The following is a 221,567-nucleotide window of genomic DNA, read 5'->3' as shown; positions in this document are numbered from 1 at the left end:
GGAATCGAACCTGGGACCTTTCAGTCTGCAGGCCGACGCTCCATCCACTGAGCCAAACCAGTCAGGGCGGATGCCAACTCTTAACACTTCTCTTCAACATTGTACCTGAGGTCCTCACCAGAACAAAGAGGCACAAAAATTAAATAAAAGGCACACAGATAAAAAAGGAAGAAGTAAAACTGTCTTTATTGCCCATCCAGTGTGGCTCAGTGGTTGAGGTTCAACTCATGAACCAGGAGGTCACAGTTCAATTCCTGGTGAGGGCACATGCCCAGGTTGTGGGCTCCATCCCCAATAGGGGGCATGCAGGAGGCAGCTGATCAATGATTCTCTCATCATTGATGTTTCTATCTCTCTCTCTACCTTCCTCTCTCTGAAATCAATTATATATATGTGTGTGTGTGTGTGTGTGTGTGTGTGTGTGTGTATAAAATAAAAGGGTAATGTGCTAATTAGACCAGACATCATTCCGGACGTCCTTCCTGACAAAGCCCGGGCTGGAGGGAAGCCAGCTCAGGTCCCGGGTGCCTGTAGGCAGCCCGAGGGAAGCCAGCCCGGGTCCCAGGTGCCTGCCTATGGCTAGAGAAGGGATGCCCGGGTCCCAGGTGCCTGCCTATGGCTAGAGAAGGGATGCCCGGGTCCCAGGTGCCTGCCGGAGGGAACCTGGAGCCGGCAGCCAGGGGAAGGAAGGTCTACTCTTGCATGAATTTCCGTGCATCGGGCCTCTAGTGTCTATACTAATAAAAGGGTAATATGCTAATTAGACCGGACATCTTCTGGACGTCCTTCCGGACAAAGCCATGGTGGTGGGGCTGAGGCAGAGGCAGTGGCAGTTAGGGGTGATCAGGCTGGCAGGGAAGAACAATCAGGGGGATCAGGCCAGCAAGCTGAGGGACCGCCCCCCCCCCTGCATGAATTTCATGCACCAGCCCCCTAGTATATAATAAAAGCATAATATGCTAATTAGACCAAACAGCCAAAAGACCTTCCGGAGATGTTAAGCATGTCTACAAAACACCTACATTAGTGTTTGCTTGAATAACTGGATACAGTAGCCTCGCCAAGTTGGCAGCTGACCAGCAGGTGACTGGATATACAAATTGAATACTAATCAACAAAAACAAACTATTGAAAGCAGACATTTGCCTGATAGCAATTAGGCCTTAAGGGGAGGAGACTGGCTGCAAGAGAAACAAGAAAACTTGGGGGCGTGATGGAAATGACGACTGCGGAGAGGCCTACACAGGTGTGTGCATTTGTTAAAATGCATCTAATCATACACCTTAAATGAGTACATTCTTGTAAGTTATTTTTTCAATAAAATTGACATTTTAAAAAGAAGAAGAAAAAAAAAGCTGGTTCCTGCACAGCAGAAGCTCCAACCAGGGTTCCAGAGAGAGACGGATCCAGCTACATCCTCCAGCACCGCCCTCGGGAAAGACTAACCCTTCCCCGGAGAACGGCTGGCGCCTCTGCTGAAAATCAGCGAAACTTACATCAGGGCGAGGAGTCCCGGGATGGGAGGGACGGATGAGGGTGCCAGGCGAGTTCCCCCGTGGCCAGGCGCTGTGCTCTGCTGTTTGTTAAAGGACTGGCCCTGACGGCGTCCCTCTCTCCGATTCCTCACCAGCTTCCACACCCGCTCCTGGCCCCGGGAGAACCCATCCTTCTGGAAACGGGGCTCTCCTCTCCCGGGACCCACACTGGGTGGGGAGGGCGGGGAAGTGGAAGCAAGAAGAAAGCGGTGAGCACAAAGAAGCGCGAGTGCCAGGGCTTCCTCCGGTGGCAAAGCCTCTCCGAGCGGGGCGGCGGGCGCTGGAGGCCCCCTAAGTGCCGTGGGTCCCCGCGCGTCCCGCGCCGCAGCACCCACCCCACCTGGGAACGGTCACAAGTGCCAACGCCTGGGCCCCGGGCGGCCGGCTCCATGGGAAGCCGGCGGGGCCGGCAGCACGTGCGTTTTCACTGGCCGTCCAGGTGCCCCGGAGACGCAGGGGCGCGGAGAAGGGCCTCCCTTTAGGGCTGATGAGACACCATCCGTGCCCTCCGCAGGCCTCATAACAGCTGCGGGGGGCGGCCGGCGAGGCGGGATTCGGCCGGCGTGAGAGCCCAGAGGGAGCGCTCCGAGGACGGGCCCGGGGCGCCGCGCGCCGCCCAGCAGCCACACCAGCACCCCGGACAAGGCCCGGAGCGCACGACGCGCACTTCCCCTGCGTGCGGGGCGGGCGGCGGGCGGCTGGGTCCTAGCCGCTCTCCGGGCTGCCCGGGGCGGGCCTCCCCGCAGCGCACCGCCGGCTCCCCCGGCGCCATGAACCGCAGCCGCACCAGCACCCCGGACAAGGCCGGGACAGCCCTGCTTTGGGGTGAGTGCGCACGGGACGCTGGCGCGTCCGCCGGGTGAGGACTTGCCTGGAGGACAGGGCCCCCCACTCCCTGCCTCTCCCTTCCAGGCGGTGAGTTAAACCAGGAGAAGCGGACCTGGACCTTCAAACCGCAGAAGGAGGGGAAGGACTGTAAGGTGTTGCTCAATACGGTGGGTGCCCCCCAACCCCAAGGCGGGGAGGAGGGGAGCGGGGAGTCTGATCCCTACAGATGCATCAAGGTTTCCCTCCTCTGCCCTCGGGGGGCTGTGGTCTGCCCTCTCAGATTTGCCTGGGGGAGAAAGTCAAAGGGGAGATGAACCTCGTGGAGATCCTGCCCCCAGCAAGCCAGGAGGAGAAGAGGACCAAGCCCATCCCCATCGCCTCGCTGCAGGCCTCCGTCCTGCCCACGGTGAGCCTTGCCTGCAGGCCCGGGACTCTGCTGCTCAGCTCACTCGGCGGGTGGGCATCCTGCCGCAGCGTAGCCACGCTAGAGAGGGCGTATGGCCCGTGACTAAAAGCCTGAACTCATCCCGGCTCCATCCCAGCCCGCCCTTTACTAGCTGCGGGGTGGTGGTTACATAGCTTCTCCTCTAAATCACGTATTTCAACTGTTTCCTGATGGTGTCAGGACACTGTTGATGACTTACATATTGATTGTGTCTCCAGAAATTCTCTCATTTCTAACAATTTATCTTGTGTTTGCTATGCAAAACACCATTGTGAATAATGGCAGTGTTTGTGTCCCTGTTTAAAATCCTACTACAGTGGTTAGGGCCTCCAGTATCGTATCAGAGAAAGCGATAATGGTAGATGGCCTTGTTTCCGTCTTGATTTCTTTCTAAAGAAATGCTTCTAACGCTTCTCCGTTAAGTATGACAGGTTTGGTAGACACGCTTTGTCAGCTTCGGGAAGTCCCCATCCCGTCCTGCTCTGCGTTTAAAATTAGGTTTTCTTCTTTTTAATCAAGAGTGGTTATCAAACACTTCTATTCAAATGATCTTAGGTTCTTCTTTCTGGTAAATTATATTAATAGAATAATATTCAGCCAACTTTGCATTCCTGAGATAAACACAATTTGATCGTATTATAAACTGCTAGATTTGCTTTGTTAATATAGTAAGACTTTTTTTTTTTAAAATGTATATACTCCTAAGTGAGGTTGGCCTATAACTTCCTTATCTGAGTATCAAGGCCTGCTGGCCTCATGACCTGAGGGTGGAGTGTACTCTTCTGTGTGGGGGGGCAGTGACTATCAGACTAGGATGATCTGTCCTTGAAAATCTGGGAGACTGACCTTGTAAGACTGTCCTCAAACCCCTTTTTTTCCCCTCCCTCTGAGATCGCCCTAGATCTCATTCGTTCCCGTGGTTTTAAAGACCATCTATACAAAGTGAATACTCTGAAATTTATTTGTGTAAACCCAACCTCTGAATATATTTAGGAGATATCTAAGAGATATCCCAAACGTAACAAATCTAAATCCAAATTCTTGATTTTTACCTATAATCTCTTTCCCTACCCAACCGGATCCTCTCCCAGGGCATAGTTCCTCAGGCAGGACAGAGCCTCCCTCTGCAACACCCCCCGTCTGACCCACCAGCAAATCCTGTTGGCCCCACCTTCCCCGATCTGACCATATCCCACCTCCCTGCTACACCTGGTCCAGGGGACCATCACTTCTCGCTCAGGTTTATTGCAGGGACTCCTCACTGGTCTACCTGCCTTAGCCCTTGGTCCCCTATAGGCTGGTCCAGGGGTGGACAAACTACAAGGTTAAATCCAGCCCACTGCCTGTTTTTGTCAAGTTTTATTGAAACACAGCTATCCTCCTTCGCTTACACATTATCCATGGCTGTTTTCATGCAGTAACAGCAGGGTTGAGTGTTCTCCGCAGACCCTAGGGTTTACGAAGTAAACGATTTACCATCTAGCCCTTTCCGGAAGTTTCCCAGCCTCTGGTCTATTCTATACATGGCTGCCGGCAAGATTCTCTTAAACGAAGTCAGGCTGTGTTGCTTCTCTGCTTAGGTCATTGGCTTCCCATTTCGTTGAGAATGAGATCCAAGGTCGTTCATGTTCTGGCCCTCAGCACCCTCTCTGGCCTCTACTTTCGCTGCTCTCCCCTCCCTGATCCTGCTGAAGCCACACGCTTCACTGACTACACCTTGAAAACTCCCAAATACCCCTCCTCGGAGTCCCGGGGCCAGGGCTACGCCTGTCCCCCACTTCCATCTGGTCTTTCTTCGAATGGCATCTCATCGCAGAGGTCTTTCCTGACCACAACAGCATCCCCTCGGCTTCCCAGCCCACCCTCCCTTTCCCCCGCATAGGACCCACCGCTGGCATCAGTCTTCATGTGTGCGTTCTTCCTCCCTAACCATCACCTCCAGGAGAGCAAGGACTTGGCCTGTTTTGTCTGCTGCCTTACCCACACTGCCTGTCTAACAGTGCCTGGTGTACCGTAGGAACTCTATCTGTAGTGAAGGCGTGAGTGAATAAGCAACTGAACTATGTGAGACTGGTTTGTTTTTAAGTTACTGTGATTTATTTAAGTTTATGATCTACTCAGATGTTTCTATTTCTTGTTTTTAATATATTTTTATTGATTTCAGAGAGGGCGAGAGAGATAGAAACATCAATGATGAGAATCATTGATTGGCTGCCTCCTGCACGCCCCCTACTGGGGATTGAGCCTACAATCCAGTCATGAGCCCTGACCAGGAATTGAACTGTGACCTCCTGGTTCATAGGTCGACACTCAACCTCTGAGCCACATCAGCCGGGTTACTTCTTTGAGTCCGTCTTTTACCAGCTTTATTGAGATGTGATTTAGAACAAGACTCACCAATGGTAAATGTACAGCTTGATGCATTTGACAAATGTTTATACTTATGTCACCACCACCGCATTTAAGCCTCTTTGCAGTCAATCCTTTCCACCTACCTCTGCCTCTGAGACCATTGATCTACTTTCTGTCACTATAGTTTTACCTTTTCCAGAATTTCATTTAAATGGAAGCTTGCAATGCATAGTCTCTTGTGCCCAGCTTTTTCCACCTAGCATAATGCTTTTGAGGTTTATCCATGTTGTTGATCAGATGACAATGTGCTCCTTTTTTATATCTGAGTAATATTCCAATCTATGAAAATATGCATATATATATATATATATATATATATATATATATATAAATTGTTTATTCATTCACTTATTAATGCACATTTGGGTAGTTTTCGATTTTATACTATTATGAATTTAGGTGTAGGTATCTGCATGGACATATTTCCTCATTCTTCTTGAGTACCTAGGAGTGGAATTGCTGTATCATGTAGCAAATGTGTGTTAAACTTTGTACAAAACTGCCAGACTACTTTCCAAATTACATTCCCACCAGCAATGTGTGAGAAGTACAGTCCTCTACATCCTCACTAATGCACGTCAGTCTTAATTTTAGCTATTCAGTACCTAGATAGTGGCATCTCATTGTGATTTTGATTTTCTTAATAACTGGTGATGTTGATCATTTTTTAAAATATGTTTTCTTTTTGCAGGGGGTTGGGAAGAGGAAGAGAGAGGGAGAGAGAGAGAGAGAGAGAGAGAGAGAGAGAGAGAGAGTCATCGATGTGAGAGAGAAACATTGATCGGCTGCCTCCCACACGTACCCCAGCTGGGGATGAAACCTGCAACTTAGGTATGTGCCCTGACTGGGATTCGAACAAGCAACTTTTCAGTGCACAGTATGATGGCCAACTAACTGAGCCATACCAGCCAGGGCAATATTGATCATTTTTTAATGTCTTTTGGTCATTTGTATATCTTACAGATGTCCACCACTCCCCCCCCCCCCGCCCCCATTATCCCCTTCCACCTGGTTCCTGCCCCACCCCAGGCCTTTACCACCCTATTGTCGTGTCCACAGGTAATGCATATCCTATATAATAAAAGCCTAATGTGCTAAGTGTCTGGTCGTCCAGTCAGCCATTCAACCAATCAAAGTGTAATATGCTAATGATACGCTAAGGCCACTCAACCACTCTCTGTGATGTGCACTGACCACCAGGGGGCAGATGCTCCAACCGATAGGTTAGCTTGCTGCTGGGTCCGGCCGATCGGGACTGAGTGAGACGGGCTGGACACACCCTGGATCCCTCCCATGGTCCCTCCCCAGCTGGCCAATCTCCCACATCCCTCCCCGGCCTTGATCATGCACCGGTGGGGTCCCTTGGCCTGGCCTGCACCCTCTCACAATCCAGGACCCCTCGGGGGATGTTGGAGAGCCAGTTTCAGCCTGATGGCAGAACAACCAGTTGCTATGATGCGCACTGACCACCAGGGGACAGGTGCTCAATGCAGGAGCTGCCCCCTGGTGGTTAGTGCGCTCCCACAGGGCGAGCACCGCTCAGCTAGAAGCCGGGCTCATGGCTGGCAAGCGCAGTGGCGGGGGAGCGGGCCTAAGCCATCAGTAGGACATCCTCCGAGGGCTCCGGACTGCGAGAGGGCACAGGCTGGGCTGAGGGACACCCCCACCTCCCCTCAGTGCATGAATTTCGTACACCAGGCCTCTAGTATGCTTATAAGTTCTTTGGTTAATCTCTTCCTGTCCCACCCCCCTTACCCCCTTCTCTCTGAGATTCTTCAGTCTGTTCCATGTTCCCATGCCTCTGGTTCTATTTTATTGATCAGTTTATTTTGTTCATTAGACTCCTTCATTTATTTTGATTTTTAGATTCAATTGTTAATTGTTTTGCCAATGTTTAAATTGAGTTATTCTTATTGAGTTGTAGGAGTTCTTTATATATTTTGGAGACAAGAGATTTATAAAAAATATTTCAAATATTTTCTCCTAGTGCATGGCTTTCCTTTTCATTTTCGTAATAGTGTTTTTGTTTTTTTTTTAAATATATTTTTATTGATTTCAGAGAGGAAAGGAGAGGGAGGGAGAGATAGAAACATCAATAATGAGAGAGAATCATTGATTGGCTGCCTCCCACACTGGGGATCGAGCCCAAAACCCTGGGCATGTGCCCTGACGGGGAATCAAATCATGACCTCCTGGTTCATAGGTTGATGCTCAACCACTGAGCCACACTGGCTGGGCTGTAATAGTGTATTTTGAAAAGCACAAGTTTTTAATTTTGATAGTCCAATCTAACTTTTTTTCTCTCTTATGGTTCATCCTTTTGGTATCCTAAGAAATCATTACCTAAGGTCACAAATGTTTTCCTCTAGAAGTGCTATTGTTTTAGTTCTTATATCTAAGTCTATGATCCATTTCAAGATCATTTTTTTGGTACGGTATGAAATAAGGATAAAGGAACTTGCCCCCACCCCCCAAAATGACATCCATTGTTCTAGTACCATTTTTTGAAAAGACTATTTTAGCATTTTTGTCAAAAATCAATTGACTGCATATGACTGCATATATTTCTAATCTCTGTTCTGTTTCATTGCTTTATATGTTTACCCTGTTTTCAATAATAGAATGATTTAATTATTGTAATTTTATAATAAGTCTTAAAATAAGGTAAATTGACTATATTAATCTTCCAACTTTCTTCTTCTTTTCCAAAATTGTGTTGACAATTATAGGTGCTTAGCATTTCCATATAAATTTCAGAATAGGACTTCTTTCAAAAATCACATGCAGCACTAACCACTACTTTCTGTCTCTCTAGATCTGCCGGTTCTGGACAGTTCATATAAACGAAATTATAAGATGTACGGTCTGTTATGACCAGCTCTTCTCCCCTGGCATACTGCTTTTAAGGCTCATCCACGTTGTAGCACGTATTCGTGCTTCATTTCTTTTTGTTGTCCAAGACTATTCATTGCATGGATATAGCACCTTTCACTTATCCTTTCAGCGGATGATGGACACTGGATTGCCTCAACTTTTTGGCTACTCTGAGTGTTGTTACGAACATTCATGTGCAGAGTTGTTAATGGGCATATGCCTTCACCTCTCTTGAGCATATACCTGGAGTGCAATTGCTGGGTCCTATGTGGTAGTTTTATGTATAACATTTTGAGGAACTACCAGATTGTTTCTCAAAATAGTCACACTGTGTACAATCCTACCGACAATGTACGAGGATTCCAGCATCCTCCCCAGCACTTGTTATTGTCTGTAATCTGGATTAGTCATTTTACTGGGTGTGACCTGGTAGCTCCGTGTGGTTTTAATTTGCATTTCCCTGATGACTAATGATGCTGTGCATCTCTTCATGTGCTTATTGGTCATTTGTTTATCTTTTTTGGAGAGCTATCTATTCAGGTCTTTATTCATCCCGCACGTTTTGTCAAGTATGGTTTTCGTTTTCATTCAGTTGAAATTATTGTATAGTTTTCCTTCTTCAGCCCCTAGGGTATTTAGAAGTATGTATATTTTAAATTTTCCGAATAATAGGGCTTTTCTAAGACCCTTTCATTGATTTCTAGTTTGATTCCATCATGTCTGAGAGCATGCTCTATATGATTTCAGTCTAACCTGCGCTGTGACTTGTTTTATGACCCAGAGTGTGTTATCTTGGTGAATATTTCATTCACACTTGAAGGAGGTGTGTTCTCATTTTGTTGGGTGTGTTGCTCTATAAATGTCAATTATATCGAGTTGGTTGGTTGTTTTGTTGGAGTCTTCTCTAGTCTTATTATCTGTCTAGTTGATCTATTAATCACTGAAGGAGAATGTTGAAGTCTTCAACAATAATTGCAGTTTGTCTATTTCTCTTTTCAGTTGCTAGTTTTTACTTCCATGTATTTTGAAGCTCTTATTGGGCACATATACTTCTAAGGTAGCTACATTCTCTTGGTTAATTGAGCCCTTCATCATTATGAAATGCCCCTCTTTATCCCTGGTAGTTTTTGTGACGTCCACTTAATCTGATTAATATAGTCAATCTACCTCTCTTCTCATTCGTGTTTCTGTGGTATTTTTCCTGTTGTTTTTTTTTTTTTTAAATATGTTTTTATTGATTTTAAAGAGAGGGGAAAGGAGAGGGAGAAAAAAAAAACACAAAACAAAACATCGATCAATCCGATCGGCTGCTTCCTGCACACCCGATACTGGGGATCAAGCCCACAACCCAGGCATGTGCCCTGACTGGGAATCAAACCAGCAACCTTTTGGTGCATGGGACAATGCTCAATCAACTGAGCCACACTGGCCAGGGCTTTTTCCTGTTTTATTATTTTGTTGTCATTTTACTTTTAACCTCTGTATCTTTATGTATAAAGTAGATTTATTCTAGATACCATGTAATTCTTACTTTTTTATCCAAACTTATAAACTCTGCCTTTTAATTTGAGTATTTAAATGATTAATATTTACTGTAATTATCAACTAAATTTGGTTTAAATCTATCATCTTGCTATTAGTTTTTCTATTTGTTCCACCTGTGCTCCATTTTTCCTCTTTTCTGGCCTTCTTTTGGATTAACTGTTTTTTATGATTACATTTTCATTTCTCCTGTTGGCTTATACCTCATCGCCTTGTTATTTTTTAGTGGTTGCTCTAGAGTTTACAATATGCATTTTTTACTTAATTAAAATACTATTGTACCACTTCGTGTATGATGCGTCTCTTACTACAGCGTACTTTATTTCTCACTTCTCTTTCTTTGTACTATTGTAATAACTCTTGCTTCTACATATGCTATAAACCCCTCACTACAATGTTATTGTCTTTGCTTTAAACAGTCTATATTTTAAAGAGATTAGGAATTAGAATAAAACATTTACATATTTACTATTTCTAGTATTCTTCATTCCTTTGTGTAAATTCAAGTTTCCATTTGATATCATTTTTCTTCTGCTTGAAGGACTTAAACATCTCTTGTAATGCAGGCCTGCTTGTGATGAATTCTTTCAGCTTTTGTATATCTGAAAAGTCCTTATTTCACTTGACCTTTTTTTTTTTTTAACTCTCAGCTGACTTTTATTTTTATTGATTTCAGAGAGGAAGGGAGAGGGAGAGAGAGAAATAGAAACATCAATGATGAGAGAGAATCATTGATCAGCTGCCTCCTGCACGCCCCCTACTGGGGATTGAGCCAGCAACCCGGGCATTTGCCCTTGACTGGAATCGAACCCGGGACCCTTCAGTCCACAGGCTGACGCTCTATCCACTGAGCCAAACTGGCCAGGTTGAGTGTTTTAACTTTCAACATTTGAGAAACATTGCTAGATTCCTCCAAACATAGCTTGCATAATTGGCAGAAATCTATTAGCATCTTTGTCTTTACTGCTCTGTATGTAATGTCTTTTTACCTCTGGCTGCTTTTAAGATTTTCTCCTTATTGTCAGTTTTGAGCAATTTGATTATGAAATGCCTTGAGGTTCATTGAGCTTCTTTGATATGGAGGCTTATTGTTTTCACCATATTTGGAAAGTTTTTGCCCGTGATTTCTTCAAATATTTTTCCTGCTACCCCCTTCTCTCATATCTCCATTGGGGAATCCAATTACATATATAGTTGGCTCCTTAAAATTGCCCCAAAGTCTGTTGGTACGGTTCATTTTTCTAAAAGTGTTTTTCCTCAGTGTATTTCATTTTGGATAGTCTATGTATCATTACTGCTTCTGTAGTATCTAATATGCTGTTAACCTCATCCGTGTATTTTCATTTCAGATATTGTAGTTTTCAACTCTACAAATTTTATTTGAGTCTTTCATGTCTCATTGATTTTCACTCTTACCTCTCGTTTCTCTTAATTTTATTTTTCAATTACAGTTTACGTTCCACATTATTTTATATGAGTTTCAGGTGTATGCCTAGTGGTTACACGATCATATCCTTTACAAAGTAATCCCCCTGATCTTTCAAGTACCCACCTGGTATTGACTATATTCCTTATGCTGTACCTCACATCCCCATGACTAACTTGTCTACCTGTAGTTTCTTAAACATACGGACTACAGTCATAACACTTCTTTTAATCTTACTGTCTATTAATTCTACCATTTGCATCATTTTGATTGAATTTTTTTTTTCTTCATTTTGAGTGGTGGCTTCCTGGTTCTTTGTGTGTCTGGTAAATTTTAATTGGATGCTGGACATGAATTTTACCTTGTTGAATTTTACCTGTAGTTTTTATTCTGGGATGCAGTCAGGTTACTTAAATGCCATTTGATCCTTTTGCGCCTTGTTTTTAAGCTTTGTTTGGTGGGACTGAAGCTGTGTGTAGTTTGGTTAATTCCCCCACATACCCACTACTGTGGCAAGACCCTTCTCAGTGCCCAGCAGGTGGCCCAGCAGTTATGCGATGTCCCACTCCAGCTGTTAGAAACAGGCTCCCTCTCGGACTCTGTGCGAACTCTTTCCCCAGCCTCGCGTGGTTTCCTCACAGGCAGGTGCTGATCGCTACTGGACTGAATGCTCAGGGGGGGCTTTCTCCAGATCTCCGGAGTCACCGGAGTTCTGTCTTTGCAGCTCCCTCCTCCTGCATTCTCCTCCGGGAACTCTGGGTGCCTTGGCTTCCCTGGGATCCCACTTCCATTTTCTCATTTCAGGGAGATCACTGGGCTCGGCCTGTGTTCCCCGTCCCTGCACTGTCCAGGAAGGAATTTGGACAACCATAGGTCTCATCTCATTTGTGCCCCATCTCTCAGGGATTCTTCCTTGACTAATGTCTAATGATTTGAGAGCCATTTTTCCTCTACTAAGTTTGGATTTTTAAAAATATATATTTTATTGATTTTTTACAGAGAGGAAGGAAGAGGGAGAGGGATAGAGAGTTAGAAACATCGATGAGAGAGAAACATCGACCAGCTGCCTCCTGCACACTCCCCACTGGGGATGTGCCCGCAACCAAGGTACATGCCCTTGACCGGAATCGAACCTGGGACCCTTCAGTCTGCAGGTTGAAGCTCTATCCACTGAACCAAACCAGTTAGGGCTGGATTTTTAAAATATATATATTTATTTATTGATGTCAGAGAGGAAGAGAGAGGAATAGAGAGATAGAAACATCAATGATAAGAGAGAATCACTGATCAGCTGCCTCCTGCACACCTCCTACTGGGGATCGAGCCCACAACCTGGGCATGTGCCCTTGGTCGGAATCGAACCCGGGACCCTGCAGTCCGCAGGCCGACACTCCATCCACTGAGCCAAACCGGCTAGGGCTGTTTGGATTTTTTTAGTCATTTCAAGTTGAAAAGTAAATTCAGTCCCTGTTACTTACTTGGCCTAAATCAAATGTCTCCTCTGAGTCATTTGATCACTTATTTTTTTCAAAATATTGTTTTATGTTATTTGCTGAGAATATTGTTAATCACAACTATGTCTGCTATTATATCTCTCTGTTTTGAATTCCCAGTATTGTTTATCATCTTTTCTTTCCCCTGCTCCCTTAATTTCAGTCACTGGAGTTAGTCTATTTTTCCCCACAAAGAACTAGCTTTTGGTTTCATCGATGTTCCTATTACTTCTTATTTTCTATTTTATTAATTTCTCTTGTTATCTGATATTTTCTGACCTCTTTCTCTTTTTAAAAAATAATTATTTATTGTTGAAAGTATAATATATGTCCCATTTTCCCCCCATTCACCCCCACCTTCACCACCCCATTGTCTGTGTCCATGGGTTATGCATGTATGCATATATGCATATAAGGTCCTTGGTTGATTACTGCCCTCCCACCCACCCTTCCCCACCTTCCCTCTGAGGTTCCTCACTCTGTTCCATGTCTCTGGATCTACTCTGTTCATCAGTTTACTTTATTACTTAGATCACATGAGTGAGATCATGTGATACTTGTCTTTCTCTGACTCTTATTTCACTTAACATGATACTCTCCAGGTCCCTCCATGCTGTCTCAAAGGGTAAGAGATCCTTCTTTTTTACTGCTGCATAGTATTCCATGGTATAAACGTACCACAGCTTTTTTATCCACTCATTTACTGATGGGCACTTGGGCTGTTTCCAGATTTTAGCTATTATAAATTGTGCTGCTATGTCTGTTCCTTTTTTTTTTTTTTTTTTACTTCCTCATTTAGATACTTAGCCCACTCATGTTCTAGCTTATTTTTTTTCCAAATAAGTTTTATTTTATTTACTTTGACTACTATAAATTTCCCTCTAAGGATGTCTTTAGCTGCATCCCTCAATTTTCAGGTTGAGTTATCACTCTTCTTCTCTATGTAATTGCAACAGAAAATGTGGTCCTTATAAATATCAATCCTTTGGTATTTGATGAGCCTTGAGTTGTGGCCTACTGTATGATAGCTTTATAGGATTCTATGTGAGTCCATTAAATCAAGTTTATTAATTTTGTTCAAATCTATATATTTTTTTGTCTCCCTTATCTATCAATTACCAAAAAACAATGTGTTAAAATTACCTATTATGATCATGGTTTTTCAGTGGGTTCTTATAATTTTATTGTTTGCTTTATTCATGATTTAATTGAATTTTTATAGATAATTATAGATTCACTTTCAGCTGTAAGAAATAATACAGAGATCACTGTACATTTTGCCCATTTTTCCCCAATGGTAACATTTTGCAAAACTATAATATAATATGGAAACCAGAATATTGACACTGATACAATCTAGAGCTCTTGTTTATACAATTTTATCACCGAAGTTCATATATCCACCACCACAGTAAGATAAGCAATTTAGACACCATAGGGATCCCTCATGTACCACACCCACCTCCCTCCTATCATCCTCCTCCCTCCCAAACCCTAGCAACTACCAGTCTGTCTTCACTTTCTAAAATTTGGTTGTAGAAATAGACTCATACACATATAACCTTTCTGGAACTGACTCTTTTTCACTCAGCATAATTATCTGGAAATTCACCCAAGTGATTGTGTGTGTTTTGTTTGTTTGTTTGTTTGTTTTTACTGTTGAATAGTATTCCACGGTATAGATATATCACAATTCAATCGTTCATCTGTGGGAAAACTGGGTGGATTCCAGTTTGGAAATATCTACACTAATAAAAGAGTAAGATGCAAATTGACCATACCTTCATGACACCCACCAGCCAATCAGGAGTGGGTATGCAAATTAACCCAACAAAGATGTTGGGTTAATTTGCATACACAGGCGCTGAGCGGCCAGGGGTAGGATGGGACGCTTGTGTCATCACCATGGTGACGATGCAGGCATTCCACACCACCCCAGCCGCTCCAGGCCTCTAGGCAGTGTGGGAAGGCAGAAAGGTGGCTCCGGCTGGAGCGAAGGCGGCGCTGGCAGCCAGGGGAAGGAAGGCCCATTCTTGCACGAATCTTCGTGCATCGGGCCACTAGTTATGAACAAAGCTGCTATGATAATTTGTGTAAAAGATTTTTGTGTAAGCGTAGGTTTTAATTTCTCTGGAATAAATGCCGAGGAGTGCAATTGCTGGGTCGTATGGTAACTGCATGTTTAGTTTCTTAAACTGCCACACTGTTTTCTAAAGTGACTGTACCGTTTTACATTTCCACCAGCAATGCATGAGTGGTCAAGAGTCTCTGCATTCTCAGTGACATTTCTTGCTGTCACTTTTTCTTATTTCAGCCATTCTGCTGAAATAAGTGTAGTGACATCTCATGGTGCCTTTAATTTGTATTTCCTAATGATGGATGAGGTTAAACATTTTCTTCATGTGTTTATTTGCCATCTGAATATTCAGAAAATTGTCTGTTCATGGCTTTGGCACATTTTCTAATTGGATTGTCTGCTTTATTGCTGTGGAGTTTTGCTAATTCTTTAGTATTCTTGGCATGATTCCTTTGTTAAATATATGGTTCGCAAATATTTTCTCCCCAGTCTGTGACTTGTCTTTTCATCCTCTTCACATGAGCTGCTACAGAGCAAAAGTTTTTCATTTTGATGAGTTCCATTTTATCAATGTTTTCTTTTATGACTTTTGGTGTTAAGTCTAAAAACTCTTTGCCTAGACTGAGGTAAAAAAGATGTTCTAATTTTTTTGTCTAAAAGTCTCACATGTATGTTTTACATTTAAGTCTGAGATCCATTTTGAGTTCGGTATTGTATATGCTGTGTGCTTCAGGTCAAGGTTGATTGTTTTTGCCTTCCGACGTCCAATTGCTCCAGCACCATTTGTTGAAAAAGTTGTCCTTCCTCCACTTAACTGATTTTGCACCTTTGTCAAAAATCAGTTGCACATATTTGTGTGGGTCTATTTCTAGGTCTTCTGTTCCACTGATCCCTGGGTATCTCCCCAAATTCACACTGTCTTGATCACTGAAGCTATAGTTTTATGTATATTTATACTATGCTGTTGGTACATATAACTTTCAGAATTATCTTCCTTATAAGCTAACTAGAGGCCCAGTGCACGAATTCATGCATGGGTGGGGTCCCTCAGCCTGGTGTTCTCTCAGCCTGGCCAGCAATTGGGGCCTATCAGGGCTGTCTCACCCAGTCCTGATTGGGGCTTGCTAGTGTGGGGTGGGGTTGGGGACAGACTGCAGGAGGTTGGCTGGCTACGGGGAAGGACTGCGGGAGGAGGGCTGGCTGTAGGAGGTTAGCTGTGGGAGCGCACTGACCACCAGAGGGCAGCTCCTGCGCTGAGCATCTTCCCCCTGGTGGTCAGTGCGTGTGATGGCTACCGGCTGGTTGTCCGGTCGTAATGGTCGCTTAGACTGTTTCCTGCACACCCCACACTGGGAATTGAGCCCGCAACCCAGGCATGTGCCCTAGAACTGGAATCGAACCTGGGACCCTTCAGTCTGCAGGCTGACACTCTATTCACTGAGCCAAACCAGCTAGGGCTTGGTGATTTTCACTTTAAATATTGACTCCATTCTCTCCAGCCCTTTAGATGCATATTGGGTCTTCTTGTCCTGTCCTCTGTGTCTCAGCTTCTCTTTCAGACTTTGTTAGTCTGTCTCTCTGTGATGCATTCTGGGTAATTTCTTCACAGCTGTTTCCCAGTTTACCTTCTCGCTTCAGCTGGCTTATTCTGCTTTTTAAACATTTGTTCAGTTTATTTCAACTCTTATATTTTTTCATGTATAGAAACTGCATTTGGTTATTTTTATTATTTTTCACAATATATTGTCATTAGGTTTCTGATTCCTACTTTTATATTTATTTGGTTTCCATCAGCCTTACTTCCTAGAAGTCTGGATTGTTATTCTCCTACCTCAGGCCCCTGCTTGTGCTCGTGTGCAATCATTTTGTTTCCTTCTGCTGATGCAGGATTGCTTCTGGTATGGCTTGAAAATTTATTTATTTATTTTTAAAGAAGGTGCTTTCTTTTTTTTTAATGTTTTATTATTTTTTTTTAGAGAGGAAAGGAGAGGGAGAGAAACAGAAGCATTGATAGTCTGCCTCCTGCACGCCCCCTACTGGGGATCCACCCACAACCCGGGCCTGTGCCCTGACCCGAAATCCAACCACAGACCTTTCGGTGCACGGGAGGGCAATCGATGCTCAACCAACTGAGCCACACTGGCCAGGGCTGGTTTGTAATTTTAGACGGCGAATTATCTTCAGGGTTTCGTTTTCTCTAAAAAATTCTGTGTAAAAAGAATGGAAAGCAGTTTTGTGTTTGCGTCTGCCATTTACCCCAGGAACATCACAAGCCTGGGATTTTAGGTGGGTTTCTCAGCTTGGCTGTCCGCACCAGGCAAATCCAGACTGCAGACTAGCGACAGGTGCGTCCTGGGATAGCACTCTATCCCAGCCAACATTTTCTTGTTGCCTTTCTGTGGTGGTGTGTAGTTTCTTGTTCTTTTCTTTCTTTTTTTTTTTTAAACTGAAGTTTAATAGCATGCATATCTCCTATATACCTGGGAGAGACCCAGAAAAATTGAGTAACTCTCCAAAATGGCCCAAGCCACACCATTTTTCAAATTTAAATTTTATTTTTTAATTATAGTTGATATTTAAGTTTTTTTTCATTTCAATTTATATAGCATAGTGGTTAGACAATCCTATACTTACAAAGTGGTCCCTGCGACATTCCAAGTACTCACCTGGCACCATATATAGTTATTACATTACTGGAGGCCCAGTGCACGAAATCCGTGCACTCGGGGGTCCCTCAGCCCGGCCTGCACCCTCTTGCAATCGGGGAGCCCTCAGGGGATGTCTGACTGACAGCTAAGCAGGCCTAAGCCAGCAGTCGGACATCCTTAGTGTTGCTGTGGTGGCAGGAGAGGCTCCTGCCACCACCGCTGTGGTCGCCAGCTGTGAGCCCAGCTTCTGGCTGAGCAGCACTCACGCTGTGGGAGTGCACTGACCACCAGGGGGCAGCTCCTGCATTGAGTGTCTGCGCCCTGGTGGTCAGTGCACGTCATAGCAACCGGTTGTTCCGCCGTTCAGTCAATTTGCATATTAGCCTTTTATTATATAGGATTATTGGCTCTAGTCCCTATGCTGTACTTTACACCCCATGACTATTTTGTGACTACCAATTTGTGCTTCTTAATCCCGTCACCTTTTTCTGGTGGTGTGTAGTTCCTAGCTGTTGGTTTGGGGTTCTTTAGTCTCCTCCCCTCGAGCCTCACGCTGGGGCTTTTTACTGAGATGCAGCCCTTCGAGGGTGCTGGCCTCCGTACAGTGGGCCCCCGTCCGCGCACGCGTGTTATCTCACGTGCATTTTCTTCAGCTGCTGCAGCAGCGTCTCGCACAGGCTGCCTCACGTCCGATGCCTGGGGACCCTCTTTTCTTCTTATATTCAGCCACGCAGAGAGAACATGGGGTTACATTTCACCCAGCCTTTCTAGGTGTTTGTGCTGCAGAGTTTGGTTTTGCTTATTTGCTCCCTGTCTGAACCAGAAACTCTAAGTGAATCGCTCTCGGCCTCCATTTCCTCTGTAAAGTAACGGCACCTCCTCCATGGGTGTGGAGTAAAGGAGATTCAATGCTTCCTGTGGGCCTGCCACTTGGTAGAAACTTTGGAATGTCTGGAAAAATATTTTTTAAAAATATGCAGTACTACCCACTGAAAATTATGATTAGCGCTTTCATCTTTTCCACCCTTTATTCATATGCATATTCCCACGTTACTTATAAGACAAAAGTCCCACTGCACATGCAGATTTGCATCTGCTTGCTCATCTGACCCGTGCGGAGTCCGTGTGGGATCAGGGTGCCAGCATGGACAGGTCCTAGGAAGGGCTCTTCCCAGCTTCTACACGGTGCCTCCTCTGTCCCACCTGGGACGGGGACGGGGGTGGGAGTGGGGGAGGCACGGGGGGAGCTCTCTAGTCTCATCTTAAAGGGACACTAATCCCATGATGACTCTCATGACGCCATCTCACCCTAATCACCTCCCAAAGGCCTCATCCCCAGATACCATCACATTGGGGTTCGGGCTTCACCGTATGACTTTGGGAGACACAGTTTAGTCTGTAGCAGTAAGCTTTCTCTGCTAACAGCTGCCCCTGAGGTTGGAAGCTCACCTGTGGTCTTAGCAAGAATGAGTTGGTCAGATTCGCATTCTTCTCCGCCAGAGTCCACCTCGACAGAAAGGTGGAGGGGCCGACTGTCCGTGGTTGGGGTTGGGGGGCTAAACTGAGTGTTTCTGCAGGAGGCCAGCCCCCAGCCTGGTGGCGCCCGAGCGACCCTGTCTTCTCTGCTCTTGCCCCCACATCCCTCCGCCTGCAGGTCACGATGGGCCTGGAGCTCTCTCCTCCAGTCACTTTCCAGCTCCGGGCTGGCTCGGGACCCGTGTTCCTCAGTGGCCAGGAATTCTACGGTGAGTCTGAGCTCGGACCTGGGGAAGGTCTGAGGGTGCACAGGGCCAAGCACATGATAAACACCCCAACACTGGAAGCTCTTGAGTGATGAGAGGAAATCCCCAAAGGCAGCACGGTGGCCAGTAGCCTGGGCGGCAGGGCCACAGGCAGTTCTGCCCCCAGGACTTCACCTCGCTCACCATCCCGTGCCGCAGCCCCTCGCCTGGAACACGAGCGAACGAGTGTACTCGGTTTCGTCTTCAGAGAGGCGCGGTGAGGAATGAATGGGGTGTTCAGGAAAGGCAGTTAGCATGGTGCCCAGTGCTGGCACGCACTTACAGTGTTAGCGTAGCCCGGCCAGAGTGGCTCAGTGTTTGAGGGTCAGCCTGTGTGCCAGGAGGTCGCCGTCAGATTCCCACGATTCGAGGCTGGTGTCCATCCCCAGAAGGGGGCGCGCAGGAGGCAGCCCATCCACGATTCTCTCTTATCGTTGATGTTTCCATCTCTCTCTCCCTCTTCTCTGAAATCAGTGAAAATACATGTTTTTTAAATGTTAACTCAAAGTGAAGTACCTAGCTGTAGTGGTCACATGGCCAGCAGGTCGCTGTGCTGTGGACTCTTGCCATAGCCTCTCCCTGGCCTCTTCTCTGTCCAGCTGTGCCTCTGTCCTCAGGGTGCTCTCCTGTCCCCAAACCCCCACAGCATCCACTTCCCTGCGGATAAGGCCTGAAGTCCTTAGCTGCTGCTCCGGTTCCTCTCCTTCTTCCCCCCCTCCCCTCACACACTCCTTCCCCGGTGAATCCTCCCCACCCCCACCCCGCCCCTCCCTGCCCCCAGGTCTCCTGTCTCATTCTACCACCCTCTGATGGGCCCTCTGAGCTGTCCAGGCCACTCCCCCCCACCTCCTCACCTCCACTTGGTCAGGAAGGCCAGGAGGGCTTTCCCGGGTGGGCAGGCAGACACGTGCACTCCTCCGGGGACTCCCCCAGGCACCTCTCCTCTCCCGTGTGCAGACATTCCTGACCTCTCCTGGGAGGAGGAGGAGGAGGAGGAGGATCAGCAGTCGGAGGAAGATGACGATGATGACGATGACGACGATGAAGACATTTCCCTAGAGGACTCCCCCGTCAAACAAGGCAAGAGGCTGGCGTCCCAGAAGCAGGCCAGCGTGGCCAAGGTGAGGGAAGGGCCCCTGGCCAGGCCGCCGGGGCTGAGGGTGCAGGAGGTGGGGGCCCAGGGTGGCCTGCCAGGGGCGCAGCGGGGTCTGCTCAGGCCCTCACCCTAACCATCCAATGACGCTTGTGTTTGGTCCCCAGAAAAAGAGAGTGGAAAAAGAAGAGGAGGCGGTCAGGTAATCCTTTCCATCTCTTAACTTGGCCGAACGCTTTGGGCGAAGCATTCAGTGCTAGGAAGGGCATCTGTGCCTGGTGTGCGCACGCGTGTGCGTGTGTATGGGTACCAGGGTACGCGGCGTCTTGCCGCAGTAGGTTGGCACGACCTTTTTGAGAAGCAGGAAACCGTGCTTATGATCTGACCTAATTCCCCTTGTGGCAATGCCTGTCCAAGGGTTCCGTCCAGAATACGGGGAGCACTGTGTGCGCTGAGAACCCCCCGCTGATGACTGAACCACGAGTGGGAGCGGAGCGTGCCGAGTGCGGCCGGCAGCACGGGTTCCACTGCGGAGCGTTTGCCCCATGGCTGCTGCCTGTGTCTATGAAGATCGCAACCCGGGACGTGTTGATAGAACAAGAGCAGGATATTAAATCGTTTTCATTTTATTGCCCATACTAGTATGTTTAGGAGGAAAAAAAACCCCGAGAGGAAATACACCACAATGTTAATGTTGGTGGGAAGGAAACAACATAAGTAATTTATTCTGTTCTTTATTTGCTATTTTGTGCAACATGATTACTTTTATAATGAAAAGGACATGTTTGTAGTAAATACAAGAAAGAGAGCAGGTGGAAGCCTACGAAAAAGCATCTTTGTTAAAAAAAAATAAATAAAAAGGGAATCAGAGTGGCCCCTGGCAGGTGGCAGGTGGAGAGGAGAATTCCAGGCACAGCCCCTGCTTCCTGCTCAGCGGTGTGGGCACCGGGAGGGCCGGGCTAGGGCACAGGCTGAGCTCTCTCTCTCTCTCACCCACCTCCTGCTCCTCACCCCCCCCCCGCCCCCCATTGCAGATCCAGTCTTAAAGGCAAGAGCCCTGTGAACAAGGTGAGTGCATAAGAAGGGCTGGTCGTCCTGGGGCGTGTGGTGGTCTCTGGGACGGCGCCAGGACCTGCAGCCCTGCCCTCTCTCCATAGGCCAGATACACACCCAAGGGGAAAAAGCCGGTGCTCAAGAAATGAGAAGCCAGGAGTGCATGCCACCGTGACTGGGGGAGGGCCTGCCAGGCCACCGTGCACAGTGGGCCTCCCTGGGGTGCACCGTGGGCCCAGGGAATATCCCTCCCGGCCCTCAACCTGAGTCTGAATGTGATGGAGCTGTTGGGGGGCAACACAAGACCCCCTCACCCCAACTCTCCGGATTCAGCAGGACCTGGAGGGAAGAGCCCCAACCTCAGGGACACAATAAAGTTTGCTTTGCCAAGACCTTGTGTCTGCGTCTCTTCCAAGGAGCCCTGCTTGCTGCCGGCTGCAGTGAGCCCTTGTGCCCAGCAGAGGGCGGCGTGTGCCACCACATCCGCCCTGGGCGCCAGGCCCTGCCAGCTCTGCTCCGTCACCTCCCTCTCTTTTCCTGGCACCTCTCACCGCCCGTCTTTGAGGGAAGAAGCCAGTGTCTCAGCCCCTTACCCAGCTTTGACCTCTGCCCCTGGGCTGAGGGTGGGAGCCAGCACTGCTGTGGGTCCTCCTGCGCCCACATTCCCTTCGGGCAGGCCCCGTTTTCCGGGGACAGAACTGAGGCGGCTCGGGAAGGGCCAGCCGGTGGGACCAGCCCGAGGGTGTGCATCCGTGGGGACCTCGGGGCACAAGCGGGTGCTGTTCTCCCAGGCGTGTGTCCTGCTCAGGGCGAGCGCCTGCTCACTTGTGGGAGGGTCTGTGCTGGGCAGGAGCCCAGAGGCCCGCACCTTCGAGGAAACCCTCCCAGGAAGAGCCGGTGGGCTTCAGGGCGGCTGTCCAGTGTCTCCTATGGGAGGTGGGCAGGTGAGCACTGTCAGCTCCCATGCTAGGCTCCCCGGGCAGCTCTCGGAGCTGAGACCGACGGGGGATTGCAAAGGGGTGAGTGACCCTGCGTGGCTCTGGCCTCCTGCCCTCTCCCAGGCCTGCAGAGCCACTTGGCAGCCAGTTCATCCATGGCGACAGGCAGATGGCCCCCGACTCGGGTTATACTTGTAGGGCCCCTGCTGGGCTGCCCCTGCCCCTCCCGGCACCTCCGCTGGCCAGGCCTGCAGTGGGCTGATGGGGAGCCGGCCCTGCCGTCTCCCAGGACCCCCAGATCTGGGTCCCAGAGGAGGGCTTTGGACACTTGCACAGAAGGCCAGCGGCCCGGCCTGGGCCTCCTACCGGCTCTGCCCTTCTCCTTGAGGAGGCAGAGGGCGGGCTGGCCTTCCTGCTGCCTGCAGTCTACACCCCACGGGCTGACGGGAGCACCGGCCCCCACATGAGAACACGGCCGGGAACCTCAGGTTAATCAGAATGATTAACAGTTCGGGTCTGGGTCCAGGTGGGCAGCTGGCATTTTCCATGGCTCCCTGCCCCGGGGACGCCGGGCGGACAAGACAAAGTCCTCGCCTTCAAGTACCCTAAGGCCCAGTGGGAACAAAGGCCAACAACAGAGCATCACCCATGGGCACAGCCAGCAGGGGGTGAGGTCATGTGCTGGGGGTGGGGACGGCCGGGAGAGGTCAATGGGGGGGGGGGAAGGAGACTTATGTAATACTTCAAACAATAAAGAATTTAAATAAATTTTTTTTAAAAAAAGCCAACAACCTAATTTCAATCACTTTCAAGTGCGCTGGAGGAAGTGAAACGGGCTGCTGTCCAGGGTGGAAGAGTGCTGAGTGAGGAGGTCTGAGGTTGCGGAGAGGGAGCAGTTGATAGGAAGGGGCCGGCCAGCCAAGTGAGGAGCTGGCAGGACAGTCCTCGGAGCAGGAACGGAGAGTGCAAAGGGCCTGCGGCAGAACAAGCTTGGAGGTCTGGCCAGAAAGGAGACTGGCAGGATTGCAGCGATGACCCTGTGGGCGGGGCACCGCTCTGTCTCCCAGGACTCGCTCCTTCAGTCCTCACAGCCGTGCCTGGAGGTGGGTGTAATTAGCCCTAACTCTCAGGTGTAGAGAGTGAGGCACAGGGCGGTTAAACAACGCGGCCCCCAGGTCACACAGCGAGTGGAGGAGCCAGAATGCACTTCCCCAGAGCCCTTGTCTTGAGCCACCCTGGGGATGCGAGGCAGGGGCAGGCAGCACCATCACTCGAAAGTCTCATAAATTGGGAGCAGGAGCCAGCACTGAGCCCAGAATGCCTGCCACACTGCAGCCCCAGGACGGGGCAGCACACATCACGCAGGGGCCTCTCCCCAGTCCGCGGGCTCAGCCACGGGTCTGCGCACAAGGGCACTCAACAGCTGCCCTGTTGCTAACTTGACTTCCCTGTGGGGCAGGCAGTAGGGGTCACAGAGCAAAGATGGGGTCTACCTGCACTGCTGAGGGCCCTCCCCGCTGCCCCACCCGCAGCCCTAGCTCCTCTGGGTCTCAGCAGGAAAAGTGTGGGCTGGGGTCCAAGCAGGAGGCCAGTGGCAGGCCTGCAGGTGGGCTCTGTGCGCTGTGTCTGCACCGGCGGGGCTGTTAGGACCAACAGGTGTGAGACATCCCAGCTGGGGGCATCGAACTTGTCACTGGGGAGTGAGGATTAACCACTGTGCGGCCCAGGCTACTTCTCACCTCCCCTATCACCTCCTGCCCCCCCCCCCATACATGTTAATGACCCTGCCCTCTCCCCTCCTCCCGGCTCCCTCTGGTCAAGGGAGAAAGTCCGGCAAAGTTGAGGTACATTGAGTCTGGACCACTTAAGAGGGTCTCTTTCCCCTCCCCCATTCTTGTGAGGATATTGGGTGCTTCCCAGGGGGTGTCCTTCACCCCAGTTGACAGTTTTGACAGCATCCATAGTGGTTGTTTCCTTTTTATAAACTGGGAAGCTGAGAGCAGAGAAGTGAGGGACTGGCCACAGGCCACACAGCCACAGCCTGAGCAGCCAGGCCCCGAGACGGGGACAGAGGCCAGGCCTGACCACTGTCCACGCTGCCTCCCCGCCGGGGGCACCGCGGGCCCCTCCCTGGCGGGAAAGGAGAAGCTGCGTCAACGCCAAGCCTGCAGGTGTGGGATGGGAAGGGACCAGGAGCAGCAGACGTCACACCGTGAAACAAGCCATGCCCCTGAGCCCCCTGGCACCAGTGGCCTGGCTGAACCCCACGGCCAAGCTGGACTGCTGGCATCTGTTACCATGGGGACCCGGGCTGGGCCAGGGGCTGGCCAGTGACAGCAGGCTCTTCCCTCACGGATAGAAACCGGGGCTCAGGCTCAGAGGCCTTGTGCCCAGATAGCGTTAGGTGGCATGCCCCACACCCACCTCTCCTTATGGCACTGCTGTGCCCTGCTGACCGCCCCCCCCCACACACACACACCAAACCCCAGGCTGAGCTGTCTCCTCCCTTTGCCTCTCCTCAGGATGAAGGTCAGGAGGAGGGAGCATGTCCTACCCTACCTGGGAGCTGGGCCGGTGGGGATGTGGGCACCAGGACACGGGCACCCCGAGGGCAGAGCCAGCACCAAGTACAAGTGGGGCGGTCGATGGGGGAAGTTTCTATGGCAGAGGCAGCGTTTAAATGGGCCCCAAATGGTGGGAGGAATGTGGAAAATGGAAATGCTCAGGGGGCTGGGCCTGGGCGGATGCAGAGAGGGGAGGGCAGGCTGGGTATGTTCTGAGTCTGGACACCCGTACTTGTCCCCCCCCTCGCCCCGTCCCCCCGCACCACTGACTGGCTGTGAGGCCGCATCCATGGATGGGGAAGCGCTAAGAGCCGTTCTAGTTCTGACATCTTCCCATTCGATTCCAGCCCTGGACGCGGCCAGCTCTGCAGGGCTGGGGCTCCCACCACCCTCCCCAGGCCAGCTCCGGCCTGGGGGCTCCCTGGGGCGGGCGGGCTGGGAGCCAGGTGCTGAGGGGACAGGGCGGAGGGTCCCCCGTTGTCTGTGGGGGCAGGGATGGCAGACGACTTTGTGGATTGATGTGGCTCAGGAAGGTGAGAAGGCCTGGAGGTGAGAGCTTTGCCCTCCCACTCATCTCTTCAGGTAAATAAAACCACACCCAGCTTTCCCTTCTCTTCCCACTCTGGGGGCACAGAGACCCCCAGGGAGCCACGCTGAGTGTGAGTGAAGGAGGGGTTTCCCCAAGAGGTCCCCCAGGACCAGCCCCTGACCAAAGCCACATCCCCACCTTCTGTGGAAGGAACAGGAGAGACTTGGCTATGGGGGTGCGCTGGGCTGGGCGGGGGGCCCTGAGCGTGGGTCCGGGCAGAGACTCAGACCCCACTCACCGGTTGGGTCGTTCTGAGCTGATGACCGACCAGTGTCCCTGTTTCCTCACCTGCAGAATGGGCAACGGCGGCCTGACCGAGCCGCGTGGGGCCAGCGGGCACGTGACCTGTCTGCCGGGCTCTCTCCCAGGCCCCGGAGGCTCCAGGACTGGCTGCTGCCCTGGGGGGTGGCGGGTGATGGGCCTCCTGACCCCCACTAGTTATCTCTTTGGGCCCTCCACCACCGGGCCTCACTGTCCCAGCTCAGAGGAAACTGCCCACGCCCAGCAGCCCGCTCTGCGTCCCCGCCTCAGGCCGGCTCTCGGGGCTCCATGGGGGTCCTCCCCAGCCCCCGCTGCCCCTTCCGCCCCACCCCTGACTGGCCCCAAGCTGTTGCACCCACTGTTTGCTGCCAGTCTGGATGTCACCCCTCCTTCTGTGGCCAGATAGCAGGGAGGGGGGCTAGGAGCCAGGCAGAGGCAGCGCAGCCCTGGCCCAGCCCACCCCTGCCCTGCAGGGAGGCTCCCTCCTAAGGCTGTTCCCATCCCACCGCCTCAGACCCATACCTGCCGCTCCCCCTGGGGGAGTGGGCACCAAACCCGGCGGGAGAAGCTGGCCCCCAGAGGGGAGGAGGGGCACTCCCGCTGGGGTCGGGGTCGGAGCCCCCAGGGCCAGCCTCCTATTGAGAAGGCCCAGCAGCCCCATCCTCTGCGCTGGGAGCCCCGGAGGCTGGCAGCCCCGGTGGCTGCTTCGCAGTCTCACTGGCCGGGAAGGTGGACACATCACACCTCAGTCTCCCAATTACGCCCTCCTCCCCCTCCTCCCCCTCCTCCTCCTCCTCTCTCTCCTCCCTTCCCCTGTCTCTCCTCCTCTCCCCCCTGAAAACCTGTGGCTTGAAGAGACCTTGGCTTCTCTGGGACTCGACCCTGGGGACTGCCCGCATCTTCTCCCGAGTTTGGGGGCAGGGGGGTCACTGCCCCAAGAAACCTCTCCGGCGATGGGAGCCGCCCGCCTGCTGCCCAACTTCACTCTGTAAGTGCCGGCCCTTCCCCTTCGGACGAACGGGAGTTCCGTTGCCCTCCCCAGCCTCCGGCAGCCCTAATCTCACCGGGACTCCCACACGGACGGGCGGGCGGGGCGGGGGCGGGGGCGGGGGCCGGTGCGCCCTGGGCTGGCTGCTGGCACCCACACCTGGGTCTGCCTCGTGTCCCCACACAGGTGCCTGCAGCTACTGACTCTCTGCTGTCAAACTCAGGTAGGCCACCTGCCCCGCGAGCTTCTCCCCGTGCCTCCCACCCACCGACGGGGGAGGGGCAGTCTCCTTTCTTTGGACGGAGGCAGGTCCTGGCCTCTCTCTGGGGTTTGAGGGGGTCCAGCTCTGAAGGGGAGTAGGAAAAGGGGCTACCGCAGATTTGGGGACCGACTGAGGTTTTTAGCTGTGTTCTTTCCCGTGACCCTCCCTGCTTCCCCCTGGGGTCTCTGCCTCGCTCTCCATCCCTCCACACTGGGTCACCCCAAGGCTAAGTGCAGAGGCCACACAGACTGAGGGATGGAGCCGGGAGTGGCTGGAAGAGGGCGGAGGTGATGGCTCCATGAGGCTTGTACCTGAGAGGACAGGTTTCCATGCAAAACCACCTGTGTATTCCACTCCTGACCGCACTCCCACCAACACAGGTGTCCGGGGGGTAGGGGGGTGCTGTCCTGGGGGTTATGGGAGCAGAGTGCCCAGCCAGGGCAGGTGACTCCAGACACAATGAGGTCAAACCCGAAAGAGGTTGTCTGAGAGGAGATCCAGAGTTGGCTTCCCCAGGCTCCCCCACCCAAGCCTGCCGCCCATGCCCACTCCCCCTGCCCAGCTGCAGCCCCAGGCCGGTCCCTTTTTGTGAGCCTCCATAACAGGGCAGCTATTAAAATGCACTGGCCCAGAACGCGCCGGGGAGATGGCGTGGCTTTCCCAGGCCAGAGGCCGCTTCCCTTCGTATCCAGTGGGGACTTTTTTTGAAGGTAATGCCTTTTCTCTGAGAGGGAGAGAGGCTGCCTTTGAAGCAGTGGGGGGGTGGGAGAGAGAGACACCCCCCTTTTCCTTCCCACTTTTGCTCAAGCCCCCCGTTCCAGGCCTTTTGCTTCACACGTCCAGAGAGAGCGAGAAGAAAGCCCCCAGCCTGGCCGGGCGGGGGCGGGGGTGGGCCCAACCTGTTCTGGAAGGGGAATTAGCACAATGGTGCCGCTGGCCTGGCGTTTATGGCCTGGCTGAGGCCCCATTCAGGATTCGGGGAAGGTGGCAAAGCTGTCCTTTCCCCCTTGAAGTGCCCCCTCACCCCCCTGGAGGGGGGGCCGCAGGCCGGACCACAGCCATGCTTGAGGGGCCGGCTGACAAGCAGCTGTCTGCGGCACTGGAAGGGGAGGTCCCCCACAGCGGGAACATGAAAGGGACAGGCAAGGTCCCGCGGGGAGAGCGACTTGTGGGCTGTGGGCTGTGGGGGGGCGTGGGGCTGCTTTTGTGCAGGGCTTGGAGGGGGATGAGGAGAGGAGGGGGCCCTGGGGGGGCCGCGCTGCTCCTGACCTGGAACAGCCGGCCAGGAGGAGGCTGCCCGCCAAGAAGGGCGGAGGGCCTGAACCTGGGCCAGGCGGCTGGGGCCGGGGGCAGGCGGACCCCACCAAGGGTCCTGGGCCAGCCAGACCCCACCTCCTGGCAGGGAGGCAGGTCTCCCACCCCAAATCCAGGCCTCAGGGTTTTCGAGGGAGGCGCGTGGGGTGGGCTGGGGTCTCCTGGGCTGGGGGCCTGGCCTGCGGGCAGCTGAGGTTGGAAATGAGCAGTGACACACGAAGGGTTAACCCCCAGCAGGTTACACTGTCAGCCTCAGGCTGCTCCCTGCCTCCCCTTCCTCAAAGCCAACACTCCCTCCGCTCCCTCCAGGAGAGAGGGGCCCTAACAGATGCCGGCCCAGGTCTAGCTCTGTCCAGAGGGTTGGCCTTAGGGGCTGGGGGCCGGGGAAAGGCTGTCCCAGCACGGCCACGGGTCCAGGTGGAGAGAAGCATTTCGGTGCCGGCCCTGAGGCGGTGGCAGCAGCTGGGAGTGCAGTCAGGCTGCACCTGTCTGCAGAGGCGGGAAGCGGTCTCTCGGCTCAGTGCTGCAGACGGCTAAGGGGAGACCAGGTACTCTCCTGCCTTTGTTTACAGGCTGTGTGGGCGGAAGAGCCCCTCCCCCTCCCGGAGGAGCGGGTGGGCAGCGGCCTGGCCGGCCACGGTGCCCAGGAGCCTCTGTTACATTGTGCCTCGGGCAGGTGGCCTGGCAGGGGCAGCCTTGGACCGCTGCTGACAGCACCTGCGCAGCTCCTTGGCCTCCCTCCACTAAGGAGGTGCCTCACCCAGGCAGGAGGGAGGAAGACTGGAAGGGGTCTGGCTTCTCTGAGGGCCCCGAGCACCCAGGGGAGAGGCAGGGGAGCAGGCCCAGCTCAGGACCCCACATGCTACTAAGAAATGCTTCCAGGGGCCCGCAGAGCTAGAGACAAGGGTCTCACAGCCCCCACGATGCTCGCCGGTGACCCTAACAGACCAGCCGCTGTGTGTGCATGTGCGTGTGTGCGCGCGTGTGCTGGGGTGGGGTCCTTCAAGGCTAGCGGGGAGGATGGAGGGAAACCTGGCTGTCCTGGCTAACCGAGCCAACGCCCCAGAGTTCTGGAGGGGTGGCAAGCTCCATGCGAGAAGCAGGACAGGGTTCTGTCTCCAATTCGCTGTGTGGCCTGCGCACCTCCTCCTTAGAATATGGGGATCAGATTCAGAACTGAAGGCTCCCCCCAGCTCCCAGAGTCACGACTCCAAGTCCGCACCCTGTCACCAGGAGTCCTCAAGCCTGGGCAGCCAGCCCGTCTCTCTGCAGGCTGACAGGGAGCCCAGAGGTCATGACTGGCTCACCCACTGGCCAGAGAAAGTCATGGCTCCATGCCCCCTTCAGCCTGCACCTCGACCTCCCAGGCCTGCCCCGCCACGCTCACCTCTGTGCCCCTCTCCCCTGGATGGACCAGTGGTGGTGTCACCCAAAGCAAATTGACACTATTTTTCCCTTGGTAACCGCAAAGGGGGAGAATCACCCGTCTCCTAATTTTAACCAGTACGTGAGGGACCAGGGCGCCATGACCGACCAGCTGAGCCGGCGGCAGATCCGTGAGTACCAGCTCTACAGCCGGACCAGCGGCAAGCACGTGCAGGTGACCGGGCGTCGCATCTCCGCCACCGCTGAAGACGGCAACAAGTTTGGTGAGACCCAGCCCTCACCTGAGGCCACCCATACCCCTGGCCAGCTTCACCTGGTTCATCCCAGATCTTGTGTCAGGGCCTCCCCATGTTCCCCACCTGAGTTCAGAGGTCAGGTTGGCTGCGGGGGGTGGGGGGTGGGGGACGGGGGAGAGGTGGAGGGGGGCTCCCACCCCCTGGGCTTGCAACCCTCATAGACAGAAGTCTCTCTCTCGTGACAGCCAAGCTCATAGTGGAGACGGACACCTTCGGGAGCCGGGTGCGCATCAAGGGGGCTGAGAGCGAGAAGTACATCTGCATGAACAAGAGGGGCAAGCTCATCGGGAAGGTGAGGCCCGAGGACAGAGCAGGCGCTTGACTGGGTCCTCCTGGGGTGGGGTGCCCCGGGCCAACAGCACCCCCATTGCAGGGTGACCGGGGACATGACTCTTCTGCTCTCACCCCCCACTGCCACTCTGTGTTCTCCGTGCCAGTGAGTCCCTCTGGACTGACAAGCACTCAGAACACTGACTGGTCCAAGGGCCGTTGCTCAGACTCATGGGCATTTCCCAGCGTCCATGAGTGAGAACTTCAGCACCTACATAACGCGGCAGCCCCTGTGTTGCGGGTTCAGTGCTCACTGGGGTTGAAAGAGGGCATTCAGACAGGGTCAGACGCTCCCCCAAGGTCTCCACGGACCCAGCCAGCGAGAGGCACGCGGACCGCCTGCTAGTGTAACCGTGTGCGCGAGTGTAGCCGCCTAGCGGGACGGCGTGCTAGTATAGCCCACGCCGCGGTGGCGGGTCCAGCGTCACTGAGCAGGGGAACTCCACTTCTTTAGCACCGGTCAATCCTGGCTTCCGGTTCTGGCTGTTCTCACAAAAATGTTTATTTTTGTCCAGCCTCAGGCTACTCGTCTGTACAAATGGGCACAGCATCAGGGTTATCTGGAGAGTCTCAGGCTGCCTGGATGGCTCTCGACACAGCTGGTGTCCATAAATGTGTGCCCCTTCTTTCCATCAGAGAACGGCGCCTCCTTTCCCTCTCCCAGCAACGCCACGCACCCACCGAGGGCTGCTCTTGTGTCCGAGCGCCCACCGGTTAAGCAGGAAACCGCACAAGCCCCTAGGCCCGTGGTCGGCAAACTGCGGCTCGCGAGCCACACGCGGCTCTTTGGCCCCTGGAGTGTGGCTCTTCCACAAAATGCCACGGCCTGGGCGAGTCTATTTGGAAGAAGTGGCGTTCGGAGAAGTTTACGTTTAAAAAATGTGGCTCTCCAGAGAAATTTCAATCGTTGTACTGTTGATACTTGGCTCCGTGGACTCATGAGTTTGCCGACCGCAGGGCCTAGATCTTTACGCCTCGTCTCGGGAAACCGAAGCTCGGCGTGGCTGGATGCCTGGCTCGAGGTGTACAACTTCCAAATGACGGGCCTGCCTTTAAGTGCAGGTCTGACTCCAGGCACAGCTCGCCCCTCTCTCCCCGCGTGGCCTCCCCAGCCAGGGCACCCCCTCCCCGGGCAGAAACCCTCGGGGTCCCCGCCCTCCGAGGTCTTAAGAGAGGCCCCTGAGGCAGAGCCGCTGGGCCGGGCCGGGTGGGTGGACACACGCCCCTCCTCTCCTCTCCCTGGCAGCCCAGCGGGAAGAGCAAAGACTGCGTGTTCACCGAGATCGTGCTGGAGAACAACTACACGGCCTTCCAGAACGCCCGGCACGAGGGCTGGTTCCTGGCCTTCACGCGGCAGGGCCGGCCCCGCCAGGCCTCCCGCAGCCGCCAGAACCAGCGGGAGGCCCACTTCATCAAGCGCCTCTACGAGGGCCGGCTGCCCTTCCCCAACCAGGCGGAGAGGCAGAAGCAGTTCGAGTTCGTGGGCTCAGCCCCCACCCGCCGGACCAAGCGCACGCGGCGGCCTCAGCCCCGGACGTAGTCAGGGACATAGTCAGGGACACCGGGCGGCCGCTGTCCCTCCTCAGCCTTCCCGCCGTCCCCTCCCCTTCCTAATCCCAAGATGGGGCTGGGGTGGAGGGAGGGAAGCCAGAGCCCCCAGGAGGTCCCGAGGGCCAACAAGCATCAGCACCCAAACTGGACGGCAGATGCGTCACCCAGGGCTGGGCCTCGGGGCCGCCTCCTGGACCCCACACTGGCATGGGCCCCAGCGGTGTGGCAGGCCCCTCCCCAACCCCCACGACACAGACTCACTGAACCGAGTGGGAAGTCAGCAGGTTCAAGGCCTTGCACACTGTGGGGAGGTGGCTCTTCTCCACTCCGCTCCCAGGGTGTCAGTCTGCCCCAGCCTCAAGCTCCTCCTGGCCAGACCGTAGGAAGGGACTTTCGATTTTGTTTCAGGAAAAAAGAAAAAGGGAGAAAAAAAAAGAGGGTTGACCATTCTTCACATTCCACTACCCAGGCCTGCACCCCTATCCCCAGCTCCCGACCCAGAATAAAACCATTTTCCTGCAAACGGGTGATCTGAAGGGGCGAGGGGGAGACGGATCCAACTCCAAAACCCACTGGGGACAAGCCGGCCGCTCGGAGAGGCGCGGGGACGCGCAGCGCCCAGGCCAGGCAGGTGCAGGGCCGCGCGGGGCGGGACGGGGCGGGGCGTCCTGGGGCGCACGCAGGCCTGGGTGGCCCGGAGGCCCGCACCTCCGCCGCGGGAGCCCAGGGCACCCCCTCCCTCCACGGGCTCTGGTTTCCTGGCTCTTCCGACGCGTCCCGTGCTACCTGTTGGGGCGCAGGGAACCCACACCCTGGGGCCGAGCCTGGGGCCGGGCGGGCGGGCGGCCAGCGGGGCAGCAGGCCCGCGCCCCGGCCGCAGACGCCGCCCGCCGAGCAGGATTGCTTTTTTCCGGTGAGGAGGGTCGGGTGGGGGAGGAGGGCGCGGGCGGGCGGAAGGGGGAGTGAGGACCAGAAAGTGTCCCCTCGCCGCCCAGGTCCGCCGCGGAGGGCGGGAGCACACCTGGGGGGACCTCCGAGGCCGCCGGCCAGGGGGAGGGGAGAGGGGCGGCCCTCCCCACCCGAGCGTCCCCGGTGGGCTTTCCCAGACGCCCCCAGGTGCGCCCTTCAGGGATGGAGCTCAGAGGCCATAAACCCGCCTCTTTCCTCCTCCGCACTGGCTTTTCATCTTGTCAAGGGGGAGGCCCTTCCCTGCAGGTCTCTCTCCAAACCCCAGCCTGTGCTTAGGGGCACACCCTCCCCCGGCCTTCTTCTGCGGAAGGACCCCAGTCTCAGTTTCCCTCCTTTCCGGGAACACATCGGGGAAGGGGAGGTATGGAAAGAGAAGGGAAAGATGAAAGACATCGCTTCTCCCAAGAATGGCCTAAAAATCAGGACAATGGGGAGTGTGGAGGGGCCTGGTTTAGTCCAACGGGGAGCAGAGGGGAGTGTGAGTGGATGCGGGTGGGAGGGGTCACTCCCCTCTCCTTGAGGATGGAGCCCCACACCCCCAACTCTGGGCAGTTTAGACCCGAGGGAGGTTCCCAGGCCCCAGGACATTCTCCCTCCAGTTTGTCATAATTGCTTTTTACCAGGTCGCTTTTTTCTCTCCCCCTAAATCACAAAGAGCCTTAATCCCGGTGAAGACTGGGGGAGTGGGGGTGGGGGGGGCATTTTCAGGCGGGGGTGAGGGGGTGTGGGGAGGGTGGTCTGGAGCCACAGCTGATAACTGGGCAAGATCAATGGGATTTTAAACTCGGGGGCAACGCCCAGCAATTACCTGAGGACAAAGGGTTGGCGCCCCCAGGTGTGGAGGACTGGACTTGGGGGGCCTGGGAAGGAAGTGTGTTGGGGAGGGGCAGTTCTTACAATCCCTCTGATTTCCGAAGGAATTTGAGACATTCTTTAAAACTCTAGACTGCCTCCCCCTTAGCCAGGCTCTCAGACCCACCCCCACCTTCCCTGGCTCGGGTTAGAGACAGCTTCAAAGGTGCACGGCCCTTTGTCTGGCCTCTGCTTTCTTCTCCGCCTTCCTCGGCCCCTCCCTCCCTCTGTGACCTCCCCAGCACAGGCAGGCCTCTGGGGGCCAGCTCCAGAAAGCCCGCACTGTTCCCTTGCTTGCTTTTTGAGGTGAGACCTGGCCGAGAGGGACGCATTGGGGAACGGCGAGGGAGGAAGGCGGCTTGGAGGCTGATGCCATCTCAGGGTGCCCGTGCCCCACCCCAAGCCCAAGCCTGGCAGGTCTCGGGCCTGCGTGTGGCCTTGGGTCCCTGGCTCACCACCACACCATTTAGTGCCCCTGCAGAGACAGGCTCTTTCCCGGGCGCCTCTGCATAGCGGGGAGGGAGGGTGTCTGTTCAGCGCATTCCCTCTGAGCTGGCCATTTCATAGGGGCTCACAGGAAGAGGTCGGAAGAATGGGTCTCTAATCAAGGGCCCTCGGAGGGGGTGTCAAGTGTGAACGTGTGGTAGGAGGGAGGCCTCCCCTGGGCCTCAGCCAGCCCGCAGCTGGCTGCAGCACCCTGCTTGCTTCTGTGTGCCCGCAGATTCTAAGCAAGTGTGCGGAAGGGGGACGCGGGGGAGACTTAGGGCAAGAAGAACCTGTCCGTGTCACGGGGGACGTGACAAGGTGGAGGGAGGTGGCAGCAGCGTGCCTCAGTTCCGGTGCCTGTTTGGGGTTACCAGGACTCGAGCTAAGAATAGCCTCCGTATTGATCTCTCTTCCCTGTCCTGTCCTCCAAACAGCCCGACGAGGCAGAGGGGGGCCAAAGCAGGAGGTCAGAGGGGGACCCCACGCTTGTTAGCGGTTGCAAGCTGGCTTCTACGTCTGTCATTCTGTTTGACCCCGTCCCTGGGACCCCGATGGCGGCGGCTTCCCAGTCACCAGGCCAAAAGGCCTGCCTCAGGCCCCGGTGTCCTCAGCCTCACAGCCCGCCAGCCGCCACCGCGAGGACCACCCCTGTGACGCTCTTCCCTCCCTCAGCCTGCCAGCGCTGCCCTGTCTTCACCCTCTCCGCCTCCCCCTGCTCGGGCCTTCTCCTTCCTGCCTCCTCTTCATAGGGACCATCCTCTCTGCTCTTCGTGCTGTCCCTCTGAGCAGCCCAGTCTCAACTCTCACCCCCTCGCCATGACTGCTTCCTCGTCCAACTCGGGAACACCATTGCCAGCCCTCACCGGATGTCTCAATCACTGCGCAGCTTTCAAATGGTCTCTCTGCCTCCTGACGCCACCACCCACCCCTACTCCAGAATGTCCGTTTCTTCAGCCTGCCTCACCCTACCACACACCACAGATCCGGTCCCCCGATCGCTGGCAAGCAGCATCGCTTTCAAGGCGCCTGCTCAGTCCTGACTGAAGGCCCTTCCCAGCCCCAGCCCTGCAGCTCCTCCTCAAGAACGCTGGCAAACCACGGCCCTGGCCATTCAGCAAGCACGCGTGTCCATCTCTGTTCATGAGGTCCCCACGGCCTGGCATCCCTCCAGAAAGCTTGCCTGTCCGGACCATAGTCGCCTTGCCTGCCCCGTGACTTCCCCGCTCTCCGGGGGAAGCGGCAGTGTCCACTGTGCTGGTCTCTTCGGCGGCACAGCCTTGCCCTCTGGCACATATCACAGCTGGTCCAGACCGTCCTTATTTATGCTTGGCCATGGATCTGCTGGATAGCAAGCGCCACAGATGTGGAAATAGTCCGTCTTTGCCCCCCGCCCCCGTACCCAGCACAGTACATTACGCAGAATAAGGATTTATTGAGGAAATAAACCATCAGAAGGCCGAAAGACGTCCTAGTGTAGTCCCTCACAGTGGGGGCAGGATGAGAAGCCAGAATCCAGCCTTTCCTCTCCATCTTAGGTGTACTTGGGTGGGGACGGGCCCTAAGCAGTTAATCCAAAAATTTATCCACTAGAGGCCCGGTGCATGAAAATTCATGCACTGGAGGGGGGTCCCTCAGCCCGGCCTGCCCCCTCTCACAGTCTGGGAGCCCTCAGGGGCCGGAGGCAACCCAGTGATCAGGGGAAGGTGACGCCCCCATCACACCTCTGCTGCTGCCACTGCTGGCAGTGCAAGCCTCGGCCCAGCCCTGGTTACCTGAGCCTTGGGCGGCTGAGCAGCCGCCATCTGAGGCTTGCCTGTGCCTCCGGCCGGCTCTGGACGGCTGGGAGGCTGAGGGGACTGGGCACCACCATCTTGTGGCTGTGGGTGCCTCCATCTTTGAGGGCGAGGCAGTCAATTAGCATATTCCCTCCTTCTTGGCTGGGGTTGCCACCATCTTTGAGGGTGGGGCAGTAATTAGCATATTCCCTCCTTATTGGCTGTGGGTGCCGCCATCTTTGAGAGTGGGGCAGTCAATTAGCATATTCCCTCCTTATTGGCTGTGGGTGCCGCCATCTTTGAGGGCATGGCAGTCAATTAGCATATTCCCCCCTCACTGGCTGTGGGCACCACCATCTTTGTGATGGCATGAGGGTCAATTAGCATATTTCCTCTTTATTAGATAGGATTCCCTATAATGTACAAGCTCTGTGCTAGCCCCTCAGTTAATTAAAAAGATGGACAAGATTGCATCATCCCCTGTCAAGCAGTTGTGGGGATAAACCCATGAAGAGGCTGTTCCCTCCTGGGACTTTTGGAACTCTCTCTCTTACAGTTAAGATAGCAAAGCAGCATTTGATACCTCCCCAAAGAGTGAACGAGGAGATGGGAGCTGTGGGGAGTGAGGACACGGATGTGCGCAGTGCTCTGGCGATGACCAGGCAGCATGCAAGGCTGGCTCACATGGAGCTCCTCATTTAGGGGATAAGATTATTCCCAAGTCATGAGTGGGTGAGCTCAAAACGCAGACGTGTGAAATCATCCACGGTCACGGCCAGTGAGCCCTACAATCTAGATTCTCTCCTGTCCTCAACGCCTCGAGTGGGTTGCTCTCCACTCCCCATCCAGGCACGATGGGTTCTCAGGTGGAGAGCGCATGGGGTGAGGCAGTTGGGAAGTGCTGCAGTTTGCATGATCTTTCAGAATAAGCAGGATTCCAGCCGGCAAAGAAGGCACACAAGGAGAAAACTGAGTGAAAACAGCATGAGAAGAAGGCCTTGAGGCGGGAAAACATGAGGTGTGCTCAGGGGGAGGTGAGCGTGAACCTGAGTGTGCTCAGGGGGAGGTGAGAGTGAACCTGAGTGTGCTCAGGGGAAGGTGAGTGTGGGTCTGAGTGTGCTCAGGGGGAGGTGAGTGTGGGTCTGAGTGTGCTCAGGGGAAGGTGAACAGTGATCTGAGTGTGCTCAGGGGAAGGTGAGTGTGGGTCTGAGTGTGCTCAGGGGAAGGTGAGTGTGCATCTGAGTGTGCTCAGGGGGAGGTGAGAGTGAACCTGAGTGTGCTCAGGGGAAGGTGAGTGTGGATCTGAGTGTGCTCAGGGGGAGGTGAGTGTGGATCTGAGTGTGCTCAGGGGGAGGTGAGCCGTTGATCAGTGTGGCCAGAACTGAGTTTGCATAGAGCATCAGCAGGAAGTGATGGGGTCACTTTTTGGAGTTTGGTCTTTGAGCTTTGACAGGGAGGGGAGTGAGGGACCGGACAAGGGGAGTGAGCAGGTGCAATTGTGAGGTCGGGTTTGGGGTCTGAGGCAGCATGCTGGGGGCTGAAACTCTGGGGTCCAGGAGACAGAGGGTCTGGTGACTGGATATAGAACAGGCGTCCTCAAACTACAGCCCGCGGGCCACATGCGGGTGTTTTTGCCGTTTTGTTTTTTTACTTCAGAATAAGATATGTGCAGTGTGCATAGGAATTTGTTCATAGTTTTTTTTAAACTATAGTCCGGCCCTCCAACGGTCTGAGGGACAGTGAGCTGGCCCCCTGTTTAAAAAGTTTGAGGACCCCTGATCTAGGGGGACCGGTTTCCAGGCTCATGATCAGAAAGTCTCTTCTAGGCCCTCATCCTTCCTCTATTCCTCGGCGCAGTTCTCTTCTCCTCAGGGGCCCCGGGCCCTCCTCAGCCTTTAGGAGTTAATGTTTAGGCGGCAGAGGCACAGGGGGGCATCGCTGGTGCTCCCCCTCCCTGGCAGGTTCACGCTTGGGGCGGGGCAAGGGGCACTGGAGTGAGACGGAAAGGACGGAGAGCCTATCGCACGGGCCCTGGGGAGGCCTGGTCAGTGGACATGTGGCGCCAGTGACCTTGCTGGGGGAGGAAGTGGAGAACTAGGTGTGCTGGGCCTGGCACCTCCTGTCTGGGCACCCCTGTTGTGAACACCAGCGCCCATCCTCAGGGCCTCAGGCACTCCTGGGCTTAAAGGTACGCTAGTGCTGTCACCAGCCTCTGGGTATGGCCAAGCAGTGCCCGGGAAGCCCGCCCTGGGGCCGGGCTAACAGGCACCTGGTATTCAGGGTTGCCTGCTTCTGGGGGAGGTTTTTCCCTGCCTGACTGGGAGGCAGGCAAGCAACGGGGGAGGATCCGGCAGCTGGCCTTGGGGCGTCTGGGGCTCCCAGGAGGAGGGGCAGGAGGCAGAGCAGGCTCTCTGTGGGATGAGGTCAGAGGTGAGGTGAAGGTGGAGCCGGGCTAGAGAAGGCTCTCCTGTCCCTCTGTGTCCCCCGGACCCCCACCCAACACAACACAGGCCAGGATCACTCTCAGCCAGAAATGACCTTGACAGCTACATGCCTCGGGTCGACAGAGGGAGCCCGAACTCTGCAGTCCCCGTGGTTTAGGGCTGGCTGGCTGAACAGGCCCCCGCCCAGGTGGCTCTGCCGGGGGAGGGACACTGCCATGGAGCTGGGCAGTGGGGATGGGCCTTGTGGCCCTGGCAGAGCCCTGTCCCAGGCTCTGACTCCCGCAGGTCCAGGGGAATGAGAGGGGCGGGGACTAGGAGGCGGCCGTCAGGGACAGCAGAGGTCAGATGGGGTCAGGCTCTGGGCCCACAGCCACGCGCCTACCCAGCCTTGCCTAGACCCTCTCGTTCTGGCTGGAAGCCACCTCTAACCCTTCAGTATAGCCTATCCCTCCCTCGTACCTATCGCTCTCTCCCCACTCCACGCTGAGCTTTCTGAATGGGGGCTGCTGCCCAGCACCGACTGCCTCCTTCTCCAAGGCAGGCCTGCTCGCGGGGCCTGAGTTAGGGTTCTCCTGAGGCCGCCCCAGGAGCCAATCCCAGAGCCTTGTGGAAGGGGGAGGGGAGAGTGGCCAGGCTGGGTGGGAGCCCTGGCTCCTGAAGCTCCCACCCCCCAGCAGAGAGGCCCACCGCAGGCCTCCGCCCTCCATCACTGAAGAACAAGCAGTAGGAGCCACAGCCACCTCCTCCCCCCTCCCTGCCGCCTCCTCGGCTCAGCCGGCAGGTTGTCTTGGCAACGGGAGGCGGAGAGGAGATGCGCCCAGGGATGGAGGTGTATGTCACCGAGGAAGCTGCCGTGCTCCTGCCTCACGTCCCAGGCCCTTGAAGGTACCGATTACCCTCCCTACTCCCCCCATCCTCCCCCTGTAACCCCCCCTCTTCAACATGCCTGTTTGCCTGAGGTGAAGGCTCCCTTCCTCCCGGCCCAGAGACTGTTACCCATCCCTCACGAGCCACCTCGCTCCAGGCCCCTGCCCACAGCTTCCGAGCCACTGGCAGCGGCTCATTCCAGCCTTACCTCTGGGACCCTTGCCCGGGAGGACAAGCCTCCTGGGGTGGGTCTGGTGAGGGTAGTGAGTGCAGGGGAGGCCCCGAGGGGAAGGGAAGATCAGCGGTGCTGAAGGCTGAGGCGGAAAGCACCCGGCACTTGCTCCTCGGGAGGGTGGAGGGAGGCTGTGCAGGCCTGGGGTGGGGCCAGGGCAGTAAGGGGGGGGGGGGTGGAGGGAGAGAGAGCAGAGAGGCCCTGGCGGCCAGGCTGGTTACCCAGAGAAGCCTGGTCCCTCTCTTCAAGGATGTGGCCCCTCCTGTGACATCTAAGGTACACCCCCTCCCACCATCTCCTGGCCCCGTCTCCACTGTTAGATGGGCCCTGTGTTCCCTCCCCCATGCCTGGCTTCCTCACCCCTTCCCAAGGCCCTCTGCCCACCCCACACACAGCAGCTGGACTTGATCTGCTCCTCCTCGCCGCTCAGCAACCTGCCTTCATTTCTCCTTGCTTTCTAGAGCCCGGCCTTCAGAATTCCTTCTCCTGCCTTCCAGTAACCCAGACACATACCTCCTTCCTTCCTGCCCCTGCCTGTCCCCTCCTGTCCTCCTCTTTTAGGGAAAAAGGCCCCAGGGAACATTCTCACTTGCCCCCTTCAAGACCCTTCCCTGTGATTTTTCCATTCAGATATCCCAGAGCCCCCTCCCCAGTTTCTCGATTTCCCCAATGACAGCTGATACATCAGCTGACCGGCTGTGGGCAGTGGTTACCAGGGCAACAGCAAGAGCTGCCTAGGTAGGCAGGTCTTCCAGGCGGAGGTGGAGAGAGGAGGCCAGGGCCAGGGCCAGGGCCAGGGTCAGCTGGCTGGGCTCCCTCCCCAGCCTGCCTCCGGGGGTCACAAGTGAACTGGGCTCTGCTCTGAGCCCACAGCAAACCCAAGGCGGTGACAGGGCCCTGGCGTGGCGGCCGTCCTCCCAGAGACGGGGAACCATCCTGAAGCTCTGTGCTGGGACCTGGGCACCACCTGGCAGGAAGTTCCCTTTTGATGAAGTGGCCCTGGCAAGGAACGGGGTTCCTCTCCCTCACACCACCACCGCTGTGCTCGGCTGCATTTCCGAGGGGACTCAGGTTCCTGGAGGGCTGACCAGTCTCCTGTGCTGAAGACCTGCTTTTCCCAATCCTCCCAGGAAAGGGTTAATCCTGGGGTGATCCGCTCTGGCATCTGTGCCCACACCCCTAGCTCTCGGCACCCAGGCCCTTTATCACCCAGGGAGGCGAGGACCCCAGAGGCCCCTGTGGCTGCTGTTAGCTGCTGAGCAGGAGATACAGGTGCTTGGAGGAGCCAGATGTTGTCGCCCCGGGGTTATCAGCAGGGCCCCGTCCCGCTGTTAATATCTGGCTGCTGTTGAGGACGCTCCAGGAGCTGTGTGTATGTGCGAGCGCGAGTGTTGCAGGGTAGGGGTGTGGGAAAGGGAAAAAGGCCAGCGGCTGGCCCCGTCTGCCTCCGATTCTGCTTCGTCATGATGTCGGCTTAATGCTCCCCTTGTTTGAAATGGATTGAGCTACCGAGAGCGAACGAGGTGGAAGAGCAGACACATACACACACACACCCGGGCCGGCCACACGCTATCAGCTGGAGGTGGGGAGGGTGCGGGTGTGGGGGAGCCAGTGGCCCACGCCTGCCTCGCGCAGACGCCCCAGCTCAGCTGGGATCCGAGCTCCAGGCTTGTGGAGGAGCAGGGTGGGAGCGGTGGGGGCCAGGAGGGAAGGTCTCTTCCTGCAGCTCCCACCACACCCCAGCCAGCCCTTTTCCTGTTATCTGTGCTCCGGGAGGAGATGCCGGCCACCTAGGCTCAGAGGAAAGGCGGCAGCCGGGGACCTGGCCTGCGCCTGTCCCTGCCCGGCCTTGGGGCTCAGTGTCTGGGCCACGCTGTCTGGGAACAGGTAGGTAGCAGGGTCTCCCACTCTCTTCCCCTCTGTGGGCACTTTGGGCCACAACACCAGCCCGAGAGTGAGGCTGGGGGGGGGGGGGGCAGGGCAGGGAGCCCCTATGCGAGTCAGCTGTGGCCTGTTGTTCATAGGAGATAGGGCCCTGTGGCCAGGCCTGAGACGAGCTGGGTTTGATCTGATCCGACCGCCTTCGGATTTGAGGAAGAGGGCCTGGGGGGGTTCCATGCTGGCACCCCGGCGCCCCCCTCACCTAGTTGTGTGGGCCAGACGTCCAGGTGGTGGGATGGGGCCAGGGAGGGCAGGGGGCTGTTCCCTCTGCTGAATGACCGGGAGGGGAGAGAAAGGGGTGGCAGCCTCCCTCCCACCACACCACAGGTATTCTGGGGGGAGCAGTTCACACAGAGGCCGGATGCTGTTGGTGTGGGGTGTGCTCCTGGGGCCAGGGCTCTGGGGGTGCCCCTGCTAGCCCTTGGCTGGCCAGGCTGGGTGAGGGCCAAGTGCAGGGTGAGGTTGGGTGGCAGGGCGTGGCGGCAGCCTGACCCCAGCTCTCTCCGTGCTGGCTGTTGATGTGCCTGAAGGGGCTGGGGCTGAGCAGACGCGCAGGCCCCCCAGGATCGGAGGCGCCCCTGCTACCTCTGCCCTGCCTCAGCCCGACCGGCCAAGTGCCCTTTCCCGGGGAGATGCACCCGGTGTTTCCCTCCCAGGGGACCGTGTGGCCAGGGTGCCAGAGTCGGGGGAGCAGGGGCGGGTCTAGGAGATGAGGTAGTTGTGCTGTGGGAAGGGAAGGGGGGCGCGGAAGCCCCCAGGGACGGGTACTGGTAGAGGGGGGCTCGGGTGTGTTGCTGCCCAGGTGCACAGCTTGGCGAGGGGGTGTCGGCGCGTGGTGTGAGTGGCTGTGGAGGGGCGGGGCGGTGGGTGGGTGCAAGTGGGAGTCAGTGGCACCGTGTGTCAGTGTGTGGGGCCCTCTCTGGGGAAGTGGGTGTGAGATCTTGCAAGCAGGTGGGTGCGCTCTGTAACGATGTTCCGGCGTGGGCTCTCCTGCCCTTGCGCACGCGTGACTCTCGCCTCAGCGAGGCCAGCCTCTCCGCGGCCGGGTGTGGGACACCTGGGGCAGGCTGTCCACCTGGGGGTGCAGGTCGGTAGGAATTCCTCCTTCGGAGCTCATGTGTGTATAAAGACAGGAATAGGGAAGGCCCGTGATTCAGAAAGCTGAAGTTGGGATGCAAGACCCTTGCATCGCCCCCAGCCCTATCGATCCAGCTTGTGCCGGCGACATCACAATCCACCCACGGGACCCACTGTAAACAGAGGCCGGAGCAGGAACACGCTGGGGACCAAGCAAGCCCGAGGGGCTGAGGGGCACAGAAAGAGGGGCTCCTCAGCGGGGGGATAGAGGGAGAGGACACAGAAACCCAAGGGAGAGATCTAAGAGAAACCAGAGGAGCAGATGCATATTTGGGGGGTAGGCGGGAGGAAGGGGGGCCCAGTCCTGATGTCATCAGGAGCAAAGGAGGGGAGGATAGGGGCCCTCCTGCTCCCGCCTGATGCTTCCAGAGTGTGAGAGGGTGCTGTAGAGTGTTGGCACTAGAGGAACCCCAATCCTAGTCCCAGCAAATGGAACCGGGCTTTAACCTGGGGATGCGATGAAGGAGAATAGGAGAGAAGAGGAGAGAGTCTTAGAAAAGGCACAGGCCTCGGGCTTGGTGGAGGTGAGGGATACTCTGAGGAGCCACTGACCCAGAGCAGATAGCCTCTCCTGCTCACGCAATGTCCTTTTTGGGGGAGCATGGGTGCCCCTCCCCACAGAGCCCACCCCCAGAGCAGGCCTGGGCCCCCAGGCCCTTCCCCTTCCGCACTGGGATGCTGTTTTGGGAACTGGTGACCTAGCTGGATCCCGCCTTTATTTCTGGCATCGAGTTGTTGCCACAGTAACTGCGGGGGTGGGGCTGGGAGTGGGAGAGGGTGAAAGGGAAACAAACCGGAGAAGGATGAAGAAAGTGAAGAAAAAGGGAAAGGAAAGCAGAGAGCGGGAGGCGGGAGCCAGGACGTCAGTCACACTGAACGAAACTGGAGAAGAAGGGGAGGCCACGTGCCCGGCCACGCTGACCCCAGCCCACTTGGACAGCTAGCCTCCCTTCATAACTCCTTTACTGCCAGCGCCTCGGCCGGACCCTGCCTGGCGGCCGGAGCCCAACCCCCAGCCTCCCGCTACTGTCCACAGGCCGGGCCGGTGAGGGAGGCACACAGGACCCCAGTTCCGAGTTCAGATTAAGTGGGATCGTCGGGGACCCGCTGCAAAGAGAATTCCTTGGCTTTGACCTGATAAAGGAAGGCCTGGGCAGGAATTCCAGCCTGGCTTCTACCGGGCGGCCTTTGGCAAGTTAACCTCTTGGCCACGGGTTCCTGGTCTCTAGGTCGGCTGCCTCCTGCACGCCCCCTACTGGGGATCGAGCCCGCAACTGGGGCATGTGCCCTTGATGGGAATCCAACCCAGAACCCTTCCGTCCACAAGCTGATCCACTGAGCAAACCAGCTAGGGCCCGGGCGAGCCTTTATTTCTACCAGCCACAGTCAGGTCAGCCCCTACCTGGAGCAAGAGCCAGCCTGTTGGGTGGGTGGGTGGGTGGGTCTTATCGCCCCATCCGGGAGCCTGAGGCTCCGGTTGTCCTGGAGATGCGGGTGGGCAGTGTGAGGTGGGGCTGGCTGGCGGCTCAGATAAGGCAGGCAGCACAGCCGTGGAGGGCGGGGTGGACGGGGGAAGGAGGAGGAGGCGCCGGTGTCTGATCAGAGCTGGGGCAGCTGAGGTGTCCCTTCCGCCACCTGGGCTGGCCTTCCTCCCAGGTCTTCCCCTTCCTCCCACCCCGCCCGGCCTTCCGGCTGCAGCCTGCCCTGTGGCCTCGCCAGGGGAGTCCGTGCAGAGGCAGGAGGGGCGCGGCGCAGGTGCTGGAGGGTGGGGGCTGGAGGCGGCTGAGTGAGAGGGGGTGTGGACTTGGAGGAAAGAAGCTTTGGGGGGGGGGGTGCTATGTGTGGGTGGAGTAAGCAGTTGCTTTGCAGTATGATTTGACAGAAGCCAAGAAAACTCCACCCCCACCCTCACTCCTCCACTCCAAAACATTCTCCCTCCTGGCTTAAAATGTCACCAGTGATACCTCACGCCGTAGACGAGCCCACATTAACAAGTAGTGCCCCGGGAAGGGCAAAACATTAACACGGTACCAGCGTGTGTCTGACATCCCGGTGGGCACCGGTGGGCCGAGACCCAGAGGCAGAGGGGCGACCCAGCCCCGGGGATGGCACGGTGTGCACAGAGCAGAGACATCATTCTGTGGAACCCCGTTTCTGAAAGGCCATGCCCATGGGACGTGTGCATGTGTGAGTGTGGGTCTCGGCATGACCATGCACACCTGTGGCACCGCCCACCTCCGACCCCTCCCCTCCCTCCTTCCCTGGGCAGCTACCACTGATAGACAGTCATTGCCCCGCTGTGTCCCCTCAAACAGTTCAAAGGGAGGTGCCAGGGCCACCCAGGTGCAGCCTCTGCCTCCCGGAGACAAGCTCTCTGTCCTCCCCAACCTGCTCTCGGCTCAGCCACCCACACTCCCCACGGTGACCCTTGCAACCCTCCTCTGCTCTCTTTAGCCTCTGCCTAGCCGGCCTGTGACATCAGCATAGGACCTTATCTCTCACTTTTAATAAAAGCCCCCGAATTGGGATTGGCCCCTCTCAATGCCCCTCTGGGTGGCCACCTTGCTTCTTACCCTGTCCTCTCCTTTCAGGGAAACAAGCGTTTCTAAAGCTGGCCCTCCACCTGCTGGAACTGGCTCCCTCTGCCTGCAGGCATGGTCCAGGCTCCCCCTTCCTTAGCCTCCAGCCAATCTTCCTCCAGAGTTACTCCTCCTAGCCCCGCCCCACCCCGCCCTTCTGGGCACTTCCTGGAAGCACTCCCTACAGGGGTCCAGGCCAGGCCTGCCCCCCCGCCCCCCTCCCGTGATCCCTAACAAGGAGGCCTCACTATTCTGCTGAAGATGCCCTCAGAGGCCACCAGGCCTTGACCCCCACCGGGCGAGTTGTCACTCCCTTCAGCACTCTGGCCTTCTCTGGGTGATGGACTCTCGGCTTCCTGACGTTCTTTCTCAGCCCCTCCTCCCTCCCCACTCCCATCCTTTCTCTCAGTTTGTACTGCACACTTACTACCTATCAGGCCCTTTGCAGAAAAAAAAGCCTCACCAGACACACCCCTCCCCTCCCCCTTGCTCTTCTAGGAGCTGGCCATGTAGTTTTCCTCCTCCCTTTCATGCTGTCTCAGGATTGTTTTTGACCTTCTTTCTCCCTTGGCAACCTCCTGGGCAGACCACCTCCTCTAGCTCACAGGCTCCCAAATCTCTGTTTCCAGCCTGCTCCTCCCGCAACCTCTATTCTCCTTGGGCATTCCCACCTGTTCACCTGCTACACCCGCCTCCGCCTCCACCCGGCGAGAGTGAACTCATGGCTCCCCTTCTCCTGTCTCCCAGCCTTGCAAGCTGCCTCTCCCCTGGGGCTCTCTGGGCAAGTCCTGCTTTGCACATTCTGCCTCTAGGATATCTCCCATTTGCCCCTTTCCATCTTTGGCCCCATGCCCAAGTCTAGACCCTCACAGTCCTGCCCCCTCTCCCCCCCCCTCTCCCCTCGCCTACCCCGCAACTGCTGCCATGGCTTCCTGGCTTCCCTCTCTGTTTCTGTCCAATCCCTCTCCCAGGCTGCAGCCAGATTCCCTTTCCCAAAGCACTGCTTGGATCTGTCACTTTGTTCTTTCACACAAGTTTCTAAGCATTCCATGGCCCCTGTTGCCCACAGAATACAATCTCACACCCACTGGTCCTGGTTCAAAGGCCTCCACAATCTTGCCCCCAACCCCCTGGCCCAGGCATGCCTCCACCTCATGAGCTCTGCGACTCGGCCATGCGTGCTGCTCCGCAGACTGACCAGTGCTTCCTGGCCCCGCTTCCACTCCTGCTGCTTCCTCTTTCAGGAATCCCTTTTCCCATGTTTGCATGGTTTCAAACTGGGCATCCTTCAAGGCCCACCTCACTTACCTCCTCCAGGAAGAAACCTTCTTTATTTTCCCCTCTGGATGCCCCAGCAAGAGTGATTCTCTCTCCTGGGACCTCTCACAGCCCCTTAGACGATCTTATCAGACACGTGTAATTTTCTGCTTTGCATGGGAGCTCTCTGTAGGGAGGCCTCATTTCTGGAGGGGCAGCGAGCTCCTTTGACTCATCTTTGTGTTCTCCAGAGGACATCACCGAGTGCTGCTCTGTGGTCATTTGCAGAATAGGTGCTGAGAGAGTACTTGGTGAATGGATGGGAAAACAATACATGACTGGGTGGGTGGGCTGATGGATGGGTGGATGAATGGATGGACGGATTGATGGATGGATGGGTGGATGGATGGACGGATGGATGGATGGATGGATGGATGGGTGGATGGATGGGTGGATAGGTGGATGGACGGATGGATGGATTGATGGATGGATGGGTGGATAGATGAATGGATGGATGGATGGATGGATGGATGGATGGGTGGGTAGATGGATGGACTAATGGATGAATAAGTGTATGCCTCTAGACTAAGCAAAGTGTATTGCTAGTTTGACAATGGCTGTTAATAAAGTAAAGGTTAGAGAGGAGTGAGAGGGAGCTAGCAGTTCCTTTAATGTGGACCAGAGTTAATTCTGGTCCTCAGACGGCTAGTTGAAAGCATTACAGAGCGAGTGCTAAGAAGGCAGGAAAAGGAGGGAACTGCGGGATGGAGTCTTTCCGTGGGCACAGATACCTCGCGTGGCTCTGAGGCCAGAGTCTGTCTTGGAGAAGCCGTGGCTCTAGAATTCCACAAAGACTTCAGAAACGTGGCGGATGCACCTGACACAGCACTGGGGAGGCACTCTGACTCACGCCATTGCTGAGATGTGGCCATTTTCAGCTCCACGACTCTGGACAAGTTCTTAACCTCTCTGAGCCTCCGTTTCCTCACATGCCAGATGGGTCTACCTTATAGGAGATGAAACCAAATAATCTTTGTAAAGTGCTTATCAAAGCGCCTAGCATGCACATGCAAAACACGATCGCTATTATGACTGCTGTTTGCCCTCCAGAAGTTAGCAGCCATTCTAGTTCGCAAAAAACAAAACATGTTCCCATGTCAGGCAACATTTAATCAAGGACTAAGCCTTACGGTTGTTGTTTTTTCAAGTCCCACTGGAATCCAGAGACGGGTGGGGACTAGACTAGTAGGAAGGCCTCCCGGGGAGGAGGGTTGAGGACTGACCTCAAAGGATGGGTGGGATCTGAAAGAAAAAGAGGTGGATGGAGAACAGGGGAAGGGCATGTGCAAAAGCAGGGGAGTGGGGGTGAGAGCTGCTTGTGCAGCAAGCAGGTGGTTTTGGTGGTGGAGAGACAGTGAGCAGAATGGCCTGATACAAAGTAATAGATGATGCGATTGGGAGCACCAATGACTTCAGTCTTTCATGACCCATGACCCTCTGTCGCAAAGAATGGCTACAGAAAAACCATCGAAGTCCATTAGCCCTTGTGGAGGGAGAAAGAATAATAGCTAACACTACATAGAATTTATAGCGCTTTGAGCATTTCACGTATTATAATTTATCTGATACTCAGAGCAACCCTATGACATTATCCTCCATTCTACAGATGAGAAATGCGAGGCACAGAGAGGGTAAGTAACTTGCCCAAGGTCACACAGCTTCTAAGTAGCAGACTTTTATACTCATCCCCAGGCTCTCTCAGGTCCAGAGTCCATGCTCTGAACCACTGCATTAGGCATCAGTTCTCTTCACTCTGTAGCCATCAGTTCTCTTCACTCTGGCTTATTGCCTGCCGATAAGAAGACACTCCCACTGCCACCCTCACACTGGAAACTCAGCCAGGCATTCATTGAATGGTTATTGTGAGTCCAGTGCGGTGTGTGTGTGGGGGTGAAGGGATGGGAGCTTTGCTAAGGGAGTCACTGAAGAAGGAGGAGACTGTGGCTGCAGGGAACTCATAATCTATTGCAGAAGACAGGGCCTAACTCCCTGGGAACAAAGGGAGAGCAGTGCCCACCTGGTGCCTCCCTGCAGGGAAGCAGCACTTCAGAGGGCAGCCTCCGCACAGGCATGAGAAGGCTGTGGGCACTGGGATGGGGCCTTGGCCCCAAAGGGGGCTTTACCCTGCAGGTGAATTTGACTGCGGTACAGAGACAGTTGCACGGGGATGTGGGCTGCCTCCACCCTCCTCTCCCTTCTTCACAGGGGTCGAAACCAGGGCAGAACCCGGGTCAGAGTGGCACCCCCAGCCCATGACCTGACCACTTCACTCCAAGTCGCCCCCCGGCCAATGACTTCACCCCAAGTGGGCTTCATACCCTGTCCTCTCCTCCCTGCCTGTTCACCCCATAGACATTAATTACTAAGACCCTCTGTGGGCGGCCTTCCTGGGGTGAGAGCTAGCTGGCACAGTGGACAGTGGATGGAGGTGGAGTGGGACGAGGGGCCAGCACAGAGCCGGGGAAAGGGGCACCGTAGAGACCGAGGCGTGAGAGCCTGGGTCCGAAACTGGCTGCAGCCCCAGGCAGGGCAGGTGTGACGAAGCAAGGATGTAGGGCCGCCCAGGGATGGCTGACCCCTGGCGTCATTTCCTTTCTAGCCAGAGAACAATGGCTCAAAAACAAGTGCAGCCCTCCACTTTCCCGCTCCCGGGCCACAGCGCTGGCTTCCCGAGGCTGAGCGAATGGAAAGCCGGGGCCCGGCGCCTTCCGCCCTGCTCCCGGAGCCCAGGCCCAGCAAGAGCGGCTGCCCAGCCCCAGCCCAGGCCCGCTGAGATCCCGGCCCCACGGCCTGGCTGGCACGCCCTCCCTCCCCTTCCAGGCCCTGCACTCGGCCAGCAGCCTGGAGAGTCACCGAGGGATGAGGACGCTACCGCCCAGTGGGACGCCCTTTCTGCCCTCGCGGCCCCAAGCGCACAGCGCCCAGGAGCCGGGCCGAGCTTGACGCCCCGTCGCCTCCCCTCGCGCCCAGGGATCTGCGAGTGACCCGACCACCACCTCCCGGCTGCATGGAGCGGCTGCAGAAGGTACGCAGGGCAGCGAGGGCCTGGGGCTCCGGGTGGGTGTGGCCAGGCTTCCAGCAGAGGGTCAGGTCGGGGTCGATGGTGCCACCTGGTGGTTGCCCGCAGCGCCGCACCCTGGGGTCCCAGAGGCCTAGGACACCCTCTCGGCCCTGGCCCACCCTTTGGAACGCCCTGCCCCTGGCCCTCGCCCACACACACATTCCCACGCCCGCCTTCTCACTCTCCCCAGCAACCACTTACCTCCCCCGGGAGCGTCAGCTCCTCCCGAGACTCCAGTGTTCCCGGCTCTCCCTCCAGCATTGTGGTGAGTACCTCTTGGCCACCAGCACCCTCAGGCTGGGAGGGAGAAGGGCAGGGACACACTCCCCGCTGTGCCGCTTCACTCAGCCTCCCTGATGGTGGTTCTGCCAGGGCTGGTGGACAGAGAGAACCCCGAAAGCCTGAGAAGGTTCCCCCACTGCCCTTCTGGTCTGGTCCTGTCTTGTACCCTGAGTGCTCGGCGAAGGACTCCCTAAACCCTTAACATTGAATAATGGAACTTGGCGCAGAGCTGACATCTAAAAAGGCTGTCCATTTTCTTCCTAATAAGTTGCAAATTTAGCTTGTAAGGCCAGGATCCCAGGTGAGCCTTTGAGCATGTCGGTTCCATCAGCACCATTTCCCTTCAGGCCAAGATGGACAACCAGGTGCTGGGCTACAAAGACTTGGCTGCCCTCCCCAAGGACAAGGCCATCCTGGACATCGAGCGGCCTGACCTCATGATCTACGAGCCCCACTTTACCTATTCTCTCCTGGAGCACGTGGAGCTGCCCAGAAGCCGGGAGGTAAGTGGGGGGCGGGGGGGAAGCTTCCTCTTGGGCAGGACTTGGGGGGAAGGTCTCCCCCAGGCCACACTGGGTGCGTGGCAGAATCCCTGTCCTGCTTTCTCTCTTGGAGAAACGACTCCAAAACAAGAAAGGGAACTGTGCATAGGACTCACCCAGAGATAACCGCGTGCTGTGGAGAGCAGGAGAGATGGGCTGGAGGGCTCCATGGAAGAGCAGGGGAGGCTGTGTCTGAATGGCAGCGACCCCAACGGGTCAGGGGGGAGCGGGGGGCGGGGGGAGTAGGCAGAAAGATAGCAGATTTGTGGAAAGCACCCAGAAGCACTGACCCCAGAGGCTGAAAGTCCTAGCTGAGTGACCCCTGTGACAGTGTGGTCCAGCTTCCCCTCCTGTAAAATGGAGGTGGTACCTCTGCCCATCCATCTCACCAGGGAGCCAAGTGCACGAGATAAAGCACACATGCCAGGTGCTTCGTAAATGGTATCTGAGAGAGGGGTAGTGTCGTGGCTGAGCAGTGAGATGGGGCCAGGCCGGAGGGAGACTTAAATACCCGCCAAGAGCCCGGACTCCATCCTCGATGCTTGTGGGTCTGGCCCTGAGGACGGTGCCACAGCCATCCTCCGCTGGCCCTCAGAGCACAAGCACTGCTCCAGGGCCGGTGGCTTCCTGGTGCACCCTAGGGACAGACCTAGGAGTCTGCCCAGGAGAGCGCTGGGAGGGGGCAGGGAGGGCCAGCGCTGGGCACGGGGAGGGTGGATAGAGAAGAGATGCCGAGACATCGGCCAGGTAAGGATGGAGACTTGGGGGAGGGATGAAGCGGCCCCTCTGGGGCTCTAGGAACGAGGGTTTACTCCTACCCTGTGGCTCTGACCAGCTCCTCTCCTTCGCAGCGCTCGCTGTCACCCAAATCCACATCCCCCCCTCCGTCCCCAGAGGTGAGTATTGCCAGCCCTGCTCCCACAGGCCCAGCTCCCTGCCCCCAAAGGGCTCTGCAGAGCCAGGGATGCCGGAATCACTGGCCCTCCTTTGTCACCGGCCAGCTCTGTCCACCTATCTGTCCATCTTGGGGGCTGCGCGGGTGGGAGACAGAGATGGTGGAGTAAGGTGAAGCTGCGTCTGCATGGGTCGGAAGGGCTGGGTAGGGGACCCGGGAGCTGCAGCGAACCTCACTTGTGCTCTGCAGGTGTGGGCGGAGAGCCGGTCCCCTGGAACCATCTCTCAGGCTTCAGCCCCAAGAACCACTGGGACCCCCCGAACCAGCCTGCCCCACTTCCACCATCCTGGTAGGTTTCACTGCCAGCCTGGTGGCATCCTTCTCCTAGGACCTCTTTTCTCCCTCAGGAATCCAAGCCCCTTGCTGGGGTAGACGCTCCCCACAGAACTGGCCAGACCCCCCTGAAGCCAGAACCCAGGCAGAGCTCCCAAAGATGGTAGACCTGTCTCATCTTCCCTCCCACCCACCCGAAAGAGTGCAACAAGTCCCAGCCCCCTCGGGGACAGTTCCAGGAACTCTGGTTCTGTCTTGGCTCTTGACAGGAGCCCATGAATGTGCTACCTTCTCCCATTCCCCTTGCCTCCTTTCTCATCCCTGACCTGGCCTCCCCGCCATCAACCCATCCTCCTTCTCCTCCACTTTGCTCTCTACAGAGACCACCCGCCCAGATTCCAACATCTACAAGAAGCCACCCATCTACAAGCAGAGAGGTGAGGCCCCTGACTCACCTGATCCCCAGGCTGGGAGGCTGTGCCAAAGGCTGGGAGGGGACAGGAGAGTATCTGTCCATATCAGCACACCACCGTGCCCTGTGCTTCCTTGTGCGCTGTTTTGACACCCACAACCTCACAGGTGTGAAGGGGGGCAGGTGCGGGGCTGGGGTGTGCACAGGCTGACCCTGACCTCCACCTGCAGAGTCCATGGGAGGCAGCCCTCAGAGCAAGCACCAGATTGAGGACCTCATCATTGAGTCATCTAAGTTCCCTGCAGCCCAGCCCCCCGACCCCAACCAGCCAGCCAAGATCGAGACTGACTACTGGCCATGCCCCCCATCACTGGCTGTTGTGGGTAAGAGAAGCTGTTGAGAGGGGACAGGGAGGCAGGACACTGCCCATAGCCCATGGGGATGCCCCAGGAGCCCACCCCCACCCCACCCCACCCTGTGTCCTCTGGTGAACCCTGTAGGCTCTTCACTCACCCACTCCTAGAGCTTTTGGTGTCAGCACCCTATTGGTTAGTCATTCGTCACTTCCCATTCATTTATTGGACCACTCAGCAGACATCTGCCACACGTCTACTACATCCCAGGCTCTGTGGTAGGAACTCTGGGAAAGAGAAAGAGAAATGAGACAAGGTCTTGGTCCCAATGAATTTAAGTTATGTGAGTGTGTATTGTCCACCCAGCCTCACTGTCAGGCAATTGTTATTCTTCTTTTCTTAAAAACACACAAACAATGTGTAGTGCTCACTTCAATGTGCAGCGCGGTGTGATGCACACAGCCAGCACCTGATAGATACTTGTGGAGCCAATGGTTGGTTGACACGCTGGCTTTCTCCTGTGTTTCCCAGAAACAGAATGGAGGAAGCGGAAAGCATCCCGGAGAGGCGCAGAGGAGGAGGAGGAGGAGGAAGACGATGACTCCGGGGAGGAGATGAAGGCTCTCAGGGAGCGCCAGAGAGAGGAACTCAGTAAGGTAGCATCTCGCTGCCCCCTCTCCCCCTCCTGGGTCTTCCTGGGGACAGACGCTCTGGTTCCAGAGCTGTTCGCTCTAAAGGGTTCACGCCTGAAGAGCATCCTGGTCAGAGCATGAGAGGCGTGCCTCTTCCTTCCCAGGATTTCAGTTGCTGCCCTGGCAGGGACCCCAGGACTTTGTGCTGCTTGGGGGGAAACACTGGTTATATGAGGATCAAAGGCCCATAAAGGTGGTCCCATCAGTGCCAGGCTCAGCAGGCTGAGCAGTTCTGGGGAAGAGGAGAAGGGGGAGAGCAGGCTGCTGGTCTCCAGGGGATGAGAGAGGGTGTTGGGAGTCGTGCAAAGGCCACTGATGGTGACGTGGGCTTGTGCTCTGGGCCTGGTGACCTGGGCTGGGAGGCCACCGGGTAGAGTTACACTGAGCGGCGCTGACTCCTTGCTCTCGGGGGTGGCCAAACCCAATGTGGCAGTGCCTCAGACCAGGATGCCAGGCTCCCGGGGTTCCCGGCCCAGCCACTGGGGAAACCCGTCCCCGTTCCTGCCTGCAACATGCCCAACTCTGAACCTTTTGGAGATGAGACACAAGTACCAAAGTCTTGGATCCACCCCCTTTGGTCCCCAGGTCACTTCCAACTTGGGAAAGATGATCTTGAAAGAAGAGATGGAAAAGTCATTGCCTATCCGGAGGAAAACCCGCTCCCTGCCCGACCGGACACCCTTTCATGCCTGTGAGTGCCACCAAGGGGGCTCGAGGGCCTGGCCAGACCCTGAGGCCAGAACTGAACAGCCGGTTGAGTCTGTCTGTCATGTGCCCAGCTCCGTGCTAATGCGAGTGTATGAGATGGAACATTCGGTCACTGGCTCAAGGCGCTCATGTTGTCCGTAGGGCAAGAATTCCAGTGGTGGAACAAGACTAGATGATAAACAATAGTATCAGCTAAAGCTGAATTAGCTAATTTTGCTTAATTGAATAAACATTTATTGGGTGTTTACCATGTGGGAGGCACTGGGGCTTACAAAGAGTGAAAAAATAGAGTCCTGTCCTTCGGTAGCTGCCAATCACTGGGGAAATGGCCGTGGAAACCGATTTTGGTGCAGTGTAGCAGGTACTGTGGTGAGCTGTGCTCAGTGACAGGGCCTGTGGTCAGAGGGCCAGGGGGTGCTCACTGAGTCTTGAAGAATGAGACAAATCGAGTGGGGGTTTGACACAGGGGACGGTGGGAGCAAAGGCAGGAACAGGAACCTCCTGGCCAATGGGGAGGGCCTCCAGGAGCCTGGAATCAGTGCCCGAGTGTGCCATGTAGTGGCAGGATTGACACCAGAGAGCCGGAGAGCCAGCACGTTGGATACCATGCCTCAAATCATCCGAGATAGGCCTGGACTTCCTTGGCAGAGTTTTTGAAGAATGTGGAGAGGAGATGGGAGATCTGAGAGCCAGAACTGGAAGTTACAGGCCTCTAAAAGCCCGGAGGCCACACAGCCTCGCTCCCACTGCATTCTATTGGTCAGAGCAGCTCAGACTCCAGAAAGGGGGAGATTCCATTTCCTGAGGACAGGAACGGCACTTAGGCGCTGGGAGATGGTGTCGCAGGCCACTTTTGGAGACAACCTACCACACTTCCCAGCGGTCTGGGTAAGGGCTAACATAGACCCAGGGCAGAGAAGAGGGAATGGATTTGAGAAATACAGAGGAGACTGAAGCAACTGGACTCAGTGGGAGGAGAGGGGCAGACGAGTTGGGGTTTGGCCTTGGGTGCTGGGTGATGAAAAACCTAGAACTGAGATCATGAAAGAGGCAGGGTTGGGAGAAAGGTGAAGAGACTGGTTTGAGACATGTTGGATTTGAAGTGTGAGTTTGACTGAGTCGGGAGCTTGAGGCACAAGGCAGGCCTCATGGAGAGTCTCCAGGGTATACACTGAGTGGCCAGATTATTATAATCTCTGAATGCATAATAATCTAGCCACTCAGTGTGTGTGTGTGTGTGTGTGTGTGTGTGTGTGTGTGTGTGTGTGTATACACATATATTAGAGTCCTGGTGCATGAATTCATGCATGGGTGGGGGTCCAGCCTGGCCAGGGGGAGGGGACATGGGCGGTTGGCTGGCCTGCCTGCTGGTTGAACTCCTGGTCGAGGGGACAATTTGCATATTAGCCTTTTATTATATAGGACATACACTCAGTGGCCAGATTATTATGCGTTCAGAGATCATAATAATCTGGCCACTCAGTGTAGGTAGTCGTAAGGCCGTAAGAAAGATGGGATTGTGCAGAGAGGAGAGAGGGCAGGGATGGGGCCAGGCTGGACCCTGGAGAGAACACACGTTTAGATCCAACTGAGGATTGGCTCGGAGTTAGTCAGGATGTGGGGCTGGCCTCAGGGGCCTCTCTCTCTGAAGGTGGGGACTTGATCTGGGAGCAGCCAATTGGAAGTGGAGATTTGGGAAGGTTGGCAACAGCTGCCTCAGGGAAGGGAGCTGCTCCAGTCCGTCCATCTGCAGTGATGACCATCTACCTGGTCACCTCCACAGCCTGCAGGCGAGCCGGGGCCCACGGCTGATCCAGGCAGAGTTGGTGGAGGCAGGTCTGTGGGATGCAGGCCAGGTGAGCTGCTCAGTACTGGTGAAAGCAGTTTTGTACCCAACCACAGGTTGAAGGACAGGGAGTGTGGGTCAGGTCCCCAGAGGTCCCCATGAGATTGACGAGCAGGTGTGCTGGGAACCAGGCTGAAGGAAGCTGCAAACAAAGGCGGGCGCTATGGTCACAAAGTGGGGCCCCGGGCTCCAAGTGCCAGGGTGAAGCAGTGTGGATAGCGAGGTCCGGGGGTGACCATTGCAGGGGCTGCCTGCTGTGCAGTAGAGATGAAGGCCCTGGGGTGCGGGTGGGGGAGTCAGGAACCCTAAGGTGTGTCTCTGGCTAGGACATCCACAGGGTCACCAAAAGACCAGGATGGTATTTCAGAAGGGGTGGGAAGAGTTTTTAGAGAATGTGGGCTAAATAGTTAAGGCCTGAAGAATGAGACAGAGAGATGCTCTGAAGGTTGAATTCGGCCTCCGTGTTCCACTAGAACTTGCTTTCAGTCCAAATTAGCTCTTTAACTTCCATTTAGCCTTGCAAAGCTGAATAGCCAAATGTCTCCATCATCATCATCATTTTGGCACCCCTGAACTTGTATGTGATCAAAAGTCATAGGATTGCATAGGTTACAGTCACAGCTAATCAACCTTAACAATTTCAAAATTATAGAGAGCCCTAGCTGGTGTGCTCAGTGGTTAGAGCATTGGCCTGTGCACCAAAGAGTCAGGGGTTCGATTCCCAGTCAAGGGCATGTGCCTGGGTTGCAGGTTAGATGCCCAGCCTTAGTCGGGACTTGTGCGGGGGGCAACCAATCGATGTGTCTCTCTCACGTCAATGTTTCTCTCCCCCCCCCCCCTTTCTTTCACTATCTCTAAAAATCAATGGAAAAAATATCTCGGATGAGAACTAACCAAAAAACATTTAAAATTATGGATAGGCATGTCATTCTGACTTAATGGTAACATTGAATAGTCACTTTCAAACATAAGTGATGAGTGATATTGAAAAAGGAGATGATTTTCTACACAGAAATAAGTGTTTAAGTAGTTTTAAAATTAAATATTGAGAAAACAAACAAACAAGGTCCCCAAAACACATTTTGTTCTCACCAATTCCACTTCCAAGTAACAGATTTTATAAGAATGTTTTAAGAAGACAGTTCCTTATAGTTTTGAGTCTGTCAAGACTAAACATTTAAACAAAAAGTCTGGTCAAAATGATTACTATAGAATGCCAACAATTTCTAGTAATTGGAGATGAAGGAGTTTTGAGATCTGCCCAAACTAAAAATCTTAGGTACGAAGATTTCCTAGGAAAACCTGTTACTGAAAACCAATTTCCTTGAATTATAATCTCAGTGCTTGAAAGCTTAGTGATATTATTAAATGTGTAAGTTGAAGGTGACACCTAATCATGCAATCCACATTTTGGCTTCGGGTGCAATCCAGCAGCTGACAGAGCTGAGGAAAGTATTGTTTCTGTATTATAGGGTCAAATGTTTGAAACTTGGGTACTAAATTCGCTGATATTAAAATTGTAATGATTTGATTCTTTTCATGAGATGTCAGGTTCATTTTTTTTTTTTACCCCAGAGGTTCATTTTACACTGGGGAGCTTCATCATTTATCGCTCGCTAACTCTGATTTTAACTCGGGCATTTGGCCCAAATGAGTGTTTGGTGCCCTTCTGTTAGAGGGAAGGCATTAGAGAGAGTTCAGAGGCACCAGCACGATGCCCCTCGCCGGAGGTGATGGGCAGGAGCTGGAAGCCAACAGAGACCACAGGTTCCCCCAGGTCTACCCTCACGGCCCTGCCCCTGGTTGGGGGGACCAGAGAGGGATCCCGCTCAAAATGACTGTCAAGCCAGAGGGACTGAACAGGTCTCTCTCTCTCTCTCTCTCTCTCTCTCTCTCTCTCTCTCTCTCTCTCCCCTAGCCTTGCACGGTGGAACATCAAAGTCATCTTCCCTCCCGGCCTACGGCAGGACCACCCTGAGCCGGGTAAGGTCCCTGACCACAGGTCCCAGACTGCAAGGGAGGAGTGTGCATGTGGGGTCCTCTGAGGGACCGAGCTACTTGGGGAAGGGAAGACCCTTCAAGTGAAGGGGCTGATGGGGAACACGCAGCTTCCTTCTGATCCTTTATGTCCTTTCTAGCTGCAGTCCACAGACTTCAGCCCGACCGGGAGTGAGGCCGGAAGCCCAGGTGAGAGGCAGGGTCTGGCAGAAAGGGGCTTAAGCAGGCCCTGGGGCAGCTGTGTCGGGGATGTGGGCAGGGCTGTGTGGCTGCAGGTCGGGGAGGCTAAGCGGGCGGTCTGAACAATGACTCTTCTCTCCCCAGGCCTGCAGGTGAGTGCCCTCTGGAGGACGCGGAGCACAGAAGCCTGGGACAGGCAACTGGCAGTGTTGGGGGAGGGGGCGTTGGGCCACCCAGTTGCCTGGTGAGCACATGAGGAGCCCCGGGTAAGGCTGGGGAGGTCTCCCGGCCCCACTCTGGCTCACTGCGGCTTTGGTCTCCCCAGAACGGAGAGGGCCAGAGGGGGAGGATGGACCGGGGAAACTCCCTGCCCTGTGTGCTGGAGCAGAAGGTGAGGGGCAGCGGCAGAGCCAGGGGGGGTGGGCAGCTTGGGGAGAAGCCAGGAAAGTGAATGCGCTATGGGATCCTCCTGGAGTTGCTGATGGGGAAGCTGGGGGCGCTGGATGGCAACATGGCATGAACCCGATGGCCCCGCAGGCTGATAAGGGGGCCTGGGGAGTTGAGGGGTGACAGCCACAGGGAACACTATGAGCCTAAGAGTGCCCCCTGCCCTGCCCCCCAGATCTATCCCTACGAAATGCTGGTGGTGACCAATAAGGGGCGAACCAAGTTGCCTCCAGGTGTGGATCGGATGAGGCTGGAGGTATGCAGGGGAAAGGCGCTGGCGGGTGCAGGGGCTCCAAAGGGCAGCCTCCCCTCCCGGCGGGGAAGACCTGCCCCCTGGGTCACTCAGCCCAGCCCGCCCTCCTCTCCCTAAGCGGCCTGGGTATGTCCCCTGCAGAGGCATCTGTCAGCGGAGGACTTCTCCAGGGTGTTCGCCATGTCTCCCGAAGAGTTTAGCAAGCTGGCTCTGTGGAAGCGGAATGAGCTCAAGAAGAAGGCTTCCCTCTTCTGACCGCCCCGCACTCCGCACTCCGTGACCGACCCTCACCCCTGCTGCTCTCTGGAGCTGGGTCACTGGACCCTAAAGCCTCATCTCTGGGGGGGGGCAGGGAGGTGGGCAGAGGTGGGGTGGGCTGCATTCGCTAGGTCAAGGGGAGCCCTGCCTTCTCTCCGTGCTGGGCTGTGGGACACGGACCTTCTTCCCATAATGAGCCAGGGGCCTCCCCTCCTCCCTCGTCCTCGCTGCACAGGGCAAACCCAGGCTGGACTCCAGCACTCGGAGTTAATGTCTGCACCCTCTCCCTGCCCCCGCCCCATGAAGAGGGGGCCTAGAAGAGGGAGTGAGGAGACCTGGACCTGGCACGTGGTGCAGGCCTGTTGATGTCTGGATCAGCGGCCGGGTAGAACCCTCAGCCTGCGGAGAAGGTGAGGCAGGAAGCAGCAGGAAGGCAGGCACAGCTCCAGGGCCACGTCTGCCCAGCACTCCTCCTTGCCTCGCCTGGGAGGCTTCCCCTACACCTGCGCCTCCCGCCTCTGACTCCAGCAGGAGCAGGGTTGAGCTCAGCCTCCAGCAGGGAGGCTGCCCTGCCCTCCAGCTTACCCTCTGCTCTCCTTGCACATCCTATGCTTTGAAGCCTCGTGCTCAGCTCTGTGGCTTCCCCAGAAGCCTTGGCTTAGAGTGGAGATGTTGCCTATACCGAACCCCAGGCCCCCATCAGCCTCCAGGCAAAGTGAGCTAGACTCCTTTCTACCTTCTGACACCAGGGCCCTAGGCAGGACCAGGCCTTCAGGCTCCCTCGGATGGGAACAAGAGGCCAGGCCACCAGGTCCCACCCGTACCCATGCATCCCCCATCATGCTCTCTAAAGAATGTAATTTATTGGGGCACCCCCAGCTGCTTTCCTCACCCAACTCTCTGCCCTACCTAATCAACATTCCCAGCTTTTCTTCTCTACAAATACATATGTGTATATAATTATATATATATATTTTTGCCCAGGTCTGGGTTTTGTTCCTGCCCAGACCCTGGCATCCCTTTCCACTGTGTGTATGTGTGAGATGATACTGGGGGAGGGGAACTCTGCTTGGAATTAAAAGGTTGCATTGGGTCCCCAAATTTACTTGTTCTTTGTGAGCCACCAGGTCCAGGTGAGAGGGACGGGTGATGCCAGGCTGAGGGAAGCCATGGGAGTGAAGGGTCAAATGGGGGGCAGATAGGGTTGGAGGAGGTAGAGCGACGACACACACACTGTCCTTCCCCACCTGGGCCACGAGAGCAGGGGCTGGCCCAGCAGGCTCCCAGCTGCCACCTCCCCTTAAGGGCTGTGTGATGGTGACGGTGGATGGAAAGGCAGAAACATACTCCAGAGCCTGAGAGAGAGCCAGCGAGGAGGAAAGGCTGCTCCGTCCTCCACCGAGGCCCGCAGTGCTCCCCTGCACAGGCGAGCTCATCAATATCTGACATGACTGCCCCCTCCAGCGCCGGAGGTAGGACAGTTCAGCGGGAGGCCAAACACACAGCAAAGGTCAACAGGATATGAGTAGGCAGTGAGCTGACTATCAAGGACCAGGCTGAGGACACTAAGGAATGGAGACACGATGGCTGAACTCTAGCAGGAGCAAGGGTCCAGCGGAGGCCGAGGGAGAAGGGTACCGTCATTTGGTCTTGGTTGACTTGGCAAAGCATTCCAGGGGGAACAGGAACTGGGCATCGAAGTGGGTGAAGGGGTGAGGACTTGATTGGAAGGTCAGAGGGAGGACTTTGGTGTGGGGACTCACCTGGCTGGAACAGAGCCCATGGGTGGGCGCGTAAAGCGGTGTGCGTTCGGTCAGAAGGATCGGGTGAGGTGGAGGGGGCCCCGGTGTGAACCTAAGACTGCAGTTGTGACCTGAATCCAGTCTCCCACCCCAGGACGAGTTTCTGGTCCTTTGGGCTGAAACAAAAGCAAAGTGGGTAAGAATCACTCAAATGTGGATGATGATTTTAAGTTGCTGAAGTTCTGTTATGTCCACAACATTGTTTTATCCTCGCAACAAACCTGTGAGGGCAACAAATCATTTTAATCCACTTGGTTGAGGAGAAAATTGTGAAATAGAGACATTTCATCTGAAGCCTGAAGCTACATGCTACTGAGTAGAGAATGGAGACAAACCTCTGAGTTTCTTGACCGCTAACTGAGGACTTTCCCAATATACACACTTGTCTCTCAAGGGGCAGCAGAGAGGCCAGACTAGGAGGCACAGAGAGGGATGGTCTCCACTCACCCCTCTATGAGGCATCAGTGAATGTGTGGAGAGTTTACCTGTTCCTGCAGAGGGACAATGGTGGGGAGGCCAGCACCGCCGTGTACACCCAGCTCCCAGACTGTTGAGCAACAAAGCAAGCTGAGGCGGTATTTAACCACAGCTCACTGGGAAATGCTTGTGGTGGGGCTGACTGGATAGTATATCCTAAAGGATTTTAAGTTCCTGAGATTCAGAGCAACTTGGCGGCTCTGTCCCTAAAACAAAAGCTTAGGGAGAATCTCTCAGTGCCTCCTCCCCAAAATACACACGTACTCACGAATGTACAAACAGATGCAAAACCTTGGTAGTTATTTAGTCCAATAGTTTCCAAACCTTTTTAGTAGCAACCCTTAAAAAAAATTAGATCTTACTACTACTATTTAAAGTACATTTATAAGTTGAATTTTATAGTCAACTAGAAGCCATGCACCAGTGGGGTCCCTCAGCCTGGCCTGCACCCTCTCGCAATCCAGGACCCTCGGGGGATGTCGGATAGCTGGTTTTGGCCCAATCCAGACAGGAGGGAGCCCGATCCTGTGCATTGAGTGGCTGTCCCCTGGTGGTCAGTGCACGTCATAGTGACCAGTCGACCAGTCATTCGATTGGCCAGTCAGCAGGTCGCTTAGGCTTTTATATATAGACTAGAGGCCCGGTGCACAAATTTGTGCACGGGTGGGGTCCAGCCAGCCCATACCGATGGGGCCAGCTGGGGGGAGGTGTTGTGGGAGGGCTCCAGGGCATGTCCAGCTTGTCTTGCTCAGTCCTGATCAGCCAGACCCCAGCAGCAAGCTAGCCTACTGGTTAGAGCATCTGCCCCCTGATGGTCAGTGAACATCATAGCGAGCAGTTGAGCGGCCTTAGCATATCATTAGCATATTATGCTTTGATTGGTTGAACAGATTACTGGACAACCAGACACTTAGCATATTAGGCTTTTATTATATAGGATTATTATGAAAATCAATGAGAATAAAGAAGCTATGATCAATAAAAAGTAAGCTTTGTCCTAGCCGGTTTGGCTCAGTGGATAGAGCGTTGGCCTGGGGATTGAAGGCTTCTGGGTTTGATTCTGGTCAAGGGCACGTACCTGGGTTATGGGCTCAATTCCCAATGTAAGGCATGCAGGAGGTGGCCAATCGATGATTTCCTTCATCATTGATGTTTCCTTCTCTCTCTCCCTCTCTCTTCCTCTCTGAAATCAATCAATCAATAAATTAATTAATTAATAAAAACAAAAAGTTTCTCAAAAAAAACACGTAAACTTTGATTGCCCTACTGGTGTGGTTCAGTAGTTGAGCATCGACCTATGAACCCAGAGGTCATGGTTCGATTCCCAGTCAGGGCACATGCCCGGGTTGTGGGCTCGATCCCCAGTAGGGGGCATACAGGAGGCAGCTGATTCAAGATTCTCTCATCATTGATGTTTCTATCTCTCTCTCCCTCTCCCTTCCTCTCTGAAATCAATTAAAAAAATATTTTTTTTAAAAGTAAGCTTTGATGAACATAAAAAATTTAAGTCAGGGGTTATATATGACAGTTGCCCTTTTGTCAAGTGGAGAATCTAATTTATTATTGCATTTGGTTGCACAGTATCAGGGAAAATCCCGATTCACATAGATAAGAAGTTATAAAATTGTGGTAGTTTAAAAATGCATGCCAATCCATTCACATCCTTCCTGCTGAGCAGCAGCATCTATGCCCCCTCTCCTTGACTTGGGCCTGTGACTTGCCCGTTAAGGCTCCTTATCCAGCAGTAGCCTTCTACCTTTATTTAAGGCCCAGGGATAGGGAGCATCTGGCCCATGGGCCACAAAGGGTCTGAGAGATCATTTGGTCTGGCCCTGCCAAGGCCTTAGGGGTGAGTTAATTGTTTGACCAAATATCACAGGCTAATTGTTAAGGTGATGATTTTGAATGGCCCGCAAATCCTATATAATAAAGAGGTAATATGCAAATTGACCATCACTCCAACACACAAGATGGCCACCCCCATTTGGACACAAGATGGCCACCACAAGATGGCCAGCAGGGGAGGCAAGTTGAGAGGGACCAGGCCTGCAGGGGAGGGCAGTTGAGGGGGACCCAGGCCTGAGGGGAGGGCAGTTAGGGGTGACCAGGCCTGCAGGGGAGGGCAGTTAGGGGTTACCAGGCCAGCAGGGGAGGGCAGTTGGGGGCGACCAAGCCTGCAGGGGAGGACAGTTAGGGGCGACCATGCCTGCAGGGGAGGGCAGTTGGGGGCAATCAGGCCGGCAGGGGAGCAGCTAGGCATCGATCAGGCTGGCAGGGGAGTGGTTAGGGGGTGATCAGGCTGGCAGGCAGAAGCGGTTAGGGGCAACCAGGCAGGTGAGCGGTTGGGAGCCAGCAGTCCTGGATTGTGAGAGGGGTCCCAAATTGGAGAGGGTGCAGGCTGGGCTGAAGGACACATACACACACACACACACACACACACCCGTGAACGAATTTCATGCACCGGGCCTCTAGTGCTGTTACAAATATCCACGTGGCCCTTGGCAGGAAAACGGTTCCCCACCCTGAAAGCTGATAGGAAGAGAGACTTTATTCAAGGTTTTCTCCCAAATGAGCTAACCTCACAGCAGAATTTAAATTCACCAGTGATTCTTAACACTTTTGGTATATAACACACATAAGAGTGTCCACTGACTTTTATCAGAACTTTTAAAATACAATCTAAAAAGTTACCATGACCTATGAACTAGGAGGCCAGGGTTCGATTCCTGGTCAGGGCATATGCCGGGTTGCGGGCAGCGGGCTCCATCCCCAGTGTGGGGCGTGCAGGAGGCAGCCAATCTATGATTCTCTCTCATCATTGATGTTTCTATCTCTCCCTCTCCATTCCTCTCTAAAATCAATAAAAATGTTTTAAAAATAATCCTATCTAATAGAGGGGATATGCAAATTGACCGTCACACAATCACAAAAATATGTTGGCGCCCATAGCAGAGGCGGGGATTTTGTAACACAAGATGGCTGCACCCACAGTGGAGGCCGACTTCCCATAACGAGCCTTAAGGAGCAATCAGCAGGGACCTGAGGCTGTGTGGCGCTGGGCCGGGACAGGGGACCTGAGTCTGCGCCCCCCGCCTGGTGGGGCTTGACAGGGGACCTCAGGCTGCACCCCTCACCCCGGCACCAGGCCAGGGTACCTCAGGCCATGCCCCCCCCAGCCCAGCAGGGCTTGATGGGGGACCTCATGGCACGCCCCCCCCCCCCCCCCGCCCTGGCACCGGGCCGAGGGACCTCAGGCTGCACCCTCTGCCCCAGCATCAGGCCGGGGGACCTGAGGGTGCGCCGGGGGACCTGAGGCTGTGCCCCCTGCCTGGAGGGGTTTGATGGGGACCCTGAGGCTGCGCCCCCCCAACCAGCACCAGGCCAGGGGACCTGAGGCTGGGCCCCCCACCTGGTGGGGCTTGATGGGGGTGGGGCCAGCCGGGTCTGGATCTCACCCAATGGGGGTGGGGCCAGCTGGGTCTGGGTCTCGTGCGATTTTGAGGCGCCGTGGGTGGGTGGGGACTTGACTCTGGGTCCCGCGGCGTGCCCCAGACTCTGACAGGAGGGAGATTTTCATATTCATTTTACTAATTCTCTTTCATCTCTGACACTTCTATTATAGAGAAAGGGAAAATAGCAATATTAAAATATTTCCTCTAATTAATCCCCTTTTAATGTACACGAATTTTGTGCACCAGGCCACTAGTAACAATATAAAAATAAATGAAAAGTTAAGCCAAATAAAAGGCTATGGATTCCTGATACACTTCCACTATACCCTAGAGTTCCTTGAAACATGTTGACGGGGGAACAGATTCAATCCATCAGGCCGCTTCCCTCCCCAAGAGGAAATGCGCCCAGAGGAGAACAGTGCTGGCTGGACTGAGGGCTCCAACTCCCAGGTTGCTCCTGGATACACAAAACGGGCTGGTTTCTTCCCTTTATACACATTTTTGGCCTAAAAGCCTCCTTGTTTCCCATAGGGCTCCTTACCAGGGACCCGTCTGCAGATGAACTGTTAGAAAATATCATCTCCCCCCCACCCCCTCACACAGCTGTAGGAGAACTGAGCTCCAAATACTAGTACTAGGTCAGCCTAGACTTGGCCAACCCCGGCCCTCCCCATGCCTCAGGCTGCCCTCCACAGCACACAGCCCGCTCTGGGCAGGTCACTGTCTCCTGGGTCTCAGACCCCATGGGGAACAAGACCCCACAGCCCAAGGTCCTACGGTTCTGTAACAGGGCCTACTCGGACCTCCCCCTCCCCATCCCAGTTCCTAGTGGGACTCTCAGCGCCTTGCCCCTTAGTCACAGGCTGGCAGTGGTCAGCAGAAATATATTTTGAACAGACATCCATATCCTGTCTTCAGAAAGAACCTCTTTCCATTCCTGGAGCAGTGGAGGTGGGGGGAGGGGGGTCGCTTTAAACTGGCAGAGCTGGCAGCTAGAAGGTGCATGCATCCCCAAGACCCCAGCTTCGGACACTCCAGGAACCCCTGCTCTTGCTGAGCTCCGCCTGCGTAATTCTGGGGCATAATTTTCCTGTGTCCACGGGAAACCCACCTTCTGTTTCGTCCCGTGGTGCAGCTCAAAGGGCAAAAGGGGCCCCTTGGTACTTCCCGTGGGACCTCTGGCCCAGCGCTGTGCCCACTTAAAGTGACAAGCAACAAGTGAAACTAATTTTAATAGTAACCCAATGGATCTCACACATCACCCCCTCAGCATGCATTCCACATAGAACCTCATCAGTGAGCTATTCTTCTTTCACTCAGTGGTCAGACCCCGGGGGGCATGCCCTTCACACGCAGCCCGCCTCAAGGAGGGCTCACGCGGGCCCGGGCCCCAAGCCACACACGCCCGCGGCTGCCGTGGGGGACCGGGGGGCGCGGGGGCGTCCGGAGACGCACGGGACCCTCAGCGCTTCTCACTCCCCGGAAACGACCTCCCCGGGCCACGCGCCCTTCTCCGAGGGGAAGGGTCGTTCTCTCGCGGCCACCCGGCTCCCTAAAGGCGCCTGCGGGCTGCACCCTGCGCCCCGCGCGGCGCCCTCCCGCTCTGGGGGATCGGCTCACTTTCCCCCCGCGACAGGCCCCGCGGGGACCCGGGGGACCGGCGGGAGCGCCCCCTGCCCAGCCGGGGCGGAGCGGGCCGGGCCCCGCCTCCCTCGCCGCCGCGGGGCCGCCCCTGCGCCGGGAGTGCGGCCGCCGAGGAGCCGGAGCCGGAGCCGGAGCCGAGCCCGAGCCGAGCCGGGCGCCACCATGCTGAGCCGGCTCGGGGCGCTGCTGCAGGAGGCCGTGGGCGCGGTAGGCCGGGCGGGGTCGCGGGGCCGGGGCGGAGCCGGTAGCGGGCGCGGGCCGCCCGGGAGGGACCCCAACGGGCCGCGCGGCGCCCTCCCCGCCTCCTCGCGCGGCCCCGCACAGCGCCGCCCGCTTCCAGTCGCTCCTCTCCGGCCGCGCCGCCCTCCAGACTGCGCCGTTCCCCGCCTCTGCTCCAGAGCGCTTCCTGTTTGTTTTCCCTGCGCCCGGCTCCCAGCCCCCAGCTCGCCGGTGCCCGAGGGCCCCGGTCACCCAACAGCTTCTTCCTCCAGGTCCCCAGGTCCCCTCCTCCCCCCCTCTGCCTCCCCCCACCCCTTCCGACACACACTCCTCACTTCCTGCGCCCCGGGCTTAAAAAGCGCTGCCCTTCCCCGCCGCGGAGCCCTGCCCTCCGCCCGGGAGTGCGGAGTGCGGCCCAGCCGGGCCAGGCCCCGGGGAGAGTGCAGACAGTCCGGTGGGTGGGCCCTCGCCCTGGCCCTGGAGCAGCTTTGGGGGGGCCCTGGCCCTCGCCCTGGAGCCTCCTTCTGCAGGTTTCCAGTGTGTATCTCATTGCCCTAGCCTGGAGTCCTTGAGTCCGGGGAAGCCAGCCGCGGTGGGGCCTGGGCAGCAGCCCTGTGGGAAGACTGTATTGATGTCTTACATTCCATCAGAGTTTGTGTTTTTGCTATTTTCTGTTGCGGGTGGAGGCTGGTCAGAGGCAGCCCACTTCATCAGTAAGATAAAAGTTCAGTTTAGATAGGGAAGGCGGAGGCCCTGTCTTCAAGTAACCCTGGCCAAGAACCTGTCTGTAAAGTTAACAATTCATTTGTCTCAGCATAAACCCTCTCCTAAGTGACCAGTTTAGTGTATCAGATTTTCTCGGGAGAAAACAACCTTGGATTCCACTCCCTTCCTCCCCAACACTCCCCCCACCCCCCTTTCTCAATTCAGAGCTTGTTATGAATGAGAATAGCCTCAGCCTTAAGCAAACTTGGGAAGAAAGTGACAGGTTCCGGCTCCTTCCTCACCTGCCCCACCTGCCCCAGCCTGGCCCTCCCAGATGTCCAGGGGCCTGGGAGGGGTTCCATATAGTAATCTCTCCTTCCCCTCCTCCCTGTCCCCAATCTAGACAGCTGTCGTCTCAGAAAGTGATCTGACAAACTACTTCATACCTCTCAAGGACAGCTCCATGCAGAGGGCAGACAGACAAGACTTTCGCCCTAGAGAGTGAATTTCTAATGCCTCCAGGCGCCGGAATTTCAGTGTCAGAGGCTGGAGGAAATATTGGTGGTCAAGGGAGATACTTTTAGGCAGCTGGTCTTCTCCGGCCCCTCAGTGTACAGGCCATACCCTAGAAGTTTAACTGACCCCGTGTGGCCCTCGGGAGAGATGGGAACCCCCCTTTTGCCTGCACCCCCACATCTTGCACAAACTAGTCGGTCTTCCCCTGGCCTGGGTCATCAGGGTAAGACCCCAGCAAGTTGCTTACCTCCTTGGTAAGGAGGGAGCATGCTGCTCTTTCCTGCCCTCTTCTGACAAAAAAGTAGAGTTGCAATCCTTATCTTGAAATAGAAATTTAGAATGGTTTCTTTGGTCTAAGAGTTAAGAGTAGCTAACAATAGTCTCAGGTATAGAGTATCCACCTGCTTTCTTCTCTCTAATGGTCTGTTTTGGCTAACCTGCATTCTCCTAGTCCTGCCCCCCCTTTTTTTTTTTACTGGATTAGTTAGTTAAGCCAGTGCAAGGTTTTCAGAAACTATGAATGAATTTTGCGATTCAATGAGCCCCCATTACAAACTTGTTCAAGGGTCAGAAGGCATTCCAAGAGACAAGGAACTATGTATGGAACAGGGTCTTAAGGGGCTTGCTGAGCCATTTTTTAAAAATTTCTTTATTGATTTAAGGTATTACATATGTGTCCTTATTCCCCCATTGCCCCCCACCTCCCATTCATGCCCCCACCGCCCTGTTGTCTGTGTCCATTGATTAGGCTTATATGCATGTTGCTGAGCCATTTAGTAAATATTAATGAGTAGCCACTATGTGTGTGCCCCTGACCCCCAGGATGCTAATGGTCTAGTAGAGAGATGACTGCTAACCCAACGATAATAGAACGTGGTAAGATGTGGTCATATACCATGTGTTTGGGACGACTGTGGGAGATGTCACTCTAGTAAGGGCTGTGAACCCCACAACTAATTTTAAAAGAAGACAAGATTGGGCAGCCAAGGCCTCAGCTTCAGGGTTACTGCTTCCTGTCGTAGTGGTCTTCAAAGCGTTCTTCTGGCCCTCGTTTCCTACACACAACTGCCAGATGACTTCCTAAAACACTGCTCTGACGATGTCACGGACCTGCTCCCCATGGCCTGCAAATGTATACGTCTCCAGACTCCTTGGCTTGGCATTCAAGGCTCCAAAACCTCATCAGTCCATCCTTGCCCCAGACACACTTTGCAGAGTACCTTCTGCAGGAAATGTCTTTCCTTCATCTCTGATTGTTGAAATCTCACGCAGTTCTTCCAGTTTCAGTTCCTGCGTGACCTCGGCCTTCTCTGTTGGAAGCGACTCCTCTTTTCCCGGAGGTCACTGTCCCACCTTTCCTGTGTTCTCACCTCACACTGCATTCTGCAGTTGAGTTGCTCAGTGTGGTTTTATGTTCTCTTCTCCTTTGTGGCACTGGATCTGAGACATCCTTGTCTTGCCTGTGACATGTAGCATGGTGTTGTGTATGTAGCAGGAACTGGAAGATACTTCCTGAATCGATTAAGGGAGGAGATAGGGAGTTCTGTGGTGCAGTAAGGCATGAGGTTAGAGGGTGATGCATCCAGGAACCCAGACAGGGCTTTGTGGAGCCGGCCCTCAGAGGACCTGACGGGGGGCCGTTAGGATCTGGCTGAGGAGTGGCCTGAGCAAAGATCCAGAGTAGAAGTGAGCACCTTTGCAGAGTGACGACCTGATTGTGTATTTTTACCCTGCAAACATTTACTCTGCAAGGAAAAAGAAGAAATGCCCTTTTGGGGCAGTTTTCAGGGGGAGTGCTTGTTATTACAGTACCAGCCAGGCCTTAGAGATGGCGAGAGCACTGGGAAGGGGGAGGTGTAGGGCTTGCTCCCAGCAGAGTCAGAGTCCCCCGTGGCCAACAGGAGGAGCTGGAGGAGGCATGGATGGGAGCAGAGCTAGCTAAGGAAGAGCTAGGGCTGCACAGCCCGAGCTTGGACAGAAGCGGCCCGTACCGTATAAGTAAGGCACTTTCTTTTTTTAAAATATATTTTTATTGATTTTCTACAGAGAGGAAGGGAGAGGGACAGAGAGCGAGAAACATCGATCAGCTGCCTCCTGCACACCCCCCACTGGGTATGCGCCCGCAACCAAGGCACATGCCCTTGACCGGAATCGAACCTGGGACCCTTGAGTCCGCAGACCGATGCCCTTATCCACTGAGCCAAACCGGCCAGGGCTAAGGCACTTTCTTTTCTTTTTTTTTTTTTTTTAATATATCTTATTGATTTTTTACAGAGAGGAAGGGAGAGGGATAGAGAGTTAGAAACATCGATGAGAGAGAAACATCAATCAGCTGCCCCTTGCACACCCCCTCCTGGGGATGTGCCCGCAACCAAGGTACATGCCCTTGACCGGAATAAAACCCGGGACCTTTCAGTCCGCAGGCTGACGCTCTATCCACTGAGCCAAACCGGTTTTGGCAAGGCACTTTCTTTTTTCTTTTTTTCTTTTTTTTTTTTTTGATTTTTCACAGAGAGGAAGAGAGAGGGATAGAGAGTTAGAAACATCGATGAGAGAGAAACATCGATCAGCTGCCTCTTGCACACCCCACACCGGGGATGTGCCCGCAACCAAGGTACATGCCCTTGACTGGAATTGAACCTGGGACCCTTGAGTCCGCAGGCCGGTGCTCTATCCACTGAGCCAAACCGGCCAGGGCTAAGGCACTTCCTTAACGTTATGCTACTGTTGCCCATCTGGCTGAACCGAGCCTGTGTGGCCTTGAACACAGCTTTCCGCAGACCCTCCGATTCAGAGGGACCTGAAAACTTTGTCTTTCGCGTGTGTTCCAGCCATGTCATTTTGCTCTTGTTGTTTTAGGGGTGCTCTCCTGTTCTTCTCTGTGTACCTCTATTGTAGGACAGCCCTGTTGTGCTGAAATCATCTGTTTCTCTGATGTGTCCACCAGCTTTCTTAGCTCCTCCGGGCCAAGGACTATGGAATCATGACCTGTGGCAGGGGCACCGTGATTCCAGCAGGGAGCGGGGTCTGGGAGTGATGCCACGGCATCGCTGGCGACAGTTCGGATGTGTCCTGGAGGAAACGTGTTACTATTCCTTTTGAGAACCCACGATCGCAGTGCCTCCCCAAGTCCTAGCGCTGACCCGGCACCTAGCAGATAGTGGAATGTCCGTTCCTGGGAGTGTGGGTGGCGGCCGAGCCGGTGGTCACACAGGTTATGTGTCTGCTCTCTCCACAGTGGGAGCCCACCATCGACCTTCTGGAGGCGTTTGTGGAGCACTGGAAGGGCATCACGCACTATTACATCGAAAGCACAGGTGAGAGGAACTGGGAGGAAAGGATGGGCAGAGGCACCATGCAGCTCAGAGATGCAGGGGCCCCGGGGAAGTGACAGCTGCTGCCCGGAAGTTCAGAGTTCTGACGTTTTGCGAGGGAGCTATGTGAGGTGGGAGCGGGAACAAGGAGGATGGGGCTCTCGCGGGCCTGCTGTGCAGGGCAGAGGTTGAGCTCCACTTGCCCCCATCTTCCAGCCGGGTCACCCAGGCCTTCAGTCTCCACGTGCCTGTGTCCAGGGCTTACTGATTGAAAAAGCAATCGTACAGCCTGAGCCACTTTTGCTCAGTGGATAGAGCAGACCGAAGGGTTGCAGGTTCGATTCCAGTCAAGGGCATGTACCTCAATCCTAGGCCCTGGTTGGGTCCCATGTGGGAGGCAACCAAGCAACGTATCTCTCTCACATTGATATTTCTCTCTATCTCACCCCCTCCCTTCCACTCTCTCTAAAAATCAATGGAAAAATACCTCAGGTGAGGATTAACAAAAAAGAAATTGAACAAATTTCTCTTATCCCTCAGCCAACTTGGAGGGGTAGGGGGAGAACAAAAACCAAAACCAAAGCCTATAAATACCAGGTCCTTCTCCCCACGCTGACACACCAGGGAACCAACGCCTTGGGCATCTGGGCCCATCAGGCTCACTCACTGGGAGATGGAATCTGATTGGTTGCTTTGTAGTCGGTGTGCTGGCATTGGTGGATGCACCCTGATTGGCGTGTAAACCTGTCCTGCATCCCTAGCTTTCCCCTCCTGGAGTTCAGATTGGGAATCGGTTCCAGCTTACACCGTCCTGAAGGCTTTATTTCCAGCCTGAGCAGCCCAAGGAACGAGAAAGTCGCCTTGGGCTGTCCAAGGGCCTCTGAAGCCTCTGTTAGAGCAGGTTCCTCAGGCTCGCACTGTGGACATTTGGACCTTGAGAGCTTGTTTGGAGGTTCTAGCAGGGGAGCGCAGCTACTCGTATACCCTTGACCGAAGACCGGTCCTCTCCTCTGGGGGGAAGGTCGTCCTCTTCGACCGAGCGCGCAGCTTCGGGAGGGACGAACACGGATCGGTGAGGGAGGAGGGGGACACCCGCCTAGCCAGCCAGATCAGCCGAATCAACCCTGGCGATCAATGGGGTGACAGATGTCGCAGCCAGATCGCCCTCACATCCTCGCACTGTGGACATTTGGACGGGTCACTCTTCGTGCTGGGGGCAGTGGGAGTGCACTGCAGTATATTTAGCCCCAACTCTGATCTCTAGCCATGAGAGGCCAGTACCCTCCCCGCTTATGTGACAACCAAAACTGTCTCTCCGGGCATTACCAAATGTCCCCTGGGGACAGCGCATGCCCCGAGTTGAGAACAACTTTAGACTGATCATCTCTCTTTTTTCATTGAAATATAATTGACATATCTACACTAATAAAAGAGAAAAATGCAAATTGACCATACCTTCACAACACCACCAGCCAATCAGGAGTGAGTATGCAAATTAACCTAACAAAAATGGTGGGTTAATTTGCATACGCAGGCGCGAGCGGTGGGGGGAGGGGGGGCGGGACACTTGCGTTGTCACCATGGCGACGACACAGGCGTTCTGCACCTCCTCAGCCGCTCTGGGCCTCTGGGCAGCTTGGGAAGGCAGCTCTGGGCCGGAGCGAAGACGGTGCCAAACAGCCAGGGGAAGGAAGGCCCATTCTTGCATGAATCTTCGTGCATCGGGCCTCTAGTAACATTATATTAGTTTCAGTTGTATAACATATTGATTCCATATATGGGTAGATTGTGAAATGATTACAGTGAGTCTCATTAATATCCATCACCACTTGTAGTTATAATTTTTTTCGTGTGATGAGAACTTTTACAATCATAGCAACTTTCTTTTTTTTTTTTTTAAATATATTTTATTGATATTTTACAGAGAGGAAGGGAGAGGGACAGAGAGTTAGAAACATCGATGAGAGAGAAACATTGATCAGCTGCCTCCTGCACACCCCCCCTACTGGGGATGTGCTCGCAACCAAGGTACATGCCCTTGACCGGAATCGAACCTGGGACCCTTCAGTCTGCAGGCCGACGCTCTATCCACTGAGCCAAACCGGTTTCGGCCATAGCAACTTTCAATTATACAATACAGTGCTGTTAACTAGAGCCACCACTCTGCACATTACACACCTAGGACTGATTTTATAACTGCACGTTTGTACCTTTTAGTCCAAAGACCTCTTTGACACAGAGCCCCAGCTCACCAGGAGAGCAGTAAGGGATCCAGAACCGACTCAGATCCATCTGGGGCTTTGCCTGGGCCCAACCCATTAATTTCCAGAACAGTCCCTATACCAGAGGTACAGGAGTGGATGAGGCAGCTGCCTTGCTTAAGAGCCTGTGCTTTCAAGAAAAGCTAGGGGGTGCTCCAGTGCCAAAGTACCAAAACCTTCTTTTAAAAACCACGCTAGCCTCTGCAGCTCTAAGACAGCCACACTAACCAGCTTCTCCATCCGGGCCTCTCTGTGGTGCCGCAGGTTTGAGTCTGAACCCAAGGTCGTGCACAGATTTCTTTTTTCTGCTTTTTAAAAAATATGTTTTTGTGATTTTTAGAGAGAGAGGAAGGAAGAGGGATAGAGAGATAGAAACACTGATGAAAGAGAAACGTCGATCGGCTGCCTCCTGCACACCCCTCCTGGGGATCAAGCCCGCAACCCGGGCATGTGCCCTGACCAGGGATTGAACCAGTGACCTCTTGGTTTATGGGTCGATGCTCAACCACTGAGCAATACCGGCTGGGCATCTTTTTTCTGCTTTTTAAAAAGTAGAGTATTGCCTTCTGTGAGTGTAAAAGAGACAAGCAGGCCCCAGATTATCTGTTGGGAAGCTGCTAGGAGACAGATTCTGAATTATATGACAGGGACCCCTGGGCCCACAGCTTCTCACTCAGGCCCAGAGCTGCCTGCAGCCCTGGCGACGACCCTCGGTCAGCCGCAGGGTTTGGACAAGACTGATGCTCTTCCCTTTGATAAAAAGCAGGGCATGCCCACATTCTCAGAGTTGAATCCTGGGCCTCATTCTAGAAGGTCTTTTGTGTGTGTGTTTTAATATGTCTTTTTATTGATTTCAGAGAGAGGGAGAAGGAGAGAGAGAGATAGAAACATCAATTATGAGAGAGAATCATTGACAACTCTGGCATGTGCTCTAACGGGGAATCGAACTGTGACCTCCTGGTTCATGGGTCACGCTCAACCACTGAGCCACACCGGCCGGGTTCTTTTGTGTTTTTAAATATGGAGGCATGAACTGTGAACTTCCATTTCCTCTGGCCTTTATTTGGAGCAGACTGTTAACTTGGCCTCTCCTGCCCTCAGCCAACCCCATCCCCAGGCCCCTTGGACTTGACTCCGTGGAGCCAGAGTGCTCATCTTCTCCCCACTCACCCTCTTTCCTGACCCTCGAGTAGATGAAAGCACCCCGGCCAAGAAGACGGATATCCCCTGGCGGCTGAAGCAGATGCTGGACATCCTGGTGCACGAGGAGAGGCAGCAGGCGGCGGGCGAGGCCGGGCCCTGCCTCGAGTACCTGCTGCAGCACAAGATCCTGGAGACCCTGTGCACGCTGGGCAAGGCCGAGGTGCGGACCCGGAGCCTTGCGTCCCAGCCCGGCCCTGGTGCCAGGCTCTTCCACCTGTGCCCCTCCAGCCCGGACACCGGCGGGGCCGGCTCAGGGCACAGCCACCACCTCCCCCGCTCACTGCTCGTGTCAGGGCAGTTGAGGAGAGGCTCCCACTTAGTCAGTCAGCCTTCACTCAGCAAAGATGTGCTGAGGACCAGCCGTGTGTCAGGGGACACAGCGGTGATTAGGACAGAGCCCACCTGTGTGTTCAGTGACGACAAGGTTATGGAGAAAAATGAAGTGGGAAGGGGACGGGCAGCGCAGAGGGGGCCGGTTCCCACAGTGAGGGAAGGAGGCTTGCAGAGAAGGTGCCCCCGGGCAGGGGAGGAGGGCAGTGTTCCGAGGGGCACGGCCCCCTCTCCTGACCGGCCCTCCGCCCTGCCCCTCAGTACCCCCCCGGCATGCGGCAGCAGGTGTTCCAGTTCTTCAGCAAGGTTCTGGCCCAGGTCCAGCACCCTCTCCTGCATTACCTCAACGTCCACAGGCCTGTGCAGGTGAGGGGCCGGGAAGCCAAGGGGTGTCTGGGGGTGCGGCCCCCTCTCTTCCCTGCCACCCGTTCCCCTCTGTTTCTATGCTACTCCCCTTCCAGAACCTTCTCCGGCTTGGGGGAGCTCCCGGATCCCTCACAGAAAAGGAGGAGGTGCAGTTCACCACCGTCCTCTGCTCCAAGATCCAGCAGGATCCAGCCCTGCTCACCTACATCCTGGAAGTGAGTGTCTCTAGCGGACAGAAGCGGAGGGGCCCAGACCCCACCCCACAGAGGCACTCAGGGCGCCTCCCCTCCAGCTCCCTGCCGAGCCCCTAACAGTTCCCGTTCCTGTTCCCGAGGGGCAGCGTGGGGAGTGGTCTCCACCAGGCCCGGCCTCACCTAGCCTCCTTTGCAGGGTAAAAAAACTGTCGCTCAGAAGAAAGCATCCAAAGAGTCCACCGCCCTGCCTAGAGAGACGGCCAGTATCGAGGACAAGGACCACCCCCACAGCAAGGCTCCTGACGGGGGTCCCTGTGGGGCCGGGGCCTTGACCGCCCAGCTGCCTGTTGAGACCCAGGAGCCCGATGAGGGGATAGGGGAGAGCAACCTAATCACCTCCCTGGTTGGCTTGTGCAAGAGCAAGGTGCTGGGCCGGGTGAATGCTGGGCGGAGCCCGGGGGACTGGGCTCGGGTGCAGGTCCTGAAGTTGTGTCCCTGCCCCCTAGAGAGGCCGTGTGGCTCTGAAGGCCCAGGAGAATCTGCTGCTGCTCGTTAGCGTGGCCCCCCAGGCAGCCGCCACCTACCTGGTGCAGAGCAGCCCCTGTTGCCCTGCGGTTGTGAAGCACCTTTGCCAGCTGTACCAGTCCTTGCCCGCCTTTCTGGACCCCGCAGACATTGCTGCTTTAGAGGGCATCGCCTGGAGGTAGGCACGTGGCCAGGGAGGCGGGGCTGCATCTGCAGTGGCTGGAAGTCCTGTCTGTCCTCCGGCTGGTTCCCTGTGTTTTCCAGGAGGGATGGGGACCCCTGCTGGCACCTCCTTCCCAAGGTTACAGCCCACCCTCAGGGCCTTCTCACCCACCAGAGAAGCATCACTTTTGCTTCTACCCACAGAGCTCCCTGTAGAACAGACCGCCCTCCCCTGTGCCCCGGCCCACTCCCCACCTGCAACAGAGGCTCCCTCCCGGGCAGAGGGAGAAAGGCCCGGCTTCCTTCTGGAACAGCTGAGGCGGGCCTCACAGCCTCCCTCGCTCTCCCCGCAGGTTACCCAGTGCCCCGTCCGATGAGGGTAACTTCCCAGGCAAAGAGGCCCTGGCTGCCTTTCTGGGCTGGTTTGATTACTGTGACCACCTCATCATGGAGGCGCACACGGTGAGTCACGCCGCTGTCATCTCCGTCTCCCGGAGAACTGAGGGGTCTGCGGAGCTGGGCGGGGCCCCTCTGCTGTTGTGCTGGATGCTGTGCACGGACAGTTCTTTTCGGTGGACACGTGTTTAAGACGTGCTCTTTGGTGCCCAGGTGGTGGCGGATGCCTTGGCAAAGGCTGTGGCTGAGAAGTTGTTCATGGAGATTCTGCAGCCGCAGCTCCTTCACGTGTAAGTCTATGTCCAGGCCCCTCAGATGTGGACATAGGGTGGATCGAACAGCCCACCCCGTCCGCCCCTTCCTGTCCCTACAGCCAGGGACCTCCTTAGCCAGCGTCCCATGAGTCTGTGGGCTCTTTTTGGCCAGGCCTACCCCAACACACACGTGGCTCAGAGCCACTGTGGGCTAGCAAAGGCCTACGCCCTGGGACTCTATGACCTCAGGAGGGGTGGGAGGGAGCAGAGAGACACCAGCTGGAGATGTAAGGAAACCAGGAAGGGTTCCACCACCCTCCCACCCACCCCCTCCCTGTCCCTGCCTGGCTCAGTGTTCTGTCCACATAGATCTGAGCAGAGCGTCCTGACCTCCACGGCCCTGCTGACGGCCCTGCTGCGTCAGCTCCGCTCCCCTGCGCTGCTCGGAGAGGCCGTGGCCTTCCTCCTGGGCTCGGAGCAGCGGCCGGCAGCCCCCGAGGACGGCCCCTGCACCCTGTGCGCTCACCTCATCAGGCACTGCGACCACCTCTCTGATGAGGTGAGGTGGACGCCCTGGTCTCCACGCGCTCCCGCCCCAGCCCTGCCAGAGGGATTTCCCGAGGTCTCCCATCTTCATTAAGTGGTCCCGGGGGCTCTGCCTTTGAGGCGTTGAACCCCTCCCCACCAAAAAGAAACCGTGATGGTAGCCAGCCAGCTCTTGTCACACAGTCGTTGTCTGTGATCACATGCTTTCTGGTCTGCACCCTGCTTCTCCCTTCATGGAACGTTTTTCAGGCTGCTGGCCACTCGGAGGTGGGCGAGGCCAGCACTCCATTTTTCGGACAGAGAAACTGAGGCACACAAAAGCCCATTTTTCTTGCCTGTGATTGCGCATCAAATTAATGATGGAACCAAGACCAGCCAGACTCCCGAGTCCCAGGCCACCACCCATCCACTCCCCTCAAAACCTGGCGAGGAGGCGGGATCCCCTTCTAGGGGGACTTTTCTTATCTGGGAGAGCCGACTCCCAGGCGCCCCCGGAAGCTGGGGCAGGAAGGGGCCTCCTGCTGACCCCTTCTTGCCCCAGATTAGCATTGCCACGCTGCGGCTGTTTGAGGAGCTGCTCCAGAAGCCCCACGAGCGGATCATCCGCGGCCTGGTCCTGTGCCACCTCGAGGGCCGCCTGTACGCGGCCCGGGGTTCCCAGGAGCCCGAGAGCTACGAAGACAATCTGTAAGTGAGACCCCGCGCCCCGGGGAGGCCCCGGCCCCACCCCAGCCCTCGGCACCCCACACTCTTTCTTTGGTTGGTTCCTCGGTGCCATGCGTGTGCCCCCTGGCCACAGAGACCTCGAGGAGGACCCCTACTTCACAGACGGCCTCCTCGACGCCGGCTTCCAGCCCTCTGCCAAGCCCCATCCAGCCCCCGCCACCAACTCGGATGGCAAAACGGCGGTAACTGAGATCGTCAACAGGTAGGGGCGGGTCAGGAAGCCGGAGCCACGTGGGTTCGCTCTGTCTTTGGCCATACCCCTGAGGGGCGCAGCCCGGGAGGGGATGTTCCCTCCAGGAGGAGACGGAGCGGGGTGAGCGTGGCACCAGGGGGGCCCCGCCACACCGAGGGTCCTGTCTCTCAGCTTCCTCTGCCTGGTTCCTGAGGAAGCCAAGACCTCCGCCTTCCTGGAGGAGACCGGATATGACACTTACGTCCACGATGCTTACACACTGGTGAGTGTCGAGGCCTCTGCCAGGGCCCACTCCTTGCCCCTCAAAGGCTTCTCCCTCTGTGAGCTCCGCCAGGGCGCTCCCAGCTCCAGCCACGAAGCCCTGAGTCCACCTTCCTGTGTGGCCCACTGTGTGCCGGGGCCTCCTGACCGCGGGCCTCCTCTCAACTCTCCCTCCTGCTCCAGTTCCAGGAGTGCAGCTCCCGCGTCAGTCCCTGGGGCTGGCCCCTGGCTCTCACACCGCTGGACCCCCACGAGCCGGAGCGGCCTTTCTTTGAGGGGCACTTCCTCCGAATGCTGTTTGACCGCATGTCCCGGATTTTGGAACAGGTAGCCAGCGGGGCGGGGCCCCAGCCAGAGGGCGGGGCCCACGGTGGCACCCCGGGTGGGTGCCTCTGGAGTCCTTCGGAAGAGCAGGGGGTCGGGTCGTCTGCGGTTCTTCAGCTCCATGGCCCCCTCTCCCCCCACCGTTCCCCGGGCGGGAAGCCCCGTCTCGCCTCTGCTCCACACGCCCTAACATGTTCTGGCCCTCAGCCCCAGGGATCCATGACACACACACATCATGTGAGCCTCCCACCCCCGCGCACGTTCACACTGGCCAGGCGCCTCTCTGGGGGAGTGCAGAAAGGCTCACCACCCCCTGACAGCCCTGGGTTTGTCCACCATGTTCCCTGCAGCCATACAGCCTGAACCTGCAAGTGACCTCAGTCCTGTCCCGGCTCGCCCTCTTCCCCCACCCGCTCATCCATGAGTACCTCCTGGACCCCTACATCAGCCTGGCCCCCGGCTGCAGGAGTCTGTTCTCTGTGCTCGTCCGGGTAAGGATGCCAGGGAGTGTGTCAGTGGTGGGCAGGAAGGGAGGGGACAGGACAGGGGCTCGGGAGCTGCAGATGTGGGGACCCTAGTCAGTGCCCGGGGAGAGCACAGGTACCAGCCACCCTGCCATGGTGCAGCAGAACCACGGGACCTCGCTGGAGTGTCACTGGTCCCCACCTCAGTCCTCCTGTTCCTCTCTAGGTGATTGGGGACTTGATGCAGAGAATTCAGAGGGTACCCCAGTTCCCAGGCAAACTGCTCCTGGTGCGCAAGCAGCTGATGGGTCATATTCCTGGGGAGCAGTAAGTAACCGAGAGAAGTGGGTGCCTGGGGCAGAGCCCTGGGTGGGAGGGCAGGTGCTTGGAGGGGGGGAGAAGAGGGGTGCCAGGTCTTAGCGCAGAGGGCCCGCTGCTGAGCTCTGTTCTCACTCAGGGGTCTGCCACTGGGTTATGCCTTAGGGACCCCGGGAGGTCACACTGGGGGCACACCCACGGCCTTCCAGCCCTGACTCTGTGCTCTCCCCTCAGGCTGGACCACCAGACCCTCCTCCAGGGCGTGGTGGTACTGGAGGAATTCTGCAAGGAACTGGCTGCCATTGCTTTCGTCAAGTTCCCCCCACAGGGTCCTCACCTGCACCTCCCCCCACCCCCGGAAGGGCACGTCTGAGCCAGGAGCATGACGGGAGGGGAGGCTCCTATTCTCACCTCTGCCCGGAGCTGCCTCCCCTCCCGCCTGGCACAGCCGCCGCCACCCTTCTCCCGGCGCAGGGGCTTGGCTCTGTCTCCTCTGGATCCAGGGGCCTCTGCCTCTGTGGAGGCCTGGGCTTCGGCTCCCAGGTCACCTCAAGGAGACCTTGCCTTGTTGGCTACACCAGGCTGGGCTTCAGGAAGTGGGTCTCCAAGGTCCCAGAGCCCAGGAACAAAAGAGGTGGCCTCCCGGGGAGCTGGGTGACGGCCAGGTGAGCGTCGGAACCCAGACCCTCCTGTGTTCTGTGCCTGTCACCTGCCTCTACAGGCCATTTGTGGCCGAGGCCAAGACCTGTGATTCAATCCCGTGGGCACAAGGGGTGTGAGCTGACGGCTGCGAGGGCTGGTCAGGACTGTAGGTCAGACAGATGAGGGCAAGGGAGCCCAGACTCTGTCACACTAGGTACCATAGGTTCTGCTAAGACTTGACATTTTTTCTCTCCTGCCTTCTTGACTTAACCCTTGCGGAAGGGGCAGTGGATGGCAGGGGTAGCCCACTCTTCTTGCCTGGCCCTCCTGGAGACTGTTGCAAAATCCCCAACCGCCTCATGGCAAATGGCCAAAGCATGCTCCGCGCCCAGGCGGGGGCAGCTGCTAATGAGAACCTTGATGCAACTCCACCAGGGCGGGAGAGGGCCTGGGGAGCCGGGGGCTGGTGCCAGGCTCCAGCTCCAGCTGGTTTCTCTGGCGCCTTCTGAACCCGTCTCAGCAGGTCCACAGCACCTGGGCAGAGGGGCTGGAGACTGGGGGAGGCCGGGCCCAGCCCACAGTGTTCTCGACGGAATGCCCTTCCAGGGGAGCGAGGGAGCTCAGGGTACAGATGAGGCCAGGATGCCCACCTGACTGCAGGCCCCAAGGCCTGGCAGGGAGGGGCTGGGGCACAGGCTGCAGGCCTGGTGTTCTCCCTGCATGCCCTCTGAGGCTGGGGCTGCCACCCCACCCGGCCCGAATCTGTCTCGACCTGCAGGAACACACAGGCGGCGCCAGGCATTACCTCACAGCAGGACTGCAGTTGCTGGCTTTGCTCCTGGGCAAGGAGGAGCAGGCCAGAGCCCCTTTTGCTTCCTTTTCCTGCCCATGCCGCTTCTGGAAGCCAGCTGCGGGTTGCCAAGAGGTGACATGAAAGAGGAGGAAACTCAGTGACCTCTACCTCTCCCACATTCCTCCAAGCTGGGAGGACTGACCTGCTGTGCTGAAGGACACCGGGCGTGTGCATGCACGCGTTGTGCACACGTGGGTGTGGGTGTGGGATGGGAGCAAGCTCGGTGGGCAGACTGGGTCTGGACTCTTTCTGAACATGTCCAAGCGTCCAGGAGTCACAAACACGCCCCTCCTCGATGCACTTTGGCATTCTCATGGTGTACCCCCCAGACACCACGGCAATAAATGGTGTGGTTGCGTGGACACAGCTGCCCTGTGCTTCTCCGCCCTTCGCGTCTTTTCTGCCGAGGGCTCCGCTGCTAATTTGGGCCCATCTTCCTCCCCAAGTAAGACAAATTAAGTTCCTTTTTCAGCACTGGAGTGGAGGGGTTGGCGGTAAACAGACAGGCTCTGGCAGGGCAACTCTGACGTTCCTCAGCGCCTGCCAGGAACAGCGGCTCTTGGCCAGGCAACACTATTTCTGCTCAGTTTGCCCACAACTGAGGGCTGGCCAGCCCCAGAGACACCCTGGGGGAGTGGGCCATCTGCAGCATCTGTGTGCACGTCTCACGTTAGGTGCTCCGGTTGTGAGCTGTATGGCTGCTTTTGTGAACGGTGGGCCTGCTGGTTTAAAAAGCTTGTCCCTAAGTGTACGTGCGTGGAGCCTCTGAGGGAGTCACCAAGAATGCGCCAGGGCAGGGCAAGCTGAAGACGGAGAGGGCTGGCCAGTGGTTCTCGCCTCGGTGCGTGTTAGAATCACTTGGGCGGCTTTTTAAAATACCAATGCCCCAGCCCGACCCTCCGTGAGATAAATCGGTGTCTCTGGGCTGGCCCAGAGTTGTTTTTAAAGCTCTCCAGGTGGTTCGAATGGGCACCCACAATTGGAAACTCCCATAGGCTAAAGAATGGGCGCAGATACCATTGCCCTTTGACGTGGATCTGGACGGGTGGGTCCCTCAGACACTGAGAGAAGTGAGGGAGCGTGGAAGGGTTCTGCTCCGTCTTCGGAGATGTTTATCCTCGGATGGACAGGAGGACTCCTACCACAGACAGCCCCACAGGCCAGAAAGGAAGACAAGATGGTGGCCAAGAGAGGCAGGCAGCAGCTGGGGGGCCTCGGGTCCCCTGGTCCTTCATTCAGGGCCAGCGTGTAGTTACTTCAGCAGGGAAGCCCAACCAAGTGTTTCCCAGCTCGGAATCAGAGATCTAGACTTGAGATGCAGTGAGGAGCACACAATGTATTTTCTTGGTTCATTCCTTTTAGTTTTCCTTTACATTTTAGTCAAGTTATTTCTTTAAACAATTCCTACTATGATTCAGTTGGGCTAAGGGGAAATGAGAGGATTTGGGTTTGGTTTGGGCTAGAGTTACAAAAAGGCAGAGGCAAGAGCCAGGGCCCCGGCAGCAGAGTGACTGGGGAGGGATCAGCTCAAGAAGGAAATCCAGGCCCGGGCAGCTCCTGACTCCTCGCCTACCCGAAGCTTCCCTGGCATTCTCACTGCTCGAAACTTGGAGGGGATGTGGTCACCTCCTACCTGGCAGGCAAGACGAAGAGGTTCTCAGTGGGCCCCAGACAGGCCGAGGTGGACAGCAGGAAGCCTGCCTGCTCCCAGCTCCCAGCACCAGGCCGGCCCCTGCCTGTCAGCCTGCGGTCTGGCAAGGCCTGGGTGGGACAAGGGGAGGAGCTTCTCTTCTGAGGGCAGTCCCCCCTCCCTGCTCACTTCCTCCCCACAGAGACATTTAGGCAGGAAGGCAAAGGAAGCAACATCTATTTACGCAGCAAGGGACACAATCCTTGGAGTGACCTCCCCCGGCACCTCCTCCATGTTCTAAGTGCCTGAGAACCTGGCGTAGAAGAGAAGATGCTATCTCGGGTTCAGAACGTTCTCATATCCCCTTAGGGAGCAGTGCCCTCATTGTGTCTCAGGGCAACTGGGTCCTTGAGCTCTGGACTCCTTGCTTGGTTAAAGGCACTGTCCCTTCTGGTGCAATGTAGGGACCTGCTCATGGTAAGGAGAGATGGAAGTCCCCCCCTGAGAAGCAGGAGAACTATCCTGCTCCCAATACAGCGGGATCCCTGATTGCCAACCTCCTGCCTCCCTAAGAGGGAGGCGAAACCGTGGTGGAGGGAGCACAGACAGCAGCTCCGTGTCTACTTATGGCACCTTCCTATCTGTTGACTGGGACAACAGATGATTCCTGAAGCCTCTGGAAGAGCTGGCTTTGTAGGTCTTCCTCCACCACCTTCCACCAAACAAAGTTCTCACCCCGCACCTCGGGGGGCTCATTTTGGATTCCCGGGTTCCGAAAAGCCACGGTCACCAGCACATTCAGGCAGATGCCATCCGTATGGCCTTTGCCCAGGTGCTGTAGTCCAAGCAACCCCTTGGTCTCCACTGCCAAGTGGTGCAGAGTCAGACACTCCTGTAGCAGCCGCAAGATGGCCATGTTGATGCCACCCCTCTGCTCCATAGGGGTGAAGCCACAGGCAGTGATGGGCAAGTGAGGCGCCCCCACTGTGCCTACCAGCACCCACACGGTCTGGGTGGCCACACTGGTAAAGGTGGCCACGAGCCGCTGACAAACCAGACTGCAGGGAAGCTCTTGGGGCAGAATGCGAGGGTGCCTGGCCTGATGGCGGTACTGGGCAGCCAGTTCAACCAGGGGCAGGATGTCCTGGGCTCGCAGAGGAGTGGCCAGGGAGGTTCGTGGGTACCAGCACGCCTGCAGGGACTCTGCATCTGCCTCCTTGGAAGTCTTGAGAACTCCACCTGGGGGAGGGGGGGAGTAAAGGGTCTGTGTTGAGAGAAGTGCGAGGCCTGGCAAAGCCAACAGCCACCGAGGCACTCTAACCCTGACTCTGAGGCCGGAACCTGGAGATGCCAGGCTTGTAGCAGCCAGAACAGGGGCTGATCTCACCTGAGCACCAGCAGGGGGAAAGCTATCCACTGCCCCTTGCCCACACCGCCACCAGGTGTGCTGTACTAGTACCTGTGGGCTGAGCAAGGAACGCAAAGCGGATCCAGGAGGGGCCCCGCTCCTCCACACACAGCAATGTCAGAGGCTCGCAGTGCAGCCCGGCCTCCTCCTTCACCTCCCGCTGCAGGGCCTCCACGATGGTCTCCCCAGGCTCCATTCGCCCCGCGGGCAGGTACCACGACCCATAGCATTCTTTCTTGGCCTCCTGGATCATGAGCACCTCATCCTGAGAGGAGAGAGAAAAGCCTCACCCTCACACCGCCAGGCTGGGATTGCCAAAGGAGGGACACAGCCAGCAGCCTTCCCTTGCCCTGGGGCCAGATCACATCTTAAACACGATCCCCCAGGACCCCCTTACTAGAGGACACCCTCAAACCGCTGAGCTTTCCTAGGGAATGGCCCTTGAGTGGCTGCCAGCTACAGCTGTGCCTCTCTGCAATTTACCCCTCTGCATTCGGACTTCCATTGCAGAGAGGGGCTGAGATTCCTGGGACCTGCTTCGGGGGCTGGGGTTCAGACTCCACTGTGGGGGTTGCCATGTGTCCTGCACTGTCTGCATATGTTACTGTCTCTCTCCCCTCCCCTCTTGATTTGCAAACTGCTATGGCCTGTTCTCACACTGAAGTCTAGCTTTGAAACATGCCCCCACCGACACCCCCATATAACTCCTACCTATGGCCTTGGCCCCTTCTAGCTGTTGTCACAGCAATCTGTATTAGATCAGCACCAAAAAGAGCATCACACAAGAGCGAGGTCTGAATGCAAGCACAGGCTGTGCCGTTACTGCCCGTGGGACCCAGGGGAGGTCTCTGCAGCACTGAACAATCTTAAAGAGAGCCCACTCCGCCAGCCTGTGCTAGCTACCTTGTGGGAAAAGGAAGAGGAATAAGACAGCGCTCCCCATTAGGCACCGAGGCCTAGTGGGATGAGACAGACATGCTCCTGGACTCGGTTTTCTCCTCTGTACGTCTGACAATCGCAGGGTTCAGAGTTCGGCGCACAAGGTTCAGTTGTCAGTATGACAGTGCTTTGCAAAACTGGGAAGCGCCACCCACAAAGAAGCGCTGGTTCCTGCCGGTAGGTCCTCGGTCCCCAAGGGGCTGGCTGCGCGCTGCGGGCCCAGGCGGTGGGTCGGCGGGCCGGCGGGCGGACGCTCACCTGCTCGTTGAGGAACACGGCCAGCACCACGTAGCAGACGTTCCTCCGCAGCCGCACGGGTGCCCGCGGCTCCCCGGCCGGCTCCGAGTCCCAGCTCTGCACACGCAGCCCCTGACCCCCCAGCACCGCTTCCAGCTCCTCCGCCAGGCCTTCCGAGGCCATCTGGTCCCCTGGGAGGCGGCGGCCTCGGCCCGCAGACCCGCTAGGCCAGGTGCGGAGCAACGAGGAGGAGCGACGTGGGGGAGCCTGCGGTGCGTTGCCTGGGCCTCCGTCCCCTCCCCCGCGGGCTCGCGCCGGGGGCTCGCGAACAAACGCGGAAGCGCCGGCCGAGCCCCGGCCGCTGATAGGCTCCGCTTCCCCGCGGCTGGCCCGGATTGGCTGACCCGTGTCCGTCATCGCGGAGGCGGGGCCAGTCCGGGCAATGCGGACACCACCCAGTTTGGGCTTCTCTACCCGTTTCTCCTCGCCCTCTCCGGGTACCTCTAGCCGCCAGCCTCGCTAACACCTCCGGCGCGCACAGGTCCGCACCGGTTCTGATGGTTGCGTCATCCTGCCTGTGGGCTGCGGAGCGCCACAGTAGCCAGCGACGGTGACGTCACAAGCAGAATGACGTCACGGAGGTCTGGGGCCGTGATGGTAATGCATTGTCCAGCTTTTTTGTCATAAACATACCACTGCATTGCCCAAATGATTTACTTCCTAAATAACCTCTTTTTTTTTTTTTTCACCAAAAATGTACTGTAACAGGGGACATGTGCTCTTGCCTTGGAGGAGATTCTGATCTAGTTGGGAAGGTAGATGTAGACATATAATAAAAAGTCAACTCAGGGTTATAAGCCAAGTGCTAAATGACTGGTTTGAGCTGGAGGTGTGACAGCGCTCAGAGGAGGGAGGGAGCAGGGCTGGGATGCTCAAGGTGTGGCTGGCAGTGGGAGAAGGGGGATTGGGGCAGAGAGAGGTCCTGGGATCAGTGTCCCAGCCCCCTGCCTGGCATCTCCTATTCTGTTTCAGCACCCTCTACCCTGCAGTCTGGGAGCCCTGGGTGAGCAGGGGCCAGTTTCTGCTCCTTCATCTCTGTTGCCCCCACCCCCAGCTGGCTCAGCCTGCTGCTCTGAGAGCAGGGTGTGGATTTTGGCGAGCTCCCGCTTCTCTCCCAGCCTGACCTTTCTTCCTCAGAGCTTCCTTTAACCACCTCTCAGGACAGGAAGGCAGGGCCAGCTGGAGTGAAACTGTGAAGCCAGCCAAATCTGGGATCCTCAGTTAGGTCTCCCCTTTCCCTCCTGCTGCCTTTGTGCACCTCCCTTTGTGTGTGTGTTGGGGCGGGGGGAGGGTGTCAGTCGCTTGGTGGAGCAGACAACGCATTGGACTTGGAGCCAGATGCCAGATGCCCGACCTCTGCTCACTGGCTGGCTGTGTCCCTGGATAAGTTGTGAGCATCAGTCTCCCCATCTGTGGGTTGGCTCACAGCTCTTCCTTCACAGGGTTCTTGGGAAGGTGAGATGTCCATGGGCTGTTTACCAGGCAGCCCACCAACTGCCCCCACCCCCGGCTGGGCCCTCCTGGCCACGGCACTTGTTGCTACAACACAAAGGCCCGCTTTCATGAAGTGTGCCTCCAGGGCCACCATGGAACCAGACTCAGGGAATTCCAGCCACACCAGGTCTGCCTCCTTAGGCCCTTCTCACACGTGAACTGTGCGATCCTGGAGGCGGGGCACTGTGCTGGGCTGTGGGCCCACAATCTTTGGAGACACTTGGTGACACTGCTGCTCCCAGCCCCAGACCTGTTGCCTCCCAAACAGCTGAACTCACCAGGCTTAGAGGCCCCTAGAACTGCAGAGCCACCTGTTAACATAGTGTGTGTGTGTGTGTGTGTGTGTGTGTGTGTGTGTGTATCCCCCAGTTTTCCCATCTGTGAAGTGGGGGACAGCATTGGTCTCAGACTCCTTTCTGCCTCCCGGGGATGATTTGAGAGAGAATGAGGTCATGTCTGGGCAGGGCTGTGAGCGCCTCAGAGGCAGCCTAAGATAAACACCAGGCGGCCTGACTGCCTCGAAGAGCAAAGACTTCAACAAACCGCGGCTCCACTCCCCCCATTATCGCTGGGAAAAGTGCTCCGCTCCTCTGAAGTGGCCCTAATCACCTCTGTGGTGAGGAGCACAGGAGGCAACTATGAAAGCCGCTTGTAAACTGGGAAGGGCAGCCCTGGCGAGGCCCTGGGAGTGTCCCAGCCCTTCCTGGGAGCTGAGGGAGACAACAGAAGGCAGGCCTTCTCAGGCTTTGGGAGGAAGGGAGCACACCCCAGACTCAGGCAGGAGAGGCCCCGAGACAGAAGGGAAAAGCTGAGGAGTGGGGGGCTGAGACAGAAACCTACAGAACCAGAAGCAAAGAAAGGTCTCCCTCAAGGCTGCTCTGTGCCCTCCATTTCCAGAGAGGGAAGGTCGCTGGCAGGTCGGGGTGGCCATGCAGCGGGGTGGCCAAGAGTGTCCACACTGTACAGCGCCCACAGGAGCGAAGCCTGAGCCAGCCATTCCAGGGCACATGGACCCACTCACCCATGTGAGTAGGAGTGCAGCAGGGAAGTATAGGCAACCTCAGAAACCGCTGGGATGGCATGGGCAGGCAGGGTGGGGCAAGGGTGTCTGTAACACCAGAGTTGTCACAGAGCAGCAAACCCTGTCCCTTGTCAAAGAGGGAAGGGTAAGGAGGGCAGTAGCCCAGGGTGAGGGAGGAGGTCTGGCTTCAACCTGGGCGGTGCCACTAGCTTGCCGTGATCTTGGGAAAGCCACATCTACCCTCTAGGTCACTGGTAAGACACAGGCAGAAATGAATCCTGAAACAGAGTGGACATTAAGGGAAAACTAGTGTATCTCAATCAAGTCTGCTGCTTAGTTAATAGTGTTGTATGGAAACCAATGTCTTAAGTTTTGATCCCTGTGCCATGGTTATGGACCATGTTAACATGAGAGGAAGCTGGCTGAAGGAGAACTGGGAATGGCCTGTGCTATTTTTGTGACTCGGTTGTAAGTCTACCATCACTTCAAAATTAAGAATCTGGAAAATGTACTTTATCAGAAAAAAAGGAAGAGGTGGCACGACGTCTCCACACTTGAGGTCACTTCTAGTGTTGACGGTGTGCCTCGCTGTCTGGGCCAGCGAGAGGCTGGAGGTGAAGGTGGGCAGTGGGGCTGCTGGGAAAAGCAGAGGCCTGAAGGGCAGGGCTGGACCGGGTGGGGGACGGACAAGCTAAGCCTCTGTAAGGAAGAGGGCCACCAAGTGCCTCAAGTCTCAAGGCCAGTCCCCACCTGAACTGGCTTCATCCCCAGTCCAGTCCTGGGACATTTGGCCCACCTGCTGTTGGCGTGGAGTCAGACCCGGTATTCCCTGGAGGGTGCTGGGACCACAGGCAGAGAGGTCTGTGGGGAAGAAAGGCCCAGGGGCAGAGCCATCCCCATCTTCTCAGAGGAAGGACCCTGTATTTGGTGTTCTGGGGTGACATCAGGACAAGGCTACATAAGGTGAAGTGTAGGTAGGGATGGGTCACCCGGTGCCACTTGGAACATGATCAGCTATAAAGTGCATGTATTGGAAGGAGGACAGAGCAGACAGCAAAGCCATCTGCAAAGGCCATTAAGCCCCAAGTAAATGAGGCGGCTGGAGTCAGGACACTTGGTTCAAATCCCAATTCTGCCACTAAAATTGCAGTGTGACCTTGGGTGACTCACTTACCCCCCAGCCTGCCTGTTTCCTCTTCTGTATAATAGAAATAAATAACATCTACCTCAAAATCATGATACGGGATTAAATGAGATCACTTAAATGAAAACAGTGGCACAGTAAAGTGTAGGAGTCCCTTAATTTTTTTCTTTTGTTTTTCTATCACATGAAAATAATCTAGCTTTGCAGACAATGGGGAAACCTTTTTTTTTTTTTTTTAGATGAAGGATGGCTATGTAAATCATGGCAAAGCCACTTAAGGGAATATAAGCAGTCATTAATAATGAAGGTTAGGTAGCAACCCAGAAAATGATCACAAGGGTGTTTGTTAAAAGAGAGAAACCGAGTAAAAAGCATACGAATTCAACTGCATGTAAAACAGATCCTTTACACGAGAAAATACTAAGAGGAAATATACCCAAATACTACCAGTGTTTGGGTTGAGAGTGAGTGGAGGTGGACTTACAGGTGACATGTCTTATTTTCTGAATGTTCTGAAAGTGTATTAAATTTATAATAAAAAATTTTATTTTATTAAAAAAAACAACAACACACATTTCCCGAACCACCGCAGAACAATCAGGTATGACGAGTGGGAGCATGCTGGGCTGAGGTGTGCTAGGGCAGGGGAACAGGCAGAGCCACACCAGAGAGCCCTGGGGATGGGGAGGGGCTGCCACCAGCTCAGGCAGCAGGCCAGGCCCTGGCCGGGGCTCTCCTGGGCCACACTCCCGGAGCTCCAAGTCAGATCGGATGGAAGCGATGGGGTAGCCTGGAGTTTTCGGGGAGGGTTGGGGTCAAAGCCACCTTGCTGCTGTGCCCCAGGGCTCTGCCTTGCTGCTCCTCAGTGGGAGGGAGGGACCCAGGTCCAGGGAAGAAGAGCAGGCAAGGGTGTTTGAGGCCCCTGCCAGGGACAGCCAGCTCCTGCCCACCTGGTTCCATTTCCATGTCTCCCCTCCCTCCCCAATCTATGTGGCCAGCAGGAGCAGGGCCAACCACATTGGCCTGGTGGCTTTCAGAAAACAACAGACTTTAATGGAAAACAGGAAGGAGGGAGGTGAGAGGAGGGAGCAGGGACAGGGCCTCACCCCTATCGTTCCCTTTGGCCAAGCCTGGGTAGTGTCCTGAGGCCACCCCCTCCCCACACCTCACAGCTCTCCCTCGAACCAGAGGGCAGGATTTCAGTGGCCCCTTGTCCAGATGCCTGCAGTGCATGGGCGCCCAGAGTCCCGTGAGGAGGTGGGTGGTGTAACAAAGCTTGGCGCAGGTGGGACAGCAGGAGATGAGGGAGCAGAAGGTGTTGCTTAAGCCAGAGTGATTCCCAAAGTCCCCCAAGGAAAGGCTGTTTGTCTCCTGGGTTGGGGGGCAGGGGTTGAAGGGCGTCAGTCACCCCCAGTGTGGGCCTGGTACCATGGAGGGGGGCACAGGGGCGGAGCAGGTGCCAGCCTGCGAAGGGCAGGTGTGAACTTCAGTGGCACTGTGGTTGTTGGCTTGAGGGCACAGGTTCGAAGCGGGAAACAGAGTATCCTGCCGGTACCCAGAGTGGTGCTTGTGGAATTGACCCAAGGTCCCCAAGCCCCCAGCGTCTTCTCTGCTTATGCTGTGCCTGAGCTGAGCACCTGGTCTACCTGCCCCCCAGACACCTGGGACCCCTCTATTTAGCCTCCTGTAATGTTCCCACCGCCAACTTCACTGCTTGGAACACAGCCCAGTCCACCTAGGAGAAAACGAGAGGACACGGAGTTCACAATTGCATTCGTGGGCTCTCTCCACCAAGAAGAACTCCCTTGCTGGCCTCGGCTAGCTGCTTGCTGGGCACAGAGCTGTGTCTGCTATGCCACCCCAGCTGTGCCACAGGGGGACTTGGGGAGCACACCCAGCGTCCTGGCTAGCGTCATACTCACCTGGGCACAAAGCAGGCGGCAGTCAGGGGACAGGCTGGATCCCTGGTGGCAGAGCTGCGCAGAAAGGGCAGAGGTCTCGGGGGACATGAAGTGCTGAGTGACGCTCACTGTGCTTACCAGGCCCTGCACCTGTGCCAGGAAGGAGGTGGACAGGAGGGTCAGTGGAGACTCACGCTGCCCAGCTTGGCCCTGAGCTCTACTTTCCATAATGACCCTGCCCAGCTCTCAGAGAACAGAGGCTCTGGATCCAGCACCAGCATCCCCAAGGGCATAGCCAAAACCAGGCCAAGGGGATGCCAGAGATGGCACAGGCAGAGTCAGCACCCACGGACCCAAAGCCCAGTTCAAGAATGCCACAGTGGGAACGCGCTTCCTGCCCAGCCTAGGTCCCCGGGTCTGGAGAGGGACGAGGCCATACCAGGTGGGGGATGCAGCATCGCTGTGCTGCTGTTCTCGCGGTTTCTGGCATTCTGAGCTCTCAGCAGAGCCCCGGCCCCCGGGGACCCACCTGGTGGGGAGCCCCTGCAGGGACCAGCACAGCCTCTCCGGGGGCCTGCAGCAGGGTCCAGCAGCTCACACCCCACTCCTCCCGCAGGCGCCGCCGAAGCCCTGCATCCAGGTAGCAGCTTCCTGGGGTGCCAGGCTCCAGGTTGCCTGCCCCAGCCGGACACACCTAAGAAGAGAAAGGGGAATGAGCAAGGGCGGGAGGCGAGGGCAGGGCTGTAGAAGGCCAGGGCATAGACTTCCCAAGGGCTGTGGGCACTGGAAAGAGCTTGAGTGTTCAAGTCTTGAAGGGCAAGCAGAGAGGACACAGGAGGGAGAGAAAGGGGCTGGGTGGTGAGGGGCTGCGGCCACTAAGGTTGGCAGATTGGAGATTTGGCTGAAAGGAGCTTAGAGGAAAGGATTAAGGGCCCTGAGGTGAGGGGGGTCTAAATCCCTGCTTTTCCTGAAGCCAGATGCCGTGAGGAGCCTGTGTCCCCGGCCCTGGGCCCTCTCCTTCCTCACTCAAACATACCCCTTTCTCCAAAACCCAGGAAGACACCCTGAATATCCCAACTCATGAACTTGCTATACCAGCAGCTCTTAACCTGGATTCCAGCGAACATCGGAACTGTGTGCTAAATTGTAGGTGATTAGGTGTTCCTGGAGAGAAAATCCAAATTCTTCTATGATCCCAGATTCGGAAGCAGCAAGGACACACAGAAGTTCCGATGCCCAGTGGATGGGCAGGCTGGCCTGTCCAGGCCAAGGCCTCTGAAGCAAGCACAGCCAAGCATAGGGAGCTCCTTGGGCAGACGGACTGGCAGAGGCCAGAGAAGATGCCTAGGGAATACCTACAGAGGCTGACACCAGCATCATGCCCCAACTGGCCACCAGCGAAACCCACCCCTTCAGCTAGAACCTCAGCAATGGTCTCTGGGCTTAGGGCTCCAAGACTGAGCCACGGGGGAGGGGGAGACTGGTGAAGCCAGATTGGACCCTAGGGTAGCTCCAGGCAGGAGCCAAGGCTCCTTTGACCCCGCCCCCCAGTTCAAGTCCATCCTGGGCCTAGGTCAGTGCTTCCCAGGCCACCCAGTGAGACTACACCCCTCAGACTCCCCATGAGTCATTGGATTTGGCCACATGGGACTGCCCACAGCCTGCCACACCCAGACCAGGTGAGGCCATGGGGTATGAAGGGATGCTTCTGTCTGCTCCCCTCTGCAGATGTGTTCCAGCATCTGTGTGTGCATCTACAGATCTACATGTGCCTGTCGACATGTCTGCAGATGTGCGTGCCTGTGGGCAGGAGGATGGTGGTGGGCAGCCATGTTGGCATCTGCATGTCTGCATGTGAGCATATGCCTTAGCAGGGATGACATTTGGTGGACATCTTTTCCCCAGGACAATCCGAGCTCAGCCAGACTTTGGAACTGGACCTGCCCTAACCTCAACGCTGGCCCCAGCCGCTGGACCTTCCTGCCTCCTGCTCACCTTCCCTTCCCCTGCCCCTCAGTGTGGTCCAGTCTCTCCCGCCACCTACCACGTGGCCTCCTTCAGCCCTTACTTGCTAGCACCTCAAGGAGCACCTCCTCATGAGATGTAGAGGACTTCCCTTTTGCACTCGGATGTCGAGTGTGACTCGACGCGGTTAGCATTAGAATAAAGGAATCGAGAAAAAAGCAAGCGAGTGCAAAGGGTTAAGGGAGAGTAGCAGGGGGGCATCTCAGACGGGCTTCCCTTTGCCTATGTAGGGGAGGCCCCAGGAGGAGCACAGGGTAGTGACCTGGGATGGGAACGGCTATAAGCTCAGGCCCCAGCTCCACCACTCAGCCTCAGTTTTCCTCATCTGTAAAATGGGAAAGCAGCATGTATGTATGAAGGAGGGGTGTGACCATGAACTGAGATGATGGACCAAGGCCTCAATACAGGGCCTAGCCGGCAGCAACTCCGAGTCCATTTCATCACTGGCTCCCACCTCAACCCCTTGATCTTTCTGTGCACCCACCGCATGGCTCCCACAAGGTCCCAGTCTGCCTTCTCTGCACATGCGTGTGAGTCGGGGCTCACCTGAGGGGGTGGGGAGCACACAGATAACACAGACAGGGAGGGCTTCTGGGGTGGGAGCAGAGGGGCTGCATCGGAAAAGGGCAGGGTCCCCGCTCCCTCCTCACCATCTGGAGAAAGCGGCGGATGCGCTGGGCGTCCTGTGCCCGGAACACGTGCCACACGGTGCTGACCTGGCTGCCAGGAGACCAGAGCCCCTCCCCGTCCAGGCCTGAGAGGAAGTCTGAGGGAGAAAGACGGCTCAGGAGAGCCCAGGGCAGGCAGACACAGCACCTCACATCTGCAGCTTGTCCCCACCCTGCTTCCGCCCGAGGACCCACCTTTCTGTGCCCGATGCCAGGCGGGCAGTGGGGCTTCCGCGCGTACCAGGATGCTGACCAGGTCAGTCACCTCCACACAGAGGTTCTTGGTCCCCAGGTGCCCACGGTGTGGGCTCACACCTGCACGGAGGTGGAGAAAGGACAGTTGGGAAAAGGTCCCAGAACCTTGGCACAGACGTATAGGCACAGAGACGATAGGAATGGGGGCAGGGACTGGGCAGGAGGGCAGTGCACACTTACCATAGGCTGCCCACAGCTGGGGCTCCAGTGGACACAGGGCGGGGCCCGGCGGGAGGTAGGAAGCCAGGTTGAGTTTCCCATGTTGGGCACAGTACTCTGGGAGGGGCAGGCTGGCAGCCAGGTTCTCCAGCCTGTAGGGGAGGAGTCATGCCCAGCAGGCTCAATCCAGGCACCAGAGACCCCATCAAAGCCCTCCACTCCCGGGGTAACTCCCAGAGGCAAGCAGAGTGTGCCAAGGGTCACAGGTGGGGGTAAGGAGGAGAGGAGGGAGGGCAGAGGGGGGTGAGGGAGGGCCAGTCCTTGGTCCCATACACACCTGCTTGTGTCCTCATCCCGCAGAGCTCTGTGCAGCAGGAGGACTGAGCCCTCAGATGACTTTGGGCGAACTAGGGGAGGAACAGAAAGGCCATTGCCCAGGGGCCCTTGTCCCCGGGGCAGCAACGCAGTCCGGTTTCTGCCCTAGGCCCTGCTTCCAGCTGCCCCCAGGGTCACTCTGGGCCTCCGCTGCCACCTGGCTCTGGCTCCCAGCGCCCTCTCCGCCACACCAAAGATACTTACTCTCAGGCCGGGAGAATCCATCCCAGAAGGCTGCGGTGCCCAGGTTTGTAGGCTGGGGAGGCCCGAGGGGCGTCAGCGTCTGCACCTGGCCTCCAAGCGCCTCAAGAGCCTCGGTCCCCCACAGGCTGCCTTGCAATGTCCTCTGAATCCCTGACACCAACACAGGCTGTAGTGGAGGGGATGGGGACACGGGGAGAAAGATGGGCTGCCCAACATGCTCAGGCTGGGGTGTGTTGTAGAGATCGCCAGAACAGCGTGGGGACCAGCCCCTGCTGCTCGCTCTAAGTGATGGGCCAGGCCTGGGGATCAGGGCCCTGAGGGGAGGCGAGGCTGTGAGAGCGGGCAGTGGGGCGGTGAGAGCCTCACCTGGCCCTGCCTCCAGTGCTCCTGGAAGAGGCGGAAGCCTCGCCGAGGCCTGGGCTCCTGCAGCCACAGCAAAGCCCCCGGTGGAGGCAGCCGAGGCCGCACTGGTGAGAGGGGCAGGCCCAGACCCTTGCGCAGGGCTGGCCCGGCCCGCAGCCCAGGCCCCAGGGCTTTCTCCTGGATCTTCCGTTCCACCACCTGCGCGATGATGCTGTCCAGGATATTGGTGATTCGGTCATCCTACGGAGGCAGGGGGTGGTAGAAGGCAGAGGGACTCAGGACCTGCCGAACCTGCAGGGAGGGCCAGCCCCACCTCTGCCCCCAGCGGGGCCCCCATGCCCTTGCTCACACTGGGCAGGGCTGGAGTGACAGGGGCAAAGGCCATATGTATCCGCTCGTGCCCCAAGCAGAGTTTGACAGCAGTGGAGGCCAGCAGTTCACAGAGAGAGGGACAAGGCAGGGGCCCTCGGCTGGCACGGTCCTCGGCAGGGGTCTCTGTGGAGTCCAGGGTCTCTGTTGAGGAGGAAAACAGTGCAGGCTTCCCCTTCCTCTCAAGGCCCCGTTGCCCACGTGCTCCTCCTCATCTCCGGGCTGAGCCCACTCTCTCCTCACTGGTTTGCCTCTCGCTCTGGATGCACTCGCCTCCCACCCCAGCTTTCCCGCTGGCACCTCCAGATCCTCTCCCAAGGAGGGCTTCTGGAAGGGGTTCTGGCTAGAAAGAGATCAGGAGGCTTGTCCTAGATTTTGTTTAGATTTACTTTCTCTGGAGTGACTTGAGAAGAGTAACAGCGACTGGGGGAGGTGGTGGCTAACGCAATTCCAATCCCTCCTGAGGCTTCCCACCCTGGCCCAGCACGCCCACCCCAGTCTGAACAAGGGGCAGGGGCCGCTCACCCGCTTTGATGTCCTTGGTCCTGTTGGTGTCCTCCTTGCCGGAAGGTTGTGGAGTTGGGGTGTTTTTTTCTCTAGGCTCCTTCTGTTAAACCCATCCACCACCCCCAGTCCAACCAGAGATTTTAAAATGGCAAAGGCAACTCAATCCAACTCAACCCACCAGCATTAACAACAGACTCTTGCACGTCCTAAAAGCATGTTTACAAGAAGCAAAAGGTTATATAACGTTAGGTGGGGAAAAGTTGCTCACGGGATTCTATGTGCAGTACAATCTAAAGTACACTGCAAAAAAATAAAAAATAAAAATAAAATAAAGTACACTGCAACAGACCCGAAAAAACAGATGGGCAAATAACTGATGTCAACATGATCGTGGTGGCATTATAGGCCACTGTCATTTTCTTCCTTATACCTGTCCATATTTTCCAAATTTTCCACCACGGGTATGTAGCATGTAGTATGTCATGCAAAATGCATTCCATAAACTACTTCTTGAATGAATAACTTTTATAAAAAAAAAACCCTCCAGCTTCATAAGAGCTTTGCAAAATGCCTATCTAGCACCTGCTATGTGATAGGTGCAGGGAATATTGAGATGAGCCAACATTCCGCCGGCAGGCGTCTGTGCCCGGGATGTGGACAGACAGGACAGGAAAGCACGCCACTCTAGCATGATGTGGCAAGTGCTGAGCTGGAGCACGCACAGAGTGGATAGGAGCTCTGGCTACACGCAGTGAGGGCTTCTGCTGGGCAGGGCACGGGGGCAGGGGTGGGACAAATGCCAACTCTGGCTCCATGGACCCACATCCCCAAGGGAGGGTGGGAAGTAGCCTGATGTTCCTCTGCATTCCCGTCAAAAGAAAGGGGCCTAACTCCACCAAGGTCAGTAATTGCGCAGTCACATGCGTGATCCTGGGGCCCACCGGCTAGCACGCTGTCACCGTGCCGTGCCTCTCACCTGCTGGCCCCCATCCCCAGGGGCCCACACCTGGGCATCAGCTTGGCAGGGACAGTGCTCCCGGATATCAAACTTGATCCAGACCTGGTGCATTGCGGTGCTCAGTTCTGCCAAAGCTGGAGGGGGGGCGGGGAGAGGGGAGTTGGGTGGTGAGTGCAGACAAGAGGCAGCCCTGTGCTGCTTGACCTCACCAACCAGGAGGGCATGGCATCCAAACAGGAAGCTGCTCTCCCCCAGGACCCGCCCCCTGCATGCCTCCACCCAACCAAAATGACTCACCCTGGCTGGAAACAAACTGGGTGAGCATCAGGGAAGAGGCGCTGTGCCCAGCCTCCTGGGCACACTCCTCCGTGGGCTGCTCCGGAGAGCCTGTGGGGTAGAAAGGGAGAAGCTGCAGGTCAGAAAAATGAAGGCAAGCACAGGTTAAGGTCAGGGGAGAAGGGTAGGAGGACCGATATCTAAACAATCCATAAAGCATGGGCTTTCTGGGACACTTGGGTTCGGCTGTGACGTACGAGCCTTTGCTTTTGGAACACAGACGCTTTAATATGCTGATGTGAGTTGCAAAACTCCATAATGACCACGTAGAATAGAGTGTTCTGAACGTGTCTACCCTGGAACTCTTTTTGGCCATGTCTATGAGCACGCCGGGCAATTTCAAGCCCTCCAGTGGCCGAGGGGAGCCCAGGAGAGGAAAGCTTGCGGAGAACAGTGAAAAGAACTGGACTTGGAATCAGAAGCGGAGTCTAAATCCTGGGCCCAACACTTAGTAGCTGTGTGACCTTGCATGAGTCACTTAACGTCCCTGAGGTTTTTCTAATCTGGAAAATAGAGGCAAAAACACCCACCTCACAGTGTTGTAAGGTTTAAAAAGGAGCAAGCTCACAAACTGGGAGGCACAGAGGAGGCACTCGACTCCTTTTAAGGGGGGTGGGGGGGAGGACACAGGCATAGCCCTCAGATCTGGGAAGAGGGGAAGGTCTGCTCTCTGGGGCACTGGGCAGCAGTGGCTGATGCTGGGGCCGGGGAGGGAGGCTTTCTTGGAGAGAGGCAGCCAAGAAATGGCCACAAACCTTAGAGCAGGCCGTCCGAGGCCCCAGTCCCTGTCCTCCCACCCTCGGCCCCGGCTCCTTTCCTACCTGCTTTCTCCCTGGCCCTCCCAGCACCCGCCATGCGACCACAGGCCACACACAGCCGGTGGCTGCAGCGGGGGCATCTCCAGTGGGTGTTGAAGAGTCCATGGTGGCAGCGGCTGCAGCAACCTGGAATGCCTGGGTTGTCCTCTGTCCTGGCCGGCCCCTGGCCTGCTGACCATGGGAGAGAATAGGGTCAGAGCGGGCTCGCGCCCAGGCCCCTTTTGGCGTCCTCATGCGGCAGGCCTGCCTGGAGGAGAAGCGGGAGCAGTTTCCACCAAGGAGCTGCCCCAGAAGGGAAACAGGCCCCTCCCAGATGCCCCCACTTACTCGACAGCCCCTGTACAGAACCTCCCCGGGGCACCACTGTCTCCAGAAAACCCTCCCAGGGATGGTGCAGGCCCCATCTCCCCAGTTCCTGCCCCACGGATTTCCCCATTGGCCCTGAATTACCAACGCACACCACTTCCAACACCTTTCTTCACCCGCCCCTCCCCCTCCCTCCCTCCCTCCCTTCCTCCCTCCCTCCCTCTCTCCCAAGTTGGCGCTCTTCAGGAGACTCAGCATCGAAGAGGAAAGTTTAAGAGGCCATGCCTTCCCTCACCCAGAGTTTCAGACTAGGCTCTCACTGATAGGTGCAAGGACGCCAGTGAGCAAATGTCCATTTATTCACTCAACAAACACCTTGTCCCGTCCCGGGCTAGGGACTGGGATTCAGAGCTAGTCAGCACTTGGCTCTTGCCCTCCCAGTGCTCACATTCCAGGGGGAGATGGACCCATAAACGTGGCGACGATGAAGGCCCCACAGAGTGGGTGCTGGGTGTGGGAATGCGATGGAGGCCGAGGGTGGGGATGATGGGGGCAGGCTCACAAATGGGCCTGAGTGATGAGTAAGTTTTCCTTCACCAGGTGGGAGGGGAGGAGAAGGAGCAGAAAGTGCCAAGGCCGGAAGGGGTGGATGAGCCCAGGTGAGCCGGGAAGGTGATTCGGGGTGCCGGGAATTCGGGTTCAGGGAGTGGCAGGGGCGGATGAAAGGGGATAGGGGCTGGACCTTCTGGGACAAGAGGGAGCCGCCAATGGGGGCCTCCCCCCGGAAGTGAAGGACCACAGGGGTGTGTTTTCCCAAACACACGGCTCTCGAGGCGCCATGAAATGATGCGGGAGGAAGAGCCTGGAGCCAGAGGGACTCCACAGCCTCAAACACCAGCCCAAATCCTACCAGCCTCCGAGGGCCCGGGAGCCTCGCCACCCAGGGAGCCTTCCTCGTGCGCCACCCGCAGGGAGCTCCCCGCCTTCGGGTGCCCTTACAGACACTTGGCACTCAGTCTTGTTTCCCCAACAAGCCCGGAGCTCTGAGACAGCGGGCTGGACCAGGTTTTATACCTTCCCGACATCCGCCTCCCGGGTCGGAGACTTCAGAAAACACGGTGACTAAGAGCCTTAGCCGGGAATAAGGGCAAAGCGGGGCAGGCGTCCTCCTGAACGGGAGGACAGGGCAGTGCCGGTGGGAAGGAGGGGTTCACACTCCCCACGCTCCTTGTGAAAGCACCAGGCTCTCCTGGGTTCCCCAATGCCCTGGGGGTGCCGCTCACCTTCCCGCTGTGCCCAGGCCAGGGCCTCCCGCTCCCTCCGCAGCAGGCGGCACAGTCGGTCCCCCAAACCACTCAGGAGGTGTTTGGCGAGGCCCACGCTGGGCCCGGCCTCTGGGCCAGAGCCTCCTCCCTCCTCGGAGCTGGCTGCCGAGTCTTCCTCCTGCTGCTCCCCTCCCAGAGAGGATCTGGAGACAGGGCAGAGGAAGGTGAGGAGGGCGCCTCAAGTGGGAGGACGTGGGGACATCCAGGGGCAAGGGCTCACCTGGGCACTGGCTGGGCGTCGCAGGCCAGCCCTCCCACCTCTCTCGCCGCCTGGGCACAGCTTTGGCACCGAGCAATGCCTGCCTGGGGAGCTGAGCAAGGTGCATCCTGACGCCCTGGGTCCTGCAGGCCGGCCCTGCCATCTCGGGGTCCTGAGAGGACAATGCAGCTGGTCAGGGGTCTGAGCCTCCCTGGGCTTGTTCCAACCCCAGGCCCTGCCTTAGCCCCCAGCTGTCCACACGCAGAACCAGCCCAGTCTTTAGGCCCAGCCCCCCACCGAGGCCTGACTTGGAACCAGTGAGAGTGGACCAGGCAGCTCGAAGCTTCACGAAAGAAGGCCGCGAGAGGAGCTTGACGATGCCCTGACATGACTGACGGGACTGAGAGGAGGGTCAGGTGCGCCGAGCCCCAGGCCGGGGCAGCTCGGGTGATGGTCCTGACCCAAGCGCAGGATCCAGCCAGCGTAGACTTTGGATAGCTCCACCGTGAGCTTAGCAATGCCGCTGGCTGCGCGACAGCGTGAGGAGACAATCCCAACGTGGACGGACGGAGGGCGCCGGAAGGTGAGAAGGCCGGGGAGTTTCAACACAGACCACAGGTGCAGTAACCCAAGAAGGCTAAGAGGTCAACGGCTTCCCAGCCCAGGCGCAGGCCTACGAGAGTGTGGACAGACCCGCACCAGGTGCAGGGTGCTCGGGCACGGCCATTGAGAGAGTCCGCATCCAGGCCCAGCAGTTCAGGGGGCCGAGGACCCGAGGTGATCCCGGAGAACGGAGGCGGGGCTGGCAGCGCCGGAGCCTTCCTCTGTGAAGGGCAGAGCGTGACAGAGGGGTCCAGGATGTGCCCAGAGCATCAACACGGGCAGAGTCCAAACCGAGTTTCCGTGGTCCAGCTGGCTAGGAGAGTTGTTTGTTCCTGAGGCAGGACAAGGGGTCCCTCGGGAGAGGCAGTCCTCCAGACAGGGATTGTGGCACAGGCCGTCATGAAGGCGCACATTTATTGGGTGCTAAGTGCCAGGAGTTCTTCAAAGCCCTCTCTGTGAATTATATCGTTTAACCTTTGCAGGAGCCTTTTATGAGGTAGGTGTCATCTTTATCCCCATTTTGGAAATGAAGAAACCGAGGCGCAGAGAGGTGAAGCAGCTAGCTAGCTCAAGGCCGTGCAGCTGCCAGTCAGCCAAGTCAGGACCCAGGCACTCTGACTCCAGAGCCCAAGCTCTGAACCATGTCATTACACTGCCACCAGCACACCAGGGCTGGGGAGGAGGCGGACAGAAATAGAAGCCGCTTGCTTGAAGGCCCGGGCCTGTCGATGCTGAGGCGCTCCCAACAGATGCTGGGCCGACCCACTCATAAAGGACCTCTGACCCCACCGCCTTGCAAAGCTCCCGTCTTGCTGCCCCCTCCCGAGCAGGGCCCACGCAGCCCCTCCCCTGCCCCTTACCTCTGCGGTCAGCACGCGGTTTTGCCTCCGCCTCGTTCCCCAGTGATGAGTCCAGGACGTCCTGCCCTGCACCGCCTGGGAAAGGGTCAGGGGGGCGCTTGGCGGCTGGGCTGCCGGCCACTCCCTGGACCTCAGGGCTACTTGCCCTCTTGAGGGCCTGAAGCGGGGCAGCTGGGCTCTCCTCCTCCCCAGGGCAGCCTCCCGGGCACCCAAACTGCTCAGAGTGTCTCGTGAGCCATGTCTTCTTCAGCTTGGTGTGGTGGTGGGGCGGGCAGGCCCTGGGACCAGAGGCCTTGTTTGCTTCCTCGATGGACTCACTGGACCCCCTCGAGCCCCGCTCCAGGCCCTCCTGGCACTTCCCACAAGGGCTAAGGCCTCCATTTCCGGCAGGTGGGAGGGATGAGTAACAGCCCCCCGGGGTGGTGGGAGGCCCCGGAGAGGGGCACCTTGACGTGGCTGATGGCCTCAGCTGGTACCCAAGGCCCCCACCGCCCGGCACAGTCCAGACGTTGCCAAGAGTGTGAACAAGGCCTGGGGGACAAGTGGGCCAGGGGGCCCGGGGAACAGTGTCTGGATGCCCCAGGAGAAGTGGGCAAAGATTCTGATGCCTGCCGAGGCCCGTCTCTCCATCCCTCGGGTGGAGTGAAGGGCACTCTGCCTCCCCACTTCTCTGGAGAGGCCCACCAGGGGCTAAGCCCAACAACCCAGGTTCCACAGTTGCCAACGGCTCCTTCGCCAGCCTGAGAATACTCGGATCCTTATGGTAAAAACCCTGAAGAGAGGAGAAAGGGTTAAGCTAGTGCTGACTTCGGTTCCCAGTGCTTAAAAAGAAGCAGACACACTGAAGACCAGCAGGTATGTGTCTGTTTGGCCTTAAGGTTTGTGAACACACGGAAGAACTCTCATCTCACATACTGGTTCATGGGCACTGCTCCTCCTACGTGCCACCCCGTGGCCCTGGCCACCCCCAGGTCATCCCCCGGGATTTCTCAGACCTCCCCACAATCCAGCAACTAAAGGGCTAATGCCTGGCACAGCCGAAGGGCCACCAGCAGCTCTCCAGATTATTTGATGCCCTGTACCATACCGGTTTTAAATAGCTTACGTCTCATCCCTGGGCATGGGGGTTGCCTGTGGGGGAGGTGTCCTAGACACAGGCCTTGGGACTGCCTGCACATCTTCCCAGAGAGAGGGCTTTGTCTGCCCCCCTTTCCCAGGAACAAGACACACATTCTGAGGCCCCAACTCCCAGGGCCTTGTTCTGAGTGGACAATGGATGAGTCAGTCCCTGAAACAGCCCGCAGGCAGGGGAGGCCTAGTGAGATGGAGGTGCTTAGAGGAGGACTTGCTTAGCCTTGACTTTGTCTGAGCTCACAGGCTCCTCTATTTGGGTGCTGCCTTATTTTTCCATCAGAATGGAAGGGCAGTGTGGTGTGGCCCTGACAGGGCTGCCCGAGGACCACTGAGCTCCCTTGCATGGCCTGCTACAACACTCACCTTGCTGCCTAAGCTGAAAGCAGAGGGCACTTTGGGCTGGCCCCCAGAGTACACCCAGGGGTGCGGGGCCAGGGGCCAGTCACATGGACGCTCTGGAGGCAGGCTGGACACTAGGTAGGGTGGTAAGCAGGTGGGCACCCAGAAGGGAGCTTGCTCCAAGATCTTGGTCTCCAGAAGGAAGGGGCAGTGCAAGGGCCGGAAGGCCACAGGGTCACTTTTGGGATGGCCACTGCCATGCTCAGGAATCAGGGGGCCGTAGCGAGGCGGGCATGCTGACCCATATAACGCCAGCGGATGGGTGAGCATCGCCTCTTTCCAGCGCAGCCCCTCCTTGCCACTCAGCCAGCTGGCCTTCCTCTCCCCGTTCCGGGGGCCTTCACCCTCCACCAGTGGGAGCGTGTCCTTGGGGCCCTGAGGGAAGCCAGGGGGAAGCCAGGAGTCTGGGGTGCTCAGGACACCCCTCCAGAAGGGAGCAGGCTCTCCCAGGCACAGTGCCCCATGGCGCAGGCCGTCTCGTGGCAGGGCATTCGGCTCTCGTCCCACGATGCCGTTCTCGGGGGCTGTCTTCTCCCAGGCTGGGGTATCCTTCAGGAAGCTGGGCGTACTCTCCATCACTCTCCTGCCCTCATGGGGCTCTCCCAGAGGGGGTCCCTGGAGCATAACCACCAAAATACGAGCGTCTTAGGCACTCTGCCCCACGTACAGAGTGGGTACCGCCCTGGAAACACCAAGGCGGCTCAAACCAGTAAGGCAAGTGCCACCCCACAGCTGGGATCCACGCTGCCTGCCCACATGCGGCTTGGGGACCCGCCTGGGTGGGATGCAGCGAGTGTAAAAGGCCATCCCTACCCCCACAACACCTGGGATTTGACAGCCCTCCTGGGCCTGAGCCCCTCAGTAGAGACTGCTGTGTCTAAGGTGACATGCCTTACAGAGCCTGGGACCTAGGCACAGGCCATGGGGAAGGACGGGGGCAAGAACCCAAAGGATGAGCAGGGTGGAAATGGCTGTGCCGGGGACAGGAGGACGGGATCTTGGCCTGCCTCAGCCACCGCTGTGTCACTCTGGGCAAGTGCTGTCACCCCTCTGGACCTCAGGGTGCCACTGTATAAAACAGGGCTTGGAAAGTGGCGGTCCCAGAGGCCTCTTCCCAGACTGCAGTCTGTGTTTCTGGGGGTGCCGCTTGCCCACCCCCACCGCTCAGCTCCACCCAGGCTTATAGGGGTGGGAAGTGCAGGCTGGAGTCACTGGGGAGAGCCTCCAGGCAGGGCTGGCGGGTACTGCTTCCCACACCTGGGCAGCCATCTCTGCCTCTTCCCAGCACTCTACAGTTTCCTGGCTTCCGAACGAGTCCCAGGACGCCTGCTGAGTACGGGGATCTCCACCGCGCCCCCAAGGGAAGGAGTGGGCCAGCACAGGAGAGGAGGATTAGAGACCTCAGCTGGGATGGGTAAAGCTACCCCTGTCCAGTGGGCAGTGCCAGAGCCACCAGCGGCCACAGTAACCGTAGCCTGGCGGGAGGGAGGGAAGGAGGCGGGGAAAGCGGGCTGCACCCCAGACAGAGGCAAAGGAGGGAAAATTGAACGAGCGTGAGAAGGACCAGAATGACAGGTGGCACTCGAGCCACAGTGCTCCCTCTTCGTGGCCCCTGGGTGAAGCCCCAGGCCGTAGCCGCCGGCACAGAGAGCTCTCGGGTTTTCTGGGGCCACCGCTCCAACGCGGCCATGCCCCCTCGGGCACCTGAAGTGTCGGATGTGTGGCCCAGACCAGAGGAGCGCGGGGAGCTCATTCCTTGTTGCGGCTCGGACCCCGCTAAGTGTCCCCGAAGGCGCGCCCCTGGCGCCGCCTCTCGGCGCTTACCTGTGCTTCACGGGCCAGGTGCGGCTTGGGCGGTGGTCCTCGGGGCCGGCGTCGGACGCTCGCTCCCCATGGGCGAGGCCTCGTTACCCCCGCGCTCCGTGCTCAGCGCGCTGGCGCTCTCTCTCCCCCGGGGCAGCGGGGGCGCTCTAGGGCCGCAGGTTGGAGGGGTCGGACTCCGGGATCTGCAGGATGCGGCACACGGCGCGGATCGGCCGCACCAGCTTTTGGGCCGAGGCAGTGGGTTGCGCCATGGGACGCGGAGACTCCGTGCTGCGCCGCGGGGAGGGCCGAGCTGGGGCTAGGGAGCGGTGTCCCCGGAGGGAGAGAGGGAGCCGGGCCGGGGGGAACGCGCGCCCCGGGTCGGAGACGGCCGAGTGGGGGAAAGGCCGAGGGGCCGGGGGAGGGGGTCGTGCCTGGAAGGGGGCGCCGATCCCGGAACCCAGAAGAGAGCACCAGCGAGGGCGCAAAGCGGTGCACAGCGCGGCTAATGGAGGGAGAGCGCAGCGGAGAGCGCAGCAGGACCTCTGATCGCCATCGCCAGACGCGCAACTGAGAGTGGGGAAGCTGCTCCGCCGGTTTCCTCCTCCAGCACCCTGCGGGGAACAGGAGCCCGTGATTCGGCGGCCCCGCCTGGGCCTGCCCCCTCCCAGGCCCCGGGGGCTTCCGCCAACGCCCCGGCGATGCCACCGGCTGCGCACGGGGAGAATGAGCCCTTTGTTCCCCCCTCCCCCCGCGGCACCCGGGCGCCTGCCGAGAGAGGCTCCCCGGGGGCAGCGTGCCAGCTTCCCAGCCGCCCCACCCTCCCGTGGGCCCGGCCCCGGAGCCTGGCAGGCGGGCAGCACCCCCACTATAGGTGCCAAGCCCGGGAACTGGAGCAAAGGGCGGGAGGGGCCGGACCAGGCCACTGTGGGGCGGGGTGCCCCCTGGGGTGCTAGGGCAAGCGGCTGCGAGGGGGCAGTGCCAGAGCTGGCAGGGGCAGTCGGGTTCTCACGGGTCAGTGATGGGCACTCTGACCCACGCCAGCCGGCCCTGTGCCTGCTGGACCACGGCTCCCGGTCCTCTCCAGCTCTGGTACATGGGCACACCCCGCTGGCTGGCGGTGTCTGCGCTGCCTCCTCCTCACCTGGCCAAGCTGCTCCTCACCTTCTGACCCAAGCCCCCTCCCAGGGCCCAATGGCACAGTTTCCGGTGCCGGCCGTTCTGGGAGGGCCGGGGCTCTCGCCTGCCCCTGCTCTAGGGGCCTCGGTCTCACCGAGTGTCTGGGCGGAGGTGGGTCAGCTCCACCGCCCGCTCCAGCCTCACATTCTGGGGGTCTGCCCCGTCCCTGTTCCTAGCGCTTCCAGGCCCAGCCCTGGAGAGGCGCCCATGGGAGTGGCTCCTGGGAAGGAACAGAGCGGAGGAGAGGAAATGGGAAAGCAGGGCACCCTCCACCCGAGGAAGCATCCCGGCTCCTCTGCGGGGGTGGTTCCAGAGCACAGACACAAACAGACAGATTCAAACACACACAGACAGATTCAGACACACACAGAAACCCACACGCCCAACGGGCGCTTCCCTTCCCCTCAGGCACCCACCTCCCGCCCCGAGATTCCCCTGCCTCCCTGTGGAAGCCATCCTTGGCCTGCCTTCACCCAGCCCAGGACAGAGGCAGCAGCACCCCACCCACCCCAGCCCATCAAAGGGATGGTTTCGCGGATGCCCAGCTGGGTCCCAGGTCACACCACCCCTGGAGAGGGGAGCTTTCCTTCCAGGAGACTGGAGGGCAGGCAGGGGGTCCTTTCACAGCTGAGGGAAGAGGGGCGTCCGAGGAGAGGGGGCCTGAACGGGCTGGCCCCAGCAGGACTCGGATCAGGTTGGCTTGGATTCCCTCAGCCCCGCCGGGCTCCCCCCTCCCCCCAGGCCAGTTCTGTGGCTGGGCAAGCTGGTAGGGGTTGTTTACTTGACTGAGTTATTAACACTCCCTTCCTCCCCCAGTTCCCCTGAGGGGTGGCCAGGCATGAGTGTGCCAGGGGCAATGATTGTGGAGGGTCTACTACGGACTGCAATCCCGAGCCCCAGCCTCCCACTCCCAAGCTGGCTCCAGGGTGCAGATGGGAGCTGGGGTGTGCCTGTGGTCCCCCATCTGTGTCCTCCGGCAACTGAAGCTTGTGGGAGAGTCGGGGGGGGGCGGGGGGGGGAGTGGAGATTCCTGCGGCTTGGGGCCTAGAAGAGGCTGGGCAGGGCGGTGGGAGCTTGGGCTGTTGGGGTGGGGGGGAGGCTAAGGGCCTGTCACTGTCATCCCCAAAGGGGATGGGGACTGACCCAGGGGAGCAGGAACAGATACCTCCCTCCACCCCACCCTCCCCAGTTGCCATGTCTGCTTTGTCAGGTCACAGTCTCTGGATCAGACCAGGACTCTCAGGACAGGCTTCTGAAATGCCCAGGGGGTGGGGGGTGGGGGGGTGAGGTAGGGGAAGGAGCCCCTTTCCCTCTTCGCCCAGCTCCCCATCCTGCTCCACGGCCCATGCCACAGGCCCACAGAGCCCTGGTAGCCTGAGGGCTGAGCAGAGCTGAGGAGACGCACAAAAGACACAAACACAGGAGGAAAGCCACACAACACGTGGACACAACGCTGGATTGGTGGACAAAGGCACGCTGACCACAACCCCCAGACACGCATGGGCCCACCCTGCCCCACGGCAAGCCCTCACACACTGCCACACGCGTACGCCGGGAGACACACATTCATGCTGACAAGCGCAGCAGCACTCACGAGCCAGTGCCCTCACGCTGTCCCCAGAGCCCCTTACCTGGCCAAGCACAGTGCTCCTCGGGTGGAGCAGCCCCCAGCCCAGGGGAGGGCAGCCGGCGGGGGCGGGGGAAGGAGCCCCGGAGAGTCAGGCCAAGCTGCCACTAATCCGGGCGGGGAGAGGGGGGGCACCCACGTCAGAGCGGGGACTGCCGGGTGGAGGGCATCTGAGGACATCCCCTCCCACACACGCGGCCGTCTGGGCACCTAGCCCTATTTCCCCAGCCCCTCCATCCTTCAGACAGCTGAGGCAGGCCTCCCCCCACCCCACCCCCCACCCTCGTGGCAACGCCTGGGGCGGGGGCATGGGGGAGGGGGAATACGGGGCAAATTCTCCCAGGACCTGGGAGGAGGGGAGAGGAAGGGAAGTGTGGAGATGCTTTGGGAGCCTGAAGGAAGCTCTGCAGCAGATGCCCCCGCGTCCCCTCTCTCCCACCCACCCACTTCCCTGACCCAATTCCTCTTCTCGGTCCTGGCCTCCCCACTGTCCCTTCCCCTCCCCCCAACCTCCCCTCAGGGCGATCTAACCACCTGGCAGAGAAAGCTACCTCCTTCTGCCCTGCTCAGGACCTCTGACCTAGCGACTTCAACTCTGGGCAGAGGGCACCCTCCTCCAGCCCGGCTTCTGCCCCCCTATCCAACTACTGGGCATGCCAGGCCCTGATGCTGGATGGGGAACTAGGGGCGAAGGCCTGAGTGCTCATCTCTTCAACCTCCTCCAGGGTGGGGCAGTGCCAGCCAGGGCTGCCCAGCTCAACTCCCGGGCCAGGGTTGTGTTGAAACGAGGGGCTAACTACGCTGCCACCACGGAGAGTGGCAGCTAAAAATACAGCAGTGGGGCCAGTGCACACAGAGGCCAGAGTCTGGGAAGGGGGACCAGGACATGGAGGGGCTGCAGGCAGAGAGCGGCTGAGAGGCAGGAAGACTTAGGAGCCAAATGCAAGGTGCAGGGAAGGTGGGCACAGATGTGCCCAGCAGGGAGTCGGCACAGATGTGCCCAGCAGGGAGTTGGCACATCTGTGCTTCAGGCCAGCCCTAATCCTGCTGGTAGGCAGTGGGCACACTGATGGATAATGGAAGGCTAGGGCTCGTGGGCAGGGCAGAGCACAGCCTAGCCTTCCCCTAGGGGCCAGGCCAGAGCGGGTAAGGGCACCCTCGCAGAGGGAGGCAGTGCTGGCAGATGCCTCGCGATCCTCAGAGGGAACAGGCAGGCTCTGAAGGGAGTCCAGCCCACGCCCAATGCCCCAGTCTCAGGAGCACTTGCAGGCTTGGCCAGAAATGCCCCAGAACCTGGAATTCTCTTCACCCCTCCCCTCTGGCCCCAAGATGTCTTGGAACCCATACAACTGCCTCAGCCATTTGCCAAACATGTGTCATAGAGACCTGCCATTTTCAAGGTTCCGTGATGGGCACCAAGGAAATGCGGGGCACAAAGACGAGGGCAAGGCCATCCCGCCCTCCAGGCGCAGATGCTCGGTCAGTGCATTTGCCCCTTTGCCCGCAGGCCCTGTCGCGAGAACCAGCCGTGACCACCTGAGTCAGGTGTGGGAATGACTCCAAGGCACTCGGAGTCCCACCCTGGGGAAGTCAGGGGAGCTTCTCGGAGGAGGAGACACCCAAGCTCAGACGCCGAAGAATAAGTGGGCCTTCCCGTGCATGGCGATGTTTCAGTTCGGCTAAACCACCATTTGTTCCTGGCTGGGATACAAAAGTGGATAAGATGCCAGTCTGTTCTTTATGAAGTTACAGTGCAGTCGGGGAGAAAATACAATGTGCTCAAGGCAAAAATAGAAGTCAGCACAAGAACAGAGATGGTGTGGTCTGGATGAGCACTCCACTCCAAGGGGGAGCCTAGAGGGCTTCCTGAGGGGAGGGAGGGTCTGAGTGCGCTTCAAAGGGCAAATAGCGATAGAATAGTGAGTGGGGGGCGGGCGGAAGAGCGTGTCAGGAGACCAGCATGGAGCCACGGGACAGTCCAGGCGGACGGAGGTGGAGAACACGAAGCAATTTGAGTGTAAGGGAGGCCAGCTGGGAAGGGAGAGCGACGAGGACACCAGCACAGCCCACAGCATTCTGTGCCCAGGACAGGGCGAGCAGGCCAGAGATCAGGAGGCTTAGGAGCTCGAGAAGGGGTTCCCAGTCAGGGGAGGCTTCTCAGAAACAGCCGGTCTTGAAGGAAGGTCATGACAGGCTGGGAAAGAGAGACTGTTCGCAGGGCCAGAGATTCACTCGGCAGGAGCAAAGGTCTGGAGACCGATGCTGGAATGAGTGGAAGGTGCTCAGGAGACAGAAATAGGAGAGGCATGGCTAAAGGCTGGAGTTGTGGGGCTACGGGGGCCGGCAAAGAGGCTGCAAGGTAAGGTGGGGATCATGGACCTGAGACAGCATCACTGTCACCGCAGGGGCTCAAGTGACTCTGCTGCTCACTCTAAGGCCCCATCCTAGGAATGAAGGCAGGTGAAGCCCTGCTCCTGTGAGAGCTCCCTCACCCCCCACAACCCCAGGCCTCCCCAGCTCAGCTTCCCTTGGAGTTTTTGCTTCATTTTGCTCTAGTCATCACATGATCCTCTGTTCTGTTCTCTCAGTTCAGAGGTGGGTGTGGGTCCTGCCATTCGACTCTACCAAAGCCACCTACGGGCAGGTTTGCATCCGGAGATGCGACCCCCACCCACGGGTAGCACAATCGCGGACAAGTCGCTTCACCTCTCTGAGTCTCAGTTTTTCCATCTGTAAAATGAGTACAACCTACTACCTCAGACTTGTTGGGAAGATTCAAGGAAATCCTCTCTGTCAAGTGCCCAGCACAAGGTCAGGTGCACACGAATGTTTGATACATCCTAGTCTCCTTCTTGCCTCCTAAGCAAGAAACATCTCACTTACTTTAGTCTGACTTTGGAGCCAGACTGCCTGCTTCAAAGCCCAATTCTGCCACTTACTGTGTGACCTCAGACAAATTACCTGCCCTCTCATGCCTGGTTTCCCTTTTGTAAAATGGAGATTATAATAATAGTATGTACCTCATGAGATTTCTGTGAGGATTAAATTAATATGCCAGGGGCTTAGAGCAGCACCTGCTAGGGTGGTCACATTCCCGGTGCTAGCCATTATTAGACTTTGCATCGCCGGTATCTGGCAACATGCCTCGTACCTGGTAGATACTTAATAAAGATGTTTTGAATGAATAAATGAAGAGATAAGTCAACACCATGATGCAAGGGAATGCCAAGACAGGATGTCACCGAACACCGAGATGTGAGGAGCTAACCTCCACCCCCATCCCACTCCCGCAGATTAAGCGCCTCCCCCAAATAAAACCCGGATAATCCCACACCAAGAGTTAATCCACACTCCTCAGATCACTCTCGGTTACCACCCCGGCACCCCTCTTCCCACCCAACACTCTCACCAACCTCTTTGCTTAATCAAAAGAGATAAGGAAAAGCAGGCGTGGGCTGGGAGAGGGGAGCTGCCTTGGGACACTGCAGTGAGACCAGCTTCGGGGCAGGAGAGGGCAAAGCCTGACTGGCTGCCCCAGGGTTAGGGGAGGGGGTGGAGTGGAGCCAGCCCAGGCACAGAGCCTGAGCCAGGGACAACACTGGAGACTCCATGTGGATGGCGCAGGCTGAGGACCAATGACCTGAGCAGCAGGAGCAGTAGGGAGGGCCATCAAAGGCCAGGCCAGAGTTCCGCATGGCCCCTCCAGCCAACCAGAGGCCAGGCCCTTGCAGGGCACATCTCTGGCCAGCCTCTCTCTGAGCCCCACCCTCCTTGACCTGGAAACTGGGGGCAGCCCAGACCCTGGCAGCTGCTGCCCTCTAGTGTCCACTCTGCAGAAGTGCAACGCTCCCAATGTTGACTGTTGGCAGAAACTCAATGCCACCTAGGTGCCCCTGAAGGAAGTCAGCCTCCCCAGGCCCATGAAGGAAGTCAGACTCCCCAGGTATATTCCGTGCACAGCTCCAGCTAATCCCTAGGGGAACACCGTGCTGCCCAAGCCCCCTCCAGACGCACGCTCCCACTGGTTTCTCCACCTGCCATCCAGTGCACCTTCGAGTCAAGGCCAAGCCCACCTCCTCCTGAAGGCAGTCTCCTTGGGCTCTGACCTCTCAGAGCTAGTCCCGCACTCTCCCATATGTGTGCTCAAGGGTCTCCAAGAGCCTTCTGTGACAGCACCTGCCACATCACAGTTCTTTATCAATGCTGTCTCCCACGGAAAGAAGACCGGACCCCTCTGGCCGTCTGACTGTTCTTTAGCCCTCATCCTAAAAGCTGTTTAATAATGTATGCTATGAAGACGGGATACAAACCAAGGAGAAACAGGACACTGTTACATATTTATTTATCAAATCTTGCACAAACCTGACCTCATTCACCAACACAAAACACACAACCAGGACACACACACGAGGCCTTGGAGAAGGCTGTCAAGTACTTTGAAGGACAGGAAGGAATGAACACAACTGGGTGGGCTTTGGTTTCGTTTGCAGGGTCTGGGGAGGGCTCCGGTCCCCTCCCTGCGAAGGCAGAGGAATGAGAAAGACTATAAATAGAACCCCGGGCCCAGCTGGCTTTGGTACATCTCAGGTCATCCCTGTGCATGGCCCCAGCGGCAACTGCCGCCAACAGCAGGAGTCGGGAGGGCAGAGCCTGGGCAGCTGGTGCAGGCAGGCCCTACGTGCAGCCAGAGGGCCCCTTCAAACAGCCCCCGGCGCCCTGTAGAGCACGAGGTAAGACTGGGCTGGCTCGGCAGACCCTAGCTGCCCATGTCTGAGGGCACAGTCTTTTTCCTTGTCCGCACCTTCAGGGAGCGCGAGGTGCCCTGTGGGAGAGAGAGCAGGCACACCGTGAGGGCCAGGCTGAAGCGCCAGGGCAGTCCACCTCCCTCTTGTCTTTTTGCCACTGACCTCTCGCACCAGCGGTTTCTTCTTGATCGTACGCAGGCTCTGGCTGCGGCTCAGAGGCTTGTCTCGGGGCCGGGGTGGCGGCTGGGGCACTGCTTCTGTATCTGACCAGCACTCATCCTCAGTGTCAGTGTCCTGCAGGCCCCCTGCTCGGTACCCTGTGTGGAGAAGAGGGAGGCCGAGGGGGCGGCATTGGGCATTTACAGTCTGAAGGCCTGGGCTGAGCCCTGGGGGAAGCCAGCCTTCTTGGGACATCTCTGAGTCCCTCTGCCCACTCACCGATGGGTGGTCTGTGGCGGGGCATCTGGTCCTCCAAGTAGAGGGGGTCCTGGTAGTTGGGGCCATGGGTGTCGGGGATGGAGCGCAGGTCCTGCATGGAGAAGCTACGCAGCCTTCCGGCCAGTGCATCCTGACTCTGCGAGGAAGCGGGAGGGACAGGTCACCTGAGGGAGGGCCAGGGCTCCTAGCAGGAAGGGGCCTTAGTCACGGCAGCCGCCCAGGGAAACCAAGGCTGGTCAGAAGGTAATCAGTGGGGCAAAGGCCTCAGTACTGAAAGCTCCTCGACACCCTTCTAGTCCCAGGTCTCTGTGTCACCACCAGGAAACTAACGTGCAGAGAGCAGGAGCAGCTGCTCACGGTCAGAGTCAGAGCCAGGAAGTGTGAACTTCCAGCTCCATGCTCTGCCAACACCTGTCACCTCTCACCCCTGTTCCCTGGTATGGACAGCTGCTACCTCTGGGCTCACGGACAGAGAGCTGAACTTGCCCCAAAGGCACCGGGGGTGGGAGTGGGGGTCTGATGGAGGGCTGGGCCCCAGGGCACCTTGGCGGCAGCCTGCACCGCGGCTGTGGCGGCAATGTTGAGGCCCCGCTTCCCGAAGCTGAGCATCGTTTCGTAGCTGCGCTCCTTGGCCTGCACAATGTAGGTGTCGATCTCCTACGGACCAGGGCAGAGAGCTCAGAGGACAGTCCCATCACTCTCCCTCTGCAGACCCGGAGAAGTCTGAGCACCACGCCTCCCAGCCCACCCCCACCCACAGGGGGCCGGCAACCTCACCCAGAGCACCCAGTCCCACACCGCAATGAGCAGCCATGCTCCCGCCTCCCCCTCGCATTCCCAAACCAACTCCCCGCTGACTTTTCACTCTCTCAAAGGCCACTCAGGTGTTCCCCCACTGGATTACCCCAGAAGAGGAAGCAGGCTAGGCTCCGTCAAGGTCCCACAGACCGGGATTGGAACCTGGGTGTCCCCCAGGGTCCTGAATTCTGAGTCCAGGGCCCTTTCCCTCACACCCACCCCTATGCTTCATCCCTGCTCCCCCTGGGGTACCTTCTCATGGCGGGACAAGGCTGGGTGGACAAACTTCCGGTAAAGCAGGCTGGCTCCTTTGGTGTGGGGCGAGAGCAGCCAGAGCACGAAGGCCATCTTGATCTCGTAGTAGAAAGGGAACCTGTCAGAGCACAGGGGGTCAAGGTCAGCCACAGGGCCAGTTCGAGGGTGGGACATCCCCTCCCACCGCCCACGAGCCCCTGCACCCATACCAGGAAATGAAGATGTCTGAGAAGGCCTCCACCGCCATGAAGAGTGCAAAGACGATCCAGTACATCATCCACCGGACCTGGGGGGGGGGAGGGGGCGGGCAGAAGGGGGGTGGGGGTCAGAGGCTAGTGCCTGAGCCTGCAGAGCCAACTCACTGTCCTGGGCTGATCCAGCCCTCAGATGCCAGAGAGCCTGTCCTGCTGCATTCCCCTGGCACCTGGATGGCCCTAGAGAGATGCCTCTGAGAAACTGCCACTCATTCCTGTACCAGCCCCAGCGGGCTTCACCCACAAGTTTCTACACAGGCACCTCAATAGCATCCCCCCCCCCCCCCCCCCTCCTCCATCCACACTCACTCTGCTCAGGATCTGTCAGCCATGTATGCCCCTGGAGGAGGGGGAGGCCAGTTCAGACTCTCCCCACCCTCCTCAAGTCCTACCATACCCACCACCCACCCACCCACCCCCCGCCAAGGCTGTCATCCCACCCCACCTGAGCCAACCGCCACTCACATATTCACGAATGTTCTTGGTCTTCACAGCCTTATAGGAAGCATAAGCTGGGTACAGCATCCCAAACACCAGCCTGGAAGAGCAGCCGAAAAAGCAGAGGGGGGATGTGAGGGGTGCCATGCCCTGCCCCCCCCCCCCACACACACACATAGGTGGCCACCTCCCCCACGGGTTCAAGGTGACAGTGCCTACCCTGTTCTTCCCGCTTGGCTTGCACAACCTGCATCTGAGTCAGTGCCCTGGAGGCCACCTCCCCACCCTGCTGTTTACAAACACCCCAAACACCTGTCCAGGCCTGCACAGTGGCCCAATGGGTGCACCGGCACAGACAGCCACCGTACAAGGTGGGTTGGAGGCAGGCTTCTGAGAGCACCTCCCCTCCCTCCCTTGGACATGCAATCAGGCCCAGGGCCACCCGACCTGACACTGCCAGGCTGCAGGTGGATATTCAAGCCAGGTACTGGAGTACTGAAAGGTGACGAGTAGGCCAGAGTAGGGAAGTGAGGCGCGGGGGGGGGGGGGGGGGGGGGGGGGGTGAGTCATGTGACTGCTCAGATGGGAAGCAGGCACCCGGATTCTCCTCCCACAGCATGCCACAACACCTGGTGTTGCCAAGGGGCTTAGGGCCAGCCTGTGGTCTCCCACCCTGGGCACCAGTCTGCAGTGTGTGAGTGCAGGAGGGGTCGCCATCACCCAAGGAGGCTTTGGGGGCCAGGGCGACAAGCCCGCGGTGCCCGAGGCCGCGTGCAGGCCCGCAGATCCGTTAACCATTGCGGTGAGTGTCGGGGGAGGGGGGTTGGTGTGACGGCGCTCAGAAAGACGCCTTTCCCACCCAACATTCCCAGGTGCCCCCCAGGGGCGGGCTGGCCCCCCCGGGAGAGCGGCCATACTCACACCACCAGGCGGCAGATCATCCAGGACACCATCCTGCAGCCTCAGGTGCCAAGGGAGCCCCCCAGGAAGGCGCCCAGGGAGACGCTCACGCGGGTCTGGAGCGGGGAGATCTGCGGAGGTGCGGGAGCCAGGCGGGCTCTCGGACTGCCCCTGGCGGAGGCGGACCCGCCGGCGGGGCGGGGAGGCCGGGCCCCGAGGAGCCACTCGGAGCCGGAGGGCGCGCTCCTGCGCAACGCCCGCGGCCCGGCAGTTACGGCGACGACCCGCACTTCCAGCCGCGGAGAACCAGGAGCGCGGCCCCCGGCGGGTCGCGGCCCTCGGCGGGTGTGGGTGGCCTCGCTCGTGCGAGCCTCCGGGTCCCTGGGCCGCAGGCGCCCGCAACCGCTCGGGGCGGAGTTTGCAACTCACTTGAAAGTTGCACGGAACCGGGATCTGCCCAACCCCAGGCCTCCGCGCACGGCGCAAGCGCGGAGCGGCCCGAAGGGGCGGGGCGAGGTCAGGGGGCGCGGCCTGCACTTTAAAGGGCGGTGACCCTCTGACTTGCGGGTGGGGCCCCTTGGTTGAGCAGCTGCCCTAATGGGGAAGATTGGGGGATGGGAAGCGACGACAAAATGGTGGGGCAGGTGGGGGGGGGGGGGGACAGGTGGGGGGGGGCGCGGGTTCGGGGGAGGAAGCGAAGGAGGTTTGGACTCCAGAGTTTCGGGGCTCATCACTGGCTCCCCCTTGGCCTCGTCTTCCCCTCTGTAAAATGCGAACGGGCTGGAGATGGGTGCAGGAGGCTTGTCGAGCGCCGGCAAATCCGGGTCTTACTTCGCTGGGACAAGAGCTCGGGATGGCCTCAAAGACGCCGAGCTGACTAGAGGGAACGTGGGGCGGACATGGCAGAGGGGACCCCAGGGACTCGTCACCCGCACCCGCCTCCCCGGGAAGAGCGGGCTCCGGGCTCGGGGAGCTGACTTCTGTCTGGGTGCTTTGCCAGAGCCCAGCGCTGGGCAGGCTGCCGGCGAGGGATTCTGGGCAGAGTCCCCGGCCCCCATGCCTTCACCAGAAGTTCGAAATTCCACCTCTTCCTCTGAGCCAAGAATACAAACATCCCTGGGAGCTTAATAATATCACCGATTGCCATTTTGTAGTGCATTTTTTGTATGTAGGGTCTTGATCTTCACAAAGATCCTTTTTTAAAACGACAGCAACAGCCATCCTCTGACGGCAGGTGGATACATGCTTGGCTTGATCAGGCTCACACAGATGGCTTTGGCAGGGGACTGGGAATGAAGACGCTGCTCTGGGAGGGAGGTGTATACCTGGAAGAAGGCGAAAGGCTCCAAAGAGAAGGCAAACTCCGCTGCTTCTACGACTTTCCACATGGGGTTACACTGGCTGTGCCTCTCCTGCTTAGTGCCTCCTTCCCCCTCTGCACAGCACCCTCCCACACTGCAGCGTCCCCTCTGCCTCAGGGCTGAGCTGAGGGACCGCAGAGCTGCGGGGGTGGGGAACGGGCAGCTATTACTTTTTATTAGAGCCACATTTACCGCCCACCACCCCCTTGAAAGGATGAAATAGGTAATGATGGGGGCCAGGGAAAGTAGGCTACTTGGGAATAAATCAATAAAAACATATTGTGATTATACTTAATTATTATCATCACTTTTATTGGTGTTGCTGGGAGTGAGAGCGAACCGTGAAACCGGCCCACAGGAGAAGCTCCCCCCAGGCCCTGCTGCCTCCTGCGCCTAACCACCCCCTCACCCTGGGCCTAGTTCCCACCCTGCACTGGAGGAATGAGAAATGCCGAGGGCTGGCATCTCACCCTCCATCTCTAGGCAGAGTCCTTGGAGAAGAAAGAGGTGACTGACTCAATAGGGGGCCGGCTCAGGAGGAGTGGGGTGGGGGTGGGTTGCAGAAGCGGGAAGAGGTGTCCATGCTTGGGGAGGTAAGGGTGCCTGGCTGACTGCGCACATGTGAATCTCAGGTTCTCTGGTACCCATGGAGCCACAGCCTTCTCCCACCAGCTGTCTTCCAGAGTCACGCATGTGACCTCAGCAGCACAGGCTTCTCTCTACCCCCATTCGCTGGGGAGGAGCTCCCCTGTGCCCACCCTAAGCCCCGCCAGCTGGGACGGTCTCTCACAGGGAGACGCCTGGTCCCCATGACTGTGCTTGGGAAGTCTAAGGGACAAGATGTGAGAAGTCTGCTGCTGAGAGCAGGGCTCCGCGTGGAGGGGCCTGAGGCTGGCAGGGGGTGTCACCTTCCTCAGCTTTGGCAGAGCAAGTGGACTCTGCCTCTCACGGCCTTTGGTCCTGAGCTGTTGACACAATCACCCAGTTACACTGGGTTGCTAAGCAGCTCTCTGGACACACAGATGACCCCCAGGGCAGGTGTAGAGAGCAGGGCTTTCAGGGAGGAAAGTGTCTCCATCTTTGGGAGGAGCCCTGGGGGATCAGGGGAATGACCGCCAGAGTGATGTTTATCTTCCTACTGGGCAACAGAGTGCCAACGGGTCTGGGAGACTCAGTGCACTCTGCCTGGCAACCTGTGCTTGCACAACATGAGGGCCCGTTCCCCATATGAAAATCCAGGACCAGCGTTCCCTGGGCTGTGTGGCTGGGGGACCTGAGGGGTGCCTCCTAAGCCAGAAGCACATGAGTGTGGTTTGAGGAGGTGGAAACCCACACATATCACCTATGAGATTCCCCGTGGTGAGGAGTGGTCAGGGGCAGGGTTGGCTACAGGTAAGATGTAGGGCACAGGGGTCTTGAGACCAAGGATATCAGTTCTCTCCAAAAGGCACACTTCTCCTCCCACAAAGCAGCCTCTCTGAGCCACCTGGGTCTCATACAGTCCTACAGGCTAATAAAATTATACTTCTGTGGCAGACACACTCTTCGAAGGGCCTTGCATATATTAATAGACTATACACTGAGTGGCCAGATTATTATGATTTCTGAATGCATAATAATCTGGCCACTCAGAGTGTGTGTGTGTGTGTGTGTGTGTGTGTGTGTGTGCGCGTGCGTGTGTGTGTGTATTAGAGGCCTGGTGCATGAATTCATGCATGGGTGGGTCCGGCCAGCCTGGCCAGGGGGAGGGGACATGGCGGTTGGCTGGCCTGTCTGCTGGTCGAACTCCTGGTCGAGGGGACAATTTGCATATTAGCCTTTAATTATATAGAATATACACTGAGTGGCCAGATTGTTATGCGTTCAGAGATCATAATAACCTGGCCACTCAGTGTAGAGTGAAAGCATTTACATTTCACACAAACCCTGTCAGGTAGGTATTATGACTCTCCCCATTTTACAAAAAGGAGACAAAGACAAATAGGCTAAATGACGTGGTTGAGGTCACCCAGCTGGTAAGTGGCCAAATCAGGATGGGACAAAGTCAGGTTCATGTTCTGTGTTGCAGAAGCAGCTCAGGCTCCAGGAAACCAGTTCACTTGCTTGAAATCTCTCACCCAGGGCAGAGGGTGGCAGTGATGACAGACACTTGCCCAGAGGGAGTGGGGAGGGGAGGGACCGCTGAGCTTGTTTTCGGTCATGTTGGTTGGAATTCACCTGACAGAGGGGTAGACTCCCGTGACCCCAAGACTGTGATCTCCAGGAAGGAACACTCGGGGCCATGAGTCAGCCCCAGGTGGTGGAGACCGGTCACACTCACCCAGCACCGGAGTGTCATCACCAGGAGCTCCTGACCCCAGCACCAGCATCCCGGGGAGGGGGGGGGGGTGCCCACTCACTCCTCAGAGGGAAGGGAGCAGGGAGGAACAGGGTCTGAAAGCTGATGCCGGCCCCTGCGGGCAGGAGGGACAGACAACATGCAGTGTTCTTGATGAAACAGCTGCTGCTGACCGTTGCCGCTGGACACCTGAAAGCTGGCAATGGGGTGGGAACTTTTTATTTGAAGCAAGTGAATTATAGCATTGCCCCAAGTACCCCCCAGCCCCGGCATCCTGCCACCAGCAGCCCCTCCCCGTGCCTTCTCCACCGCCTCCTACTGTCTATCCCCAGCACACTGCCTCACAGCTCTATCCCCAGCACACAGCAGGGGGCAGCAGAAGCTTGGCTCCCAGGTGCCACTCCACAGGCCCTCAAACCTCTACCACCCAGTTTGCCCTGAAAGGCAGTGCCCCTGGGGTGTGCATCTGTGGCCAGAGCCCCCAAGATGCTCTCCAGCCCGGCTCTACTCCTGGAACCTGCCCAGATGACTGGAGTGCTTGCAGGGTCCCTGGCCTGGCCAGCTCTGGGTCCTAGACAAAGGATCCAGCCACAGCTCAGGGTCCACGTCGCAAAGGAGGGGCTGAACCTGGGGGCAGGGTGAATGTCTGAGGCTGGGGCAGCTACAGGAAAGAAAAGCAGGAAGGCTTTTGTCTGGGTAGTCTGCCCTCCAAGGTGACAGGGTCAGAGAAGAAAACCCCAGTGAGAAAAGAGCCAGCACTGGGAGGGAAGAAGTCAGGGGTTGCTAGAGTTGTTGTTATTGCTTTGGGCAAAGGGGCTTTGCCCCCAGGAGGTCCCCCTCTGGGCACCACCATTCCCATCCTTATCAGCCGCAGGGTGGGCACAGCAGCGATGAGCAGAGGAGGACGGTCCTGTGCCCTCTCCAAGAAGAGAGGAGGTAATGGAGGCAGGCCGGGTTCCTTTTGGCAGGGCTGGGTCTGCATGTGTGCACAGGGAAACAGGGGTGTGGACAGGTGTGTGTGCGTGTGGCTGAGGGTGTGGGCCAGACCCCACATGTACATGCAGGAGGCGGGGAGGGTGGGTGAGTGTACCCGCAGTAGAAAGGGTGTCGTTGTGGCTGCAATGTGGGGCATGAGCAGGTTAAACAGACGCCTGGAGCACCAACAGGAGAGACCAGAGGGTCAGAAGGATCAGCCCAAGACCCTCCCTCCCAGCACCCCTCCCCCTCCCCAGGCCGGAGCTTGTGGAAGGCAGCAGATCCAGCGGGGCCTGCAGGTGGGGTGTGGGATCCACAGGTGTCCACAGATGGGAGGGTCCCAGTAACTGGCTTGCCAGGTGCATATACAAGTCCTCATGCTAATTACGATGATGATCGGCTCCCGGGGCCAGTCCGTGTGGTGCCCGCGCTCACCAGGAGTGTGTGTGCATGGGGTTAGCGACATGTGTCTTCACACAGCCAGGCACCCACGCTGCTCACACAGAGGCCCCCCCTCCGCCTCCAATCCAGAGGCCTCGGCACCCCGCTAGGCACTAAGATCCACCACTACGTGTCGGTACACGAGCGTCTGTCCCTTGAAGCTGGGGGCCAGGAGCAGCTGGGCGTCCCCGGCAAGCACGTAGCAGAAGGCCCGAGGGGCCTGCACAGCCAGCTCCTGGAACCGCACAAACTTCTCCCGCCCCTCGTCCCACTGGTAAATCTGGGTGAAGGAGAAGTCGCTGCCCAGCGCCAGGTAGCGGCGGCCACCCACAAGGAAGGGCTGCAGGGCCATCGAGCCGCGGGAGGGCAGGGCCTGCACCTCCGAGAAGCGGGTGCCCTCCCAGCGCAGGATCTTGGAGTCCCCGATGTAGCGGCTGAGGCACAGGTAGCTGTCACGCCCAGCACGGAAGTGTTTCACAGCCTGGGCATCGGGCACCTGAGTCACCTCCCCCTGGGCCACAAACTGCTTCTGGGTGCGACTCCACTGATAGATGACCGGTGCCTGGGAGCTGCTGGACACGATCAGCCGAGGCTTGCCCTCGCCATCCACAAACTCCAGGTCGGTATCACGGTGCCAGGCGTGCAGGGCCTGGTGGGAGTAGAAGCCATTCTGGTGCCAGCGGTAGAGGCTGGTGGCACCCGCCTTGGAGCTGTCAGCCACGGCAAAGTACCAGTCACCGTCGATGCGAAAGGCCTCCAGGTCGTTGGGCTTGCGCACGCGCTGCGGGTCGATGTCCTGCAGCTTGGTGAAGCGCGTGGTGTTGGGGTCCCAGTGGTAAATGTAAGAACCACCAAACAGCTGGGCCACCACCACGTACAGCTGGCTGTCCACCACCATGGGCTTGCAGTGCACGGCCGAGGGGGCTGCCGGGACACAGGGAAGCAGCGTCAGGCAACACGGGTAGCTTCGTGCCCGTGCCCAGCCTCAGAAAAGAGGGTCAGTCCCCACCGACCCTGGGCCGAGGCCAAGTCCCTCTGCTACAGCAGTCCCTCCCCATGAAGTTCCTCTAATCGCCTCACAGCTAACAGTTAGTGTCAGCATCACCCTCCTTCCACCCTTGACCCCAGGGCTCAAATATATACTAACACGGAGCACAAAACAGGTGTTCCTAGATATTGATGGACTGTTTAACCATAGTGTCAATTATTGAATTTATATTGTGTACAGTCACTGTGCTAAGTATGAACACTCTGAAATGCACCCAATTGATCACTCTGAAATGCACCCTGTTATTTTGCCATTTCACACAGAAAGAAACTGAGGCTCACTGTCTGACTTGTCCAAAGCCACCCGCTGGCAAGTGGCCAGGCTGGGGAAGGAGGGGGAGTTTGAACTCATCCATAGCTCAAGAACATTCTCCCAAGAACTCCCACTTTTTTGAAAGGCTTTTATGTATGAGCACAAATGTACTTGTGCTCAACCAGACTGATTCGACCCCTTCCCAGGCACCCAAAGCATATGGGCCACGCTCCCCACCTGTCCAGGGGTTTCAAGTCATCGCTTTCACGCACTCTCCTTCCCCGCATCACTCCACCTCTCCCCAAGGGAATCCCATGCTGAGCCTCAGGCTCTGGCAGTGACTGAGTCCCTCTTGCAGCCTTAGTCTGCCCACCCAGCTCCTGGTGATTGCCAGCTCCTGACCACCCACTCCTGAGCCACCTCAGCTCAGACTCTCCTTGCCCAAACTCCCTCAAGCACCTCAAACTCTAGCTGGCCAAAACTGAGCTCCACATCTACCCCTAAACCTGCTCCTCCCCCTCCTTCTGTGTTCTTGATGTCAATTTGTGGCTTCACCTAGTCACCCCAACCAGAAACCTGAGAGCCATTCCCCAACACTTCCTTGTTCCTCATTCACCCACAACTCATCAATTCCCAAGTTCTGTCAACACTCCTTTCTGCTTTCTAGTACAATTTGTGTAAGATTAGTGTTATTTCTTCCTTAAGTGTTTGCTAGGATTCACCAGGGAAACCATTTTGATCTTGTGGGGGAGGTGTTTTGTTGTTGTTTTCTATAATGACTGCAAGTTCTTTCATAGATATAGGGCAATTTAAATTTTCTGTTTCCTCTTGTGTCAGTTCAATTCTCTTTTCTATAATCCTCAGTTAAATATAACTGAGACACCACTGCTGCCTCAGTCCAGGCTCCAGCTGATCCCCCTACTGGTCTGCCCACATGTTTTGTCCCATGCCTAGCCACTCTCCACAATGCTCACAGAGAGTTGTCTAAAATATAGATTGGATTGGCTCACACACTTTCTCAAAGCTTGTCATTGACCTTGTCCTCATCTCTCTCAGGACTGCCACTGTCCACCTTGAACCTTATGCTGCAGTCATATAAGCTGCTTATATCAGCCTGCTCTCACACAATAAGCTGTTGCACACCTTGACTTTGCTCATGCTGTTCCCTCTACCAGAACATCCTTCCCACATTTTTTCTCCTAGTTTAGTCTCCCTCAGCATTCTAGACTCAGTTTAAACTCAGTATCTCTGCCTTTTTAGTTCATTGTCACTACCCACTTACTTAAGCCAGACACCTGGGCATCACCTCTGACTCCTCCCTCTCCCTCAAAACTCAGTGTAGGCATCCCCTCCGCCAGGAAGCATTCCTTGATTGCCCAGGGTAAGCCTCTCCTGTGTGTTCCCAATGCATGGTGTTCATATCTTCCTCTTAGCACCGGCATATTATATAGATATTATCTGTGTATGTATCAGCCTCCCTCCAAAGACTAGAACATTCTTATGAGCCGAGGCCATGTCTCATGTATCCCTCTCCCTATAGGAACTCAATGGAGAAGAACAATGGAGCCTCCCACCCCCACCTCCGCTCTCCCTAGCTGGGGCCAGCACAGCCAGGCTGGGCACAGGTACCTGGGATTCTGTCATAATCTCGAAGCTGCCGTTCAACATAGTCCCACTTGAGGACAGTGCAAGCGCTGGCACCTGGCTGGGCCAGAGCCACGTAGAGGTCGCTGGAGTAAAAGAAGGGCTCAGCTGACACCGCTGGGAAGGACAGGGTCTGGTACAGCACGAAGTCTGCAGGGATTGGGGTGGGGAAGAGTAAACTTTTGTAGGATCATAAGGGTTGCATAGTGAGCAAGGCAGGGGGCTAGGGGTTCAGGTGATGCCTGTGGAGCTCCCTTGGGGAGGCGCAGCCTGAGGCCAGAGGCAGGGGCACCTCCTACCTGTGGTGATGCAGTCGAACTCCCGCAGTGGCAAATCCTGCACTTTGTGCTCCTGGAAGCGGGGCGGGCTGGCGCAATAGATGGGGGCCACCGTGGTGTTGGTGTGTGCCAGCCACTCCACCAGCCACTTCACCTTGCAATCACAGTTGAGCGAGTTGCCCCGCAGGTCCCTGATCGTGAGGGTGATGGAGGGGACAAAGAGAGGACAGGCTCTCAGCTGCTCAGCCTCCCCCTCCCCCCGCCCCAAACGAAGCCCTCCTAGCTTCTCAAGACTTTATAATCTTCCCAACGCTGGCTCCCACACCACTCCCTCCCGGGACATGCCCCTCTGTGGCACTGTCGGAAGAGCTAGGACTCAGGCCTTACAAGTCACTCAGGATGTCCAGGGGCCGAAAGATGTCTCTAGGCAGTGTCTGCAGGTTATTGTTGGCCAGCGAGCTGCAAGAGAGACCCGTGGGTCACCTGAAGATGTTGACTGAGGCCAAAGGCCACAAGACAGAGAGAGATGGGAGGGGGGGCGGGGGGGCGGCTGTGGTCCGATGAATGAAAGTATGTGTGGGATGTACTCACAGGTGTGTTAAAGACTTGAGTCCTCGGAAAGTGAACTTGGATAGTGCCCAGATGTCGTTGTTCTCAATGAAGCTGGAGGAAATGAGAATAGTCTCAGCCATCACTCAGGATCCCTGGCCCCCACCCACCACCGCCGCCTATTTCCCTACACCTAGATGCCAGCCCATGGCCCTCAGACAGGCTTTTATTCCTAATGTGGAGACATGAAGCCTGTGGTGACGAGGCATCCAGGCAGGACGATTCAGGCAGAGGGATGGATGCAGTGACCTCTGCTCTGCTCGGTCCCGCAGTCAGTGGATTCAAGGGCTCTCAATGCCCCCCAGCCTTCCTCGTTCAACCTCCCCTCTGAGCCCGCCCAAGCCCTTCCCGTCCTCCCTTCGACTCTCCATTTCCCCTTCCTTCCCACACACAGGTACTGCAGGTGCGACAGTCCTGTGAAGGCGTTGTCTCCGATCAGCGTGAACTTGTTGGAATTGAGTAACCTGGAGAGACAAAGGCGGAGTTAGAGCTTCCAAGGGTGTGCCTGCTGCCTCACCCCTGGGCTTCTTCAAGGCCTGGCTGCCCTGCCTCCCACCCTGGGGACCCCAGCAGAGAAGCCCAGAGCAGCCCGGGCAGGAAGACCAGGCAGGAGCTGTTCTGGTCCCAGAAACTCCCAGGGTCCCTGAAGGCCCTCGGGGTAAAAACAGTCAGGGCAGATCTTTCCTGGCAAGCTGGGTCTAGCCCACGGCATCTCTGCTCTGTGTCCCACTCTCACCCAGGCTCTGTCCAGTCCCTCTAGAGCCGATGGTGAGAAGGAGGTGGGGCAACTCCAGTGTACTCTCTCATGTGACTAGGGCTTCAAATGTAAACAACCCTTTTAGAATTCCAGGCTCTCTAGTCTTCCCTCAGTTCAGCTCCCAGCTCTTTCTTCAAACCCAAGGGTCACCTGTCTCTAAGATGACCCTTCTCCCCTGCAGTGTCCACCCTCTGCCACCCAGTTCCTTTGGGTCTCTAGAGGAGGCAAGTCCATTCCTAACTGGGCCCTAAATACCCACATCTTGGCTTTTGCATGCAATCCCTTCCCTCCTCCCCAACCGCTGCTCCTCCACCCTCCTGACCCCAGGCGGCTCCACCTCTTGCGGCATGTCCATCAGGGCAAAAGTAGGGACGCCTGCATCTTAATTTCCAAAGGCTACCCACATGGGCTCTCCCTAGTCCAGAATCTGTCTGTTCCCTTCCACGGCCCCTCCCCAAGCCACCCCCGCCTCCCACAAGGCCCTGTCCATACAGGAACTGCAGCAGCGGCAGGTGGGAAAATGCTCCATCCTGGATCTCCGAGAAGGCAGCATTCACCAGCGTCCTGCAGGGGACACCTGAGTCAGTCCTCCACCTGAGGCCGTCCTCCCCTTCTCACTGCCTGCCTTCTTCATGACCTCCCCTACTGCCCCCCTGAGCACCAATGGCCCCAGGCTTAGCTCCCCTCAGCCAAAAGAAGGTTCCATTAGCCTTCTCATGATCGTCCAAACACCCACAGTGTGCTGGGTGCTCTTGAGCCATGGGGCCCTCGAATGGGAATAGGGATTAGCATCCTGCTCTCAAGGACCACACAGCCGATCTGGTCCAGGAGGCCACTGCTGCAAGTGACAGTCTCACTGGCTGGGTGCAGAGTGGCTGGCGAGACCAGTGACAGGCATCTGCCCCGTGCCAGGGTGCAGTGTGGGTGTATCTCCCTCCCAACCCTCTCCTGCTGCTTCCCTCCCCGCAACCCCCACTAGAAGCCTTTCTGCCCTTGATGTGACATCACAGGCAAGGGCCCACAATCTGGGGCAGGCAACCCCCCTCCCTCCAAGTCCAGAGCCCTGCACACAGTAGGTCTCATTGATGCTGCCGGTGGTGATGATTCATTCTTGGCCACGAAGTCCTGTTTTCCCCAGCCATGGCTGCTGAGCCTGCGTGACTGCAGAAGTCCCTGCCTGGCTGATACCTTGAGTCTCCGGTCTTGATGTTACCCTGGAGTCCTCCTGGTCCCCACACTCCGCAGAGGGGGAATGGGGTTCTCCCCATCCACTCCCAGAGTGGTCCTGGCCGTCCTCCCCCTCTTGGCTCACCACCCCCTGGGCCAGGGCTGGGCACTCACAGAGAGATGACCTCGGCCGGCAGGTTCCTGGGCACTGCCTTAGAGTCCACGCAGAAGGCCGTGTCCCTGGTGCAAGAGCAGCTGGGTGGACAGGGGGGCGTTTTGGGGGGCCTCTTGGCACTGACTTGCAGCATCAGGCAGAATCCAAGCGCAGACAGCGCCAGCAGCCTGAGCCCGGAGCCCCGCCTGATGCGCAGCCCCGCCATGCTGCCTGCAAGCTCTGCCTCCGGCCACCGGCTGCTCTGCCCCGCCGCTCTCTGCCACCCTGCGGGCTGGCACCCCCTGGCCACCGGCAGCCCCTGCTGCAGCGAGGGGCCGGGCTGCCTCTGCGGTGAGCGGACTCCCCCAGCCCTGCTCGCTCCGCTCCCGAGAATCAACTCGGATTGATTCGCGGAGAGCGGATCTGAAGGCGCTGTGGCGGCCGCGGACTGCGGCGGCGGCGGGGGCGCGCAGGGCGGAGGGGGAGTCCCGGCTGGGAGTAGCCAAAGAAGGGAGTGGTTGCGGCCCTGGCTGCTTTGTGCTGCATACCCTGCTGGCTCTCTCTCTGAGCCATCTGCTTGTGTCTGGTACCCAGAGCGTCAGTGCGCCAGGGCATGCGTGCGAGGTGTCCATGTATATATCCTAGGATTGCATGACTGTGCGTGTGCGCACACCTGTCTCTGCAGGCACGTGCACGGATCCCCTTGGGAGCATTTCCGCATAGGGAACCCTGTGCCTCTGTGTCGCCGCCGGTGTGTGCCTTGACCCTCTGTGGCAAATGCTCTCAGCAGATACATGGGCATGTCATGGGTGACAGGCGTGTGTTGTGTTCACAGGAGTTGCACGGCTCATGCACAGAATGCGCCTTTGTGTCTGTGTGAGCTGAAGGGGAATGTCGTCACTGGGCTGGCGTGGGAATGTGTGGAATTCTGGAACATTTCTCACTGCACAACCACAGCCTGTTGGAGCTGGGAGGCTCTTGGAAGTTTTCCAGTCCAGACCTTTGTGTAACAAATGAGGAAACTGAGGCCCAAACCAGAAGGAAAGTGTGTTGTGTTCTCTACTTACTTAACCCTCTCCACCTTTCGAGATAGCTGCTGTGAGTCCCCTTTTACAGAGAAAGCGAGGCGCATAGAACCAGAAGAAGAACGCCACAGAGCAGGGGTTTAACCCGCTCCGCCCAGCTCCAGAGGTCACAGTCACTCTTCCATTCCAGGTGTGGTCCAGGCGGCCCCGGGGCCCTGAGAACCTTTCAGGGGCGGTTTGAGGTCAAAACTATTTTCCTACTAATGTTAAGACATTACTTGCCCTTTTCACCTTCATGCTCTCCCAAAGTGCCCTGGAGTTTTCCAAAGATACTGATGTATCTTCTACTAAGCCAGAAATGAAAGAAATTTATAAAAATGTAAAACAATGACACTCTTCTCTCTCTCTCTCTCTCTCTCTCTCTCTCTCTCTATATATATATATATATATACATATACACACACTATATATATACACATATACATATATTGCTTTATTAAATGGTTAATTTCATTTAAAAATTTATGTTATGTTATAACATATAATGGATTTATTATTGCTATTTTAATTTAATTCATTAATAAATATTTTAAATGTCTCAGTAAATATCAATATGGTAAATATCCATACATATAACCCACATACACAAATGCTCTTTGGGGTCCTCAATACTTTTGAAGAGTGTTAAGGGGTCCCGAAACCAAAACTATTGAGAACTGCTGCTCTATACCATGGTACCTCTCAGGGTGTGTGTACGTGGTGATGTTGGGGGTGGCTGTCCCAAGAACTCCCAGGTATAGGACAAGGGGAGCCTGAAAGTCAGGTGGCGGGGCTCCCAGTCTGCTCTTCCCACATCGGATCACTGGGTTTAAGATGCTTCCCCGGCTGTCCCCAGCCCCTGCCAGCGGGGGATTGTCTGGTCTGAGCTTAAGTCCATGCCAGGGATGCCCTTACCCTTTGATGCCCCCTTGCCACTGCTTGTCCAGCTGCCCATGCTGCCCTCCCCATGCCAGCTCTGGGAAGACAAGCAATGGGGGTGGGGCGGATGGCTGGGGCAGCTGGGCAGCCACCCCTGCTTGTCCCTGGCACGGCTCTGCCCAGGACACAAAGAGCAGAGTGAATCCTGTTCGGCCCCTGCAGCTGAGCGGCTGGGAGAGGGAAAAGGGAGACACACACACAGAGAGTGGCTACCATGGGGCTCTCCACTCTCACCGCCCTCCCCTCGGAGGCTTTAACCCAGAGACACACAGAAAGGGGGAGGCTGGGTCCTACTCTCATCTAGTGAGAAGAGGCTCCCTGGGAGGTAAAGATAATGGTAACCATGACGATTGGATTTTCCCACCATGGCGTCATTGTATTCTCACACCAGCTTGGAGAGGGGGACAGGAGAGGCATACTAGTCCCATTTCACAGATGAACACTCTAAAGTCTAGGAAGGCAGAACATCTCATTCAGGGTCTGAGAGCTGGTCAGTGAGGCACTGAGACCTTCACGTACTGAAGGAATGAACTATTGACCTCTTGCCAGGAACCCCCTCACGTTTGGTGAGGACAGTCTTATCATCGACTGTTGGCTGCGTGCCTGCTCCTGGCTTGCCCTGCGGCAGGTACAAGGAAGCTTCAGGAACACCGGATCTCAGGGCTGGTCACATGGCTGGCAGCCAGGTTGGGAGATAAAGGCACCCACTTAGCTGATGAGAACATCGGTGCACAGCTGGTGACAACAACAGTGCGTGCTAAGGGGCAAGTGAATGTGCCGCGGGGAGGCTGGGAGGGTTCGGAGGAGGAGTGAGGCACCATGGGCTGGGGCGGTGAGGTCACAGCGTGGGTGCCATTGCTTCTTGCTTGGCCTTTGAGGGTGGGCGGGATTCAGAGAGTTGGAGAGGCATTGAGGGTGAGCTTTCCAGGAGGGAGAAACAGCCTAAGGAAAGGCCAAGAGATGAGAAGGCCACAGCAGAGGGCTGGGGCGGGGGGGGGGGGGGGGGGCAGGGAACAGCTATGCCCCGCTAAAGGTCCCTCCCTCCTTCCTTCTCCAAGGTGCCCAAGACCTCCATCCAGTTGGTGCCAGCATCTGAACTTGCCTCATGAAACTGGAGGGCATCTTTCCTTACCAACCTCCAAACAGGCAAAAATAAATAACCCAGAGAGAGAAAAAGAAGGAAAAATCTGTAAAGCTTATGAGAAGTACAGCCTGAGGGCAGCCTGCAGGGGAGACTGGAGGCCCCAAGTGCAGAGGCTTCTCTCCAAGAAAGAGCCCCGGTTCCCTGATCCAGTGATAATAGCAAGCCCTACACACAGCACCTGCTCAGAACAAGCCCCAAAGCTGGGCTAGGCAGCCCCCAGAGATGCCCACAGGGACCCCAAGATGCTTGCAGTTATCCTTGGCTCTCCCGCTGGCCCGCTGCCCACCTGGCATCAGCCCAGTATGTATGAGTCGGCCCATCAATCCCGGTGTTGCCAGGACAACTGGGGATGGGAGCAGGGGCCCTGGGGTGGGCAGGGGTGGGCACTGCGGGCAGCTGTCTCCTGCATCTGGCACCTGCACACAGCTGAGGCCTCACACAGTCGAGAGGATCCTCCCCGCTCCCCTCAGACCCCCTCCCCCTCTTTCTTGCCTCCTAGGACACTTGCTGCTAGAGGCTTAGGCAAATATTTAAAGGAGTAGTTGGGGGGTGAGGCGAGTGGTGGGAGCAAACACTTCCTTCCTTCTCTCTTCCTCCTACCCCAGCTTCTCAGGGGCTCTCAGCTCAGATGCCATGCTGTTGTGCAACCTGGAGGCTAAAGGCCCCCGAGGGGAAGTGGAGACCCTTGTGGGGACAAGGAACCTGCCAGGGCTGGAGAGTTGGGAGTCTGCTCATGATCAAACAGCAGGGCCAAGTGTGAGGAAGCCCCCAGGCAAAGGTCAGAAATTGGGGTGAACTATTGGAGTTACATTACAAGGAAGATAAGGGAGTGAGACCAAGAGAGGAGCAAGGTGTGGGCTCAGACCTACACACTCATGAACCTTTAGAGGGGAAGGCGCCTTAGGGCACCCCTGGCCCAGCCAGCAGAGGGCAACCTGAGAGAAAGGATGCCAATGTTAGGTCTGATCAAAGAATCAAATCGATACCCCCTCCCCTGGGAACTGACCTTTAGGCCACTTCACCATGGACATTCCACTTGCTTAGATCACATTCCACTTGCTAAGACCATTACCTCTCCCCTCCGGAGTTTCCCAGAACCTGGACCTGCACAGAGAATTCTCCGCCCAGAAAAAGCCCGCCTAGAGTCCTTTAAAAACCTCTGACTCCCAGTCTTTGGGGGCTGACACCATTTTGGGGCTCAGTCCATCTGGTATCCAGATGACCTAATAAACTCATAATTCTTTACCCCTTTTGGCCTTGTGCATTCCTCCTTTGGCGACCCTAACAGCCGCCATTAGTAGACTTGGTTTAGCACAATGAAGCAACAGAGATGGCTTTGGGGAAAGAATAGGAAACAAGAGATAAAGAAACATAGACGAGGAAGATCCACAGAGTGAATCCCATTTGAGTGAGAAATGTTCTCAGGGCAGATTTAGGATCAGAAGATATGAAAAGAGTGCAGGGAGGAAGGGCAATGGCAGCACCAAGCCAGTGGGCTGATGCGAGGATGAGATTGAGTCCATCAGTCACCACACCCAGCCTGTGCACGCCTGTCTGGGCGGAAGAAGGCAGTGTCAGGCATGGAATCTGCTGTCAAAAGCCTTCAGCTGGATCTATGACGATGGCTCGCCATTCACTTGACACAGAAGACCCCACTAAATCACACAAATAAAAAGGTTCACATCTCCATGGTCACTTATTTTTTAATCCTCACCCAAAGATACATTTTTATTGATTCTAGCTAGAGAGGAAGGGAGACAGGGAGAGAGGGGGCGGAGGAAGAGAGAGAGGGAAAGAGAAACATTGATCCATCATACGTCCCTCGACCAGGATCAAACCTGAAATCTAGGTATGTGCTCTGACCGGGAATCAAACCCGCAACCTTTTTGGTGTATGGGATGACGCTCCCACCAACTGAGCCACCCGGCCAGGGATTCATGTTCACTTTTAAAATGCTCACGAAACTACTCGCACCACCAAGAAGGGTATGAATATTCAAAAAGCCATCAAGTAAAAAAAATAAAAATAAAAATAAAATAAAAATAAAAAATAAAAAAAAAGCCATCAAGTGTCTGAAGGATGTCACTTGACAGAAGCAGTGTGTGCCATTCCGTGGTTATAATGTTGGAGTAGGTAGGTGTGTCCAATCCAAACAGTGGGCTGGACACAGGGTCGGTGGCCCAAAAGGAGTACTGAGTTTTTATTGCACAAGCTTAAAAATGAAGAGTAATGTTGAACCGCAGGGCTTCGAAGTAGATTCTCTGGTCATTGAGCACATCCAGGTGAACAAAGCCCCCAAGAGGGGGTGCAGACCTCACAGAGCTCCTGGGCAGAGGAACCCCTAGGCGAGCTCCCCCTGCCACCGTGAGATGAGCTTACTGCAAAAGAGCAGCTGTCCCTGAACCGCTAGAGAAGGTTGCACAGAATAAAAAGACATCCCAGAAGAAATTGAAGAAACAAAAACTTATGACCCAGGAATACATTTAGCATAAAATAAATGCAAGTAAAATAAAAGCGGGGGTGGGGTAGGAGCGGGGGGAGAGCCTTCAGCTTACAAACTAACCCATAGCAAAGAATGAAAATCCTCAGGTTAGCCCTGGCCGGTTTGGCTCAGTGGATAGAGTGTCAGCCTGCAGACTAAGGGGTCCTGGGTTCTATTCCAGTCAGGGGCATGTACCTTGGTTTCAGGCACATCCCCAGTAGGGGGTGTGCAGGAGGCAGCTGATTGATGTTTCTCTCTCATCGATGTTTCTAACTCTCTATCCCTCTCCCTTCCTCTCTGTAAAAAAATCAATAAATTTTTTTTTTAAAAAAAGAAGAAAATCCTCAGGTTAGTACATAAGCATTTGTCACCAGAGGAGACAGAGTATTCAGAATTCAGAAAAGAATGGCTAGGGGCAAGTCTGAGGTTAGACACAAAGTGTGGGTGACAGGGAGGCACGTAGAGTATTTCACGTGAACATCTGACGCTCCGAGAGAATTTATGGACCATTCATGAGCCCCCACACCCATGCCTCCTTCAGCGGTGTCCCCTCTGGGTCCACAGGCACTAACTCCTCGCTCCCCACCCTGGAGCTCATCCCTGCTTGGGGGAAATTCTGTTGCGGAAAGTGATGGACTCCCCATTGCGGCAGACTCTTGGCTTGCTGAGCGGTTCAGCTGGCAGGAGAACAGTGGGAGCCACGGGACTTCAAGGGCAGGTGCCAGCTAGAGAGGCAGGCACGCCAGGAAGACACCCATCGTGAGAGGCACAGATTGCCCAAGGGCAAGTTTGCTCAGCTCACCCAGCTTTGCTCTTGCTGGGGCCAAGAGGACTCATGTGCCAGGGCCAAGGGCCCTTGGGCGCTCTTGCAGCTGGCTTATCGGGGCCTTGGTGCTGGAGGGCCAGGAACAAACAGGCTTCAAAGCCAAGGACTTGGCTGGCAGATGAGGGCCGGCCCTTCACCTCTGTCCCCTCTCCCTATCAGCACATATAAGACCCTAGTCCCATCTGGGAGTTGAGGAGGGAGAGGTGCCTGCGGCAAGATGGATGTGGGCAGCAAAGAGGTCTTGATGGAGAGCCCGCCGGTGAGTGTGATCATGTGTGTGTGTGCACGTGTGGGTGCATGTATGTGGTGGGCCCCGCCGCCTCCAACCTGTTTCCTCATCCAGATTCATGTACTCAATCAAGCTAGAACTGTGCTAAGTTAGGGCAGGGACTTCAACCACTAAAGACAGAGTCCCTGGGGGAGACAGACGTGGCAGCTAGTGATTCCAATATAAGTGGAAAGAGCTGAAGAGGACACTGAGTAGGGAGACATCACTTGAGGCTCCACAGAGAAAATGGCATTCGAGCTGGCTCCAGAATACATAGGAGCTCCCAGGTGCAGAAGGAGGAAGGCACTGCAGGAAGAAGGGTGGTATTTATAAAGGCACGGAGGTGTGGGAGAACATGGGTTATTTGGGGAATGGAGAGGGACTGGGCATGGCTGGGGTGCCAGGGGTCTGGAGGAAACAGCAGGAGATGAAAAGGCTCTCCTGGGTCTCTCCAAGCGAAACCTCACTTCTCACCATCTATGAGTTTATTGGAATCCAGGGCACCTCTTCCAGGAAGTCTTCTCTGATCTCCTCGTCCCTCCTCTGCACATTCATAGCATTGGTGGCCCAGCCCTGGAAGGGTGTGGGAAGGTGTTCGACCTGTGCAGGGAGGAGAGGGGGCATCCTCATGATTTCACACCTGTCTCCTCCCCGCCCTACCACATCAGGACTACTCAGCAGCCCCCCAGGGCCGGTTCCGGATCCCCTGCTGCCCTGTGCACCTCAAACGCCTTCTCATCGTGGTCGTGGTGGTGGTCCTTGTCGTCGTGGTGATTGTAGGGGCCCTGCTCATGGGTCTTCACATGAGCCAGAAACATACTGAGATGGTGAGCAGGCCCAGGACGGGGTGGGCAGCCAGTATAGGACATGTCCGCCAGGTGGGATCCGGGGGGGGGGGTGGGGACGGGATGGGCAGATAGCAAACTGCCCAAGAGGAATGACAGGAGAAGGCAAGGGACACTTCATGGAAGGACAGAGGTGGGAGCAGGGTGGCAAACCTGGCCTGGGCTTTTCCACCAGGCCCCTGCCCCTGCCCCATGGTGGGAGGCCTGGTCCCTCCAGCACCTGGTTCCCCTCAGCCTCTCTGAGCTGTCAGGGAAGGAGGAATTAGTTGGAGTACAGAGGACTGAGGATGGGCACGAGTACCAAAGAGACAAGTGGGGAAAGAGGAATGCCAGGCAGCACTATGCCCTCCCCCAGGTCCTGGAGATGAGCATTGCGGGGCCGGAAGCCCAGCAACGCCTGGCCCTGAGTGAGCGTGCCGGCACCACCGCCACCTTCTCCATTGGCTCCACTGGCATCGTAGTGTATGACTACCAGCGGGTGGGTATGCCTGGACCTCTTGACCTTGGGCCTGGGGGACCAATGACAAGATTCCCCTAGACCCATCCAGCTGTGATACTTCAAACAAATCCATCTCTCCTCAGCCCCCAGCCCTTTTGCCTCCCCTGGGTATGCCTGCACCCCAGCTTTCAGCATGGCTCCTGCCTGTGCCCCACCTAGAGGGAGAGGACCCAGGAGAAGGGTTAGAGAGTGAGCAAGGCAGGGCCTTCCTGAATGAACTCTGGGTTCCTGTGCCCAGCTCCTGATTGCCTACAAGCCAGCCCCGGGAACCTGCTGCTACATCATGAAGATGGCTCCAGAGAGCATCCCCGGCCTCGAGGCTCTCACTAGGAAGCTCCAGAACCTCCAGGTGGGTGCGAGGGTGAGGAGCGGGTTGTCTCCCTCCCAGGACTGCTGGGAGGAACACCTAGGTGATGGCTACTTGTCACCTGGAAAGCACGACTCCTGGTAGGCTGCCAGGTGAGTGCCCCCCTCTAGACTCACCTGCATCACACCTTCCCTACCTATTCCCCATTGCTGCCACACCACCCACCACCACGCTGCTGAACCCACCTACCACCTGGGGGCTTCTGACTCCAGTACAGCCCCCTCTTTACTGGTCAGAGAGATCGCCGGACACACCTGAGGTCCCACATGAAGGGCCTCGAGTGAGACAGCAACTCAGTTCCCACGCCCGGCTCCAAATCAGGTGTTCTTTCCAGGTCAAGCCTGCAGTGCCCCACTCTGAGCTGGGCCAGGCGGAGGGTCATGACCCTGGCTCGGCGTCCTCCAGGAACCTGGACTTCCTCGGCCCCACCCTGAGCACCCTGTGTGGCGAGGTGCCCCTCGACTACATCTAGGCCCCTCAGGTGAGCAGGTGTGACCACCGGAGCACCAGTGCCAAAGGAAGGCTTGGCCACCTCGCCTTGTCAGCTGCCCTGGCACAGGGGGATCCATTGAGGCCCGTCACTTAGGGAGATCAGGGGAGGGAAGATTCCACAGACATTCTCAGCCCCCCTCCCCCCACCCCTCTCCCTCACATAATAAACAGGGTTTCTTTGCTTTGCAGAGCCCGCGGACCCCCAAAAGGGACAGGAAAGATCCGCGAGCAAAGGGTCTTGGAAAAGCAGGCAGGAAGCTGCTCCTGCTACACCACAGGGACTGGCCCTGGAGTAAGGAGCTGTAGGGAGAGGTGGCAGCCAGGCGGGGAGAGGTGGCTACTAGGGGCCAGGGGACCTATCACACAAAATAAAGCAGCCTGATTGAAAAATAAATGGTGTCCCTCCTCTCTAGTCTCACAGCCCTGGTCCTGCTCTTGGTGGGGGCGGGCTAGGGGGAAGGGTAGGGCCTTGGGGAGCAAAGGGGGCTTTCCCAGTCCCCGTCCCAGGACGGCGGGGAAGAGGGGCCCCGGGGAGCGATCCACGGGCTTTAGGCGCCCTCCAGTGGTGTCTCCCGAGGGAGGGCGAGCGAGAACTCTAGGGACAGGGACCGAGATGGGAGAGAGCGAGGATCCGAGAAGGGACCCAGAGGCGCAGGCTGAGAAGCAGGGGCAGAGACCTAGGGACAGCGAGGAAGAGGCGGCGCGAGCGACCTGACAACGTGTCCCGCACCGTGAGCAGCTCGGGCCGGGCGCGCACGGGAGAAGCGCCGCTAGAGGGCAGCTGGCGGGGGCGGCCGCCGCCGGCACCCCGACCCGCACCCCTCCCCGGCCCGCGCCGGCCCCCCAAGCCCCTTCCCAGCGGGGGCCCGCTGTTCGCCTTCCCCGCCCCGGCTGGCGCGGGGCCGGGGCCGGCCGGCGGTTCGCGGTCCCAGCCCCAAGGGGGCCGGACTCCGGGCGAAAACCCGCCCCCCAGCGAGCTCATTTCCCTAAAGGCGGGGGGGGGGGGGTGAAGGAGGGAGGGAGGGAGAGAAGGAAGGAGAAAAAGAAGGGAAGGGAGCAAGCGAGAGGCTGGCGGAGGGAGCGGGCCGGAGCGGGCGGCCGAGGGGCGGGGGACAGGAAGGAGGGCGGCGGGCGCAGGGAAGGGGAGAGGTGGGGAGTGCGGGGGGAGCCGGCGGGCGGGGAGAGCGGCGGGCGGGGAGGGGAGCGCCTCCCCCTCGCCTTCAGCGCTCCGCTTCCCCTCGCCCGCTCCCGCGTCCGAGCGCGACCCGCTGCCGCCGCCGCCGCCGCCGCCACCGCGCCCGCCGCCGCCAGCATGCCCGGCGTGGCCCGCCTGCCGCTGCCGCTGCTGCTCGGGCTGCTGCTGCTCCCGCGCCCCGGCCGCCCGCTGGATTTGGCCGACTACACCTATGACCTGGGCGAGGAGGACGACTCGGAGCCCCTGAACTACAAAGACCCCTGCAAGGCGGGTAGGCGTCCCTCCTCCTGCGGCCTTCGGGGCGCGAGGGCCGGCGGGGGCCGGCCGGGCCAGGAGGCGCGAGCTGCCGGGGGTTCGGGTGGGGGGAGGACGGTCCGGTGTGGGAATGCTGGAGCTGCCTGGTTGGCAATGCTGTGGGGAACAAAAGAAGGAGGGGAAGAGGGAGGGGAAGTTTGGGGGACTTTTAAGACTGAACTTTTGGGCCGTTTGTGGAAGCCGATGCCTCTTGTCTTCCTAGAGGATTCCTGGGGGCCAGCTCCCTGGGTCCTGAGAGAAACCTGCAGCCAAGGAGGCTTTTCCTCCTGCAGGAAACTTTTCTGGCCGAGAGAGAGAGAGAGAGAGAGAGAGAGAGAGAGAGAGAGAGAGAGAGAGAGAGAGAGACTTCTCCCTAGTCTCTGGCTCTAGGACATTGATGTTTTCCAGCCTGTCTGTCTGGGCTGCCCTGGGAATGCACATCTGTCTCCTGGGTCCCGGGTTTGGCATGGCCTGCATCTCCGAGGAGCAGGTCTCCTGAGGCCCCCCACCCAGCACAAGTGGAAGAAGGTTTTTCAAGGGATCCTCTGAAATCAGGGTCCCTGGGTGTCTCCGGGGGTCCCCACCAGCACAGCAGCCTTTCTGGGGCGGAGGAGACAGCTGTCAAAGTCAGAGAAGCCAGGGCAGGAGGGGACTTACCTCTGCCCGTGTGCCAGGAGCTCCCACCAAGGCCCAGCTGCGGGGAAACTTAAACTCAGACACTGCCTATCAGCTCTCTCCGGCCATAGACACTGGAGAGAGTTATTAGCCGAGGTCAGGGCCCGGGGTGTGTGTGTGTGTGTGTGTGTGTGTGTGTGTGTGTGTGTGTGTTCTTTGTCCATGAAGACTCTGTGTAACCTCTTCCCTCCTGCTAGGCCCAGAGGTCCTGCCCCAGTAGTGACCAGATGGCCAGGCACCCCGGCTATTTGCCTGATCCGATGACCCTGCTTGGGACAAGGGAACACACAGGGCATAAGATAGCAGAACCTTTCCTTGACTTCCTGCCTCTGACTTCAGCCTTCCTCCAAACAGCCAGAGCCAGAGGCAGTGAGTGGCACAGCTCCTGGACTTCGAGGAGTGCCTGTGTGCGGCGCAAGGGGTGGGAGGGGGGCAGGTGGCTGGAGTCCTGACCCTGGGGACTCCTCTTTGGGTGGATGGATCACAGAAAACTGCAGAATAGGAACCCCTTCCTGCGGGAAGAGGAGACACCGAATCCCTCTGCCCTTCTTCCTCCACCCCTGCTGGGCTGTGGGTAAGCCGCGGAGTTAGCTGTCATCCTTCTCACTGGGCTCCGAGTGGGCGTGAGGCTAAGTGGACAGAGCGTGGGCAGGCAGACCTAGCTGTCAATCCTGGATCCTCAACTCATGAGGTGCACCACCTTGGGGGTGTTAATTAGCATCTGTGAACTTCACTTTTCTCACCTGTAAAATGGAACTGACAGTACACCTCTTCTGCAGAGTTGGTGGTAAGGGGTAAATATGAGAACATATATAAAACACTGATTACAGCTTAACACACACTAAATAAATAATAAATAAGCACTAAATAAATGTTGGCTGTCTACTCCGTTTTCTGTGTTCCACACTCTCACTTCATTTTTTTTTTTTTTTTTTTTGGAGCGGATTGGCTTAGTTTTCAGGAAAAGTGAGTGTCCCCCTGACTCTGTCTTTTGTCACTTGCTCACTCACCTGATCTACATTTACTGAATGCCTAATATGTGTCAGGCCCTGGGCTTGAAGTTGTGGGAGACACAGAGAAATGTCAGGCAGGGCCCCTGCCCTCAAGGACCTTGCTGTCCAGGAGGGGACAATACATGGGGAAGTAACCAACAGCACAAGCCAAGATGTGTGTGTGCCACCTTGGAGGGAAAGACCCTAAAGGCTGAAGGAGCTTCCTGCGCCTCTGCAGCCCCGGTATGGTGGTGGTGGTGGTGGAGAAACAGGGAGCAGAGCAGGCTGGGAAGGTTTGGGCGTCTTCATGGAGGAGGCAGGCTGGAGCAAGGCCTTAAAGAATGGGTAGGAAGTCAATCTGACACATTTCACTACTAGTTGGAAGTTGGGAGTGATTTTCAGAGCAGCAGGAGGCTGAGGGCTTTGTCCCCAGTCTCAGATTTCATGTTAGGGTGGGGCTGGCTGACTTGGAACTTCAAACAAGGGTTCTGGAGAAAGCTCTACACCAGGGTGAAGTGAGGCTGGTGGGGAGCTGGGCCAGGCCTGAGGGTGGCTGAGAGGGCCCAAGAGTCTGACAAGGCCAAGAATCAGGGTCAGATCAGGCCTCCCTCCTGGGTGTGACTGGTGTAGCCCTGCCTCCCTCCGCCAGAATCCTTAAGACCCCACACCCACATCCTCAAACCTCAGGTCCCCAGGCTCTTTTCTCTGTTTCTCCTGCCAGGCCCTGCCTCTTGCTCCCTCTGATCCCTGACCTCCAGGTTGGAGGTGGCTCTGCAGGCATCCCTCATTTTCCTGGGCTTTGCAAATACTGTGCTTTTAACAAATTGCAAGTTTGTGACACCCTATGTCAAGCAAGTCTATCAGTGCCATTTTTCCCAATAGACTCGGATGATTGTTAGCATTTTTTAGTATTAAAATATTTTCAATTAAGGTATGTACATTTTTAGACACAACACTATTGCACACTTAGTAGACTGCAATATAGTGTAAACATAACTTTTATATGCCCTGAGAAACCAAAGTTTTCGCGTGACTCGCTTTATTGTGGTACTGACTTGATTGCGGTGGTCTGGAACTAAACCTGCAATATCTCCAAGGTATGCCTGTCCTTCCTTTGGATGCACCTGATGTGCCTGCTTACCCCTGCTCACAGGACCCTCCCCAGGTCTCTCCTCTTCCTGCTGCTCCTCCTTGCACACAGAGGACCCCATTGATTCTCCTGGCTCACCTGCGATCTCTCAGGATAGCCAGGCTGCTTCATCTGAGGTCACCTCTTGCTATTACTGTCAGACACAACACCATTTGCCCTTACTGCAGACACAACTCTGCAGTAAGGGCAAAATTAAGACCCTTCATGCCCTGGAGAGGTTTCTGGATCTTCTGGGCAAAACCAGAGCAATAGGCAGGGCACTGAGCTGGTCTTTGTGTGTGTGCTGGGAGCTGGTTCCAGTGAGCACTGCCCCCCCCCCCCCCACCCCCCACCCCCGCCGCTTTTGCTCACTCACTCTTGCCCAGGGAGATTGCAAGTCCTGATTTCGTCTATGTTAAGTTGCCAGCCCATCAAGGGGGTCCTTGCCCAAGACACCCAGCTCCATGTGGCTGCCCGGGTGACTTGGCAGGGCTCTGGGAGAGACTTGGAGGCAGGAATTGGGACCCAGTTGCTCCCATAAGCAGGGAAGACCATAGGACTGCTCCCTAGCCAGCGAGAGCCTTCCTTCAGTCTCACCTGGCAGCTCAGAGGTCTGCTTTGGGAGGTGAGGTGGGCCATTAGCTCACCAGCCCTCACCACCACCCTCACCCCGGAAGCCTCGCGGCCCAGCCTCAGAGGGATAGGTTCCAAGCTTAGGATGCTGCAATCTCTTCTGTTGCCAGACCACATTCCCCCTCCAGACACTCTGAGTGAATCACCTACCCACTTGTGCCCCTGCCCCCTGAGTCACCCTCTCTTTTGCGTGCCCCAAGGGAGGCGGAAAAGACTTACAAGGGGAACCAATGGGACTCCCCAGGGAGAAGGAACTCTCAAATAGTCTGGTTTCTCCAGAGATCTGGGGGGGAGAGGGAGGAGTAGAATACGTTATTCCTCAGGCCACTAAGGACCTGCTAAGGATATCCAGAGGAATCGACTACTAATTACCTATCTATCTCCCACACACACTATTTCTAAAGGTGCCCTTCTCCTTCGATGGCCTGGCACAGGAAGTGGGGTTTGCACATACAGTTATTTGCGCGCACGAAAATACTAGGGCTTACACAGGAAAGTGGTTGAGTGTGTTTTTGCACATTTGTGGATGTGCCCCCGGTTTGTGGGCAAGTCTTCTCTTCAACTATCCACGTGTGTACTCCCGAGTGCATGTGTGTGCAAATATGCCCCTGTGCATAGTGGACAGTTGTGGTTAAGTACAAACATTTGTGGGAGCTTGAACGTGCCTTGTCCCAGCTAGAAGCTTGCATTTGTGTGATGGGCCTGTGTATGCCCAGTGCACATGGTGTTGGGGTTTCATCTCACCAGACAGCTCCTCTCCGTCTCCTCCTAAAGAGGTGCCCTGCCACACCCCAGAGGAAGAGACTGTAAAGTCAAGAGGCCAACCTGAAGGGTGGGTCCCTGGGGTCCAGTGGGCGCTCTGCTTTTCTCTCCTACTCCTGAGACCTCGTGAGGGAGCAGCCATGAGTGCTCCTGGCTGGTTTACAGCCAGGAAACAAAACAAAAACTTTCGATTCCATGTTGAAAACAACTACTATCCTGACCTTGACCCCAGGGCTTTTTCCCATAAAAGGAGGGGAGTCCTGGACTCCCCAGCATCCAGAGTTCCTAGAGTTCCCAGTGGGGATCTCAAATGGGCAGGGTCTTCAGGCCTGGCTCCTGGCCATCAGACTCTCCTGCCCACCTCATCTCTCCCCGCCCCCACAGTTCCCACGCATTCTTCAGTCATGACATCCCCACCCCAGGGCACTGGCTATGCAGACGAGCTCTGTGGCCAGCCCAGGGCCTGTCCAGCCTTCCACTGGCCTCCTCACTGCCCTGGTCCCACAGGCCAGCCCAGTTCTGAGCACTCGGGCTTCACTAAATCCATGTGGGGGAACCAGTGTTCCCTCAGAAAGTGGAGAGCTGAACTGGAGATTATGGGATTGTTATTAGGGTAATATTAACAGTGTCCGTTTAGTGGGTGCTTGCTATGCTCCAGGCTTTGTGCTAGGTGCTTCTTTTACATGCCTTCTTTCATGTCAATAAATCGTAGGAGATGGATTCTTCTATTAGCTCCTCTAAATAGAAGAGAAAATTGAGGTTTAGAAGAGTCTATATGACTTGTCAGCCAGAAGTAGCCAAGTTAGGATTCAAAGACAGATTTGCCTGACCCCAAAGACCTTGCTCTTTGTTGCTATGTCCAAAGAGGAGTCTAAATGTCCAGCCACATGTGTACATGTGATGTCCATGGGTGTGGGTGCGTGAGCCTGGAAGCGCAGTGTCTGGGGGCGTTCATGTGGCCCGTGAGGGCCTGTGTGAATGTTGGCATGTAGAAACACATCACTGCTCCCTTGGGATGTACCTCCCGTCCCATGTCCTTGCTGAGGCTACCTTTGCATGTCAGCTGAGAAGTGTCTTCTGTTGCTGTCCCATCAGTTGCTGAGCCAGGGATAGCATTTTAAATAAGAGAATCTTTCCCATGTGGTGGAAGAGATATTGGGTCACTTATGGGCTGGTGACTTTGGACAAGTCATTTCCCCTCATAGGCCCAAGTGTTCTGATCTCTAAAGGCAGGGAGGTTAGCCCTGGCTGGTTTGACTCAGTGGATAGAGCGTCGGCCTATGGACTGAAGGGTCCCAGGTTCGATTCTGGTCAAGGGCACATGCCCAGGTTGCGGGCTTGATCCCCAGTGGGGGGCATGAGGGAGGCAGCCGATCGGTGATTCTCTTTCATCGTTGATGTTTCTATCTCTCTCTTCCTCTCTGAAATCAATAAAAATATATTTTAAAAAATAATTTTAAAAAAAATAAAGTCAGGGAGGTTATCTCTCCAGGAGTTTGTAATGGGACACTCCTAGGCAAACGCATGGGTGGAGTATGGCTTAATGGGCATGTACTGGGTGGGCCAGGATTAAATGAATGCATTAATGTGAAAGTACTTTGTCAACTGGAAAACACCACACACATTTCAACAGACATTTACTAGTAGACAGGCATCGTTACCGCTGCTGTTACTGGCTCAATGAGTTCAGAACTTACCGTCGGTTTGTGTGTGCTGGAGCTTGTGCCTGTGTGTTTTTTGGGACGGTCTGTGACCGTGTGTGTATTTTTTGGTGGACGTGTGTGTGTCTGAGTGTCTGTTTTTGTGTATTTGTATTTACATTTATGGGTTTTACCAAAGTAATGACCTTGAGTGCAGTAAGCACTGAACTGGGAACCAGGAGGCCTGAATGATAAATCCTGCCTGTCTAGTGTCTATCAGCATGGTCTTGGTTAAGTCATTTCCCTTCCGGGCCTCAGTTTCTGTAAAAGGGAGGCTGACCTCGATATAACTGCTAAAGTCACTCCCACACTCTGCTGATCCAGCGCCAGGTCACAGCTACAGGAGAGTGTGGATCTGTGAGCACGTGTTTGCAGGCCCAAAGAACAGCTACGTGATGCTTCACCCAGGCCAACATTACCCAGTGCCCTGCAGCTTTCAGGGAGGTGCGGGCACTGGTCATGTGTGCAGGGGTGTTTCTGTGACTTTGCGGAGCTCTGTGTTTGATGGCATGGGTGTGGATGTCACCCTGTGTCTGTAGGAGCACTAAACCCATGTGTCTTGATTCTGTGTGTGTGTGTGTGTGTGTGTGTGTGTGTGTGTGTGTGTGTGTGTGTTGGCCATCTGGGGAGGAGAAACCTGTGTGTGTGCAAGGCCTCAAGGTTAAAACAACTTGTGTCCTGCTGCCCACCAGGCCCATGTAGCCCTGGGATGAGAAGCAGATGTTGCCAGGGTGGAGCTGTAGGGAAGCTGCCCTCTGCTCCGCCTCCTGCACCGCCCCCCGCCCCCCCCACAACCCCAACCCTGCGTGAAGCTCTCAGGTCTGAGCTCCTTCCAGAGCGCTCAGCTCTGCGGCCTGTTTCCTCTTGCTCCTGATTTCTCAAAAAGCAGATAGACTGTTTGGCCCATCTCTCCAGAAACACTGGGAGCTCCTTCCCCCCAGTACTTTCTTCCTCCAGAGAGGGGACCTGAGACTGAACAGAAGTCACTTGAGCTATTAACCCTTTTCCTCCTGGCTGGGAAGCTCCCATCACGTGTCCTGGTCTTCCTAAAGTCCCTATCCCACTTTTTATTCCTATCCTCCCCTCATTATAATTGACACAGCATTTGTGGAGTGATTACCACATGCTCAGCACAGTGCCAAGGTTATGGGCCCATAAAGTAGACACTCTATCATCTGACCTTCTGTTTCCTTCATAGCACCCACCACCGTCTGGAATTCTCAAACTCAGTATTTGTTTACTTGTGTGTTGTTGAAGGTCAGCTCCACGGGAGCAGGGACCTCATCTGTCTTGCTAATCACTGGAGCGGTGCTTGGCCCACAGTGGGTACTTACTAAGTATTTGCGAAAGAACGACGGAATAAATGACATACCGTGTTTTTTTTCCCCGGCGTATAAGACGACTTTTTAACCCAGGAAAATCTTCTATACACCCAGTCGTCTTATACGCCGGAAAATACGGTAACTGTGTCTTCAGGGAGCTAAAGCTCTGCTAGGGGCTGGGCATCAGTTCTGCTGGGATCCCAACTAAAAAGGAAGCATGAGTCCCCCAAAAGATCCCAAGTCAGCCCCCACTGTCCCCCTTCCTCAGGGTTAGGAGTAAAGTTGCTGTGGAGGCTGGGGTGTGCCCACAGGTTTGGGGCTGTCAGTGCTGGGTAGGAGGACTCACTCAGCACCTGGCCTCTTCTTTTCCCTCTAGCTGCCTTCCTCGGGGACATCGCCCTGGATGAGGAGGATCTGAGGGCCTTCCAGGTGCAACAGGCCTCAGACTTCAGACAGCGTACCATCCGCAGGTCTTCCATCACAGCTGCAGGTACACTGGGTACGCACTGGCCCTCCTGTGTCTCAGAAATGGGTTCCAGTCCTGGCCGGTTTGGCTCAGTGGATAGAGCATCGGCCTGCGAACAGAGGGGTCCCGGGTTCAGTTCTGGTCAAGGGCATGTACCTTGGTTGCGGGCACATCCCCAGTCGGGGAGTGTGCAGGAGGCAGCTGATCGATGTTTCTCTCTCATTGATGTTTCTGACTCTCTATCCCTCTCCCTTCCTCTCTGTCAAAAATCAATTAAAAAAAAGAAAGAAATGGGTTCCAGAATTGGAGAAACTGGGACCCTCCTGGCCTCCTGGCTTCTCCTCCTGCTCCCACTTTGCAAGCTACTTGCATCCTCCAAGGCCCATTGTAAGAGTTTCTCTTGTGAAAACTTCCCTGATTGCCCCCCTCTCCCACAGCCCCCCCTCCCCGCCCCAGGACATGACTGTGCCTCCATTTTCCATGCTCTCTCTGCTCTGCGCTTACATTGTTAGCATCTCACTTATTGCACTACATTGCAACAATTTGTTTGTGGGCCTGTCTTCCCAGCTGGACTGAAAGCTATTCAAGGTCAGGGATGGGTCCTTCTTATCCCTGGATGTGGTCCAAACACCTACCAACCCACCTGGTACTTGTGAATGGGTGAGGGGATGGGAAGGATGAGGCCTGGGATAGCTCACTTCTGTCCAGCCTTCTCACCGCCCTGGAGCACGGTCGCTCTCCTATTACCAAAGGGTGCGGATGATCACCTGGAGCCTGTTGTGGGCACACTCTGGTGGTGCCAGGCCGTTGTCTTGTCCAGCTGCCCTTGCATGGGCATTTCATGGAGTGAAAATCAAACTACCCCAGAGAGCAGCTGGCATTGGAGGATGGCCTGGTAACTAGCAAGTCTTACTCGACCTTAGTGGGAACTAATAGACAGGGGACAACTTGTTCCCGAATTACCTGAGTACCTGAGAGCACAATGGAGGAGCTGGATCACCTAGGCTGCCACGAACCCGTCACGTGACTTTGGCCTTAATTTCCTCATCTGTCAAAGGTAGATCGTGACACTCCCTGTTCATCCCAGAGAGCTACTGTGTCCAATGAGAACGTGTATTTGGGAATACTTAAAAGAATATATCAAGTTCTACATGTGCCACAAACATGAAGGTTTATTGGACGAGAGGGAACATTTCCCAGTCTCAGGTCCCCAGTTCCCAGTACCCCATTGTTTTCTTTTTTCGTTATAGCAACCCTCACTATTTGTGGTAGCTATGCATGAAGTTACGGAATAACTTTATAGTCACTCTATTAAGTCACTTTGAACACTGAATTAGCGAACACTAAGAGAAATACAGTTAAGTTCCTGTGAGCCTGTGGTCACACAATTTTCATAACTCATCAATACATGTAGCCCTGTCTTATGTGTGTTTCTGTTTGGAGACACCCTTTTCATATGCAGCTGATTCATTGGCAGTGAACTCATGGCCAACAGCACTATGACTCAGGCCTGACTGAAGCTTATCTGTTACATGTATTTTCTCCATAAGACACATCACCAGCCTCTTGTACATATGAACAGCAGACAGCACCTCAGTGCAGTGGGGAAAGTGCAGCCTTTTATACAGCAAAATCACCAACAGAAAAAGCGCAGAAATGCAAAAACCATGGCACTAAGTAGACAGGGAAACACACTTGCTCACAATCTTGTTGGACCTCAACTGGGGAGGTGCGTGTTGAGTGACTCAGATTTTTCACTGCCCTGTCAGCAAGCGGCATGAAAGAGCTGAGGGAACTAAGGGTGCACAGAAGAAGCCACGTTGAGACTGGTTTTTACGTCTTCCAACTTGTTCTGGAATTACCTGAGAGTACCTGTCTCATTTCTCCTACCAACTAGTGTATTACACACTCCCTAATGACAAGAGCAAAATCTTGGTCATATTTGAATCACCCTAATAATCTAATACGGTGCTTTGCTTTTAGTGACATATTTTGAAAACTGAGTAACTTTTAAAAAGGGGGGTGGGTGGGATGTAATAAGTGTTCAACCCTAGACATGGCAAATAAAATGAAAACACTGAACCTCAATCTAGGAGATAAATAAGACGTATTACTTACTAAAGTAAATTTAGATGTGGTCTAAATGGTGGGTAACGCTCTACAATTAAACGCGGTGTTAAGTTAAATTTCAAATTGTTTCAACTCTTAGAAAAAATGTCACTGGTTTGGGGGGCTACAAACAGATGGTAGTGAATGGGTAAATCTGGAATCCCCCCCAAATGAAGAATGATCGTCATTTGTTTCCCCCTCTCCGCCTTCACTCACTTGCTACCAATGTCTTATTATTTCAACGCCAGGAAACTCCTCTACCCCCAGCTGCCAGCAGGCTAACGGGCAGCCTCAGAGGAGAAGCCCGGGGAGGTGGAGAAGCAGGTCCCGGAGCCGGCGGGCGGCGACGTCCAGACCGGAGCGCGTGTGGCCGGATGGGGTCATCCCCTTTGTCATTGGGGGAAACTTCACCGGTGAGCATGAGCAGTTCGGCTGCATCGTGGTGGTCCCTGCCCATCAGGCCCACCTGGACCGTGTGACAGCCTGGCCGCCTCTGTCCCGCAGGTAGCCAGAGGGCCGTCTTCCGGCAGGCCATGAGGCACTGGGAGAAGCACACCTGTGTCACCTTCCTGGAGCGCACCGACGAGGACAGCTACATTGTATTCACCTATCGACCCTGCGGGTGAGCAGGGGCCCCTGGGCAGCGTACCCTCGGCCATGGCCCCAACCCATGTTCTGCCCTGCGCACTGCAGCTGCCCCACCTGCGCACAGCCCTGCATCAGCGTCCCCTCCTGCCTTGAGGCATCTCCCCAGGAATGACCCCGGATGTGGCTGTGACGTGGCTGTGATGCCAGCACCCATCCCGAGCATACCTGCGCAGCCCCTCCCTTGCCCCTCCGCTCCCCGCCCCCCTGGCAGCCTAGCCCGGCCCCTGAGTGGATGCACTCCCCCAGCTCGGGACCGCCCCCCTGAGCTGGCCCCGCCCTCCAGGTGCTGCTCCTACGTGGGTCGCCGTGGTGGGGGCCCGCAGGCCATCTCCATCGGCAAGAACTGTGACAAGTTTGGAATCGTGGTGCATGAGCTGGGCCACGTCATCGGCTTCTGGCACGAGCACACGCGGCCCGACCGGGACCGCCACGTCTCCATCGTGCGCGAGAACATCCAGCCAGGTATGCACTTCGACCTGGGGGGTGGGGTAGGGGGCGGGACGCCGTGGCTCCTGCCCCAGCCCCCTCTCCAGGGCCCCTGCTGGGGGTGGCAGCTGCTCCCTCTAGCCATCACCTTTGATCAACTCAGCCTGTAGTCCCAGCCCGGCCTAGGGCCCAGGTTGGCCCAGACCCCACCCCTGAGGCATCTGCTCCAGTCAGTAGCAGCTCAGGGACCACAGATCCGTTGTGGAGCTACTTTGGGCACCCCCCCGCCCCCCACCACCACAGGTCCAGATCCTGGACACAGGAACCATCCGCAGCAGCCAGAACCCAGCTGGTTCTCAGGGTGGGGTTTGGGGAGGGGTCAGCCCACTCCCTTGCTGTCTGAGTCTTTCCCTTCACTCTTACCCAGTCTTCTGCTCTTTGCCTCTTCTGTCCTCCGAGGGTTTTTTCCCTCTCCCTTCTCCTCACTATGCTCTCTTCCCTCCCTTCCTGTTTCCGCCCTCTCTCCCCAGCCTCCTCCACTCTTCACTGCTTTCATCTTGCTGTGGTTCTAGAAATGGGTGCTTCCTTCCCATACTCCCTTGAGCCTTCCCGGCAGCAAGTCCTCCTTCACCCCGCCCCTCTGCCCCTCCCCCCAGGCTTTCCTTGGCTGCTCCCAGGACCCTCAGGTAGGGGGGCACCTAGCAAGCACAGGGAGGACCCCGATTCCCACCCTGTGTCCCACACAGATCTACCTCCTCCCACCCCCACCCCCTTTTCGTGGTTTTTCTCAGGACAGGAGTATAACTTCCTGAAGATGGAGGTCCAAGAGGTAGAGTCCCTGGGGGAGACCTACGATTTTGACAGTATCATGCACTATGCCCGCAACACATTCTCCAGGTGAGAGACTGTCCTGCCCTCTGGGGCCTCCCACTGTGCACCACTTTGTCCTGCCCTGCCCTGCCGGGGTTGTCAGCAAGGACAAGAGTGGGCCCTGGGCAGCGGCAGCCCCCAAGCAGAGGACCCATGGGTGCTGCCTGGCCTGCTGTCCTCTTCCACCCTGGGCCCATGGCAGGGCCGGGACTCACACAGCCTGGGTGCTTCACCTAGAGCTGTGCACACCCAGGGCAGCTGGCCCCTGGGGCTGGGATCCAGCCACTCTGCCAGCGGCGGTGCGCTGTGGCCCAGAACTGTCTGCCCAAAGGGGCTGGGGTATCCCTCTGCTGAAGACCAGAGCGGGGCATTTTTTCTGATCTGTCTGCCTTTTCTGTAATTGGCTAACTTGCACTAAGACCAGCACCTGCCCTTGACCAGCCCCCTCACCACCTGACAAGCACATACACACCTACTCTTATCCTGGGCCCGGGTTCCCAAAGCCACTGCTGGAACCCGGAGGTAATGGGCCAGCCATCCCCACCCCAGCTTCTCATTAGCCTAGTGTGGGAACCAACCCTCATCCTCCTCATATTCCTTCCTGCCTGGCCTTTCCCAGGCCTGGCTTTCCTCATCCTCTATCTGCCCCCCCCCCCCCTCCAGCTCTGTCCCAGACAGCGGTCCTCCCCCCTGTCCTCAGCCCTCCTTCTGGACCCACTCTTCCTGCCTCCAGACCTGAGGGACAGACACCAAGGAAGGGTGGTGAGGTCATCCTGTCCCCCACGCCCACAGCCCCCCCATACGTTTCTCACCACATCCCTCTCCGCCTCCTGCTGAGTCCCACCCAGCTGGTGTGAGTCAGGGACCCTGGGGAGGTGAAGGGCTGCCTGCTTCCCCTCCCCCCAGATGGAAACACCCAGGCTTGTGAAGGCAGGAACTAGGAGGACAGGAGGACTGATGGTGGGGCTGTCCCCAGGGTCTGTTCGGGCCACGGTGGAACCTGCCCTTTGGCCTTGTCCCAGGTGCTGTCAGAGCAGCTATGCCAACAGGGTAAAGCGTTGGCACTGGGTCACCCTGGGAGAAGTGCAGCCGGGGCTGAATCGGCCCAGGGGCTGCAGAAGCAGGGGCTGGAGGCACAGCCAAAGCTCTCCTGGTGCGTGGAGTCAGGGCCACACTGAGCTTGGCACCAGTGGGTCCCCGGGGCATCCTGGGCCTGTGTCCCTGACCCCCCAAAGTGTTCCTGGGGCTCCCCCAGGCTCCTGTGGTGTGGCTGCCACGGAGCAGGGTGGCTGCTGGACAGTGGGCAGCATAATGACAGGGTGAGATGTCTCCACCCGTCCCTGACCCTGCTGAGGAATGTCTGCGCTCTGGCAGGGTCATGACCTTGGGTGCACACAGACATGCCACCCCTCCTTCCGTCAGATTCTCACCCAGGTCGGGCTTGTCCTCCTCAGGGGCATCTTCCTGGACACCATCGTTCCCAAGTACGAGGTGAATGGGGTGAAACCTCCCATCGGCCAAAGGACTCGGCTCAGCAAGGGGGACATCGCCCAGGCCCGCAAGCTCTACAAGTGTCCAGGTCGGGGCAGAGAGGGATGAGCCGGAGAGGAGCAGAGGGCAGGGCCCCAGGCAGGCAGAGACCAGGGCCTGGAACCAAGGAAGTTAAAGCTGAGAGCCTTAGAGAAGACCGAGGCTGCTTGGTGGAGGGGCCCCCGGGGAGGGGCAGTATTCAAGTTATGGACCAAACTGGGGATAGGAATAGGTGATGGTGAAACGCTGAGCCACCCACCTTCTGAGGATCTGGTGAGGGCGGGCGGGGGGGGTGGGGCACCAGGAGCAGAAAATGGAGAGAGCAGAGCAATTCTCAGGGAGTGAGGACGAGTGAGGCTCACCAAAGGAGCCTGACCTTAACTCTGGAACCTAGTTGCCTTGACAACAGGACATCCTGCAGCACTAGGCGGGGAGGTAGGATGGTGTGAGCTTATCTGTGAGGAGAAAGGGCTGGATCTTAAAGGGACAAGACCATCCCAGACTCCCCACTCCTGAGCTATTTTCCTCTCCTGCAAAGATGCCAGGGCTCAGGGTGGGGAAGCCAGAAGTTCAGGGGGATTGGGCCCCTGCAGCCAGCCCCTCAGTTATTTCCTTTCCTTGACAGCCTGCGGAGAGACCCTACAAGACAGCACAGGCAACTTCTCCTCTCCTGAGTACCCCAACGGCTACTCGGCCCACATGCACTGTGTATGGCGCATCTCCGTCACACCTGGGGAGAAGGTAACTGAGCATCCCCTCTTCTGCCAGGGCCGCAGAGTGGGAGCACATAGTCCGTGTGGCTGGGAGAGACCTTCCTGGGGACCATAAACCCATCCACCCCACAAGAATGACGCAGCACTACAGTGAGGAGGGGCTTCCGCCAGTACTTATAAACGAAGGCTAGCTCCCAGATAGCACTCACTGTATGCCAGGCACTTTTCTTAGTGTTTCTGAGGTCCATTCACGGGCTTTTCACATGGAGTATAGACTTCCCACCGAACTCGGGAGCTTCTTGTCCTTTGTATTTTTATTGCTCCCAAGAGTCCGTCCTAAGACTTTATTTTCCTGGGTTGGAACGTGGTACTTACTGTCCTACTGCAGCCTTGGGGGTCTTGAGCTGGGTTAGATTTTATGACTGGTGACATTGTTCAACCCAACAGCACTCAAGATCATTTTGAATCAAAACTGCATCCTCTAGCAGATAGCCATCCCTTTTATTCTGATATGCATGGCCTTCTAGGTCTTCAGAACCTGGTCTTTGATCAAACTATTGAACAGGACATGAATCAAAGCAGAGTTAAGATCTCCCTCTGAACTGACCTTGACCGGTTAATGGGCAGGCTCTGGGCAGAGTTATTCTACCTGCTATGACCCCATTTAATGTCATTACCATCCAGCCACAGGTCACCCCCTAGGTCACCGGGATGTGAGCTTCTTCTGAAATCACACCTTCATCATATTTATATCCTTGTCACAGGAAGTGGTTAATAAATCCTTATTATGTAGATGGGTTGCCTTACCAAACAAGTCCGCTGATCCCCTTGTCAGTAAAGCCCCTTTGAAAAATGGAAGTGAAATTTGTGACATGCCTTGTTTCAAGTGAATTGGCTCCTGGTAATCAAGTGTTTCTTTTCTAAATGGTCACAGACCATCTATTTAATTGGGATTGACATTCAGCTCAGTGGTTTGCAATTCCCAGAATTCACTCCAAACCCCTGCTCCCAGCACACAAGCACACATCACAGACCCCCCCCTTCCGAAGTTGGGAAAGCGTTCCTTCCGAGTTCTCAAGATTACAGACGCTGATCACATCTGCAAGTTATTTGACTGTCCTCTGATGTCATTTTTGAGCCTAGACACAAGAGTTAACTTTGCTCACTGACTCTCTCCTTCTTTGTTACTGAGCTTCCATTTCCTTTCCAAACTATGCTTATTTTATTTTTATCATTGGAAGATTATTTTGTTAGCAGTAGACTTCTACTGAGGGTTGAGCAATTCTGTCATCTCTCTCGGTTTAACGTTCTACCATCTTCTCTCGAAAGTGAACCCATCCCTTCCTTGTTCTTCTTCTTGTTCTGAATCTAACTCAAAAATTGCAGTCCTTTTTGCTGTTTTGTACTGACCGTGCTCTGCCTTCTCCCAGTCCTCTGCTGAGGGTCTTCACTGTTTCAGCCTTAGGAAATCTCACCGCAGAGAATCATAATAATACTTAATGATTATTGAGCATATAATCATTCTGGATGAAAAGGGGCATGAGGCAGCCCCAAGGAGCATAAACTGAGCATTGCTTTCTTTCCTGTTCAGGAGGTTTGCTGATCAGCAGGGATTTGGTAGCTTGGTCAGCATCTGTGTCTTCCCCTGTTGCTCCAGGCTGGCGTGGGCTGGCCCTGGTCTCTAGTGGATTCATGGCCTTGCCCTAGGGGCCTCTTTGCCTCCAGCCTGCTCCCTCCATAATTCCCAGAAAACTTCCCATCTTATTTTGGAGGCCTGCCAGTAGGTCCAAGGAGAGATGTGGTCTATAGACAAAAATTTCAGGTTAATCAATGCATGGTTGTAGAAATTCAAAAAATAAAACCCACCCACGGCCCTGGATGAATTGTTAGAGTTGTAAGAGAATCTAAGATGAATCCTGGGGCCGTAGCCAGTTTGGCTCAGTGGATAAAGTGTCAGCCTGCGGACTGAAAGGTCCCAGGTTCAATTCCGGTCAAGGGCACATGCACAGGTGTTGGGCTCAATCCCCAGTAGGGGGCGTGCAGGAAGCAGCTGATCAATGATTCTCTTATCATTGATGTTCCTATCTCTCCCTCTCCTTTCCTCTCTGAAATCAATAAAAAATATATAAATAAAATAATAATAAAAGATGAACCCTGGGGACAGAGCATTTAAAGGGCCCGCAGAGGCAGGGGAGCTGGAAGAGGATGACATCATACAATAATAACAGCCGCTCTTTGTTAACAGTTATGTGCCAGGCGAAGTATCAGGCATATTACATGCGAGATTTCATTACTCCTCACAACGGTTTTGTGATGTGGGTCCGAGATCCCCACTGGACAGAGGAGGGAGCTGGGGCTCAAAGGGCGTGAGTAAATCTGCCCAAATTTACACAGTAGTCGTGGTGGAACCAGCCCTCGATTCCAGGACTGTCTGACTCCAAAGTCTACACTCTTTCAACAGCAAACCTTAAATAAACCCACCTCTGTTAGCTGGTGGACTTTGGCATCTCTTTGGCTGCTGAGAGGCTGTTTTTCCACTGTCTTCCCAGTTCTCCACTTACGGCCAGAAACGAGAACTTACCCTATACAACTGTACTCGTAGGGGTATGTCAAACAGAGGAAGAGCCACTTTGGAAAGTTCCTTTGAGGGTCCCCACGTCTCTGCACTGCACAAGTGAGCAGCTGCCCTGGAGAGGATGTACAGTGTTTCCCAAGCAACGAAGCCAGCCTGTAGGAGCAGGAACGTGATTTCAGGAGGTCATGGTCACATGTTGCAGAGGAGCCAAGAAGATAAAAACTTAAGAGGCCTCTTGGATTTGCCAGTATCTACCCCCATTTCCATCCCTGCCTTCCCATATCCTGCCTATCCTTCAAGGTCCAAAGCATATTCTCCCTCCTATGCAATGCCTTCCCTGACCTCTACCTTCTGTCCTCTAATGGGCAGAGATGACCCTTCCCTCTGCTGGGCCTGTGCTGGGCCCTCCTCTAAATCCTGCTTCTCAGGCACTGAAGGGTGTGGGGCACTGAGGATGGAGGGAACTTTGATGCTTGTTATTTTTGGTGGGGGCGCAAAATAGATTGGCAGGCCTGAGGAGGCCACATGGAGTAGTGGTTAAGGGTGTAAGTTTCAGAGACAGAGTACCTGAGCCCTGGCTGGGTGGCTCAGCTGGTTGGAGCGTCGTCCGGTACACCAAAAGGTTTTAGGTTTGATCCCCGGTTGGGGCGTGCATGGGAGGCAACCGATAGATGTTTCTCTCTCACATCGATGTTTCTCTCTGTCAAATCAATAAACACATGCTCGGGTGAGGATTTAAAAAAAAAACACACTGCCTAGCTCGTAGTAGGAGTTCAGTCAGTATCAGCTGCTGTTACCATTCTCTGTTCTTCATCTGTTAATGAGCGAGCCCTGGCCAACTTCCCCAGGGCCCATTTGCCTCCCTCTTACTTCCAGGATTCTGGACTTACTTGCAGGATTTCAGATATCAAAATATCTCAAGCCAACTCAACTCCAGTAGTGAAATTGACATTTATGGAGTAGCATACATGGTTGTGTGTATATGCAACATATATATATGTTGGTTGTATGTATAACACATACATGTGTCAGACACTGTTGTAAACTTTACCTATATTAATTTAATTTACCTCAATTAATCACCTATATTGCCCCTTAGTCCTATGAGGAGGTACTATTACCATTACCATCCTACAAATAAGGAAATGGAGGCACAGAGGAGTTAAATGATGGGCCTAAGATTGTATGTCGAGGCCATACTGAAGCCAGACTGTGTGTTCCTGAGAGCCGACGTGTCCTCCCAATTCCTCCTTGAGAGCATCCAACAAACGTGAGGAGTACTTCCCACACTTGGAAGTATCCGTATCCCATTTAATCTCCCAGCTCCCCAGTGGAGCCATTAGGGTCACCTCCTTTTTTCAGACAAAGACACTGAGGCACAAAGAAGTCGGGCCACGGGCCCAGAGCCACTAGCCAGGAAGTGGTGGAGCTGGCCAGGTTTTCTTTGGCAGCGGGCAGTGTCCCTGCCACTAGAGCACAGCTGTTTCCACATGACAAGTTGTTACAACATTTAATTAGACACCTCCGGTCTCAATATAGCCAAGGCTGCACCTCCCCACAGGACGCCCCCCACCGCCAGCACAGGTCTCGGCCTCCTGTGTGGGGCAACCTCTGGTTCCTCTGCCACGTCGGAGGTCTTGGGTGGGCCCTCTGGGTTCCACCGACTGGGCTTGTGTGGTTTCTTCTTCAGAGGATCTGAACTGATCTACCCTGGACAGAGCCAGGATTGTTTCTGAGGGGGAGGGGACAGTGGCTGCTGTTCTGAGTGCAGCTGCTGAGCAAAATTGATTGGCAGGCCCAGAGAGGCCACACGGAGTGCTGGGTAGGGGTGTGAGTTTAGAGGCCCAAGTGCCCCCACTCGGCCCTCTGCATTTCTCCTTCCATCCGGCAACTCTTTAAAAGATTCTTGTTGTTCGTTAGATATAAGATAACATATGCATGTTGTAAAACTTTTAGCAATATAGAAATAGGGTGAAAAGTGAATATTCTCCCTTTGATCCTTCTCCAAATCCCACTCCTCAGAGATGACTATCATTGGTAGCACTGGGGATGTCCTTCCAGAACCTTCTAGATGCACGTGTATGTGTGTATGGTCTTCTGTAACTTGCCCTTCACTCAACAGTAAATCATGGTCATTATTCCATGTCAGCACACAGAGGTCTACCTCCGTCATTTTCCTGGCTGCTCAGCAGGCCACCATCTTGGTGTCCCTTAACTTAATCATTCCATCATCCCCTGCGGGTCTCTAGTGATGGATATTGATTTAGGGTTTTCCAAGTTTTCACAAACGCTACCATAAATATCTTGACACATATCATTATACACTGGGACAAGTATATCTGTAGAACAGATTCCTAAAAGCAAAATGCTACTCAAGAAATATGTACTAAGTAACTATTACATGCTATGCACTGAGGATTCCATAGCGAATGAAACTTCCTCTGTGATCATATTTGCTCATTTTCTAAAAAGATAAAATATTGGGTAATGAGACACTTGCTCCATAGCTAGAACATACTTTCCACTTCAGTTTTTCAATATGCTAGGACTTACATTTTTATAGTAATATTCTCAATGATGATTAAGGATTATCAAGAATAATATAGTGCACTTTATAGAACAGGATCTCCCTCAATAACATCTCAGAGTACCGCAATTAATAAAAGGTTCCCGAACACAAACATACTTAAACTCATGAATCGAAGGAAAAGAAGAAAATGGTCTATGAGGTTAAGCTAGGGAAGGAGGGATGTGAGCACCTGGAGGTGTAAGTCAAACACTGCAGGCTCAGTGGATTGAAGGTCTCAGTCAACTGGAAGGATGATTGGGCTCAGTGTACAGAGGGAGTGAGCCAGGAAAGACTGGGGCATGTGGATGGAGAGCGGGGTCCTTGAACTTGAGATTATGGATGATGAGGTCTAGGATCTGTGCTCTGTATAGCGGAGAAGAGACAGAGAGGGAGAGAGAGGAGGTCACAGAGCAGAGAGGCCAGGACATGGGAAGGATCATATAGGTCAGCGATTTTCACCCATTTCCATCTCATGGCACACATAAACTAATTACTGAACTTGGGCACACCAAAAACAGGGTATTTTTTTTTTGCCAATCTGCCAACATATAAGTATAATTTTTTTTAATTTCTTTTTTTTTCTTGCAAATTTTATTTTTTTTCAGATATAATTTCTTTATTGATTAAGGTATTACATATGTGTCCTCATCACCCCATTACCCCCCAAAACCCCCACTCATGCCCTCACCCCCCTGTTGTCTGTGTCCATTGGTTAGGCTTATATGCATGCATACAAGTCCTCTGAGCACAATTTTTTTATAAGTATAATTTTGATTCATTCACACCGTACGGCTATTGTTGTGTTGGCTGTTGTTATTTTTTTATTTGACAGTCTGCGGGAAAAGAGGTCAGTGTCCCTGACTACAAATAGTCAGTTATTGCATGTTTTAAAAATCCTTGCAGCACACCGGTTGAAAGTCACTGATCTGGGTGGATACTGGAATCACCAAGAATTCTGACGGGGTCAGTGTTAGAGAGTGACCGTGAGCGAGAAGCCCTTCCTTGACCGGCCACAGGTCGCAGCTGCGGACCGCAGTCCCAGCACCTGCTCTGGGGTCTTTTTCATTCTGGCCTTTTTCCGTCTGTCTGAAACTCTGCAGTGACCCAGACGGGAGACAGACCTCCTGGTCCCCTTCTCCTCCAGCAGGGAACCCAGCTGGCACCCAGCAGGTGGGCCTCTCGGGCCATCGTGCGCCCACTGCATACGCCTCACAGTCACGGTGAGCTGTTCCCGGGAGTCTCTGCTTGTTACACAACAGGCTTTAGGGCTCATTCTGGAAACTGCTAAGGAAGCCGTTTCCCTCCTGAAAAGTGTGCTTCTCTAGGGGCGAAGGTGCCCTCCTGCTGGGAGCGTTGGTGCTTAGCCAGGTGTCAGACGTTCCTGCAGCGCTAGGTGAACATCTGATGAGTTCAGAGGCTGAAATGAGTTCATGAGTGGGAGACACTTACGTCAGTGCCTGGACCTGTGAGGTACTGTGTCAGGGTGAGATGTTCTTCTTCATTTTACGCACAAGGTAGCTGCAGTTCAGAGAGGTTGGGCGATTTCCCCAAGGACTCACAGCAGGAAATGCTGAGGGGGATTCGAACCCAGGTTGTGTGACTGGAGTCTGAGTTTTATCGCCAAGTGATCTTTTCATGCATATGTGTTTTATCCTTCTAAGTCCTAAGCATCTGGACAGGGACGCTTCTTAAACGCACCCTGGGAAGGATTGCGATCTGGAAGGGTTCCCCTCTGCAGTTGGCATGACCCCCTGCCCAGAACCAGTGTTGAATACCGCGTGATGACGGGGGGCTGCCGGTCCTCCCTGTGCCTCTTCTCTCTAGAACCTTCCTTCCCATTTCAGACACCCACTACCACCTGCCGCCTGGGCCCTTCCTCCCACTGAGGAGACCTCTTCCCTCTAAAGGTGCTGTGATTTGTATGATTTAAGCTGACCACAAGGAGAGCTGGGTGTCACCCCCAGCAACGGCTCCTTACTAAGGGCATCAGTAAACTGAGCCTGCTGGTCTCATACACATGCTCACCAGGCCAGATTGGCCTGTGGTACCTGGAAGGCTGCTGGCTGAAACAGGCAGACGGCTGGGGAGAGGTGATATTTCTGTGCCAGGAAAGCCTTTTTGGAACCTTTAACTATTTAGTACCCAGAGCAAACCGCCTCACAAAAGCGGGACAGCGGTCATGGGGCTGGAGGGCGAGGCCCATGAGGTGTGAGGAGCCACATAACCCTCTTCCTCCTCCCTCTTCCTCTAGATCATTCTGAACTTCACATCCATGGACCTGTACCGTAGCCGCCTCTGCTGGTACGACTACGTGGAGGTCCGAGATGGCTTTTGGAGGAAGGCGCCCCTCCGAGGTAACGCATAGTCCACCCCGGCCTCCTCGTCCGCTGATTGCTCCTTAGAACTGCCTCATCCTCCCCTGGGACCGAGGGCGACACCCTGCCGTGGGGACCAAGCCCGCTGGCTGCATCGCTAACTAGCTGTGGGACTTTGGGCAAGTCTCTTTCCCAGTGTGGACCTCACGGACCTTGGTACAGGCTTCCGGGCCTCCCTCCGGTGGCTGTCAATGTAAGGATGGAGGAGACATCTGAGTTGACAGAAATGGACAAGCTATTCTGCACATCCCAAGTCCCAGGTCCCCTTCCTCACCTGGGCCATGTCAGAGGCTTTGTTTTCTCTGTCCGCAAGGTCCGGCCTGGTACACCACGAGGGCTACCCTACGTGGCAGAGGCCCACGCTCATTTGCATAGGGTGCTTTTTTCCTTGAGGGGGGATGAGTCAGTAGGAAATGAGTGGGTCAGAACCGCGGAACAGAAGGTGCTTTAACAGACATAGAGTTAGGTCAGCCCTAGCCGGTTTGCTCAGTGGGTAGAGCATCAGCCCTCGGCCTGAAGGGTCCAGGTTCGATCCTGGTCAAGGGCGGTTGCAGGCTCAATCCCCAGTCAGGGCACATGTGGGAGGCAACCAATCGATGTGTCTCTCACACATCCATGTTCCTCTCTCTGTCTCTTCCCCTCCCTTCCCCTCTCTCTCTAGAAATCGATGGAAAAAATATCCTTGGGTGAGGATTAACCAAAAAATAAATAAATAAATAAACAAATAAACAAACAAACATAGAGTTAGGCCAGTGGTCGGCAAACTCATTAGTCAACAGAGCCAAATATCAACAGTACAACGATTTAAATTCCTTTTGAGAGCCAATTTTTTTAAACTTAAACTTCTTCTAACGCCACTTCTTCAAAATAGACTCGCCCAGGCCGTGGTATTTTGTGGAAGAGCCACACTCAAGGGGCCAAAGAGCCGCATGTGGCTCGCGAGCCGCAGTTTTCGGACTACGGAGTTAGGCATAATGAGAAGGTGTTGGCGCCCAGCCTGAGGAGCTGTGAGATTTGTTCTCCAGTGTGGGCGGGTCCCCAGGCCGCTCAGGACCATTTGTTACCATTGGGACCTTTGTCCCACAGCCCGTGCCTCCAGCGGCTGACAAATCCCTGCTTACCATATCTTCCCCCCAGACTCTGACGTTCGAAGTTTCTTATTCATCACCTAAAGCAGCTGTTATTACGACACATCGTCCTGCAGACATGAGAGCGTTTCCAAGACTGCAGTTTGTTTTCATAACTTACATTCCTAGTTCAACGCCCTGGTCCCTTGCTGAAAGCTGGGAAACACCCACTTACCAGGAAGATCCCTGGTTGATCCTTGCCCATGAAGAATCCCACAGATGGACAGCCTCGTCCGCTTCCGGGGGGGTTCTCGTCGGGTTTTATTTCAACGGGGACATTTTCTAAACCAGTCTCCGGATTCTGGGATTGATCTCGGGTCCCGTGGCAACGCCTGCGTGGAATCAAATGCCACGTTTTATAATGTACAAGGAAAACTGTTTTGGTTCTCGGTTATTATTTACATGGAGATCAAATAAGAAAAAATAAGTAGCAATGGTAATATACTTTTTAGAAAACGTAAATACTGGGGGGGGGGGGGGGAAGCAGGATAAGAAAAAAAGAAAAAAGAAACCAAAAAATGTAAATAAAACACATGGACATTTGGTTATTGTGAGGAATCACCTTTCCTCCCAGAAAAAGACTCCTATCCTATCCCTCAAGTGCGTGAAATCCTCTAGAACAGCGGTCGCCAAACAGTGGTCCGTGAGGTCCGAAAGGTCGGCGACCGCTGCTCTAGAAGGTCTCTCTCTGGCTCTTCAAGGCCAAACTAGACCTTGGACCAGACACAGGCCCACTGGAGGGTATGCGGTCTTGGGAATGTTGCCCAGTGCAGACCGGAGCCCAAGCCCCCGAGTCCCCCAGAGAGGTGGGGCTTCCGGAGGGGCAGGCTGGTGTGAGAAGGAGAGGGGGACTCAGGTCGGGCCTCACTGCCCCTCTGCCCACACCATCTCCACAGGCCGCTTCTGCGGGGGCAAACTCCCTGAGCCTATCGTCTCCACCGACAGCCGCCTCTGGGTTGAATTCCGAAGCAGTAGCAACTGGGTCGGGAAGGGCTTCTTTGCCGTCTATGAAGGTACTGAGGATGAAAATGGGGTGCGGGGGGAGGTGGTCAGATATATGGGGCACCAGAAGAGATGCCATGGGATTGGCTGGGATGGGAAGGAGGGCACTGGGAAGCTGGGGGATGTGGGAAGGGCTGGAGGAGGGGGAGAAGGACTCCTAAGCAAGGCAGAACATTCTCACTGACCTCCCTTTTCCCCCACCCAACACGGTGTCCCCCAAGCCATCTGCGGGGGAGATGTGAAAAAGGACAATGGCCACATCCAGTCGCCCAATTACCCCGACGATTACCGGCCCAGCAAAGTCTGCATCTGGCGGATCCAGGTGTCCGAGGGCTTCCACGTGGGCCTCACCTTCCAGTCCTTCGAGGTCGGTCGGAGCCCCTGTGATCCTTTCACGCCCCCGTTGCCCCCAGGACAGCCCACCTCTCCACGGGCTCCGGGTGTTGGGTGCTGGCTGATTGAGCCCCTGACCCCCAGATTGAGCGCCACGACAGCTGCGCCTATGACTACCTGGAGGTGCGCGACGGGCACAGCGAGAGCAGCACCCTCATCGGGCGCTACTGCGGCTACGAGAAGCCTGATGACATCAAGAGCACGTCCAGCCGCCTCTGGCTCAAGTTCGTCTCGGACGGGTCCATTAACAAAGCCGGTTTTGCTGTCAACTTTTTCAAAGGTGCCGCCTTCCCCGGTCCCTCCCCGCTCCCACTTCCACAGCCAATCCGTCTTCTCCATTCCTTCTTTTTAATTTTTTTTTAAAATCTTATTTTATTTGATAAGAACGCTTAGCCTGTGAGCTACCCTCTGAACATTTTTAAGTGTACGATCCCGTAGGGCTGACCGCAGGCACAATTGCTGATGGGCCTCTAGTCTGTGTCCACATCTTGGCTGTTGTAGAAGTGCTGTGATGACATCATCCCTCATTCATTCACTCATTCAGCACAAAGGCTGAGGGACCCCTAGACCTAGCGCCCTGCCCTTGAATGTATGGCCTAAATGGGGAGAGAAGGTCACCCCTCTGAAAAGCTGCATACCTCTTTGAGTAAATGACAGAGTTACGTAAAAGCAGCTGACCCGTGATAGGTGCTCGACTATGAATTGAAATGACAATTCAGGAGCTGCCTTGCCACCCAGAAGTTTGTACAGAGTGCAGAGGAGGCCGCGAGGCAGGAAGCACCGTGGAGCTCAGGGAGGAAGCAGGGCAGCGAGGAGGAGGTGTCCATGTGACCTTGAGCAGGGTGCTCTGCCTGAGGCACCGGTAAATGGTGTGGTCAGAGAAAAGACTGTGAGGTCCTCCTGCCCCCTGCTTCAGGGTACTGCCCGTCCCTTTGGGGCTCTCATGAGAAGTACCCCCTGGGGACTGAGTGGGTCCTGAGCAGCCATGGAGAGCTGGGTGCGGCCAGGGGGCCACAGCCTCCCAGCCGAGTGGCTCACGACCGACTGCCCGCCGTAGAATGGGGCTGGGGCCGGCACTGGAAGCCTCAGGACCCTGGGCGTGACTCTCAAGCAGAAGGAGGAGGAGGGACCCTTCTCGCCTGGGAGTCACCGATACCCGTTCCTTCCTCCCCGCAGAAGTGGACGAGTGCTCTCGGCCCAACCGTGGGGGCTGTGAGCAGCGGTGCCTCAACACCCTGGGCAGCTACAAGTGCAGCTGTGACCCTGGGTACGAGCTGGCCCCCGACAAGCGCCGCTGTGAGGGTGAGTGTCCCCAGGCCGCCCCAAGAATGCCCCCTCCCCCACCCCAAACCGTCCGGCCAGATCTCTTATGCCCCCGGACAGAACCATTCCTGGAACAGCGAGGACTCCCTAGAAGTGTCTTCACCACTCGTGGATAAGGAATACATTTCATAATGCAATCCCCAGAACACGCTGTTACCAGGGCTGATGTACTCTGGTTTTTGTGTTGTTGTTTTTTCATTCTTATTATGTTTTTTAAATGCTTATCTTGACCTGCTGATTGATTTCATCACCCATGGGAAGGTCATGATCCTCGATTTGGAAACCCTGCTCTGGGGCAGGCACCGAGTCTCAGCCTGTCCCTGTACACGCTGCCGAGAGGCTGGTGGCGGCACTCCGTGCTCACGGGCTCCAGCTCAGCCTGGTCTTGCTGAGTGGCTTCTCCCTGCTCACCTCTGGGCAGCCCCTGCCGGTTCCTCCCGGCCCTCACTGCCCACCGGCCCTCACTGCCCACCGGCCCTCACTGCCCACCGACACTGCCTTCCTTGAGCCCCTTGCTCCTTCTCCTCCCTCTCAGCAGGTGCCCTGACCCCACTCCATGCCTCCTTCCCCCCCTGTCCTGGAGAGACCAGGCCAAGGCCCCCACCTGACCCTTAATGCACCCCAGCTCACATCAGGTGCCCTTCCCTAGAGCGGGGACTCCTGGAGGGTGATGCCACTCCCTTGTGCCCCCAGCTGCCTGTGGCGGATTCCTCACCAAGCTCAACGGCTCTATCACCAGCCCGGGCTGGCCCAAGGAGTACCCGCCGAACAAAAACTGCATCTGGCAGTTGGTGGCCCCCACCCAGTACCGTATCTCCCTGCAGTTTGACTTCTTCGAGACCGAGGGCAACGACGTAAGTGCTGCCTGGGCTGAGGAGACGCAGGAAGGTCTGAGGCATGGGAACTCGGCTCGATGCCCGCTTCCTGCCCTCTGAAACAAATACACTGAGTGGCCAGATTATTATGATCTCTGAACGCATAATAATATGGCCACTCAGTGTGTATATATATTAGAGGCCCATGAATTCGTGCGTGGGTGGGGTCCGGCCAGCCTGGCCAGGGGGAGGGGACATGGGCGGTTGGCCAGCCTACCTGCTGGTCGAACTCCTGGTCGAGGGGACAGTTTGCATATTAGCCTTTTATTATATAGGATATACACTGAGTGGCCAGATTATTATGTGTTCAGAGATCATAATAATCTGGCCACTCAGTGTATACTCCAAGAATGTAGAGGGGGAGAGGGATTCAGGGGAGCAGGGGCCGCTCAGGGGAGGCGGGAAGACCCCGGAGCCCGTGGCATGTGGGAAAGAGGAAATGGGGTCCGGAAGCCTGTGGAGTGAGGCAGGGCTGGGTCCATCTGAGGGCAGCAGGGTGGCACCGATTTGAATCGTTAGGTTTGGTAAAGCAGGTAACTGCAGGAGAAAGGACCCACGGAACAGGAGGGCTCCTGGGCCGGGTGGTCAGGAGAGGCTTCCTGGAGGAGGTGGGCCTGGAGCCGCACTACCCTGCAGGTGTGCAAGTACGACTTCGTGGAGGTGCGCAGTGGACTCACAGCTGACTCCAAGCTGCACGGCAAGTTCTGTGGCTCTGAGAAGCCCGAGGTCATCACCTCCCAGTACAACAACATGCGCGTGGAGTTCAAGTCCGACAACACCGTCTCCAAAAAGGGCTTCAAGGCCCACTTCTTCTCAGGTAACCTGGACCCCCCAGCTCCCAGCCGCTCTCTCGCTTCCTGCTGGAGCCTGCAGCAGGGTCTGTCCCTGCTCCCACACTGGCCCTCCACCGCCAGGCCAGCCCCTCCGCCCTGAACCCCATTATTCCAGAGCCCTCAGGGTTCTATGGAGGCTGACCTGCGGCCAGGCAGGGCACAGGCAGCAGGACACAGAGATGCAGAAATAAGGGGAGAGGGTGGGCCAGGTGTCAGGTCTGAGAGTGGGCAGGCCCTGGGACAGGCGGTTCAGAGTGGCTGCAGGACAGGAGCTGCGCGCAGAGAGCAGGAGGGCGTCTGCAGGGACAGGCTGGCTGTAGCCAGACTGCTCACCAGACCTGCAGGCTCCAGATGGGTTCATGCCTAGGAAGGAGCCTCTAACACCAAAGCCTTTCTGCCCCTCGGCCTGCAGGTCAGGGACTCAGGTTCAACCAGCATTTATTTTATCTTATTTGATGAATTATTCATTTAAAATTATTTATTATATTATTGTATTTACTTATCTACTATCTGTATATATTTAGTGAGTTTATTGAGAGTTGCCTTGGGGTTGAGTCCCCTTGATGGCCCCATCTTCAGGTGACCTAAAAGGTAGTCACAGCCCCCTGCCCAGCCTCTGAGCTTGACCTCCAGGGGTCCCAGGCGACCTCTCCCTGCTTTCTTAATCCCTCTGTCCTGGACTCTGGGGCCAGGCTGGGAGGTGGTCGGAGGACTTTCTGAGGCATGTAGGACCTGGGACACAGACAGTGCAGGGCAGGGGGAGGGCTTTGTGGGGGGACAGCTCCGGGATCCTCACCCCCAGCACACCTGGTGGGTGGGGCACGGGGCGGCAGGAAGGCAGGAAGCCCACGGCCTGTCCACGCTGCCTTCCTTCTCCCCTCCTTTGCCCAGGGTCCTGCATCCTCCAGCCCCTCTGTGGCCGCCCTGCACCCCTGCCTGCCCCACCTGGATGCCATGCACTGCCCCTGTGCACTGGTTCCCTGCTTGGCACTGCCGGCCTCCCTGCTTTGCTTAAAGTGCCCATAGTCCCTGCCCCTGGCTTGCTGAGACCCTCCCCTTTCAGTGCAAACCCCTTTCTTCCCTGCGCCCACCTGGAACGCCTACAAGATGCTCACCAGAGGGCTGAGGGGACATAACACCTGCTCAGGTGTGGGCTTGGCCCCAGGGAAACCATTACCTGCTTACTCTCGTCTCTTCCTGCCCTTCTGTCGCTCCAGTCGTGGAGGGGGAAGGGGACTGACACCACATCTGTCAGGCCTAGAGCCCAGGGCTCTCCACCCATGGTTACCGCCCTGCCCTGGCATGGCACTGTGCCCACCCACCCTCAGTCCCGCACAGAGACGCCCATGCACACACACACACACACACACACACACACACACAGAGGCACGCATATAGCCCCATCGCACAAGAAACCTGCAAAGGACCTTCACCAGTGGGCATCAAGGTCCAGCCCTCAGGGCATGGGGCATCTGACTCTGGCCCCCCCAGGAGGGGGGCTCTTTGGACTTTTGGGACACCGAGCGAGGAGACTCTAAGCCAAGAAGGAGAAGAAAAAGCCTGAAGAACTTCAGTCTGATCTCAGCCACCTTCCGGGGCATTTGGCACTGGAGGGTGAGTGCCATCTTCTTGTCTGGGCCCATGTCCACCCCCCCTGCTCCTGCCCCTCCTGCAGTCTGCCCCCCTGGCTTCGAGGGGAGGCTGCCCACCCCCACCTCCACCATGCCAGGGCCCTACCCAAGGATGCGAGAGCAGGTCTTCCTCAGGATTCACTTTTCTCTCATGCATTCATTCAGCCATTCACTTACTCACTCATTCATTGGGCAAGTGTTTTTTATCCCTACTATCCGCCAGGCCCTATACTAGGTATTTGGGGTGCAAATACGAGGAAGGCGTGGTCAAAACATTTCAGAGAAATCTTTGCTCAGTCCATGAGCTCCCAGCATAGTCACCGGTGAGTTCCTCAGTGACACCCCTTGACGGTCATCGGGTCTCCATCACCCCCACTTTCCTGTGGGGCTGATGCAAAGGCAGCTTCCACAGGCCCTCAGTCAGGGTCTCAGTGAGGATCTAACCGAAGAGACTCCACCTCTTGGCCTTGGGTTCCTGCAGGCCCCAAGGGGTCTGGCCCATCTGAGAACGGATTGGAGAAGCAGGTCCTGGGAGCCAGGGCTCCAGCCCCTGGGCCCCTCTCCTGAGGGAGACAGGGCTCCCCTTGGCCATGTGAATGCCAACAGGCATTTTTCTACCTTGGGTTCATCTCTGAAATTCTGGGTGCCCATTCGACCCGCACACCTTCCTGAATGCCTGCCTCAGTGCCAGGCGCATGGTCCCCAGAGTGACTGCGGACAGACGGGAACATGTGGGTGTGACAGACACATGCCTCTGTGACCATGTGTCTGTGTCAGTGAGCACCCTTGAGTGTGTATCTCTGTGTGCACGTGTACACAGATGGGTGAATGGCTGATAATGTGTGCGTGTGTGATAGCTGTCTGCCCGTGTGTTTGTGCGTGAGGTGTATCCTGTGCACACATAGGTTGAACCTGTGGGTCAGTACCTGTACTGCCATGTTGGGACAACAGTAGTACATCATGAGGGGAGCCCGTGGGTGTGGGTGTGAGTGTGTGTCTGAATCATGCTCTGTAGCTGCAGCATCCAGAGTGAGAGAGCAGAGCTCTCCCCGAACCCCCTTTCCTTGGAATGAACCCCTCTGCCTGAGACTATTTCTCTCCCCCAGTGCACGGGCCTTGTGCCCAGCCCTGCAGGCCTTCTCCCTGCCACAGGCTTTCTCCCCATCCATCCATCCATCCATCCATCCATCCATCCATCCCGTCGCTGTGCTCCTCCCCCCTGCCACCCCTCGGTGCCCTGGCTGCGCAGACATGGCCTCCTGCATGTGTGTGCCCCCTGCCTTCCGCCTGCCCCGTGGCTCTGCCTCGAGGCCCCGGGTCTGGTTTTCATTGCTCTCCCTGTCTGATCCCTGCCCTCCACCCCTCCACCCCCTCGGTCCCTTTTCTCCTTCTCTCTCTCTCGTTTCAGAAAAGAGGCCGGCTCTGCAGCCCCCTCGGGGACGACCCCACCAGCTCAAATTCCGAGTACAGAAAAGAAACCGGACCCCCCAGTGAGGCCTCCCAGGCCTCCCGGACCCTTTGTTACTCAGGAACCTCACCTTGGACAGAATGGGATGGGGGCTTCCGTGCCGCCCACCCCCACCTCTGCTCTGCCACTCCGGCCTGCCTCCCTCTGGCCGGACAGAACTGGTGCTCTCCTCCCCGTGTCCCCCTCACATGGACAGGGGACCTTCCCCATCCCCATAACCCTCCCATGTTGATGGTGTCTGTGACATTTCCTGTCGTGAAGTAAAAAAGGGACCCCTGCGTCCTGCTCCTTTCTCTTGCAGTCTGCTTGTCCGTGTGTCTGTTTTTCCACTTGTCCGTCTGTCCAGTAAGCAGGTAATGGTAGAGGGTTCCCATGCCGGTCAGCTCCAGACCCAGCCCTCCCTCCACCCCACTTCTCCTTTCTCTCCCCACAGCCGGACCCTGTCATCGCCTTGAACTCTCACCCCCGCCCACCCAGCTCCCGGGGGGAGGAAGCCCAGCCAGGCCTCCCACTTCCCCTGGGGTGACCGCCCGGACCTCCGCCCTGCACAGACCCGGGGTCTGCCCTTGTTTGCTCCCCTGCAGACAAGGACGAGTGCTCCAAGGACAACGGCGGCTGTCAGCAGGACTGCGTCAACACCTTCGGCAGCTACGAGTGCCAGTGCCGCAGCGGCTTCGTCCTGCACGACAACAAACACGACTGCAAGGAAGGTAAGCAGAGCCGGGGCCAGTGCCAGGCTGCCGGGCACCTCCCACACCCGCCGGGCACCTCCCAGGCCTGCCGGGCACCTCCCAGGCCCTCAGCACCTGGACCTGAAGGACCGAAGGCTGGGGAGCACAAGGTCAGAGGTGCCCTCACCACTGGTCTCAGTTTTTAGACTCAAGGAGCTGAGCGACTCCTGGGGTCACCTCATGTCACCCGTGCCTGGCGCACAGGTCTCCCCAGCCCCAGCCACATCCAAGCCACATGCACTTCCGGGCTCTCCTTGTGTGTGTCAGGAAAGGGAGCTCACGGCTGCCCCAGGCTCCATTTTGGGCTGTTTTCTTTTTTTTTTTTTTTTAAATATATTTTATTGACTTTTTACAGAGAGGAAAGGAGAGGGACAGAGAGCTAGAAACATCGATGAGAGAGAAACATCGACCAGCTGCCTCTTGCACACCCCCTACCGGGGATGTACCCGCACCCAATGTACATGCCCTTGACCGGAATCGAACCTGGGACCTTTCAGTCCTCAGGCCGACGCTCTATCCACTGAGCCAAACCGGTTTCGGCCATTTTGGGCTGTTTTCGTAGTTAGTGCTTCCTCAAATACATGTCCAGGTCCTTCTTTTTGTAACAACCTCCCTCTGGCAGAGGCGAGATGGGACTCGGTTAAGAGCACAGACTGGAGCCAGGCTGCCTGACCCAGTCCCGTCAGCCAGCCAGCCGTGTGCCCTGGAGCCACCGGCTTCCTCTCCCCGTACCTTGGTTTGCTCCTTGTGACATGTAGAGGGAACAGCACCTGCCTTGTAGAGGCGTGAGGCTGTGAAGGCTCCACGCAGGCAGCACCTGGCTCATCGCTGCACAATCATGCATGTCACCGTTTTGGGTCACTGCTGACCCCGGGGACACTCACAACAGGACCGCTGCCTCCCAGGAGCTGAAGCCCTTCAGATATTTGAACACAGCTCTCACGTCATCCTTGACATCATCAGATACCCCTTTGGGCACTACACAGCACTGGCCCGTTCCAAGGCGTGCATTCCACTGTGGCCCCCGCCTGTTAGGACTTACTATCCCCGAGCACAGCGCAGACTCGCCTCTGCCCCTGAATGTCTGTGTGACCTTGGGTGAGTCACTTGACCTCCCTGAGCTTCAGTTCCCTCCCCCGTGAGATGATTTTGCAGGGTACTAAGCTCTGAGAGCACTTGCTTTGAGCACTTAGCACAGCGGCTGGCAAAGGCCGCTTCTCACCATTAGTAGATGGACAACCAAGGTACACACAGACTGCTGGCCAGAATAAACAGGACCCAAGCACCCGACAGTGGCCCAGCAGACACTCCAGGCCTTCCAACCCGGCCACTTCAGGCTCCCCAAACATGAAGGCCTGACTCCTGGAGCCCCCACATCGTTTAGCGAGAGGGGACCTAATGCTGATGTTGTCAAACCGCGTTTTTATCTTTGCACCTTCTTATGAAAAAGAGGGTTTTGCTCAAGAACCCTCAGCATCAACATCAACGAGATAGCAGAGGAGGGTTTCAAATTCGTGGGAAGGTGGCCTGTACACAGTAGCTCTGATTCGCTTTAGAAGCACATGGTTCCTTACTCCCTTCAAGGATGGGCCAATTACAGATCGGTCAGAGGGCACCCCCTGCGGGGTACAGCGCTGCGCAGGCTTCTGTAGCCCCTGCTGCCCAGGAGACGGCAGTCTAGCCCGTGTGCAAGGAAATGGTAGAGGGCGTGAGGACCAGGGGAGGATGGGGGAGGGCAGTGCCTGCGGGCATGGAAAGTCCTAGAAGGGTAACGAAACAGCTCAGAGCTCAACTGGGAGAGCCAGGAGCTCCGCCTGCCTCCACCAGCCTTCGAGGGTGCCTCTCTCCTCCAGGTCCTCCTGACTGTGCAGGCACCTTGAGCCTCTGACTAGGCACAGCTGTTCAGCTTGCCTCGCCCCTCCCTCCCCCCCCCCCCCCCCCCCCCCCCCACACACACACACACACACACACACACACACACACCCATCCCTTTCTCCTCCCCAGCCCAGCAGTCTACCTCTGCCCACTTTTCCTAGAGGGGCCTGTGAGATTGGATGACAATGAATAACGAGCACCGGCTTTTAAATTTGTTTGTGAGGCCACGCTTTTCAGAGGCAGAAAGCAGACTGCAGGGGGTCGAGGAGCCACAAGCAGTGAGGAGGCGGTGATAGCTTTCTTGAAGGTTGGCTGAGCAGAGAAGGAGAGGCTGGGCCGTGGGAGGGCTGGTTGAGGATGGGCCCAGCTCAGGAAGGCTCATAGGCTGGCAGAGAGAGGGAGGGTGGGAAATTTGTGCTGCCAGGGTCCCCAGGTCAGAGAAGGAGATCATTCCTGCCCGAGAGGAGGGGTGCCTTCTCTGAGACAGGGAAGGAGGGGAAGGGGAGGTGGGGGGAGGTGAGTGTGCAGGTAGGGTTGGAAGTTGAAGTCCTTCATAGCTGAGGCCCCGACCTTCTCAGGGAGGCAGGAGGTGAGGGGGTCAGCTGGGAGTTGAGGAGAGGGCTGAAGGCTTGGAGCCGTTGCTGAGGAGGTGAGAGATGGAGCTGGTGAAGGACAAATCCAAGAGGATCCCGTGGTTTGGGGCCCACCGAGGTGGGGGACCACGGATGGGGTTTTTCAAGGTGGTTCAGCAGGATGGCGTGTTGATAACCAGTCGGGACTCAGCCCTGCAGTCCAGCTGGATAGGGAAGGACATCAACAAGGAGGGCTATTGGGAGAAACTGGAGGGATCGGGCCGTGGAGGTCTCTCTAAAGTTGAAGAAGCGGGGACAGGAAAGTGAGCGCCTGAGCGCCCTGGGAGACGGGAGGGGCCACAGAGAGGGTGGTGAGGGCCGCATGGAGAAGCGGTGGTGATGGCAAAGGCTGGGGTGAGGTCACGAGCAGGGGCACCTCAGGAGGATGGAGATAAGAACCAGTGGAGCTGAGGGGGGGCACAGAGAGGCCAGAGCATGGGTGGACCGTCTCGTGTTTGTTGACATCACCGAGGATGGCGGGAGCGGGAGCGGGATGGAAAGAACTGAGTCAGGTGCCAAAGTCTTCTCTGACTGTGGAGGCGTGGCAGGAGGTCAGAGGATGCCAGCGTCTCAGAGGGCAGAGAAGGTGTGGCCAGGTGGCCTCAAAGGTCCAGGGGTTTTGCTCGGGGCACCTGTGAGGGTGGTGCCGGGGATGCTGCCGGTGCGGCTGCGCTTGGAACCTAGCAGCTTGGTTTCCCGGGGCGTGGGCCCAATGGAAACAAGCCATCGAAGTGCAGTCAGTTTTTATGGGGGAAGCAAGAGAAAGAAGGCAGGCAGGCAGGAGGGAGTGGCTTCCTTGCTTCCGAGGGGCATTGAAGCATTGGGGTTCCTGATGACTCCCTTCCCCTAACTCACCTCCCACAGCCGGCTGTGACCACAAGGTGACATCCACCAGCGGCACCATCACCAGCCCCAACTGGCCTGACAAGTACCCCAGCAAGAAGGAGTGCACCTGGGCTATCTCTAGCACCCCCGGGCACCGGGTCAAGCTGGTGAGCTGCCCACACCCCAGCCTGCACAGGCACCCTGCTCCCCCATGCCACGAAGCCACCACCTCTTTCCTGTCAGCTCCAAAGCCCTGGGTACTTAGAGTCACTGCCCAGAGCAGGGCAGGCTGCAGGCTGCTGGCCTGGCTGAGCCCACAGGGCTGCCACCCTGCGAGAAGCCCAGGCTGGTCTCAACAGAGGCCCTTCCTCAGTGTACACTGGGGGTGTTCCTGCCATCACCCCCTTCCTAGATCCCCCCTCACTGCCATCCAACAACCGTGGCCACTCCCCCGGACTCTGTGAGCAGGGGTCAGGAGGCCTGAGTTTGGAGCCACCTGCTGCCCACCCCACTGGCCTCCACCACATTCCTAACTCACTGTCCTTCTGCTCCCACGCCCCAGACCTTCCTGGAGATGGACATTGAGTCCCAGCCCGAGTGTGCCTACGACCACCTGGAGGTGTACGACGGGCGTGACGCCAAGGCCCCAGTTCTGGGCCGCTTCTGTGGCAGCAAGAAGCCCGAGCCGGTCGTGGCCACGGGCAGCCGCATGTTCCTGCGCTTCTACTCCGACAACTCGGTCCAGAGGAAGGGCTTCCAAGCGTCCCATTCCACAGGTGAGGACACCTGCCACCAGGCCCGGGCAGCTGGCCCGAAGGCCAGCATTTGTTCTGGAGGCATCTGCTGATCCCGGTCTCAAAGGCAGGCCTGGCTCAGGTGGGCTTACAAAGAGCTTGTGAGGGCGCAGACAGACCGAGCCTGGGCCTGGCTGGAGAGACAGTGTGTGCTGAGGGTTAGGCCAGGGGAGCAGAGAGGGAGCCTCCTGGGCGAGGAGGAGGAGGAGGTCCTGATTGGGGGCTGTGGAGGTGGCCCTTCGGAGGGCAGTGACGACAGGGGGTAGGGAATCCGGGTCGGGGAGGAAATCCCCAGATTTCCCAATGCTAGGACACTGGACTTTGTCCCCAAATGCACTCTTCATTCATTCAATACCTGCTTACTAACACGGAACACGTATGAGGCAGCATCCTAAGTGCGGGTCACAAAACGTATGAAGCAGGCAAACATCTCAGCCCTTGAAGGGCTTCCTCTGTGTCCATTTGTTCGTTCATTAACAACCATTTACCGAGCTCTGGTCATGAGCAAGAAGGCCATGGGACAAATGGTTATGCCTCGGACCCGAGCCCTTCGCCCCACTCACCCCGGAAACTCGCAGTCCAGGAGAGAGACAGACTGCGCAGGTGATTACAACCGGAGACAAAACATGATAAGGGCCTCGCTCAGGGTGTGGCTGGTGGGTCACCGGGGAGGAGCCCAAGCCCAGCCCAGCCCAGGCCGCGTTGAGTGGGTACAGGTGCTAGCAGATCACACAGCTCGGCCAGAACAAGGATGTGTGAGGCCAGCAGTGAAGTGGGGACATTGGCTACAGAGAAAGGCTGGAGGTCAGTCTTGGGAGGCCTAGAAGGTCCGTCAGACCCAGGGTGTTGGACGGGGGCTTCGCAGGCTCCTTGTGGGTCTCCAGCCACCTGCGGGGGTCTCTCCAGAGCGGGTGTGTCACAGTCCCCCCTCGATTCATACGTTCAACTCAGTCCCTGCTCCAGGCCCCACCCCCGTCCCCACCCCTCAGGGAAGGGGCATCAGGAGGAGGTAGCTGCCGGTGGCCCTCCCGGCACAGGGTCACAGACTGGAGGCCCGGAACCCCATCTGGCCGTCAGAGTGCTTGGCCCACACTGTGTGTTTTTTAAATGTGAGCCAACATTTAGAAATCGGGAGTTTTCACATAAAATCTCGATGATCCTATTCTCTCTTCAGAATAGAATCTCTGGCAGCGCAGGGCCCACATTCTTCCATGACATCCATCAACTGAGGGGCTTAGCCACGTCCCCTCTCAACAAGCATGCCCTCCACCGCGCCTCTGCTCTGAGCTGCCCCACCCTGTGCGCCCCCGGCCTCCATGCGTCTGGGCCAAGTCCTGAGCCGGGTCCAAACCCAGCCCCCACTAGCCATGTGGCCAGCCTGGAAGCCTGCGTGGTGAGGTGCGGGCCTGCCGCCGAGGCCGAGCTCAGGGAGTGATGGCCCATCTTGTCCCCACAGAGTGCGGAGGCCAGGTGCGAGCCGAGGTGAAGTCCAAGGATCTTTACTCCCACGCCCAGTTCGGCGACAACAACTACCCCGGGGGCGTGGACTGCGAGTGGGTCATCGTGGCAGAGGAAGGCTACGGGGTGGAGCTCGTGTTCCAGACCTTCGAGGTCGAAGAGGAGACGGACTGTGGCTACGACTACATGGAGCTCTTTGATGGCTACGACAGCACAGCCCCCAGGCTGGGGCGCTACTGTGGCTCAGGGGTGAGGTCCCACTCTCGCCCCAATCCAGAGGCCCAGTGCCAGCCCAGTGCCTCTGCGGGCCTGGGGTGCCGGTGTGGTGGGTGGCAGCATATCCTGGCCCTTGGCCAGAGCCCGGAGGCCTGCTGGGTGGCTGATCACAGAGGCCTGCCCTGCGCTGGGCCATCCCCACCCAGGACAGCTGGTCCTTTTAGGGCAAAACAGAGGTTCCTACAGCCTCTGGGATGGGCCTTGCCCTGACTCACGCCTCCCCAGCACCAGTTTGGTTGGGCCTTCAGCGTAGGTTGCCTCTGGGGAGGAGGATGCCCCAAGCCCATTCCCTTGGTCCAGCCCAAGGCAGCTCACCAGGACTCGGAGGTGGGGCCAGAGCCAGGGACCAGCGCCTAAGCCGAGCGGTGCTGACCAGCCATTCTGGCTGAGCCACGGAAACACCCTCCTCTCTCGCGTGGCCAGCTTCCCTTCTGGGTGAGAGGCCAGTGGCTCCCGAGCTGTTGGTGCTGCTGTCCAAGCAGGCCCTGAGCTCCACTTCTTGGTCTTTTCAGAGGCAGTGGCAAGAGTGTGCCCGATAGGGTTTTAACTGAGGCCACAGGAAAACCGCAAAGGTGGCTTTATTTTCCTCCCAGCCAGAGCCTGTGGCTCCTTCTCCTTTTTTAAAAATATCTTGTCCTCCTTCAGAGAACACTGTTTTTCTCTGCCCATCCACCGCCCCTCTCCCTCCCCCCCGCTCCCACACACACACACACATTTGCTCATGCATCCACCTCATGCACATACCCAGACTGTCCTCCTCCCATCACCTCCTGGTCCCCGCCTCTCTCAGGGCCGCGCTCCAGGCCACCTGGGCGCCCCAGGAAGGGTGAAATTTCCCGGAGCTGGACCCAACATTGTGGCGAGTCTCCTTCAGAGAGAGCTTCAGCCTGTGGCCTGGCAAGGCCTGGGCAGGGTGAGGGGTGGGGAGGTGGAGCGGGAAGCGGGGCACACAGTCCCCTGGTCTGCCCTGCTCAGAGGCTCGGGAGTCCCCTGGCTGCCAAACTGGCACCCCTCGTACACTCTGCCCTTTGTAACTTCCTTGATCTGGCACATTCGGGGGCCCCAGGTGGCTTCTTCCAGAGACTTCCACCGGACTGAAGCTCGCAGGTGGGGACCTGGGGAAGGAACCCAGTCCCATCAGGGCTTCCCGGCATGGCTGCCAGAAATGTCCCTAAGGTTCTAAGAAATGGTCCTTTCTACGCCGTCAGGGCAGGGCATCTGTGTGCTGATGCTTTACGGGCGGCTCTCGCTCCGAGGGCCTGTACTGAGGTGAGGAAGGGCTTGCAGGAGCCTGGGAAGGGGCATCACCTGGAGTTGACGATGGCCAGAAGTGGGGGAGGGGAGGCGGGGGTTGGCCGAGCCAGGTCCCGGGGAGCCAGCTGTCCAGTCTTCTCCAAGAGACGGCTGGGACAGCGAGAAGGCAGCTTCCTTTGCAGAACCCTCCCCAGCCACCTGCCCCTGTGCCCCCTCCCCCAGACCTTCTAGGCTTAGGGAGCAGATAGCCTTTGGTCCTGTTTGTACTCGAGGGAAGCAAGGTCCGGAAAGGGAGCACGCTGCCTAAACTTCGCAACGAACTAGTTAGTAACAGAGCCGGGTTGAGAATGGAAGTTTTACTCTGGACTTGAGACGGGCTCCTCTGCCCCCTGCTTTCTCCCCTCCCCCAGGCGCCCCTTAAACGGCCACTGGAAGAGTCTCCTGCTTCAAGGGGTCGGGGGACCTGGTGGAAGGCGGAGCCTGCCTTCCAAAGAGCAGGGGGCCTTAGGGAGGGAAAACCGCAGCCCTCGCCGCCGGTCCTCAGCCTCACACACATCCCCTTCCTCTGTCAGCCCCCTGAGGAGGTGTACTCGGCGGGGGACTCTGTCCTGGTGCGGTTCCACTCTGATGACACCATCACCAAAAAAGGCTTCCACCTGCGCTACACCAGCACCAAGTTCCAGGACACACTGCACAGCAGGAAGTGACCGCTGCCCTTGCGCGTCGGCGGGGACAGGCGGGGACACCAGGCCTGCTGCCCCCAGTCACCTGGACCGGACGGTGGGGGCACCCCGTCCCCACCCCCCGATGGTCTGGATGAGGCTGACCTCAGGAGGCAGGGACTTGGACTCCTTCATGAGCCACTTCCCCAGATCCCTCCCCCACCCCTGGCCCTACCAGAGCAAGGGCCCAGGGCCAGGGAGCCAGAGCTTTCACTGAGACACTTGAAGTGGCCATTCCTCTGTGGGGGCCGGCCGGTGGGGGAGGGTCTGTCAGCGGGACCCTCCTGCCCACCTCTGCGTGCTGGATTGTGTATAGCTGGTGCATATCTTCCTTGTAATATACATGTCCCGGCCCTTCCCCAGCCTCCCTTGGTTTTATTTTGAGCCCTCACTTCCCACCGTTTCCTGGGGCGTGAGTTTCCGTACGCGTCCCACAGGAGCACAGTGGGGAGATGAAGGGGAAGGGTGGGGAAGGAGACAGGGCTTCTCTCAGGCCCAGTGGCTGGTCGGCCACACCAGGGCATCCCAGCCAATAAACCGAAAGTGTTACAGCCAGTATCCTGTGCCAACTGCTGCCTGGGACATGGTGGGAGGGGGTGGGGGTGTCTCATTCCAGATGTGCAGGCTTGCTGGAGTGGCCCATAGCCAGGACATCTGGCCTCCCTGGCTGCCCTTCCTCCCTTCTCTTTAGGACCCCTGAGGGTGTGATTTCACACTTGGGCACACACAAACACAGCCACCTCGCACACTTCAGTCCGCAGGCGGGCGCACCAAATGCACACACTGCACAGCCCTCCCACACAACGGGAGGGGTGGAACATTCTGTAAAAGGCTCTGGCGGAGAGGGAGGAGGCATGTGAAAGGGGATAAGCGTGTGTTTGTCCATCCGGTGTCCATCTGGGTTTTCTGTCTCTGTGTCTAAGAAAGGGGTGGGTGGGCTGCGAGGGTGTCCAACTAGGGAACCTCACCAGGAGCCAGGAAACTGGCATCAGCCAGAGCAGGCCCGTTAACCAGCCCCAGAGCCTGCCATCCTGAAGGTCAGGCGTGGGTCCTCTTGTCATGGAGACAAGAGCCAGACGCTGAGCAAACATTCCAGCTCTGGCCCCCTCTCCCACAGCGACTCAAGGTTGTGTCTTGTCTGGCCTCCTCCTTCCTGCCATTGCCTCCCTCCCAGCCAGCCCAGAGGCGCAGACCTGTCTCCCTGAGGCCAGGGGGAGAGAAACCCTATCCCTGCTCCTTCCCTTCAAAGGAGTCTCTCTCTCTCTCTCTCTCTCAATCTGCCTTGTCTCTACATGGATCTCAGGGGGACAGAACCAAGGGAGAACCCAGGTTCTTATACTGAGGCTGCCACCCTCAGCTTCCGGGGAGACCAGCAGCCTGCTCCAAGCCCCAGGGCTCCCTGAGGGCCTTCTGTGGGGCTGTCGTTCTTTTACTGGCTCCATGCTCCTCCCTACAGCAGGGGCAGGTGTTGTGCCAGCTAGAGGGACTATGTGCGGGGACCCATGCCCAGGAAGCAGTATGGCATGGTGCACCCCACCCTGGCCCTTTAAGCAGCAGTGGGAACCAGACCCATTGCTAGCATCTGATGTGCATAGTTCCCCCTCCCACGGTCAGGCTGCAGCCCTGTCCTCCAGCCCTGACCGCAGGTGGACAGGGCTGAGCAGAATGGCAGGTCCCCCAAACTGTTGGAGCTGCCTGGGCATCTCACCCAGACACTTTGCCAGCCAACTTGGCATCAGCTCCTCCACGGCCAAATTGGTAGTCAGTGGTCACAGCTGCCTTCACCATCCCTCCGGGCTCCTCTGAAGCTCAGAGGACGCACTCCCAGGTCACAAGCCACAGGTACAGAGGGAACCAGGATCCTAACTCCGTCTAGACTGTGGGGCTCAGCCCACAGAGTCCCTGGTTCTCCACCTCAAACAGGGCTTCTGAATAAACACCACAGCTAGGGCAGCTCAGGATCGCCCTCTGCAGCCACCCTGGGCACCAGTCCCGAGACCATCACCACCATAGATTCGGACCCTGGGCCCATCTTCAGAGGCTGCCACCAGGCAGGGGAGGCTGCCCGGGAGCTGCCTGCAGGCCACTGATGCTCCAAAACGTAATGTGTTCTCAGGGCCCAGCTCTCTCTCACCTTCTGGCTGCTTCGGGTTCTAAACTAGACCAGCTTCAGTGCAGCCGCCCACCCACTCAGGTGGTCCCACGTGGGAGGAAGGCACCCTTGCTCTTCCCCCTGTCTCCAAGCCCCCGAGGACCCTGGGTTTCCCTGGGTCCTGAGTGCACGGCCAGTGAAAGAGCGAGGATGGACCTGCCCCGGACTGTGCTCCCAGCCCTGGTAACCAGGTTGAGATGGCCACACAGCCTGGAGCTCCCGACGCCTCCCCCCTGGGAGCTCCTCTCTGGCCCGGGAGGACAGGATGACAGCACGAGCCGGCAGTCAGCAGACCTGGCTCTGCCATGCTTCGCCCTGTGACGTTGGCCAGCTGCCCCTCTCTGGGCCTCTGCTCCCCAAGCCTGTTGCCTTTGCCCAGAAACCTCTCCTGCCACAGGCAAGGAGAAAACCCAGGGCCCAGTCTCCAGGCAGCCGGAGGGCTGGACCAGGCTCCTGAAGACCCTGGGACCCTCAGCAGCAGTGAGGACTTGCAGGGCTAACCGCTGGCCCTGCACTGCCCCTCACTCCTTTTTCTCTCTGATCCTCCCTCCCGCCCCCCAGCAAATTTGAATGCAAACACAAGCTCTACCATTTGGTGGCTTTGTGCCCCTGGGTGAGTCACTTCACCACTCTGAACCTCGGGTTCTTTATCTAGACACGTAGGATGATGACACCTCACAGGGTTTCAAGGAAGGAATGAGATAAACCTTTGAAGACAGCCTGTACATGGGCCTCCTTTTCCTTTCCTCTGCGGGACAATTTTCCTGTTCCTGGACCACTCTTTTCCTACGACAGAAGGAGACTTCTGGGACACAAGTTTCTAGTTGGGCATCTGGAGCGTAGCACAGAACTACCGTCAGAAAAGACGATGCTTAACCCACAGCCAGGCGGGGCTCACAGAGCAGGGGACATATTTCTGGCGAGCCTTTCTGGGCACCTCCCAAGTCCCACCCTGTGCTTGACTGTCCCTATACACAGGGCTGACTCTGGAGTCCTGGAAAAGATTTGCTGCTCCATTTTGCAAAAACCGTAGGGCCTGACGGGGGGTGGGGCAGAGGGCAGCCAGATGTTTACCCCGGAGAGCCACGAGGCCCCTAACCCAGCCTCCGACTGACCAGCCCCCTTCTCCTGCTCCAGCCCCCTCCCAGCCCCACATCCTCCCTGCCCCCATCCCAGGAACATCTGGTTCCAATCTCCTCCAGATGCTGTGGCCAAGCTGTTTTATGGCCAATCACCTCAGCTCGGCTTCCTGAAGGCCTCCCTCCACTTTGGGGAATGGTCCCTTCTTGTCCCTCTCCCTGGGACTCCAGCCACCTCTCTCCCCAACATGGATAAGAGACACATACTGAAGCCAGATGAAACTGTGAGGGTTCTCAGAGCTATGTGTGTGGGGGGCTGTCCTCCATCCAGGATTCAAAGAAAGATGCTGGCCCAGGAGGGAAGGAATGGGCAGGGAAGTAGATGTCGGAGAGTGTGTGTGTGCATGTGTGTGTGTGTGTGTTCGGAGCGCTAGTGCATGTGGTTATGTGTATGTGTTGGCTGTCAGAGGTGCCCTTTGGTGGCCACCACCTCATTTTCCTCCCTTCCTGCCCTGGAGCAGGGCTCACTCGGGGCCCCTGCTGTATACAGAGGCAACTGCAGTCCAAGGTTGTCCCTCACCTTTCAGCTCTCTGTGGCCAGCAAGGCTGTCTTCTAAATCAATCCAGCTCAAGGAGGGTGTGTGAGACTGTGTGTGTGTGCGTGTGTGTGTGTGTGTGTGTGTGTGCGCGCGCGCGCGCACTCCCATGCAGGCCTCTGTGCAGACTCCACCAGATGCCCTGAACCAGCGTGGTCTGACAGGCACCTCTAGCAGCGTGGGGCAGGCGTGGCGGAGAGCAGCTATCTGGAGAGAGGAAGAAGGAGCAGCTCTCTGGAGGAAGCCTGCACATGCACTCCCCAGCCCCACCCACCCTGCCTCGGCTGGCCGCCTGCACTCCCACTAAAAGGATGCTGGGAGCCAACCTCTCCTCCTAACAAACCCAGGAGGAGTCACAAAAGGAAGACTGAAGCTGAGACTCGCCTCTGGAGGGCGCTGAAACCCCTAGGCTGCTGGCGGGAGGTCCTGCTCAGAGGTGACAGGCTAGACCCTGGTGCTCACTCCTGTCCTGGGAGTTCCGGACTCCAGCTGCTGCCCATGCCCTTTAAATAAGCCTCCTGGGCATTTCCGACTCCACAGCACCCCCTGGTGTTTTCAGGAATTAGGACCGGCCTCGGAGAGCCAGAGGAGATCCTCGCCAGGGCCACTGTGTCTGAGCCAGCCCTGCTTGTGTCTTACCGTCTCAGGTGACCCTGGCACACAATAGGGGACACAGGGCAGTGATATGAGAAGATGCCAGCTTCTGATTCAATCCTGGCCACTGTCATCTACTGACTGTAAGACATGGGCAAGCCTTTTAACTTCCTTGTGCCTCAGTTTCTTCATCTGTTAAATGTGAATTCGGCACAGAGCCATTGTGAAGACTAAACAAGCTGATGTAAGAAACCACCTGGCGAGATGCCTGACACATAGTAGGCCCTCAGGAACTGGTCTTTGCCCTCCTTCCTAGCTTTAGGAGGTTCTGTGACACGTGCTCTTTGGCCCTGAGCCAGGCAGTGTCTGGGAGGTGACTCTAATTTTTCTGGAGCTTTTCCACTCCAGCAGAGGATCATTTTAATAAGTCCATAAGAATAGACACAGAGGTGACTCAGATCTGCAAAAGAGGAGCCCTGCTGGGGATGGGACAGGGCTTGGGGTAGGGGGTGGAATTCAGTGGCATTTGGGTCTGACGCTGCAGTGGGAAGGGCTCCAAATGGGGAACCTGGGGACCTTGGTTAGGCCTCCAGATTGGTACAGATTCTCTCCTAAGAGGCCTCAGTTTCCCCTTCTGCAACATGCAGGGCAACTCCAAATGACCTCCAAAGTCCCTTCCGAGCAGGAGATGTGGCTCTGCTTCCCGCAGCAGGATTTGGAACACTCTTGGAGACAATTCCCGGCGCCCTGTCCTTGGGGGCATGCCCATGCGAGCTCCTCCGTGACAGTGTGATTTGCCTACCCGCACTCCCAGAGTCCAAGGAGAGGTGGGGCTCTCAGGCCATGGTGGCTTGTTTATTGGTACACATCGCAAGCACAGCACAGGCAGGCATGCCCCAGCCCAGGGCAGACACGGGGCCAAGGGAGGGCAGCGGGCCACCGCACAGCGATGCTGCCAGCAGAGGGGGAGAGGGCCTGCGGGCCATGTCCTCTCCTACTCCATGCATCTCCCAGGCCCCCAGACCTGATCCATGCCACAGAGACAGCTGACCACACCGCTCCCCGTGGCTACAGAAGAGGCGACCAGCTGTCCCACCTGCCCCTCACTGAGACATGGCCTTGTTGGCCTGCGGCCCCTTCTGTCCTTCATCACAGAAATCGGGTTGTCACTATGGAGGCTGTTCTCCTCCACCTGACATCACCTCCATCATCTCCAGACAGCTAGCTGCCTCCATCAATACCTCTCCCCTCGCCCCCCACCCGGTCTGCTTGTCTCAGGGGGTCTACCCTCACCACCGTGGTGACCCGTACAAAAGTAGGAAAACAGGTAAAAATGCTGTTGGGTCCAGGAAAGTCTCCAACAGGAGCTCCCCAGGGAAGGGACTCTCCAACAACAGGCTAAAGGGGAGTGCAGACAGTGCCAGTGGGCGGGGGCGACAGGCAGGTGGCAGGGACACCACAGTCCAGATCACACACGGAGAGCTAGCGAGTTCACGGCCAGGCAGGTACCGGGCTCTGTGGGCAAGCCCTCAGGTCTACTTCCACACCAGGCCCCTCAGGACAAGAGGTGACCCACTCCCAGCTCAGAAAGGGGTCCCTCTGGGTCTCAGGGGTCTCTTCCCCCCTCCTCGACCCCAGTAGCTGCCATTCCAGACCTCAGCGCTCGGGGCGAGGGAGAAGGTCCGCTAGGATCTGTGCTATCTCCCGAACAAAGGACACATTCCAACAGCCTGGATGCCCCGAAGCCAAGAGGAAAAAGAGGGCCCCTTTCTAGAGCGCAGGTGAAGGGGACTGCTCTCCCCATGCAAGTGCCGTGGGGCAGGAAGACGTGGGTGTGCAGGCGACTATTTATAGAGGAAAGGACAGGTCTGGAGTAGGAAGTCCCCAGGCCCGGCTGAGCAGCGAGGGGCACCCTCTGGTGGTCCTGAGTGGGGTGGGTGGGGCTAAGGAAGAGCACCCCACAGCTCCGTGTCCCCTCGGGAGGCAGGCAAGCTACACGTGGGCTTTGGCCTAGAGAGGCTTCCCCGAAACAGCCCAGAGGCCACAAGTCTCCGTGAGATGGAGGCCTGGAAGGAAGCGAGAAATAGCAGGGCAGGGAAAGCAGAGGAAAGAGGACGTCTCCAGGAACCCACCCCCTGCTCCCACCAACCTACTGAGGCTAAGAGCCTTTCCCAGTCTACCAGGCGTGGGTGGGCCACGCCTACCAAGGGGACCACCCTCTGTTACCTCTAATGCCAAGAGGAGGGGGAGGGGAGCTGACAGCGTGGAGAGGGTAGGGGGGCAGGAGAGAGAAAGCCAGCTCCCTGAACTGAAGTCACCCACCACCACCCGCCTGTCATTTCTCCCTAGCCCCCCAGCTCTCGGGGAGTCCCTAGCGGCCCACACTGATGTTGCAGGTCTTGCAGCTGGGGTCTTTCTTGGCGTCAGCAGTGGACAAGCTCATGAGCTGGTGGCCGCTGATCTCCCCCAGGGTGCCCAGGGACAGGTCGACGGGCTCAGTGTAGATGATCTCCAGGATGAGGTCCTGGGCGTGGCGGAAGACCAGCTCCCCATCCTCCACGCTGCAGGTCAGGAACTTGTTGCAGGCAATGTCCAGAAGGGGCAGGCGGTCTCGGCAGAAGCGGTCCCCCAGGGAGCCCTTGGGGGCCAGCACCAGGATGGCGTAGTGGTAGGCTGTGTACATACAGTAGAAGTCCGCAAAGTAGAGGTTGGTGCTGGGGTTGAAAAGGCGCTGGGCGGGGATCTGGAAGCGCCAGCGGCCGTAGGGGGAGTCCTGTGGGGGCTGGCCGGTGTTGAACTCCGTGTTGCAGCTGAAGAAGACGCCGTGGAGCATGCCGCTGGTGGGGGAGCCGTGGCTGCCGCTGTTGTCCTTCAGGTAGGTCTGCAGCATGTTCCCGCAGTGGGTCCTGCCCACCCCAGGGACAGTGCCAAAGGGAAGAGAAAATGCCACCGGTTAGCTGGGCTGAGGCTTGGCTGCTGTGTGTGGTAAGAAGGGAGCCAGCCCAGTTCCCAGCTCTCCCACCAGCCACCGCCTCCACCCATCACAAATAGAATGTTCCAGAATGCGAGAGCGGGGAGGAGATGGGCTGATCCAGCCCACTCTTTCACAGAGGAGAAGCCTGGACCTGCTGTTCTCCAGCAAAAAGCCCTTTGATCGAGCTTGAGGGAAAAGCAAGGCCATCACAATCTGGCCTTTCTGGCTCCACCTCTTACCACCCCCACCACACACACACACACACAGGTGACAACCTCCAGCCACAGGGGAACCCCACCCCAGCTCTTTCCTGCCTCTGCCCCTGCAGGGCTCTGCCCTCTGCCTGGACTTCCCATCCCGCCTTTCTCTACTTGGCCTGGCGAACACTTATTCATCCGGCAAGGCCCAGCATCGGTATCCCTTTCTCTCTAAAGCCTTCCAAGAACATCAGGCATTTGCACTCAACAAAACTTGGACTGTCTACTATGTGCAGGACACTGGATTTTACTCAGTCATCACACACACCTATCACATTCCATCTGCCCGGACTGGCCCACAATAGACAGGGTTTCGAGGGGATTCTGCCTTTAGTCCTCTCTCTATTCTGGCACGCATGGTGCTCTCTGTCTTTTGCTTGCTTTCTGATAGAGAAACCCAAACAGGGCCGGTGCCCTAACCACTCACCTCACTGCCTCTCTTCTTCAGTGCAAACTCCAGAGGCCCTCCAGGCCCCCACAGCCCTGGGGTAGGGTCAGAGTGACACCATGATAAAGACAGACAATACTGGTGGTGGCTTGTCCTGGCCCAGCCTTAGGACATGGACTTGGAGCAGTGTCAGCAGTCACGGGGGATGGGCAGCCCCTGGCCCAGCCTCACTCTTGCTTGGTCCTGGCTGTCCTAAGTGACTAGTGAATTGCTGGCCCTCTGGGTCTCAGGCTCCCCATGGGCCGGCTGAAGGTGTTGGATGACATCATTGATTGGATCAGGAATTTTTGGATGTGGAACCCCTCTCTTTTTTCCCAAAGGGAGTTATAGATAGGCGGGCCGTAGGCAATAAAATGGACACTGCTCAGGTTGACTGATAGGTGTGAGGTCCACCAAGCTCCATCCTTGGAGTTCCTCAACGACCCCTCAGCACCACCCTCAGGGCTGCCTGGGACACACCCTGGAACCCCCAGGCTCCCCAGCAGACAGTGTGAAGACCACAATCCTTCCTACTCAGAACCCACTCACATTCTCCTCACCACCTCCCCTTCAGACCCAGGGCCTGAATTGGAGAGATACCTGCCTTTCACAGGACAGGAACTGCCTCCAAGGAGGATTCCACCTGGGTCCTCACTCACCCAGGCCTGTTTTCACAAGTGCCCCAGGCAGCTCTATCCTGAGTGCCCTCTGCTTTCCTGGAGCTCAATCCCAAACCACCAGCAGCCACCCCTCTACCCCTGCCCATGCCTCCCGCCAGAGTCAGCCTGTGGTGGAAGGGCATAGCGACTCTGTGCAGAGGATCTGGCAGTTGACAAGGTTGGGGTGACATCAAACAGCCTGGGCAGCTGAGGCAGAGCTGAGGGAGGGAGGAGGGACCTGATGGGCCAGGCAGGGCTGCACGCACCTGGCGTGCTGGAAGTACTCCTTGTGATGGTTGCGGTAGAAGACAGAGAAGCGCAGCATGCGGCCTGCGATCTGCTCGGCCTTCTCCTGCAGCTGCGCCAGGTGCTCCTTGGCATAATCTGCAAGAGGGCAGGTGGGTGAGCCGACGCCAGGCAGGGTTACAGCCCCTCCCCCTCCCTCACCCACAAGGTGAATGCCAACCCATCTCTGTGCTCAGAGCAGCAGGGGACACCAAACATTCACAGCATCTTGGGCCACGTGGGAATGGGCCAGCTGGAGGCTGTCTGTCCTCATCACCTCTGCACCCTCAGTGCCAGAGGCTCAGGACTCTCTGCCTCAGACAAGGGCCGGGCTGCCCGGTTATACAATACAGCCCCCGGGGCTGTCATTCCAGGCCGTCCTAGGCCTCGTGTGAAAGGAGGACCAGCAGGCAGATGAAGGACTGAGGGGGGGCGATTTTGAGGTCCTTTAAGGGAGAGCCCTCAAACCCAGCAGGTCAGAGGCTGCCCACACCACCCACGGGGAAGCGAGTTGTCATTACAGGGGAGACTCCTGGAGAGCCTGCCGAGCCCTGAGGTGAGTGTTTAGGTGGACCAGGTCTGGGGCGAGGACTCTACTTCGTATCCCGGGAAAAGCAGAAAAGCATGGAAACAAGGTAGTGTTTCCATGAGCCTGGCTTTTTGCTTGTTCATGCATGAAACTGGACCCTCCCCCAGGGCCAGGGCCGAAGCCCAGAGGCCCCAGCCGGGCTGCTGCTAGCCTCGACAGCGCCTTGGTGCCAATTAGAAAAGGTGTCCTTTCCTCCTTGCTGATGCAGCCCTGGCCAGGGTGCTGGGTTTGGCAAGAGGAATATGGACTGGACTGCCACCATCCCCAGCTCCCCGGTGTGAATTAAGTTCCCACCACACGTGGAGTTCTGGGGTACACCAAGAGGCTTTCCCCACGGTGAGAGGAAGCACCTTCAGAGAGTGGGGTGTGCAGCTGAGCTAAGAGAAAGCACCACTCAAAAGAGAACAGCAGCTCAAGGACACAGCAAAGGGCACAGACCTTGGCAGAGGGTGGAGCCAGCCGCCTCGGAGGCCCAGGGCTAAAACTGTCCCCTGCCCCTTCCTTGTGACAGAGGGAGATCTGGGGCAGTTCTCACCATGGACACCAAAAGAATAGAATACTGCGGGGACAGAACCTAGGTCATCAGTGAGCAAGTACACTTGAGCCTGTTTTTTTGCTTGTTCATGCCGGAATTTCCAAGCTGAGCTCTGCTATGAGAGTCTGTGGGGCTGCTGAGCAAGGATCATTTTCTCAGGCTAAGTGGAGGCTCAAGACCAGCAAAATGTGATTGCTCCACGAAGCATCCAGCAACCAACGATTGCTTAAACGCGGTCTAGCCACACAATGTGGTATTATCCCACCTTAAGAAGGAAGGAAATTCTGACACATGCTACAACACGGATGAATCTTGAGGTCACGATGTTAAGTGAATAAGCCAGTCACAGAGGGACAAATGCTGCAAGGTTACCCTCACATGGGATACCAAGAGGGGTCAAATTTAGAGAGACAGAGAGTGGAATGGAGGTTGCCAGGGGCTGCAGTGAGGGGGGAGTGGGAGGTGTTGTTCAGTGGGTATAGAGTTCCAGTAGGGGAAGATGAAGAAAAGTTTTGGAGATTAGTGACATACCCATGCGAATGTACTTAATACCACTGAACTGTACACTTAAAATGGTTAAGATAGCAACTTTTATGTTATGTGCATTGTACCATGATTCAGAAAAACATGCTTGCCCCAAGCCAGAAAAGTGACTCCAGCCCTTTATAGAAATGACGTTGTCACCATGATTAGTAGTGCTCCCATCTGCCTCCTGCACTATAGGCTTTGAGGGGGTGGGGGTGGGGCAGGGGCAGGTCTCATCTACCTGTGTCTCCCTGAAGGCCCAAGCCTGGTGCTGGTGTAAGCAGGTGGTCACCGTATCTGCTATGTTAAGACGAAGCCCCTTTGCCCAGCCAGTGTGGCTCGGTGGTTGAGCGTCAACCTCTGAACCAGGAGGTCACGGTTCCATTCCAGTCGGGGCACATGTCGGGTGGCGAGCCCGATCCCCAATAGGGGGCATGCAGGAGGCAGCCAGTCAGTGATTCTCTCTCATCATGGATGTTTCTTTCTCTCTCTCCCTTTCCCTTCCTTTCTGAAATCAGTATCTACATATAGAGATAGACAGATGTATAGACATAGACATAGACATAGATACAGATACATAAAAGGTTTTTTAAAGAGACGAAGCCCCCTCCTGACCATCACTAAACCGGATGCACAAAAGCACAGACCGGCAGCGCCTCACCTCCGGTGCAGAACTCGACTGTCTCGCTCCAGCCGGACACGAGGTACTCCCCGTCGCTCTGCTTCACTGCCGTCTGCACCGCCACGCTGTACTCCGTGCGGGGGCTCAGGAACCAGTGGCCTCTCACCGTCATGGGCAGCGGCACAGCCTTGGCCACAAGCTTTGTGGGAACATCCTGAGACATGGGGTGCAGACCGAGAGCCAAGAGTCACATTGGGGGTCATGCCCAACCGTGGCATTCCCCTCAGACCTCCCCCCACCCCGTGCCTCCTGGAAGAGGGCCAGAGTCTCGGTGATTCGATGGCTGGGTGTCCTGGCCACCAGGCTCCTGCAGGAGCAAGCAGGGGCCATTGGGAAGGCCACACACACACTCCCCTGCCTCCATCATCCTTAACTCCCTGATGCCCCTTCTCTCGGGAACCGAGGAGAAAGGCCACGGGGGTGGAAGCCCACAAAGTTGAGGGCGGCCAGACCTCCGTTTTCGTTTTCGAGGGAGACTTCGAGAGCTCTGCACACTGCAGTGCCGTTTCCACGGCAACGGCCAATGCTGAGAAGCCAGGGAGGAAGGGAAAATATGCCTTATTCTTTTGGGAGGAGGTTAAGGGGGTGGTGTTGAACATTCACGTCACCGTGGCAACTGGCCTGCCAAAAGACACCCAGATCGGGGGAGCCAGTTCCAAAGAGAGAGGGTGAGTAACCCACATGATGCTGTCGTCGTGGGAACCAGCTTCTTCCCACCTCACTCTTCCCCTGCCGTTCTTCCAGCTTAGAAGATGGGAGCCTTCCTCCCACCCACCCCCCACACCAGCTTTAACCCAGGGAAAGGACGCCCCAGCCCACAGGGGACTCTCTCACATGCATTTTCTAAACCCAGCCAACAGGCCAGAGGGCCAGGGGCAGAGAGGATCACAGGGGCCTGAAGGACCCTGCAAAGGGCCCCACCCCTGCCCACAGCCCATGGTACCCACCCCGTCCACCAGGCACCCCCAGGTGTGATGCCGTGGCCCGCCCGGGTTTTCCCGCCTCTCCAAAGCCCTAGTCACGATGCCGATAACGGCATTCACTGTGAGCTGGGCCCCGAGCCAAACGGCACACAAACATTACCTCACAGATGCCTCTCACAAGCCTACAGGGGCTGCCGTGATTATTATTCCCCTTTTGCCAGCAAAGGAACTCAGGCCCAGAGAGGTTAACTAACTTTCCCAAGATCACACAGTAAGGAGAGCCTGGGTTGGAATCAGGCCTCTCCAGCTCCCCGCTATCAGCTCCAGGCGTGCGTTATCCTGCCTCCCTCCCGAGCAGGTGTGAGGAAGACGTGCTCACCCGGTGCTTGAATTTGTTGGAGTTCTTATTCTCCTTCTTGTTGAGGTCGATGAAATAGTGGGTGACCCTCTCCAGGTCACTGTTCTCCATGGCCCAGGAGATGCGGAAGGAGTCACAGGTGATGTTATTGACCTCGATGCTGTGGGGAGTGGACAGCAGCTCCATGCTCCCTTTTGGTTTGGCTCCTGTGGGGACTGAGAGGAGAGGGAGCGTCAGCACCTCCCGCCCCACCGTGCAGTTTTCTGGAATGTCTCTTCCCAACATTCCTTCCGAGGTGGGACCTCGAGGAGCCGTTGTTTGCACCTGCCCCGTCGAATCGGATGGCAAGGTTGCACAGGGAAGACTGGAGGGGAGGACTGGAGGTGGGATGGGCGTCCCCCGGGCTCTTGGCTCTCCTAAGAGGGGTCTGCAGAGCAGACGGCACCTGACAGGTGGCAGAGGCAGTGGGAACGCGGAGAACGCCAGGCGGGACAGATTTTCAGCAGATGGAGCCGAGGAGGGGGCCCTCAGCCAGCAGGCGTGAAAAGAGAAAGGGGTGGGGGTGGAGAGAACAGTGTGAGGCCTAGGAGAGACCGGAAGAACCCAGCGAGGAGATGGGTGTGAGGGTGCAGGCAGGAGGGGGACGCTAGCAGCCAAGAGGCCCAGGCTGCCCGGGCTCTGGAGGTCAGGACCCCTCCTCTCCGGGGTGACCCACAGGGGTCACCACCACACAGGGCTGGGGTGCCAGTGCACGTGGATCCACGGGTGGCGGGAGGAGTACAAGCTGCAGACCTTCCCCCACCCATCACCTTCCCACTATCCTTCTTTCCCTTTCCCCCTTTCCCCGCTATATTCTTTCCTCTGGCACTTGATCCTCTTAAGTAATTCGTTTTACTTTTGACGCCTGTTGCAGGCTAAGTGCTGATACTTTCACAAACAGCATCTCACGTTAAGCTCCCAATAGGTAGGTATTATTATTATACCCATTTTACAGATGAGGTAGCTGAAGTTGGGGGTACTAAGATGCCAAAGGTCACACAGTTCGAAAATGATTCCAACTCAGGTCTGTCTGACTCTGGAGCCCTCACCCCTTTACCATTACGTGAAAGTTGTGTTCCCTCGTGTGGGTGTGACATGACATGTGTGGCGTGTATGTATGCATAGGTGCACATAATTTTACCAATATTTCGTTTTCCTTCTCTGTCCTTTTCTTTCAAGCAATGGCATTTTCTCTCACCCCCGCCCCCCCCTCTCCCCTGCACTCCTTCCCCGGGCTGCTCCCCGAGGTGTGAAGGACCACCACTCTCACTGCTTAGCCAGGAAGCGCTGACTCTGGCCCTGACTTTGGCCTGCTCACTGGAGCCCTGGGGAGCGGGGTGGGGAGGGGAGAGGGGAGGGAAGGGGCCGTCTCTGGGCTAGGAGCCTGAGTGTAGGCTGGGCTTTCTCCTGGGACATCTGCTCAGTACCCAGGCGAGCTCATGCTTCCCGGGTCTGCCTCAAGCCCAGTCCCAGCACAGCTCAGATTTCTGGAGTGTCATCTCCATTCTCCTCCTTCCCTCTTCTTCTCTTCACCCAGGCGCTAGGGTAAGGGTACCTTGTGCCTTCGAAAGCAGGTACTTCTATTTATAGCTTCCAGAAGATTCAACCCACACTTTCCTGTCAACTAAGCCTGCTCTGGAGCCTGGCACCTCTAAATTAGCCTGTGGGCTGCCTGGGTGGCAGGCACAGGGCAAAGCGTATGGGTGATGGCCCTTACCCCTCCCAGGGTGTTCCCTGAGTCCTTGTTACCGCTTAGCTTTCCACCCTAAAGTGTATGCCCGCCTGCTGTGAGGTTCAGCCAAACGCCAGTGGGCCTCGTGAATCCTATGGTAGATGAGCATGGGGGTGCTACCAGGCCCGCCACAAAAGAAAGCAGACCGGGACAGGGTGTCTGGAAACAACTCTACAAGAAACCAGTTTGTAATTCCTGGGGACAGTTGTGAAGCGGTGAGAAGATGCCATCCTCCGAGGTCCCAGTGAGGAGCTCCCCAGCAAGACAGGCATGTGCCCCCACATACACACACACACACTCGCACATGCACCCACACACGCCCACACAGACATACTCCCACCCCAGGGAGGGCCTCGCTGGCTGTCTCCCACCCACATGGGGGAGGGGTTTCACCATCTCAGTGTAGGTTTGGCCAGTTGCGGGGGAGGGGCACCTGCCGCTGCCTCAGTACTCCTCAGTCTCCCAGAGACAGGACAGCGTGCTTGGTGCTGGGATGTCCAGGACGTGGGTCAGCCTTCCCCACCTACATTCTACTCCCACGCGAGACTGGGAGAGTGGCCATGAGTGACACTGGGAGATCAGTAGAGCCAGGGTGGGCCAAAGGTGGGCATGAACCCCAGTTCTCCAAGCCCAGATGACCGGGGAAGGGCAGGGTGTGAGAGACAGGTTGAGACAACACCTGAGAAACACCCACACTCCTGTGTGAATCCACCCTGAGACAAGCATTCACACACCCACAAGCAGGCAGGCGCGCGCATTCGAGCACACACACACACACACACACACACACACACACACGCACACGCACACGCACACGTGCGCGCGCACCAAATATGCCCACAGACAGGCCGCACACACCTCCTCAGACATTCTCACTCCCACCCACTCCCCTACGCACGCAGGGACCTTCTGCCACTCTCCACACTCTAAGACTGCCCAGCAAGTTCCCCTCCACCAGCTGTCACCGCCACACAGACTCTCACATGCTAAAGTCCACAGGCTCTCCCACACACGTATGTACGCATACCTTCTCATAAAGCTGTAATTTAGGGGGGGAACCACAGGCACCAACATGCATGCATGCCACTGCCACAGAAGGCATGCAACCCATATGCCCGCTGGCACACCATGTATATTTATTTGCACACACGTCAACCTCTGCCCGTATTCTGGCATTCGCCCTCAAGTCTTCTCAAGGCTCAAAGACACAGACTTTGAAAATACGTTTGTGTCTGGCCACACTCTGCCAAAGCCGAGCCTTCATATGCCAACAGGTTTGCCTACCTACGCAGCTCTGACCACAGACAGGGGCTTCTGCCCACACTCTCCACCTACCTCCCCCCTCCTGCTGCGAGTCGCACCTCCCACATAGAAACCCTCCGTCAACATGTACTCCCACACACATGACAAGGGATGTGTCCACCCACAAATACACGGCTTCACGCTGCCCCTCCTGACATGTATTCACAGGCTACTCTGATAAGTGATCCCCCACACATGTGCTTCACGTGTACAAGAAACGTATGTTCCCAGACATGCCACACAGCAGTTAAAACCCACACATGAACATAAGTGCATGCAGACAGAACTATCTGCGCAGGCAAACCTCCAGTCTCCTCCCAAGCATGGTGCACACACGGCTATGGTACCTTTTGCCCATGCTCATTCAGAAAAGCACCACATGCCACCCCACTGTCCCTGTGGGCATCGCTGACTGCAGCAGAATGGTCACGGGGTGACTAACTGTGGTGCCCTGGGGACAGGATCCAGCTGTTAACCCCTTGGCCAAGGGCCTGGGGGAAAGGGGACAAGGTCGTTGGCCCTGGCAATCCAGGTGGGCACTGCAAGCAGTGGCAGGACCTCAGTGGCCCCAGCTCCTAGCCCCTCGCCACCCAAGTCCCTCTCGGGGTTGACAGCAGAGGAAGGGCACTCACCTGGCTCCACCAGGCTCTGCAGAGGGAGACCTGGAAGGGAGGGAAGGGAGAGAGCTCTGTGCGGATGGGCTCCCCAGGCAGAGGGGCAGCGGGCTGGATGCCCGGGTCACAGGCAGCAGCGCTCGCCGCCGGCTCCTCTTACTCCTTTCACGGCTGCGAAGGAGGCTTCTTCCATGCCCCACAGGCGGCCCCTGCTGCTCCGCAGCGCGCTGCTGCCCCGGGAGAGGCGATGTTCCCAGCCGAGCACAAGGAGAGGCAAAAGCAAAGCGACGTGGAGGAGAGAGAGGCAGAGAAGACGAGAAGGAACGGGAGAGCCAGACCCAATCTGGCTCCACCAATGGGATCAGTGGCTGCCCAGCGTCAGGTGACAATAAGCAAGCTTGGTCCCTGCTCTCCCGGGCTGGTGGGAGGGGGAAAGGGCAGAAGGTCTGGAAACGCGGATGTCTTCAGAGACAGCGGTGGTGGCTGCCCCCTTCCCCGTTTTCCCAGGACACGTGCCCTGGCACAAGTCCCTCCAACACACCTCTTCTTGGAAATCTCTCAGTTGAATGCAGCCCCCAAACTTTAGGATGCTGGGAGAGGGTGGGGCTTAGCCCAAGGGCTTGGGAGCCTGAAGCAAAGATTCTGATTGGGGGAGGGGGTGGCTGTGAAGGGGCAGGATTCCCATGGGTTTTGGGAGCCCCATAAGTGGGTGGGGTGGGGTGGGGTGGGGTGGGGAGGCAGCAGTGTCGGTCTTAGTCTGGTTTCTTTCCTCTGGGCCTTTGGCTAATCCACAGCTCCGTTTTCTTACCAACTCTATCAAGAGATATCTTACAGAGGCCCAAGGAACCCTGGTGGTCTAGGGAAAGTCTGACTGCTTAGGCAGAGAGAGACAAGAGAGAGAAGTGTGGGGCTGTGGAGGGTGTGCAGAAGCAAGAAAGTGGGTATGGGAGGGACGCGCAGAGCTTGGAGTGTTTGGATTCTAGCCAACTATCTGGGCTCAGAGGAGCCAGGCCCCGAGCACAGTGGCCAGAGAGAGTACTTACTGTCTACTGATAAGAATCTGCGGAAAACGAGGACCCTGTGGATGCCACTGTGAAGAACACGCAAGGAAATTTGAACCAGGCAGCCAGCAGTGAGTACGTGCCGTGTGGAGAAGCATGGCCTTTGCAGTCAGACAGATACGGTGAAAATTCTTGCTCTATTACTTTCCTGCTGGGTGGCGCTGGACAAGTTACCCAACCTCGCAGAGCTTCAGTGCCTTCATCTGTCGAATGGAATAATCACACAAGTTTATTGTCATCACGGGATGAGATAAATATGTGAACCACCCAGCTCTGGGCCTGGCACACAAGGAGTGCCCAGAGCTGTTATCATTGCCGTATCAGTAAGCGTCTGCCTGCCGGGAGCCCGCAGTCTTTGAGGGGAGAAAGATGGACATTTGGAGACACGGTTAGGAAACAAGAAATAGACAACTAAATTGCAGGGTACAGGTGAGAATTCTGAGAAGGAGGAATCAGGACCAGCTCCAGGGCACAGGTGGGGCCAAGCCAAGTGGAGACTTGTGGAAGCAGGAGCGTGGTGGGGGTGGGGAGGGCTTGGTGCCGGGACGGCAGTCAGGAGACAGGAGACGGTGCGGGCAGGCCCAGGTGAGGACCTCAGAGAGCAAAGGAGGCCTGAGCCCGGCATAAGGGACACTCGCTGAGCGGGACTCCGGGGCTGCGGACATCAGCAGCAAAGGTTAGAGGAGGTGACAGTGGACAGAAAGTGAATAGGTCACTGAAAGCAGAGACAAGCAAAAGCCAATCCCACCCGAGATGGGTGTGGAGAACCCAAGCAAGTTTGGTCAGATCCCGAACCACAGAACGCGGTGTGGTATGTCACAATGAGGCGGGATTCAGCACTCCCTTGGCCAAACCTACACTGAGATGGTGAAACCCCGAAACGATGCAAAACAGAGTCTCAGGGTGATGGCCAGCACCAGACAGCTGAGCCAAAGTCAGTCCCTACGACCAACCTGAGGGGTGTGAGGAAAAGGTCAAGTCCTCCGCGCCTCAGTTTCCCCCTCTGTGAAAGGAAGGCCAGTCCCTGCACGTCTCCGCCTCCTACCTTGGCAGGATGGCATGTGGAGAGCTCATGAGATCATGTGTCCCGAGCAGTGAACAATAGCCCTCTGAAGGCGCTTTTGTAGAGCTGCGTGCTGGCGTCAGGTGAAGGCACAGCCCTCCCGGGGTTTCTGCCTCTTCTTGCCTCAGAGGGCTGCTCAGCAGATCACATGAGGAAACACATGGTAGGGAGAAAGCATAGCGTGCCAAACATAACTCCCTCCACATGAAACCAAACCACTGCCAAGAGGCGCTGCTGCGGCAGTTTTATCTTTAATAACCTTTTATTACACAAGTCATACGTGATCGCTGGAGAAAGATGAGATTTAATTCTAACAGTTAAGAGAAAATTAAAGTCGCTCATGCCCTTACGATTCAGATACAGGCAAATGAGATATATACCTTATTAACAAAAATACAAAGTAGAAATACTGGCTTATAACCTGCTTTTCTCAGTTTCCAGGACCTTTTCTGTTCATTGCAGTATTGTTTCCAGTTGCTGACTACGTTCTATTGTTAGGTCATACATCCTTTTTTGTGATTACGTTCTCCTGCTTTTTCTCCATTCTAAATAACACTGCAATGAACATACTTATAGGAAAATCTTGTCCTGTGCCTTAATTCTATTTCCAGTAAAATATTAAATAATATGGACCATATCTGAATACTGATTTAAACAAACTGTTACCAAAAAACACCCTATGGGACAATTGGGAAATTGGAACACTAACTGGATATTGGACAATATTTAGTAATTATAGCTCTGATGATATTTTATGGTTATTGTTTTTAAAGAATATCTTCCAGATTATATCATATTATGATATGACAATTTATATTACACTAGAGGCCCGGTGCACAAAATTCGTACACTGGCGGGGGGCGGGGATGTCCCTCAGCCCAGACTGCACCCTCTCCAATCTGGGATCCCTCTCACAATCAGGGACTGCTGGCTCCCAACCGCTTGCCTGCCTGCCTGCCTTCCTGATTGCCCCTAACTGCTTCTGCCTGCCAGCCTGATCACCCCCTAACCATTCCCCTGCCGGCCCAATCGTCCCCAACTGCCCTCCCTTGCTGGCCCGGTTGCCCCTAAATGCCCTCCCCTGCCAGCCCAGTTGCCCCTAACTGCCCTCCCCTGCAGGCCTGGTCCCCCCAACTGCCCTCCCCTGCCGGCCTGGTTGTCCCTAAATGTCCTCCCCTGCCAGCCTGGTCACCCCAACTGCCTCCCCTGCTGGCCATCTTGTGGTGGCCATCTTGTGACCACATGGGGGCGGCCATCTTGTGCAAGGGCGTGACAGTCAATTTGCATATTACCTCTTTATTATATAGGATATAATAATATTTTGGATGAATAGCATGGTAATCTGTGATTTGTTTAAAAATAATTCAGGAGAGAGTGTGTGTGTGTGTTGGGGGGAGATAGATGACACAAGATCGGCAGGAGTGGATAACTGTTGAAGCTGGTACTCTGAGATTCAATAAGCTATTCTCTCCATTTTTTTGCATGCTTGGAAGTTTCCATATTAAGTAATTTAGCTAAGCTATGGTGATGATAATAACAAAAGCATTTATTAAGCACCAAGACACAGTGCAAGGCATGCGATTCTCATAACCCTGAGAGGTGGAACCATCAACCGTACTTTAAAAAAGCTGATGGTAGGAAATGAGATTCAGTCCATAAGAAGTAAAATTATATTTAAATTCAGGTGTGAGCACAAAGGCTGGTTCTTCGTGGTAGAAGGGCACAGAGCAAATATAGAGTCTGACGTAATAGAGATGAGGCTGTACGTGAAAAAACAAAACAAAAACCCACAGTCTTACTATTGCTTATGCACTTTGTAGACTCAAAATGTGTACGTGTGTTCCCTCAGGGTTGACCTAAGTGTGGCGATCTGCTGGGCCAAGGAATGCATACACATCCAGACTGCCCAGAAAAACCACCTTGCTCATTTGCGTGTGTTGACAGTGACAGGAGTGGGCAATGACTGTTTATAAGAACTGTGTGAGTTTCTCAGTGCTTATTTACTTTATCTTTTTGAAATTTTCTTTAGACCTGCTACAACCCTCAGCAGTCACCTATTTTGAACTTTCTACAGAGCATTAAAGTAATTCTAAAAACTAGGTACATTTCTGAGCATTCACTCACCTAAAGAATATAACACTTTTTTCTTTTAGCTTTCTGAAAACGGAAATATTGAACAGTTTTAAGACATGGAAAGATGCTGAATTATACTTAAGGTTCTCGCATAAACTATAGAGGAGTCACCAGTGAAATGTTGAAAGGGCAAAAGAAACTTCAAGGGAAGAAGATGAAGAACAATGACAAAGAATCGCAGGTGAAATGAGAAGGAGAAGGATTGACCTGATAGAACCATAGTACTGGGATAGTTACTAAGTTATACCCAAAGTGGAATAGCATGACAGAGGACCTGTGGAATCCCACTGGGCCCTGCGTGGCAGGATGCCGGGGAGAAGACACACATACTGAATACACAAACTGCCGCCATGTTGGAAAGGCTCCCCCAGCCCCTCACTCAGTATTTGCCACGCTTATTCTCTCCACAGAGTTGCATGCAGAAGAACCTATAGAGAAGACATAGGAAAAGACAACACCAAGATGGCTTTTACACCAATGGTGCCAACATTACATTGCTGATGCAATCCACCTGCAAACAAGCCACTCTTCTTTTCTAATGTACGTCCACCTTGTGACTCGGTCTCACGACAAGCTGGAATTCATTCATTCATTCAACAAAAATGTGTTGGGTGTTTCCTGTGTATCAGGTACTGTTTCAGACAAAGAGGACACTGTAGTGGGAGGAGAGAAAAAAATCCATGCTCTTTCGGGGCTTACTTTCTGGGAAGAGCAAGAAAGATATAAACAAACTCTATTAGATGATGGTAAGTGCTACAGAGAAAAGTAAGTCAGTGAATAGGGATAGGGAATGTCCTGGGGGAGTGGGAGGGTACAATTTTAAATAGAGTCATGAGAGAGCCCTCCCTGAGAAGGTAACTTTGGGATTAAAACAAAACAAAACAAAAACCCTGACTGGAGGGAGGGAGGGCTCCATGGAGAATGATGTGGGGGAAGAGCTCTCCAGGCAGTAGGTACAGAGGCCCCGAAGCAGGAGATGTCAGATTGTTCCAGAAACAGAAAGAGGACCAGTGTGGCTGGAGCAGCGTGAGGGAGGGAAGCATGGTAGGAGCTGAAGACAGAGAGAAGGTGGGTGGACAGACAGATGAGGCAGAGCTGCGTAGGCCAATCCAAAGTCTCCGGTTTTTACTCTGAAAGGGGAACCCACTGGGAAGTCTAGAGCAGAGACTTGACCGGGTGTGAAATATGTTGGGACTACACTGAGGTTGACACAGGTGGAGGCAGGGAGGCCAGTTAGAAGGCTGTTACAATAATCATAGCAAAAAAAAAAAAAAAAAGAGGTAGCTTACACCAAGATGGGATGTCAGTGAAGGTAAGGAGAAGTGGTAAGATTCTGGACATATATATGGAAGAGCCGACACATCAGATATATTACAAGAGAGAAGGAGAGCGTCAAGAATAACTGCAAGACTTTACTTGAACTACTAGAGGAATGAGTTACCATGTACTGAGATGGGGAACCCTTGAGTAGTTCAAGGAGGAAATTCAAAAGCTTGGATGAGGACAGACATCAAATGGAGGTGTGGGATAGGCAGAGATACACATCTGGAGTTCTGAGAGGTCCAGACCGAGATAAACACAAGGTTTGAAGCCGAGAAACTGGACCATTGCCAAGGGAGTTAAGTATAGAGAAAAAAGGGAAGAGTTCTGAGGACTGAGTCCTGGAGCTCTTCAATATGTAGAGCTCAAGAAAATGAGGAAGAACCTGAAAATAAATGGCTTGCAAAATGATGGCAACAAATTAGGACAAATTACTCATAAAGAACATGTTATAGCTTGAACTTGGACAGCATCCTCATACCACACATTGCTCTTACTCTACTGATGCATATTCAAAACAATTCCTTATTCATTTAGTATTTGCAACGCCCATCAAGAATTCACGGGAACAAGCCTGGCTGGTGTGGCTCAGTTGGTTGGAACGTCGTTCCGTACACTGAAGGGTCTCGGGTTTGGTTCCTGGTCAGGACACATACCTATGTTTTGGGCTTGATCCCTGGCCCCAACGTTTGCCACTTAGACCCAGAAAACTATATTTGTTCGTAAGAGTTTGATTATTAGTTTCATTAAGTCATCAGAAAAGAATTAGGTTGTCTTTACTATGAAATACCCTACATAATAAAAGGCTAATATGCAAATCGACTGAATGGCAGAACGGCTGGTTGCTATGACATGCACTGACCACCAAGGGGCAGATGTTCAATGCAGGAGCTGCCCCCTGGTGGTCAGTGTGCTTCCACATGGGGAGCGCAGCTCAGTCAGAAGCCGTGCTCACGGCTGGCAAGCACAGCAATGGTGGTGGGAGCCTCTCCTGCCTCTGCGGCAGTGCTAAGGATGTTCAACTGACAGCTTAGGCCCACTCCCCGTGGAGGGCCTAAGCCACCAGTTGGACATCCCCCAAGAGCTCCCGGACTGCGAGAGGGGACAGGCCGGGCTTGATCCCTGGCCCCAATGTTTGCCACTTAGACCCAGAAAACTATATTTGTTCTTAAGAGTTTGATTATTAGTTTCATTAAGTCATCAGAAAAGAATTAGGTTGTCTTTACTATGAAATACCCTACATAATAAAAGGCTAATATGCAAATCGACTGAATGGCAGAACGGCTGGTTGCTATGACATGCACTGACCACCGAGGGACCCCCTCCCCCGAGTGCACAAATTACGCCCACCGGGTCTCTAGTATAAAAATAAAATGCAATAAATGTTATTAAAAACAAATTAAGATCTGTTAGAATCACAGATGTGATTACACAGGGTTCAGTTAATAATGACTTAGAAGTTTCTTTTGAGGCTAGATAAAAGAATGATGCTCTTTGGGAGGAAATGAAGAGGGAGGTTTTGGGACAAGTAAAAAAAGAAATGGTGCTGAAAGTATATCCTATATAATAAAAGCCTAATATTCAAATTATCCCCTCGGGTGGTTGTTCGACCAGGAATTCGACTGGGAGACCGTGAGTTCAACCGCTCGCTATGACGTGCGCTGACCACCAGGGGGTGGCACGGAACATGGCAGGCATCAGTGACATGGCACTGGCAGCAGGTGGCAGTGGAGGTGCTACTGGCCCTGATGGGCCCCGATGAGAGCAGGACCACAGGGGGATGGTGGAGCAGGTGAGTGGGCAGTGCCAGGCCAAGGCAGGTACGAGCCGGGGCCTGATTGCCCCACTGCTTTCCCCGCAGACGGCGACCAGCGGCGACAGCAGTGAGGGGCAGGGCCACCACCCAGCTCCCAGGTGCTGAGGGAGCCGGGTGGGGGGCCTAGCCCCAATCAATCCCCCTGCAGAAGGGATGGTGGAGCAGGTAAGGGGGCGGCACCAGGCTAAGGCAGGGTGCCAGGTGGGGCTGCAGGGTTGGGAGGCTGGGGGCATGAGCTGGGGCCTGATCTCCGCAGGCCACCCTGAGGGATCCCACCCATGCATGAATTTGTGCACCGGGCCTCTAGTTAGTCTAATAAGAGAAAAGGTTGAAGAATCTTCTTTTTAAAATGTATTGATTTTAAAGAGAGAGAAGAAGGGAGAGAGAGAGAGAGAGAGAGAGAGAGAGAGAGAGAGATTGATTTGTTGTTCCACTTATTCATACATTCATTGGTTGATTCTTGTATGTGCCGTGACCGGGGATTGAACCCGAAATCTTGGCATATGAGGACCACACTGACCAACTGAACTACCTGGCCAGGGCTGAAGAATCTTCTTAAAGGGAAATTATAATAATTATTATAACCAAAATGTTAAAGGTGGAAGACTTAATTTAAGTTTTCTCTCCTCTTGTCCTTTTTAGGTAAAAAATGCCAGGAAAACCCAAAAAGCATTGCAGGAAGGAAATTGGTTAGATTATGGTACAAGACAACAATGTAGAGTACTATTTAGCCACTTAAAAATCCTAATTTAGAAGCATATTTAATAACTCAGAAAATGTTTATAGTATATTGTTAAAAGAGATTGCAGAACTATATGCAAAATACCTCCATTTTAAAAAATCTATATCCATAGAAAAACGACTTCAAGTAATAGAACAAATTGATGGGATATTAATAAGTGATTTTAATTTTCTTCTGGGTGCTTTTTAAAAATTCCCAAATTCTCTACAATGAATAAGTATCTTTGTAAGAAAACAAAATCGGGGAGCTGCTGAAAGGTTGGTGGACCTCAAAGCCCAGAGAATGAAATCAAAGCAATTTCATCTAGTGCCCCGGTCAGAAGCTAAGGCCACTGCAGCTAAGCTCTGCAGGGGACAGGAAGGGCTTTTCTTTGGTTAGGTTTGGTAATCATAAAACCAGTAAGAAGAGGAGAAGTTGAAAAAAGTCTGGTCAGAAACCACAACATGCTAATATATTATTAAATTGTCAAAAATTTTAAGAGCACTACTCAAAAGGGTGTGGGAAAATATCATATATATTCTTATATACTCTATACATATACGTTTTTAGTGGTGATGCATAATAGCACAACTCCTTTTTTTAAAAGCTATTTAGCAATATGGGTGAAGAAATATAAAATGTGCATGTTCAAAATGATACAGCTCTGAGAAAACAGTTTGGCAGTTTCTTAGAAAACTAAGCATACAACTACCATTTGACCCAACAATTGCACTCTTGAGCATTAATCCCAGAGAAATGAAAACTTATGTGTACACAAAAACCTGTACATGTATGTTCATAGCAGCTTTACTCATAAGAGCCCCCATGTCCTTCTAAGTGCAGTTAAACCAACCATGGATACTCATCAATAAAAGGAACAAATTAATGATAAACACAACTTGGGTAATCTCCAGGGAATTATGCTCAGTAAAAAAAAAAGTCACATAATTGTATGATTCCGTTTTTTAATGATTTCCACTTTTGAAATAATACAAGTATAAAAATAGAGAACAGATTAGTGGTTGCCAGGGGTGGGTGGGAGTGAGGAAGGTGTGGCTATAAAAGGGCAACAGGAGGGATCCTTATGGTGATGGAAGTGTCTTGTATTTTGATTGTATCAGTGTTACTTTCTTTTTAAATCCTCATCCAAGGATATTTTTTATTGATTTGAGAGAGAGAGAGAGAGAGAGAGAGAGAGAGAGAGAAAGAAACATGGATTGGTTGCCTCCTATATACCCCTGTGGGGATGGAACCCACAACTTGGGTGTGCCCTGACCAGGAATAGAAAAGGGTGCTTGAGATACCTGCATTATTTATTACAACTGCACCTGTGTCTACAATTATCTCTAAATTAAAAAAAAAATGACTGAAGAAAAAAAGTACATCATTTGACCAGTTGTCGTCAGTCTAGAAATGTCGTCCTAGGGATATAACCCAAAAGAAGAAAAAACGTTAAATGCACCAGATGTTCACTATAGCGTGTTTACAACAGGGAAAAGAAACGACCTGAGTGTCCCAACAGGGAAATAGGCAAATCATGACATAGCCACCTGAGAATTACCGTCTTTTGATAGAGCAACAAAGAAATGTTTGAAAAGGGAGGACTCAAAATTGTAGTGCAATCTGACAGCTATGTGAAGGAGCCTGGGATATATTGCAAAGGTTTTAATAGTATTCCATGTGAAATGTTTTTCCCTTTCCTCACTTTCCCTAATGTTGCATGGCTTTTACATGGTGGGGGTGGGGGAAATAACAGTAAAGGATATTTTTTTTATGTTAAATTACAAATGCCGAGTCACAGTACGAGTCCTTTATATCCGTCCCTTCCAGTAGCGCAAACTTCGTTTTCCAGGCTCCAGGCTTGGACCCAGAGCCCCCAAGCAGGCACTCGGAGGGTCCGCGCAGCGGCTCCAGCGTGCACCGCAGCCTCACCCAGGACCCCACCGGGAATCCAGGGAAAGGATTCCCGAGCGAGGGCGACGCCGCTGCCCGAGGAGCAGTGACCATGCCAAGGTCACCACCGAGCCCGCAGCCGGCCAGGGCTCCCGACTGTGAGTCCCAGTCTCTGCCCGGCGCCCCTCTCTCCGTTCGGAGCCACGACCCCAGTGCCCCTCGGTCCTCCGCGGAGAATCCCCACATCGCGTGACGGCGGCCGCCAAGGCCTCCACCCGCTGAGCTGGGCGCCTCCAGCCCCTCCGCCCTAGGCCAAGACCCTGAGGCGTAACCAGGAACAGTCCCCTCTTCCTTTTTCGCCCTCTCAACCCAGCTTTTCCCGACTCCGGGAAGAACCGGGAAGAGAAGGCGGAGGCGAGCGGGGCGCCGCCGGATAAATAGTGTGGCACGCCCCGCCCACTGACTTCACTTCCGCTTTGCGGCAAGATGGCGGCGCCCGGACCCCGCCACGCAGACTTCCGCCTCACGCCGAGACCGAGGGTCGGCTACGGGCCGCACCGGAGCTGAAGTCGCGACCCGCACGGTGTGGAGTCGGGGTGCGCTGGTGTGCGTCCCTGCCTCGCGAGGCCTGCGGGGAGGGCGCGCCAATGGCTCTGGCCGCGGTGGTCCGAGGAGTCGCCACGTGGGAGGGGAGGAGCTGGGACTTGAGGGAGGGACGCACTGACTGGGGGGGCGAGCGGCCAGGTGGGTGGGGTTCAGCCCAGGGTCCCGCGTGTCTGTCCCCACGGTTGACGTTGTTGTCTCTCACCTCTTCTCTCCCAGGCAACATGTCGGGAGGAAAGGCCCCGGGCGAGCCCAGCGCTCCAGGCGCGCCCCGAGCCCTCCTCTCTGGCGCCCGGGGGCTTATTGGACAGCGGCCGGCGCCACACCTCACCCCTGGCCGCCTTCCCTCCATCCGCTCCAGGGATCTCACCCTCGGGGGAGTCAAGAAGGTACCCGATTACCTTGAATTCCAGGCTCCCGGGGTACAGCTGATGTTCATGGAGGGCCTACCGTGTGCCAGGCGTGGTTCTGGGCCTTACGACTCTCGTACCCAGACTTGTGCCCGCAAATTTTGGGGAGCCTGTCCTACCTTAAAAGTCTAGATGCTGGATACAAGCTTTTGACGTGGTTTTCAGAGATGGCTGAAGGGGAGAGAATTCTAATTCGTGTAAAAGCAACTTAAGCAGTGTTTGTTTACTTTTTTTGTGTTTGGACACCTTTAAGAAACCCCATGAGAGTTTCGCAGGCATCAATGTGGACAGCGTCTGACTTTGCCGTGGATCCCAGTGTGCGCACTCCTGGTCTGGAGTGTAATGGATTCCAGGCGTAGCGTTAGAGGCGCTGAGTCCTCTCCCCTTGTGTTTATGACCGCAGATGTGAAGAGTAGCCCTAAGTAGGGAGTGGGGCGATGGCAAGCATAAAGCAGCCATACTTTTTTAAAAGATTTAAGTTTGCCCAGGTAAATTCTGGTGGCAGTCTAACCTGTCTTCTGTTTGTGAGTCGAGGCACATCTCTGTCTTTCCTACTTGAGCTCTTTCCCCTGGTACTGCCCGCTCTCTGTAGCAGTTTGAAGACTATAAAGAGGTGAGGTTAGATCAGTTCCTTTGCGTTTGGAAGTCCCGAGGTTCTCCTTTCAGAGGGGAGAACTGAAGCTGCTAGTTTTAAGTGGGTCTTGGTGCCCTGCTGCTACCATGACTTGACAGTTCTGTTCAAGCATCCTTCTCAAGCACGTGTCTCTCTCTGTAAATCTCCCACAACAGTGTGGAATGTACAAAAGAGAGCCATCCCCTAACCGGTTTGGCTCAGTGGATAGAGCGTCGGCCTGCGGACTCAAGGGTCCCAGGTTCGATTCCGGTCAAAGGCATGTACCTTGGTTGTGGGTACATCCCCAGTAGGAAGTGTGCAGGAGGCAGCTGATTGATGTTTCTCTCTCATCCTATGTTTCTAACTCTCTATCCCTCTCCCTTCTTCTCTGTAAAAAGTCAATAAAAATATATTTTTTTTTTTTTTAAAAAAGAGAGAGCCATAGTGGTTTTGGTCCACAGAAGGTTCCCTTTGGGATTTTTTCTTTTCTTCAGTGCTTTGGGATCAGAAATTACCAAATCAGTGACCCCTGTATTTCACTTTCAGAAAACCTTCACCCCAAATATCATCAGTCGGAAGATCAAGGAAGAGTAAGTAGCTAGGCCTTCTGAATACTCACCCCTTATTTACTTGCTCTGAATTTGAGCCTTTTGGGAAATAACTAGGTATGTGGCACAGAAATTTAAATTTGTGTATTCAGTTGTTTTCAACCTGGCTCCCAGCTGATTCTAATGTGCAAGCTTTAAAAAAAATTCGGATGCCTGGGAGGCCTTCCCAGAAATTGTGATGTCATTTGTTGGCAGTGAAACAGAGTGATTGTCTTTTACAGCCAGAGTTGAGAGCCACTAGTTTAGACAAAGATGTATTAAGTTTTCCCTTAAGTTTCTTTTACATTACAGCCTTCCTGTTTTCAATGAATACAAAAAATTTTTACATTTTGGGGCAGTCTCTGTAAGTCAGCTTTTGAGTTGTAGTTTCAATAAATACCCTCAAACAAGAAGATAAAGTAAAACAAACTGAAAGGACTCTGCATATCAAGGAAGTGAAAAGAGTGTTAGACTTAGGATTGGGTTCTGTGTCTCATGATGTAGTTATTGGCTCAGGTGGAGTGGAGATAGGTGAGAGAATTAAGATCAGATCTCCCAGGAAGGGTAAGTGGGTAGTGCCCCTTAATCCATTCTCTTTTCCAGACCCAAGGAAGAAGTGACCATTAAGAAGGAGAAGCGTGAAAGGGATAGAGACCGACAGCGAGAGGGTCATGGACGGGGCCGGGGTCGACCAGAAGTGATCCAGTCCCATTCCATCTTTGAGCAGGGCCCAGCTGAAATGATGAAGAAAAAGGGTACGAAAGCTTCCGGGAGGAAGGGGTCAGTGGGTTTCAGTTCAGACTGCCTGGGAGAAGGGCAAGGGCAGTGGGATTCCCCTGTTCCCGCTTTAGTTTTCCTTGCTGTTGGCCTCTTCCTTACCTGGTGAACTGGGTGATTTCCCACAGGGAACTGGGATAAGACAGTGGATGTGTCGGACATGGGGCCCTCTCATATCATCAACATCAAAAAAGAGAAGAGGGAGACAGATGAAGAAACAAAACAGATCCTGCGCATGCTGGAGAAGGATGATGTAGGTACCAGCAGGCTGGGGGCGGGGGAGGGGTGGGGAGGAGGGGGGAAGGGCCTTCTTTATGGCAGTGGAAAGGGCCTGTGGAGTCAGGGTTGGAGGGAGAATTGCTCTCTGATGTCCTGGAAGCCTGGCGAGCAGAGGGATCTTCAGTTAGAAAGGGGCTGAAGTGGGCTGCAATCCCAGCATGTGTATCTGCTGGCCAGGCCATGTCAACCGCTGACTCTTCTTTGGCAGTTCATCGATGACCCTGGGCTGAGGAATGACACTCGAAACATGCCTGTACAGCTGCCTCTGGCTCACTCCGGGTGGTTGTTTAAGGAAGAGAATGAAGAACCAGATGTTAAACCTTGGCTGGCTGGCCCCAAGGAAGAGGACATGGAGGTGGATGTGCCTGTTGTGAAAGGTACTCGGTGTCTGTTAACATCTCGTCTCCTTTTCTGTGGCTGCCCCCCAGTCCCCACCACGGGCCTCCCGGATTGCTGCTAATAAACAGGTCCTCTCCCGTTCCAGCTGTAAAACACATGGCCTGAACAAAGACACTAAAGTCTCACTCTCAGAAGGTTCATGCTGATATGGACCGATGGGCCTAGCCACAGATACCCCTTATTAGATAAGTCACACAGTTCCTGGATCCCTCTTCACAACTAGTGTTTCTCTGCAGCTTCCTAGCTGAGCGACTGGAGCAGTTGGGGGTGAAGGGATGGGTACAATGAGATGACACAGAGGGTGGCCACTTGATAGCCCTTCCATTTGTGTTATTTTGGACAGTAAAAGAGGAGCCACGAGATGAGGAGGAGGAGGCCAAGATGAAGGCTCCTCCCAGAGCAGCCAGAAAGACCCCGGGCCTCCCAAAGGACGTATCTGTGGCAGAGCTGCTCAGGGAGCTGAGCCTTACCCAGGAGGAAGAGCTGCTGTTCCTCCAGCTGCCAGACACGCTCCCTGGCCAGCCGCCAACTCAGGACATCAAGCCTATCAAGACAGAGGTGCAGAGTGAGGATGGACAGATGGTGGTCGTGAAGCAGGAGAAAGACCGGGTATGCTCAGGAATGAGTTGTGTGGAAGTGTGGGGGGATCGATCAGGAAGGGAAGCAGCAACCTGTAGGGTGAAGCAGGGGTGTGCCACCCAAGCTGAATTGCAAGAATATCATGTATTTGTTCTTTCTCCCCATAAGAAGATTGGGGCTTTGTACCTCAACCTCAATTACACGTGTGTTTACTTGCTACAATGAAATACTTGAACGTGTACATGGGAGAACATAACCCTCATGTGCCATTACCCAGTTTCAGCAGTTATTAATATTTGTTTGCTGTGGGTGATTTTTGTTTTGTTTTGTGTGTGTGTGTTTTTGGTTTTTTTAACCAGTGCAAGCAGCCCTAGGAAAAGGCCCTTTTGGGGGAGCTTATGCTAACCTTTGCTGCTGATGCCTTTCTTTGGGAAAGGGTTCCCTCATGAAGGATGGAGGGAACTGCTCCTTCCCCCATCTCCATACCCTGATTCTCTTCACAGGAAGCCAAGCTGGCAGAGAATGCTTGTACCCTGGCTGACCTGACAGAGGGTCAGGTTGGCAAGCTGCTCATCCGCAAGTCAGGAAAGGTACAGCTCCTCCTGGGCAAGGTGACTCTGGATGTAACAATGGGAACCGCCTGCTCTTTCCTGCAGGTGAGAGCCCATAGGTTCAAGGGCAGAGGTCCTTTAAGAGGTTGAGGATGTGGAGGAATCAGTGCTAAATGAGGGAGAAGGGTTCTTGGGATTATCACATTAAAATCAGGACTGATGGATGGTCTACGTGGTTTTGGTTCTCATTGCCTTCTCTGTCGATTGGCAGGAGCTGGTGTCCGTGGGCCTTGGAGACAGTAGGACGGGGGACATGACCGTCCTCGGACACGTAAAGCACAAACTTGTATGTTCCCCCGATTTTGAATCCCTCTTGGATCACAAACACCGGTAAAATGAGCAGATGGAGGATGATGGTGACTGCCCATGGCTGCTGCCTGCTCCAGACGTTTTGTTCTCAAATCTGTGCGACCCAGAACAGGCCTGTTTAGCCCACCCACTCCAGCCTCTGGCAGCCATTGTCCCAGTTTTCCCCACAGGGCCCATGTGCCTCCCTCCCACAGCAGCTGTGAATGGCACAGCGACCTTCCCACAGCATGGATGCTGCATGTCCTTGCTGCTGGGGGACTTGTCCCTTCTATTTATTTTTATATTTATGCTTTATCTCTTCAACTGACTGCATCTTTCCCAGGTACAGAGGGGAGGGTCTGTGGAAAAGTACAGGCTCCTCCTCATGGTGACCATCTGGGTTCTCGCTGTGGGAAGTGTTAAGAACTGCTGCTGCTGCTCGCTCCTTCCTTCCTCCTAAGGGGCAGTCGGAGAGAGCAGGGAATGTTTTAGTCTGAGTCTCAGTACTCAGGCCCAGCTCTGTCAGTAACTGGTAGTGTGACCTTGGACAAACAACCTAACCTTTCTGAGCCTCATATTCCTCACTTGATAAAAATGAGGACAATACCTACCTCACAAGGTTGGTGTGAGGATTAAATGGAATGTTGTAGATGAAAACTCCTTGCACAAGGCCCCACATGTACAGTAGGCGCTCAATAAATGTTAGTTTCCCTTCCCTTTGCCTGAGTCTATATTCAAACAAAATAGAGATTCTGAGAATCTCTCGGAGGAAGTGAACGGAGCTGCTCTGTCCCTGAATTCTTATTCCACGTCCCAACCACCCTCCTCCCCTCCCTCTCTCCCCTCCCCAGCCTAATGCTCTGAAGGTACAGGTTCAGACCCTTCTATGCCCTTTTTCTCCTGAACATTCTTAGCCAAGTGCTTCCTGTTCATTGCTGTGAGGTCCTAGCTATAGGTTCTATCAAAGTGAAGAAGTCAGACTCTCCAGCACCTAAGAATGCCTTCAGGTGACACAGTGGTCCCAACACTTGTTCTCCCTACCCTCACCCCTTAAATAAGTAGCAGTACTCTTCTAGCTTCCATCGAAGGGTTTCTCAAAAGAGCAATTAATAATTTTCATCGGGAATTAACACTACACTAAGTCAACTACTGCTGAAGAACAACCCTTGATAAGATAGAAGTTAGCCCTGGCCACTGTGGCTCAGTTGGTTAGAGCATTGTCCCATGCACTGAAGGTTCACAGATTTGATTCCCAGTCAAGGCACATAACCAGGTTGCTGATTGGATCCCTGGTCAAGTGTGTGTGCGGGAGGCAACTCATCAATGTTTCTCACATCAATGTTTCTTACTCTCTAGAATCAGGGAAAAATATATCCTCAGGTGAGAAAAAAAGATAGAAGTTGAGATTTATTAAATAATGGCCTCTTTGACACTTGACAGATGACATTCCACTTGAAAAGTTTTGACTTTGAGAGGCACACCTCTGTCTCCTATTCTAGCATCATCAGGTTCACCCACTTGGCTTGGTTCTCTGTTCCCTCTGGCCATGCTGCCTTTTTTAGTTCATGGGTCTTGTTCTTTTCACCAGGTTATCACACAATTTTTATTGATTTCAGAGAGGAAAGGAGAGGGAGAGAGATAGAAATATCAATGATAAAAGAATCATTGATCGGCTGCCTCCTACTTGCCCCACACTGGGGCTCAAGCTCGTAACCCGGACATGTGCCCTGATCAGGAATCAAACCATGACCTCTTGGTTCATAGGTGGGCGCTCTACCACTGAGCCACACCCTGGCTGGTTATCACACTCTTGATCCTCCCAATGTGTAGGCCCTGGAGGAGCAGCTTCTCTGCCTCTGGCCTTTGTCCACGGGGCTGGGTTTTTCCATGGTTCAGTGCGGGTGGGGCATCTTAGAGGTTAGGGCAAGCCTCCTGCAACAGTGACTGGTTATTAGATGCCAGTGTCACAGCTCCCTTTCCTGTGAACTTAGCAAACTGCCTCTGGAACAGGGATGGACACAGTAAGAGCGCTCAGTAAGAATGCATCCTCCTGACTTTCAAGTAACCTCAGGTTTTGGGTGGATATGCCTGCCTTTAGTATCTTCCTTCTCTCGTGGCTGGGCTTTTTCTACACTGAGCCCCTCAAGCTGCCTAGCCAGCAGCTGTGGGGGAATTGAATATTTAATCACCACATGGCCCTTCGGTATCTAAGAGCGCACAGGAACTCTGTTGGATGGTCTTCTGGTGTCTTCTCACTGTAGCCTAGACCAGAAGGTTCCTTGGAGACATGTTTGTGGAAGTCCTGTTTGGCCTAAGGTTGAGCTGTGAGGAGCCAACTGCTTTTTGTTCTCTGGGCTTCAATGCTTTCCTGTTTTATATAGCTAATGCATTGTCAGTGGGTCTCCATTGTAATCCCCTCTCTCCTGTTTCTTTGGCTCAAAAAATACTCTTCTGCTTTCCTAGGCCAACTCAAAGACCCTGCCTCGTTAGATGTTTGGAATTTTTCAGTCTTTAGTTCAACTCTTCCAAGAAAGCTTAAGGAGCCCTAGCCAGTTTCACTCAGTGGTTAGAGCATTGGCCCACAAACTGAAGGGTTCTGGCTTCGATTCTGGTCAAGGGCATGTACCTCAGTTACAGGCTGAATCCCAAGAGCTGGTCAAGGCGAGAGGTAACCAACTGATGTGTCTCTCTCACATTGATGTTTCTGTCTCTTCCCCTCCCTTCCACTCTAAAATAATAAATGGGAAAAATATCTTTGGGTGAGGATTAACACACACACAGAAAGCTTGAGGAGGAGCATGTACCACTTTCATGTTCACCATTTCAGGTACCTTGGGATTGAATGTTAATGACACTGAGTCAAAGTCCCCACGACTTGTCCTTATTCCCTGATACACAGATTGGATGTATAAGTGTGGAATAAAGACAAGGCAAGTCTGCTTTTTTGGCTGAGCCTCTTGTGTGCCGTGCCAGCACAGCCAAGGGTTCAGCGAGCCTGAGTGGGGGTGGGGGGACAGTGAAGGATTGAAGAAAAGACAGACAGAATAAGCTGGGTCTAGGTGGATCTCCTGTGCCTGGCTAAGGCCACAGAGAAAAGATCCAGAGGGCAAGCTGATGCTTTATTTTATAGTCAGAAGTAAACAAGGTAGTGGTCACCATGGTTACAATGTTCTTGTGAGTTTCACTTGTTTTGGCAGCACTTGCTGCACCTCCCACAGCCCATTAGCTACCCAGGAAGGATCTAGGGGGCGTCATAAAGTCAAGCTTAATTATGCTAAGAGGGCTGTGCCTCAAAGCTGGGACTTGTTTGTAGCTTTGCCAGCAGGTCAGTCCAAGGCTTAACCCTATAGCTGCTTCGTACATCTCTGAAATACACAGTTCTCCCCAACAAATCAGTGCAAATAATGGTAGTAAAAAACCCAAAGCAACATTCATATATGGGTGCAAATGCATTACTTCCTGCGTCTGTATGTGCATTTTTTTAAGACGTCAAAATAGAGAACTATGGGCTTGATCATCTTTTAACTACGTGGTTAAGTGACAGATGTGGGCTTTAGAGTCAGGATTGGGCTTGAATCCAACTCTACCTGTCACTTTGGGGAAAATTACTCCCCTGAGCTCAGTTTTCTTTCTTTTCTATAAAAACTAGAGGCCCGATGCATGAAATTCGTGCTAGAGTAGGCCTTCCTTTCCCCTGGCTGCTGGCACCTGGGACCCGGGCTTCCCTCGAAGCCCCAGCTTCGTCCAGGAGGTTGTCATCCGGCCTAATTAGCATATTACGCTTTTATTATTATAGATGAGATCACAGCTCTGGCCAGTGTGGCTCAGTTGGTTGAGCATCATCCCATGCACCAAAAGTTAGCCGGTTCACTTCCCAGTCCAGGCACATGCCCAGATGGTAGGCTCAATCCCTAGTAGGGGGTGTGCAGGAGGCAACCAATCAATGTTTCTTTCTCACATTGATGTTTTTCTCTCTCTGCCTCTTTATCCAAAAACATTTTTTTAAAATGAGATAACAACCCTGGCTGGGTAGCTCAGTTGGTTAGAGCGTTGTCCCGTTCAATTCCGTCAGGGCACATACGTGGGTTGCAGGTTCCATCCCTGGTCAGGGCATGTATGGAAGGCAACCAGTTGATATTTCTGTCTCACATTGTTGTTTCTCTCTCTCCCTCCCCCTCTAAAATCAATAAAAACATATCCTCACAAGAGGATTTTTTTAAAAAAGTTTAATGAGATATCAGTAGGTGTTTAATAGGGTTCCTTTTAAGTTAGAGAGGACTTAAAGCATTTATTTGGTGCCAGACAGAAAACTGCTTCTATCAGGATATGGTTGTCACGAGTAACAGGAAACTAGACCTGATAGTGACATAAGCAATATGAATGTTTAATTCTCCCATGTAACAAGAAGTCTGGAGATAGGTGGTTCCAGAGTTGGGTAGGAGCCAAAACCTCATCCAGATTTTCTTGGATTGATTTATTCTGCCATTCTCTGTGTTGCAAAGTGGCTGCCACAGCTCAGCATTATTTCTTCAAATGACAGTGCCCAAAGCCAAAGCAGAAATCAAAGTAGACAGCAGTAAAGGAACTTTCTCATTGTTCTCATATAAAGAAAGAATATTCTTCAGAAGCCAAAGAGACTTGCCCTTGTGTCTAATTGATAGAGCTGGGCCACATACCCACCCTTAGGGTACTGGCAAAGAGGGATGGGTAGACCAGTTTTCTCCATTGATGGGCATCCTGTTGCCTGACACAGGGTTTTGTTAGTAGGGAAGAAGCAAGAATGACAGGTAGACAGACATTCCATAAGAGTTGCCATGATGTTAAAAAAAATATATACTATCTATTGCAGTAGAGTTAAAGTATATCTAGATAGAATTTTTTAAATGTTCAGTTACCTTTTATATTATAAAACAGGTTTTAACATTTTAGTGCACATCCTTTCAGACTCCATAACTGTATATTATGTATAATATATTATGCAGTTTTATCATGTTCTTTATCTCATTAAAAAACATAAATAGTTCTCCCTTGTTAATGAATGTATTGTATTTCAGGTACTTCTGAGCTAGCTGTAAGAGACAACGACCTTTAATCCTCACAGACCTACGCACATGGTCCAGTTGAGTCACTCAACCTCAAACATTCCCCCAGAGCAGGATAATCAGGAATTCTTTTGGAAATGTCTCTTCCACTATACAACATAAGAGTAAGAGCTATATTAGAATCTATCTGTGGACTATCAAAATTCTCCGAAAAATCACTGATTTGGGGACATTTTCGTTTTTCCAGTTTACTATTTTTAAAAATGACATCATAAAATCATATAATTGTTGCCAATAACCTCAATTATTTCCTTAGGATTCTTTATTAAAAATGGCTTTGCCAATACTTGTGCAGCCATTATAGAAAACAGTATGAAGTTTCCTCAAAAAATTAAATATAGCCCTGGCTGGTTTGCTCAGTGGATAGAGCGTCGGCCTGTGGACTGAAGGGTCCCAGATTCAATTCTGGTCAAGGGCACATGCCTGGGTTGCGGACTTGATCCCCAGTGGGGCGCGTGCAGGAGGCAGCCAATCAATGACTCTCTCTCATCATTGATGTTTCTCTCTCTCCCCCTCTCCCTTCCTCTTTGAAATAAATAAAAAAATATTTTTAAAAAATTAAATATGGAACTGTCATTTGACCCAGTGATCCCACTTCTAGGAATATATCCTAAGAAACCTGAAGCACCAATCAGAAAGAATGTATGCACCCCTATGTTCATAGCAGCACAATTTATAATAGCTAAGATCTGGAAACAACCCAAGTGCCCATCAGTAGATGAGTGGATAAAAAAGCTGTGGTACATTTACACCATGCAACACTATGTAGCAGTAAAAAATAAAGGATCTCTTACCCTTTGATACAGCATGGAGGGACCTGGAGAGTATTATGTTAAGCAGAATAAAGCCAGTCAGAGAATCTCACTAATATATGGAATCTAATGAACAAAATAAATTGATGAACAAAATAGATCTAGAGACATAGAAGCATAGAATAGACTGCGGAACCTCAGAGGGAAGGCAAGGGAGGATGGGTGGGTGGGAGATGATCAACCAGAGAACTTGTATGCATAACCCATGGACACAGGCAATAGGGTGGTAAAGGCCTGGGGTGGAGGGTGGGGGTGGGCTAGAAGGGGTCAATGGAGGAGGAGGAAATGGGACATGTAATACTTTCAACAATAAAAATAAATAAATAATTTTTAAATGGCTTTGCTGAATCAAATCTATAACATTTTCACCTCCGGACTGCTTGCACCTATCTGTTCACATGCCCATCAACAGTGTGTAAGAGTTGATCTTATATTTATAAAGTTAAAAGTATAATCATGATTCTGTTTTTTAACTATACAAATGTACAAAGATGCTGAGTAGGAGACCTGACCTTACTTACTGACCCTCTGAATAGGTAGGTAATGTTCTCTCTTTTCCCTTCGTCAAACAGAGGGGCTGATGTGCGAACACAGTTGCAGTACATGCTTTCCCAACTCAGTTGTGTTTTTCCCAAGCTGTTTCTGCCAGTTATGTTATTGTGATTGCATAATTCAATTAAGCATTCTGTAAACTAGTAAAATCTGAGGGCTAAAAAACTTTAAGAAATAGGGTAAATACCTTGTTTAATTGAATATGTAAACTGATAAAATATAAGTGCCAAAAGAAAGTTCTTATTTCTATGGTAAGTGCTTTGGAAAGACGTAATAAAGGTGAGTCGCTGAAAAATACTGTGGAATTAAGTTTAGGCAAGATAAATGTAAAGATGCGGAGAAATTGTAAACATCCAGGGTAATTCTGCATTCATTTGCTTCTCTTCTACTTTGGAGAAACCAAAACTGGTGATCTTAGCAGTGCATTATCAGTTTGTGTAGTTTTTGTGGAGTGCTAATGAGTGCATCCATACTCAAAGAAATTGTCCCTACCCCAAATGACTAGTGGACACATGAGTGTTAGAAGAAAATATTTTAAATAGGTGTGTTTTTTTTAATTTAAAAATGTCCTCCAAAATATCAGTTAAGATTAGGTTTAGCTATGAGAAATAGAGCCCCAAAATAAGTGATTTTAACAGAATTTTATTTTTCTCTTGTAAAAGCCTAAAGATGCATAGTATGAGGCAGTATGGCAGCTCTGCTCCGCAAAGCCCCAAGGGTCTCCTGTTCCTTTCAGCTTATCTTCCCATGCTGTCTGGGCTGTGGCCCACATCCTCATGTTGTGATGGGAGACCAGAGCTCCAGTCATTGCACCACCCCCGGCGGCCAGATGAATATAAGTTTCATATCCCACAAATGACAGGGGGTGTCTCATTTCCTTTCAGGAAGGTTCCTGGGAGCTATCCCATAACATTCATGATTACCTAGTAGGGACAGTTAACCCTGGACTTGAAGGAGGCTGAGAAATGTGGTCTTGAATGAGCAGGTACCCTCCTAAAAGTCAAGGTTCATTATCACGGAAGGAGAAAGAGTGGACACGGGACCAACCAGCAGCGCTGTTACATCTATTTAGGTCAGGAATAACAACATAGGGCAAGAGGTATGGATGCATGGAACAGACCTCAGTTGCGGGGGCAGGGGGGGGGGCGGTGGATAGGAAGACATTAACCGAAGAACATTTATGCATATATGCATAACCCATGGACACAGACAATAGCATGGGGGAGACCCTGGTGGAGGGGGTCAAAACAGAAGAAAATGGGAGACATCTGTAATACTGTTCAATAATATTTGGACTACATGGTCACCTCCTTAAAAAAAAAAACCCTGAAAAATAGTATGGACTTTAGTTAATAATGTATCAATATTGGTTCATCAGCTGTAACAAATATACCACACATACAAGATGTTAATAGGGCAAACTATGGGAATGGGCATATGGGAACCTGTACTTTCTGATCAATTTTTCTGTAAACCTAAAACTTCTCTAAAATAAAGTCTTTTAAATACACATACACACACACACACAACACACACACACACATAAAATAACTGAACAACCACTGGTCCCAATTGTGACAGAGAAGAGCTTCCAATGTACATTACTTACGTAAGCACACACTCAACTGCAGCGTAGGTACCACGTACTGCTGTAACCACTTCCTGGCACACACTCCCAGGGCCCTGGCCTCGCCTGTCTTACTCATCTGAAAAACCCCACTTTTGGGTAAGTCTAAATCTCTGTCGGCTCAGCATCTGCCCTGAGGGCTTAGACTTGGCAGGAGAAACACCCATAACCAAGTGGAGTGCTCTCACCTTAAGACCAATATTCTACTACATTTTCCTTGTCCACTGCCCATAGAATACTTCCTAACACCTTTTCCTAAGTCCTCGAACCTGCAGCACCTCTCCCCTCTTACACTCAGCTGATGACCCTGCTTCTTGGTGCATTAAGAGAATAGAAGCGACGAGAGAGCATCACATTCCCACTACCGCATCTAGCAGTCTATTTGCATGCGTCCAGGTGTGCACCCATCACTGTGGATGAACTGTACTCCGAGACAGGCCCCTCACTAGGCACTAGATTCCATCCCCTTTTACCTACTCAAAGGATATTGCTTAGAACCCTTGACCCAAGTGTATGTGTGCCTGTGCGCACACACACACCAGTTCTCCATCTATTAGATTAGCTCACAGGATACAAATAGGCTTCTATGGATCCATCTTGAAAATAGCAAATTTCCCTTCAAGTTTGCATTGGCCTCCAGTGATTACTATTCTCTGCTTCTTGCCGCACAACTTCTTGAAAGAGTTGCCTTTACTTGTCCCCACTTCCTCTCCATTCTCTCATGAACTCATTCCTATCAGCCTTTCACTACTCCACCCAACAGCTCTTCTCAAGCTCACCGGTGAGGCCTTTACCAAACTCAAAACATAAATTTGCAATCCTTATTTTACCGAACCTATGATCACATCTGACAGTTAATCACTTCCTCCTTTCTCAAATACCGTCTTTTCTTAGCTTTGAGGTTACTATCCGAATTGTTCCTTAGTGTCTCGCTGGATGTGCTCCTCATCTCCTTTCCTGGTATCTCCCCATGTCCCCACCTCTAAACACAGGAGTGCCCAGGGCTCAGGCCCTAGAGTGTTGCTCTTGCCTGTTACTCTCATCCCCTCAGTGATCTCATCCAGATCATGGCTTTCAACTCTGTCTGCGACTCCCTATTTATTACCTCCAGCCTGTCCCAAGCCTGACATCCAATTGCCTAATCTCCTGTCTCTTATTGTATGTCCAGTAAGCAATTCAATCCTAACTACCAATTTTGGGAAATACAGGGCCCAAAATAACCCATGAGAGTCCAGTCAGTAAAACATGACTGTATCGACAGGACAAATGAGTCAATTTCTCCAAGGAACAAATTGTGACGGGCAAAAAAGGGAAGAGTGAAGGAGGAACACATAGATTATAAAAGGTTTGAGAGAGGATGTCACTCAGTTGCAACGTAAGGATGTTATTTAGATACCGATTCTGAGAACTGCAGGAAACAGCTTGGAGACTCCATTCAAAGACCTGCACCTAGACCAGACTACCATGGCTTCCGGCAGCTTAAGGCCAAGTCCCTGGGATGCCCAAGTCCCTTTGGAGTTTCTATTTGGAAAAGGTCAGAACTGTCAAAAAACGTTGCATTTTGTTCTAGCTAACATCTGACCAAGGGCCCTGAACTCCCTTAGAGCATTTACTTAAAAGGGCTTAGAATTGTGAATCCTCCCTCTGTCCTTTGGAGATGTACATTCATAATCTGTAACTCCAGGGTGTCTGGCTCAAGGAACTGAAAACCATTCCTTTGAAAGGTTATCATCATGAAAGAGAGGACTTTTGTCTCCCAGTCTCTGGGAAGACAGGACTTCTACAATTTCCATCCAGCAAACACTGCTGGCCTAGTCACAGTTACAGTGACCAACCCTTTGTAATCTCCTACTTAAGTCCCGTTTTCTCTCCCTCTCCCCACCCTGCCCCCATTCTCCCTTTAAAATGCCAAGTCATCAGCTCCCGGCCAGTGTGGCTCAACAGCTGAGTGTCAACCTATAGAACCAGGAGGTCACAGTTTGTTTCCCAGTTGGGGCCTATGCCCAGGTTGTGGGCTTGATCACTACATGTGGGGAGTACAAGAGACAGCCAATTGATGATTCTCATCTATTATGTCTCTCTCTCTCTCTCTCTCTCTCTCTCTCTCTCTCTCTCTCCCTTCCTCTCTGAAATCATTAAAAATATATTTAAAATGTATCTCTTTGCAAATCGGAATAGAGCTTATTTCTTCCCCTATTGTCATTGAATAAAATCTGCTTTCACTGCTTTAATGTCCAGCTTTGTTTATCTTTGACATTTCTAACAAAATGTAAAAAAATCATGAGGCAATCGAGCATATTTGTATATTGGCTAGATATTTGAGTCCATTGAATAATTATTGCGGGGTGATTTCTTAGCTGGAATAATGGTGTTTTGGTTATATTTTCCAAAATAATAATTAGAAAAATCTATCAGAATGTTATCACTTCTCACTGCTTCCAGCATTATCACTCTTGACCAAACTTGCATCCTTTCTTATGGGATTTTGCCTCTTAAATGATGGTCCTGATTCTGCACCCCCTCCCACCCCACCTCCCACCAGTCTGTTCTCCACAGGGCAGCCGAAGAGATCCCGGAGAAATGTGCCATATCCTGTCATGCTCATCTCATGCAGAGTAGAAGCCGAGTCTGTTCAATCTACAAGACCTCCTGGGATCCTCCCTGATGGCTGTAACCTCGTGTCCTGCTCTCCGGGTCAGTCCACCCCAGCCACACACATCTGGCCACTTCTGTAAGAGCAGGCAGGTCCAGCTTTACGGTTTTCACATTATTTCCCCCTGCCTAGAACCCATGTTCCCAAGATACCTTCCTGTCTTGTTTCCTCACTCCCTTAAGTCTCTGAGGCTCCCTGTCCACCCTACACTCCTTATGTCCCATTCCTGCTTTCTTTATCTCCATAGTATTGATCGCCATCTGACTTATTATTTCCCTTTTTGTCTGACATCCCACTAGAACATAAGCTATGTGAGAGTAGACCATTTTGTTCATTATCTTGTCCCCAGAACTTAAAATAGTTCCTCATACATAATAGGCACCAAATAAATACCTGTTGAAAGAATGAAGGAATGACTATTGTGTTTGGTTGTTAGTGTGTGATAAGAATCGATTGATAACCACATTTCTGAGCAAGTGACAACAGGACTTCTCGTCTGCTGGCTTCCCCTCTAGGGAAGAATGTCCCTCACTTCTCCAGGGAGAAGAAAGGATCTCACCAACCTGGCAGGCAGGGCTTAGGGCCAATTTTATGTGCTGTCCTGAGGCTCTTGCTGCTGAGTGAGTAGTTGGCCCTAGTGTTTTCCATGAATGTACTGTGAATGCTCAGAAACGTCCGAAGGATTATACCATCAGGGCCTGGAGCTTGTAGAAAAGTGCCGCTGTCTCTGGGGCCCCATACCCTGTGACCCCTTTGAGCTAAAAATCTTTCTGATTTGTCATTTTCCCGACGGGAGCACTTGGCAAAGGAGGCACCCTCCCCCTGCAGGTGTCCTTGAGAGGGTTGTTGCCTCCCTGACGTGGCTAAGCGATGCACCTCTTTTAAAAAGCAGCTGAGAGCTTGCTATTGGATTCCTGTCGAAACCGAACACCTGAGACTGTTAAACACACACCCATAGAAAGAGGCCTTGTGACTGCTATTTGGGGGGTAGGCTAACTCGGACTCAACAACTAACAATGTGGAGAGAGCCCAACATGCCTTACTGGTCAGATGGAAATGCTATTTGTAAGTCTGTACCTGGCCTGGGCTGACTGGCATTTTCCACTTCACATGGGGCGGAGGGAAGGCAGCTGTCCCTTTAGGGAAAATGTTACCCTCCACTCCACAACCTGGAGTAAAGCCACTCGCTCAATGGGATTCTCAGGCCACAGAAGCTCCCCCGAATGCCCAGGCCAAGTTCACGGATGGTTGGGTGAAGCTGAAACCCATGGTGTCCCCTGGGCTGCTGTGGCTATTCAGTGTCAATGCCAGCTGTGAGGAATGGAAAACAGATGTGGTTGCTCCGCTCAGGAGGCAGAACTCAAAGCCACCCTCACAGCTCCAGCCAGTAGGCCTTGTGAACCTTGTTATATTTTTACTGACTCTTGGGCTGCTGACAATGCCTAGCTGTTTGGTTGGCCATTTGGAAAACTACAGACTGGCAGGTTAAAGTATAGACTTCCCTCTCTGGGGCCACGAACCATGGAAATAAATCATGGCTGCTGATGTAGGTGCCCATGGTGAGGGTCCATTCTCTGATGAGGCCAACTGGAATACGAGCTGCGAATTGAGCCTGCACTGCTCAGACCTTTGCTGCCTGGACCTACCATTGAACCAGACACACGACACACCCATCACCATAGATTGGGCACTAAGTAAAAGTCTCTCTGTTTTAGATGCACCAGCTCTGACTGCATGACAGGCCTGTGACTCCTATTAAAAGTCACTCAGTGAGGGAGGCCCATTGCTCAGGGCGAAGCAGTTGAGTCCATGGAACCTTTGACCCCCTCCTGGGGCTACTGGTGATGGCTCACCACTGTTGACATTTCTCTAATTTGCAATGTTGTTATCTCAGTCCAATCTGTTGAGTCTGGCCAGACTGTTGTGGCCCTTTAAACTAACATTTGTTATATTTCTGGCTTTCTGAATATTTGCAGTGTGATGATGACACACCTTGGACCACAATGGGCTTTCAAGCCACTCTAGATATTTGATGGACCTTCCACACTGTCCACCACCCACAGGTATCTGGTTTGTTGAGTGTGCCGCACCAGCACAGCCAAGGGTTCGGCAAGCCTGAGGGGGGCCGGCGAAGGATGAAGAAAAGACAGACAAAGAGAATAAGCTGGGTCTAGGTGGATCTCCTGTGCCTGGCTGAGACCACAGAAAAGATCCAGATGGCAAGCTGAGCCTTTTTATAGTCAGAGGTAAACAAGGTAGTGGTCACCATAGTTACAATGTTTTTGTGAGTTTCACTTGTTTTGACAGCACTTGCTGCACCTCCCACAGCCCATTAGCTACCCAGGAAGGATCTAGGGGGAGTCATAAGGTCAAGCTTAATTATGCTAAGAGGGCTGTGCCCTCTAAGCTGGGACTTGTTTGTGGCTTTGCCAACAGGTCAGTCCGAGGCTTAACCCTATAACTGCTCCCTACAGTTGAGCACTGGAATTGCCTCCTCTAAAATCACTTTAAGGCCTGGCTAGTGTGGCTCAGTTGGTTGGGCATCATCTCATGCCCCAAAAGGTTGCCAGTTTCATTCCCAGTCAGGGCACATGCCTGGGTTGTGGGCTCAATCCCCAGTAGGGGGCATGCAGGAGGCAGCCAATCGATATATCTCTCTCATTAATGTTTCTATCCCTTTCCCTCTCCCTTCCTCTCTCTGAAATAAACAAAAACATATTTTATAAAAATGATCTTGATCTGTTAGAACTGCCCCTGAAGCTTCTGGCTCTCTCCAATTGTTGTAAGCCCTTTCAATTGAACTGACTGCTGAGTCTGCCATCCTTTGCAAGGTGGCTCTGATATTGATTTGATCACCATTCTCTTTCATCTCAACTGGGTATCTACTGGAAGCAGCAGGGGCCGGTCCTAGCTTCTGTCACTTCCACACGAAACACCCATCACACCTCTAGATCTCACTATCATTGGCCTTGTCATTCCTCATTCCACAGGGCGGGTGAAGGCCACTTGGCAGGTAGAGCAGAGTGTACTGATTGTCCTTAGTAGTCCCTCTTGTTAGTTTTTTAAAATAAATCTTTATTGTTGGAAGTATTACATATGTCCCCTTTTCCCCTCCATTGACTCCTTCCAGCCCCCCGCCCCAGGCCCTCACCACCCCATTGTTTGTGGCCATGAGCCATGCATACACTGAGTGGCCAGATTATTATGATCTCTGAAGGCATAATAATCTGGCCACTCAGTGTATATCCTATGTAATAAAAGGCTAATATTCAAATTGTCCCCTCGACCAGGAGTTCGACCAGCAGGCAGGCCGGTGAACCGCCCATGTCCCCTCCCCCTGGCCAGGCTGGTCGGACCCCACCCATGCATGAATTCATGCACCGGCCTCTAATATATATATACTGAATGGCCAGATTATTATGACCACCCCATCAGTACTTCATTGGGTCACCTTTTGCCTTCAATACTGTGACGATTCTTCTTGGCATTGACTCCACAAGATGTTGAAAGGTGATTCGAGGAATCTGACACCATGCCTGATGAATAGCACTGTCCAGTTCTGTGAGATTTGATGGCTGTGGAACCAGCTGCCTGATGGCTCTTTTAACTTCCTCCCACAAATGCTCAATTGGATTGAGATCTGGTGATTGTGGGGGCCACCTAAGCAAGGTAAAGTCTCCCTCATGTTCTTGAAACCACTCCTGCACAATACGAGCACAGTGGCATGGCGCATTGTCTTATTGGAAGAAGCCATCTCCATTGGGATACGACATCAACATGATAGGATGAACTTGATCAGCAACGATACTTAGGTATGTTGTGCTATTCAGATGTTGTTCCACACGAATTAAAGGGCCCAAATCATGCCAGGAAAACGTGCCCCAAACCATAACACTGCCTCCACCAGCTTGAAGGGTTGTACTCATGCATGTGGGGTGCATGCTTTCATGCTCTTTCTGCGAAATTCTCACTCTGCCATCTGCATGATGCAACTGGAAACGTGACTCATCGGACCACATGACTTTGTTCCAATGCTCGTCCAATCCTTGTGTTCCTGTGCGAATTGGAGACGTTTTATCTTGGTAACTGCAGACAGCAAAGGTGTTCGAACAGGCCTTCGGCTTCCATATCCCATACGATACAGTGTATGGCTAATTTGCCTACAAACGTCAGGTGGTCATAATAATCTGGCCACTCAGTGTATATGCATACAAGGTCCTTGGTTGATTACTTTCTACCCATCCACCCTCCCCTGCCTTCCCTCTGAGATCCTGCACTCTGCTCCATGCTTCCATGTCTCTGGATCCACTCTGTTTATTTTGTTACCTAGATTCCACATATGAGTGCGATCATGTGATACTTGTCTTT

General features: G+C 55.3%; 13 protein-coding genes and 1 non-coding gene across 26 annotated transcripts; 7 read left to right on the top strand and 7 right to left on the bottom strand.

Moving 5' to 3' along the window:
- The first annotated feature begins 1,778 nt into the window (after nt 1-1,778).
- On the top strand, nt 1,779-21,599 carry NPM2 (nucleophosmin/nucleoplasmin 2). The gene is made up of 8 exons (XM_008151565.3): nt 1,779-2,360; nt 2,448-2,530; nt 2,644-2,769; nt 18,935-19,025; nt 20,019-20,182; nt 20,322-20,356; nt 21,189-21,222; nt 21,312-21,599. The coding sequence occupies exons 1-8, from the start codon at nt 2,306-2,308 to the stop codon at nt 21,354-21,356; spliced, it is 633 nt and encodes a 210-aa protein (XP_008149787.2). The 5' UTR covers nt 1,779-2,305; the 3' UTR covers nt 21,357-21,599.
- Nucleotides 21,600-26,512: 4,913 nt separating this feature from the next.
- Nucleotides 26,513-31,675, top strand: FGF17 (fibroblast growth factor 17). Of its 2 annotated transcripts, none has more exons than XM_054716804.1 (5): nt 26,513-26,547; nt 26,734-26,770; nt 29,628-29,772; nt 29,991-30,097; nt 31,382-31,675. In XM_054716804.1, the coding sequence occupies exons 1-5, from the start codon at nt 26,513-26,515 to the stop codon at nt 31,673-31,675; spliced, it is 618 nt and encodes a 205-aa protein (XP_054572779.1). The 2 variants fall into 2 exon arrangements, with proteins under 2 accessions (XP_054572779.1, XP_028016451.2); XM_028160650.2 differs by having other exon boundaries at nt 29,595-29,772.
- A 17,540-nt stretch (nt 31,676-49,215) lies between these two features.
- On the top strand, nt 49,216-58,616 carry DMTN (dematin actin binding protein). Its single transcript, XM_008151505.3, has 15 exons — nt 49,216-49,310; nt 49,537-49,611; nt 49,976-50,131; nt 51,022-51,066; nt 51,315-51,414; nt 51,779-51,835; nt 52,041-52,193; nt 52,695-52,819; nt 53,441-53,546; nt 57,328-57,392; nt 57,548-57,596; nt 57,732-57,739; nt 57,913-57,978; nt 58,210-58,290; nt 58,429-58,616. The coding sequence occupies exons 1-15, from the start codon at nt 49,293-49,295 to the stop codon at nt 58,540-58,542; spliced, it is 1,218 nt and encodes a 405-aa protein (XP_008149727.1). The 5' UTR covers nt 49,216-49,292; the 3' UTR covers nt 58,543-58,616.
- Nucleotides 58,617-66,035: 7,419 nt separating this feature from the next.
- FHIP2B (FHF complex subunit HOOK interacting protein 2B) lies at nt 66,036-81,054 on the top strand. Its single transcript, XM_054717232.1, has 17 exons — nt 66,036-66,127; nt 70,599-70,677; nt 74,129-74,298; nt 74,730-74,834; nt 74,930-75,049; nt 75,225-75,452; nt 75,535-75,731; nt 76,069-76,177; nt 76,325-76,401; nt 76,735-76,924; nt 77,453-77,598; nt 77,711-77,839; nt 78,002-78,092; nt 78,275-78,418; nt 78,766-78,906; nt 79,106-79,206; nt 79,432-81,054. Exons 1-17 carry the CDS (start codon nt 66,083-66,085, stop codon nt 79,568-79,570), a joined length of 2,211 nt encoding a protein of 736 aa, XP_054573207.1. The 5' UTR covers nt 66,036-66,082; the 3' UTR covers nt 79,571-81,054.
- A 962-nt stretch (nt 81,055-82,016) lies between these two features.
- On the bottom strand, nt 82,017-85,237 carry NUDT18 (nudix hydrolase 18). 4 transcript variants are annotated; one of them, XM_054717229.1, is made up of 4 exons: nt 84,928-85,237; nt 83,782-83,995; nt 82,956-83,561; nt 82,017-82,325 (listed from the first exon to the last, which is right to left on the bottom strand). In XM_054717229.1, exons 1-3 carry the CDS (start codon nt 85,087-85,089, stop codon nt 82,960-82,962), a joined length of 978 nt encoding a protein of 325 aa, XP_054573204.1. In that variant the 5' UTR covers nt 85,090-85,237; the 3' UTR covers nt 82,017-82,325; nt 82,956-82,959. The 4 variants fall into 4 exon arrangements, with proteins under 4 accessions (XP_054573204.1, XP_008149725.3, XP_054573205.1 ...); XM_008151503.3 differs by having other exon boundaries at nt 82,017-83,561; XM_054717230.1 differs by lacking the exon at nt 84,928-85,237 and adding an exon at nt 84,442-84,490 and having other exon boundaries at nt 82,017-83,561.
- A 3,911-nt stretch (nt 85,238-89,148) lies between these two features.
- HR (HR lysine demethylase and nuclear receptor corepressor) lies at nt 89,149-104,318 on the bottom strand. Of its 2 annotated transcripts, none has more exons than XM_028160633.2 (19): nt 104,214-104,318; nt 102,354-103,004; nt 100,857-101,628; nt 99,415-99,565; nt 99,153-99,337; nt 97,567-97,734; nt 96,707-96,796; nt 96,428-96,543; nt 95,470-95,551; nt 94,925-95,088; nt 94,579-94,815; nt 94,213-94,378; nt 93,971-94,040; nt 93,655-93,785; nt 93,415-93,534; nt 93,202-93,317; nt 91,056-91,220; nt 90,548-90,676; nt 89,149-90,360 (listed from the first exon to the last, which is right to left on the bottom strand). In XM_028160633.2, the coding sequence occupies exons 2-19, from the start codon at nt 102,963-102,965 to the stop codon at nt 90,298-90,300; spliced, it is 3,537 nt and encodes a 1,178-aa protein (XP_028016434.2). In that variant the 5' UTR covers nt 102,966-103,004; nt 104,214-104,318; the 3' UTR covers nt 89,149-90,297. The 2 variants fall into 2 exon arrangements, with proteins under 2 accessions (XP_028016434.2, XP_008149723.2); XM_008151501.3 differs by having other exon boundaries at nt 97,567-97,731.
- A 31-nt stretch (nt 104,319-104,349) lies between these two features.
- On the bottom strand, nt 104,350-104,860 carry HRURF (HR upstream open reading frame). The gene has a single exon (XM_054717228.1). It carries the CDS (start codon nt 104,462-104,464, stop codon nt 104,360-104,362), a length of 105 nt encoding a protein of 34 aa, XP_054573203.1. The 5' UTR covers nt 104,465-104,860; the 3' UTR covers nt 104,350-104,359.
- Nucleotides 104,861-111,596: 6,736 nt separating this feature from the next.
- REEP4 (receptor accessory protein 4) lies at nt 111,597-115,267 on the bottom strand. The gene is made up of 8 exons (XM_008151500.3): nt 114,848-115,267; nt 113,954-114,026; nt 113,444-113,520; nt 113,232-113,352; nt 112,725-112,838; nt 112,182-112,317; nt 111,906-112,060; nt 111,597-111,820 (listed from the first exon to the last, which is right to left on the bottom strand). The coding sequence occupies exons 1-8, from the start codon at nt 114,877-114,879 to the stop codon at nt 111,755-111,757; spliced, it is 774 nt and encodes a 257-aa protein (XP_008149722.1). The 5' UTR covers nt 114,880-115,267; the 3' UTR covers nt 111,597-111,754.
- A 4,484-nt stretch (nt 115,268-119,751) lies between these two features.
- On the bottom strand, nt 119,752-126,250 carry LGI3 (leucine rich repeat LGI family member 3). Its single transcript, XM_008151498.3, has 8 exons — nt 125,871-126,250; nt 125,022-125,093; nt 124,165-124,236; nt 123,755-123,826; nt 123,551-123,622; nt 123,185-123,354; nt 122,871-123,035; nt 119,752-120,865 (listed from the first exon to the last, which is right to left on the bottom strand). The coding sequence occupies exons 1-8, from the start codon at nt 126,074-126,076 to the stop codon at nt 120,048-120,050; spliced, it is 1,647 nt and encodes a 548-aa protein (XP_008149720.1). The 5' UTR covers nt 126,077-126,250; the 3' UTR covers nt 119,752-120,047.
- A 6,199-nt stretch (nt 126,251-132,449) lies between these two features.
- Nucleotides 132,450-135,149, top strand: SFTPC (surfactant protein C). The gene is made up of 6 exons (XM_008151496.3): nt 132,450-132,564; nt 133,242-133,400; nt 133,774-133,896; nt 134,156-134,266; nt 134,619-134,765; nt 134,966-135,149. The coding sequence occupies exons 1-5, from the start codon at nt 132,523-132,525 to the stop codon at nt 134,754-134,756; spliced, it is 573 nt and encodes a 190-aa protein (XP_008149718.1). The 5' UTR covers nt 132,450-132,522; the 3' UTR covers nt 134,757-134,765; nt 134,966-135,149.
- Nucleotides 135,150-135,482: 333 nt separating this feature from the next.
- BMP1 (bone morphogenetic protein 1) lies at nt 135,483-175,528 on the top strand. 4 transcript variants are annotated; one of them, XM_054717225.1, is made up of 21 exons: nt 135,483-135,507; nt 136,001-136,242; nt 143,855-143,977; nt 146,302-146,466; nt 146,558-146,675; nt 146,985-147,163; nt 147,919-148,024; nt 149,452-149,576; nt 150,153-150,268; nt 157,636-157,738; nt 159,783-159,899; nt 160,110-160,255; nt 160,366-160,561; nt 161,458-161,583; nt 162,298-162,458; nt 163,116-163,296; nt 166,996-167,121; nt 170,514-170,641; nt 171,037-171,250; nt 172,725-172,975; nt 174,829-175,528. In XM_054717225.1, exons 2-21 carry the CDS (start codon nt 136,089-136,091, stop codon nt 174,961-174,963), a joined length of 2,970 nt encoding a protein of 989 aa, XP_054573200.1. In that variant the 5' UTR covers nt 135,483-135,507; nt 136,001-136,088; the 3' UTR covers nt 174,964-175,528. The 4 variants fall into 4 exon arrangements, with proteins under 4 accessions (XP_054573200.1, XP_054573201.1, XP_054573199.1 ...); XM_054717226.1 differs by lacking the exon at nt 135,483-135,507 and having other exon boundaries at nt 135,834-136,242; nt 143,855-143,968; XM_054717224.1 differs by lacking the exon at nt 135,483-135,507 and having other exon boundaries at nt 135,834-136,242.
- Nucleotides 175,529-180,233: 4,705 nt separating this feature from the next.
- PHYHIP (phytanoyl-CoA 2-hydroxylase interacting protein) lies at nt 180,234-193,483 on the bottom strand. Of its 3 annotated transcripts, XM_028160628.2 has the most exons (7): nt 193,315-193,483; nt 192,344-192,564; nt 191,319-191,348; nt 187,635-187,828; nt 186,312-186,486; nt 183,983-184,100; nt 180,234-182,305 (listed from the first exon to the last, which is right to left on the bottom strand). In XM_028160628.2, exons 4-7 carry the CDS (start codon nt 187,797-187,799, stop codon nt 181,771-181,773), a joined length of 993 nt encoding a protein of 330 aa, XP_028016429.1. In that variant the 5' UTR covers nt 187,800-187,828; nt 191,319-191,348; nt 192,344-192,564; nt 193,315-193,483; the 3' UTR covers nt 180,234-181,770. The 3 variants fall into 3 exon arrangements, with proteins under 3 accessions (XP_028016429.1, XP_028016430.1, XP_008149716.1); XM_028160629.2 differs by lacking the exon at nt 191,319-191,348; XM_008151494.3 differs by lacking the exons at nt 192,344-192,564; nt 193,315-193,483 and having other exon boundaries at nt 191,319-191,721.
- Nucleotides 193,484-201,650: 8,167 nt separating this feature from the next.
- MIR320 (microRNA mir-320) lies at nt 201,651-201,730 on the bottom strand. The gene has a single exon (NR_129278.2). It is a non-coding gene; the product is annotated as a microRNA mir-320 (primary transcript).
- A 57-nt stretch (nt 201,731-201,787) lies between these two features.
- Nucleotides 201,788-207,168, top strand: POLR3D (RNA polymerase III subunit D). 3 transcript variants are annotated; one of them, XM_054717223.1, is made up of 9 exons: nt 201,788-201,890; nt 202,130-202,299; nt 203,480-203,523; nt 204,124-204,275; nt 204,426-204,550; nt 204,785-204,953; nt 205,319-205,584; nt 206,058-206,210; nt 206,377-207,168. In XM_054717223.1, the coding sequence occupies exons 2-9, from the start codon at nt 202,135-202,137 to the stop codon at nt 206,497-206,499; spliced, it is 1,197 nt and encodes a 398-aa protein (XP_054573198.1). In that variant the 5' UTR covers nt 201,788-201,890; nt 202,130-202,134; the 3' UTR covers nt 206,500-207,168. The 3 variants fall into 3 exon arrangements, with proteins under 3 accessions (XP_054573198.1, XP_028016427.2, XP_054573197.1); XM_028160626.2 differs by having other exon boundaries at nt 201,788-201,903; XM_054717222.1 differs by having other exon boundaries at nt 201,788-201,913.
- The last annotated feature ends 14,399 nt before the right edge of the window (nt 207,169-221,567 follow it).

The sequence above is a fragment of the Eptesicus fuscus genome, chromosome 6 (genome assembly GCF_027574615.1).
Source record: "Eptesicus fuscus isolate TK198812 chromosome 6, DD_ASM_mEF_20220401, whole genome shotgun sequence".
In the NCBI taxonomy this organism is placed as follows: Eukaryota; Metazoa; Chordata; class Mammalia; order Chiroptera; family Vespertilionidae; genus Eptesicus; species Eptesicus fuscus.
Note: the sequence above shows the minus strand (reverse complement) of the source record. Positions and strands in the feature narration are given on the sequence as shown.

Bases quoted from the DNA above. Each gene is read 5' to 3' on its own strand.
- DMTN (XM_008151505.3), top strand. The intron at 51,836-52,040 runs GTGAGGCCCCTG...CTCCACCTGCAG, and splicing joins ACCCATCTACAAGCAGAGAG to AGTCCATGGGAGGCAGCCCT. The intron at 57,393-57,547 runs GTAAGGTCCCTG...TGTCCTTTCTAG, and splicing joins GCAGGACCACCCTGAGCCGG to CTGCAGTCCACAGACTTCAG.
- POLR3D (XM_054717223.1), top strand. From the start codon at position 202,135: ATGTCGGGAGGAAAGGCCCCGGGCGAGCCCAGCGCTCCAGGCGCGCCC. The intron at 204,276-204,425 runs GTACGAAAGCTT...GATTTCCCACAG, and splicing joins TGAAATGATGAAGAAAAAGG to GGAACTGGGATAAGACAGTG. The intron at 206,211-206,376 runs GTGAGAGCCCAT...GTCGATTGGCAG, and splicing joins CCGCCTGCTCTTTCCTGCAG to GAGCTGGTGTCCGTGGGCCT.
- LGI3 (XM_008151498.3), bottom strand. From the start codon at position 126,076: ATGGCGGGGCTGCGCATCAGGCGGGGCTCCGGGCTCAGGCTGCTGGCG. The intron at 125,094-125,870 runs GTGAGTGCCCAG...TGTCCCCTGCAG, and splicing joins CCGGCCGAGGTCATCTCTCT to GACGCTGGTGAATGCTGCCT. The intron at 123,036-123,184 runs GTAGGAGGTGCC...CAATCCCTGCAG, and splicing joins GTTCGACTGCATCACCACAG to ACTTCGTGCTGTACCAGACC.
- PHYHIP (XM_028160628.2), bottom strand. From the start codon at position 187,799: ATGGAGCTGCTGTCCACTCCCCACAGCATCGAGGTCAATAACATCACC. The intron at 186,487-187,634 runs GTGAGCACGTCT...CCCATGTCTCAG, and splicing joins CCAACAAATTCAAGCACCGG to GATGTTCCCACAAAGCTTGT. The intron at 182,306-183,982 runs GTGCGTGCAGCC...TGGGGTGGGCAG, and splicing joins GAGTACTTCCAGCACGCCAG to GACCCACTGCGGGAACATGC.
- HR (XM_028160633.2), bottom strand. From the start codon at position 102,965: ATGGAGAGTACGCCCAGCTTCCTGAAGGATACCCCAGCCTGGGAGAAG. The intron at 101,629-102,353 runs GTGAGTGTTGTA...TCCTCTCTTCAG, and splicing joins CTTTCAGCTTAGGCAGCAAG to GGTTTTTACCATAAGGATCC. The intron at 96,544-96,706 runs GTGAGTCATTTT...CCCCCCCTCCAG, and splicing joins CCAGTTTGTTTCCAGCCAGG to CTTTGGCAGAACTGAGCACC.
- FHIP2B (XM_054717232.1), top strand. From the start codon at position 66,083: ATGCTGAGCCGGCTCGGGGCGCTGCTGCAGGAGGCCGTGGGCGCG. The intron at 76,402-76,734 runs GTAAGTCTATGT...CTGTCCACATAG, and splicing joins CAGCCGCAGCTCCTTCACGT to ATCTGAGCAGAGCGTCCTGA. The intron at 78,093-78,274 runs GTGAGTGTCGAG...CTCCTGCTCCAG, and splicing joins TCCACGATGCTTACACACTG to TTCCAGGAGTGCAGCTCCCG.
- HRURF (XM_054717228.1), bottom strand. From the start codon at position 104,464: ATGGCGCAACCCACTGCCTCGGCCCAAAAGCTGGTGCGGCCGATCCGC.
- REEP4 (XM_008151500.3), bottom strand. From the start codon at position 114,879: ATGGTGTCCTGGATGATCTGCCGCCTGGTGGT. The intron at 112,318-112,724 runs GTGCCCTGGGGC...GCTTCCTCGCAG, and splicing joins CGGTGCAGGCTGCCGCCAAG to AGTCAGGATGCACTGGCCGG. The intron at 111,821-111,905 runs GTCAGTGGCAAA...TCTCTCCCACAG, and splicing joins AGAAACCGCTGGTGCGAGAG to GGCACCTCGCGCTCCCTGAA.
- SFTPC (XM_008151496.3), top strand. From the start codon at position 132,523: ATGGATGTGGGCAGCAAAGAGGTCTTGATGGAGAGCCCGCCG. The intron at 132,565-133,241 runs GTGAGTGTGATC...CTACCACATCAG, and splicing joins TCTTGATGGAGAGCCCGCCG to GACTACTCAGCAGCCCCCCA. The intron at 133,897-134,155 runs GTGGGTATGCCT...TCCTGTGCCCAG, and splicing joins TAGTGTATGACTACCAGCGG to CTCCTGATTGCCTACAAGCC.
- NUDT18 (XM_008151503.3), bottom strand. From the start codon at position 85,089: ATGGCCTCGGAAGGCCTGGCGGAGGAGCTGGAAGCGGTGCTGGGGGGT. The intron at 83,996-84,927 runs GTGAGCGTCCGC...CTCTCCTCTCAG, and splicing joins CCGTGTTCCTCAACGAGCAG to GATGAGGTGCTCATGATCCA. The intron at 83,562-83,781 runs GTACTAGTACAG...CCCCTCCCCCAG, and splicing joins GTTCCTTGCTCAGCCCACAG to GTGGAGTTCTCAAGACTTCC.
- FGF17 (XM_028160650.2), top strand. From the start codon at position 26,513: ATGGGAGCCGCCCGCCTGCTGCCCAACTTCACTCT. The intron at 26,771-29,594 runs GTAGGCCACCTG...GTAACCGCAAAG, and splicing joins CTCTCTGCTGTCAAACTCAG to GGGGAGAATCACCCGTCTCC. The intron at 29,773-29,990 runs GTGAGACCCAGC...CTCTCGTGACAG, and splicing joins TGAAGACGGCAACAAGTTTG to CCAAGCTCATAGTGGAGACG.
- NPM2 (XM_008151565.3), top strand. From the start codon at position 2,306: ATGAACCGCAGCCGCACCAGCACCCCGGACAAGGCCGGGACAGCCCTG. The intron at 2,531-2,643 runs GTGGGTGCCCCC...CTGCCCTCTCAG, and splicing joins GTAAGGTGTTGCTCAATACG to ATTTGCCTGGGGGAGAAAGT. The intron at 2,770-18,934 runs GTGAGCCTTGCC...CTCCGCCTGCAG, and splicing joins AGGCCTCCGTCCTGCCCACG to GTCACGATGGGCCTGGAGCT.
- BMP1 (XM_054717225.1), top strand. From the start codon at position 136,089: ATGCCCGGCGTGGCCCGCCTGCCGCTGCCGCTGCTGCTCGGGCTGCTG. The intron at 160,256-160,365 runs GTCGGTCGGAGC...CCTGACCCCCAG, and splicing joins TCACCTTCCAGTCCTTCGAG to ATTGAGCGCCACGACAGCTG. The intron at 163,297-166,995 runs GTAACCTGGACC...GCTCCCCTGCAG, and splicing joins CAAGGCCCACTTCTTCTCAG to ACAAGGACGAGTGCTCCAAG.